The following is a 288,358-nucleotide window of genomic DNA, read 5'->3' as shown; positions in this document are numbered from 1 at the left end:
GGAAACAAGTACATATGTCTTGAAGATGGCTGTTACAGAAAAAAGAGAAATAGTTGCACCATCTTCTATACCCACTCGTGCACCTTCTTTCTTCCTGTCACCTCCCTTTTTTTACACTGCATGGTGTGATTTTCCCAACAGTTGCTGCAATAAACCAACCTGGAGGTTCTGCCTACCTGGGAACAGCTTGGCCTTAAGATTAACCTGTCCTCAATGTTACTTTCAAAGCTCATTTCATTTCTGTCTTCTAATTTCGTGCCAGTCTCCTAATTTCTTTTCAAGTTTTAGACTAAGGAAAATAAATTCTCTCTCTTTTTAATGGTTTGTGACTGAAAATCATCAAGGATTTGGATGAACTCTGTGTGCAGGGCTCAGATAGAGGGTTTCTATGTTGTCAGATACGTCAGTCATGGTTGGGCTGAACGGATGTTGCTTGGTCTCTGGCTGTCTACACTGATTCCTGACATTGCTTGTGTGTGTGTGTGCATATACGGGAGGAGACAGGCAGAGAGCTGCACTTCTCCTGTTTCATGCTGACCTGATTCTCAGGAAAACTGAGAAAAAGCAGTGTCTGTGCTGTGAGGGCCCTGGGGACCAGCACTGAGGGAACTGTATTTGCTTATTGAGCAGATTATTGTCATTATCATGCCTCTCCCCTCTGATGTATGCTGAGTTGTTCCTGTGGTCTAGAGAAGAGCAGCACTTACTCTGTGGAGGATTCAGAAGGACCTCCTTCCCCATGTCTACAGCAGTCAGAGAGAACAGGGTTCTAATATTTGTAGCCAGCTAAAAGGAAAAAAAAAGCCATACTCCAAAAGCCACAGTGAGGATTTAAGGGAATAGATGAGAGTTGCATGCTCAGCTGCTTGTCTTTATGACCAGAGAGAATCAATGTTCAGACAGAAAAAGGTTGTAATAAATTTCTCTAATGGATATTTCTCTTTGATGGACAGTTTTGGTGAGTCTACAGACACTAACTCAAGAAATGTCCATAATTTCTCAAATTCTCAAATCTGTGCAGTGCCAATAACTCTATTCAGGGAGTACCAGATAAAATCTGACAGACTCAGTGACCATCCTCTGCCAGACAAATAGCACAACTGCTGCAAATGAACCTAGGGAAAAGGAGACCAGTGTGTTTTTACAGGAGTGGAAAGAGGACCAGGAGTCTTCTCAGGCTGTCTCCTAACCTAACTGTTGCCCTTGAGATCCCCCTGCCTCAGGTAAGGTATGATTCAGGGTGCTATAGAGCCTTCAGTGCCTCAGGCAGTATCTTTTTCCAGAGGAACTGTGGGAAGAAAACACAAATGCAGTAGTTAGAAAGCAATACAGAGCCATCAGCTGGTTTCTCTGGCCTAGTCCCTGATGAAGGGGCCAGAGAGGCAGACTGAGATAAATGGCCATCCCTCCACCCTTGTCTTGATTCATGCACAAAGACAAAAGTCAGTTATTTTTCTAGGGGGGAAAAAGTAAGCTGTACAATATTTTTTGTCCCAGAAAAGCCAAAATACCTGGAAAGGGGTTTCTTCTCTCCATTGAAGGGTGTTCTGGGCAGGCTGAAAATGGCAAGGCTGGGGAGAGGAGAAGCCTGTAACAGAGGGGTTATGCTAGTTTGAAATGCTCCATGTGTGGCTTTTTCTGGGCCAGGTTCACTGAGGCCCTCCTGGATACAAAGTGACATTGAAATGGAGCCCCAGGGAGGGATGTGAGCTCACTCCTGTGCTAAAGGAGGTTGAGACTCAAAAGGGACTTCAGCGAGTTGGAGTTAATTTCTCATGTAATAACAACATGGTAAGCAGCGTGTGCTTGTGCAAACCGGCACTGCAACAGGTTGGACTCAGCAACAGGGACAGGGACGGCACTGACTGTGCTGATGGTGCTGTTGAACACGGGTTTGTGTGTGTTTGTACAGACATATTCATGTGTTCCCTAAAACCAAAGGGGTTGGGCTGAGGATGAATATGTCTGGGGAAGGATAACTGCACACTAGGGGTGAGGAGGGAAGGTCAGCAAGCAAGGCTCCTGCTAAGGGAGCAGCAAGTGAAGGGCGAGTCAGCTGTGGAGAGGGGCAGCCCTGCACCCAGGAAAGGTGGTGTTTGGAAACTCATGGAGGCAGCTGTGAATGGAGTCCCAAAATAGGAACACCTGTTATATTATATTGCATATCCACGTGTGCTACCATGGCATGGAAGGTGTGAGACCCTCATATTGGAGGAATAGTGCCAATTTAGGAGTAAAGACAGAGAGAACTGACAGCAGACAGCGTGGGTCTGTGCTATAAGGAGAAATGCATGGAAAGGACAGGAACGAAATAGGAGACAGAAATAGCTGTGTACCATCCCCAGTAGCTACAGAAAAGAGACAACACTTTGAAAAGCAAAGCTTCTGTCTTGCTGGGAAGAGAAAACTGAGCAAAAGGGTTTTCTACTAGAAAAGGAAGAGAGAACCTGTTCAGAAGAAGGTGTCCTCAATGACATCTTTTTCTTGGTATGACAATTACTGTGTTGAGTCTTGAAGTAGGAATCGTGCTACAGTAGGAAAAATACTTAAATGTGCCTGAATAATTAAGCACATCTGAACAGAAAGGAAGGAGTACTGTAGACTGAAAAATGGGAAATTGTCATTCCACAGAGAGAAGAGGTTGAGTAACAATCAGAATGACTCTTTGCATATTCCCAGCATGTCCATACAGCAGCTACAGCAGTAATGTAGTAATCAGCTAGAGTCAGGCTGCATTTGAGCTGTTACAAAATACATGGTTTGATTTGGTTCCATACCACAGCTCTTCTGCTATTCTGTTATGGTTTTCCATCAGTATATAATATTCTGCCTAACTGTATTTTAATGGCACACTACGGGCAGCTCTGTGCTCTGCAGAAAGTGCAATATTTAAACAAGTAATTATAAACTGTGAATAAACTGTGAATTTTTAACCCCCTCATATTTTATGACCAAGATTATCGAATTTCTTATAGCACTCTAATATTTTTCTGCAAAGGCCACAGTGGCCTTTCACTAATAGGCAGCATAACTAATTGCTCCATTATAACACAGCCTCATCTTCCAAAGTTTGAAACTTGGCAGGTGAGAAACAGAAAGGAAGACAATGCCAGGGACTTTCCCAGAGACTTTCAAGGGCTCAGACATTAATTACAACACAGGCAGAAATGCGTAGTGGTTATTGTTTCAGGATATACACCAGAAAAATGTCCATTAGGAAAGCTGATGTGATCTCAAATGAGACTCTATAAAAGCCTGAACTCACAGGCTTTTAGGACATTTTGACATTTGGATATTGGCTGAGCCTGGAGGAAGAATTCACAGGAGCAGCTGATGCAAGAGGAGATACCAGTCCTCCTGCTGGTGCCTGAGTGGGCTTATTCACAGTTTGTCCTCAGCCCCAGCTTGAGTTTCAGCATCATACAGAGGCAGATTCATGGGTCATTACAGCTGGATCAAATTGTCCAGCCTACCTTCCAGACACCTCTGAATTTCTTTCCTGGCCTGAGCATGTATAGGCTACACATGAAGAAAAATAAATCCCTCCACACCTGGCATGCTGAGGGAGCTTGGAAGACATGCCCTCTGACTCAGACTGCTCTGCCACCACCACAGCAGAGCCACGAATCTGTTCCAGCTCCTGCACAGCTGCTGATGTAAATGCCCAGCAACGAGGCCACCAAAAACTATCATTAGTAGCTCTTAATACAGCAGCTTGGAAGCAACATAGAAAACACAAAGCCTCTGATTGCAGGAAACTAGGATGAATCCTAGCACCCTGGGAGAGAGCAAAAGCCATGTTCTAACATCCCTTTAAGAACAAGTCACAGAGGCTTTCAGCTGCTGTGGTCATGTCTGGCTGAGGGTGCCATTAATAGAAAGGGTGACTTCTCCCTGAAGTCACATCTCCAGCCTGAACATGACTAGGTGACCATGTCATCTGCAGTTAAACAGGATACAAGCAAGAGCCTGTGTCAGGATGTGCTTCTGGATGACACAGTCATGTAAATGACCTCCTGTCAGCTGTGCACATTTTGGAAACACAGCACCAGATCTTCATCAGCTGAGAAGATACGTGACAGAACATCAAACTGTGTGATGTTATAGACATGCTTGTAGCATGACTGAGAACGGATGTCCATACACGAACCTGGTACATTTTAATTCAGGACAAGACCAGATTTGTATCAAGTCAGGTGGTGCCCCATTTAGAATAATTTTTAACCAATTTTTTTTCTCTGGGTTAGCTTGAACTTCTGGTTTATGTAGATATGGTTATAATTCTGTGAGAGAGCAATTGGCTCTTCTATCCTCCTTAGGCTTTCCATTTTGTAATAATAATCCCAAAACAAAATCTCATTAACATCTTCTGAAAAGAGTTGTGGTGTCCATCAGAGCAGCTGATTTCTCATTCCAGACTCAGTGAGCATCGCAGAAGCCAGTGCAGGGGCTTGGCACAGCAGTACTCACCAGTTCCAGGATGACTGGTCTGTCAGGCTTCGTGTCTGTGATAAGCAGCTCCGTCCTCATCCTCTCTTAAAAGCCTATACCACTTTCTGACTACCTTAAGAGGAGTGGATAAGGGCCCTGTCATTTTGCACTGGTTAATGCTTTCCATTACAAAAGACCATCCTGGGGTTTCACCAGAAACTTTCATATATTCAGTGTTTTTCCGTGGGCTGGGGGGAGTTGGATTTTCAGCAGCAGCAAAACCTTTTGCCTGGAGGAGTTGAATTCTTGTTAGGTTTCTGTGAAAAAGTGTATTGTCCTCAAAAAATCACCCTTAATTTTAATCTTTGGGAAAAACTTGCTTCCTTGCCAGCATCAGCTTTCCGAGGATGGGCTGTGGCTGTAGCAAAACCATTCATCTTACTCATCTTACTCCTCTTGGGATGCCTCAGTATCTCTGATGAAGCAATCAGTGGTGGGAAGAGAAACAGGCCAGGGGCCTTCCCTCTCCCTGTACAGTCATACATTATTCTGAGCCCTGTATGCAGCAGCAGAGCCCCTTCTCTTCTGGGGCACCATGTTAAACACCAATATTCCCCCTCCTCCCTTCATCTCCTCGCTCCCCACATGTGCTGCAAGGACCTCCTCTCTCCAGAAGACAAGGAAGGAGCATTCTGAACATGGCAGTCCTGGATATATCCATTCCCCAGCCTGGAGGGGCTCAGTTCAATTGTCCAAACACAACTGTCTTGTGCTATTTCAAACACCCTCTCCTCTCCTGCAGATTTCTGTGGGGCTGAAGGAAAAGCAGGAGACCTGCAATCTTCTGAGGAAGTAGCTGAAGAGTAAATTGGATTCCCTAGAGTATTTAATCCATCAGCAGAAGTCCATGATCATGGAACAGATTCAGAGTGTTCCCATTCCTCCTCACTTTCAGACAGCTACATATAGTTATGCTCAGTATGGGTACCTGCAGGTGGAGTAGGTGTCTCAGCTGTTATTGCTGCCACAGGAGAGCCATTTAATATGACTGGAGAGCTGTGAATGCACCAGGCATCCCATTTTAGGGAAGCACTGTAGATCTCGATGACTACAGTGGCAGGATAGGTAAGTGGTTCATATGTAGACAGATATTCCAGCAACACCCAAACTAGGGGTCTGGATCTGGAGCTGAGTCCCATCCTCTATGTCTGTGCCTTGGGTTCAAGTCCTTCTCACAATGGCAGCAGGTTGCTACACTTACATATAATTTTTTCTTCAGCATTCACCACTATGGGGTTAAATGGTGAATTATATTTTAAAAAAATGAAAACGTACAAAAAATTTTATGTTACGAAACAATATTCAAGTTGCAAAGTCTGGCACTTGAAAATTAAGTGTTCTGTATGTAGTTACCCCTGCAACACCTAATTCAGTTATCCTGTGAATATATTGAAATTTTCTATATTTTACAGTATTATAATTTTTTCATATCCACCCCTCTCTTAATTTCGCTTTTCAAATTGCTTTCTTGCAATGTTTCATTATGCATTATTAATATAAATATAGCAATGCAAAGATATTACAAATACCTCTATACAAAACCTGTATTTGTTTAGGTGGCAAAGTCAAGCACTTGAGAGTTAGGAAGTGCCAGATGTACACAGCAAGATACATTCTCTATCCCAGAAATTGTATGAATCAAATTAACACACGATGAACCATCTGCTGCAGGGATAGGATGGGAAGACAAAAATAATGGTGACCAGGACAAGTTACATAACCTAGGTATGAACACTAAGGGAAAATGAGTGATTGCCTTTGTTTTCTTCTGAGTGCTTTCAGGAGACCTCTTGGCCCTGGTGCTGTTGACATTCCTGGAATAATATTCTGCATATTGCACATATCCCTGGATCTTCTGAAATAGCATCTTCAGAAGCTGTGTATGTGTGGGGACTCAGAGATGCCTTCTTCATATACTTGTCAACAGACACATTCCTGGTGTTAGGAACTTACAGTATTAAGTGGGAGTTTCTCTAGCAAAAGTGCTGCAAGTGAAAAAAAAAAGGGATATTTCATGTTGCAAAACAAGACTCTGGGCTCCAGTGTAAGGGCAGCCCACACTAAGCCAACAATCCCAAAAAGCCAGTGCTTTGCTGTACAGATCTTTCCATGAGTGGCCTCACACCACTGTGAGCTGGCACATGCTTGGATTAATCTCCTTCTTCATTCTGAGTGTTATTTTGAGGGATGGATGTCTGAGCATGGGTGTGTGCACACAACAGTGAACATTGTATGCAGGGTTGTGATACCAATCTCTGGGTCTCTGCCTGTAAGTACCTCCTGCTGGGTCTAGTGACAGAGACATTGACACTTGCCTAGGACTTCACATGGAATACTTTAGACATCGAGGATGGAAAAAAAAGGGTATAAAATAGGATTAGGTTCTCAATTCCTACCATTTTTCCCACCAGATCTAACACAATTCCTGATCTCTGTGTGATGCCTCTGTTTTTATGTTCATGCACAAACATCTTGACAATGGGAATGTAGAAAAGGACAATAATGTGATTCCCTGTCCCTTTTGCTAGACTGGCTGAAGGTCATTCCTTTGCCTCCAATGCATCTTTCTCCAGCAGGCTCTGTAGGGCATCCCAAGCTGCTCTGTGCTACAGGTTTCTCAAGAACATACTGCTGGAAAAGTAGACTCCTGAGAACACTGGCTCTTCAAAAACTGTCAGAATTACTGGTTTATCAATCCACCTACTAATTTCAGTTTCAGATTTGTGCCTTTACGGGGGGACCCAGGGGTATTTCCCACCTTCTGGATCTGTGTGTGTGCCTTCTTCCCACCTTCAGAGCCGGGGCTGAATGAAGACTTGGGTATGCATCAGCCTTCTGCCCTCACAGCCCAAATTCCAAAAGTCTGCATGAGCTCACCAGAGAGGAGCAGTGACACCCTTTGCCTGTTTTACTCATGGAAACAAGAAGAGAGCAGGTATGCAGGGCTCATCACGGTGCCAGCATGGCCTGTGCTACCTTAGCAGTACCCACTTCATGCTCTACTGCAATCTGTTCTCAGTTTCTGGTGCATCAGATGATTCATAACACAGAGAAGAAGAATAACTAAGTATAAATGGCAACTCTCATCATGCATCTATTAATCATCTCGAGAGTATTATTGTCCCATCACATTCCTCCTACCAACTGATACCCCTCTGCAGTATTCATATCTCATATGCTTGTGCAGCAAAGGGTGGCTAAACATGCCTGTGCACATTTGCAGTTCTAATAACCAGTGATTCCCCCTTTGTTACTCCTGGAATCTCAGCAATCCACTCCACACCCACGTGCCTGCCATCTGCTTCAGGCGTTTTGGTGGTGTCGCTGTACCCGTGTGAGAACAACTACACACAGCTCGTCCTCAGAGACACGTCAAATGTGGCTTTCTTTCCAGTCTGGAAGGAGGAACTGTGGGAAGGATGTGGAGATCTTCCCTTCCCTGGTTTCTGAGAGTTTTGAAAAAATGTCTTTTCTGTACTGATCACAACAAAATGCTCTCCTTCTTCCTCTCTTCCATACACACTTCAAAGTGCAGCCCTTGTCCTGATCTTTCCTTGGAGCATGAAGTCTATTGTTAGTGCTCTTTGCTAGTATTGATCATTACAGTGCTTCCAAAGTTTCCTTTTTCCCAACAGGCAGAAGAAAATCACCAGTTCTCTGACCTTTTGAAATGTTTGCTTTTCTTAGCTCTCAGCGTAAGTCAATGTGCAAGACCTAAAAAGGGGTAGAAGAATACACATCTGTGTTGGTTTGTAAGTGGGGTCAAGTGGGTGGAAGAAAGAAATTATATGAATAGAGATGTATGGATGTATCTTCCTTATGCTGTTTCCTGTATGCATTCCACCCTGTTTCTTGGCCTGCACAGGAGCAGGCAGGTCCACCCTTACCCTACATGGTGCCTTTAGCACTGGAAGGTTCTATGAAAACCTTAACTATGCTAATGACTTCAACCCAAGCTACCAAACAGACAGCTTGTTTCCGTAACTGGGGGATTTTTTTCTAGCTTAATTGACACTACTTTTGAAACCACCCCTAAACCACCCCAAAATGTCCTTAGTTAAAAGTGTGATTTTTCTCTTTGGCATAAAATTGGAGAAAGGCATGTTGTCACTGCAGGTGTGTTGGAGCTCATCCATGGCACCTTCCATTACATCAGTCATGAGGAAACTGCACATTTTCTCACAGCAAAAGGCTGGATCATTGTCACTGCTGAAACTAACTGGGGAGGGGAAGGAAGAAACAACTTTCTTTTAAAATATATGTAATAGTTCAACTGGCTAAAATGGCTTTTGAGAACAATTTAGAACAATTCCCTTTCTCCTGAGGCTAAGTTAGAGGAATTGCTAAGAGAATTCATCTGGAAGTTCAGAACTGAATTCACAAATTGAACAGAATATCTCCCAGACACTTTGCAATGGAAATATTGTCCCCATGAGTGCTAATAAAATATTTACCATTGCTTTCTGTGCAGGCCAAAGAAAAGAGTTGGGGATAAAAAGAGGGATTGAGAATAGAAGGCTAAATGCTTCTGTATAATGCAATGTTGTGATGTCTCTCTTAGCTGCCAACAAAAGCAACACTTTGAATTTTGGCTGATAATTCAACTGGGAGAATTTCAAAGCAGTTTACGGATTAGCAGAAGAACAACTGTAACATGAGTAGTAACACAGACTAAGCAGAACAATAGAAATAGAAAATGCAAGGTTTCCGTAAGAAAACACTGTGCATCTCACTGGCAGTTAGGTCTCTCAAGTATAACAAGCCTGCCCCTACCTTTGCTGCCACCAGACCAACAAACAAGCTTTGGGAAAGTGAAACAAGATGTTAACTGGGCTGATCATTGACATCCTTAAATTAGTTCAGTTGGTCAGTGCCTGGTGCTAACGACACCAAGGGTGTGGGTTTGACCTCCATATGGGCCAGTCACTTAAGAGCTGGACTTGAAGATCCTTGTGGGTCTCCTTCCAATTGAGAATATTCTGTAATTCCATGATCCCAACTTTTCCGGTGACACTTGGAAGTGACTTTCTCTGACCTCTGAACTTAAGTTGCCAAGCAGCAGGTTGTTATCCTTTTGTGATGCCTCCTCTTTATACATTTGTGATACCTCATATGTATTACAAGATCTCCCTTCTGTATTTATTAATTTATGTCTGTATTTTTTGCTTACATCATTCTCATCCTACCTACAGCACCCAAACAGATCACGTCCCCCCTGGCTAAAAGTGTTCAGGTGAAACCGTTTGTGAGTTTCTGGTGATACTCTATCCTGCAAGGGAGGGATGGAGGGAGGAAAGATAATGCAATACACTTCCTCCTTTGTTTCTTTTGCAACTCATTCATCATCTTTAATATCAGTGATATATTTTTTTCCATTAGATAAGTTGTAGGTATCCAGAAAAGAAGATGCATTTATCATAAACTTGGAGATGTGGGAGACATGAGGACTTAGTGGTCCCTAAGACTGTCTCTTGAGACAGCATTTCTAAAAATCCATTATTCTTTCCAGCTAGTGAGACTTCTGCTCTACCTTAAAAATAAATAAATAAATAAATTCTCAGTGATATTTACTTTCTTTCCTAAAGGTAACAGCAGTTGGAGACCCAGATTGTTTTCAGCTCATGCCTAATATGGGAAAAATCAGATGGCTCCAGAGGTTTTCACCAGAGCAGTTTTCTCTCAGTTCTAATCAGTAAGAATGAGAAAAGAAGATACAGCTTTGCCACTGCCTGCTGGGCCCATCGTTTTTCTTTGTTAGTGAACTATAGTATCTGTGTTCATAGCACAAGAATGCAGCCAACAGATCCTAGACATATCATATATTTCTAGGGTTTAGAAACCCATAAAAGTTGAGAGTAGCATCTGATTTATCTCAGCAAATGGCTCCAGCTGTTCTCAGGAACATATTTTTTTCATCAAGGGAGGTGTTCCCTAACTTAAGTCTTGATTTGAATCTCCTTGCCCAGGGATATATTGACAGAACTATTTGTAAAATATTATCCACTTTGTAAAAGCATTTTGAATGCTTTGTTAATGCAGTGTGGTGTGACTTTCCTGTAATCGTTGTTTCTTCCCGAAGGAAACCAGCAGGATTATTAGTAATTGCTGGGTTATCAAACAGTGCACAAGCTCATTTTCTGGCCTAAGCAAGTCATTAGAGTTTCATAAATGCTCAGTCACAAACATTATTCTACTTTGCTGACCTGAAGAGACCACCAAGGAGAGGACAAATGACCCATAGAGGGAAAGAGAAATATTTACTTTCCTGAATGATCTGGGATTTTACTTGTTTGCTGCCTATGGTGTTTCTTCTTTCAGGTGTGAATGTAATGGATGCCTGGCCCCAGCGTCCCACAGCATATTGATAAGGGAATGATGACAAGTGATGATGTTACACAAATATCCGACATTTAGGCTGGCTTCATTTTAAATAGTGAGACAACCTTTGCTCATCTGCGACCATCCAGCATGGATGTTTTACGGTCCCTCACTGCTCACTCTCCCACCAACTTTCCTTTTTGTCCCTGAAGCCTAAATCCTCGTATGACACAGAGATGAAAAATCTTCAGGCTGGTCTCCCTTGGAAAAAAAGTCTATTGGTCCCCACAGGCCCTCATGAATCACTAGATGTCCTTCTTTCTTCCACAAAGGAAATCGAAAGAGGAGCATGACAGATACATATTTTCAATTGGTTAACAAGTAGTTGATTGTATTGGAAAGACAAGGCAGAGGTATTTGAGAGGGATTTTTTTTTTCCGGGTGGAAAATACTGGTTTGACAAAACTGAATTTTTTTACCTGTGGCTTTCATTTAAATATTTGCAAAATATATTGAAATATTCTGTTCTTCCCTTTTTGCTACATCTTTTATGTTACGCTGCTATTTTACATAAAAGCAAAATGGAGTCTAATTCAATAAGCCCAAAGGAAACAGTTTGGCTTCAGTGTTTGAATATTTCCCTCCATGCAATAAAAATCGTTGACAACCATTTTTATTTCTGATTCAGAATGAAACAAAATTTTGAAGCCCTGCAGCCTTCCTGAGGATGGGATGTCTGGTTTCTGACTACCCCTATTTTTGGTGCAGTTGTGAGACAGGCAGCAATGCTGATCATGGCACAGAAATGAGACCAAAGGGACGCAGCACATGACATGATTTGAGGTTTCTGCTCTGTACCACAGCTCCAAGCACCCCAAAATCTCCATTCAACAGCATCCCTAGAAAAATTCCTTTCAATCCACTCTGCTTGCCTTTTTCTTTTCTAATTTATTGGGGTTTTTTTTTTTTTTTTTTTTTTTTTTTTCCCCAGGGATTTTTTTTTTTTTCACAATCTTGGCTTGCTTTTGCTTTTCTCTCTTAAATGTTTCGGTGAGTGTAATGTTCTCTGTTGGCGGTCCATATGTAGGTTAGAGAATGAGGAGGAATGCCTTGCCCTTGCCCAGAGGTGGGTAAACTGCCTAAAATTTCTTCATGGGAGACGTATTCAAATCCCTGCAGGAAGGTGGAAACATGAATGATATACGACTAAACTATTTCATGGTTTATGACTTTTATCAGTATGTAAATGAAAGACAGTGAGTGGCTCTTTCAAACATTCACAGTAGAAGTGCTCATTTGGTCAAAAAATAAGCAATGAAAAAGAGATGGGAACATGATAGAGAGAAACAGAGACAGGGATGTGACCAGCATACGAACAGAGTCATCTGAAGCTTCGCTGGGGGCTCTATTGCAGACTTACTTTTTGACCCAAGGAAAGTAATTTGCGCATGTTTTCAAAGCAACCATTTTTAACTTCAGGAGCCCAAACTGAAACAGTTTGAGAGGGATTCCTCTCTCTCACTGGAGATGTCCATATATGAGGTGGTCATGAATACCCTACTCACAGGCAGGAGGAAGCAATAGCTGGGCCTAAGACATGTTACCTCTTGGACTGCTTTGGGTATCCAGGTCAGGACAAGATGCATCTCTCAGAAATGCCTGTTTCTGCCCCCCAGCTGACAAGGGGAGCCAACATGACTAAGCCATAGCCAAGTATCAGCAGTGCAGAGGTCTGGAGTTAGGCAAGAAGCATCTGCCCACTGGCATCTTGTTTGATGCAGATGCTGAGTGTTTGCAAACCTCTAACCTTAGGTGACATCCGTATAATGGGTGTCTTGGAAGGAAAACTGTTTTCTTGTGATCCAGCACACGAATCTTGCAAAAAATTTAAATCTTGCAGCCTGACATTTTTTTTCCCTGAAAAAACATATCCTCTCAGGATCATGTTGTTTCTGCTTCAAGATTCTAGAGGCTCAGGGCCAAATCTAAAAAACAAAGTGAAAAAGATGCTGTTAGGAAATCCAGACACTGTTAAGGGTCCAAATCACTTCACTGTTCCGTTCAGAACATAATTGCTTAAGCAAAAATTGCTTTGTTATTAGAATTATGGCAAGAGCCAGGTAAGGCCAGCATCTAGTGCACCTTACTAATGGAGTTGTTCAGTTGGTTGTTTCAGTGCCTCTCCAGTTGCTCGCTCTTGTATTTATGCAGAGCCATAAAGCTGTTGCAGACCTTAAATAAGAACAAGAATCCCTAAAAATGACAAGGTGACAGAATGGAGAAACAGACAACAGGGAAAACCCAGACAACACTCCTTACCCCTTCTACCTATCTTTCCTATGAATTACTAGAGAAGTATAAAAATCTTGAAACTATTAAACAGAAACTTCTTAGCTTTCAAATAGCAATCCAGTGTCCTGATGTGTTTCCCAGGCCAAATTCAGCCCTCATGTATGTGATTGGAGTGCTCGTGAAGTCAGGAAATTCATGGAGTTAGGTTTATGCCTAAATTTGGATTCATATTTTCTATGGGGGAGCTTATATGTTTTTTTTCTCTTGTAGTGAAAATATAGTTTTTGACCAGAATGTGATACATCCCTTCGAAAATAATATACAAATTCCCTGTGACAGAAGCTCAGCCACATCAAATTGAGCTTTGTGTAGCACTCAAAAGAAAAAGAATAAAGAATTGCTACAGCCCTAACACAAGCTGGGATGAACATGATGTATACCTGACTTCTGGTTTGAATTCAGCAGGCTTCTCTGTTCTAAAGGAACAAATGGATCTTGCTTCCCCAAGCATATGGTAGCAACACATGCCGTTTACATCCCATATGGGGTCTCTTCCAGACAACCGTCCGACTATAAAATGCCATGAGAAGTCACTTTAGATCCCCATTTTAGATAGTGCAGACAGTTACTATTCCTCTTTCCAGCACTGTCCATACGTCTGGGAGAGGTGCTTTTATTATAACTTTTATTTGTGCTGCGTTACTACCTGTAAGTTAGGGAGCACTGCAGCGCCTCTGCCACCACGCTGTGAAAAAGTGTAGGATTCCTTTGGCTGCCCATGGATTAATTTAGCCACAGATGAAACCAGTTGGTGTGACACATAATGAGAAAGAATGGGACAGGAAAACTAACACTGGTAATTACAGTATACCGTATTTTGTCATTTGATCTCAAAGCACTCGGTAAACAAGGTAAGTGAAATTATTCCTATTTCAGAGGTGGGCAAACAGAGGCACAAGCAGGTGGCTTTTCAGAGCATACCAAGGCAGTGACAGAGCTGGCATCAAAACCTCAGTCACAGTCCAGCTCTTTACGCACTTGCTCACGCTGCCTCCTCCTCACATACTTGGGTCCCATTTAAACTGATCACGTAATATCTATGAATAGTTCAGGCACATACATGTAAATGTGGGGGCAAAAACCCACACAGAATAGGCCTTTTTATTTCTTTGGCTGCCTGCACAGTCATGCTTAATTGGCCCTGTTGTGTAGGCAGCACAATGAAAATGCCTGCAAAATGCAGATTTTAAAGACTGGTATCAGAAGGGCCTCCTTTCCACGAGGAAAGCATGTGTACACTCAGTGGGAAACTGGATATCCAGGCAAATGAGGCTGGGATTTCTGGCATAGGAGGGAATGCAAATCAACAAGGCATTAAAATAAATAAACAGATAGAAGTCTGGAAAGGGAAAAGAGAAAATTTGTGCTTGATGTATTTGTAAGGAAGACAGCAGCAGAGAGGGATAAAACAGGGAAGGAAATGGCTTTATTTTTGCACATGCATAAGAATTAATGGTTTTCATACTAGGAAGGCCAAGAGGAGGAAGGATTCACAATTTCCATCACACTGGGCTATTATGAACACCATGCTGTAACCATGCAAGTAAGTCATTGTGGGAATCCACCTTCCAGTGGACCTGAAGGACGAGGAGAGTGGTCAGTGAGAAGCTGGTGAGATCAAAAAGAATGGTGATGACTAAGAGAAGTTAAGATTCAAAGGATGTTGATGTTGTAGCCTAATAACATGACTTCCAGGTTAATGAAACTCTTATAACTACGTAAGAGTATGTAGTTGGAATGCAGAGGGGATGACCAATTGTACTGTGAGATTCTCTTTTCAAAGGAAACAAGAAGAAGAACAGAGGGAACCATTGACAAGAAGCGTTAAAGGAATAAACAGAAAAGAAGATAAGAGGCCCTGAGAAAGGCAGAACTGACTTAGCAAGGGGGTAAAACTGATATCACCAAAGCCAGTGAAGAGGTTTAGGACCTAAAAAAGACATTGACTGGGAAAGAAGAGATGGCATATGGCATATGTGCCACCCACCAAAAAATGCACCAGCACCGGGCCACTGTTTGTCCCATTTCACTTAACTATGTGCAGGAGCATATGAGAGAATTTTAGCTGTGTGGTCAAAACCCTGTCTCAAAGGATCTTGTCTCTTTCCACAGACCCACCTTACATCATATCCTTCAACCCTCCTGACAGTGAAACCATTGTAAATACTGCCGACTTGACACGGCAGTGCCACAAAACCCAGATCACTGCACCGTGAAAACCTGAGCATTTCACAGCACATCACGTAGCCAATCTCTCCAGTCAGTAATTTGCCTGCAACATTGTCCCCTTAGCAAGGATTTGCAAAATCCAGAGAACTGAGGCTGGACGAGAAAATGTTCAATGTAACCCTCTGGGTTTCCTGCAGTCATTAATCTGATGTTTTTATTTTACCTCTTCTAGTTATCTAGGTCCTTCTTATTGAGACTGTATATTAAGTCACTCTATGCTTTACCTTTAAGTTTGCATGCAGCAAGTTTTTGATGTATGCTTTTAATAAATTTGCTTTGGTTTACTCAGGCAACGACTTCCCCACTGCCAAAATGCCCACGCCCAGCCTGCTGTCTTTCCATTTAGTCCAGTGAACCAGGTCAAGGCCTCAGTCAAAGCCTCATTCCTGAGAGGCTCACACTGGGCTATAAAACTGATAATGACACGAGGACAGCAAGCCTAGTGCTCAAACACAGTAATTGCTCAGCAGTCCATGAGAGAAATAATCATAGCATACAGACAGCGGCCAGCACAGGGAGACCAAAGAGTCCAGAAAGACAAACATATCGTTCTCCGAAGAAGACCTCTACTTGACTTCTCTCTGCCTTCATCTAGACTGGAATTAACCTTATGAATTCAGGTAATTATTTTCTGTCCTGACTCTTGTGCAAGTGGGTTCAGAGAGCCGCCTTCCCACTGTCTCCAGAAGCAGCAGTCCACAAGGACATTTCAGATATTAATTGAAAGGGAAACGTTTGCCAAAGGTCAGTTCAAGTGGAAGAAAAGCCCCTTTCATTGTGGCTGGGGGGAGAGCAGAGCAAGTAATATCTCAAGGGAGGCATAGAGAGCCTTTGTGATTTATTTGATAGAAGGCAGGTGGGAATTAGTGAATTTTCCCTGTCTTATTCATTTTTGCCCAGCCTTTACCAACTCCTCATCTTCTCTAGCCAGGACATATATCACCTCAGCACAGTTCTCAAGACTGTCCTTTTTTCCTACACTTATACACACCCATGATAGATCACACTGTTTTATGGCTTTGTGTGGATTAGTGCACAGGAATATTTAAATGAATGTTTGGAGTGGCTCATGTCACTTGCTGATGGCCAACAACCACTTTAATGTAAAATGGCATTCAAAGACCAGAAGGGCATTCCTTTTGGATTTCACCTGAGATCACAACACCATTGTGGATGCAGAGACTGAAGTTTAAGAAAAAAAAGGATGGGAAATTACAAAGGACATTCTGAAGGCCTCCTGACAGTTCAAGGTAGATGCAGGAAATACATCATAAGTGATTTTAGCAAGGTCTTTTGCAAAACTGGACATTTACCTCTTTGCTGTACACACATTTCTCTACAGACCCAGATATCTTCAGTGTCTCTCATTCCGTTTCAGAATTTTTCATCTCAGACAAATTTAGGATCATTTTTCTCTTATTTTTGTGGTTACAGACGATGTATGACACAAATGGAGCACCACGTTGTATTCATTATTTAAGAGTGGGGGTTTTTTCTCTAAAAAATTTCTCATTTCAGGCCTTTTTTCCACACTGTGTTACACTCCTGGGTCCTGAGAAGCTGAGAGATGCACTGGGGATTCTGGGACTGAGAGCTGAGAACGGTCAGAGGAGGGGCAGTCAGTCCATTTCACAGATGAATCTGATAATTCTGCCTGTGCTGAAAGTCTTTGGAAAACAGAAGGAAGATCCTGGCTACGGGACAGTCTCCTGACAAGCGCCTCAGTGCCAAACACCGGAGGTGGCTCCAGGGTGTTCAGACCGGGAGCCCAGACTATCAGGCAGACATGGACTCAGATCCTTCGGAAGGAGGATCCCCAAAGACTGTAGACAGTCTGCTGAAAGAAAAAAAAAAGAAAAAAAAAAAAGTAAAAGTGTTTCCTATAGAAAAACTGAGCTATACCATGAAAAACTGACTTGGCAAAGTGTTGTGAAACTGTCAGAACTGCAGCTGAAAAAATTGCCACCAGTTTTTGCAGAGCTTTTGCTGTAAAGCATGCCCTCCTGGATAAGCATGTGCTTAAGCACATACTGTGTTTGCTTCCACAGACAGCCCCTGTAACACAAGTTCTCCATCTTTATCATGGTATTAGGCAACCAGGTACCTCTGTGAGCAATGGCTCCCCATCAACTGGTTGAAAAAGAGGACTGCTTCAAGGAAAGGCAGTTGCTACCTCTTTTGGAGGCAGTCCAGACATTTAGGATAAAGGGGCTAATCCAGTTAAGCCATGTAAGGCAAATACTCTGCAGATTACGTTTTTTAGCTGCCTAGCTAACAACCTACAAGGACCTTATTTTTTTTTTTTTCTGTAATAGCCTTTGACACCTGTTTTTCACAGGCAGCAGTAATCTGGAGACAGGCAGTATGAGCTTGCTTTCAGAGATACTGAGTGCTTAAGGTCCATGCAATTTCTGTGAATGTATTTCTCCCAAAGGTCAGGTCCCATGTCTATAAATTACCCTGGCAATTCAGCAGGGCTCTGACTCATGTTGCTTGCAATGTACAGTGTTCAGAATAAATGTGTTTCTGGTCCTTCTTCTGTCCACCTCAGAGATGGGGAAGAGTATGAAAATCCATTGTGGTCCTGAGCATCAGCAACAAGCATTGGGAAACAGCTTTAACCCATTGCAGAATAGGGTAAGTCCTAAAAGTCATGAAGCAACTGTTCTGCCTAATTATGACAATCTCACAGGACCACCTTTCTAGGAGGAATGTTCCCATAGTCATCCACACTGAAACAGTGGAATTCTTTGTAGCTGCAGGGACAAGAACAGGGAACTGGTGACTTTCTCACAGAGTCAAAAACCTTCCAAGCGGCAATAACTGGCTGCCCCCACAATTCAGAATCCATTCTGCCTTTAGAAAACTCCAGTACAGATTGGACTTACTGCCCTCTCAGAACATCACAAAAGCTTTTCCTTGGCAGAACCATTTATTCCTACTATCTGGATACCTAAAAGCAGCGTGTGCATAGTCACTACAATAAAGTCTCTCCGAGGACTTTATTTAACATGCTTTCCTGAGCCCTTAATTGCAGTCTTGTGGATCCTAGTTACTACCCTGAGCAAATCAACAGTATTGCAGGGAGAATAACTGTAATCTCCTGGTTTTCTTTTCCCAGGAAGACAACTAGTAAAATATATAGTTCTGCTGTACTGCAACTTCCTATAGGTGTTTTTGATTGCATTTTCCTCCCTGGTGCTACAATAAGAATTAAACTCCTCTCTCTGGTGTAGTTTTCAGATGCTCTCCTGCTGTGAAGATGCTCTGAAATGCCCAGTGATTCACAGCTCTGATATTTCATGTCTAATAGAATTATTTCTGGATGGAATTGTTACCTTTCCTGAGAGAGAGACATTCATAAAGCTGGTAGGAGACAAATTATATACATCTACCCTTGTCTGCTCTGCAGCACTTCTCAAAATCAAATTACTTGGTTACACTTTTAAAAATTCCTCCCATTGCAAGAATGTGTGAGAAATTCAAAGAAAAACATAGGGCACTGTAATTACACAAAACACAGGAAATTTAGGGTTACAAATGGACTTAAGAAAGACCCAGCTGTGTCACAGCACAGAGGATTAAGAAATGGGGATCTGAAAGCTCTCTCTTCTTCCTCTGTAGATCATACTATCAGCAGGTCTCCATTATAGGATTATATGCCTATAAGGCATATGTATAGATCACCACATGAGGTGTGTTCTGTAATTGTTGGATTGGGATTAAGATATTTTATTGCTTGAAGTCGGTCTGAGTTTAAAGTGTTTTAGACATTCCTATGGTTGCTGCCTCTGCTCCCTTCAGAGGTGGCTGTGCCCCTTTGCAGGTTGGCAGTGCCCCAGAGGAGCCTGCAGGGCTGCTCTGCCGCAGGGGAAACCCCCCAGAGAGGTTTGTGTGTCATTCACCCTCTACTGACCTGTCCTCAAAAACCCCCCAAAGCTGCTCTGGGACTGAAGTCAGAAAACTGAGCTGTGGAGTGGGTCTTGTCAGCCTGCTGGTGACTCATGCAGGGATGCTGTGGTGCTGGGAGACATTTCTTTTCAATTAGTTAAATTCCCTAAATAAGCAAATATCCTTCAAGTGATATCAATTACAAAATAATTTAGTCTGCCCCGGGCAAGTGCAAAGCGCCATCTGTGAGACACCATCCTTGGGGTGCCCCACTTGGCAGGTTTGCAGGACAGGGTCAAACCTGCCCTTGCTGAGGCTGCAGTGGGGTGGGAACTCAGCCCCACAGCACCAGGCAAGGGGTCCTGGTGCAGCCTGGTCCCCCAGCAGTGCAGGAGATGGTGGGGTGTGCATCAGCCCATCAGAGGGACAGCATGAGCTGCTCTCAAGCAGAGCAGTTTGCAGAAAGCAGCAAGGGCATTGCTGTGCCTGAAGCCTGCCCATGGGGAGAGCACGCCCCAGGCGTGCAGGAGAGCTTCCCAGGGGATCAGAGCAGGTCAAATCCCATCCTCACACCGCTGGAGAGAGAGCATGACTGGTGCTTTTTCGCAGGGGGCATGTGAGTAGAACACTCTTGCACCTGTATTCCTAACCTGGGTTTTGTACAGCTCTGTGGGGACACCTGAGCCAAGGTTTTTGTAGAGCTGCCTGTACTGGGACTCAACAGTGCCTTTTTCTGTGTACACACTACAGTTTGTCTCATTCCAGGTGCTCAAGGTTTCCTTTCTTTGTTACCCAAGCAGGAACAACAGCCTGCCACGAGCACTGTGTCTGTCAGAGAACCCAGGCAGTAGTGGCTGACAGTTTGTCAAACACAACCCTTTAGCACAGCAACACCCAGGCCACGTTTAGCTGGGCACAGCACAGGGAGCAGAATGGGAAAATGAGCCTCCTTTGTTCTCCAAGCAGAATCTGGTTTCTGCCAGACAGCTTTCTGTGCCCTGCAGACCACCTCAAAAGAGGTGTTTCAACATCACTGAGGTGGCATTATTGTGATCAGCCTGGTCTTTACCCTCAGAAATGGGTGCCCCACGCTGGGATGTGCAGAGGGGCTGTGGATCACATTGGCCATGCCTGGGGGCAGAGTGCTGCACCTTTCAGTGCTGGGACAGCAAGCTGACTGCACATCCCACCCTGCTTCCCACTGGCAAGGAATTGGCCATGTGAGCAGCAAAGGAGCCATGGAGTGTTCCTCCTCCAAACTGGCCAGGGCTGGGACCACAGTGTGTCCCATGGAGAGCATTCACCTCACCTTCAGATAGTGAGTGGGAATACCAGGTGAGGTTGCTGGACAGGACAGAAGTCAGTCAGGTGCAACATTGTCGATGTTGTTGACTATGAGATGGAGAGGGAGCTGTGAAGTCTCATAACTTCATGGGGCACTGGAACAGTTTCACAGAGAACTTGTTGATGTTCCATCCCCCGAAGCTTCAAGACCAGGTTGGATGTGTGGGGTTCTGAGCAACCTGGTCTAGTGGAAGGTGTCCCTATCCATGGCAGGGGCATTGGAATTAGATCTTTAAGGTACCTTCCTAACCAAGCCATTCTATGATTCTGTGACTGTGAGTAGTTTAGACTTCTCCCTCCAATTAATATTGTTTTGCACTTTAATCACTAAACATGACCTGCATTTGCCCTGTCAGCTCTTCAGTACTCTTGTCCAGCTATCATTGTTGTTCCCCACAGTTGGAATTAAGTTTTGGCTCCACTAAGTAAACTTTGATCATCAAAGTTTGCAAATTCTGGTGCTTGTCCCTCTTTCTAGATATATCATGCTTGTGTTGGAGCCTACTTTGCACGGGTGCCAATCCCCTGAAAACAGGCCCATTAGAGAGCAGCAGCATTCATTAATTCTCTAACATATAATGCAGACCACAAGGAGCTTTCCAAGGGATTTGGCAGGGGCAGGCAATGCTTTGACTGTGTTTGTGAAAGATCTGCTGTCTGAATGGAGTCACCTCAGATTTCTTGCCCCTAGAGAAAAAAACCTCTACACACACACACATGGAAGGGATCATCAGCATTTACAGAGGCCACAAAGGTTTGGGATTTCTTCAAAAAGTTGGTAACAAGATTGTGTAAGAATCAAATAACCTTGCAAATAGCTGTATCCCATTAGTCATGAGAGCAAATGTTGGGCTGAATTAAATGTTTATTGTGTCTTATGAAGTGTCTCTGTACACATAACCTTGGGCAAGACCCAGAAATTCTGGGCTCTGCATTTGAAAGGCAGCTGGCTAAATAGCCATGGCAAAATAATCAAAAGAGCACTGTTTATTTGCTCAATACATTAACCAAGTGATTAGCTGAGAAATGGGAGAACCAGAAGAAAGAAGAAACATTTCCCTTTGTGTGCAGTCTATTTATCAGATTTTCCACCACCATTACACATTCCTGGAAAACAAAACTAAGCCCAGAATACCTCGACTCAATCATAAAAGCTTTCCCCAAACTGAATGATCCTCTCAGTGCATCGCTCAGAGCTTTATGCAGTTCTTATTCCCTGTCATAAAATTTGAAAGGCAGAGAGATAATCATGCCTAACTTACAAACCTGTCTTATGAGAGGTAAACATAAATTCAAGAGTTCTGGAGGACTTCAAGCAACCAAATCTTTGTGCCTTCTTGCTATTTAGTTATTCCTGTATCTCCCTTTTAGCATCTGAGACTTTCACAGGTGACTGCTTCTGATACCAGACAATGAGTAAATCAGCTGTACATTGTGTTATTCTTGATGTAAGCTGGTACAAATAAAATATTTAATTCTGTTTGAGAATTCTTACTTTCATTTGTTCCCTCCTGGTTGTCCAGGCTCCCCACTCAGTCCTTCCTAAGTTATTCTACCTCATATTCCCAGGCACTAATTATTTGCAAATTCTCTCCGCAGACCTCTTACCTGCTGTGGTTACTGTGCTCTTAGCTTTGTAGCACACAGGAGAAGAATGTTGTTCTTCCTCCTTGGGACAATCACAGAGAAACATTTTCCACCTCTTTCTCTACTGAATCCCTAATTAACGTTAGATCACTTTCGGAAGATCACACGCAGGTAACCCAGGAATCCCCGCACTAATGGCAACGAGCTGCAAAACAAGTTCTTACAGTGTGTGTGAAATGCTAATAAGCAATCTTGAATTTCTCACTTTAGGTGTAGAACAGGAGTAATCCTCTAAGGGCCATGAAGATAGTGACAGATAAAGCATCAAAGCACTGGATTTAGGGCCATTTGAGGCACCGTAGGATGCCCTTGCTGTCCACCAGTTTCTGCCCTCAGTGCCCCATCAGTCCTGCATCATCTGCCAGGTCTGTGCAGATGTGCCCAAGACTCTCAGCTGTCTAAATGACATTACAGAGTCTCTCTGGGCCTTTGCTCCTCACCATGGTCTCTGCTGGGATCAGACCCTGGTCATGTCAAAGCCAGATTTAGTACTACCTTTGAATCTGCATCTGGGCTTTGGGCACAAAAGTTAACATGAATATACCACCTGGAACACAGCACAACCACAGCACCTGCTGGTGTGTGAAGTCTGGATGTGCCCATACAAGCAGTAGCACCCAACCAGCCCTGCAATGAGGAGGGACAGGGCAGGGAGTGTCAGTCCTCCCTTTGTGCCTTTAAGCAAGGGATGGATTAGGCTGCAGCTGCCACCATCTCTGCATGGTCCAGGAGAGGGAGCAGAGCACAGCATTGCAGAGGTGGGAGGTGTGATATTTAGACCAGGGGGTTATTAAATGAGTCAGATGTGGGCAAGAGTTGATAGAACTGAACTGACACAGGGCTGTTCTCTAGATTGAGAAAAAGAGTAGAGCTTTTGTGGGAAGAAGGTCTAGGCTATCTGTAGCCAGGCAGGAGCATCTCTGTAAAAACATGGTAAAAACAACACCCTATCCTTCAAGTACACTCAGCAATGGAAACAGCATTTCTACTGTGTCGTGGTTTTGCCCACCAGCTCATCCCTGGGGCTGAGGATGGTTTTGTCCAGGTGATTTCCGGACAAAAAAACCAATCAAAAAGTTCAGTGACGCCTTTGCTAATTACATCTTTAAGAAAACGGAAAAGAAGGTTGTGGCGCAGTTGAAATTAGGAGCAGCAGCCACGTAGGAGAGACGTGGTGGGCCCGAGGAGGGCCAAGGCCCCCTCCTCCCCGGCTTGGGCCGGGGGGGGGCAGGTGAGGCACTGAAGCCTCCCTTCTCTCTTGTGAGAGAGTGAAGAAAAAAAAAGTTTAAAAGGCGAACTGCTTAGACGAGAAACCGCTGCAGAAGAATTCCAGCCATGAGATAACAAGACTTCCAAGGTCAAAGCTGCAGCTCGCAGGAGAGAGAAGAAAGTTCGAAGGGGGGAGAGCTGCTGTTTTTCTCCCTTTCGCTCTCCCTCCCTTCAACAGGGTAAAAACTGAAAAATAAAACCCTGCCACCTGTAGAAGTTTGTTGGGATGAAGAGACTCCCCGTGCGGCTCACAGAGGAGCTTGTGGATGCACCAGAGATTTGTGACTTTAACAGAGAAAGCCTTATGCTGGAGTAAAAGCGGCTCAGATGAGGCAGAGTCCTGTTAAAGACTTTGTGACCTCGAAGGGATCGATGCTTATGCTGGAGCGAGACGGCTCAGATAAGCTTGGGATCTCAGTGAGAGATCCATGCTGCTACTGTTGAAGATTTATGACCCTGACGGGTATTAGAACCTACGCTGGAACACAAAACGGTTCAGGTAGGGATGTTGGGATCCATGTGTGGGATCTGTGCTGCTGGTGCTAGAGAGAACCTACGCTGGAGCAGAAAATGGCTCAGGTGGGATATTGGGATCCAAGTAAGGGATCCAGACTAGACCCATGCCGAGAAGTCAATCAAGGACTGTTCTCCCATGGGGAGGGACCTCCATAGGGAAACAGGGGTGAACTCTTAAATCATTATCTCCTGTAACCCTGTGGAAGAAGATCCATAGTAAGCAAGTGTCCCCTTGCAAGTCTATGGAAGGAGACCCTTCAGGACCTGGGTAACCCTCAGCCTTCGGTTTTAACCCAGGAGAGGGGTAGGCCCAGCCCTGAAGGCCAACACAGAATAAGAGAGAAATAAAGAAGTTCCAACTGCGACGAAAGTGCTGCAAAGTTACTGGAGAGAGAGAGAGAGAGAGCTGGAATTCTGAGAACAGAAAAGGACTGCTTCTCCTCCTTGGACTGATATAAAGGGAGGTGGGGGGAGAAGTATCTTCTGTAAATACATAATACCTTTTACTTAAATAGAATTGTTGTAAATATAATTCTTTAATTTTAGTTTGTTAATAATAAATACTCATACTTTTTTTTAATTCAGTCTCTTTTTGTCTGCATAAACCTTCTCTCAACTGGTAGTAATTGTATGTGGGGGTATAAAAGTAAATTGAGCCAGGGCAAAACCACGACATTTTTTGGTGGAGAATGCGGGCAAAGACTGCCCAGAAAGGCAGTAACTGAATCAAACCCCAACATTTTTAGTGCCTCATGTGAGGAATTGGCCATAATGATTTTAAGATAACTGAGAGAAAGGTCTGCAGACAAAAGTAGACTGACCATGTGTACTGTGGTTGTAGTAAAAAGAGAATAATAGAGTTAAATATTATAGTGATGTTGTTTTAATTTTTAATAGAGTAATTTTTAGTTATAGTTTGTTTATTTATAATTGTATGTTGATTGTAGAATTTAAAATTTCTTAAAATGTAATTCGCAAAGGCGAAGGGGGGAAATTGTCGTGGTTTTGCCCACCAGCTCATCCCTGGGGCTGAGGATGGTTTTGTCCAGGTGATTTCCGGACAAAAAAACCAATCAAAAAGTTCAGTGACGCCTTTGCTAATTACATCTTTAAGAAAATGGAAGAGAAGGTTGTGGCGCAGTTGAAATTAGGAGCAGCAGCCATGTAGAAGGGTAGCGGGCCCGAGGAGGGCCAAGGCCCCCTCCTCCCCCGGCTTGGGCCGGGGGGGGGCAGGTGCAGCACTGAAGCCTCCCTTCTCTCTTGTGAGAGAGTGAAGAAAAAAAAAGGTTTAAAAGATGAACTGCTTAGATGAGAAACCGCTGCAGAAGAATTCCAGCCATGAGATAACAGGATTTTCAAGGTCAAAGCTGGCAGTCGCAACAGGAGAGAGAAGAAAAGTTCGAAGGGGGGAGAGCTGCTTTCTCTCCTTTTCGCTCTCCCTCCCTTCAGCAGGGTAAAGACTGAAAAATAAAACCCTGTCACCTGTAGAAATTTGTTGGGGTGAAGAGACCCCCCATGCGGCTCACAGAGGAGCTTGTGGATGTACCAGAGATTTGTGACTTTAACAGAGAAAGCCTTATGCTGGAGTAAAAGCGGCTCAGATGAGGCAGAGTCCTGTTAAAGACTTTGTGACCCTCGAAGGGATCGATGCTTATGCTGGAGCGAGACGGCTCAGATAAGCTTGGGATCTCAGTGAGAGATCCATGCTGCTGCTGTTGAAGATTTATGACCCTGACGGGTATTAGAACCTACGCTGGAACACAAAACGGTTCAGGTAGGGATGTTGGGATCCATGTATGGGATCCGTGCTGCTGGTGCTAGAGAGAACCTACGCTGGAGCAGAAAATGGCTCAGGTGGGATATTGGGATCCAAGTAAGGGATCCAGACTAGACCCATGCCGAGAAGTCAATCAAGGACTGTTCTCCCATGGGGAGGGACCTCCATAGGGAAACAGGGGTGAACTCTTAAACCATTATCCCCTGTAACCCTGTGGAAGAAGATCCATAGTAGGCAAGTGTCCCCTTGCAAGCCTATGGAAGGAGACCCTTCAGGACCTGGGTAACCCTCAGCCTTCGGTTTTAACCCAGGAAGGGGGTAGGCCCAGCCCTGGAGGCCAACATAGAATGAGAGAGAAATAAAAAAGTTCCAACTGCGACGGAAGTGCTGCAAAGTTACTGGAGAGAGAGAGAGAGAGAGCTGGAATTCTGAGAACAGAAAAGGACTGCTTCTCCTCCTTGGACTGATATAAAGGGAGGTGGGGGGAGAAGTATCTTCTGTAAATACATAATACCTTTTACTTAAATAGAATTGTTGTAAATATAATTCTTTAGTTTTAGTTTGTTAATAATAAATACTCATACTTTTTTTAATTCAGTCTCTTTTTGTCTGCATAAACCTTCTCTCAGCTAATAGTAATTGTATGTAGGAGTATAAAAGTAAATTGAGCCAGGGCAAAACCACGACATACTGATTAAAGCATAATAAATGTAATGAAAAACATAGTAAGCCATTAGTGGATGCTACCTGTTATGCATTTTTTTTAAGCCCTTTGAATGCTGATAACTGTTTTTCCCTTCTAGAAAATCTCTCTACATTATTGCTGTTTCCCTTACTCACCACATTTGTAGTCATCGCTTGTAAATTCAAGTAATGAATTTGTGAGGAGCCTGGATGGCATAATAATGCTCTTGCACACTAACACAGCTACCACCCAGCAATCCCAGGATGCTTAACCTGTGTAAGTGGATTAAGCCTCACAGTGTTCTGCTTTGCGGCAAGAGAGTGAAAGTCCCTACAAGCAGAACAGAAACCCTTTAGGGCACCGTATTTCTGGGTCTCTGGGGCACAAGTGTACAAGTTGATTTGGTACCAACCCAATGCCTCTAGGAAGTGTCAGATCTGCTCTGCATGACTGTGCAGACAGCCTGCACATGTTCTGTAAATCTGCCCCGCCAGGATGTGTTTGGCTCCCAGCACACAGCACACAAACTGGTTATTGCACGCGCAGAGGGGCATAGTAGTTTGTAGTTTCAGTGCTTCCACATGATGGTCCAGTGCTCAGGATATGTGCATAAAGTCCACCCAGTACTTCCAGAAAACATCAGAACAGCTGATGCTGTGAGCAGTTTGTGCAAGACAAAGCAGGCACTATCATCCTTTGCTCTATATGTTCACAGAGGAATAGAACCCTACGAAATTACCCTCCTGGAAATGTTGGACCCCATTGCTCATATACTATGCAGCAGATCTATGCATGTGTTATAAAAACGTCAAGGGGATTCAGCTGTCTGGCATCCTGCTCAGATTCCTAAGTACAGAAAGAGACATCAATAACTGAGATGCACATTAGCTCTAATCAGAGCACAGGGAAGCAAAAGAGGAGCAGGAGATTGTTAAACTGTTCACCATGAAACATTTAACAGTAGAGCTTCGACATTATAAATCTGCCTGACTTCACTGATACTACATCAATCAACACAATAGCACTGATATTAATGTGTTTTTTATGAAAGGACTAGCAAAGTGAGTTGTCTTAATCTCAGACAGCACTAAAATCAGGTCAATAAGGATATCTGCAATTCTATGCACTTGAGTAGCTCCAAAAGAAGCTACTTTTACGCATCTTGCTGAACTGGAACTTAATTCAGAAAGCAGAACCTACTACAGCCAGAAATATGTATGGAACTGTATTCCATGTGCATTTTCCTCCACATACTGAACTAGGAAGCAAAACATTGATTTCTAACACATACCCTATTCCAGCATCACTGATGCAGCCAGATGCCTGCTGCAGTGTAAATGTTCACTGAATTATTGAAACCCTTGTAATGTTGTAAAGGAAAATGTTAATCTTAACAAGACCCATACAAATGCCTGCAAACCCAAGAAATCAATTGTAAATAGATAGATAGAAAAAATGTGTTTTTATTTTCATTTCAGTGATCTGTGTGGCCCTGCGGTGAACTCTAATTTTGAAAGGAATTAAATAATGCTTTGCAGCTGGTCAGAAAACACAAATCCATTTGCAGAATTTTTTAAATATCGCAGATGTTGTCCTGGTATAACAGTGGGAAAAAAACCCACCATATTTTGAAGCTATTTGGAAAAAAGAAAGAAGGTGTTTTTTAATAGTACTCAAAGCTTTACCTGAAATATTAAATGCACATACCAAGCCATCACAAAAACTACAAATGTCATGAATCTGTTTATTACTGAGAAGGATTATCTGAAATGTGCACTGTGTTACAGTGCCAGACAAAGTGCAGTAAATTCTTTCTGCAAGGGAGCTGCATAAGTTTCATCATGTGGTGCCCCTCATGTCTTCTTAGGAAAAAAAAAAGGAAATTAAAAATTTGCTTCTTTAGCCAGAATTTTGTTTAGGGAATGAGGGTCTAGCTCAGATAGGCAAAGATTCAACCAGAGTCTTTCAGCCATATATCTCTGCTGTATCCAACTCTGTGGAAACTGCTCTATTCTAATTCCACAGCAATATCCCCCTGTGCCAGCCCACAGGAATGTTGTGGAGGAAGAGAATACTCCCAAGGTCTCCATATTTTTGGTGTCAAACAGGAGTGGGGTTCAGAGGTTGGCTGGAGGACAGAAACAGGAGCCAGGGTGCCCAGGAAGCACAGGCATCCAAGGCAAGCTGAAGCACTGCTTCTCCTGCACACTTCCCAAAATCAGCAATAAAAGGCACAGGTTTAGGGAGAAGTTTATGTCAGTCATATCACATCAATACAAGTTCCAGAACAGCTACATGTAAACTGTGCCATGCCTATGCTGCTGGTAGAGCCAATCATTAAGGTACTGCCTTGGAATGTTTTCCATGATGCTGACCAGTAGGACAGGCAGCTTGGAACATCTAGGTGAAAAGCAGCTTCTGAAATGGTGTCTATTGTCTTGAGCATTTTCACGAATATAATGCAACATTATGCAGCAAACTGTATGGTTTTATTAAAATATCATTCGTTGCCTTGATCCTTTCTGAAGAAGATCTACGTATGTGAGGACCAAAATATTCTGCTAGTGAAGAATATTTTTCTCCTGGCAGGAATCCAAGCATCAAAATGCAGGTTTTTGTAGCTGTGGTGAGTAATCTGTCAGCAGGGAAACCATGACAGCCTAGAGGAGGAAGAAAAGAAAAAATCCAATCACATTGGAAACAGATACTCCATAAAAATAAATAAGGAGGAAATATTTTCCAGCTCTGAAACCTTGTGTTAAAAATTATTGTCCTGACAAAAACTGCACACTTAGATTTATTTGCTGGAATTTCTGATGATGAATCAGGAAAGAGCTGAAAATCAGTTTGGATGTTAGGTATTGTGGCTGATAGATTTTCTCAGTGTGAACAAAATATATTAATGGACAGCTTAGAAGCAATTCAGACAGGCATTTAGATCAAATGTTAAGGCATTTTTGTCGTGCAGTGTTGTATTCTCAGTTAGTTCTAGGAGATGCTGTAGGTACCCAGACATCACATAGGTTTGCTTATTGATTTCAGCAGAGCTACCATTAGCATCAGTGAGAGCCACATTAGAATAAGGACTTTGAAATTTATCCCAGTTTAGCTATTCTTTCTGTGGTAAAACATGGAGAATCCTTGCTGAGGTTGATGATGTGTCATCAACCCCTCCTGCCCTCCCTGCCCAGCCTTGGGTGTGGCTGTGGAATGAGAGTAATGGGAATGTCAGCCAAGTGAAATGTGGCTTTGCAGCAGCTCTGCTGCCCGTCCCACACCTGTGTAGATAACAAGCCCTGTGCTTTGACAAGGTACTACCCGGTTCACACTGTTGTGATTTCACAGCAGTGCCTGACTGCAAATTGTTTTTTTGGCCCAGAACTGGATTTGTGAGTGTTCCCCAAGGGTTGTGATCTTGTTGCTTGCCGTCCCTTTCCCTTCAGCACTGCTCAGTGTGACAGGGCATCCCAGGCACACAGAGGTGACTGAATATACAGCTGTGCAGCCCCTCAGTGCTGCCCATGTCACAGCTGCACTCAGCCCTGGCTGGAACTACAGCCAAGCAAATCATTTATTCTTCAGTTTGCTCTCTGAGCTGAAAGTGGTAGAAAATACAATATAAAGAAGACCCATACATTCATTATTTTTATAGCTTGAGAAAAATACAGAGATGACATTTTTGTTACGCCCACAAAAAGAGTGCATCTGGAACTCAAAGTAAAGGGTGCTTTTTCTTTTCAAAAAAATAATATTTAGGGCAATTAGAAACATTGTAAAATAAAAATGAAAAAATATGAACACTTCATTGAATTTCGAGACCAAAGCCATGAATTTAACATAAATTTACTAGTAATTTTGACCATGTCCAAAATCTGAGTTTTTAGTAAACACAGTGCTCAGCCTGTTATTTCTTCCCTTGGAGCACATCTAGAGTTCATGACAATGACATTTCTGTGTTTTTCTCCTCTGTGAAAGTTTTCCCTATCTTTTGTCAACGTGATGGTTCTAAAGCCAAAAATAAATAACAGGCTACTGAGATCTGGCAGTAACTTTATGAAATTCTAGGAATGCTGAGAGGGGAGTTATGGTTTATGTTAAATGCCAAGTGTCCTCTTATGGTTCCTATGGATTACATGGTATTACCCACACCATAACTTTTCAGGGTCTTTCAAATCTACATTCTTCCAGCACTTTCTCAGGGAAAGTTTCCATTGGTGTCAGCAGCAGTTTTTCCTGAGAGAAAATAACTAGCTTTAAGTATTTGGGGAACTACTTTCTATAGCCAGTCACTGGGACCCCAGCATTTATCATGGTTTAAAATTGACCATTTGAGTTGATATTTAGAGTAAATCTAGTGATTTAAATACAAAAACATTACAGTTTATACTGTAGATTTCACTTAGTGGTAAAAGCTGGGTCAAGTAACAGCAGATTGTCACCAAAATAGGTCAGATTTGTGTCCAGAAGTATTTGTGCTACAGATATATATGTTGCCTATAGTCAAAATTGTCACGTGCTCTGAGGAGCACTTGAAACACATGTTTTAACATTTACTGTTTATTAAGGAATCAAGCTGAATTCAAGCCTGTAATGCAAGGCAGAACAGAAGCTGACCCTCCAACTACTGATATCTTCTGTTTTTACCATAATTGTCCATTTTCTGTTTTCAGCCTCCTGGAAAACCAATGACCGTGGGGAATAAAATACTTCATCATCAACTTCTTCAGGTTTTCTGGGTAAACAATGTAAAAAAGTCCAGTTGGACGCAGCAGATTTTGCAACCTGTAGATGAAAAAGCATATGAAAATAAAGACATATGTGAGGACATTAATAAAATCTTTAACAAATAAAAAAGTTAAATTCTGTAGTAACTCCCACTCTGGTTATTTGTATGATGAACTAAGAAGAATTCCACAGATTTCAAAAGAATTCCTCATTTGTGAATAAGATGGGAATATGTCCACTCAAGTCAGTAAGAGTTCAATACCGACTTGACGTAAGTCCAATATTCACTCATATTTCTCTGGGTTTGAAGGGGAGTAAAAAGTCCACTGATCCAGTGGATCAATAGAGTGTAATCTTTTTTTGAATGCAATACAGTAATATAATACTATTTATAATTGCAACAAGAACATACTAAACAGTGATTTAAAAGGCTGTAATTTTTTTCATTTTATATTACCACTCATTATATATTGATCTAATGCCAAGGAAAAATGAATTAAATTTTAGGCCAGAGATATGTCCATCAACAGTATTTAGTGAACTCATGTTAAAGTGCAGACACTTAAATGAGTAATTAATTCTATCAGGAAGAAAAATGTCCTTTTTATCTTGGTCAATTAGTAGGTTATGATTTTACATTTTCTCTAACTGATTTTGTGCTGACAAATATTTCAGCTGGATGATTTTAAAGATACATATTTAGTGATTTATTCATTGACGGATAAACACAAACTGCCCCTAATGCTACCCAGGCATTCAAGAGTTAATCTGTAAGCTTCTCATTCTAAATGAAATATAAGGGATCATTTCTGGTAGCAAAAAGGAGATGCAAAATTAGAAACAGTTTTTAGGCCATAAAGAAATAAAGGGTTAGCTCTGCTGCACATGTTCTGGAGCTAGGTCTCATTGGGAAGCTCTGAAAGAGGCCAAGCCTTGTGAAGTGTATAAGATAACTCAAACTTTGTTCTCCTTGTGAGTTTTTTAAGCTGGAGGGAGGTTTACATGTGGTTGTTCCATGGCCATGCTCAAAAAACACCAAACTTCTGCTTTGTTGATGTTGATTCTTATAAATGCAAACTGTAAAAACATAAGCAGAAAATATTCTTATAAATGCAAACTGTAAAAACATAAACAGAAAACTAAATCTCAATATTTACCTGCATTGTAATCTGATAACCTTGAAAGGCCTTTAGTCTTTCTTTCTTTTCTTCTTCTTGTCCCATACTTATCCATGTGTCCGTAACTAAGACGTTGGCACTGTCTGCAGCTTCTAAAGGATCTGTTGTCAGAAGTAACTTGGTACCATACTAATGTGAATAAAATAAAGAAGATCAGTAAGACAAAGAACTTCATTTATAATGAAAATAAACTCTATTCAAATGATTCTACTAGGCTGTTTCTTAGGCTCCTACCTCTCCAGAGTATTGTTCAGTTATTTTAGTTATTCCTTGGTCTGGTTCGAAGCCCTGTCAAAAGAGATAACAGTTAATATATCATGGAACATTTATAAGATCTTTACTGCTTATTAATGCTGGTTAGAAAAATACTGATTGAACCATTTGCCATGGGGAAAAAATGTCTTTCAGAACTGTAAAACTTGGTTTTGTTGAAAGTTTATTTGGAGATAAAGCAGTGGAAAGTGTTCTGATAAGGTAAAAAAATGTATTTCAGTAGTTACAGAATGAAATACCTATACATCATTTAATTTTTTGTACTAAACTGAGTATTTGCTTTGTATTTTATATTGTATTACAATGCAACATTCTAAAATGCTGGGCCATCCATCTGAACCAAGCAAGAGGCAACATTTCCACCAATCTGAAACAAGTTTCAATTTTTCTGGGTAGGAGAGAGGGCACTGGATGACTTTGAACACTTTAGCAAATGGAATTTTAATTCACTTATACTGCTATCATGAATTCCCCTCAGCCTTTCTGAAGTTGGACTTGGTAGAACTAGTCCTGCTTTGCATCAAAATAACTGGATCAGGATTTTGAACCTTGGTTCTGAAAACTGGCTGCTCAAAACGTATGCAAGCATCACCAGCTGAGGCCTTTGGCAAACACCTGAGTGGCTGAGACAAGAACAGGCAAAGTTTGCCTTCCTTCCTCCCTGTGCAGGGCTTCCTTACCTTGGGAGTCGCAATGCGCAGGTGCATTCCCAGCTTTGCAGCACTTGTCATGATGGAGTGCAGGACATTGTTTCCATCCCCAATCCAGGTGATAGTGAGCCCCTTCAGCCCACCGTAGTGCTCCTGTCAAAGGAATCAGAAGCTCTGGGGTTATGTTCCAGATAAGCCCAGCAAGCTGATGGGTGAGAGGGATTCAGCACACAGGTCTGATGCAAAGTCAGCTGGCTACCTTCAAATGCTACCTGTATGGAACCACACCTGGAGTTCACTGCACCTGCAGGATGGTCAGGGAGGGAAAGCCCCCCGTGTCTTACATGAAGGCCCAAGTGTGGCAGCTTCCTCCAGTGCTGGGCTCTGGAACAGGCTCCCCAGGGTAGTGGTCACAGCACCAAGCCTGACGGAGTTCAGGCAGTGTTTGAAGTTCAAGTCAGGCACATGGTGTGACTCTTGGGGATGGTACTGTGCAGGGCCAGGAGATGGACTCAATGATCCCTGTGGATCCCTTCCAACTTGGCATATTCTGTGATCCTGTGACATGTTGGCACATATGCTATGTGATGAGACCCAGGCTGAGAGATGCCACACCACACACACAGTAACTTTAACACCAAAGCTGTACAGCCATTTGCTGGTGCTCATAAACATCAGTGAGCAGTAGACATTTCTAGTTTAAAGACAGTCCTAATGCCTAGAATAGAACTCCTTCCAGCTTTGCCCCAGATTGTACAAATATCCCTGTTCAGGTTTGCTCTGGCTTGGTTGTCTCTACACGATGTTCCCCGTGGCCATGGCAGTGGCCTTGCCCTTGGAATACATGTTCACCATCACAGCTGCACAGGATAGAAAAGAGCAGCACTCTAAAAGCAGCTGTGCCACTCATGGCCTGCAGTGTTTGTTCTCCACTGCACAGTCAAAGAGGGCAGGGTTTTGTTTATAAGTGTGGATTGCCCAAACTCAAAACAGCATTACAGAGTTAACTACAGCTTTGTCTGATGGCTCTTACAGCCTGTTCATGTGCAGTTACTCTGACCCTCAACTCCAACAGATAAGGCCAAAGGAGGAACAAGAATAACAGGAGTTTCGTATTCCAGAGCAGGACAATTCAAGGCTCTTTAACAAGCTTTGTTTTAAGTATGCATGTTTATAGGTACTTAGGTTGATATCAAAAAGTTTGTGAAGACATAGCCAAGTACTTCTCTATGCCTGCTCTGTACAGCTCTAGCTCATGGCTTGAAGGACTCTCTGGAGAGCCTTTTATTCTTAGTTCAAAACTGGGTTGTGCTACAATTGCACTGTAGTAGCTGGAAGCCAGACAGTGCTTCAACACTTTGTGTGACATGATTCAATGCTTGTCAGAGAGGATAAGCATCCATGCTGTAGAGCTGTACTAACTGGCAACCATGCAGGAGTTGCAGAACAGATGCCAAAAAAATGAACAGGAAGAGGGCAGGGACTACCACCTCCTGTCCTGGCAGCAGCTTCTCCTAAACAAATAGTTGTGAAGTTAGCCCTGAACAAAGTTATTGGCATTTCTGCCAGGGACCACAAGTTTGAATCAAAAATATTAGTACTTGAAATATTGAACTACACCAAAATGCTGTAAAAATCTAAACCTGGTAGAGTCCTGAGCTGACTAGGTTTAAGGGTTAAATTGCAGTATTGTAAAACTATGACTTTTTCAGTTGAAGTTTGTCAGCAGCAGGCTCATTGGCAAAGGTTTGATGCAAGGGCATTTACAGGAGACCAAATCAGGACTTTGTGGACATGGAAGTTATTTCAGTATAACAGTTCTGCATGTCTCTAAGGATCTTTCAAAGTCCTTCCACATCTCCTAGCAATAGCACTCCTAGGAGAAGGTAAAACTGAAGCATTTATTTAAGGTGTTGTTTCAATTTAGGGCTCAGTGATAGCTGAGACATGAACCCACAGCCAGGAGCAAATGAGACAGTCCTGAGTTCTTTTCATCTTACTGTTTAAAAATAGACATCACAGACTGTAATGCTCAAAGCAGTGACTAGAGTCACAAGTATACTGCTATGTTAAACAACTTCCACCTTATTGCCAGCTGCTACTCTGTATTAAAAGAAGCACAGTGCATGCTAATACTTTTGTCTGTTTTCCCAAGCTACTAGCTGTTACAGATAAAATATGAAGTACTGAAGATGTCTGTATAATGATCCTTGATATACATTACAAATTGCACAGCCACATCTGCAGTGATTACTGTGTAGAGTGGACATAGCTGAACTCATCTTAATGAAGATGTTTTGGTAATGGCAGGAGTCACACACAAGGCAGAGTCAAGCTGTGTGTGTGCTGGTGGAGCCTATTTTACATCCTGTGCTTTGTGTTGCCACTGGTGCTCTGCTGCCGTGACTCAAACCCCTTCATCTAAGAGAAGCTCACTGTGACTGTGACTGTACTGCTTATATGCACACATCCTCAGGTTCCATGAAAGATGTGTTAGTCTGTGTTAGTCAAAAACACAAAGCTTTGAGGCAATAAAAAACCTACTGTATGTGAGACATACTTCACCCCCACCCTCCATTTTATAGTATGTTCTTATAACACACAGATAAAATCCTGTTAAAAGTGTTTTGCCATGATGGTAACACTCCAGGTTAAATCAGAACCTTTATAACACCTGCTGCTCACCAAAGCCTCTGAAGATATTTTCCCCTTTGCACTCCTTCCCAGTTTTACTAAACTCTTTTATGTTGATCTCAGCTTTGTACCTGCTTGAGTGTTTGCAGTTTCTCTTTACATTTGGAACATGACTTAAAAATATTTGCACTCCTTGTAAAGCCACAAAAAAATTAACATATTTAGAAAGCCTAGAGTCCTTCTGCCTTATGGATGTTTCTTTGGCCAAATAGTGATTGCTGCTATAAGTGCCATAAAACATGGCTTTGCTATTCTCATGAAAAATCCCTGCTAAATAATTAATGCTGATTTCACATTCAGCTTTCTCATCCTCATGTTGTTTTTACAACATTTCATTCTGTTCTTATCTATGGGTGCAGTGTATCAGTGTATCCAACCCTGGGAAAAAGTAAGCACTGCTGTGTTTATGGAGAAGACTGGTTTAACTAATTAGGGACATTTGTGTCTGCCTCTGCCTGGACTTGCTTCCAGTGAGGCTGAAACTCTGACACCGTCATGGATTAATTCTGAAATGTTTGACCACAACTGTCATAACAGCCCTCAATTAAAACAAGCTTTTGAATAATGAATCAATAATCTGTCAAGTTTTAAAATGGAAAGCTAGGGACTAATCAAAGCTTTAGCCCTTTGGGATGCAGTGTAATCCAGCAAAGCAGAAACAGGGCAAACTTGGATCCACTGGCTCTCAAACTGCTTAAGGTAGATGCTAGGCCAGTTATCTTTCATATTCCCACACTGTTTTTTGTCGTGGTTGTTGAAACAGTATGTTCTAGAGGATCATTCCAAATCTTAGTTGGGATATCTAATTGTTAGAATAATAATGATGATGATGGTGATGAATTTGAAGACTCTAGTAATTTGAGGTCTTTGGGTCACACGCTGAGAAGGAGTTGGGAATATACAGCAGCTCTCTTCAAGCTGGGTACCACTATTTGTTATGCTGTTTAAATAGAAAGCTCTGATGCATTTCTTATGCCAACCGTTGCTTTCTGAAAAAGCAAATTCCCTCTAGACCAGTGACATAAAAAGCTAGTGGCATATGGATCCACTTTAATTATCAGCCTGGCCATCCTGCAGTCAGCTACAAGTTAGCTGATTTGCCCAGTGACATTAATATCAATTGAATCAATGTCAATACACAGCTTGTGTCTGGAATACAAATTGTGTGATGCTGCCCTCCAGCCAAGCTGAGCAGAGCAGAAGTTGTGAGCCACAGCTTCTGCCTGGGACACTCGATGGAATCAGCACGTGGCTGTTACATGTCTTCAGCACAAGCAGAGAAGTAAAGTAGCTCAGTGTGTGCACAGCACCAGCACACAAACTCATAGCTTTTAAAGGCTAAGTCCCCAAACACTCAAAATCATGTTGTTTACATGTTTACAGCCATTTTTAGTGGGATTTAACTCAAGAGCAGGCTTGGTTCAACCCAACTTTAAAAAAAAAAAAGGTAGTATATATGCTAAGAAAAACATTTCTCTTGGCATAATAGGGGGCATTAACCCAGACCACAGCATTAGGATTATAAATCAAACATGTGAGGGGCTCCAGGTTGCTCAGGAGAAAGGCACTGGGCAAGAGGATGTTGAACCTGAGCAATCTCACCCAGTATTCATGACAGGAGCACACTCTATGATCTGAAAAGAACACCCTGAATACAGAACGAGAATTGACAGCCCTGAAAATAAACCAGCTGCATTGTTTGTGGAATGCAGTGGACTATGCTAAAATAACCACACTAAAATGCACCTATGCAAAGGGAATCAGAAGCTGTAAGCAAGAAAACATTTTATCACAAAAAACCAGGCAATTACACGGTTTCAGATGAAAGAGAAAGTGCTTGAAGAGGATTCAAGAAGGCAAATGACAAAAGTAATAGAGTATAGAAAATGGAAAAATAAAAATGTGCTAAGCATGAAGGGGGCCAGAGTGTATGCAGTGCTCCACTGGCAAATGCATCAGGAACAAAAAGAGAAGAAAAAAAAATTACATTTCGGTTATTTAGTGACAACAGGGAGAAGCAGGAAAATATTTACAGGGATAAGGAAGAGACATTTGTTTAAGAGAAATAAACTGCACAAAATCTGTAGTTACATTTAAATATAAGGCTACCAGTCTGTGCCCCTATTGTGGTTTGCCTATATGTATAAATCAAATAAATTGCCTTTGCATTGCAGGAAAGCAGTCCAAATGTTATATATGGACTTCCAACTCACTTAAAAAGCAGTGGTACTATTCCACATCCCTGTGTTAATCTTCTTGCAGGCAGTACTTGGATAACATCTTGCTGAAAATCCCAAGAGAAGTTTGGTTGTGGTAAGTAGCAACCAGATCCCGTGGTTCACATTTCTTCTGTGACCTGCTAAAGTTCCCTATATGATTAAAATGCTGTTTTAGTACATGCCACTGACTGTAAGACCAGTCTTTTCCACCTTGCTGTACAGTGCAAGGAGGAAAACAGGGAGCAGACCAGCAGGTCAGGAAGGGAAAGCACAGGCAGTGCCAACACACACACCAAGCTGCTGAGACCTTCCCCCTGCCTGCCCCTCTCTCCTCTTAAAAAAGCAAGAATGGAAAGTGTGTCAGCAACCAGGAAAGCAGCACGCCCTTGACAAAGTGGGGCAGCCACCCAGTTGTGCTCTAAAGACCTTCTGACAAACTCTGAACTAGGGAACATGAGGGAGAGAATCAGGGAAAAATGGGCAGAGTTGGAGGAAACACTGCTCTGCTCATCAGGCTGACTGCGAAAGTGCTGAAAATTTAAAAAAACAAAACTTCCATGGCTGTCCAAAGGCTGAGCCATTCCTTGTGATCTCTGTAAGTGCTCACTTTGTCATGATACCTCTTCATGTCAAATGAAGTAGAGGACAACAGTGCTCTGAACCTGGGTGCTGTAGTCAGTGGCCTGGATAAAATCAGGTTTGGGGGCAGAGATACCCATATTTGAGCAGACTGTGAGTCACAGACTATTCCTGAAGCCTGTTATTCACAATCGATAAAATGCTCATTAATAAGGTGTTTGCAAGACAGAGCACATTGCAAACCAGAACCATAAGATTCTCCTGGTTTACAGCTGCACACAGGGTTTAGAATGAAATGATGACATTCTCATCACAGCTTATTGTGTTATGTAGTTTGAACATTGAGTCTGGTTCAATGTGATCTCACAAATCTCCCTTATCCTGAGGCATGAGAAGCATCTTAGCCTGAAGTTCACCAATTTTTGCTGACCTCTTCACTTTGAGTATTAAAATTTTACAAAAAATAATGATAATTAAAATTAGAAAAAAGCAATTTTCACTAAACACGAGTCTTTCAGTATTTAAAGTTTAAAGCATGAATAATTTAATATTACTCTCACTAGATCTTTCACACTTAATGAATGTCCCATAGCAAAGTCTTCGACAGCTGAGAAACACAGCCAAATGAATCAAGAAATTATTCTACCCTCCTGTTTTCAAGCAGTGTGATTTTTATTCATTCAGAAAGCAAACAAGGTCAGAGGAGTTCATCACAGTTGTCAACCAACACTGCAGTATAATCATAATAATAATCTTTTTTATAAGCCAGATCCTCAACTGATTGTAAAACCACATAGTCCTTCTGTTCACAGATAAACATCTGGTATTCTATGTGCAAAACATTATCCTGCTGTCAAATCAACTATTGCATTGGATAAAACCACAGAATAAAATCTTTTTTAACAACTCTTTGATGTGAGCAAAGTTTAAATTGCTTTAAGCACCAGAACACTAAATGTTTGCACTGGTAGCAATAACTGGCTTTTCAGAACACAACCAATTTCCTAATACATAGATACTGATTCTTTTTAAACTGCTCATAGATCAGTGAGGAATCAAGAGAGAACTACTGAGGGTTTCTAAGTCAGTGGAAAAATTTCCACTGGCTTTGGCTAAGCCAGCTTCTCACCTTTATCCTTAATACATAAAGCTCCCTGCACATTTTTCATGGTTGTGGAAATGCAGCCTAATTCCAATGAAATAATTAATTTTATGCTTAACTTTGCTCCCACTATAACTGATAGGGCTACATAATTATTTTAAAATAAACAGGCCCTTAATTACATTACTAGATGAAAATTTCTTTAAATAATAAGTGCTGCCCAATTACCACTTAGAAAAACTTAGGAATAAATGGTTTTGAACCTGACTTCCCCAAATACTTATCAAGGCAAAGACTTAGGAAAAAAAAGAAAAATTGGTTGTATTGTTACCTGAAGAGTTAGGTAATCAGCTAAAATCTGGAGAGGGTGGTATAAATCGGACAGTCCATTGATTATTGGGATTGTGGATTCTTTCGCCATTAGGTCCAGATCATTATGCTTATAAACTCGAGCCAAGATTGCATTTGTCATGCTGGACAGCACCCTGGAGATAGCAGAAAATACTCAAACATAATAAACACAGTCCTGTTGCACTTTTCAGCATGCAACACATGAATATTAATGAGAAATGGTAATGAATCAATATTTTTCAGCTATCTGAATAATTTATCATGCCTGCAGAACAGACTCAAATGTAGTCATTTAACAAGCTGCTAATAAGTAAGCAGTTTCACTTATTAACAGACTGTAGTAAGTAAATGAAAACTGCTGCTGTATTTTATGGGTTTTATTCTCTTTGGAGTTTGATTGTAGATGTAACATCAATACATGTTGAGCTATCTGAACTAAGATAAGAGATTGTGTGAACTGCAACTTTTGAAGAATTTGATAACTTCAGAAGAGATAAGGTATAAGATTTCTTCAGTCTTTTAGCAAAGAACAAATGTAGCACTGACTGAATATTACAGACTCTGCATGGTAGCCTGACCTTTGTGAGGATTAGAATACAGATCTGTCTCAGATTGCCACACTTATTTGCTGATCTTAATTAAGACAGAAACAGCAGGCCAACAACACCAGTCTTTTCTTTTTTCTACCTGCAGACCTTTGTATTGACACATATGGTATCAGCATTAAAATAATGCCCAAATCTGAAACTCAGTGTAAGGACAGGGGCAGGCAGGAGCCTCTGTACCACTATGGCCTTAACCTCATTTGCCAAAGTGTGAAAGACAGAGATTAGCATAGTGGATTAGCATAGTATACTCTGAATTTTTTAGATAAATTAAATATGGATTGGAGCTCTTCGTTTCCCTGCATTTCTGTGTTTTAATCAGGCCCTGAAGCCTGACTTTGAAGTAGCATTTTTGGTGTTTTCGTGTTATCTATAATATGACATTAAAACAAAACGTGGAAGAGACTGAATTAGAAGAGCATGAAAAAAAAAAAATCCTTGCAGTATCTGTCTTCCTGATTAGCCATGAAGAATTTTTGTATCTCCTCTTGTGGATATAGGGCTGTTAATGCCGTGATCAGTGAGGTCTCCTGATGAAGTCAGTAACAAACATTTTCTATTGACACCAGATATTCCTCACAAAATCAAAACTCATAAAATGTTACAAGATTGCCTGTAGAGCTCTCTCTGAAGAAAAGACTGCCAATAGCAGCTAAAGTGAAAAGGAAAGTGAAACCCGAGCAAGGTATTCACTGATTACAGTGCACTGGAACAGTTGCTGTTTGTGCCATTATTTCTCCTTGGCTCATGAGTTCCTTTCTCTGTGGAAAACCCGTTGTGTTCTGAACTGGTCATCAGAGGTTCCTTCTCACATGTGTCCACCCTAAACAAGACAGCCAATTCCATCAGCCAAGGAAAAGAGGCAATCACACTGGGAAATTGCCTATTTTCCTTAGACCTTTTTTTTTTTTTTTTTTTTTTTTTAAGCTGTCAGGACAGCTGATTCCTATTTGACACAACTGATAAAGAATTTAAAGATGGTTCCTTTGCAAGGTATGCCATTAGAGGAAATTCAGTCATAATCACCAAATAGTGAAAACTGCTGGATTTTCATCCTTAATCTGTTAAAAGTAGATACTAAACCCATTACACACTTACCAGGAAGATATCAGACAGTCCTTCTGCCAGCATTTCTAGACATCATATCTTACAGTAGGAAACCCAGGTGGAAACAGGGTTTATTCTTTGTGAAATCAAAACAAAATTAAACTCAGGAGAAAAAACCACCAAAACCAAATAGACTTCACCTGGAGGTCTCTGACTACAGGAGAATGATGAAGTCTTCTGTAATCAAATTAGTTTAAAGTAAACCATGTAAGGCTGGAATTGCATAGGGAAAAGGACCTGAATAGATAAGAGCCTTTAGTAAAGATGAAGTTTTGGAAAGTGAGAGGGAGTAAGCACAGACTCATTAGGTGTCTTTACATTTAAGGTTCTTATCATTAACTAGAGGGTCTTTCTCTCTTTTCATTCTTTTTGCAAGACTGTGAGACTACAAACTTCAAAATCCCAGAGCCTGGAAATATATTGTATTGGAATATGGAGTGTATTGGAGTGCTGCATATCTCTCTTTTCAAAGTAACTTTTATTTCTACAGAGAAAAATTGGATTTTTTTTTTTCTCAAGTGTATCCTCTGACGAATCCAAAATTAAACAAAAAGTATGCCTTTTTGATCTGGCAGACCTCTGAATTTGAAAATGAGGCATTTACATATTTTTACATACATTTTGCATAGAATACTGCTATTTAAGGCAGGTATACATTTTATTTTGAAAATGTATATCCATTTAAAAGGTTTAAACTTCTGACCACTGTCACTCACAGTTTTCCAGGGGCATAGGGTGGATGTGCTCTCAGCAAGCAGTGAGAAGTAAATCCATTCCCCATAAATGCAGAGATTCATCCCCTAATAATTCCAGTGGACTGCTAAAATCATTCTGTGAGTTCTTCAGCGCTGTCACTGAACCTGATGGCCCCTGGGCTTTGCTGGTGCATGGTGGAACTGCTCTACAGTGGTAGATACAGACACAGTACTTATATTTCATTTCACATAGTATATCAGACGTTAAACAGCTCTGAAAGGCTGAGAGCTCCTTAATGGGCGGTAACTTTTTGCTACTGTGCCAGCGTAAATGTAAATGTCTTGTGAAACATGGAACAGCTGATTTATGAGCAGGTAATAAGTCTTAAAATATGTTCACAGCAGCAATGCTTTCAACCCCTACCTGCAGCAACTCTAATAAAAACTGTGACTTTTATAGACTCGTGCTCCTTTTGCTTTAAGTCTCAGTCTCAAGTATTTCTAAGGCCTTCAGAGCACTAGACACATTGGCTGTAAATATTTGAAATGCCCTCTGGGTCTACTACAGGCATTCTTTTTTTTATTCGTACATTAACCGAATGAGGTTGGGATGTTATCTTTCATTTGCAAGAAAACGCCAGGGAATTAATACTCAGGTTGTTCTTTTGGGTAAACTGCTCAGCCTTGATTATGCAAAGTCAATAATACCCTTGCTAATGAGAGCAGGAGTGAAGCAGAGTGCACAGGAATGAAGTACGGCTCTGTAAGGACTTGGAAAAGCCCCCAGTCCACTCTAGCAGGGGAGTGCTGTGACTCAGTAGAGGAACAAAATACCCAGGTCAGAATCATAAATAGGGATTTACTCCTGGAAGAGCAAGCAATGACAAAGAAAAGGGGGCTGAAGGCTTGCATGGGAAATGAATATTGTGGGAACTTTCTCAACAGAATGGGGACATCTCCAGAACGGCTGAAAGATTTGCTTGCTTCTATTTATTCCTTATTCCTCATAGCTTACGGACTGCCTTTTTCCCTTTTGCTTGTGCAAAAAAAGGTTATTCAAGAGACTGTGAATGAAAGGTTTTGTGTGCCTTTATTATTGCATTTGTGAAGAAGAATTGAAAATTGACCTCTAGAGTGTTTGTGTATCATAACTCTCCTGCTTAAGCAGGGACTATGTACTCTGATGTATGAAGAATTTCTTTCCAAGGAACGTATTTGAATTCTGTGGCAGTGTATGAACTCTTCTGAACTGGACACAGTGGCCTAATGTACCTCAGACTTGACTGTTAAGTCTCAGATTAATCTGTTCCCTTTGCGGGCCCAAAAATGTACACAATTTATGAATCCTTTAAACTTGTACTTACTAAAACCAGGCTTTTGTTGAAACATCTGAACACTGTTGATATTGACTTGTTGGAGCAAGTCCAGAGGAGGCCACCAAGATGATTAGAGGGATGGAGCCCCTCTCCTCTGAGCAAAGGCTGAGAGGATTGGGATTGTTGAGCCTGGAGAAGAGAAGGCTTTGAGGTGACCTAATTGTGGCCTTCCAGTACCTGAAGGGAGCCCACAGGAAAGATGGAGAGGGACTATTTACAAGAGCATGTAGTGACAGGACAAGGAGGAATGGATCCAAACTAAAAGATTAGGTTTAGATTATATGTTAGGCAAAAATCCTTTGCTCAGAGGGTGGTGAGGCACCAGCACAGAGAAGTTGTGGATGCACCATCCCTGGAAATGTTCAAGGCTAGGTTGGATGGAGCTCTGAGCAACTTGGTCTAGCTGAAGGTGACCCTGTTCATGGCAGAGGCATTGGAAGTAGATGATCATCAAGAACTCTTCCAACCCAAACCATTCTATGATTTTATCATTGCAGCTTACTTTGATACTGGCAGTTATGAATCCAGCAGGGAGTGAGAGTTTAGTAGTTTCAAGCCTAAAGGGACTGAAATTTTTAATTTCTACTGTAAACACCCACATGTCTTCAACTTCAGTACTTAAAAACAAGAAAGGAAAATTTAAAATGTTTAAATGTTTGATCTTTTTTCTTAAATTTTCTTAAATTTTCCATCACAAAGAACAGCACCATTGTTCTCAAACCATCTCTCCTACTGACTGAAAACTGTGGTATTCAGCAGAGGCAATGGAACTCAGCTGCCTGATTGCGTATTTTGAATTAAGCCTGATGAGCTTGACACTGCAGATCTTTCACCAGAATTAAAGGGACCATTCAGACACTACTAACCTTCCAACAGCTGAGCCCGACTGAATCGACCTCAGTTTGCAAAAGGGCTGCCTAGAAAGCAGGACAATGCTGAGGTTGGATGAGTCTTTAGTGTATGGAGTGCTATGATAAACAGCAGGAGCACCTGCAAAACACCACCTCATGTTTTGCCTGCTTTCTGCAACATCGGAGGGAATCCTCTGGAGAAACACCCTGAGCTCAGTTCTTCCCTGCTACAGCAAAGGAGATAGGCTGCTACCCATCCCTGCATGCTTGTGTGACTGGGCATGATCAGGATCTTCCAAGAATGCCAGTAAGACAACAAAGCCACAGTCCAGCCTCCACAGCAGTCCTGACAGTGGGTATGGTTGTGGAGGAGGGCACATGAAGTCAGAAACTGGCTGCAAAGTGGTGTTCAAGTTTGGTGCTGCTGATGCAGGGGGATCAGAATGGCCTTCATTGCCACCCTGTCACTGCAGGTAGGCTATAATGGCAGGCCAGGGCCCACCACCATCTGGCCTAACTAACATAAATAATGTCTTTTCTCTTTGATTTTGCTCCATTGCTTCCTTTTCCTTCTCAGAAGGTTTGAGTCTTGTTTTAGTATATGTGCTGTCATCACTGGAGTTTTACTACTGAGGTTCATAAAATGTTTCTAAATACAACCCTGATTAACACTGTGTATGCCAAAATATTTCTCATTGTGACAATGGACAGCTAGAGTGGATGGAATAACGGTGTACTGAACTATAGATTCTCTGAGGTGATCTGTAAATATTTCAGAAATTTCGACTACCTACTGACATTTTCCAGAAAGAAAACATTAGCTTCCAAAATTCTGTAAGACGGTTTCAGCCCAATCAATTATCAAACACGTAGTGATCAATCAAGTAGCATTTTACCAACCTCACTGTATCTGTGAGACTCTCATTAGTGCCCAGATGTATGTCTTGTGTTGTAAGGAAGGAAGGATGTCCTCCAAGGAGAGCAAATCCTACAGTGAGGACGAATTCAAAAAAAAAGAGAAATTAAACATCAGCACCTCATATTTGCAGCCAAGACACAAAATCTTCTTCATGTAAGATACATTTACAGCAATAAAAGTAAAACTCAGCAGGACATCCAAATATTTCAAACACCTAATAATATATATGCTAAAATAACTAGCATCTGACACCCAAGATACAAATAAATGTACTTTGGAATAAAACCACTCAAATGTGATATTTTGCTGAAATCCTTCATTCAGGCTCCAAGGTTACACATTGCCAAGAGCATCACTGTATTGTCCTGTTATGAGCCAGGTAATCCATTCATCATGCTGCATTTCAAGGGACTTTGCATCCTAGAAGGGCCATTTGAATCACCAGATGTAATTTCACATCCTTGTATGTATCTAGATTTTCTTTCATGTATAGCCACTCGGACAGAAAAACCTAAAACTGCTCATACACTGTAACAGACTTGACTTTAGTCACAAATGACCAAACTCCTTAAAAATAGTAATGCGACAGAGAGAAAAGTGAAGGTCCCAGTCACAGCCATCAACCCTGCAATAGTTAGGAATTTACAAGGTAATCCAAGGAACTGGATGGATTAGGTCCAAAGAATAAAATCCATTCTTGAACAGCAAAGGAGACAGCTTTAAGTCTAAAGCTTCCTTCGACTGAATCTCAGTGTAAAGTCCGTCATGGCCACAGATTGGGAGGATGGGGCTTGAGGGAGGCTGTTTAGGGAACTGTCACAGATGGTTTAGCATAAACCTTGCACAGCATACAGGGTCCTACAGCTGGGGATATCCAAAGTGCAGTATTTGAACTGGGCTGTAGGTAGCCCTGTAAGGCATTTTCTGTGTGCTGGGGAAGATTTTCCACATAAGAACAACTCCCTTCTAGTACAGAAATTGCCAGGGAGATCTTGCCCTGTCACTAATATTTATGACAGAGGAAATTTTCAGAGAACCAGAGTCCAACATTGTTGAGAGAATGCTGTGAGGGGAAAAATAAAAAAAAAAAAAAAAAAAAAAAAAAAAAGAAGAAAAGAAAGAAAGAAAGAGAAAAAGAAGCTGCTCGATCTGGTTGTAGCCGTTAGATGGCACTGCATCATCTTCAGCACTGCAGCTTTAGCACGGTGGGTGTACGGGCCTGTCAAAGACTAAAATTTTGATTCTACAGCTACTCTTCAAAAATTTATTAAATCAGGACCGAACACTGGGCCCTTTCACAGATAAAACCAACTAGCTACAGGCATCAGGTCTGGGCCCCACTGCTGGGCTCCTTACACAGAGCAACTTATTAACTTCCATCTCATGGAGGCAACAGAGTTGAGGTGAGGTCTTCCATTCCATCACTTAAGTCAGTCTCTACAGTTTGAAATGCAATAGATTAAAATAATACTGGCAAATCGTTGCCTTTAGATTTCCTCAATTTCCTTAGAGGAGCAATTAAAAATAATGATGCTCCAGATCCCACCTGAAGGGCAAATTTCTGCTCCGTCCAGCCAATATGTACTTATTTTATTGAATGGACTCATTTTTGCTTTCCTGTTGTTGTCATTAAACATTGTTCTGAACCTTGACAAGACTGCAGTCAGACACAGCAAACTTTTAAGAATGAAGCATCATTTATTCTACTATTACTTTTTGCTGTTAGAAAAGGACTATTTATAGGTTTGTTTGTTACTTCAACCTCCTCTCTGAAACTCAGGCACAAACACTGTTTTATGGGAATATGTATGCAAACTGTTGCCTAGACATTGCATCCTATCTGTTCAATGCAAGTTTTTAAGTCAAGACCTCAAGGATGAAATGTTATTTGTAGTAACTCTTCCTTCCCAAGGTCTTGTGGATTTTTTTGAAGGCATATACAACTATGTCAGTGATTTATCCCTGCAAGTCCCATAAAAGACAACAGCTCTGCATTTTAGGCTTTAAATACACACACTTTGGTAGATTATTCACAGTCCAGGCAGGCTCTCATGGACGTGTTCTGTTTTCTATAAATGGTGGCCAGGTAAAAAAAAAAAAAAAAAGGAATCTGGCCATTTATTCCGAATTGCCAGACGTCAGGCAGCGCAGTCGGAGCTGCCACCTGGAGTCTGTGTACATAGCAGAGCCCTAATGTGCTGGGCTTTCTGCTCATCAACTGGCCATCTGTGCAGGGCCTGGGAACATATTTCCATCCAAAACTTTCCGTCTGGAAAAACAGGAATTCTGTGCTCTAGCTTTGTATATAGTTGCAGAGACAGAATCTTTGCTTCAGATTCTTTCATCCAGACTACCAGTAGAAAGAAAATAATGAAGACTTTTGAAGATAGGCAGGCAACAATTCAGCAAATAAGCACAGATCGGAGTGCTGTGGTAAACTGGGAAATCTAATCCTCTTTGTTTTCACAGCCTGGTCATAATCAAATTCACATGCTAAATGTTTATATGAATCATGGTATCTTCTACAAACTACTATATGTTCAAATTGCAGATTCAGAATAGGTTATTAACTTATGTCCATACTACTCACTACAGTTAGTTTTCAAAATACACAGTTTTATTCCTCATGCTATGGCACATTATTGACCCCACTTATGCAGACTCCTTCATGTAGGACACGAGTGCTGGTGGTTGTACAGACATAGATGAAATCTCCATCCCAGTCTGTCCCTGCTACATGGGGTAAGAGGACCCAAATAAATCCTACAGTTCATATGTGGGAAACACAACTGTGGGGCTGCCTCACTGTTACCTGGAGACATACACAGTCATCTTCTCAAACTCAAAGGAAGGATCTTTTTTAGTTTTTAATTTCAAGATATATGGATTTGCATTTATTAATTCCCTCACTGCCTGCCAGGACTCATGAAACAGAAAGCATTTTTCAGTTTAGACTGATAAGAGGCATCAATTACAGAATATCCCTAAAGAAGAAGCCTAAAAACTGATGAGCAGTTTTAAAAAGTTTTGTAAAGCTACCCCTCTAAGTGGAGAGTAAGCTAAAAGAGTGTGCTTGGGCCCTTTGCAACACGGCCAAGCTAAATAATACTAGGACATTCCAACAGAAAAAAGACCCTACGTTCCTGCCATGTAGTACCATCCCTGCTACATTAGTATATATGAAATGATACAATTATTTCTGTGACTGTGTGCAGTAATCTTCAGGCATGGACATTGTGTTCCTCTCACCCCACTGTATAAGAGGAGTGAGCTGGGAGTGAGCTGGGAGTAATGTCAATAAAGCCAGTGGCACTGAACCCCTGTAAAGCTGTTAAGATCTTATATATTCCAGTGCGCAACAAGAGAAGGCTTTCCTGCCTGTGTTGTTTCCTCTCCATTTCTACCCTGTGACATATTGTCTGCATTCAACATCTGTGAAAAGGTTGGATTTATTTATGACTTATTCACTAAAACATAACTGCAGCTGCATATTTTAAGAGCAACAGTGACAATCAGAATATTTTATACCAAGGTTATAACAAAAACAGGGCATCCACCTTTATGCCATGCCTGAGGATATTTATTTTACAAGTAATATATGAGCACGTGGAAAATTTCTGTTTTCAAAAAATACACAAGATTTTATGCAGAATGAGTATGGGATTCTGACTGTGAAGAGGTGACATCTTCCAGTACAATGGCAGAGATGTCACATTTTCCAATATAGTGATTGCCAGGGATAGCAATAAATCTAGTAGGCTCCATGAAACTGGGTTTACTTTGCCAGTGCTCTATAGAAGTTACTTGTAGTTCTGAGTTAAACTTACAACATCACTACTACTCTTAGAATTGGTAAAATATTATGACTTTCAGAAATGCACATTAGGACAAGATTAAAGAGGCAATGCGTTATACCCCAAGGAACTGTACATTGTTCAGTACAGTTGCAATGTCATCAGAATACAACAGTTCAGAGGCACAGGGTGTTGGAAAAACCACGAATTTCAACTACTGTTTTGATAATACTTGATGAATCTTGATGAGGGTGAGAAATGCTTAAAGACTGGAGGAAAGCAAATGTCACCCCTAAGTCGAAGAAGGAGAACCCAGAGAATACAGGCCACCCAGCCTCACCTCAGTCCATGTAAAAGTGACAGAGCAGCTACTCCTGAACATATTTCTAGGAAGATTAAGGACAAGAAAATCATCAATAGTCAGCATGGCTTCACAAAGTGGGAGTCGTGCTTGACTGACTTGATAAACTTCTATGATTCTATGACTGGCCTGGTAGATGAGGAGAGTGCAGAGGGTATTGTTAGCCTGGACTTCATCATGTCCCTTGACAGTGTCTCTCCAATACGATCCTAGATAAGGTACTGCCAGCAGGTGGATCTTTCCTCTTTATTCAGCACTGGTGAGGCCAAACCTGGAGTGTTTGGCTTTGGGCTCCTCAGTATTAGAAACGTGGACATACTGGAGAGAATCATTATGTACATGTTAGCAAGGGACTGAAGCATCTTTTAAATGAGAAAAAATTGAGAGAGCTAGAACTGCACAGCCTAGAGAAGAGAAGGTTTAGAGGGAATATTACTAACATATATAAATACCTGGAGGGAGGATACAAAGACAAAGCCAGGTGTTTTTCAGTAGTGCCATGGGCACAAACTGAAACATGGGCACATCCCTCTAAATACCAGGAAACACTTTTTTACTGAAAGACTGATTGAGTACTGGCATAGGTTGCCTCAGAAGATTGTGGTATCTTCATCCTCAGAGATATTAAAAAAACCTGTTCCTGGACAACTGGCTCTAGATGATCCTGCTTGAGCAGTGGGCTGGACCAGATGACCTCCAGAGGTCACTTCCAACCTCAACCGTTCTGTGAATCTGTTTATTATTTTTCAAAAATTATGTTCTTTATAGGCATAGGGACAGCAGGAATTCAGAAAAAAAAAACCAACTTCCATGGTGTTAATATGTCACAACAATCTCCTAGACACTGCACAGAGGATATTTTGTAATCAGTGATTTCCAAGTCTCTACTCCTTTTAATGAAACCCACTGATTTTCATTTGGCTGTTCCAGAGAGTTACAAAGTTTGTTTAGATTAATCTCGTCACTAGAACCTTGTCCCACAAGTGACCTTCTTTAAGATATTGAAGGCGTAACTCATGGGAAGTGCTGTTTGAGACAACTCAATAATTTTATAAATAAACACTCCAATTCATTTCAATGCCCACTTTCACAGGACATTAGAAAATTGGTTTTAAATTAGCTTATTTAGCTAAAATGAACACATGTGGCCCCACATTTGTTTTGAGTTAGAAATTCCAAGGGAGAAGTCATTTATGTTAAAAAAGCATCTGAAATGTATAGAGTTTTCACGGACAGAGTCTGCTTTTGAAACAAAGTCTTAAGCTTAAGGGACTTAAGACCAATTAACCAAAGGTGTGAAGTTAATGCACAGAAGTTAAACTGCATTAAACTCCCTTGTGGAAGCTCTCACTCAGAAATAAATTGGTTTTATTTCACTGAAGCTTAATCCCTCTTGGATGAATTTATGTGCATTAACTCCCATCCTTAAGTTAATTCATTTGAACTTTCCCGAGCTTCCCCCTTCCATAAGCCGTCAAAAGCCAAGGACTAAGTAGCACTTCCCTAGGAATACAGAGGAATGAAGGATAAACAGATTCAGAGATTTCATTACCTACCCATGTACCGTTAAGGCAGGCAACTAGAAACTAGACTAAAAACTCAGGAATTAAAAGGTAGGTGGTCTTCACAGAGAATGAATACACATTCATAATTCCTGATTATCTGGAGAAAACAGAAAGCAACAACAAGTCTACTTAAAGAGTATGATCAGCAGGCAAGTGGCTGTGGCAGAGAATACAAATTCAGAAATGCTTGCAAATACCATATCTGCTTCTTCCTTCCATTATTTTTACCTTTACCTTTACATCTCGTAAAGAAATGTGAACATTCAATGAGTTTCCTGTCCCTTCACTAGGGAGAAGTCAGCCCAAGGGATGCTGGGTCAACTTGAATGTGAGAATCTTCCTTTACGCATCACCAATTTTTAGTTATTGCTTGCTAACATGAATGATTTATTTCAGCAGTCCCATTGACTTCAGAAGAACTACCATATAAATAAAGACATTGTATGTATGTGTTTCAGTGTTTCCAGAACTGTATCCTAAAATAATAATATTTTAGTGCCTGATCTTATTATGCTAATACCCTGTAGTCTCCATGAAGTTATCTTCCCTTATAGGTAATCATATTAAATTTTTCCCCTAATTTATATCAAGGCATTACTGTGATTCCCAGCCTAAATAAATGCTTTGAAATGTGACAATGGTAATGCATAATACATTAGAAAAATATTTATTAAGGCTTCCACAGAATTAAATTTGTGATGCTTACTGAAACAGATCTTAGGAAATGTGCATCTTGCCAGTACAACTAAAAGCTTGCATCAGAAATGCTTCCTTCTGCCTGTTATTTTATTCTGATCTGTTGTACTTTCAGAATAATTTGGCAAATTTTCAGTGACCTGTGGGAGGAACATGATGAATGTGTGAGCAATTTATATTGTGTGTGGTACTTTTATAAACTTTCATATAGTTTTATAGGTACTAAAAGTTATAGGTGTCAAGATGGCCACCGGTGTCTTTGCTAGAACAAAAGGAAATCAGTGCCAAGAAGAAGGTGGAGTTTGATAAAGTAAATAATTGCCTTGTTACCTGTTAATAACCAATTATAAAGGTATTTGTAATGCATGTTTACATCTGGACAGTGACCTGTAACCAATTATGTGCTTCTTGTCACGAGACCTTGTATACAGATGCTATAAAAACCCTGAGCTATCCTAATAAATCGGACATATTTTAGATCTCATAGATCATGTGTGTATGTCTCAGAGCCTCCCCACCAACAGTGACCAAAACATTATGCTTGTGACCTTAATATGTGAGATGAAAGACAATTAGATATCATTGTTTAGGTTTCTCTGGTGTAGAAATTGCTAAATACAAAATTGTGCAGTGTTTTTCAGTATATACTAACTGCATACAGTTTCATACAAAATCCAGCTGTGCTATTGCTTAGACCTACCTGTTTCTGCAGATAATCTTGTTCTTGTGCTTCTCTTCTCAAAAATCATGGCCAAAGATTTTCCTTGCATCAAAGGTAAATACTGAGACATGAAAATTGAAGGCATTTCAAGTTTATAGTCATTATACACTTAAAGTATGAAATACTTATTATTTCACATTTTAATTCAGCATTAGAAAAGTTACACAGGTTGGTTTTTTTAACCATAGCTTTGCTCTTCTGCCCTTCAACAAGTTTTATTAGCAGTGGAAAGGTTAAAGAGAAAGAAGTAATTCTAGGGGCAAAATCAGCTGCATTTTGGCACTCAATTTGAGTTAGCATTAAGGAAAACTCAGATACTAATTTAATCCCATGCAGGGAAGTGTCTTCCATTTCCTACATTTTGTGCTGCATGTGCACCATGTGTGGATGGATGGAGTTAGCTGACAACAGGGAGTTGGTTGCACAAAGCTGTTTAACCTTTCCATTGATGAAGTCCTCTGAAGTATTTAAAGAATATCTCTGAACACTTTACAGGAAGACTCTTTGATTTGTAGCACGTGATTTACAGTACTTAAGAGCTCAGGAGACTTTGTCTAGGACAAGACAGCTGAATGCTCATTCCCAATGCTCTTCAGAACAATATTTATTTCAACATCTGAGTGATCTAAATGACAGTTAAAGCATTTTACCTCTCCTTTGTACTTTATCCTTTGTTTCAAATCTGAGGCCATCCACAGCAAATACTTCAGCTCATCTGCTGTGTAGTTCTGTAGAGTAAGGAGGTCCTGACCTTTCAGATGAACATTCATTTGAGCTGGTGAGCCATACCTGTGTCAAAAGGGCAAAAAATACACACCTTTTATCATCGATGCTAAATTGCACTCATGCTAAAGCCAGTGAGCAAGCACCTGAAATCTCCCCCATCCCTCTCATTTGACGCAGCTGGATCAGCTTGATGGACTGTGTTAATTAGTTAAAATAACTCCAACTGTCAGACAGACACAAAACATGCCACCACACACTATATCAATCACCACTGTAACAGTGTTTCAAACTGTATTATAAACTGTACATTAGATATAGTTTCTTTTGTCTTCTGAGATGCATGTGGCCACTGCATGTTATCAAATAAAGCCACTCAGAACTTGGTGAAACAATTTATGTGTGGACCACAAAGCTGCCCTTTTGGGGGACAGAATAACAGAAATGGATCTTGGTGCATCTTCTCCCTCCTTTGTGCTTTGTGGATGAGTAGACTGTCACAAACAGTGGCTCTTCTATATAAATGTGTATGAAAACTGTTGATTACACTGGGGAAGAGGGTAATAATCCCCAACAAAATAGCCATGTGATCTGGTCCTTCTTGTAGCACACAAGAGACGTTCCAGGCATGTGCAGTGTGTTTATTCAGTGTATATTCAGGTCTCCAGCCACGTTTACAACTTCAGAATCACACGAAATTGGATGTTGATAATAACCCAGAGAAATTACATGATCAAATTTCCTCTAACTTAGATGAGGCATCTTAATGAGAGTCACATCCAAGCCCATGTTTCCATAGGCTTTAGATTAATAAGGCAGTGTGGCAGCTTAGCCCTTTCTCTGGCATTGTACTTACAGCCTCCTTAGCACTACACAGCCTGCACTGTACTCTTGGTTTGGATGGGTGTGAGCTAAGCATGTCTTTTTAATTCAAAGCAGCATTTTTAGGCTGATCTAATGGAATGGAGATCAAAACAATGTAAACAAGTGGATTGAGTGCACCTACTGCTTTTGTATTACCAAATAGGCTTCCCCATAGCTCACCACTGAGACTGGGCTTAGTTATAGCTCCTGCCAGTTGCTGAGCCCTGGAGTCCACAGCTAGGAAAATTCAGGGAGAAAAAGATTTCTGTTCATTCTTCTGTTAATCCCAATGAATAAAATCCCTGGAAATGGATAAGCCTATTATAATTTCTAAAGGTTTTGGGTTCATATATTAATTAAATGTGAGGGAAAAGTCTTTTTCTGCAGAATTTTGTGGCATAAACTCCCAACTGAAACTGGAGGAAGAGAGCAGCTCTTCAGGGAACAGTACCACACATTATTACTCTCTGACATTACAGTACAAGCTGCATGAATTTTCAAATAATGCAGCAGAATTTCTTCTTAAACTGGAGATATCTAAATGCTGTGTGTTTTCCTTCTGGACACCTTATAAGCACATTATAGCACTGCCATTATTAAGAGGTTTTTTCACAGTGAGAAGAAATAAGTGTAAAAGCGGAAACATGGAGAATATATGAAGAAGTAACCCATGCATATGCCCTACAGATTACTAATGCTGGAATTCAGTATATGCTGTCATATATCAGGGCAATGTGTTCCGGACATTATGCAGACTTCCAGAGGATCCACCACTAAGCTGAGCAGAAACAACTACGAAGATTCCCATCAATGTGCACCATCAGAGTCTGGTCTCTGCACAGGCCCCCACACTGCAGGAGGGCTGGACTTTTCTGTAATACCATGCAGATAAACAAGTGGATTTCTTTTTTCCCAAGTTTAGAGTAATGTTGAGCCCCTGGTGGTCTAGTGGTTAAGGGCATGGCGCTGTCACCACCGAGACCAGGGTTTGATTCCCGGTCAGGGACACTCCCCGGGCCAGATGGAGCTCGTTAGCCCCTAAAAAGGCAACCCATCTACATCCTGAGGACCTCGCTGCCACCGTCCAAGCTCGCATGGCCCTGGCAGATGAACCTTAGGATTAAAGGGTGGGCTCAGTTCCGCGCACACTGTGTCTCACCTAAAAAATCCAATGCGCAGGCTGGAAGGTGTAAAGACCTTCCCCGGATCTTCGCTCGCGAAGACTGGTCATTATTATTTTCCAAGACTATCTCTGAAAACTGATTCTGAAGTGAAATATGATATAAAGTCTACGTGTGACTTAGGTAATAAATATTTGTGGCAGTGCCATTTAAAACAATGTACATTTTCAAGCCAGAAAGACCTCTCTACATAGTATTACAATAAATGGGAAAATAAAGTTACGTATTTGCTATATGTATAAATAAAGTTACATATTTTCTATTCTGTCCCCATGCTTCCTTCCAACCTGAGGTAAGCAATCTATAATCAGTTAGGAAACATGCAGATGCCCCTTTTTTAAAAAATGTGAACTGGATTTTACAGATCTAGCAAAATTCAATGTACTTCAGTGCTCAAAAGCTGCAGAATAGAATATACCTGACATTATAAGAAAGGCTGGGCATTCTTGAGTCAGGTAGTTTCCACCATAGCATGAAAAATAGCCCACCAAGGTAAGCCACTGAAATCCAGCCTAGAAGACCAAGGCTTTTAGCTGATATTCAAGTCATTATCTCTAAATTAATTGTGTATATTCTGAAGGAAATCAGTTTTATAATTGTGACTTTATTACTATTATTTTTCAGAACAGGGATTTGTTGTTCTATCCAGTTTGGGGAAAGAAAATAAAAGACTTGTTGTCATAGTTCTGATTTTTTAGCAAGGAATTTTTCTTTCCTTTCCCCCTGCCGTGTGTGTGTGCTCTGTATATGGGCCATTTAGTTGAACAAAAGAATCAGCCCCAGTCCACTAATGGCCGAGATTTGTTTCCTTGACAATGAAGGGGGGGAGTTGGCTGGTGTGTGACTGGAAGGGGGTGGAGGCTGGGGGAGAGCGCAGTCTCTCTACCCGGAGGGGAGCCTGCTGTGGGCTGCAGACACTACCGGGTTCCTTTGTCTCTTTCCTGTCGGAGGGGAGTTTTTTGCTGCTCCTCTTGGCTCAGCTGTGGCTGGCTGCAGGCCCTGCTTACAACAGACCCTAATCAGCTGAAGTTTGTGAGTTTTCTTCCATTGGGAGAACTTTCTGTTTTATTGCTGTTGTTTTTTTCCTTCCCCTTCTTCCCCCGCCCCCCACCTGGCAGCAGCCAAGGATCTCACAGCGCCGCCTGGTGACGGGCACTGGACATTACAAGTTCTGCTCCTCCAGTGATCCAACAGCACCACCTGGTGACTACAATAGGACACTACAAGTTCTGCACTTTCAGTGACCCAACAGCGCCACCTGGTGAATGGTACAGGACATTACAAATTTTGCATCTCCAGTGACCCAACGGCGCCCCCTGCTGACTGTGGTTGGAACCGCGCCAAAGGGGTGCAAGAAATGGAACTATTTTCCTTTTGCCGGTTTATCGGTTTTGTTCTTGAAGGGGATTATTGGTGGGTATACAAGTATTACTTAGTTATTTTACTTGGGTTTTTTTCGTGTTCCTGTTAATACACACATACCTTTCAATAAAGGGCTGTTATTTTCCCTTTTCCATAATTTGTTTTTCCTTCAATCGGAGCCTCTTAATTTTGGATTTATAATTGCTTGGAAAGAGAAGTTTGGGTCTTTTCCTCCTAATCCATCCTCAGCAAAAGACCCTTGTCTCATTTAAACTGGGACACTTGTCCTGTTCTAAAATCTGTATGACTGCTTGCTGCTAGGTCACCTTACTTTCCTTTGCTGTGTTGTTTTCAGAGCAGCTTTGGTGCTGTTGGTTGTATCTAATTGCAACCTATGATTCCTTCAAGTGATTTACGGATTGTCTGATCTCAGCCTGCCAAGCAGGAATTTCTGTTCATTGGTGTTATTTCACCAGTTGGCATGACTGAGAAATATTCACCACTAATTTCTGCACTGGTAGATAGTGAAGCACTAAAACTGGTTACCCAGAGTGGGAATACCATCCTTGAGGATTTTCAAGATGTAGCTGATCTCATATGCTGTTTGACAGGCTATGAGCAGAAAGCTGGACTAAAGTTCTACTCCTGCCTTGTATGTTCCCGTGATGATTCTGTTTTATTGCTATGACCTTCAAGAAACATGTTCTGCTCCCTGTTGCCCATATCCTCTGAAAGAGAGGCAGAAGTGGACAAATAAATTCCAGAGAAGAAGCATGAGACAACATACCAGAGTTAAAATGTAACAGGCAAATTGCAAGGTCAGGCAGTTTTGGCTTCTTGCTTTCTGAGCAGGGACAACAGTAACTTTGGCCTCTTAGCACAGACTGATAGAAATAAGGTTATCCTGCAGTATCAACCACAGTGTGCTTAGCTAGTAATGCTCACAGGCAGTGGTGATAGCTTATGCCAGCATTATGTTATGTTAAAAACCCCTAAAAATACCAAACAATATTATGTGGGGAACTTAGCAAATCGTATTACTTCCTTGGAAAACCAGCTTCACTGCAGTTGTTTTCCAAACGTGCTTTTCTATCATATCTGCTAACCAGAGAAAGTTTCCACCCATTGCCAGCAGTGAAAATCCAAAATTGATAAAAAAGATTATCACCCAGGCTTCAGGACCACTTTAAAATTGGAGCAAATAAATACCATAACTTGGAAAACTCTTGGTTTTCATCTAATGCAATGGGGAAAGGCTGAATAAAAATTACTTATTGCATAGTAGGATTCCTGTGAATACAAAATTCCTGTACATTGTTTTATAGCATTAATCACTTGTTACATAACTTGTTAATGCTATCCTTATTGATGCTGACCTAAAAACAGAGGGAGATGTGGAACTGAGTTTCCAGTCTAAAATTTTAACCTGATTCTGGAGATGTGACAAGCATGAGAAGTAGCTTGCTGAAACACAGTCAAAAAGACTCTTTTCTGAAGTCTCAGGGGACAGGCACAGCTATGTGGTTGAGGAAAGAGCCCAAAGGCAGGTCACAGAGGTAGGTCTACCTGCTTAATTGGGAACTTTGTATCACATCATATTTTTCCTGCACGTCTCCAGGGTATACAGAGAAAAAAATAATACTGAGGCAGAGATTCAGCTTGCAGCTTCAAGGAGAGAATATCCCCCCATACTGTCCATGATAAGTGTCTAAATGAAGAGGAATTTCCTGTTATTTATTGGTTACAGTACCTACAGCATACACTGACCTCAAGAAAAAACATTCCTTCCTGACCTTGCTGCTAAATCCCACAGAAAATATTATTGGTATTCCACAAACATTAAAAGGGATAATTCTCCAGTCTCCCAAAGTCACAGAGCTTGCTGCCTTGAGGGGCAAAAGGGCAATAAAAATGCAGGGCATAAAACAGAGCACCTTTCTCTGAAACACTCACTCCTTCACAGGATTCAGCTGGTTTTGTCTCCAGGTCTCTGGCCAAATGTCACAGAACAGTGATAAAATTAAAGGATAAGCTTACCAGAACTGTCGCAGCAGCTCCTTCCTGGTCCCTGTCAGTTTTGCAGTGCTGACAAAGCTCCTCACATTAAACAGCATCTTCTATTTGTATTAAGACTTACTCTGAGTCCCACAAAGTTATGAGAAAGAAAGGTTATGAAGCAGAGAGCAAGTGGTGCTGCTGTGCAAATGAGGGAGAGCCAAGAACCAAAGTCTTCACTTTGGCTGTCTCAGCCAGGGCTGGGCCAGGCAGAGGCTGACCCTGAAATTTTCCTTGGCCAAACCCTCCAGATACAGAGATTTCTCACAGAGCCCATTGCATCACTTGCAGTTTGTGCTCTTCTGCCCATCATATCACACCTGTGTCAATACCATTTCATAGCTGTTTTGTGTTTGTTAAATATTTGTACAGGAGCACATGCTAGTAGGAAAATGCAAAAGACTTGCAGGATGCAGCATGAGCAGGGCAGCTCCCCTAGGGATGGGACTGTGCTCGTGGGGGCTCCATGGCTCTAGCACAGCCCTGGCAGGGACTGGTGGCCCTGCACTGAGCCAAAATGAGGCTTCGGACCCACAGACGTGGAGCTTGGCAGGGCATAAAGGCTTATTTGTGCCCTCAGGGCCCTGAAAAGAATGAAGAACATTAAAAAAATGTATTTTCCTGGGGGTTTTTTTGGACCAAGTTTTCAGCTGTGCTATGGTAGAGTTAAACAACCCTCACTGGGGCCCAGAAACTAAAATATTGCAGCCTGCTTACCTCCTTATGCCAAACTGCTTGCTATATAATCTGAAGTTGGTCAATTGCTAAATACTAAAGTGATTTCATTTAAATTTCTGCCTTCAAATATAATTGTCAGACAAGGCTTTATGCCACCTGCACTGTAGGTGGTTTTGAAATATGACCATTACTTTCTCATTTCCTCATTACTTTCTCATTTCCTCCTCTGTGTAAGGAGAGGTGTACTAGTGTAAATCAAGGTGATGGTGTATCTGTCAGAGAGAGTGATATGTTGAAATGGCAATGTGAAGAACATATAATTAAAACATACTGAAAAAAGGTTTGACTTCCCCAGAAAGAGAGATAGCTGTGAAAAAGTCATGCAGGGTGATAGCTCCTGGTGGGATTTGTTCAGGACCCCTCACTCTGAATTAACCCTGAGATGCTTGGAAAATGCAGCAGTTGCCATGGGAAATGTCAGGCAGAAGCAAAATCCAACAGAAATTAATAGGAAGGAAATGAAAGAGAAGAAAGAGAAGAAAGCTGGGCCACGGTTTCCTTCTTGGTTGTCCTCTGGCAAATGACTCCCATGACCTTCAAGGCCAGCCCCTGGGGACTGTACATATGCCCTTAGTGACACCCAGGAGAAAAGACAGCAGAGAAAGAAAATGTGGTCAAGGTGCCAAGGCCTCCAGTCTCATTTTACAGTCTGACAGGGAGGGGACAGTGCCAGTGCCCCTTTTTCAGGTCCCCCCTTGTATTGGGTCTGGCTGAGATGGAGTTCATTTTCCCCACAGCAGCCCTCACAGTGCTGTGCTTTGCAGCTAGAAGGGTGTTGATAACAGAGCAAGATTTTTGGCTACTGCTGAGCAGTGCTGGCACAGCATCAGTGCTGATGTCCCCCCCATTAGGAGGCTGGGGGGGGGCAAGATCTTAGGAGGGGATATAGCTACAACAACTAGCATCATCACATCCCTCTACAGGGACTGCCTGATCCAGTTACCACATGGACCAATTTCCTTGTAAGCTCCTGTGAGCAAGTGTTGCATCCCACTCCTAAGAGGAAGGGAGCACCCAAGCTTTATAGATGCCTGTAGTCAGAAAGAATATGATATTCATATAGTCACCTAACATAATGAACAGAAGGCCTCCCTCCTCTCTGAGCTTACAGGAGACTGACCCTTGACACCTCCTTTCTTGAGGGCAAGCAGCAATCAGGGTAGGCAAAGCATTCTTCAGCAGTGGCTGTGGGGTGGTGCACCAAGAGCATCCATGCTGCTTCCTTTTGAAAACACCTTGGGAAGACAATGGCTCATTTTCTTCCCAACCTCCCACCCTGAGGAAGAGCCTGGCCTTGGTGCCTTTGCTTTGGAGAGTGGGGCTGCAGCATCTGGGGCCCCTTCTGAGAGTGAGCAGCTCCCAACCTGCTGCACCTCGCTGTGCCCGCAGCAAGATCCTCTTTCAGCAATACATGTCTGCTTGGACACCTGGGAAAACATGGCATTATAGGACACCTGTCAGCACAGCTTCTGCTTCATCTGCATGCAGTGGTCATCCAAACCCAAAAGCAAATGCCCACTCCATAAACAGTCTTCCCCATCTATCATGCATGCAGTTGTAGCCAGTGAAGACTTCCAGGCATTCAGCCACTAGTAGTTCTGTCCTTCACCCATCATTCCTTGTTCAAAGACCTCCTTACCAGCTCAGCCATCCTACCAGCAGAGATACATTTGTCCAGCTTTGTGAGGTGGCTCCCATCTCTCCCAACTAGATGTTGATCTTCAAAGAGGATCTCACAGCCCCAGAAACCAAAACCCTGTTGCAGACATCTTCTTTCTGTGAATCTTCTGCCCTGTTTCATAACCCATTCATATTCTTGGCAACCACAGTATCTGGTAACTACAATCTCAGGCATTACTTTGTGGAACAGTGTTTGTTCAGTTTTATTTTGAACAGCTTTTGATGCATATCCCCTCCCTTCAGACTTAGGAAAAGGAGTTAGGGTACAAGGCATCAGAAGGAGTTCAAAGAGATGAAATTGCTGCCTCATGTAGGAGAAAAATCAAACACTTTCTTTTTCCTTTTGAAAATGTGGCTACCTGTCTTTGTGTGTAGTTATATGGAAACACCACCTTATGCAAAAAATAGTCTATTGGTTAAACTCTGCATAAAACAAGGCTGGCATTGGTTGTCCAGGCTGCCTGCTCCTGCTGCACCTCCTGTTGCAGTACATCATCCTGGAAACAAGACCTTTTCTTTCAGCAAGGGATGACCTGGTGTATCTACCATACATGGGAACAGCAAGAAAATGGAACTCCACAAATGACCATAGGTATTTTTGGTGGGAGGGAAAAGCTCCACTGAGTTTGGGACTATACATGAAATATGGTTAAAAGTGTACAAGCCCCTGGATTTATTTCAGTGGGATCTGGAACTGCCCTACCCAGAGTCACTTGCTGGGAGGGTGTTTGAATCTTGTGCACTTGATCAGAAGACTTTACACAAACATTCTGGTGAAAAAGACCATCAAACAGAGGAAACTTGTCATTTAGAACCACAGAATCACAGTGCTGACAAAACCAAGTTTCAGAGCCATGTTCTGCTCCCCCAGCTGAGGCAGGGCAGCTCGGCCAATCACTCAGCAAACAAACAGCTGAGCCAGGAGCCTGGCAAAGCAGGGAGCATGAGGCAGAGCCCTGGTGGGACACGGCTCCTCTGGGAGCTGCAGGCACAGACTACAGAGCAGGGAGACGTAAATGGTACCCAGAATGTAGGCATGCTGCCAAGAAAGCAAACGTATGATAGAAATGAGACTTGCATATGGCCTTCAAGGGGGGTGATTCTTATAATTGAATCACAGAATGGCTCGGTTTGGAACGGATGTTGAAGCTCATCTAGTTCTACTCTCCTGCCATGGGCAGGGACACCTTCCACTAGACCAGGTTGTTCAGGGTCACGCCTGGCCTTGAACACTTCCAGGGATGGGGCATCCACAGCTTCTCTGAGCAACCTTTTCCAATGCCTCAGTACCCTCATGGCAATGAATTTCTTCCGTATATCTGATCTAAACCAACTCTTTTTCAGTCTGAAGCCACTGCCTTCTGTCCTATCACTACAACTCCCTGAAAGAAGGCTGTAGGCTGGTGGGGTTCAGCCTCTTTGTCTCAGGCAACCAGCGACAGGACAGGAGGAGACAGTGTTAAGCTGCGCCAGGGGAGGTTTAGTTTGGACATTAGGAAGAATTTATCCACTTAAAGGGTGATTAGACACTGGAACGAGCTGCCCATGGGGGTGGCGGCGTCACCGTCCCTGGTGGCGTTTAAGAAAAGACTGGACGCGTCACTCAGCGTCACGGTCTGGTTGACAAGGTGGTGCTGGTTCGCAGGTTGGACCCGATGACCTCAGAGGGCTTTTCCAGCCTAATTGGTTCTGAATTCCGTGGCCGGCACAGCCCAGGCCGCGGGCCCAGCGCTCCGAGGCGGCGGGGCGGGCTCTGAGGGCGCGGTGCCGCCCCCCCCCCCTCCGGCCGCCAGGCGGCGCTGCCTCCCCGCCGGCCCCGCCTCCTCGGGCCGCCATGGCCGCGCCCGCCGCGGGGGACGAGCTGCCCGTGCCCGGTGAGTGCGGCCGGTCCCGTGGGGCCCGGCCGGGGGAACTCGTTCTCCCGTGCCCGGTGAGTGCGGCGGGGCCCGGCTGGGGGAACTCGTTCTCCCGTGCCCGGTGAGTGCGGCGGGGCCCGGCTGGGGGAACTCGTTCTCCCGTGCCCAGTGAGTGCGGCGGGGCCCGGCCGGGGGAACTCGTTCTCCCGTGCCCGCCCCCGCTCCGCGGCCGCCGCTCTGCCCCGGCTCCCCCCGGCTGCGGGCGGGGCCGTCCGGCGTGAGGGGAGAGACGCGGCGGCCGCCGCCAGAGATCGGCACGGCGCGGGCAGGGGGGCAGCGCTGGGCACCGGGGAGCGGGGGGGATGGCTCCGTTAATACCGAGGATTAATAATTAGTCCGTGTCGTGGTTTGCCCCAAGGCGATGTTCAAACATTCGCTCGTTGCCCGGGACAACAAGCGCCTCGTTTACGTCCCGCGGGATTTAGCTTGTACGAGTCGGTGGGGTCCGGTTTCCAAACGGATGGCTCCACGGCATCACAGCATCACAGAACAGGTCGGGCTGGGAGCGACCGCAGCGGGTCATCTGCTCCAACCCCCCTGCTCGACCGGGGTCATCCCAGAGCACATGGCACAGGATTGCGTCCAGATGGCTCTGGAGTATCTCCAGTGAGGGAGACTCCACACCCTCTCGGGGCAACCTGTTCCAGTGCTCGGTCACTGCACAGCAAAGAAGTTCTTCCTCATGTTCTGGTGGAACTTCCTGGGCATCAGTTGCTGCCCATTATCTCTTGTGCTGTTGCTTGGTACCACTGAGCAGAGCCTGGTCCATCCTCTGACACCCCCCCTTTAGCTATTTATAGACATTGATGAGGTCCCCTCTCAGTTGTCTCTTCTTGAGGCTGAACAGGCCCAAATCCCTCAGTTTGTCATCGTAAGAGAGGTGCTTATGCCCCTCAGTCATCCTCGTTGCCCTCCACTGGACCCACTCCAGGAGCTCCGTGCCCCTGTTTTACTGAGGAGCCCAGAACCAGACACACTACTCGTGTCCAGGTTTGAAATGTTGTGGCTTAGCTGTGAAATGAACAAAATACAAAGGATGGTTGTGAGTTTGACAGCTTTTTGTATGCAATGATGAAGAATATGTTTATGTTTTCATGTTAACCCTGTTGAAGGGAAAAGAAATGAATCACAGAGCTCTACGGCACAAGTGCCAAATAATCACTGAGCATGTTCAGATGTGCTGCTTGGCTGTCTGGCTGGAGATTAAAACATAAACTAGAGTTTTCAAATGACTTTTAGTATGTCTGTGGTCATAGATGTGTCTAGATAAATTAAAGAATAACTCAACTCTTTCTATAAAACTTGAGTTTGCCTGCACAAAGTTGTTGAGGAAGTGAGCAGGTGAAAGTGCAACACATCTAGTGAGGTAATAAATAGAATTTGTACATGTCTGCTGCATCTAATCCATTAAATAACATGCCTTTGGAAATAGGGGAACTTTTGCATAAAATAATTACTTCTAAATTATATCAAATTTACAGTTTAAGAGAGAGCTTCTGGGTTTTGGAGCTGGGGTATACATTATTGATGAGGTTGTTTTCATTGAAATTTATTCCATTAAGGTGTCTCCATGTAATTTTCAGAAGCAGTGTGCTGTTACTGTGTGTATTTGTTCACATTTGTTACATGTTAACAAAAAATTTACAAGCAAAAGGTTTGTTTTATTCTCAAAAAAATTCTATGTCTATAGCACAGGCTTTGACATTTTAAAATAGTAGGTCTACCTGTCCTTCACCACGTTGTCTGTGTGGCTTTTGGCAAATTATTTAACTTGTAAGTCCACTCATTATTCTGTAGAATTAGTATTTTCTGTGTCAAGCCACATGCTTAACCAAAAGATGAATGAATAGTTAACATTCTGTGTTTTGAACAACGTTTTGAACAACACTGAATACTTTTGAAAGGGGGAAGAATTATGAAAACCAGACAGATTACAAGAGCAGAAGAGCTGCCTGGACTTTATTTTGGGGTAGTTTTGTTAGGGTTTCTTTTGTCATGGTCTTATCACAGAATCACAGAATGGCTGGAGTTGGAAGGAACCTCTGGAGATCATTTAGTCCACTCCCCTTGCTTAAATCAGGGTCACCTGGAAGAGGTTACACAGGATTGTGTCCAGGCAGGTTTTGAATCTCTCCGGAGATGGAGACTCCACAGTCCCTCTGGGCAGCCTGTCCCAGTGCTCTGTCACCCTCACAGTTAAGAAGTTCTTCCTCATGTTCAGGAGAAACAACAGTTGTACCAACCCGTATATTGAAGGCTGAGAGAAGAAAGAAGAGAAATATAGGAAAATAAAATGTTCAATTGAATTGACAGAACATGGCTATTTCAAAATATATGAGGCGAAATTTGCTTTCACTAAAATTGACATTATATTTTTTGTGTTTTAGAATCAGGTGCTGTTTTCACATTTGGGAAAAGCAAATTTGCAGAAGATGTTCCTAGCAAGTTCTGGTTCAAAAATGACAAGCCTGTACTTATATCATGTGGAGATGAACATACCGCTATCATTACAGGTCAGTATTGGAAATGGAGTGTATAGAATCATAGAATTGTTTAGGTTGGAAAAGACCTTTAAGATCATCAAGCCCAGCCATTAAACCAGCACTCCACCACTTCCACGGGCTGCCTGTTCCAATGCTTGACAACCATTTCCGTGAAGAAATTTACCCCAATATCCAATTTAAACCTTCTCTGGCACAACTTGAGGCCATTTCCTCTCATCCTGGTACTTGCTACCTGGGAGAAGAGACCGACCCCCACCTGACAACAGCCTCATTTCAGATAGTTGTAGAGCCATAAGGTCTCCCCTGAGCCTTCTTTTCTCCAGGCTAAACAACCCCAGCTTCCTCAGCTGCTTCTCGCAGGACATGTGCTCCAGACCCTTCACCAGTTCCACTGTCCTTCTTTGGATCGATGTGATGAAAGGTTATATATTTGGACAGCTTTGAAAGTTAGGAATCTTATTTGAATCCTGAGGCGGTAAATGAGTTTGTGGAGAGGAGAGAGGACTGTTCTGTGGGACCTGTTGGATGCCTTTAGAGTTACTGTAAGGTTACTCCAGGTTTTCACAAGACATGCCCAAGAACTGTCTTAAGCGAGTTTGTAATAACTGAATGTATCAGAAGATTTTAAGTAGTCATGAGTTTGTTCAGGTTGAATGTATCTTGTGACTCTGACAATGTTTAGTCTATTAGATATATTGTATCATAAAAGTAACAGTATCTGCTGAACACCCTCAAGAGGTTCACTAGAAATATGCCTGAAACAATAGATACAATTGTATCTCTGAGATGAAGGTTTGAATTACAGTTAACTGTCAGATGAAAATAAGCCTTGAAAGAGCAACTCAATAAAGTTCAGAAATTCCTACAAAAATCAGAAGTAAATGGAAAAAACATTCAAGGAAACTCTGATGTAATACAGTGAGCATTATTAATGTTTATTTTAATATCTTTGAAATGATGGAGACAGTACACAAATTAAAAAATTTGTTCATTTTATTTTACATGAAAGGGACTACTGTTCTGTTGAATAGCATGTGTGTCAATTGTATTGACAATCTATTGCTGATAAGACTGTTTTTATAAAATTTATGTGTATTTTCAGAACTTTTTAAGTTGAAATGTAGTTATTCCTCATTAATAGCCAATTGGTCACTGCTTATTAAATAATTTCTGGAGGGTTTCTTGCGATGTTTGAAAGGAGAATTGAAGATCCTAGATTTTTCGAAAGAACTATTCCAGGCATGATAGAAAAGACTGTAAATTTCATGGACTTCAGGACACCTTGAGGTGAAATTACACAATGCATTTTTCAAGCCTAACTTCACAGAAGACAGATTATACATTAATAGTTTATTTTGAGCAAAACTTCACACTTTTTCTTGGATTGAACCAGTAATATTAAACTACCAGTTGCATCAAATTAATCCAGATGTAAGCTGGAGCACTGTGATATTTTCCTTTTGAATTTTATTTTTCTATGTGCTTTTATATGCCCACACCCAGTTTGAAGTAACACTGGTATAGCTCTCTGTTTAAACTAGTTGATTTAAGTTGCCTCCTTGTATTTGCATGTGCCTGTGCCAGCACTATTACCCTAATCAATCACTGCCATAGTGACCACTTAGATAAAGCTTTGGAAGAAGTCAGCTTACATAGATTTGCATGCAACATTGTCTTCCCTTTTCCCTGTTGTTTTAATATATGTTTCAAAAATGTCTCTTGTTTCAAAAATGACTCTTTAGCTCTCCTTAGCTGTTGTAGTGGGCAGATACATCTCCAGGGAAGCTTCTAGATAATCGACTCCTGATTTTCTCAAAGCTTTTGAGGAGAAGGAACTATGGAAGCATGAGTAAAAAGAAGCTTTTTAGGTACCAAAATGTTTTCTGGGTCGTTGTAAAGTAGAGGAAAAAGTGAGGGTAAAGTATGGATCAATGACAATCAAACGGTAGAAAAACTGCAAGAGTCACAGGAAAAAAGTGAAAAAGGGGAAGAGAAAACCATTGTCCCTCATTTGTTCTTCACACCTGTGCATGCCCATGTGCACTTCACATTTCTGCTGTTAGATGGAGTTGGATGATAGAGTGGAGTTACAGCCCTTGGTGACTGACACTGACCTGCAGTAACACCTGGAATAAACACTCCAGAGGTGCCTGCCAATACTGAGTTCACTGAGAAGGCCACAGGCCTTGTGGGAAACCAGGAGCTTCTTCAGCTGAACCTGGCCTGGAAGAGATAAAAAACAAACATCACCAAGGAAGAAAAAGTATCTCAAGCAGGTGTGTGTTAATGCATGCTTCATTTTATTTTCAGTCTTTATTTATAGGTCACAAAATTCTCCCTCTTTTTTTTTTTTTTTTTTTTTCCACACCTTGGAAGAGAGAGTGGGTCCTATGTTTGTAGGGGTCAGTAAGAATATGAGGTAGGTTCAAATCTGATAGAGGTATATCAATTTGACATTAACATGTCTCAACAATCATAAGTAAAACAATCACACAAACTAATACAAGGCATTCCTTAATGCTGGATTTGGGCAGGAGAGACAGGTATACCTAGCAATGAGTCTTGACTGAATACTGATGAAGGTAATGTACAAGAACTAGCATTTAGCACTCAAACAAAATATTCAGAACCTTTCAAATACTTCTTTCATCTAATCCAGCATCAATATTCCCATTTGACTTCTATGAAGAAAAGTGTAAAGTAACTATAAAACACTCTGTTTTTTGGCTTTCTGTGTCAGGAGTTAAGAGTCCAAAGTTTTATTTACATGCTCTGACTGTATGTTGGAATAGAGAGGATTAGTGATAGTTACTTGCTGGCTTTGAGTTGGGTTGCTGAGCTAGTTGAAGAAACGTTTCCTTCTCCAGTTTTGGAGTTTGAGATTTGTGTTTCTTTATTCTTTTGCTGTCTACTATTAGCATAGACACCATTAAAATGTTCAAGCAGGAATTTTTTTTAAGCAATGGTCTTCTTTAGGTCTGTAACCCAAGTCATGAGCAGTATATCTTCCAGCATCACTTGTAACATGTTTAATAGTGGTTCTTGCCCCATTTCTATAGTTTTTGGCCCAGGACTACTGACAGTCCATTCCCTGCATCTTTTATAACTGCAGGCTTTGTAAAGCAATTTATTCAGCCTCTTGGGAGCTGGTGTGAAGAAGTAATGATACTTATGTTTTGAAGAATCTCCTTCCAATATCTGTCTATTAATTGTCCTTCTCACAGGACCCTTAAAGTTAACAATTGTCTTATTGTTTATTTGCCTTGATATAATAAATCCAATGCGCAGGCTGGAAGGTGTAAAAACCTTCCCCGGATCTTCGCTCGCGAAGATGGGCCATTATTATTATTATTATTTGCCTTGACTAGAGTATCCTAGACAGCTTGTCCACATTTGATCAGAGACTGATCCTGTTCGCAAGGGGGAAAATGGTGATGAACGAAGACATGTTTTCTGAACTCAGTGCTGTTGAGAGAATTGAAGCCCCCAGTGCAAGAGGGTAGAAGGAAAGAAAGAAGTATCAATTGTGAAAGTAGGAATGGAAAGAGGTGCATATGGAATTGCAAGAAGATAATATACTCATCATTTCGGGTTTTGAAAGGCATTAAACATTCACCAAGAGATGTTGGAATCTCTCCAGGTCTTTTGACACTGTGCTTCTACTGTTTCTGCTTACCAGCAGGTCACCAGAACATGGCAGAGTATCTTTTACATCAGTTGCAAGGGGAGAGTGAGGAAAGATTAGTACACATTTGTGTTGATGCGCTGTTTGATTTTGTGTGATGCTAAATGTCCTAAGCATGACTGTTCTTGTTGCTCAATAAAGTTTTTATTTTGAGAATTATCATGACTTACCTAACAGAACTGATGTCATTCCTGTTTTTCTGAGAGCTATTTGAGTTGTATATGAATTTTAAATTAACTGTTAACATAGTTTATTTACAAAATAGCATTAAAAACCCCACAAAATTAGAAAAAAAAGAAGGCACAAAAAAATCATAGTGTCTGGCATATCATGGACTGTCATATAGTCTGTAGTCTGTCCAAAATATTACCTTTTATGTTTTATTCAGATATAGCTTCTCAATAGAATCATGTAGTAAATGCTCGAAGTCTGTACATGATCTCCCCATCTTATTTCTGTCCCACATTAATATAATTTAGAAAGCAAAGAGGGGAATATATAACACCTGCCTTTAAACATAGGTGATAGGAATACTTGGCAGCCCACTCTGATGAAGCATATGGGACTTCAGCTGGTATCTCCCACCTGCCAAGCGAGTGCCTTTAGTAACACTTCATGACCCCGAGGAACACATGACTGATGGGGTTCCCAGGAATCAGTGCTGTGATAGCAGCTCCTCGTGGAAATGTGCTGGTTAGGAGACACTCTCTTCCTGAAGTCTCTCTGTTCCCAGAGATGTGAGTGTCTTGTGGCTTCCCTGAAAACCCTGAACTGATGTTGGTGAGACATCTGCTGGTGTACTTGCCACTGCACATGCTTGGGAGAAACTCTCCAGTTTTGCATCAGGATTAAGATGGAAACTGGTGTTGGAAGTGAGTTTTAATCAATCACCGAAACAGTCTAAATAGTCCTTTTTATTATATAGTTATTTTCTGTCTGCTCAGAGTCATAATCTTACTCTGCTGGACCTGTTTTGTGCCAGCCATTCCAGCTGGCAGATGGCCACACTCTCTGGATGAGAGCACCCAAGTGGAAGCAAAAAAACTAAGACCAATCTTAATTTACAAAGTTTTGGAATATGGTGCTTGACTTTCTGTCTGCTGTTGGATTAATTCTCACTTCAGTGCATCTGTGGTGATGACTGGAGTTATCTCAGTGTGCAGTTTTGAAAATAGTGCCTTTTGCATGCAACATTATGTCATATTCCTTGGCCAGTTTAGATTGCATCATATCTGTTCCAAAACCTGATTTGCTGTACAGACACAGAAATGTTGCTTCATTTCAGGCATTTGTTTAGGTTTCTCACCACTCTTACTAAATCAGCTTTGTGAATCACAGAATATTCTGAGTTGGAAAGGACCTGCAAGGATCATCAAGTCCAGCTCTTGAGTGAATGGCCCACAGGGGGACTGAACGTGTGACCTGGGCATTATTAGCACCAAGTATTGACCAGCTGAGCTAATCTTAGGATCCTCTGTAGTGCCTGTTAGTTTTTATTCAATGTCTGAATTACGTGCCTCCCAGATTTTTTATTTTCTGTTATACTGCTAGGAAGCCTGAAATTATAAAAGGTTGTCACTCAGTTGTAAAAGAATGTAAAAAAAAATTCCTCTCATCTATTAAGCCTCTTGACTCACAAAGCAAAACCTGAGAATTTAAAGACTGGTATAAGAAACAGCAGATTATAGGATGAAAAGCATGACCTGTTTGAATTTTGCAGGAATAAAAGAGAATGCGCTTAAATTGAATTAGGGCAGCTTGGCATCATACTCCCACAGAAATACTGCTGTCTTATAAAAGCAGTTAAAAAGTATAAAGCAAGGATACAAAGAAGTAATACCAATATAGGATAGATGCCATTTGCTAATAAAAGTTCTTTCTGTTAAGGTGTGTTCACTCTCAGTGAGAGACAGCTCTGCCTGTGTTTTGACAGGATTGCATTATAAAACTTGAGATGGTGATATAAATGCTATTTGTAGAACGCTATGAGTGCAGACTTGACCTCAGACTTCCTTCCCTTCCAGTTTTCTTGGAAAGACATAATATTGACACGTGGCCCCATGTCCCCAGAATTGTCAAATCTAGCAATTTGATGGAGACTTTAGAGAGCAGTTATTGTTAATGGTTGGTGGGGTTTTTTTGGGTTTGTATTTTTTTTTTAATTATGTGTTTATATTTAAGAAAATAAATGGATTAGAATAATGTTAGAAGATGATTTTTTTGTTGTATTAAAAACGTTTCAATGTCATATTTCAAAGTTTCTGTAAATCACATTCAGACTCTTCACAGGGAACCCACACTATTAAAGTTACAAACAGATATTATTTTGGCATTGCTATATGGAATTGCTGTTGTGCATTGTGATCATGTGATAATTGTTGATACCTAGGGTGGCAACATGATGGAGTCTTAACTCACAAAGCTCTGCAGTCCTTCATCAAAAGTAAATTGAAACACCTTTTATCAGTTGTAAAAGAGGTTTCTTTGATTGGTTATGGTTTTCTGGGGTGGTTTTGTTTGTTTGGGGTTTTTGTTTTGTTTCTGTTTTGGTGGAGTTTTTGTTTTGTGGTTTGTTTGTTTTATTTTTACAAATCAGTTTTTATTGTTTTGCAAGCATTTCTGCTGGAACAAAGGTTTTATCTTTCTGTGGGAATTTTGCAGCTTTACAGGAGGTAATAGTTTACAAAAATGAAATGAAATGCATTAATTTTAAGGTATTGTCATTAGTCAGTTTTGCTTGTCTCATCTACATGTCTGATGACAACATTTTCATCTGTTCATATACTACCCTCAAAGAAGTCTGGTTATTTAGTTACAACAGTTCGTTGTTTGTCGTGGACAAACCTGCAAGTTCATTGACAGGTCATCCAAATTTCTGAAAGGCAATTCCAGCATTGCTCATGTTGAAGATTTGTAACCTAATGCTTGCATTTAGGTTTACAAAAACCCCTGACTGCATGGTGGATTTATGCTTTCCTTCTTTATATGCAGAGTAACAAATTAATACAGTTTGTGAAGACATTTGAATATTTATCAAAACTATATTTGGTAGAAATGCAGCTTTGTAAATCATTGTAAGGGAAAATATTTAGCAGTAAAAGAAATATCCTACCCTAAACAATCAAGATGAATATTGCAAATTTGTGCTTCTGTAAACCTACATTATTCATTTCTGTCTTTGGAATAAAAGATGTGGGTGCTCAGTTAAATGTGCTGTTATTTTATAAAGGGGCCTGTAGATACTGTGGTTTCTGAACTGTAGGGTCTGTCCAAGAGTACATCTTGTTTTCTGAAGGACACTTTATCTGTGTTGTAATTAAAGGAGAGGATGTTGGTTCTGCTTTTTGTCCCCTCTCCTGGCTGGGGATTTCTTGCTTAAACAATGAAATTAGTGTTTTTGAACTGAAAAATCACAAGGATATTAATTATTGTTTGCACTTAAGTATTGAATTGCCTAATCTTAAACCTTACATTAAAAAGGAAGTAATTAATAGCACTGTGTTTGAATGACCAGCTTGTCTTGAATGAGGCATTCAATACATTTGTGTGGGTTCTGTCTGTGCTTTTTCTTTCAGGGAAAGGTAAACTGTACATGTTCGGCAGTAACGACTGGGGCCAGTTGGGACTAGGATCAAAGAACACTGTCAACAAACCAACATGTGTTAAAGGTTTGTTTAATTTATCTTTGTTTGTTTGTTGGTTTTGCCTTTTTGAAAGGAGACCCCTGTGAAAAAGTACTTCATAAGGTGCAGTTCCAAAATAACTGATTCTGCCATCTCTACTCATCACTTCTAGTATATTACTGCACAAGATCGTGAAGTAGCTTAAAGGATCCCTGATCGATTTTCCGTCACTTCTAGATTATGAGTCCTTTTGCATCTGAGGGTTACTTTGGATACATAGAATCCTGTCATTTTTGAGGGCTCTGATTATATATAATATTAGCCTTTTCTGACAAACCACGTGTTATGGTTAATGCCAAGACAACAATTAAATACTTGGTCTCTGCACTGTTGTCCATTTGTTAGAAATCAGAGTTCCAACAGCACTGTGTAACTTTTGTGTCACTTCTGTCTTAGTAACTTTGTAAATGAAAAAAATCCAGCAGAAACTTTCTACAAGTGCTGCTACATTTTTAGCAAGTATAAGAAAGCCCAAGGGGGCAAAATGTTAATACATTTGTATGAAGCAATAAGATAAATGCCTATATTGTTTTATGTACTGGAAAATATGTTTTCATTGCACTGTGATCTTCTTGATCTTTCCTAGCTGTTTTTATCTTGTCAAACAAAACCAAGTCAATACTTTTCCCTATCCCCTTACTCATGTCAAGTCAGATCTATCCCATTAACACATTTCTTTTCACCATTAGATGTTTATCTTCAGCCTTTCTGCCACCAGATCGATCTGTTAGCTTATTGTTAAAAACAAATTATCCTGCTTGTTCAAACTCTGTTCTTCTGTGATTTAGTTTATTCTACTGTCCTTTATTTGCTCCTGTCTCTATTTCACTTCAGAGGGAGAATGCAGCTACTCTCAGGTTCACATCTTCTGTCAGCTGTGTGAGAGATTGATTCTTACCTTGGCTTAAATGGATTGGGTGTCAAGTTTTGTTTTTACTGTCAAATTGCAATGGAGAATAAAAGATGAAGAGAAGATGACAGCAATTCAAACCAGACCTGGCATCCATTGAAAAAAGTCACAAGGGGGGTATCTTTCTTCTCTTGGCAATTGGCAGAAGGAGAAAGTCCTTGAGCTTTTCTCACTAGCCTTTGGTCATCACTTGGCTTTGGGAATGGGGTTACAAGGACACATTTCAGTTTCTACTTGGAGCCAAATGGTTGTGACTGGATGTTTTCTGAGAAATTATCTTCTAGGATTTGACTAGAGACTAATGAAATTGGTTATGAAAAATTGCCAGCAATACTGTAAATACAGCACATCTCATCAAATACAATTGATTAGCCTAAGTGGGAGGCACCTCTGTATTCTTTCTTTCCCAGCAAAATAACTCGTGACTCCTCTCACATACATTCCCAGTCTTTCAAAGTGACCAGACTGCAGAGAAGTGCTTGCAATGGGTGGGTGGTAACTGAGATGAAATTGAGACAGGATGGTACATTCAAAAAATATAGGCACTAGTCCAGATAGGGCTGTCCTTGGGAACTGAATTCAGTGATCAGCAGGAAGACAGTACAGAATAAAAGTCTAGCAAAAAAGGGATGTGTGCATTAGAAAGGGAGGGTAAGACAAAAGAAGGGTATGGTTTTAAAAATTTAAGGTATTGGAGGAAGTATAAGAGGGAGTTAAGAATAGTACTGTTAATGAAAAATGAAGACAACTTTAAACATGCATTTTATCCTACAACTTGATATATTCTTTGAGGCATATCCTGTAAATGGTAAATTCCAGGAACTGTGGCATCGGGTTGAAGTAAACATCATCAAGTTAACTTGAGTGTCTTAAGTTGCTAAGATCTGATCTGTTTTCTTATCTTGAGGGAATACTGATTTGGTAAGTCATGCTAGGTTCAAATAGGCAAGAAATATTATTATCATTCAGAGCTCCCTCTAGAACACAGAGCAGCTTGCTGTTGAAACACCTATTGGCTTGTTTATAACTTTACCCCCCTTTCATTTTAATCCATAGCTTTAAAACCAGAAAAACCAAAACTTGCTGTTTGTGGAAGAAACCACACTTTAGTTTACACAGGTATGTAATCTATATTGTGTACATATTAAAAATAGATTTCTTCCCTTGCTTTCAAGCAAAATCACTTTGGGAGCCCCAGGACTGGGGGAGGAAAGGAAAAGTAAATGAAAATTGGACTGCTAAAAGTTGGGGGTTTGACATCCAATTCTTAGAATATTTGATTTATTCTGAGGCAATAGTAATTTTGAGGCATTTATAAACTATTGTTATATAGCAGTTTGCCAGCAATAGACATGGGGACAAATTTCTTGCTGTCACTTGTGGTGTGGTTAACAATTGTCAATATTTCTTTTAAGCCCTGTAAAAGTATATTATTATTTTTATATGCATCTGTACTCAAATTTACCTTTGACAAGTAATATTTATTAGTGTGAAGTTTTTATATGTTTGGGTAAATATAGTAGAACTGCGTGTTTTCAAGTCTTCAAATTTTGTTACATTTTTGTTTAGGCAACATAGTCTGCCATTTCAATGACAAGTTGCTTTATTAAGCTATAAATAAATAAATTGTAAATTTAAATTTAAAAATAAATTTGTGTAGAGACAGTATCCAGAGAATTTATGCAAACTCTTGTTGTGCTTCTGTAATTTATGTAACCAAATAGCCATCTTTGTGGTTGCAATCCTTTAGCTTTTAGTAATGTTATAAAGAGGATTGTTTGATTATGAGGAGTTTTATATATGTGGAGATGCTGAGCACGGTAAATAAGTCTGTTAGAATAAAAAGAAGATTTTAATAACAGTGGAGTATGCAAGACTGCACAGGGTAATATCAGTCACTTTTGGTGTACATATTGGCCAGATCATTTGTGGCCATTTATATAGCAAGAATCGTTTATAAATTGTGTGAATGGCTTATCACATTTCTGTCTGGATCTGTGTTAATAATGGGCCTTACCTGTTTCATCATAGATGAGCACTTTAGATGTGAAACGTAGTAAAATTAAAAATATAAATTTTAAAGTTCTCTTAAGTTGAAGATATCAGTTGTCAGCATTAACTTAAATTTTAAGATTATGAAACAAAGTACATAGTTAATTAAATTGCAAGTTATTTGAATATTAAAGTGAAATATTTCTAATAAAACACTAAGTAAAAATGTATTTCATTCACAGTACTCAAAATTATCAAGTTATTAATCTCTTTAATTTACATACTAATACAGCTCCAGTTTTCTTGTCTGGGACATAATTCACCATTTTCCTTTCATTTTATCTTAAAACATGCACTATTTGTGAAAGGAGTTGCTTCTGGCTGCCAGGGCTACTGGTAGTAATTTCCTCAGAACTCTTGCAGAAACTTCAAATTATATTTATTTGTTAGGTCAGTCTTCAGAATATTGAGGAATGCAGACAGTCTAAATACACGCAAGGCTTTTAGGAAGTTCTGATCCAAGCGTGTGCAGGAAGGCCTCCTTCTTAGCTACAAAAGAAACTGCTCATGTCAGCTCAAGGGTAATTCAGGGCAGTAGACCCAACACTTCTGTGATGTTTTTCCATTGAAAGTTAAATTACTTGCTCCAGTTTTTTTCATTCTGTGTGTTCCATGTGCTTTTCTGTATGCAGAAAAAGGAAATGTGTATGCTGCTGGAGGTAACAGTGAAGGTCAGCTGGGATTAGGTGACACAGAGGAAAGGACCACATTTCATTTAGTAAGTTTTTTCACCAGCCAGCACAAGATCAAGCAGCTAGCAGCTGGATCATACACCTCAGCAGCAGTAACTGGTAAGAGCAACTGCTGATAAAAATCTGCTTTTGTGTGTCCAGCCTGGTGTTCCAGGGAAACACTCCAGCATTCTGTCTACATATGTGGATATATTTTCTATCCTCTCTGTCTTCTTTCCTTGCTAACCATAGTAATTTCTTGATAACCAATTGCCTATTTTAACACAGTCTGGGAAGGGGTGGCAGTCTTACTATCTTCCTACAATTTTTGTGAAAGTAGAACTTTTCCACGAGCGATGGCCTGCAGTGGGAGCTTGACCTGGACTAGAAATCCTTACAAAAGATAAACAGTATGAATACCCTCACAATGGAAAAAGTCTTCAGTTTATTTCCAGGGAAGCCAGCTACAAAACATGAATCTTGTGAAAACTAAGCATCTCTAGTTCCACTTCTTACTTCAACTGTTTTGGTCTGTTGGCACATCCTACACAGCTGTGTCATTCCTTACTAATTCTGGGAGTGTCCAAACCCATCACCTGTTTCTCTGGTGTCAAAATTATACTATCATTGGAGTCCACACAGTTATAATACTTTCAGCCATTGGATGGTGGTCTTTTATTACCCCATAAAGTACTTTCTCAAAGTTTTGGTGTAAAGCAGCTGTTTCTGTACATGTTTAGGATAACCTATTGAGGCTGTAATTTCAGATTACTCTCCTGCTTGTTTGGTTCTTGCCTTTTTATGATGATTACTAACATTCTCCTGAGATTTTTAGGACAACTTTGAATGATTTTCCTTCCTAACACTGTCTCAGTAGCACTGTAGATGGTACATTTTTTTATTCACAGCTTATTTCCCACTGGTAAGAAATATGCAGAGACAAGACTGTTTGTTTTCTAGAAGAGATTTTTCATGTTGTTTGCTACCTTGTTTGTTTGTTTGTTTTTACTGCTGCCATTGGTCTTTGTGTCAACAGAGGCTGGTTTTAATTAACCTGCAGCAGGTATTGTGGTAGTTCAAGGAAAGCAAAATTAAGCTGGGCAATATAATCAGCTGTGAAGAGAACTGAAAGATAAGGCGTGAGTAAGTGGGATGTGTGCCAAAGTCAGAACAGAGAATAAGTTTGGAAGAATAAGAAAGAGGTGACTTGAACCTAGAAATTACAAGATGCTTTAAATTCACTGTAATATTTTCATACTGACCTCTGGCAACTGAATTGTCTTACACGCTCAGTCTTCCTCTTTCTGAAGGAGTGTTTTTACATAGTACTTTTGCTGTTGCTATTTATGGTCTAACATCAGTTGATAAATAAGTGTTCTGTGTCACTTTTGAAAGGCTTAATGGATACCCTCTTACTTCAGACTACTTTGTTACATTGTGCTAAGTATAATTTTATGTCCCTGGGATCATGACATTTAGTAGTATCATATACAGATTTTCTGAAACACTCTTCAATAAGTAGATTAACTTTTTAGTAGTTTTTGTTTTAAATCTGTTAACTATCTGTGTTTTCATTTTAGAGGATGGGCAGCTTTTTGTGTGGGGTGATAATTCAGAAGGTCAGATTGGCCTGGCCAGTGAATCCTGTGTCAGTGTCCCTTGTCAAGTGGATGTTGGAAAACCTGTTTCCTCTGTATCCTGTGGATATTATCACTCTGCCTTGATAACAGGTAAGAGAATGGGAATAGAGGTTAGTGGAGAGACAGGACAGTGGTTTTCAAATTGTTGCCTGTGTAAAGGCATTTATTACTTTTAAAACTACATATGCCATAGTTGTTAAAAACCGCCATGTGACTTTCTGTCACATGTTTTATATCACACTGGGAGAAAAAACCTGCAGTTAATTTGCATTGTTGTGCAAACGTACATTAGAAAGAATGAGTATCTTATCACACTTTATTTTCATGAAGGCTGTGACATATATTGTGGGCTAATACTACTGTTTCAAATACCTAATTTTTCTTGAGATTATTTTTTTTTTTTTGTGATGGTCAAATAATAGTCTCCTTCTTCTCTAGAAATATAAATATTGAACAGAGTTACTATATTATGAGGAAAAATTAATCTCATGTGCTAGCAGTGTAAGGTTGTTGTCAAAGTTTGATGTTATGTCTTAAATGTTGAGTTTTGGAGTCAGTTAAATAGGCAGTATATGGTATGAGGAGAAGCACATGCTACGGTGAGCTGTTGGCTGATCTCGAAACCAACCTGCCTCTCTTTTGCTTTCCACTTCTCCCTTCCAACTCTCTGTTGGTTTCCAGAGCGAAGATTCCACTATTTTTAAAATAATGCCAGCATGGGTGAATTTATCGGCCAGTATTGACGGTGTTATGTATGAGCAGCCATGAATTCCTCTCAGCCATATAGATTTACATTATTAAACTTTACAGTTTGGTCCCCTCAGAGTAATTAAAGATTTCAAAGGATCAATAGTTTTGATTGTAAAGCTTTTAATGGGTACCCAGGAGCTATTCCATCAGATACCTTTCTCAGGTTACTTGATAAATGTTACTTTTCCACATACGATATTATATCACTGAGAACATACTGTTAACAGAATGAGAGCTTGCTATGGTGGGCAAATATTAATTAGGTGTTATACTGGTAGTGTGCAACTTTTATTACAGATCATTTATTGCAGTAAATTAATTAAGTCCCTGGGACTGATGAGGAGCTCAGCACCTGTTAGGAAATGTACAGCTTCCAAAACTCAGAATAAATGGGGAAACAAAGGACGCTTACTTGAAGGATGTGGTAAGAAGGTGTGTCTTTCTGCCTTAGAGCCATGAGCTGAAGCCCTGAAACTGCAGTGGGATGTCACAAAAGCTCTCTTTAGTAGAAGGGTTGAGGACAAGCATCTAAGAGTAAAGAGAGAACAATGTGTGCTGCCAAGTGCTCTAAGGAAGTGGAAACTTCTAATGAATGGGGATAAGAAAAAGGCTTGGGGTTTCAGCTGGTTAAGAAAAATTGAGCCTCTCAAAATATTAATAGGAAGATGAACTGATTATCACCTGGGAAAATGAGGAGTTGTTGAACCTGTTACTACTTAAACAGGCCTGAATATGAGATGGAACATCTTAATTTTGAGCTTTAGCATCTGCGAATCCTTCACAAATTTGGCTTCAGTCTATCTCGCTGAAACTACTTTCACACACACACTTTTTGTGGTGAAAGTATAAATTTTTTTTTATTACTTTCCTTTGGGCCCTTGCAGACAGCTTTATTTGACTGATACTTCAGCTACCATAAAAATTTAGTATTGGACATCCAAGTACTTTTGCTGAATTGATCTTCTGTTGTACTGGCGTCAGTGTATATCCAGTGTTTAACAAACCTTATGCATTTAATCTGAGTGTACCATAGTCACACAATGTGTTCCTTTTCAGTTACTAGATGCCATAGAATTACTACACTTTGACTTTTAAACATCAAATAATGTACGGTGTTTAATAATGTAACATACTGGCAGGATGTAAGACCTAATACGTGCTGTCAAGGCTGAACTGATGAGCATGACACCATATGGTTCCCTCTCTTATTATGTTTATGTTGGACATAAGGTGTACACTAGCTAAGCAAAGTGTTAGGATCACAGGCATATCTGGGTTAAAACTAAAAAGTGGTTAATGAGGATACTGGAATACATAGTGTGGACACAGAGTGCCCTCTCCAGGGCAGGATGTTCATTAATAAGAGACTATTAAGTAAAAAAAAGTATTGAAGTATGGATTCCAGCTTTCTTTTTCCTTTTAACTAAAATTGTTATTTCTTTGAAACAGGTAATTTTAAAAAGATTTTTTTGCTAGGCATTCATCTTTAAATTGTTTAACTGCTGTAAAGCACAGTGCAATGTCACTTATCTCGTAGTTCCAAGAGGGTTTATTACCTTTCTTACTTTTGCTTTCTAGAAGGCCTTCTTTTCAGACAATATTGGTTCCTTTCCTTCTTTGCATTCTTTAAAGAATTCCGCTGAAAAGAAGATTTTAGGGCTTCCAGCCCCCTTCAGGACTTTTTCACAGTATGTTTCCTTTCTCTTTGCAGACTTGGGATGCTGAGTCCCAGTATTTGAGATATGTCTCAAACAAAGCAACATAGAAACAAAGAGCTGGAAGAGTGTAGCAACGATTTTGAGCTCTTACACAGATCCTTACTTGATGTGCCTCACTCAGGAGGGGACAGTTTTTCAGGAAGCATTAAGGTTGGCAAGCATGTGTAGCTCATTTATCCACTATAGGAGATGGAGAGCAGGAAAAGCTGATGTACCTAAACCACTGCTCTGGTGTCTACAGCAGAATTAGATTTGTGGAGCCAGAAAGGAGTTGAATATATTCTTATATCTTCTAGTGTTTCCTCTGCCTGAATTGTTACTGTAATCAAGGTCAAGATAAATTCTCTTTGAAAAGATGTCTTTTCATAGAGACCTTTGCAGTTTCCTTGAGTTCCTTCCTAATGTATTTTGTCATTATTTCTAAGGACTGGTTTTAAAGATCATTCATCCCACAAACACTTCTGTGCTCTGAATTTCAGTGTCTGAGATGGTTTTAACCAGCTTGGTCTTGAAAAAGTAGTTCTTTTCTTTTTCTTCCTCATTTATTCAAGGAATGATAGAGTGATCCAGTTGTTTTGTCCACTGTCCTCATTTGTCACCAGCCAGGTCTCCTATCTGCTCTGATCTGCAGGATGCACATTCACCTCTGGGAGACATTTTCCATTTGCTTGCCCATTTCCTTGACATGCTCCTGAGACCTAAAGTTTAGTGATACAGAAAATGTGCCACGTCAGGGAAAGTTCAGCACCTGAGAATGTGACTCATGTGAGAGAAGAAAATTAAATAACCAGGTTCTGTTGTGAACATAATGTCCTTAAAATGCAGGTGTACTGCACACAGTACATCGTGTCCTTAGCATGCAGATTTACTGCACACATGCTGCACTCAACATTTATCTGGGTTTGACTGGATTCTTTTTATGCTTGATTGCTATTCTTCATAGCTTTTAGACCACTATTTGCCTTAAAGGGATGTGTAATGTATTCAAAAATTGCTTTAGTAAATGGTTTTATCTTTGTTAGCTGGATTATTAAGTTGAAAAAATGTAATAAACTTGATTAGTTTGGGAAGTCAATGGAAGCTTGGCCATTTGAATCTCTAATCCTATTAATTAGATTGTGATTGGATTAATTTTTTCAGTGCAGTAGTGTTTAAAAAGAACTGCTGGTCTCTTCAAAGAGAACTGCATAAGTAGTTATCTCCCAAGTGCTTTTGGGGGTTTATCTACTCATTTCTAAAACTATGAGGCTGATCTGAGAGCATTAAAACAATATTCACCTTCCAAAAAATACAGGTTCTTTTTGTTGTTGGCTTTTTTCCATTCTTTTCACTTGGAATCCCTAATAAAATCTCTGTCAGCAGAATGCTTTGGTTACAGAAAACCACACATTGTAGTTATTTTTTCTCTTTTTAATTGGGCTGCTGTTTTAGAATAGAAAATTGATGCTGCTGCAAATAACTGCAAAGTATCAGCTTGTTCAGAGTATTTCTGCACACAGATATAAGAAGAAAGATCAGAATTAAAACAGGAAATCAAACTGAACAGAAAAGCCTAAACATAGTCCATCAGTTGGAAATTAAATTAAATATACTTTTTTACAACTGAGATAATTTTCTGATTCTTAAAAAACGCAGACAGTTTGAAATGACTGCAAAACAACTCCTAGAAAAAAAAATGTAGAAGAATGTAAGAAAGCCTTGAGAGGAGACAACTGAGAGGGGACCTCATCAGCGTCTGAAAATACCTAAAGGGAGGTGTCAGAAATGGACCAGGCTCTGCTCAGCGGTGCCAAGCAACAGGATAAGAGGCAATGGGCAGAAACTGATTCCCAGGAAGTTCCACCTGAACATGAGGAAGAACTTCACTGTGCAGTGACCGAGCACTGGAACAGGTTGCCCCGAGAGGGTGTGGAGTCTCCCTCACTGGAGATATTCCAGAGCCATCTGGACACAACCCTGGGCCATGTGCTCTAAGATGACCCTGCTTTGGCAGAGAGATTGGAGCAGATGACCCACTGTGGTCCCTCCCAGCCTTATTGGGCTAATTTGTGTGTGCAGGAAAGAAAATGTCAGAATGACGTTTGGGACAAGTGGGAGGATGAAGTTACATCTCTGATCATGAGAGTTAGGAAAGAAAGCTGCTATCCTGTTTCATTGTCTTACTGAAGAGAATGGAACTCTGTGAATGGATTGTGGGTGACTATTCAATAGCCTGAGTCCCATTAAACCTTGTAGAAAGCTTGACATTGAGTAAGATCACATTAATTTCATTCCCTGAGTGCCTCCCTATACAGTTATAACATTCAGTAAAGGTAGGAAGTCCAGTTGCCAGCCTTAGTGGCCCAGAACCATGGTAGTTGAAGAATCTTTTCTGTTGTGAGAGGCAGAAGTGATCTTTGACAATATAGAAACCATATAAAATAGTGTCCTACTCTAACTCCAGCAACTAAGCATCAAACATCCACTCACTCACTGCGCCCCACCAGTGGGATCAGGCAAGGAATCAGAAGAGTTAAAGTGAAAAAAAACCACCTGTGGGTTGAGATAAAAGCAGTATAACAGGTAATATAATAGCCATGTGTGCCAGCAAAGCAAAACAAGGAATTCATTCACTGCTTCCCATGGGCAAGCAGGTGTTCAGCCATCCCCAGGACAGCAGGGCTCCATCATAGGTAACAGTGACTTGGGAAGACAAACACTATCATTCCAAACATCCAGATCAGAAATAAGTTATTTAAACTTAATTCTGGTGGAGTTATTGCTATGGAACCACTGCCGTATTCTTGTTGTTGGACATAGAGTTCTTTTCTAACTGTCCAAACCACACACAGTGTCATATCATTTACTGTGATTTCTTTATATCTTAAAAGAAGAAAGCATGAGTTTTCCATCAAAATTCCATGCAAAATTATTTTCTGTTCCCATGCAAAATTATTTTCTGTTGTAATTCAGATTCTTACAAGCAGCTTCAGTTGACATAAATACTGATTACAGAGGGAATTGTAACCTCTTGGAAGCAGGATGTATACGGTTTTGGTTTTCTCTTGGCTACATTTCTTGCAGCTAAATATTGTGATTCTGATCTTAGAGGAGGCTAAAATCTAGCACCTTCATGTCCTATCAAAGCAGAGTGCTTTGCACAGCTCTTTGGGCATTATACAAGTATTTTCAGTTATCCTGTAATGACTTTTCTGTTAATGATTTGTGTCTGCAGCAGTCTTGACAACCCACCCTTGCTTCTGAGTGCATACTGGAAACCATGCCCTGTTCCATATTTCCACAGGAGATGGTGAGCTCTATACTTTTGGAGAACCTGCAAATGGGAAACTGGGATTATTGCCTGAACAGCTGAAGAACAATAGAGTCCCACAGCCTGTACTGGGAATTATGGAAAAAGTTAATAAGGTTGCTTGTGGTGGTGAGCATACAGTGGTGCTGACAGGTATGTAATTTAACTGGGTTTTTTTTTCAGCCCTATAACTTAGTCTTAAATTCAATTTACTTTAAAGAATTTGCTTCTCACTGAAATTGGATGTAAATGGGATCCTGCTTGATACCACTGGTGACACCGCTTGTGTGACCTCGCCTTTATCAAGCAAGTTCCCATGTAAATGTCCTTTTTATGATGGTATAAATGATGTATAGAGTTGTTTTACATGTAAGAAAATCCTGTAAGAGCTCAAATGACCAAAATGGGGTAACCTTCCAGGGATGGGATTTGCACAGCATGCTGAACCTGTTCAATCCACATTCCAGCTTGGGATTCCCAGCATCTGAGGGGATATAAGGTTATTGATACTATCTTGGTTTTTTTTATAGTCTTAGCTCCAATAAATAGCATTTTTAAGAGAACTTTACCTAGTCTGAGAGCCTCTCTTACTGGAACTGTAATAAGCCAGCACCTCCTAGTGCAATACAGATGATTAATGCTTTTTTCCTCTAAGGAATTTAAAAGTGGTATTGCAGTGAGGGGGGAAATTTTAGAGGAAAGGTTCCATTCTGTAGTAAATTGAAATGACCTTGAATATTTAGTAAAGTATTTAGGAAGTCGCTTTTCAAGTAGTAGCTCAAGTAGTCACTTTTTCAAGTAGCAGCTTCACTATCTACTAGATGCCTGAGTGAATTAAATATCTCTTGTTGTGATACAGATTTTCCCTGTGCCTTTGAGGAGAATCTTTAGCACACATATAAAACTAGTATAGATATAGACATTTGACATATCATACAAGTTATGAAAATCAGCAAATACAACTGTTACAGAATAGTTCACAGGGCCATATATATAGTACTTGGAAGGTGGTGTATGTTACTGAACTGTTAAATAATTGTCTGCCAGGAGTGACTCAGCTTTTCCGAGAGATATGTGCAAAGCATTGCTGGCTATTTATTTCCACAAGTTCTATCCTGAACTATAGTGGTAGAGAAGCAGGAAAGGTAAGTTTGACTTTGCCCACAGATGGTTTAAAAAATATCAGCTTTGGCTTGTAATGAATATAATATCTGTAAGGCTGTATAGCCTGTAATTGTTCTCCTACTAAAATTGCAAAAGCTATAAAAACAAGTTGGATGTATTAGTTATCAGTCCTTAAATATGTATTCTGAAAAGTCTATGTATTCTCTTGTCAATCTTGTGACATGCCTTCAAGGTTATGTAACTAAAATTTCTAAAATACAAACTGAAAATCTAACTGAGGGAGATTGCAGGTAATATGATGTGGTATTGTACTGCAAGCCATTGCAGAGAGTGAGGGTGGAAGTGAAATGCTGGGAAAGGCTGTGTGTAATGATTCAAGCTGCAAGATTCTGGGTAGGATAAAATTCCTTTGGGAAGACTATGAAGAGGAAATAGCAGTAGCCAGTCCAGGAAATAATGCAAACATATGTCTACATTTCAATGACTTTGTCTCTCATCTTCCACCAACATGCAGTCTTGCCCTGGCAGTATTCTATGTCATAAAATAAATTTCTTTACGTGAAATCAGATTATCATTATGGGCAAAAGAATTACCATAAATTGGAGGCCAACAAATGTGTAAATCATAGCAGTATTTTATGTGTTATAAAGTGAAGTTCTGCAGAAAGAATCTGATTATCATTATTGATTGTTTTTTAACCATAAATCTGGATTCAAACAATAGATATTTTGTTCTAATGGTATTTCATGTGATAAAAATTCATCATAACAAACAACTGTTACAGAGATTTAGTAGAAAGGTGAAACCTGAATGCCATCATCGTTACAGTGAAATCTGTACAAGATCTAGAACAAAGAGGCAAAATATAAATTCCAAAAAACCAAAAGTAGTAGAAGGACATACCATAGTAAGGTATTTTCATAATAATACATAGTAATGTAAGCCAGTGTCTTAGTATGTAAGATTTAGTTGCTTATGGAAATAGATTTTGTAGTAGAAGGCAAATAAGAAATTCAGTGCTGGCTTAGCTGTCAGTCAAAGTGTGGAGTGCCAGAAGATCTAGCTGAGTCACCAAAAGAGGAAAAGTATAACCTCAAACAAAATAAATTTCCTAAAGATTAATAGCAGTTGTGATAGGAGTGAAAAGTCAGATAGTTGTTTTTTTAATGTGATTCAGCTATTATTAAATAGGTTACAGCTGTGAACTTCTGCCAGGACACTTTGAGTGAAAGAGTAGAGGATAGTGGAAATACTGTCTTGAGTTAAAGATACTTTGTCAGCAGTGTTAATACAGAGAAATTTTTCTGTCTCAAAGAAAAATTTGGGAAAAAAATGTGAAAAAGGATGGGTATGGACAATAATAATTTTAAAAGTGATTATGACATACATGCATTATAGTTTTAGCACCAGAAACTTGAAATCAGTCCTGAATTACATCTTGAGATAAAGTGGGGTGAACACAAATTGAGAATTCTGATGATATATCTTTAAAGAGGAGCAGAAGTATTTATGCCTGTTTGAAGCTCATTTTCATGAATTAAGAAATCAGTACAATTTTGAAGAAGTTCTTAATTTCATGTATCATCTTCCATGAAAATGAGTGATGCTTGGTCTTAGTAACACAATATAACACAATACTAATATGGTTCTCATCCTTTCAGGGTCTTTCCAGTTTTTAAGGATGTGACATTTCATTTTAAAAAAAACCAAGAAGTGAGTGTCTGACTATTGAATATTCCCCAGCTTCATCTATCTCATTTAACGTAGCAATAGGGTAGGAGGAAGTGTCATGTGGAGAGACTGTTGCACGTCTTGGCTCATTTCTTGCCATCATTTCTACTTAAGGTTAATCAAATTAGAAGAAATCATAATCCAGTTATCTTACAGAGTACAAGGCAAGTTTCTTCCTGACTCTCATGCGTAATTAGTCTGTTCCAAAGCACTTCATTTGATTTCTTTTTTATGACTTATCTATACTATTGGCAATTTTGTATGGTGAGAACCACTGTTATCTGGGTTATTAAATAAAGCTACTGTTCGGAATCTCTGCAACAAGTATCAGAGCAAGTGGTAGAATTTTATATTAAAATAATTATTTTTTGCTTTTTCTCTGAAATTCCAAAATGGGAAACTCAATTATTTTTTCCAGAGGGCAAGAACTAAATTGTTGAGAGAAATGTCTGGAGATAAAAAAAAAAACCTTCTTAAAGATAAATTTTTGAAATATTGACTATGGTATTGGTATTGGAAGCTATCTTCTTTACAAGCCTTAATGTTACTGCTGCCTTTAATATATGCAGTTGTTCTAGAGAAGGAACAGAACTGCAGTTAAAAATTCTTTTTCTTTCCCTGAGGTAGCACAAAGCTATTAATTTCATGGCAGTCGTTCAGCCAGTCTGAGAAGATCATATCCTCATCTCACAGGAGTCTTCTCAGAGACTGAAATAAATGGACCCACTACCCCAATGCTTGCAGCTGCTTCCTACTGAAAATGAAAGGTGTTGGTGTCATCACTTTCAAAGGAAATATAAGGGAGCAACAATCACAATTTGTGTACTTTTTCAGTCAAGCGTTTTAACAGGATAATAATAAATGTGAATCTAGTAATTGGAGAAGAGGAAACAGATGATTTGGAGTGGCCTTAATATCTTCCAGTTTTTTTCAGATGACGGCAGATCCTCTGGGAATAATCTTGCCTACAGAAGGATATATTACCTCCTTTCATTCTCTGAAAGGAGGGAAAGCAAAGATAGCTCTTCAAAGGAAAAAGTGAAGTAGTCCTTCAAGAATAGAATGTTTGACACAACAATACAGCACATTAGTGCATTAGTATGTAAAATGTTGGATTTTTCATCTTCTGTCTCAAGGTCTTTTAGAAAGAAAAGAAAGCCACAACACCCTTTTGAAAGAGGATGAAAAGGATGAAAAAGCTCTACCTTTTCCTGACAGAACCCACTGTTCAAACCACATGGGATTATGTAGATTTTTCAAACCATTCTTAAGTCTGTATATTATTTATACTGAAATCCCCAAATCCAATTACTAGGTCTGGTAATACTGAGTATTGTGTTGATAGATGATTTTTTTACAGTAACATTTTTCAGTATAAGATGTTTAAAAAGAAAGCTACTGTAAGAGTGAATAGCCCATTGACATAGTAGTTACAGTAATAATAATAATAATATTTGGAAATTAATCTATGTGGAGAGGCCACCAAGATGATCAGAGGGATGGATCACCTCTCCTATGAGGAAAGGCTGAGAGAATTGGGGTTGTTCAGCTGGAAAAGAGAAGGCTTTGGGGTGAACTAATTGCAACCTTCCAGAACCTGAAGAGAGCCCACAAGAAAGATGAAGAGGGACTATTTATAAGAGCATGTAGTGACAGGATGAGGGGAATGGCTTCAAACTCATTTAGATGAGTTATTAGGAAGAAATTCTTCACTCAGAAGGTGGTGAGGCACTACAAAAGGTCGCCCAGAGAAACGGTGGATGCCCCATCCCTGGAAGTGTTCAAGGCCAGGCTGGATGGGGCTTGGGACAACCTAGTATTGTGAGAAGTGTCCCTGCCTGTGGCAGGGAGGGTTGGCACTAGGTGATCTTTAAGGTACCTTCCAACCTAAGCCATTCTGTGATTCCATGATTCTATGATGTAATCATACCTGTTTGCTCTGTTTTAGTTCAGTGGGTTTTTAAACTTTGTCTGTAGCCTTAAATACATATCAGCGAATACATAATTCCTAAAGACATTCTCAGAGCTCACACAGTTCTTTAAGCAAATGGCATGTTTAAAAAAAAAAAAAAAAAAACAAAACTGTATAGATTTTTGCCTAGGACTATTTTACTGATAGTGCCAATGATCACGGAGATTACAAAATATGCCTGCAAAGTTGGAAGTTAAGCAAATACAGGGAAATACTCCTGTTCTTCAAAAAAAAAAGAAATGTAGGAAGAAAAGGAGAAGCAGTCCCATCACTCAGGTGCTGGAGGTCATTTGGGAAAAAGAAGCCATTGGCATCTGTGCAAGCTCTGAAACTGTTTCTCTTCATCTGTCAAGGGCCCTCCCATGGGCTCCTGCTGTGGAGACAGCAGATCCTCAAGGCAGAGACAGGACTCATGCTCTCTTCCTTCTGGGTGCTGTTTTGGTGTCTGAACCTTCCTTGTGTTTCACAGATGCACTGGAGGCAGCGCATACTGTAGGCAATTTTATTTGCAAATCCAAGTTCAGAATGGTGAAGTTTTCCACTGGCATTTTATCACTAAGTGTATGAGGTTGCTTTGCCATACACTTTTCTTTCCACATATTTATAAGGACAGATTGGAGAAAATACCTCATTTCTACTAAATGACGTTATTACTAAGGTTTGGCCTCACCGCTGCACCAGAGCAGTGAATTGCTTAAGAAAGGTGCAAGGTTTTTCTCCTCCTGTGCCCTGTTAATTGACTAAGAAGTAAGTTTAGGAGGAGCAACATTTAAATGCCCCTGGTCTGTAAGAGCAGCAGAAGAAATCATTGTTCTTATAAAGGCACTCCAGCCTGGCTTGGGATCACCCCTTTCTCCTCATGGTCAGCAGAAAGAGAGAAAAGAAAATATTTCCTGCACTTTTAAAATTAACATTTGAGAACATCTCCCTCTAGACACAAAGGCAGAATACATTGCTTATTTCGTACTAGAATTAAAGATAATGTGAAAAAAACCCTCCAGCTTCACTCAAAGTAATTATGTTAATCAAATAAAGGCATATAATTTGAAAATTACAAGATCTGCCAATTTCCAGAGAAACGTTAAGAAAAATGCAATACTTCTAAGCCAAATTTATGGAATCAGCCATCCTGAGAAAGTAATTTGCTAAAATGAGTAGGAGACTCTGGTTTGCTTAGAAAAAGCTCCTGTCTTTCAGGTGTTGTTTCTTGATTCTTGTGCAGAAAGTCTAAATGTTACAGGAAATTTCTGGTTTTACTTTCTAAAGCTCCTGAGAAGGTGTTGCTTTCTTGCACTAAAATTTCCAGCAGAGGGAGCTTTCCCATTACATTTAGTTAAAAAAAAAAAAAAAAAAAAAGGTTTACTCAATATCTTTCATCTACAATCTGGAAGAAAAGTGAGACCGTTGGGGTTTTTTACAGTGGGAATTCATGACATCGTAATGTGGCACAGTTTTAAAGGAATAGAAAGGGCAAAGACTTTCCTAGAAAGAACATTTCCATATGTAGTGTTACACAATTTCATCAAGGTTCTTTTAAAATCGGAAAGTTTAGTGTAAGTGTGCTGTGGTAGTGGTTTGTAACCGGGTCTGTTCTCTGCTTTCTCTTTCCCTGACAGCAGTGAAGGATTTGTTTGAGGGAATGGTAACATGATCAGTTTTTAGTATTTCTCCAGTTTGTGGATGCATTTTGATCTGATGGCATCTCTGCAGCCAAAGTGGGCATGTTCTGCACCGAATTCATAACACTCATGTAACGATACCTTTTGCTCCCAAGTTCTTTTTACTTAACATACAATATTTTTTTCCTTTCCAATCTTTCCCAGGTTTTCTTGATAATTTTTCAAGTACTTCAATTAATAGTTCTCTGGCTTTTCCTTTGTTGCCCACATGCAAAAGAAAAAGGAGCAGGGAATAAAATTCTAGGAAAACTTCTTGTTTTTCCCAAAGAACTTCTCTTTTCAAACATGACCTCATCAAGATTTCCAAGATTCACAGTCTTCCCCTGTTGTGATGGAGTGCCAGGGATGGACACACCAAGAATCTTTATTGCTTTGGAGAAGCTTTTATTCTTTTTCCTGGCACAGACAGACCATTAAACAGACAAAATGTAAATGTGGAAAGATGATTATTCTGTCACAAGATAACACAATTGTAGTCTTCTCTGTGTTTAGTGCAGGGCTGATTTGGTAGCTGAACAGAATACTGAAACCTCTTCTGTTCCAGTCACTTCTTACATACAAATGAGTATTGGTTTAAAGAATTTTAGGGTCATACAAGGTACATGAAGGTAAAGAGAAATTAAGATGAGACTATTGCACTTGAAAATGCACATATGTGTAAACATTGTGGTCTTGAATTGACTGCATTATGTAAATTTCATTAATTTTTTTTTAACTGGTACCTCATTTATCTGTGATCAGTGGGTTACTTTGCAGTTATGTTAGAAAATTTGTTGCATATTGAACCATTCAAAATTTTCTGTTATATATTTTAATGATCCATTGTTACTTCTTTTTAATTGATTAAAAATTGCTTTTTTTGCTGCTGATGTCAGTTACCTTCCATTTGGCTAATAGAAAACCATTTACTATATAAATATATATATATGTATAAATACATTAGCATATTTTATATTAACTTTGCCTGTACAATTTCAGAGACAGATGTCTATACTTTTGGACTTGGACAATATGGGCAGCTGGGCCATGGTACTTTTGTTTTTGAATCTTCAGTACCGAAGCCTGTGAAACACTTGAAGAAGCATAAAATATGTAACGTTGCATGTGGGGAAAATCACACTGCTGTAATAGCAGGTATGTAAGTGCAAAAGTCTGAAGTGAACTTCCAGCAACTTGCTGTTGTATCTGTTATAAAACAAGCAATAGCAGAAAACATGTGCAAATGTACTGGTTCTGAAGGGTAAAAGAGCCAGTGAGGAAGCCAGATTTGATAGGAATTCCTGATTCACATCCATGCCACGCATGACTCTGTGCCCTGTATCTCCTGGGGAATTATAGCCTCATAAGCCTGCCTTACTCTAACAAATATTCTTGCTTAGAAGCCTTTGTTTTTCTCTATTGTTTAAATCATGTTATTTTGTTAGGGTGGGTTTTTTCTTTTTTGCAAATTGTCTAGACTAACTTGCATCTCAGACAGTCCTTTGTCTGAAAATATGCATATTTTTAAAAATCATATTCATCTGTTGAAATTCCAAAAATAATTGTTCAGCTTTTGGTTTTGGAAGAAAAGTATTCCTTACTTTCATGGCCTGTTATTCTAATTCTGTCCTGGTTTTGTATTGAATCTTGGTTATAACATCCTTTTTTTCCCCATATATAGAAAATGGCCTCATGTTTACTTTTGGAGATGGACGACATGGCAAGTTGGGCTTTGGAGAAGAGAGTTTTACAAACCTGTTTGATCCCACTCTGTGTTATAATTTCTTGAAGTTCACAGTGCTTTTGGTAAAACTTTTGCTCATGCTTCTCAGACACCTTTTTATGAAACACATTATTAATGAGAATTGAAATCTTATTATAGAAGTATTTATTTCTGTAACATTTAATTAGTTGACAACACAAATTGAAAGAAAAAGGAAATTATATATGCTTACCTGTTTGGAATTTCTTTGGCTTGGACTACACATATAGACTTCTTTTTTAGGGTTTTATTTAGTATTTTTGTGCTATGGTGATTTGGTGATATAGAGCTATGGTAGCCTATAAAATTAAATATTTATTACTCTTAGGTTGTTGGAATAGGGGGAAATTTATATCTTTTCTGAAAAAACCAGAGTGTCACCGTTTCAATTTTGGCAATTTTTGTACAGCGGGATGTTTTTAAACCTTGAGAATATTTGAGGTTTTGCTTTTAAGAATCCAAATGGGATGAGAAACAGGAATACTCTTTCATTTTAAGGGAATTGTTTTCATCTATTTTTCGAGGTGTAGAAGCAATAAACGTCACAGAACTGTCAGCTTCAAAAATGCTAACACAACTCAGGATTAAGCAAAATTTGGGACTAAAGTCTGTTTATCCTCTGTTTACTGAAATTAGACTTTAAGGGACTTTAATTAGAAGTGGTGAAGTTTTTAAACTTTTAAAGAAGTGAAACTTCTGATCTTTGTGTAATAATACTGCATATATTGGAGAGATTACGATTTGCTTTACGTTTTGTGGATTTTGAGATAAAACAACTAGATTTGTGTGACTGAAACCATCAGTATTGGCCACATTTGACTAGTATCAAAATGTTTAGCTCAAATCTCTCTGAAAATCCATGGAAATGTCTGTCTTTTGTTCTGTTCAATACAAATATATTGTGTTCAGCCAAGAAGAAGTGAAGATAGATCATTAGTCATTAATAAACATAATTAAGGACTTTTGTCTTGCTGATGTAATTAGGAGCAAAATTTAAAGCAATTTGAGATGTCTTACCTTTATTACATTTTTCTTATAATCTAAGCCCCTTGAGATGATGTAAGAAAATGCCATCCTTGTATTGATACCTGAAATAATCAGACCTTTTTTTGGAGCTGTAGGTTGCTTGTGGTGGTTGTCACATGCTGGTTTTTGCTGCTCCGAGACCTAAAGGATCTGAAGAAATACTCTTGGAAGATTTATATGAGAATCCTTTGACTGCTACCATCCCTAAAATGAGTGGGGACTTTGTACTGGCAGACACCTTACAACTGTCAGCAGCACGAATGCGACGTCGGGAGAGGGTAAACCCAGAGCTGTTTAGAGCTGCCATACTTCTTTTAGGAAACAAAATCACTTTTAAAGCTAAAAATCACACCATATACCCAGCAGATAAATACATCTTCTTAAGATAAATGTCTTAAATTTAATGTATAAAAAGAAAAACTAATATTTACCCTGATTCCAAAAATGGATGCAGGAAAAGCATAGGTATTGGTCAGATTTTGCTTGTTTATTTCTGTGAAAAAAAAATTCAAATTGGGTTTGTATTTTTTGTTGTTGTTCTAAAATGTAGAACCTGTTCCATTGCATTTTCAAAAATGTTTTATAAATATTTTTAATGATGCCAAGAACCTGACTCTTTTGTTCTTCCCTCTGAGTCCTTGAATATATTAAACAAGTTCATAGTTTATAAAATATATAAGGAGAACATTTCACAATCAGTCTTAAAATATCCCTAAATCCTGTAGCTACTTAAAATAGTAGTCTTTTCAGCTTTATCTCCACTTTGCATTCCATGTGATTCCTTTAAGTAGCATGATGAGTTGGATTATTTCACTTACCTCTCTGAAAACTAACTCTACCAAAAACTGCATTTATTTTGTAAAAATGTATTGATGTTGTGGATTAAATATCTCAGTGTCATTTTAGAGAGTAGTTTTTCATTTTAAATAGAAATCTTGAATATAAGTTCTTTTTCCCCTTTTTCTGTATTTTAAGATTGCTTGAAATTATTGTGTATAAACGATCTAAAAAAATCCCTCTATGTACCTGTCCACTTTTTAGGATTATAAGTAATTAAAATATTGAAGATATTTTCTTCTGCTTTGTATAAAAATTATCATTGACTAAAAGAAAATACCACTATTTAATATGAGAAATTGCTTACATTTTGTTCTTCTACCCTTATTCTCAATATATTTTTTTTAATCTTCTAAAGGAAAGGTCACCAGAACAGTTTATTCGAATGGCACAAACTCTGCCCCCACTGGGAGAAAGGTTCTTAAAATCTTCATTGCCTGTGACAAGCAACACCACCCCATTCAGCTTTTCTGCAACAAGTCTTTCTAAAGCTGAATCTGCAATGGATGGAGACAGTGAAAAAGGTGAAGTGTCCCCACATCTTGCTGCTGTCTTCTGATAAGTTTGGTTTGGCCCTCAGCATTCATAAATGATGCTCAGTTTGAGTATGAAAGGAGGTTTGAGTTCAATCTTCCCTCAAGAGCATACAGACATGAAAGCTGAGAAATGCAGGCAAAAATCTGCCTCACACTATTCATGTTTGGAAAACACAGAGATTTAGGGGAGGCTTGAGTGAAAGAAAAAACAACTTCTAAATTGCAGCTGTGGTTCCTTAAGCCTTTAGAAATAGGACTTCACAAATAAAGACTGTAAGAATATTAAGTACTCTCTCCATTTTCATCATAAAAAGGGAATTACAGGAAAAAAAATTTGTTAGGGACAATTTTTAGGTAGAGACAGGAAGGTCTACAAGAGAACTTGTATAAGAGAAGAGGTCTACTAATTCTTACAGGACTTTTCTTCTTTACTTGGAAATGCAAAATACTCTCTATTATCTAAAATAATAAGGATTTATAATATTCTAGTTAATGCAAAAGCCTGGATAACCATAATACTGATGCAGCACTGGACTTTTGCACAGATTCTCTAGAACAGTTCTGGACTTATCTGGGTTCCTGGGCATGTGTGATTTCCTTGGAGGAGCAGTGCTGAAGAGTGCAGAATGCAGTGCTTCTGTGTAAAGGTTAGCTCAGATTTATTGGACAGTCAAATCTAATTTGAAAGTAATTAATTCAGTTAAGATTAATATGATTATTTGTAAAGCAGCCAGCATATCCACTACCATTTCTGGTTCCAGGAAAGCAATGCAGTGAAATTTGAATTGCCTTTAGAGTCTTCCTAGGCCTAAAACCTCAGTTTTTGTGCTGTATGGAATAGTCATACCTGATGGACTTGAGGGAGGTGATCCTAAAAATTCCATAGGAACATTTTTATAATGCTGCATTGCAGTTAAACTCACTATCTCTCCATCCATTGCATGGGTAATGTATAATGTAGTTAACATGACTGCAGCTAATTTGGTCTAATTGTTGCACTATTATTGAAAAGATTATCCAAAAGAATCTATGTCCCATGTAATATTTATGCTTTGAAAGCCTGCAGAAATGGTCAGAGATCTACAGTGCACTGAGACTAGATTGTTGGTCTCAGTATTAACCTCTAATGTTAACACTGAAGAAAAGGAGATGGAAGTGTTTCTTCTGTGTCTTAGGATGGGGGAATGAGGAATCTCAGTACTTCAGTTCTATGTCAGAAAATTAGAAATAATCTATATTTTATAAGAGTAGGGTGTTGTGTTTGCTATATATTGATTTTTCCTATGGAATTTGTTCATTTCCCCCTATTTTACCTTGTAGAAAATGATCATCGAAAGGGTAAATCTGGTGAAGCCTCTGCAGAAGAAGATTCAGATAATGACAGTACTGACAGAAACCTGGGAGATACAACTGACATCCTAAATATGGTAATATATTCCAATAATGAATTTGTAATTGAATCATTTTTTTATGCAGAGGAAGACAAAGAAGCTAAATCACGCTTCAGGTTCTAGTTTGGAACTCCCAACTAGCCCAGAACATCCTATGTGACACCAAGAAGTACTGAAAGTAAAATGGGCATGCATTTCATATCATCATTATCCAGCGCTAAAATATGTTTTATTTTCCCAAGTAATGTTGTAGTATGAGATTAAAGCAGTCCAAGTAATGCAACCCCTCCCCACTCTTTAGCTCTGGTAATCAGAAAGAAAAGGAAAAAGATGCCGGATACCACATGGTGATCTCTATCTCTGACCTTGATTTTCTTGATGATTTCCAAGAGAGAATTGCAGGAAATGAAGCAGAAGAGCTGTCTTTTCCTGTTTCCAGAAGAGGTTTAGTACAGGTGGAGCATATTAAAGAGAAGACCGAAATGCAGACATTTTGATTCTTTGGTGATCCCCAAGCTTGTTCCTACATACTTCTTTTATTTAAAAAACATGTTCACCTTATCACTTGTACACTTTTCCAAAACAGTTTTGTTCACTCAGCAAATAGGATGTGTCCAGGCCTTAATGCAATGCACTGGAAAGAGAGCTGGGGTTTGTCTTTTTTAGCCTTTGCTGGAATGGAAACTCTCTGTGAATTCAGCTCTGAATATGGTGTCAGTTATGGTGGAGGGATTGCACATTTTACAGGAATTATTATTTGCTTGTACTTAAAAGTACTTAGTAATTTAACAGTCTGTTTGTACATACCATTTATTTTGCAGTTATGAAACTTGATTTACAAGAAAAAAAGTGTTTTCACATACAATGCACAGCCTGGCCTTATTTATATATTGCACACTTTATGAGCTAGACTTCCTTCTCCTTTTAGGTTTTGTGCTTATCATGAATCAATTTTAAAACATTTATCAGAATGAAACAGTAAGTTTGAAGAAAGCCCATCAGGCAAACTTGTCAAAATGCAAAATAAAATGATCACTCTTCTTGAATCTAAATGAAAATACCCTGATATAGTGTAGTTGCCTCAATTTTTCTAAGCTGTGGCAATATATGTCTTCTTGATGAGTCTGACAGGTGGAGGAAAACCTTTAATGTCATACTGATGAGACAAATTTTTGGAAGTCTGAAACCACAACTGTGCTGAAAAAGATTATGGTGATTAAGCCATAAGCAGTTAACAAACAGCAGCAAAGAACATTATCTGGTCATTTGGAATACATGACCAAAATCTCACTATGCATGCCCACCTGGTAATATTCTGCCTTGCCTTTTGGTTTTATGCTTTATGTAGATGAGGGATTCCAAGGAGAATTTCGGCTTTGTAATGTTTCTTTTAACATATTCTTTCAAGGCTGTGGTATCAAACTGGATGTTGAGTTGAAGATTGTGATAATCAGGTGTTATATTTGTAGCCTCAACTTCATGGTGAGTGGAAGGTGGATCTCAAAAGTGCTTGTGGGCTTTCAGTCTCTACAGACCATCTAGGCTGGTTACCACTCACTTTATAAGTAGTAAATGAAGGAGTGGAAGTGAAAAGGAGAGTTTAATGATTGTACAGATTTGTCTTAACCTAACTACAGTAATATTAAAATGTTCATAAAATTGCTCTGTTTAGTAGAACTGAGCTTTGATGCTGCTTTACCTGTTAGTTATATTTTTTTTTTTAATAAAGATCTTATTTTTTGCAGACACATGCTGTGAAATTAAATCCCAGTGACTGGTCTGTAGAATTATCACCACTCCAAAAACAGAAGGTACTGTAACTAATTATATACATGTGTATTTATACTGATATTCAAAAAATCTTCAATTCTTGTGTTATCCTAGTACTTCATTGTTTTTGCAAGGCAAAAAAAAGCTAGGCAAATTTATTGGCCTCCTCTTGCTAATTTTCTGAATATCCAGTTCTAAGCTAAAATTCTAAGAAGCTGACTGAAGTCAGAGAGAATTTGTGCAGGCACATAGAACTCCTCCAATCCAGTGTGGTTTGAGATGAGAGTATATAATATTTCACCAGTTTAAGGAGCAAGAGACACATATACACATTTCACATACATTCATTTCTACTGGTTTGTTGTTATGAAAATATTTCAATTGACTTTTGGGACACAGTGTAAGTAAAAACTTTACTGGCAGATATTCACCATAGATTATATTTAAAGTAGCAAAATTACTGGTTTTAATCATGAAGTTCAAATACTTTGTATTACATTCTTATTTCACACCTAAAGTGATTCTGGCTTTTCAGCATTTTGTTATATTTCTTTATAATTTTATTTTAGGTTTTAAGAATTATTCTGCAAAATTTGTTAAATAAGCATAAAATTTAAAGCAGAAAGGCAACAGATATTCAAACTTCTTAGAAAGAGCACAGCAGTGAGTGCATCAGAAGATTTTCCAGGGGAGAGGTGGAGGAAGGTGTAAAAGAACTGTACTTATTCCTTCTGTTTGCCACAACCTCATGCATTGCATCTACTCTGGCTCATGAGAAGTGGCAGTGGATGCACAGTCCTTCCTGCATTCCCTCGCAGTGCTGGCTTAGTCAGAAAGGTGTAGCAGCACATGAATTATTAACAGAATGTTACATTCGTCTCATAGATGCACTGGTGAATTCATTTCATGTGAAATATGCTACTTTTCGTGCTGTCTTTTAATCCCCTCGCACAAATTGTTTCTTTTCTTGTTCAGATGCTTTTCTAACCTTTTTCTTTTGCTGCCATTTGTCTTTAATGCTTTTTTTTTCTTTCTTTTTAATTTTCTGCTTCTCGTGTGGAATAGAAGAACAATAAAAATGTGAAACTGAAAAGAGATGGTAAGGGTGGGTTGAAAAACAAAGATTCTGATTGCACAAAGGAGGGCTCAAAATTGGACTCTGGCTCTTTACAAAAGCAGTCCTCACTTTCAGAGTCACCAGGACAAGATTTAGAAAAGAGTAGTGCCTTTGTAGGGAAGCCTGTGGCCAAAAAAAAACCAACAAAAGGTAAATCTGAGCATGCACAAAGTGTTAGCACTTTGAAAAGGGGTGTTCAACAAATGACTGGGGACAAAAGCAGATTAGTGAAAAGCGAAGAAGAATATGTGGAAAATCCTGAATTTTTCAGAGAGGATGTAACTTATAATCTTCCAACTGAAAATCAAGTTCTGTCTGAAAGAACAAATTCTTCTGATAAAAAGTCAAAAGCCATTAAATCTAAGCAATCTCTTAAAATAGAGGTACTTCCTTCTACATCCAGGGATCGTCCCCAGACTGACGATTCCTTAACTGTAGAAAAATACAATCCCGTTCAAAAGGAAGAAAGTCGAGAAGTAATAAAAAGTCAAAACAAAATAAAGGATGTTGCTGAAAAATCTGAGAAGTGTGAAAAAACACACGTCAAAGGAGAAGAAAGCAGTGCAGAGAAGATAGGGTTTAAAATATCTGTAAGCATGTCATCATCTTCAACTGAGGAAAGTAGTTATGATCTTGAAAAGTATGTGCTTAAGCGTAGGAAGAAAGAAGAGGACTACAGTGAAGGCAGAGACATCCAGAAGGCAAGAACAGTAGAAAACGTGGAAGATTTGGACTTAGAAAAAGAAGACAGTGAGATTGAGGAGATGCAAATAAGAAACAATGAGAAAGAATGTATAGAAGACACTGATTTAAAAAGCCAGAATGAGGAAGAATCAAACTCTGATGCTAAATCTAATGAAGATGGGCAGTTAGAAATTAAGAACGGGGAGGATTCTGATCAAGAGCAGGAGAGTGAAGGCAGTGAAAAGGGTGAAAGTGAAAAACTAGATGAAACAATTGACAGTGAAGGTAAACTAGGGGAGGAAGAAGAAGACAGTGAGTGTAAGAAAGGCAGAGATGAAGTTTCAGTAGAAAAAGATGAAGATGAGGAGGAAAAAGATAATGAAGAAAATGAAAGACAGGAATCAGAGGGTGAGAAAGACAGTGAGAATGAGAGTGCAGAGGAGACTGAAGAGGTTAATCAGGAAAATGACAAAGATCAAGGAGATGACCAAGGCAGGTTGATGGAGGAAGAAGAAATGCTGAGTGAGGGAGAAAAGGAGGATATGGAGAAGTATGCAAAAGAGGAAGGCACTGAAAAAGAAAAGGAGGAGCAGATTAAAAGTGAGGGAAGAAATGAGAGTGAGGAAGGAGGTGAAGATAGAGAGGGGGAGGCAGAAGAGGAAGGAGAAGATGAGAAGGAAAATGAAGAAGAAAATGAGGAAAGAGAGAAAGAAAAAGACAAAGAGGTTGAAGAGAAGGAGTTAGGAGAACCATTGGCAGGGAAGGAAGAAGAAGTATCTGAAGAAGAACAGGAAGAAGATATGAGGACTAAGGAGGTGGAGGAGGATGGAGTGGAAGAAGGAGAAGAGGTAGAGGGAGAGGATGAAGTGGAACAGGAAAGAAAAGATGAGGAGAAAGGAAGGAACAGAGGCAGAAGCAGAAGGGGAGGAGGATGGAGTAGAAGAAGGAGAGGATGAAATTGAAGAGGAAAGAAAAGATGAGGAGAAAGGAAAAGGAACAGAAGCAGAAGCAGAAGTGGAGGAGGGTGGTGAAGATGAAAAGGAAGAAGAAGAGGGGGGAAATGAAGAAGAGGAAGAAGGAGTAGAAGAGGATGAGGGAGTGGGGGAGGAAAAAGAAGAGGGAGTTGGAGAAGATGAGGAACAAGAGGCAGTGGAAGAAGAAGAGGAAGATGAGGAAGAAGAGGAAGAAAAGGCAGTGGAAGAAGAAGAGGGAGATGAGGAAGAAGAGGAAGAAAAGGCAGTGGAAGAAGAAGAGGGAGATGAGGAAGAAGAAGAGGGAGATGAGGAAGAAGAGGGAGAAGAGGCAATGGAAGAGGAAGAGGGAGATGAGCAAGAAGAGGGAGCAGAAGAAGAGGAAGATGAGGAAGAAGGAGTGGAAGAAGAGGAAGAGGAGGGAGAAGAGGGAGTGCAGGAAGAAGAAACAGCAGAAGAAGAAGAAGCAGAAGAAGATGAAGAAGCAGAAGAAGAAGAGGAAGAGGAAGAAGAGGATGAAGAGGAAGAAGAAGGGGCAGGGGAAGAGGGAGAAGAAGGGGAAGAGGGAGAAGAAGAAGGGGAAGAGGGAGAGGGGGAAGAGGAAGAAGAGAAGGAAAGGGATGTAGGAGAGGAGGAAGAAGAGGATGAGGAAGAGGAGAAAGAAGAGGATGAGGGAGAGGAGGAAGAAGAAGAGGAAGAGGAAAAAGCAAAAGATAAAAGAAAAAATTATCGTAATAAACTTCCACAAAAGAAAAGCAAATCCAGGAAGCCAGAAAAGACAGAAAGTGCTGCTTTACCAAATGGCTCTAAACAAATCGTGAAGTCCAAACAGCATGTAGCAAATGGTTTACATAATTCAGAACAATTTTGGAACAATGTGCTACCTCATTATTTAACACTAAAATAGCATAGATTACTGGACATGCATTTTAAGCATGTTCAGGAAACTTTGGAATGATGGCAGATTGATTTTTATTACTTAAGAGAAACTTCTAATGTAGTCAAAATACATTATCATGCATTTAAGTGCCATTTACTTGAAAAAGACTGAAGAAAATGTTTAGGTTTGGGAAGCTTTTATAAGAGAAATTGTAAGTTGTTGATACAGTCATTTTTACAATCACATTAATCATGGATGACACAGATTTAAAAAATAATTGCTGAGGAGGTAAACTGTGTTTGCCTCTTAATTAAATTGTAATGTTGTGCTTGACAACATGAATTATACATTGCAACAGTGTAATCTTCTTTGCCTTTGAATCAATACATCAATATTAGTTGCAGGACAGCTCACTTGTTAATGTGCCTTATATGAAAGGCGTGTCAGTAAATTAGCAAATATACATATTTTTAAATTTTGGTGTCAGTCCATATTCATTCCCCCATACTTTTCATCTGTTCATACATTGGTAAAATGTTTGAGTACTCAGCATCAATTAAAGAAAAGTTGCCAAATTTTGGGTCAGCTGATGGGAGGTAAATGGAAATGCAGGCCTGGGTAAGTGATGGCCTGTGGTTTTTCAAAGGCCTTAAGGTTGACTGATAATGTTGGTGTTTGGCACACAACTATGTGCAAATACACAAGTCTCAGAATCTGGCCTAACTTATGTTAGAGTCAGAATGTATCTGTTCAGGGATAATTTTTGACTATCATCCTTGGTGAAAAGAATTTGAAAATACACTTGTAAACTTTTTTTACGTGTTTATACTGTGCAGTACACAAAACATTCTATATCTGCCTACAAAACACTACATTGCTTTAGTCATCTAACTCTAAGGTTCTCAAGAAGGGGAATATATTCTGTTGCTGGGTGAAGCATATACATGTTTTCAGTATCTGAGCCAAAGCTTTAAAACACAAACAAATCTTGCAAGTTATTTTTGTAAGATATTGCATTACTGTTTCAACTATTGGGGGTTGAACTGGCAAATGAAGAGATAGGGACTCGTCACACAGCCCTGTTACTTAAATTCTATGCTAATGGGTGGTCTGGGAAATTTTTGTAAACAGAACACAGTATTGACATTCATTTTCTAGAAAAATAGTTACTTAAATCTTATTTGAAAATGAGAACAAGAGAAGAAAGAAATCAAAATAAGTAAATGTCATTCAATAAAAATGTTAATGGAATCAATACTTATGTTGAGATTATGAAACATTTTTAATACTGTTTTGTAAGATGCTGGCATTAAACTCACTTTGACACAATGTCTCCAGAATTTATTTTCTAAAAAGCCTGTAGTAGATCAGTAGTTTGCCGGTAGATTGTAGTCCAATTTGATCCTTTCTGCCTCACTCACCCCTTCTATATACCACACTTGAAGGTAAGATCACTTTGGTCATGTGCTGTGCATAACTACAACAAAAAGTTAATCCAGTGACTGTATTTTTTCGCTGTGAAACGTGTTTGAAACTTTGGAATTCTCTGGAACGCATTGCCTTAACATCAGCATGTGTCTTTGAAACAGGGTAAGTATCCTCATAGTCTGATAGAGTGCAATATTTTAACAGTTAAAGGCACTTCCCAAGAAAACAGCTCTAACAACAGAGCCGTCAGAAGTGCTGCTCTGTCACTGAACTCCTGTGAAAATACTTCCTTCTGAAACTAAGTGGAGCTATAATGTGTTATTTTATCTTTCTTAGGAAAGATTAGGATGTCACTGTGATTAAACCTAGAGTAATACTGAGAAGTATTTTTATAGGCCTAAAACTGGGTTTCTTGGATATGACATCTAGTTCTTTGTGATGCTAGAATTTATCTTTGGAAGAAAACTGTGCTGTGAAAAAAATCTGTTATTCCTTGTTAAAAATATTTCCTAGAGAGAGGGGAAAAAAAGATGAGAGCACTTTAAAGCAAGTGATTTCCAATTCCACATAGGAATGGCTCTTCAATCACTGTTTGGCTCTAGCTTTTAATCTTAATTCTTAGGCAAATGGGGACCATTTGTTGTTCCTCTCTTAAGGTGCTGATTGAATAAAGTTTTCAGAGAGAGTGAAGGGAAGCCAACTCAGGGGCATCTCCTCTTCTTTGTTTTGTCTGGATGAAAATTCACTGATCTGAGAACTGATTTTATGTAGTTTTGTGGATCATTCCTGTGGTGGGGGAAAAGCAGAGCATTACTCCAGCACTTCCAAGGGTTTTCCATAGAATCGTTACATAAATTGTACACCGTGCCAATGTTTCTGGGCTTTGATGGGACTTTGGAACTCCATTAGCATAACGAGTGGAATTTTATTTCATTTAATTCATACTGGTTTATAAAGTTTGTTACTTGTGGTTTTGTGAAAATTCAATGTGTCCTTGGTATTTATTATGACATACAAACAGATTTATGTGCAGCACTGAGGCAAAATGGCAGAAGTGCTCCTGAACTAGTTCTTAGTAGAGAAAAAAAAATCCTGCAATAGAGAGAGAAAACAACAGACAACTGCTCAGATATCTTTATTTCTACCAGTGGCTACTGGTGAATGCCTGAGAAAAAAAAACATTAGAATGGCACAAACATGTAGTGTTACCTCTCCTGTATAATTATTCAAATAGTACATTTGAATGTACCAAATACATTCAGTATATCAATATGCATTTAGTATAATGAAATACCAAAGGCATTCAGTATAATCAATAGTTTGTAGTTCAGCAGATAGAAGTATTACATTTAACAGCCATTTTCCTTCCATGAATTTCTTTCAATCGATTTTTAACCCATTTAACATCCAGTACATATTTTGGAAAATAATTCTTACATTTCTTTACACGGTGTTTGAAAAGTAACTTCTTTTTTTGTCTGAATGCATCTTTTGATACTGTCGTTTAATATCTTTGTATCCTTAGGGAAAAAAAAAAGCATTTATTTCCTCTTCATTATTTATTCCCTAATGATTGTCACATGGAAAAACTGTTCAGCTCTGTGGTTTAAGTCAAGTAAAGAATTAGTGATCTATTGATTTATTAATCAGAGTTAACCAGCAATCAACCAGCTGACACATTCAGTTCAAGAGCAGCAGTACAGCAGGTGACAGCAACACTAGACATGCCATAAAATGTTAATAAGCAACCAAGAATTTCTAAGTACTCCTCTGCAGCTCATCTCAGAACTTTTAATCCCCCTGCACACTTTCACAGACATGTTCACAGAGTTACGTATGCACATTCCACCTTTTACAGCAGGCATTAATTACAAGCACCTCTGGCACTTTCAGTGGGGCAGGGTGCAAGTCTGCTCCTGCCTCACAGCTCTTGTCAGAGGTGAGGGTGCTCTGGGTGACTTTGGAATATGCTGTAGCACAGCTCTTCTCTTATGCCTGCAAAATTTCAGCAGGTAAGTTTCTCCATTATATCTGAAAATATCAAACCATTTATTCAGATAGTAGTTCTCTTTGCATAATTGATGCTGAATAATAAAAATGTCCTTCCCCAAGCTACAGAAAGTGTCTGTGTTTCATTCACTACTTTTTTTCCAGTTTCTTGTCTGAATAGGTACATGGATATTCTTTAAAATGGGGCCTTTCAGAATCATACAGAAAAGAACATCTAGTTTTTGTTTTCATTGCTTTTAGTTGTTTTGATTTCCCTTTTTAAGATAAAATCTCTCCCAATATGATAATACCTTCTAGATCCTATCTCTCAAATAACATTATGGGAAGCAGAATAACTCAGAAATAACAGGATCTTCAGACCCACAAAAAAAGAAAAAAAAAAAAAGGCAAAGTAAATGTAAAAGGGCAAATTTTCAACTAATATCTAATCACAGAATTCAAATAAATGACAGTGTTTAGTACTATGGCATCCCGTGAGCAACTGGGCAAATACTGTGCTTGCACAAATGGCAAACCAATAGTTTTTGTCCTCAGTGAAGTTCTGAGCATGTTCATGATCTGAAGTCACTCACTGAGCTGTAATATTTTCATACACTTCTTCATATGTTTTAATGGAGAGAGGAGAAGTTAACTTTTGCATATTGAAGGGATTTTGGAGAGATAGCTTTGGCATAAGAAAATTGCACTGCTGAGAGCAACAGAGGCTTTATTTTTCTATTGCCAAAAGAAGCAGCGAGTACAGTTAATCACTGTCTTTTTTCTAAGAATTTATGATAGTACCCCTTGCTTTTTTGCTTGGCAACCTCATGCTATAGTAATTTAAACAAATATTAATACCATTATCTCAAACCTCCATACTCAGTTGTGAAAATATTTATTGTCAGGACCCTGTCAACTTTAAAGATATTTGCCATTCTGCCTTTCACGTTTTTCATATTTTTCCAGCATTGAAAAATCAGAAATTACTCTTTCTGTCTGAGGTGGATTGCAGGGCAATCTTCTGGAATGTCCCAGGTTCAGTGTTACGGGTTTAGAGCTTTATAATTTGTCATGACTACTGCACCTTTATAATTTGTCATGACTACTGCACAGAGTTGCATTTGTGGTTTGTGTGAAATATAAAGTATTTGTGATGTCATATGGAGAGTGTGAGAGAGAGCTAAAGAAGGGTAGCTCTAAACAGAATTTACTATTAAATGAACAGTTTATCTGTGACTATTCCTGTAAGGATATAGATCACAGTAGTATTGAAGAGTAATGTTTCAAATTCCCTGTGTAGCCATGTTAGTAAAAGAGCCTGTGCTGTGCTGTTTGACTGGAAAGTGAACAATAATGACCAACCTAATAGGAGTTTGGGATTGTGAGCCACCCTGGCAGAGGCTGGCTTTCTTACTGGAAGTATAAAATACTTTACTTTCATTCTATCCCGCATCTATCCAAGGCACAAAGGTACATTCACAATTAGAAACACAGCAGCAGAACTGCTGCAAAATTTAATCTCCTTTACTGGGCACTTCATTATCATCTGTGAGGAGAAAAAGGACCATACAAACCTGAATGTGTCCTGCATCACAGCCGTGCTTTAAAACCAGCCTTCCAGTGGCTGGGGAGAACTCCCACAAGTGCTGGCGTGGTGTGGAAAACAATTACCCAGTGAAAGGTGGTGTGACTTGCATTACCAAGTTTGGGCGTGCCTTGAAAAATCTGCAAGGTGAGAATGGGCTTAAATGTTAGAGATGGTTGTGTAGGAATCGCCACTTTTACATCAGAGTATTTTGGAGTGGGGGCTCTCCCTGAGAAGGCCAGTCTTGCAGGCTGTAGAGATTTTACCAGTGAACCGTGGGACATCCCTTTGAGGAACGTACAGTCAAAGAATCTTAAAAAACCTTCCTGCCCCCTCTGGTGTTTTGGTGAAAATTTGCCTTTACCAGTATTTTTGTGCAAGCACTGAATAATAATCAGCATGATTAAGGCAGGATTTCAATGGAAAGTGCAGGATTTTGGAGAGACAGGCAGTACTCTACATGTGCTATGTGCACAATAAAAGCAGAAAGTAGTGACTGTCCTCATTCACTTGCGAACATGTGGGAGCTGCATGACAAACTCCAGACACCAAAACTTTTTCTATAAGGATTTGGAAAATATGCACAATCTGCATCCAAGTGTGGGCTAATATTCCCAAGTAATTTTTTTTTTCTCTGTGCCTGTTAGCATTAAGAATTCATTTTATGCAGTGTAGTGTCTTCCAGAGACACAAAAAGTTTTTCAGATAACATCAACATATTCTAATTTGCAGTTGCTCATTATATTTCATCTGTTTTGCTTAAGTACCCAGGAGTTATTTTGGTATACTATTTCTGGGTGACTGAATATTAGAGGGTATTTTTGTTACTGTGTACAATAGCTCGTAAAAGATTGTACTTGATGTAAATGTCTCCAACTTGTTTTATGATTTTCAGAAAAGACCTTAAAAATTCTTTCTTATTCTCTACAGTGGGGTTTTTTCTTTTGCTTTTTACCATGGAAATTTGTGGTATTTATTTGTTCTCCACATAAAGAAAACTTTCATGAGGAGATAACAGTTTTGTATATGGAAACTGCAGTACATCTGAGCTATTTCAGATGTTAATTTATTTGGGGAAAAACCAAAAAATTCATTCTGATTTGCTGGGGAAAGAGAATCATTTAGATAACTCTTTTGAAATTTGTAGTGAATAGTCAAAATCTGACACAAAAATTAAAGTACAAATACTTTTTCTGAATGAAGCTTTCCATTAAAATTTAATTCATTGATAAGTAGTTATTTTTACTCAAACAAGAATACAGAGATATACCTTTCTCCAGATACATCTACAGCATCAAGGTGGCAAGCTACAAAATAATTACACCAAAGCCAACTCAATCTTTAGGATAATGCCCTCCAAAAATTACTGTCTACTACTCTGAAATAAGTGTCTGTGTGCAGTCTCAGAATGACACCTAAAGTCTCGATTAATAAATGTGACCAGATTAATTCTCTTAGTGCAAAGTATGTGCACTGCCAGCCTGTGACAAAAGTGCACAAATGGAAACTTGTGGAAACCTGTAGGCCCTTGTGTTTGGCGTTTAGTAAATAAAATATGTTGCATAGCAAAGTTTTGGCAGAAAAAAGCTTAGTAAAACAAAATGGAAAATTAGTCTGTCCAATCAGTTTCTACAATGCTGTTTACAGCTGTGTATGCACTGTTTTATTCCATTTTTCTCAGAATGACACCATCCTGTTGAAGGGCACTATTGGGGTAATTGGCTGTCACATGTCCGGGGTAATCATTGTATCACTTTGTGGGCATCTACTACTTCAATATGTTTTTTTCCATCATATTTACAAGAAGGTATAACTGTCTTAAAATTTCAATTTTTGATTGACATTTAGCAGTGGAAACTCCTGCCTGACATCAAACTCATTTGCAGTTGTTTCACTGCACAGTGTGCCTGAAATGACGAGTTCAGTGTTGCGTTAGTATTCCAGGATAGTTACAGAACAGCAGCATTAAGAGGCTGTTAAAAGTATCAGGCAATCCATGTCAAGGGCTCTTGACATGGAATTGTACTGTTAGGAAACCAATATAACTGAGTTGAAGTCTAGATCTCAACTTTTAGGCAAGTTATGGTGCAAGGCTCAGTTCTTCACTCAAAATTCTTTTGAGTGTATGTAGCTGAGCTGTTTATCTCCTTGACAGTGTGTAAGGAAAGCCTAGTTTGGCTTGTTGACTGCCTCCCTTGTTCTTCACAGCAAGAGTGATTGGGCATTGGAATGGGCTGCCCAGGGAGGTTGTGGAGTCACTGTCCCTGGAGATGTTTAAGGAAAGACTGGACGTGACACTCAGTGCCATGGTTTGGTTGGCAAAGCACTAACTCTTATCATCTACTAAGAGTATTTTCCTTCATAAGGAAACTCCTACTTGGTATTTATATCATTCAGTTGTTGTATAGACATGTTAGAGGGCCATGGTGTGTTTTTGGGCATTTAAAGGTAATGGGCTGGGTAGGTAATGGGAAAAATCTGTTCCTTAAATGCTGGTTTATGGCTGCTTAGCAGAACACCACCAAGGAAGAAACATGTAGCTACCTACCTCATTCTCAGCTCTCTGTATTAATATTCGTCTGGATTTTTAACAGTTTCCAAGGCAACTAAAAACAGAAACATCTTTCTAAACCGGAGCTTCCCAGAACTCTCCATTTCAAGTGGTACAAAAATGAATTACAACTTTCTCTTCATCATTGAGTTTTTACCAGGTTTTTAAAAAATCTGCAACTAAATTTGTCTCATCAGTGGCTTTGAGATTTTCTTCCCTAGAAACATAAAATGGTGGTGGCAAACATTATTTTGACTTCTTGAGGAGATGTGGAAAGATACCATGAGCCTTCCCTTCTGAAATGCTAATTATGAGCAGCTTGTCTGCCAGAGCTCATTTTCCATAAATGATGCAGGAGGGATCCACAATGAAATAGTTACAGCACTTAAAGAAATGCAGTTTGCAGCTGTCGTTTGAGCAAGGTCTACCATGAGACAGGTCTTCAGTCTTCAGTGAGACTGTCTTTTAGCCAGAGCATGACACCAGGTGAGGCAACGATAGGGAAGGGAGTGAAATTTTTTCCCCTTTCTCCTGTAGACATAGGAACATATTTTTGTAGAGTATTCTGAGAAGAAATGTCATTATTCTGTATTATCTGCCCAAAGAAAAGCCAGCTGCAGCCACTTTAGCAAAAGACAGTTATACCCACTAAGGCAATACTTTTGCCAAAACCAGAGCAAGTAAGATCATTCATACCCTAAAGCCTGGAAAAAGCAAATTTGTCCTTGAGAATGTCTTGTTATAAAGGTCTGGATTTACAGGAAAACCAGAATAAATGCATGCAAAAAATTAAGCAAAGAAGACAGTTATACAAAATTCTGTATATGTGTTAAGGTAATATTTTCTAGACTACTGTTCTGCTGTACTGATGTATTATACTAGAGGTACAACATGTTTAAATCTGTTTCATAGTACTGACCACTGTTTTGTCCTTGAAGAAACTGGAACCTCAAGCTTGAATGAAAATAGTTTGAAATAGGTCACTCGTATGTTCTTTACTACTTTTTACTCTGTGTGTGAGACCTTGGCCAAGTGAGCTTCCCCCTGTCTCAACTTCAGAAGTAAAACTGTGGAAGGTATTCTTTGAACACCTTCCTATGACAAAGGAATTTAGAGTGGAATAAGAAAACAAAACCCCTAATGCATGATGAAGAGAATAATTAAGAGATTATACATGTATATCCTATATGCATGTAACATATATACATAAGACTTATATATACGTACATATATATATGCTTTAATCATCAGATTTTTCAGATATTCTTTTTAATGGTCAGGTGATTCATATTTTGAAATAAAAACTTATCTGTAGCATGACATTCTCATATCATTCATCACCATTGGTAAAAGCATTCCAAAACATGCCTATAAACGGGCAAGCAGAGGTGGCAGTAGTAAAACTGTGCTATCAGTTATGATTCAAAAGGGGCCATTTTAGGAGTTGAACAGATGAGGTTGACAGCCAGAGACACCTGTGGCAAGCTGCAAATGAAGTAAATGGAGATGGGGTCAGTCTGTGAAGCTGTTCAGTTAAACAACACTAGGTGTCTTCTTTGGAGTACAAGGAGTGCCTCCCACTTCCACCATTTTTTTGGGGAGGGATGAGGAGCGTGGCTCAGCTGCCAAAACGAAGTCATCTAGTGTGATGTTAGGTGTTGTAGGCTGTGATCTGGGGTCCAGAATAATGCAGATGTCCATAAATCATATGGAAGGATGTCTCAGATTCCTGGGATGTCTGAGTGGTGCTTAGCAAAGGAGTTCCACCAAAGAGCTCTGTGCTCCAACCTCCAGAAACATTAATTCATGGTCTCCTCCTGACCAGGAAGTTACCCTCTGATGGCCATGAAAACAGTCATTGTGGAGATAACAGGCAAAAGATGGAAGAAGTAAGACAGAATAAGGAAAACACTGACAAAAGATAGGAGACAACATTTGGACTCAGGTATACAAAGGTGTTCAATATAAGACCCATTCCTCTGCCACACTTCCAAAAGATGGTGCAGATCTTCCCACCAGCCACCATCGTGACACAGGCTGCAGTGGAACAGATGTGTCCCTGTTTTTCTGGACATTCTGATGTAATGATAAAGCTTCACTTGATTGACATCAGAAGTCCATCTTGGACGTGGTTTAGGCCCTTGTATTTCTGCAGTGAGTAGGAGAATGTTTCTGTTTTAAATATTGTATTTCATGCTGTTAGAAATACATAATGGCATGGTAATGACAGTCTGAATGGAGTAAGAAGGATATGATTGATTCTTTACAAATTCTTACAAAAATAACATTTGCATCTTTCTAAAGTTTATTTTATAATGCCCTTGGCTAATTTATTTTACTATGTTGAAGTTTTATTGTATGCTGAAACTAACTTAAATTCAAGTTAACATGTCTGTATTGAATCACATGAATCAAAACATTGTATCTGGTATTTATTAATTTTCTTGGGAAATAGGTTTTAGATTTTTTTTTCAGTGTTGGAATTACTACTACTTGTGTCAATTATGCATATTTCAAACATTTAAAAGAAATATTTTCTTTCCAAAAATAAGTGTAGCTTCATTACTTTTCCTTTAAGGAGACTCATGTTGGCAAAACATAAAAATCAGTTGCATTCCTAATGGCCACTGGAGACCTGTTTTTTAAAAATCTATTAAAATTAGCAAACCATGAATGAGGTCTCCTGTCTTTGTCCTCATTCTATCTGCTTGGAATATTCTCTTTTGAGTTTTCAGGTTCTTAGTCAAATCCTGATGTTTGATGAGCTGGTGTAGGATAAGGACCATGGTATCACTGTGCATCCTAGTTTCAAAATTATGTTTTGGCAATTTTGTCAAAGGAACAAAACTTGTATGAAGATGAAGAGATAGATGAGGAGGAGGAGGAGGACGAAGAAGAAACAGAAGAAGAAGAAAAAATAGAAGAAGCAGAAAGAGAAGAGGAAACAGGAGAAGAATCAGGAGAAGGAACAGAGAAAGAAGAGGAAATAGAGGAAAAATATGAAAGAGAGAAACCTAGTAGAACACCTGAGGGAGAAAAAAGCAGTAATGGCACAGTGGAAACTGGAGAGGTAAGAACATTTATTCTTATTAAGTTACTGTTCTCTGAAAGAAGCTGGTTCTATAACCAGCATTAGTTTGAATATGTGTAGCTATCCTGTAAATGCAAAGCTGTTGTTTGGGGTGGTTTTGTTAGAGAGATGAACACATGTGGGTGTTAATCGTAAAACATCTTATTTTTTAACACATTTGAATGTAGAGATTTAATTGGTTTTGTCTCTATATAGATAGAAGAGACTACTCAGAAAGAGACCATCGTTCAGCAGGGTAAGAATAAATTCTTAAGAATTGGGCATTCTAAAGACTGATACAACATTTCAAAAGATGAAATTGTTCTAAGCAATCTCAGATTATAAAAATACTGAATGGCACAGTTGTTGTCAGTGGTTGATAAAGCAGCTGTTGAGGAGGTGATGAAATTTGAGAGGCAAAACCCCATTATTGATTGTTACTGATTTGAAAGAAATAAATACTTTCCCCAGCCACGTATGGGAGGAAGTCCATAAGAAGGACTTTTTCTTAGCAAGACTGTATCTTACTTGCCAGGAGCAGTTCCAGTTGTGCAATACCAAAGTCATGGTAATTGTGTTATCTCACTCCAGCTGAGAAGCTTGTCAAAAGTCTTCCTCATCTTTGCCAGCTGATGTTTCCTCCTTACATTTGCAGATTATTTTAGTTGAAGTGTGATAATTACTGAGCTCTGTTCAGAGATGCTGAGGATGCAAGTCTAGATGTTCCTGGTAGTTTTAATGCCAGTTTGTGTGAATTATATATTCCTTTAGAAAAGCTGGGAAGCACGAAGTTGGGTGCCCCATATGTGAAGGACTTCTTTTGTTTTAGAAATTCTGGAATAATCTATAATTGTTCTTTTGAAATATAATAACAAATGTGCTATAAAAAAGCCTTTATTATAAAGCCTTTATAATGAAGAAGCTATGTCATTTATCTTCAATATTATAATGGAAATAGCTTGCACAGAATGGATGCTTAAATATTTTTCCATTATCCAGTGATCTGGAAGTTTTGATATTAAGTTCTAAATTTATATGATTTGTACAGGGAGTATAGGAAAATTTAAACACAGGAACATCAACTCAAATGGAAAGTTTTTCCATTCCCAGAATTGTTTCTACGGAATAAAATTCATGCTTAGCTGTAACTCCTGCCCTAAAAGCCAGCTTTCCCAAACTAGAATATACTTTCAAATAGGTGTGCAAGACTTTGTCATCTGTCAGCAAGAGGAAACTGTGAGTGTTTAGTCAAAATATTTTATATAGTGTCCCTATAACACTACTGTTAAGTGTTCTGTTCTTGAAAATCAAGCATCTGAAGAGTATTATAAGGGCATTACATAAAGAAATTAAAAAACTAAAATAGTCTTGTCAGGCTGGGGTCAAGTTGAACTGAATATTCTGATTGATTTTTTTTTTGAGATCCACATTATTTGTGACTTCTACTTCAGAAATAATTTGAAGAACAATTTTTGGGAGTTGTTTTCTGTTTTTCTGTGATATTTTTATGATTTGCATGAACCAGAGGGAAGGTAATGTAAATGTCTATGTTATTGCAGAAGAAGAAAACACTGACAATCATACTGTGAAAAATTCTTCAGAAAACAGTGATGACCAAATAACTGGAGCAATTGTTGGGAGAAAAAAGGTGGGTGACCTTGTTTTTCCTTCCTTGTTTTGTGAGTGACCAAGGTGGCAGTGGGCAGTTACCAATGCAAATACCTCAATTTGCACATGATCTGCACAAATAATTAAACTGCTGAGCAAACTGTTCCTTCTCTTTAAGGTTTGATTTTATTTTGTGATAATTGCCCAAATGTAAAAGACAGGTTGTTAATCACATCACATCACATATTGATGAGGTGAAAACTTAGGACTTGATTCATATGGGACATTATCTGAAAATATTTTCCCTCATACTTCTCTCTGAAAGCAGCAGCTGAGCTATTTTGTCTTGCAACATGCACTGATTTTGGGATCATATACATCTATATATATGTGTATAAGCATGTTGAGGAATACCTGATATGGCATTTCTTACAGGTTTAGGTTCCAGAAGCTTCTGCAGAGACTGGCTGCTGTGTTTCCTGTTGAACAAAGACCTTAAGCACCAGTTAACTTTGAGCACGTGTATGGTCTGACACCCAAGCACTGTCGTTGACTTTAATGGGAGCACACACCTTTTTAAGAAAGCTTTTTAAGCACTTACTGCTTTGGGGCTTTGGAGATCTGAACCTGTATTTTTCGGACCTTACCTCAGATTCTTATTGGAAAGAAACCCAAATAATTGCACCACTTGCAGTGTTTAGTACAAACTGTACAATGTATAATTTAACAGAATGCAATCATTTTAACTTCTCTGGTTCACATGTATGATTTTGACACATTTCAAATATTGCAAATGTGTTTCATTAACATTTTGTAGTAGCCATTTTGGTTTTAAAAGATTATTTATTTTACCAAGGAGAAATTTACAGCCTCAATTGACCTTGGCATATACAAAAGGGTTTGTGTTTTTTTAATCTTGAATTTCAGAGCTAACTGTTTTGCACCTGTCATTTACCTGGGTTTTTTACTTCAGTTTTCCCTGTTTAAGCGAAAACCACTGTCAGGCCAGAAGAATGTATGTAGCAGAAAGGAAGATGGACCTGAAAAGCCATTACAGAGTGAAGAAAAAGAAAAGGAAGATTTACCTGGTGAAGAAAGTAAGGATGAAAATCAGAATCATACATTGGAGAATTCCAGTGAAACTGTGACTAACCAGGACAGAAGGATGAAAGTTAATACATGTATGTTACTCTAACACTGTTATAATATGTGAGAACGTGACAGTCTTAAAGCACATAGTGCAATTTTTACTTGAAAACAGTTATGACTCGCAATGTTGGTGGCTGCTCTTTTTGATCGATGTTGATTGCTGTAATTTTAAATAGGCAGATTATTTTCTTGATATTTATTGGTAATTTTGATTGTTTAAATTGATATCCTTATCAGCACCTTGCTGGAGTTCTGTGGCCTTACCTGTTCGTGTTCTAAAACAAAATATGGGGGTTTTGTGTGAAAAGTTGAATACAGTCATTTTATGTTTTATGTCTAAGTAATTTCATTCTGTGTCAGTCTACAGAGTACCACTTTCAGTATGATAGTCTTGCAAAATTTTATCTTATATCAGATATTATTTGGTTTAACAACATAGTTAAGAACATTAGAGGTACTCAGTTACTTAGAAACTTATGTTTCTTTCTGTTTTGACTTAGAAAAGTAGCAATAAAACTTTCAAGTTAAGGTGTAGGCCATTATGGAAGAAGTTACTTGAGTTCATGCCTAATTTCATGTATGGCAGCAGTCCCAGAGGGAACAGAACCTAAGGGCAGTGTAAGTATGGAAGTAAGTATCCAGCCAAACTGGCACTTGGAGAAACCTTTTATTTCTGAGAGGTGCTGAACACCTTCTCTCCTGCTGAAATCAGAATAAGCTGTTGGGCCTCTCTCCTCACAGGATCCGGCCCAGTGAAAACTGGACATCCTCACTCTTGTTTCACTTAGATTCTAATCCTATATTCTTTGAACATCCATATCTTAGGGACTCTCTAGTGAAGCTTTTCTTACAGGAAAATGATGTAACCAGAGTTACTGTGGCATATATTGGTGTGACAGACAGATCATAGTGGGATAAATATTCATGATTTTCTCAGGCAGCTTGGCTTTTCTTCAAATGGAGACTTTGCAGCAGGAGCAATGAATCTCATTATTGGTATGGAAGAGCAGAATCTTTGGATTTTTAATTAGTTGAAGAAGCAGAAGTCACAAACTGACTATCTAATTACTGGCATTCCCACTAAATGGAATTTGATTTCTGAATTTAGTCAGGTGAATAATAAATATAACCTTTAGAATCATAGATACGCTAAGGATGGAAAAGACATCTGTGATCATTGAGTCCAACAGTACCTTTGGGTGGATCCCATCAGGCCCCATAGACTTCTGAACCCTTATCATGATGAATGTGATCCAGGGCCTCTATTGGCCCCCTACTAAAATATGCTTAGATTTTTTTATTAATATAGACAAGCTCTAGAATAAATATAAAACAAAGAATTATTTATAAATTGAGTACTTTTCAGGATACTTTATAAGGGAGAGATTGTCTTTGTAGAAAACCTAGGAAAATGTTATTTAATTTCACTGACATATGTTTCAAAATGCCTTTGGCCATATTTTGCCTTTGGATTATCTTTTTTCCCAGTTTCAGAATTGCTTAAATTTTACATAATGTGGTCAGAAGTGTTCAGAGTTGTTTTTGTCCTAGAAGTTGATTCACCTGAACTCTTTGTCCTTGTAAGTATGGCAGGTGCCCAGATTCTTTCAGAGAGCCTCCTCTATGCTACTGTAATAATCATCATACTAAAAACCTGGATGCTTGGGTCATCCTTTGCCAGAGTTAATTAAGTTCCTTTTGTTTCTGCTATTTTTCTTCAGGATACTCCTGTGTTCTGCAATGTACCATACATGAGCTATTTTTTGTCTGCATTATATTTACATATTTTTTTTGTTTTCCTGAATGCACATGTGGTTTCTGTTCTTACTTGCATACTGTTGAGAAAAGTAAAGTGGAAAAGGAGAAATGAAGTAAATGATACCTTCATTAATTTAAATGAGCATTAATTATTTTTTTAATGGAAGATCAATCACAGAAATTGTTGCTGTAAGGACAATTTCTTTTTTTAAATGTGAACTAATTTAGTGAGAAATATTACTTTAAAGTGGGAATTACCCTTAAATCTAATGCTACAGAAGTTTATGTAATGGACTGTAAACTGCTGTATGTCAAAGCAGTTTCAGGGACTTGTACATTTATCTTGTCCATACACTTTGCTTAACAAGAAGCAGGAACCAAATAATCTATTTGGATGTCTTTTTTTACATATCTTCTTTGTTAATAAAAAGATTAAACAAATAAAACAAGTTGCATGTGTATTAATTTAGAGGGTTTTTTTTTTCACAAGTTCACAAACCTGAGAGTGTTTTATTACTGAAAGTCTTTCATAAACTGGCAAGTAGCAAAGAGGTCTAGAAACACTTACAGTACATTTTTCTCTGTAATTTTCTTACTTTCACAAAGACAACTGTATCAACTTAAATTTTTATTTCTTGTTTTCACATTCCTTTCATGCAATTGAGATTATGGTTTAGAATTGTTGGTTTTCTAAATTTCATCATCGAACTTATCACTAGGTGGAGTTTGTGCTCTTCAGAGGTGTAACCCTGCCTCTGGAGCCAGAAATTTTCCTTCTCCTGGCCCCTGAAAAGCAGTTAAAGATACTCACTCTGTATCAAATTTTCTGTTTCAAAATTCTCAGAAAACTTTATGTTTTCTGGCATTAAAGTAGCCTGGTACATTGCTGTGTTTATAAAGCGTAATTTTAGAGTTTTAGACTACGTGTTTTTGAAACAATGTAAAGATAGAAAAATATATTTACTCTTTTATTTCTCAATGTATGCCTAGATGGACAGTGGTCAAATTATGATACATAAATATAAGTCTAGATATACATGTCTGATCTAAAAGAAATGCTATTAGTGTGTCTTGCATGCATAGATACACACCTATATGCACTCATACATATATGAGTGTATTTATATACAAAGACACACATGTATATAGGCATATGTATGTGTGTATGAATATGAATGATCAAACATCACCTGACCTCCTGGAATTTCCATTTAATCCATATATTTACATAGGCATGTTTACTGATTTCCAGAAGCAAGGGATTCCTTTATTAACCTACTGTTCCTATGCAGGTTTGTAGTGATTCAAGTAGAAAAGGAGAGAACATGCTGTTTAGACAGTATTTTATATGCTCACAGTTAATAATCATCATTATCATCATCACTGAATCATAGAATATTAAGGAATGAACCTTAAAGATCATCAGTTCCCAACCCCCACTGCCATGGGCAGGGACACTTCCCACTACACGAGGTTGCCCAAGGCCTAATCCAACCTGGCTTTGAACCAACCCCCCCCCAACCAAAACCCCCCAAACACAAACCAAACAAACTACAAAAACCCAACTAAAATCACTTTGTTTATTTTTATTTAATAATAATAAACAATTTTCATGCAACTTTTTTCCTTTTTCTTCCAGGAAATGCTTGTATAATATGCAAAATACAACCAGTCTTTGTCCCTGTATACTTTAAGTCCCTGTATACTTTAAGTCATTCTGTCAACATTGGGGTAGTTGAATTAAATTGAATTAATATCATAATGGTAAACTGCTGTAAGTCCTGATAATCCTGCACACACAGAAGCTAATCTTACATGACTGTTGATAGACTAAGTATGGGCTCACTTAAAACACGCTCATGAATAAGACATGAACTTGTTCAGCTCTTGGCAGCTGGCTTTTGACATCTACCATTTTTGACATTTAGTTAATATGTCAGAAGTGCTTTCTTGCACACGAAGCCTATTCTGTGCTCAATTTCTGTTGAAATTGCTGGCTCAGAAAGGGGTGGTTCTCAAAGCAACACAGTCACACAACCACTGACGATCCCACTATCCCTACTCTCTGCTTCTAATGCCCCCAGGTGAAGGACTAACACTTCACTCAGATTCATGGCCTGTGCCTAGCAGCATGGTTGCTTAATAACACAGGAAAATAAATGTTTCAAAAATACCCACATTAACAGTAGTAAGGAAATCTGTTTGAGGTAGGTATTAAAAGCCAATACTGAGCACATTTTAAAAGACCCAAGTGTTGTATAGGAAAATTATAACCATTTACTACATCCTTGAACTATTTTATCTCTTTAAAATATAAATATAAATAACTCTTAAATTTCCCCTGAGTGCTGTTAAGGGCTGTATTACTTATACTACTCACTATTTACAGGGGTTTACAACATTTTCATCCCCCGTTATGCCTAAATTAATTTGAGAACCTAAATAGTATTCTGGTTAAGTGTGATGAGATGACTGTCAGTGGTGAGAATTGGAGATATGAATGCTTTGGTAGTAGGTCTGCTTTGCTCACTGTCTCATACTGATGAGTTCTCAAACTTCACACCTATTTGCCTTCCAAGACTGTGTTGGAATTACATTTTAATCATGCTATATAATGATCGGTCTCTTTTTCAGGACCAGATAGTAATGACTCAACAAAAGCATTACAAAATCTAAATCTGGCTAAACTGTAGTTCTTTTATTTGTACACAAATTAGTCTTTTATTTTCAAGACCAGTCTCCTTTGATGGTGAAATGGTTTAGATACAGCTGTTTCTAATCACACTCATCAAAAGCTGAAGAGATATTAAAAGTCAGAATTTTAAGGGATGTTAACAGCTTTAAAAAAAATGAAAATATAGAGTTTTTGTTTTTCAGTATATCTATTAAACATGAAGCCATACATCACATACTCATGCATCAGTCAGTGTCTAACTGAGAATGCAATATTGTCTTCCCCCAAAAAGGTTCTGGTTTGCTGCCTGCCTAAGACACAGTGAGTAGGACACATGGACGCCACCAGATGAGATGGGAGAAGGTAACTGGTGTTGTCTAAGACTTGCTACAGATATATATATGCCATGTATGTGCTCTCTGTGCACTGATCCACACCTTCATGTTGAAATTTTCCACAGCAAGGTTTTTGGTAGGGGAGAAATTCAGGGAAAGTTAGTCTTGCCATTTCCTTTATTCCTGGAAGGAAAGGCATGAGGCCACCATTAACTGGGAAGACCCAAGGAGATTTCTAAGATCACTGATGCAGGGAGAAGGTAAGTGTTCAGGGATAGAACACAGAGCCAGAGTGTGCTGCCCTGAAGAACATTTCATTTCCCTAAAATAGGTTATTTCTACAGTTGGGACAGTGTCTTCTTTTGCATTTTTGACATGGAGTGTGCCATTAAGGCTTAGGTGTGACCTAAAAAGAAAATTATTAGGAGATAATTTAAGATCATCATTTCACACAAGAAACTATGGAATCATCATCTCTGCTATTTAAGCTCACAGAACTTCCATCAGTATACATCTTCCTGACATTTTTAGCCAGAGATGCCTTCTTGCAGGCTGGTCTCCAAGTGTTTCTTTCCTGTCTGTCATCTTGGGAAACCAACTTTTTGTTAGAAAACATGCAGTATACCACTTAAAAATGCAAAATGAGCACTGCACTGAGTGAAGCATCTCCTTTGTGTGAAGGGATGATCGTGGGTTGGCACTGAGGATTCGCAGGCACGTGCTGCAGCAGCAGCATGGTAAGAGTGAGGAACTTTGTCCATCATCCCCCAGACAGAACCCTACTTGACACACACCCACCTACCTCTGTCTGACTGTGTCTTCCTCTGAATATTTTTTCCTTTTTCCCTGTTGATGCCTCCAGTTCCTCACCAGGGCAGTGTCTATGGAAGGGCTGCTCTTCCTGCCTGTTCTCTTCACAGGTCAGTCCCAGTCTTTGCTTCCATTTCAGTCTCCCTCTCCTGGGCTCTGAAATGTCCCAACACTGGAGTGCTCCCCTCCATCCTGCAAGCACCCAGAATGGCCCCTGCGTGGGATGCTAAAAGGGACCAGTGTCCTAGCAAAGCTCCTATGCTGACATCCAGAGGCTGAAATCCAGAGGGAAGAATTTGGCCCCAGGAGCTGGCAGTTGCAAGCAGCTGGAAGGAAGGTCTAATAACAAGAAACGTTGAGCAATGAATGAGCGTTTCAAAGTGTTGCTGCCACTAAACATCACGAGAAAGTGATTAATAAACTCCAAGTGTTCTAGGAATTGTACAGACGAAATGCATTATTATAATTATTAGTTTATTTTAAGACTGTCCCTATTTCTGCAGATATTTACCTAAGTAACTCTAAGTATTGGAGCATTTGTATTCAGGCAGGCGGTTCACGGGCCAAAACACTGTGTGATGTGGTTTGCATTGGGCCCTCATTTGTCATCCTCTTATGACTAATTAGATCTTAGTTGAGGCTTCCAAAACTTAATTGCACACAACTGGGTTGTTGGGATATTGTTTTTGTTTCCTTATCATTCTTTTACTATTTGCAGTAAAATTATTAGATTGTTAAACATTATTAAAGCTTGTATTTTAATTAATTTCTCTTCTCCATCAAAAGCAGTACTTTTATTATCATTGTAACTGCAGTTGTTACAGTTATTCTGGTACAGAATAATAAAATCATACTTCTGATCTTCTATTACAAAAAGCAGGAAAGAAAAATCATGTCTTAACACGTTGACATAAGACGAATATATTTTTAAGTCTCCAAGAGCACTTAACTTTGCTTTAGTTCTTAGTTTTTTATTCAACCAAGACATTTACACACATTTTAATCCTGTACTGTTTTTTTATTTCAGTTTTGGAAATGTTCATTTGTCTCAGAACAGTTAAAACATTAATTTTCTGTGAAAAGCAGACTGATTCATTTTTGTGTAATGCCAGGAGTGCCAGGAACTCCAAAAAACCACAAGCTTAAATATTTGGAATTTTTTCTATGAAAATTAAAAGCTGAACGGTGAGGACAGAAAAAGGACTCTGCTTTCAAATTCAATATATGTGACATTTGTTTAATCCATTCCTAGCTCCACATTTTTTCTGCCATTAAATGGTGCCTTAAGAAAACTACTTTAAAAAAATCTAATTTGTATGACAAATCAAAAATTTTTCAAAGTTGGCTTGAATTTGTCCTTCAAGTCTTTTGGGTGATTTCACATAGCTGTCATTCTAACAAAGACGTGGAATAAGGGTTACATTGCACAGGGAAACTCCAGAGCCGATTTGAATCCAGATGAACGCCCACCTCAGTACTGGCCTTTTTTCGAGGCTGATTTCAGGATGCATTCACACTGATAGTTATGCTCGCCCTTGCATGTAAATTTGAGCTGTAACTTGCAGACTGTGTAAGCTCTTAAGTCTCTTGCCTTTCTCAGGGCAGTTAGAACACTCCAGGAGTTGGATGCTAGAGGAAAACCAGGATCCCAGGCCAGCTCTCACACGGGGCACACAGTGAGCTTTGCAGCCAAGATCGCAGCAAAACCCAGTCTGCGAACACCTGTGGGTAAGCTGTTGGAAAGGATGGAATTGCACATAAACATTGGGAGCAACACAAAAGCAGTTTTGAAATCTCACTGGTTCCAGTGGATCAAATAGGATTAGTGCCTGTACTAACCCGGACACCACACCTGGGGTGCACCGATCGCTCCTACTACTGACGACTTCGCTTCTCACGCTGAGGAGGTAAGCACACGAGGGGGATTTGTCGCCACCACCAAATTTCTGTACTGTGGCAATGCAGTCTGAAATGGCTCAGAAAGCAGCAGCAGAGATCCTGTGACCTGTGGGCTGGGTGATACTGGGACAGCTGATGGAGAAGCTGCAGCCACACCAACACTTCTGCTGGCAGTGGCTTCTGTACAATGCTATCACACTCGTAGAGACATTAGACTCCTAGGACCATCCAGGTGAAGGCCAGGGTTTTGGAAATGGGCAGCTACAAGGAAAGTGCACAGAGAGAAAGCTCCAAGTACCTCTATTGTTCCAGCACATATGAATGCTGAACTCTTACCAAAGCCCTGGGGCGTAGATGAATTAGAGAGATTATCACTATTTATTACAGATTTCCAACACTTTGCTTTACCTTGTCTATGATATCCATGCCAATAATAATAAAGCACTCCTTTTCCTTTTGTTCTACTTTAAACAGTCTTTTTAATCTCTTCTCATGTGGAAATCTAATCATTCCTTAGGCTGTTAAAAAGCAATGGCTCTGATGATACAACCACTGTTTTTGTTACCTTCTTTCTTTTTTTTTTTTTTTTTAAATAAACAAGGTGATCAAAACTGAATATCAAAGCCCAGCATACTCAAACTGCATCTGCATAGGGTAGAGCAGCTTGGAGAAGAGTAGAGCAGCTTGGAGAGGCCCCAGAGCCCAGCCATATTCATCAGGTATTTTACTCAAGAGGAGCTGCAGCCTGGCCCTGTGGGTACAGAGGAGGTGCACTCGTTCCTGAGCACATTTCAGACTCAGACACCAAATGTAGCTTTTTCAGGTGGGAACATATTCAGGGGCACTCCTGATCTAAACAAAAACTCAGATGAGATGAAAACACTTTGGAGAAAGATCCCAAACACAGCACAGCAGATTTTTGTTTTAATTGCCAGCCAAATCGCTTCATTCCTAAGCCACTTTGGCATAGCCAGCCTCCAAGCATGGCAAAACTGGCACCTCTTCTCCTGTTTCCAGGCTAGCATTTCCCCTAGAGATGACTCTCCTCCCTCTGCAATTCAGTGCCCCCCATTTTTAAAGAAATATTCCTTTCCTGACCAGCTGCTATTTCCCTATTTGTCTGTGCTCTGCTGCAAACAGCAGCGTACAGTGTGTTCCTAGGAACTCCCCGGGCTCTCTCCCCTGTACTGCCCCAGCACACAAACTCTTTACAGGCCGCACACTGGCTGGGGCCAGGCCTTTCCCACACACTTCAGTTCAGAGCACACATTAGCTACTCATGGTGGGAAGTGTAAAAAGAAATAAAAAATAAATCTACCTGTAGGCAAGCTGCAGGGTTGACAGATCTCAAAGTTTAATCAAAAGTGTTGGAACATATGATGCTCTGCCTGAAGCCCTCGCTTCCACAGGCTTGGAGTGACTGGGGAATTTGCTTTCATCTGAAAGGCAGAAAAAAAATAAAAAAGCCTCTGGTCGTTGTGGTTATGGAGCAAAGTTTGAAAATGCGACTCCACAACACCCTGTCAGCTCCAAAAGTTAATGGGAAATGTGATGACTCCAAAGCTTTTTTTCTTACTCTCATAACTGAGGATTTTTTTTAACATTTGTGGCTGGCCATGTGCAAAATGCTGAGTAAGCTAAGCAGTTCATCTTGAAAAGCTCGGTCTCTTTCTGATGCCTGCAAAACTCCAGGCCTGCATGGGCAGACATTGCCTCTAGGATGGAACAGGATGGGATGTGGGCTGTTTTCCCAAAGAGGTCCCACCTCACCAGCAAAGGGACTGGAGCAAGCATAAGGAATGGGTTCATCCTCCCCATCCCATTCTCACTCACGGGCAGCATCAGGCAGCAAGGGCTGCCTCTCTCACTGCCTTGGAGAGAGGGATGGAAAGACATCTGCGACAGACACACTGTCCCAGCCACTCATTGCCCTTGCTAAGGTCAGCCTGGCACAGCAAGTCTGGGCTCATGGCACCAGGTGGGGACCCCACACCTGGGCTGCATCAAAACCAGTGCCACCAGCAGGTCGAGAGAGGTGATTCTGCCCCTCTGCTCTGGTGAGACCCCACCTTGATAACTGGGGTCCCCAACACAGGAAGGCCATTGATGTGTTGCAGCTAGTCCACTAAGCTGATCAGAGGGATGGAGGAAAGGCTGCAAGATTTGGGATTGTTCAGTATGGAAAAGAGAAGGCTTTTCAGCAACCTAATTGCAGACTTCCAGTACCTGAAAGGAACTTACAGGAAAGATAGGGCAGGACTATTTCCTGGAGGATGCAGTGACAGGACAAGGGGGAATGGGTTCGAATTGAAAGAGAGTAGGTTTAGATTAGATATTAGGAAAAAATTCTTTACTATGAGTGTGGTGAGGTACTGAAACAGGTTGCCCAGAGAAGTTGTCGATGCTCCATCCCTGGAAGTGTTCAAGGCCGAGCTGAATGAGGCCCTGAGCAACCTGGTGTGTATTTGAAGGTGCCCTTGCCCACGCCAGAAGGGTTGGAACAAGACGATCAAGGTCCCCTTCCAACTCAAACTATTCCATGATTCTACGACCTCTCACGGGGCCAGGGCACCACCGGACGATTCCCGGAGGCCACGTCGGAGGGGAGCGGGCAGGGGGAGCCCCTCGGGGGGCAACGCGAGGCTCGACCGCCTTCCCTCTCGCTGCCGCCGCCGGTCCCGGAGAGAGGAGGCGAAGAGGGTGACGCGTGGATGGAGAAGGAGGAGTCTCCTGCGGCGCCCGGGAGCCGCTCGGAGAATGTCTCCGTCCCACTCCTCCTCCTCCTCCTGCCCCTTTGCCGCGCAGCCCCGGGCCGGGAAGAGCCGCCGTCCGGAGCATGGGGAGCTGCTGGCTGCGCCTCGCCGCGCTGCTCGCCCTGGGCGCCCGGCCCAGCCTGGAGTACCAGGGTAGGGAAGGGCAGGGGAGGGATGAGGGGACGGGATGAGGGGGGCGGCGGGGCCGGGAGCCCCCCGGGGCCACGGGGAGCGGAGCCGTCTCCTCCGGCGGGGGCGGCGGCAGCTCCGCGGTGTCCCCGGCAGCCCGAGGGGCCGGGCAGCCCTCGCTGCTCGCTCGCTCCGCGCCCGGAGCGCTTTGTCTCGCCCTCCGGCTCGTCCTGTCCTCGGCTCATCCCGGCACGGCCGCCAGCTCGGGTGAAGCCGCATCCTCGGTTTGGATCCCCGGGTTATTGGGCGCGATTAAAAGTCCCACCCGCGTAGGGTTTAAACACGAGGGGGAGGAGGTGGTGCGGGTTGGTGGCGGTCCGGCTCGTTTTCACACGGGGCATCACATCTGCATCTCCGTGCCACCGCCTTGGCACGCATGGAGAGGGCTGAGAGAGGAGAAGACACCCGCTCAACGCTGCTGAAGTAGAATAGAGACAATAATATTGTCCTTAATTGTAAAGGGAGGACGAATATGTGTCCGGTGGGCCAGCCCTGCCCCTGGGACATTGGCACTTAAAAGTCTTTCACCCTTTTTTGGTGCCTGTGTGAGACTGCACATGTAGAAAGTGATCTCAGTTTTCAGTGTGAAAAATGAACGGGTGAATCTGGCTGGGTTCTTAGGCATTTAGTAATTAAACAAAAAGTACGATGGTGCTATTTCACTTATGTTTGCACTTCTTTTACGAAACTTGAAACGAGCTCAGATTTAGGTCTGTTTCCATGCAAAAGGAAATGGGTATGTAGGTCTGACTGTTTTAAAGCAGCTGCATCTTGTCAGATTAAACATTTCTGATTTGGCAGATATGGCAAGCAATGCCAGTGTAAACTGACACGTGTGATGGTTTAACAGGTGTAGTCAATGAGAATTTGTGGTCAGAACTGAGCTTTCAAAGTAAGTGGGTATTGCTACAAATAGAGGTGTATTGGTGTGGGTTGAATGAGAAGAGAGGGAGTGAACAGGTGAGAAAGGTTTCTAATGCAACTCACAGCTGTGTGCAGAGAAATCTCTGTGTGTTGGCAAAACCCAGTTTTCGTATCCTGGAGCTATTCCTACTTGAAATGTAGTTCTGCCTATGGAGGGGTGTAAAATGGCATAATGGTGGTATTTGTGAGTGGAAGTTAGCTTTCCTTATTTTTGTTGGAATTCTCCAAGTGGCTCCTTTCCAACCTGAAAGATGTTGGAACACACATGTATCCTCTTTCCTTAAGAAACACTAAGGTATTGGACACATCAGTTGCCAAATCAACAAAGACAACAGAAGTTTCTCTCCTGGCATTTCTCTGAGGGCCATTGTACTGCCAAACTCTATTTTCTTAGGAAGAGGAGTGAATGCTTTACTCTGTGGTTCATGTGAATTTTAGTCTTCAGTTAGTTTACAGAGGATGCTAATATCCTGTGCCTTTTTTTCCCCTAAAAGCCCAAATGTAACCTCTCCAATCTCAAACATTTAATTTTTACATGTAATCTCCAAGCTGGCTGCACAAAAGGCTGCTTGTTTCAACTTTCACTCATTTGAAAGTCCAATTTTCCCCTTATGCTCAGTGTCAAAGGCTCCAAAGAGCTTAAATCATCATCAACTGTAATTGTAAACCCTAATAAAAAGTTAATGTTTCATGTCCCATTTCTTTTGTTTGTTTGTAATAGAGAAAATATGATACTTTTTCAGATCTTTGCTCTCAACATGAAATCTAGTGAAACTATAAATAGATATTTTCTTTAATGGTACCGTGTTGGTCCGTAACTGTGCAAATTAGGTACAGAATGCCATTAAGCAAACTAAAACAGGCTCTCTACAGACTGTGTGGGTATGTGGCCCTCTTGATTACCCATGTACAAACTTATTGAAGTTTTACCAAGATGTTGACAAATAATTACTTTGTAGACAAAGCCAAACAATATGTTTTGGATTCATACAAAATGTTTATATTCAATAGTAGATTGTTTTCTAAACATCAGAAACAGTTCAATCAGGTCTTGAATTCTTAACTTGGTAACACTGAAATTTTTGATGTAGGACATTTGTGCCCCACAACCCAAAGACTCTGGTGAACACCACACTAAATTGAAATAATTTCCATGCCTTAAGATTTTTGCCATTTGATGGCAGGTAGTAAAAATAAAGCCAGTATTCTGCCTGTGAAAATGTAATTGAATGAACTATCTCCTTGACATAAGGAAGACAACTGAAAAATATCAAATAATTAAAATTCTTAAAATACTTAAAAGCATTTGAAGCAGCAGCTGTTTTACCTGTAACTATATTTTCAAATTTTGAAACGATGCCTGTGGTATTTTCACGTTGGTACACTCGAAGCTAATGATGCACTGACAAAATGGCTGATGGCACCACTCAGAGAACAGTCTGTTTTCTGTTCAAGAGCATTTTAAAGATGCACCTTTGAGCAGTTAAAACAAACTTAAAACCTTTTCCCTAAGGACTGAAGAGGGAGATAAAATCATTGAGCAGTTCAACAACTTTTTCTCATCAGGTTCTTCTTCTCTTCCCCACAGCTTCTCCCTTCTCTTCTTTTTTATGCTTTTCTGAAATGTGAAAAGCAGTGTAAATCTGGTAAGCCTGTTGGGCTGGGGCAGAGTGCTGCTGACCATCCAGTAGTATTAGGGAGAGTACAGCTGTACAAATGAACATATATATGTATGGAGATCACTTGTTTGGTATTTTGGGTACGTGGAGACAAAATCAAGTGGGACTGTACAACGTAAGACTGTTGTACTTGTGCCTTTCCACTTTTAGTAGACATGAAAGGAAAAGCTGATCTACAACAAAATTAATGGGAACTGTGCATTAGAACAGGGTGTTGGTGTGAAGGGGCCGTGAGTTCTGAGAGATGCCATTAAAACCCCTTGAAAACCATGTAATAATGTAGAACTATTTTTAAAATCTGTATGGGATTTAATTCAATGAAAGCAGTATATATGTGTAGCATACTTGTGACAAATGTATATATATGGATTAAACATGAGTAGATGGAAATCTTGTGGTGGAAAGGGTAGCTCTTTTCAAAGTCACATTGCAGAGCAAAGGGGCACCTGTGGATGAGACTTTGAGTGCTTCAACTATTCAGAGTCAGCCCTTGCCCAATAGAGTATATGCTTCAAATAGACAAAGGATAGGAGGACAAAACTGAAGGAAGAAAGTTTTTAAGAATGCTTAAAGGCTTTAATAAGTCTGGCATCACAATAATTTAATTCCTACTCGAAGCCCCTATCTATCAGACCAAGCTGTGGCACGGTCAAGAAACAGTCTCCAGGGCTCCGAGCAGCTGGTGCTCTGCACTGCCAAGGGTGGGGCCTGTTGTGTCAGCTGAGAGCTCTTTTATTGTGTTTTTCTTTTAAATTCAGCTTGGTGACTGCCTATCCCACCAATCCTAGGTGACAATTTTTGTAGAAGTATGTCCAGGATCCACCTGTGTGCTTAGATCTGTGTGTGCTGGTCCCCTGGAGCTGCGGGCGCTGCTCGCGAGCCTGTGGTGGGCACAGACCTGGGTGTGTTGTGTGCTGGCCAAGCACGGAACAGAAAGGCTGTGGCTGCCCTTGCTTCATTTGGAGTCCAAGCCCAGGACAAAAGCTATCATATGAATACTCTAGTGAAAGGTGTTCCTGCCCACAGAAGGTGGTGTGGAACTGGATGTTCTTCAAGGTCCCTTCCAGCGCAGGCCATTCTAAGGGTCTATGATGCTCTGAATGCAAGCAGATAAGTGTGTTCTAAGGCACAGCTTTATCCACAGTTTTGCTTTGGATGGGATAGCTTTGTCTAAACAAACTCCAGTTAGCTGGATAGTTGCACATGAATAAGATCTCCAGCAGCAGAGAAGCCTAATAGAAATTACATTCTCATGTGACCTCAGATGCAACAGATATGTCATATTTATATCAGACAATATTGTTAACTCATCTCGTGATGCTGCTTTCGTATATTCTTGTGTGAAGTACAAATGTTTTTCCCTTAAGTAGGGTAACAAATTACATGTTCATCTCAATACTTGACTAATTTTCCTTCTGAAATGGCTGTGTTTTGGTTGTTTTGGTTTTTTTTCCTTTTAATTGCTGTTCCAAGTTATGTTATATGTTGAGAATCACTGTATGTCTGTATCATCCATTTCACAAGGCACTGACTGAAATTTTTTTAACACAGTACATGAACATCTCACCACACTGGGCATATCTGGCTGACTGGCACTTCTCTACCAATTTCTAACTATTGATTGTATTCAAAGGCCACTGTTATAAGGTTGTTCAAACTGAAAACTTACGCTGCAGTACCTTGAAAGTGGCTCCAAATTATGAGTTTTAACTTTAACTATTCTGATCTTTCCTGTGACTTGAAATAGCCACTTAAGAGCCCTGCCAGAGTTTGAAACCACTTTAACTTGTCCTTTGGCATATCTTCACATGAAAAAAAGAAAGGATTTTTGTACTTCTTCAGAGACCTATGGAAACAGATTTCCACAAGTTAACATGCATTGCAAGTTCATCTTTGCCAATATTTTCCTTTGATTTGCCTGAACAATCCTGATGAGATTTTGTTGTGCTTGAGGAAATAAATGGTGTCTCTGCCAAGCACATAATGCACAGAAATGTGGAAGGAGTAGCTACATGGAGAGTAAAGCTCTGTCAAATGCAGCATCAGAATGATAAGAAATCCTTCTCCCCACCTACCATTACCTTTAACTAGTGTTTCTTGGCAGCTGCAGAGATTTTCCCTGGGAGAAGTGTCTAAATCTCTTCATTCCTCTGAAGATGGAGGTAGAACGCATTTAGCATGCAAGCACATTAAGAGCCCACTACCAGCTTGCAAAAAGGAGACTCTCAAAATGCCTCAGTGATGGGCTATTGTTAAAATGAAACTTTTCTGCTGAAAGGTTTATCTGGGGAGAAAGTCTTGCTCGTGGGTTTTGCTTGCTTCCTACACGGAAGTTACTGGACTGGTTGTGCTGTGGTTCCCTGGTTTGGCTGGCTGGTCCTCATCACCAACTCCTAATTTTATTTTTATACTTGGCACAAAAATGAAATCAGGACTTAGCACACACTACCTTGCAAAATCAGCTGCTTTGTGTTCCTTCACAGCCTCCTGAACAGTATCTCTTTACTTTGGTTACTTTTGCTAGTTGTGAGTTCCCTCCAGGAAACATAGGCAACTGTGGCCTGTTGCCAATTTGGGTGGGCTCCCTGTTCTCCCCATGATTTTCCTGGGCTTCCTCCTACCCATCCCTGCTGCCTGACTCCTGGCGTGCAAGATCTCGGTCAGGATCCCTCGCCTCAGTCACTGCTCAGGTGTTTACATGGCAGGGTAGACCAGGTCTGGAGCCCCTGGTGGTCTAGTGGTAAGGGCACGGCACTGTCACCGCGGAGACCCGGGTTCGATTCCCGGTCAGGGCCACTCCCGGGCAGGTGGGGCTCGTTAGCCCTTAAAGGCAACCCACCTACGTCCTAAGGACCTCACTGCCACTGTCCAAGCTCGCTTGGCCCCAGCAGATGAACCTTAGGATTAAAGGGTGGGCTCAGTTCCGCGCACACTGTGTCTCACCTAAAAAATCCAATGCGCAGGCTGGAAGGTGGAAAGACCTTCCCCGGATCTTCGCTTGCGAAGACTGGCCATTAGACCAGGTCTAGACCCTGGCCAGAGCTCCCAGGCATGCCTGCAGTGCAGGAGAGATTTTCAAAGCCAAAAATCCTTTGTCTTTCTCCCAAACCTAAAAGTATTCCTGTTTTGTGTTGCTGGAAATGTCCCCTCTTCTCTCACCTGGGAGGCAGTTTCCAACTCTTTGCTACCCTCCTGCTTTTGCACTTTAACTTCTGACTTTGAGGTGGGCTGCCCAGCTTTCTTGCCTTCCCCTGCCTGCATGAGCATCTCTGGCTCCCTGGAAGTGAATAATCTGATGGTTTCATGTGGGATCTCACAGCATGTTGCTCCAAGCCTCTGGGGAGAGATAAACCTGACATGACTCATGTAAATTTTTCTAGGATTTTTTCCTATGCCCTCTTGTTCTACTTTATGTGAAATGGGACTAATTTTGTTGCTCTAGATGGTGCTGTCTCAGCTGGCCTTCTGTGGGTCTTTGCTACCCTGGTTTTGGCTGTTGAATGTTGGCTCAGTGGTTGGGAAGAGCTGCCATCCCCTCCCTGCAGTGTGCAGGGCAAATTACAGGGCTGGGAGAGGGAAACACCTCCAGCTATGTCAGAGCACGAAGCTTCTGCCAGACAGTGCAGCTCAAGCTGGGGGCAGCCGGTCATTTTTGGCAAAGGTTTTTGCCATTTAAGCAGAGAGAGTTTGTATAATTTCATGCCTATTGCTTGCTCTGTGAAAATGTGTCTTCAGCTGAGGACAGATGACATCAGTGGGGTTCCGGTTATCTGCTCTGAGAGACCAAGTTTTGCTGCCTGATGCATAGACCTGAAAAGGAAAGGAGGATGCTTAAAATTTGACATATTGTGGGTTGTTCTTGTGGGACACTAGCAAGTCATTATGAGCTATTTTCAAGGGATGGGGGGCAACCCCACAACCTAAACATGCAGATGCGTATTATAAAGATTCTTGATTGCATTCATTTGTTAGAAACTGGTGAGTAAATGTCTCCATGTATGTATATATGTCTTCAATTTGTGTAGTCTATGATTTATGATGTGCAGCTGTGTCCTTCAGGGAGACACAGAAGAAACTTCTGCAGTAAAATATATAAATTACAGTAAAATACATAACATTACGTTTTATGCTACTGCTATCATTTGCTCCAGTTCTCACAGTGGATAAAAAATATGTATGTGTGAGAGTACTGCACATGTGCAATTTGGATGATTTAGAAGGTTAATAAGTTAATCTTGTTTCGAAATTACTGTGGTGTTGGCATAAAAGGAAACCCAGCAGTGTAAACCATAAAATTTGTCACAACTCTGAATAGAAAGTTTTTCTTCTAGTCTGAGCAGTGTGACTGAAGACATCTGATTTTTTTTCTTCCACACTTCCCACCCTCTTCTTGTTCTTTTCAGGAAATGCCATTGTTATGTAGGGTGCTGGATATAGATGTGTTGTACACACATCCACTAAGAATAGCATTGCAGTTTGAAGGTAGTCCTGTGTTCAGGCTTCTCCAGCCATGCCTTGTCAGGCTGCCTGGTTTATTTTACCCAAAGCCTACACTTAACCAGTGTGGGCTGGCAGCATGAGTCACTCAGCAAAATTTGTCTCCTTTTAGGCTGTACCATGAGAGTTTTAACCTGCTAGGGGTCTGTGGTCCATCCTGGTGTCCCTCAGAGGTTTCTTGTCAGGCTTCCTGATGCTGACTGGCCAGATGGGGGAAGATGCTGCTTCCAGCTCTTGCCTCAGTTAAGTTATGAGCCTATGCTTGTTATATTTTTCTTTGGAGTTGTCAGCTTTAGGGCAATGCACTTGAATGTAATTACTCGATTCGAGTATGCCTGTCTTGAGTCCATCCGGTGTGGCTTTCTAGTTATGCTGTCTGACTTGTAAGTAAAACAGGCCAAAATTAACATGCCTCTGTCTAACTATTCTTGAAGATTAAAAACATATTGGGTCTCAGACATTCACTACTTTAAGTTGCCCAGAAGCAGATACCAGAAACAGTACACCTGGTGCTGAGTTACAGCGGTAGTGAAATGTGTAAATAAGGAAACCAACCCAACAAACAATAAAAAGGTCTTTCATTACTCTTCTGGTGAAGGAATGGATGTGAGTGCCCTGTGCTGAAAGTGGGTACCTTTCTTATTACTGTACAAAGGAAAAAAGGGATGACTTGCTGAAGGTGTTTCTTTTGAAGGCATCTGACTGGTAGTTTGCCTCAACTTTGAATCACTGATTTCTTTTCTTTAAGGCAGCTGGTTGGCCTGTGTCTGCATCCCCTTTTGTAATATGGTTTGTCCTGAGAGCTTTGACTGAAAACACTTGTTTACAAATCAACTACAATTATTGTCATTTCACGTGCAGTGCATCATATCAAGTAAAACTATGTATGTGTGTTTAGTTACGGAAATGCTACAGGTTGCTTTTGGGCCTCTTTGAAGCCAAAAAGGGGTAACTTGGGTCTTTTGGTTCTGGGTATAACTGAGTGCTCTTCTGGCTACTCTTTCCATTGCTCTCCTGACTTCTTCAGTTACAGTTCCTGTATGTGTAGGTGACAGGAACCACGTTTTGAATTTCTCATTACTACTTGACATTTATCATAATGAGATAGGACATGCATGTTCTGGGAACAATGGGAGACAACTATAACTGGAAACTTGCTTTAATTTTAAAGAAATTTGTGGTTAAATACATCAAACCCTGCTTAGTTCTGTAATAATGGAAGGCAACTTTTCTATAAACACCAGCAGTGCTGTTGGTGTATCACCAATACCTTTTCGTCCTTTTCACCAGCACTAGAAGCTTGCAGTGATTAACTGTCTGACAGCTTGTCATTTTTGGAGAACAGGAATACCTGAATTGTTTTTTGGCTTTGTTTTTAAGACAGGTGTTTCTGACTGGGGGTTCTGTACCTCTCTCCAACTCAGTGTCAAAACCAAGACTATTAAACTGTGTCTTTAGATACCCCCAAGGCATTTCAGACCTCTTAGATACCAGTAGCAGTACAGGACATGCACTGAAGCCCTTTAAGTTCTTTTGCTTTATTTTTATCTAGAACCATTGTTTTGCAACATTTTTGCCTGCCGTCTGTAGGAAAATCTTTCAACATGTGAAATTCTTATAAAATCACTCAGACGTTTTAGCTATAACATACACTAAAAATTATACATATTTTGTGTGCAATAAAAGACAACTTTTACCTCACCAGAAAAATAATATTGATTTATAGCTCATTTCCCTATTGGAAGAGTAAAATGGTTTGCCAAAACAGATCAGTACAAAGGAAGTGAAAGTAAGTTCTCCATTTGAGTTATAAAATATTTCCCTATTTGTAAACCCCTCAAAAGGAGAATGGGGCTTGATTTATTCAGTAGGTGAATGTTGTCTCTAAAGCACAATTCTTTGTCTTTCTATACTATTCTGCCATGAACAAAACCTCTCTTTATTGCTGAAGACATGAGAAGGTGGGGCAGGAAACTGAAAAAAATAGGCTTGTAGTACGTGATACATGAGAATAAATTAAAGTATTAATAATGGATTTTGTGGTGTAGAGCCTGATGGTTTTCAGAGTTCCACTTCACAGGAAGCCACATTTTCGAAAATGTTCTTGGTCTTTCCTGCATGAAGATACCATGGTAAGTGAGACTGACAAATGGCAGCAGAAGTGCACAAAGGGAAAACATAAATAAGACCTCATGGCTGCATAGATGAGTTATCACACATTTTAAATAAACTTCAACTGGAAAGCCCTGTGCACCAGTTCTCTTCAACAAACTGCAGGCTCTTCTCTTGCTCCCCTTCCTCCAAGTCCTTGTGAAAGCTGATGCAGCAACTTATGTTTTGGATTATAAACAGATCTTTTTAAACCATCCTGTTCAATTCCTAGTCACCTTTAATTTCCACTGTGGAAAGAGCTGTCCCTGGCATTGCAGTGAGGTACTTTCTGTGTGTGTGTGTGAGCAGGGGAGGAGGAAGGCTTTGGCAGGCCCCATGGTACAGTAGATTACAAGTTCATACAGGATTGCATCTCTTTTTGGCTTTTAGTTGTCAGCCACCTGCAATGAGAGTGCTTCAGCCCTGTAACAAGCTCCTGAAAAACTCTGGAGCAAGCTTCACGTCAGGCAGCTGGCAGATGGACTGGTCCTGCTAACAGCTCCTTGCCAAGGCAGTAGATTGTTGAGGGATGGTTGAAACAAGCTGTGATGTATCTGCATTTTCCCAGAAAATGATTTCTGTTCTCAGAGCGAGCTGAGTGAGGGAATTGGAACCAGAGAACTTATTTTCAGGTGTTGCTGGTGTTGCCTTTGGCCTGTTTTCCTACTGGCAAATGTTGACTTATCTCAGGCTGCTGTTTGAACTGGTACCTTTGCAAAAAAAGAAGAGACTCTGCTGCAGAGGGGCAGAGAGAGAGAGCCAAGTGCTGCTTGGTAGCTGCCATGTACAGCTTGTCTAACCCCTTACCTTCTGCTAGGAGTTCCTGCTAAACATAACATCCCATTTTCCTTGATGTCACAGGGCCAGTACAGGTCTATATAAGCAGAGGGGGAGTAATGACAACTGTCTTTTTGCACACAAGACACACCACGCTGGACCTGACTGTACAGTATGTTTCTAATTTTGCATATTAGACTAAAATTTCAGTAAGAAAGAAGGGGAACTCTAAAGCGTGAAAAGAAATCATCAAAACCCCAAACAAGTTTGTAGGTAGGGCACGTGTGGATCCTTTGGTTATTATTTGGTCTCTCTGCCGTGGAAATCCATGTCAAATCTTTGACCGTTTTTAATGGCACGGGATCAGATTTGCAAATGGAATGTGAGACCACTTAATCTAGGGATTTTATGTTTGTGTCTGGGTGGACCAAATCATTATGGCATTTTGCAAAACCTATGCAGGTTCCCTAGCTACAGTGGTTACCTTTCTGTGAAATATTGTACCTGCTTGAGATACACAGAAAACTGTGGAACTGATACTTTTACATTATTTTTTTTTTTTTAAAGAGTAGCTTTAAAATTTCTCATTTCTAAACAGAAGACTTCAGGATTAGGCCCATCCTGGTTCTGTGAGGGCTGGTAGTGGGACAGGGATCCTCTCAGCAGCCCAGAGGCTGGGACAGGGTTCAGCAGTACCCTGATGAGCAAGGGACTGGCAGGGTTGGAAACTGGTGTGAGCATTATGGGTAGTGATACATCTCAAATGTTTGACCTCCAGCTGGATTTTGGGTAAAATTCCACATTATTTACACTATATTAATTCTTAGTAACAATTAGGTGATGGTTTCATTTTTCTGTGTGAATTATTACTAGCCTAGTACTTTTTCTGTGGATTTTGTTTCCCCGGTGTGTTTGACGTGCTCCCTTTTCACATCCATATCTCTGGTCCGCATGACAAGCTTGTGGGTTGTCAGTCTGCTTTTCATGGCAAGCCCTGAAATCTCATGTGTCAGTTTTTCAGACTTGGATGCTTCTGTGAGGAGGAAACAATGAGAACTACAATGGCATCCCAGTCCTTCTTTATAAGACAAACAGCTGATCATTGGTGTATGTCTCCAGTGTCTTTGATCAGCATAATATCTTGAAGCTAAGAAAAAACTTGGGGTAATAAAAATACAAACAAATCCATAAATCTGTTATTTAAAAATACCTGTTCTGCTACAAGTTTCTCCTGTTGTTTTTTTGTGGGGGTTTTTTGTTGTTTCTTTTTCTCAGAGCCTTTATTTGCCATCTTCAGGATGTTTATGAAACTTGACCATTTTTTTCAGTACTAAACTGATTTTGTGGACCACTAAAAACTGACTATTAAAGGATTATATCCTAATTATGTTAAGTGAACCCTGATGTTGGTAATTTGAAGCTGTCTGCCAGCTTGTTTGCTGCAGCTGGTCATTCCTGCCAGATGTTGTTCATCAATGCCTATGTGTCAGCCTCCCCTTAATGAAAGGGACCCAGAGCCTGGCCATCCTTAGGTTATTCACCACATACAACTCAACTTTGTGTTTCCTTGCTCAGCCCAGCTGCTTCCCAGCACGCTCTGTCCTCATGTCAGGAGGCTGAAGCAGGACCTGCTGCTGCTTTTCTAGGAGCTGAAGGAGGCAGGGCATCATCCTTCCTGCTAAAGACCGTGGTGCTGGCCACAGCCTCTCAGTAACTGCTCTTGGTCTTGTGGGATGGGAAGAAGGAATGGGGTGCTGCTGGATAATTGGTGTGGTTGTGGTGCAGGTGGAAGGAGAAGAGAGAGAGGTTTGTGTGGTCACTGTGTCTGTGGCCCTGCGTGAGGTGGGAATGGAATTCTGGTTTCTGCTTCCCCATATTGTTTGCTGCCTGGCTGAGTGGTGAGGAGGCTCTGCTGAAGAAAGAACTGGGTTACCAAGGGAGGAGAAGCCCATGGTATTTACTGCAAGGACTAGGAAAAATCATGTTTCCATTCTGTCTTCGAGCTCATACCTTTTGAAAAACCTACAGGTTGGCCATGTACGTGTTGCTCATCTCTCATAAAAGGTTTCTCATAGGGTCTCATTTGAGGTACTTCTGCTATTTCTGGTAGTGGCAGTGGATTTTCACAGCCTTTTTCCCTCTCCTGAAGAAGCAGGGTGTAATTCTGGATACATGGTTTTGGTGTGTTTGCGTTGTTAATTTTGTTCAGATTATTATATTAATATTACCAAATCTCCCTTTGCCTTAAACAAACAGTTATGGCTCCAAAGACTGAGGAAATTGAATATTATTTTGATTTATTTTTATTTACTTTCTAGCTTGGGACATTTGAATTCTCTGAGGATTGTCTTTGGCAGTATGGTTATGTTTGTTGGGTTTTTTTTACTATAAAGAACCATAGAATATCTTGAATTGGAAGACACCCACAAGGGTCATCAAAGTCCAACTCCTGGCTCTGCACAGGACAACCCAAAGAATAACACCATATGCCTGAGACTGTCACCCAAATGCTTCCTGAACTCTTGTCAGGCTTGGTGCTGTGACCACTTCCCTGGGGAGCCTTTTCCAGTGCCCAACCACCCTTTGGGTGAAGAACCTTTTCCTTACATTCAACCTAAACCTCCCCTGTCACAACTTCAGGGCGTTCCCTGGGGTCCTGTCACTGGTCACCACAGGGAAGAGATCAGTCCTCTTTCCCTCACAAGGAAGTTGTAACTATATTGAGGTCTCCCCTCAGTCTCCTCCTCTCCAGGCTGAACAGACCAAGTGCCCTCAGCTGCTGCTCACGCAGCTTCCCCTCGAGGCCCATCACCATCTTTGTAGCCTTCCTTTGGTCACTCTCTAACAGCTTTAACCTTTTTGATATTTTGGAGCCCAAACCAGTGTGCATCATTAGTGAAACTGTAGCATCTAAGCCAACATCCTTACAAATGACCTTGGTAACCACTCTCTCAGAAGGAAACTTGTTTACCCCCTTGTTTTCGATGGAAGTAAGAACGTCCCTGTGATGGGGATTAGTCACTGACATCAGTATTAATAAGAAGGGAGCAAGGGTTTGGAGGGAATATCTCAAATGTTCCTTTAAAATCTAAATAGCATTATTTTACTCTCGCTCCATCAAAAGAACTTATGACTCTACCTTAGGCTATGATTAACACTTATTATTTTAAACAAAATAAGCAAACCTTTTCTCATTAATTGGTTTATACAACTTCTGTGCTTCTGGCTGTGAATTCCATATTAAATACTGTTTGTCTTGAGGTTGTTTTTAATACTAGTCTTTAAATTAAATTTTTATCTCTGGAATCTTGACAGCAGTTGTTTATTTTTCCTTCAATTAATTAGTTTATTATTAAATTTCAGATTCCTTTACACATTTTTTTTTTTACACTGTTTTTCTGTAATCTTTGCTCAGTTTTTGACCTGCTAACTCAGAAGTCCTCAAGAGTGCTCACTGCCAATGCAGGGTTTATAGTTCCTCTCTGTTTTTTCTGACACTGTGTGACTCCACTTACTAAAGAGCAAGAGATCACAGTCAGTAACATCACAGTTTTCTGCTCCCCTTATGTTTTCTAGGAACTTGCTGGAGAATTTCCTATGGATTATAGGCAGCCCCTGATGCTAGTTTTCAAGTGTTGGTGTAGCGTCTGACATTAAAGCTGAGATTTTTTTCCCTAGGGAGCCTTTCTTTTAGCTCCTCATAAAACCTGAAAAATCTTTTTAAAATCACAGAGCTTCAGAAATAACACATGACTCAAAGACAAAAAAGGCAGTGTATCTGGTGCTGTAGTATTAAAAGTTAGATACTGAAATGTGCCAGTTTCCAGTGTCAGCATTAAAAAAGGAAAAAGATTTCTTCCATCTGTCACCAATTCAGAATAGATCAGGATTAGTTTTCAATCTCCTCCTTTTGAAAGTTATCCCAAAGGTCACCGAACTAGCCATTAAAGAGACTTTCTGTTTAGAAGTTCTTTACTTAATTAACCAGTTGTTAGTAATTCTACCTCTTTTCCGTCCCTTGCGGGCCTTCCATAGTTGTTCCTTTTTTTCTGTAATTTCAATCCTAAAATGAAGGCTTATGTTCAAGATATACCTATTTTATAATACCTCAATATAAGTGAAAAAAGCATACTGAAGCATGTTCACAGGAATTATTTCTCTGGATCTTGCAGGATAACAATCTTCCCTGTAAGTGGTAGCTTTTTTTTTTTTTTTTGCCTCTTCAGAGTCCCATTTGGCTTTTCCATCTTGCAGCCTTCTAGTTCATCTAGTGGTGTGCCTGACCACAATGTGCCCTCTCCTCTCATCCTTTACCCAGAAGCTCTGAAGTATCTTGTTTATGTGTAATTCAGGTAATTTCAGGATCAATTGTAAATTCAGGCTCAATTTGCTTTAAGCTCAGTTTCATAAAAATTTTATGAGAAAAACCTAAAACAGCCCAACCCAATTGCTTGTGCTTGGCACAGAAGGTAGCTGTGGCCTGCAAGAGCCCTCTGTGCTGGAGGAGTTCCTACCACAGAAGGAGACTCATCCTCAGGGTCTGCTGTCCTGGTGGAGGTGTGCCCTACCATCAGGGATGGGAACCAGGGCAGCATCAGAGCGTGTTTATCCGAGCAGGATTTCATCCCAATGCCTGAGGTATCAACTCTCCCTTTCAGATAACCTGGAGGCAGACCAGGCAAGGTGGCTGTTGACTGATACACAGCTTACTCCATTTCCTGGAGGGCTTCAGCTGTCCCAGCTCTTAGGAAACTGAGACCATCTCTGCACAGCTGAACCATGCTGTCAATGGACCTGTCTTGCTTTCTTTCAGTGAGATGAAACCTCTTAAGGTCCCTGCCAGCCCAATGTTTTCCCATGGCTCCAAGTTCATATGTTTGATTTTTAGAATGTGTAAGCAAGTCCCATCAGCAAAGCAGCTTTGGAAACAAGAGTGTCTCTGGGTGCTGGTCACACACAGCCTGGGGGTCACACAGTCTCCAAAGTCCTGGTGAAAGAGGAGGGGTTGCCAGCAGGATGCATGTGGGCAATTCTCAGCTCAGGCTGCTAAGCCACTGCGGAGAAAAGGGACAAACATACATTAGCAGTAGAAGTCCTGTGACAAGCTAGCCTGGAAAACAGAGGGCTGTGAGAAAATAACCTGGAAAACAGGGAAGTGGGCATGTGCTGCATGATTATAAATTAGCTGGAATTTCCTTACTTGCCTGGAACATCATACTTAGGTAGATTAAGCTATTGTAGTACATTTGACCAGCGACAAAGATGTGAATAATTTAGATGAGCCAGTGTCTGGCAGAGTGGGACAGAGTCTGAGTTCAGCTGTAGACAAGTATTACTCATGGATGATGCTGTGCGAGCAGCAAAGAAACCAGGGTCACAGATGTCCAGTGTGGACAAAGTGTGGACAACCTTTGCAGAGCCTCTTGTAGTTTGTCAGGCACAGACTGCAAATTATTCTATATTGAGACATTCTCCTATACCCATGGACACCCCCATAGCTGCTGAAAATACGGAAGGCTTTGCTTTTCTGCTAGGCTTAAACTCTGGCTTAGACCGTGTATGAGCTTGGGATAACAAATATATTACTCAGCATTTCCTGAGGGCACTGTTCATGTTCAGATTTTTCCCTTTGAGCCAAGCTCCCAGCTTGACTCCCATAGCCCATCTAACAGATGAATCATCATGGTACCTTTCAATTGAGGGAACACGGCTTATGTGGGAAATATGGAACAACACAGGAGATAACTAAATTTCTCTTGAAATTGTACCAATGCCAGCTCCCAACTATATCTTTATTGGCCTGTTGAGCTGCTTTTTTCCCACTTTATTTCAGTAGCAGAGGTCTTTCATCCGTATATTTCACTGGTTTTGTCTAGAATTTCTTTACATTTCTGTGAAAACCCACTATACAGATCTATATGCGTTTTACAACTTGAAATTAAAATTTAAGCAAAATCTGATTAAACACTCACATCCCATTGTGTCACCTCACAAGAGCAATTCAGAGCAAAACAGAATTTCCAGAGTTAGTATTCTGAAATTTTTCTTTAGAATTTCCAGACTAAGGATTCTGCAAACTCCTCATTTGTTTTCACTGAATATAAGGACACAATTTTCATGAAGGACATTTTTTTTTTTTACAGCTTCAAATGAATTGTATTAAAAAAAACAATTGCCCAAGGCCTTTGGTCATTTTATGTGTATATACTGGCAAGCAGCATTTGAGCATACAGCTCATTCTAACACTAAACACATGATTATAGACAAAAGCAAATGCATTTGCAATGGAGCAAAGTATCTGGGAGCAGCCTAAGAGTGCACTAAGGTTCCTGGACTGTACAAGTGTGCTGGCAAAGGGATTTGTAGCCTCTGCCAGCTTTCCCTTGACTGCAACTGTATTACAGGACTCCTGCCTGCATTGACTCAGAGCCACTTGAACCACTTCCACTTCTTATTGCCAGTCTGGAGTGGGAAAAATAAACCAAAATCAGTGATGGAAAGTGTTTTGCTAAGGATTTGTTGTATCTAAGATATCTACAAACAAAAGGAAGAAGATTTCAATTGTACTTTACAGAGCTTTGCTGGATTAACACTGACTCCTGTATCCATGCAGTTTCTATCCCACCACTGATTTTTGTGAGAGTAAACTGCATGGACTTGGCTACCTGCTTGTGGATACGTGACTTCACTGAAGCGAAGGAGATGACTTATGCCAGGAACAGTGCTTTTTTGTTGTTGTTGTTGTACAGTATTTGCCAGCACGTGAAATGAGTTTTATCTCGTTAGCTGCCTTCTATGTAGAGCAACAGTTTTCTCAACAGGTAATTAATCTATTTGGAAACACCTTCATGACTTGGTGTCAGATGCAGTGTTTCTATCTTTTGGGAAAGTAACCTGTGCCTACATTTTCCTAGTAGGATTCGTGATTTCTGTGTAATTGGATGGTTTTATTTCACAAAGCACAAGCTACTGCTGGCATGTAAACTTCAGGTATCTCTGACCTCTTTTGAACTTGATAATACTGAAGCTTTCTGTTCTTCATTTCAGTGGTGCTTTGATTAAGACTTTGAAAGAGCTGTTCTTTGATGGAATCTTGCATGAGGCATCTCTCTGGAAGCAAGTTAAAACCTGTGCTTTAACATGTGGTGTTTGCATCTTAATCAATACTGAGACACAGTGAATTAATCTGTGTATGGCCCTAAGGGGATCTCCTTGGTATGGGATTACTTTCTGTGCCTTTAAGACCTTACACCTGCAAGGAATAGAAGCACAGGAGCTTGTGGGTGTGGATGGAAGCTCGAATCTGTGCTATACACCTGTGTATTTCCATAAATACAGGCAGGGAAATTCCTAAACAACTCTGGAAGTTAATCATCTGGGCTACTACACTACACATAGGATTATTAACTTGGCTGGTATGAATGAGTAGCATTTGCATTCAGGAGCGTGGCATGATTGACTTGATATTTTCTGCTGCTCAGTTCAGCACAACTCTTGCTGAATACAAAATGGTTGCGTTTCTGTTTTTTAAGGTCCCTTCCAACACAAACCATTCTATGGTTCTATGATTTCTGCAACAGAATATGTATATTTAATTTTTTTAAGCCTTGCAGACCAGATGTAACAAAACACCTGACTGTGCAGGCAGTTTTTAAACAAATACTGACATCTCACCAAAGCACGTGGTTTTTAAACATGAGCTTTAAAGAACTCTGGGGCGTAATGCTCAGCCAGTAAAGAATGAGATGAAAAACCCAGCTTTCCATTTTTAGTACCATCATAAAATGAGTGCAAGTATTTTTACACACAAAGTAAAGACCTATAATGTGAAGATCGTGTCCATTTTGTGCCTTTTTGACCTCCTCATGTACATCTTCCAGACTTCTGAGTAACCCTAGCCCTGCCATACTGCAAGAAGCTCTGCAGTCTGCTGCAGTAGAGCTAAGGTTTTAAATCCACATATTTGGTATGGCTTCAGGTACTGTGGAATGTAAAACTCTGAGGCAAGACACTGGAGGAACTAAATCCAGATGTTACAGACTGACTGGTGGAAACTGGTTGTCCTCTTCTTACACATGCTCAGACTGATCAGCTGCTTGAATATGGGTGGAATTCCCAAACACTCTCCTCTGTTTTAAGGGATAGGTCAAATGTTGAATGAACCTTTTCTTTCCTACCAATATTAAGAGTAGGCAGTGCCTGCAGACCACGGAGTATGCCATCTAGGTTCATTTAATTCATGTTGTTTCTTTGTACACAACACACGGTGTCGTTACAACTTTGGGGTATTTTTAGTTTGTTTGTTTGTTTTTCACTTTTTTTTTCTTCTTTGTTGTTCCATGAAATTTGCCATGCAGATGAAATTGGAAATTATCACGGTGTTTTTAGGGATTTTTTTTTTAAAGTTTTCTATTTCCTAGCAATGTTCAAAAAGTTGGAAATTTAGTGATCTTTGCTGAAATTCATATTTAAGTAAATTCATAGAATCATTTAGGTTGGAAAAGGCCTCTAAGATCATTGAGACCAATTGTTAACCACTTGTTAATTGTCAAGTCTGGCACTCAACCATGTCCCTAAGTGCCACATCTACATGTCTTTTAAATACCTCCAGGGATGCTGCCTCAACTATTTCCCTGGGCAGCTCATTCCAATGCTTTTGACAAGCCTTTCAGTGAAGAAATTTGTCCTAATATCTATTTTAAACCTCCTCTGGTGCAACTTGAGGCTGTTTCCTCTTATCCTATCAGTTATTACCTGGGAGAAGAGACCAACCCCCACCTCACTACAACAGGAAGCATTTAAGGATGTCATTAGGTCATGGAGAAATAAAATCAGAGAGGTGAACGCTCAGTTAGAACTTGATCTTCTTAAAAGATAATAAAAAGTGTTTTTAAAAATACATTAATCACAAAAGGAGGGCCAAGAAAAAATTCCATTCTTTTGTTGGACGCAGCAGAGAATATAGTCAACAAAGACGAGGTACTTAGCACCTTCTCTGCCCCCGTCTCCAGCAATGAGATGAGTTATCCTCAGGACAGCTGGCCTCCGGTGCTGGTAGGCAGGGACGAGGAGCGGCATAGACCCCCTGAAACCCAGGAGGAGGTAATTAGTGACCTGCTGTGCCACTTAGATGCTCACAAGTCAATGAGACTGGATGGGACCTATCCTGGGGTGATGAGGGAGCTGGCACAAGAATTCGCTTTAGGTTTAGGTTGGACAATAGGAAGAATTTCTTCACCTAAAGGGTGATTAGGCATTGGAATGGGCTGCCCAGGGAAGTGGTGGCGTCACCGTCCCTGGAGGTGCTTAGGAAAAGACTGGATGTGTCACTCCGTGCCATGGTCTGGTTGACGAGGTGGTGTTCAGTCAACAGGTTGGACTCGACCTCAGAGATCTTTTCCAACCTAAACTGATGCTGTGATTGTGCGGGAAGACCTCTGTGACGGACACGCTGTCCTGGCCGGCTCGGTGCCCTTGCTGAGGTCTGGCCGGCACGGCGGGTCCGGGCACAGGGCACAGGGCGGGACCCCAAACCTCTCCCCGGGCCAGGGCACCACCAGGGGACTCCCGGAGGCCACGTCGGAGGAGAGCGGGTCGGAGGAGCCCCTCGGGGGGCAGCGAGCGGCACAAGAGACGCCGAAGCCCCGAAAGGATCCCCCAAAGCCCGAGCATCTTCCCCACCGCTGCCACTCTCGGAGAGCCGGGGCAGGGGGATGGAGGAGGAGGAGTCTCTGCCGCGCCCGGGAGCCGCTCGGAGAATGTCTCCGTCCCACTCCTCCTCCTCCTGCCCCTTTGCCGCGCAGCCCCGGGCCGGGAGGAGCCGCCGTCCGGAGCATGGGGAGCTGCTGGCTGCGCCTCGCCGCGCTGCTCGCCCTGGGCGCCCGGCCCAGCCTGGAGTACCAGGGTAGGGAAGGGCACGGGATGAAGGGAGGGGACGGGACGGCGGGGCTGGGAGCCCCCAACCCCAGGGGCGCGGGGAGCGGAGCCGTCTCGTCCCGCCGGGCCGGGGAGGGGGCGCGACATGAGGTTCTGATACAGAGATGTCAACACAGAGGCTCCGCTTTCCCCAGCAATCAGCGCTCACCTCCTTTTCCTGTGCCAGAATTTTGCAGTACCGTAAGCTCATACTTTGTCAGAATCTCCCTTCAGGGTTCTTATTAGGAGTGTTGGAAGCCAAATGATCCATTATTTTAGTAACATAAAAAATACACTAAGGTAGACGAAGCAATGAGTTACCAGTCCTGTTTCCTGACATACTTTATTTCACACTCTAAAGTGCTCTTTGGGTTAAAGTCAGTTTACAGAAGCTGAAGATATGGCCTTATGCACCAAAAAAAAAAAAAAAAAAAAAAAAAAAAAAAGTTGTTGTAAAATGATTTTCTAAAATATCTGCTTTTAATCGCTCCACTAAACCATGTCCCTAAGTGCCACATCTAGGTGTCTTTTTAATACCTTCAGAGATGGTGACTCAACCCCTTCCTTGGACAGCCTGTTCCCATGCTTTTGACAACCCTTTCAGTGAAGAAATTTTTCCTAATGTCTATTTTAAACCTTCCCTGGCACAACTTAAGGCCATTTTCTCTTATCCTATTGATTTTTACCTGCAAGTAGAGATTGACCTACCCCTCATTACAACGTCCTTTCAGGTAGTGGAGAATAACGAGGTTTTCCTGCAGCATCCATCTCTCCAGGTTAAAAACCCCCAGCTCCCTCAGCCACTCCTCATAAGACTTGTGTTCCAGACCCTTCACCAGCTTTGTTGCCCTTCTCTGGACATGCTCCAACATCTCAATGTCTTTGTTGTTATGAGGGGCTCAAAACTGGACAGTCACTGCCCTGTTCCTTCTGGCCACACTATGGCTGATATGAACCAGCATGTCATTTGCCTTCTTGGCCACCTGGGCACACACTGGCTCATATTCAGCCACTGTTGACCAAATTGGTGCTATATTTGAGACTTCAAATTTCAGTAGATCATGAACTAGAGCACTGACTTTTGCTGCAAATTTTTACAGTATCTACCTCAATTTTATGTAACCCTTATAAACCCTGAGCAAAGAGCATGAGAAGGAAAAAGAAGGATGAAGAAATTCAACAGTGCAAATCGACAAAATAGTATCCCCTAAAAGTCTGGATTTTTATTAACAGATTCTGCAGGACTGTAAGTACAGTAGTTATGAAACTCTTCAGCCTATCTGGTGCTAAACTAGGGAGCACACCTCTTCTGTTCAAAGAAGAAACCCCTTATTGCAGGCTGAGTGCTGTAGCCTCTTGTGCCTAAGTTCCTGAACTTGTCCTGTCACAGGGCAGTAAACTAAAAAGTTTCCAACTGGTTTAATGAACTACACTGTTGCTGTCTGTTGTTCATGCAGGTAATCCCAGCAACCTGGGTCAAGGTTTTACTGCAAATAACTCTGTGAAGGTTTATTTGTGGTTGCAGGCTTTGATGTTATGTTTCTCACTTAATAGTGCTTTGTTTTTCCTCTTAACCTTTTTTAGAAGAAACCTTTAATTCTTCTACTGGCATTGTTTTTCTTTTGTGCTTTTCCCTAATTGTTTTAAAGCTTGTGTTGTTGCTGCTTGCCAGAATTAAATGATCCAGTGAGAAAACACCTGATTTCAGTTTAGAGAACCTGCAAAGTTTTTTTTTGTTGTAGAATCAAGGTGGCTGAGCAGTTAGTAACAGCTCTTCCACTCTGGAGATCTCTGAGGTCATAAGGTGGAATGGAAAGCTTGTTTTCCAGTTAAAGTCCATGTAATATCTGAAAGGTTTTACTGTGGAGGTTACTTACCTAGTAGAGAGGTTTTGTCTGCTATGGCCTGAATTGGTGTGCCTGACATGTTTGGTAAAGTTTGGGATCTTGTCTGGAATAGTGTCTTTTTATCTGCTCAGGGATCCATGGTGCACAAAGCAGTAATGTACTTAAGAGAGTCAGGTTTTGAGCAAAACCAAGGGACAGCAGAAGTCCTGTTAAAATTTAATCTATCTTTTGTTTTCTCTGGCTCAGCAAAAACAAATTGTTAGTGACTTATGTAGTAATGGAAGTGCTCTCCTCTCAAAGCTTTTGCTGACTTAGTAACCATCAGGCAAAGGGAAGGATGATAAGATCCTAGAAATACAGAAAGTATCTTGCTGAACACCTGTTTTGCTCAACACACGTGTTGTGTGCAGATGTGAACATGCCATGGTAAGCCGTGCTCATTCAAGAATGCAGCTCTGCTTCCTCCCCTTTCTTTTGAGCTGACCAAGGTCCCTGGCCAGGAGAGTGAATGCTGGGTTGTGAATGTGGAGTTGGAGCAGTGGGGAGAAACTGAGAACAGCAGCCTCCACTGGGTCGTGGTGCTAAAGCAGAGGCATACTTCTTAAAATGTTTGGTGTTGGATGTAAAATTCTGTAGTCAATTTTGGGTGGGTTTAGCGTAGAACAAGTGGGCTCCTTGACGCTGCTAAAATCACTTCAGGAGATACTCAAGTGTTTTGCTGAATGAAAATAGGCTTGGAGTCTAGTGTTGGGACATTTGGGATGGATTTGACAACCCCAAAACACAGGCAAAACTGATCCTGAAATGGTCTGATTTTGGTTTTGCACAAATGAGTAAGTTTTGTGTATTTGAGTGTCCCCTTTAGCTTGCCAGTTTGAACAGTAAATGTTTCATCTTAATAATGAATTTCTCTCGTGCAAGGACTTTTATTTTGTCAGAAGGCTTACTGGCTTACTGTCATAGCTCCTCCTGCCTTGTCTGGCAGTCCTATGCTGGGTTTATTCTGCGCAGACTACTAAGTTCACAGTGACAGACGTCTGCTATGTGTTTTCTACTAAAATTCTTACAGTTTCTTTAAGAATCTGCACCCTACTAAAATCTATGTAAATAGAAATATTTCCTACATTTCCTACATTTCCTACATTTCCATTTATACAGTTATAAAGATATTTGCTGTACATCCCATTTATACAGTTATAAAAATGTAGTGATATTTTGTGAATGAAGAATTCTTTTTTCCCCCAAGACAAACAGAATAATGTAAGTCATAGATTAAATTAAAAATGAAAGCGTTACTTCATGCGTTTTGCATGCCATCTACCAGACCAAAGTCTACAGCTGTTTTGTACAGTAACCAGCTACACCCTGAGCCATGATGTGGGACATCTGCAAAGCAGCTCGTTCTTGTCATTCTTCCTCAAATACCCAGTTTCTGAACTGTGATGATTTTAGCACTTCCAACGCAGAACAATGCTTTGTCCTTACATGGCTCAGTAGCCAATTTTGAGCGTTTGTGAAGCAGAAGCACTTTGATTTACAGCCGAGAAAACGGAGATGAAATGGTGATTTGCTCAGAGTCACTGGTGGGGTGGCACCAGTGGGGAATGAGGTGCCAGGTCAGGCCTGGTGGCTGCCAGGAGAGCCGTCTGCCAACATGAGATGGCTTTGTTGGAGGTCTGCTGTGTAACACGGGTGTACAGCCTGGTGTGGGTGGGTGAATTTGGAGAGTGCCAGGTCCAGTGTGTGTGTCCAGTGCCAGAGTAAAGAAGGTCATGTGGAGACAGGAGAGAATCTGGCACCTCTGGGCGAGGTGGTGCTGCTGTGCCCAGGGCAGTGATGTGGTTGGGGTGTAGATACATCCTACCAGAGCCAGCCCAGCTCTTCAGGGGCAGCCCTTGGGGTTAGGTTGGTTCTTCATGGCATGGCCCAAGGCTGGTGGGTGATGCCCAAACTGTCCTTGGTGCCCCCAGCTCACGCAGGCTCTGTTTGTGTCAGCTGGTGAGCTCCCTATGGGAGCAAGACTGTCCCAGAGCAGGACAATGACAACCTTTCTTGTGTCCTCAAACCAAGCCTGTTGTGGTTATTAATCAAACATTACTTGTTAAGAAAGAGACACAACTCACTTCTCATTTTGAGCTAGAAAGTGAGCTGGAAATTGGAGATGTCAAGCTCCATCAACAGAACCTTGTTCCAGGGCAAAAGTTATTCAATGAATGACTCTTTAGGCCAGTTTTTGTTAGAAGACTTTCAAAAACCATTGCTACTTCTTTTCTAAGGATCATTATTTCTTTCCTAAGGAAAGGTAAATATGTAAGAGCTCACATCATTCTAAGATTCACTTATTTTAAATGCTAAAGTCACTGCACACTGAGGAAACAGCTTTATAACCCTCAAAGTGAGTGATTAGCTAAGAGTATCCCAGTTTTTGACAGAAAAAATGATATTTAAGAGAGATGTTAATTTACATATCAAGGTCTTCACAAAGCCCTCAGGGACCACAGCTTGCTCTTTATGCTATACAGTCAGGCTCCAAGTGCAATAAAGTTTGGTTTTATGTTCAGAAGTTTCTCAGATGTCAGTGTTTAGGCATCAAAAATTCAACCACAACAATAAGTACAAAAAGTCCAGAGAAATGGCCTCCAAGTGATAGGAAACCTTTGTTATATGTAAAGGACTTGTTTTCAGAGGACAAGCTGTTGAGAAGTTCACTTGATCAGGTCTCATCTCAAAGCTTTCTGAAAACTGATGTGAGGATTCCCAGTGATGACAGCAAGCTTTGAATCAGGCCCAAGGTGAATTGTGGGGGTTTGTTACTTTTATAGCACAACTCTCCAGATTTTTCACATTCACATAACTGCAGTTGTAGTGCAAGAATTTGGTCTGATGTGAAGTGCACGGATCCGCCGCTTCCCTGCAGTTCCCTGAAGGAGCTGCCCAGTGCTGCAGGCTGGTGGGTCCTGGGTGCCAATAACGTGATGAGAAGGGTCCTGGGAGATGCAGAGTCTCACCTTCAGGTGGTCAGAACCCTCATGAGCAGTGCTGTGGCTGGTGCTGTGGAGGGCACTACCCTTCTTTAGACCAACCCTTTGCACTAAAACTACTCCTGTGAAGCAGCTACAGGTACACAGCTGGGTTTGCTTGAGTCTAATAGAGTAAGAAATAAAGTTTCACTGTTTTCTGTGCAGTTTATTTTGTTGTTTTTTTGGTTTGGGTTTTTTTTTTTTTTAAATAAGAAGTGGAGTCTAGCAGCAGATGTTGTGTCATTTGTGCATGAAATTAGTAGCTTATTGAGGTACCTAAATTATTTAATTTTGCCTAACTTTAAGCAGCAGCTTGTACAGACCATGGTCTCATATGTCAGCAAATGGCAGTGAAATACCCCCATAGCTGTAATTTGAGATACCATGTATGAGGAGCTCCTGTGGTGTAGTGCTGAGCCCCCAGTACCCGTCTGTTGCATGCAAGGTTTTTAGAAAGGTTTTTCAAGAAAGGAATTTTCATGAACCGTTCTGTAGAAAGGACTTACATAGAATTTAGACTAGACTTCATGCTCTGAAGCCACTGATTTTAAATAAATGTTGTTTAGGGATATTTTGAAGACTTTCTTACCAACTGCTGGGTTTTACTGATGAATTACTTGAAGAGTGGTGATCCAAATGGTTTCTGGTTTTTAGATAGGAGTTTCTACCTCTATTTTAAGTTTTTAGTTATTGGACAGGTTTTTGAAAGTATGGAACTATACTGTCTCTTTTATTTGAACAACTCCATACAAATCTTTGAAACCAAACTGAGTTTTTGATCTGAATGTAACTTGTGTTTGCAGGTAACGTACCTCCCGGTTCTGTTCTTGGTGTGAGGATCATACAGGTTAAAGAGGGTTGCACTTGAGTTATGCACATGTCACTTCTGCTATTTGGCCTGATGGCTGTTAACAGCCACTGACACTAAAGAACCACTTTATAGTGAAACCTCTGATGTGCCTCCTCACCTGTACCTGCCCTGTTCTCTCTGCTCAGTAGATCAACTACATGGCAGCTGGGCTTCCTATAACAGAGGAGCTGTGACTTGACCCATGCAACTTAACATTGCTCTGAGAGCACCAAGAGAAATTTACCATTTTACCTGATTATCAAATCAATTTGCCCCTTCCAGGTTCACTATAAACTGGGTCTGCTATGACTGAGCTTCAGAGAAGCCCACGCTGATGACATTGCATAGATTATTGCATCCTAATCTTGCATGTCTTTTCTCAAATCTCTCTTTTATTCTTAATTTATGTTTCCTTTCTTGCTGCATTTTTTTTTCTCATATTTTGTATTGTAGGATCGGGATACTCACCCCTTGAAGATGACGAGGATGTGTATGCACGCAATAGATATAAAGGTGAATGCTTTGCTCATGTGCTAAAGAGGATCAGCTGGTTGCTGAGAGAAAGCTTCGTTCTTTTTCTTTTCCTGGATTAGAAAATCTTGGTGATCCAGCTCCATGGTTTGTGTCATGGATTTTTATACCCAGATTTAATTTCTACTGTTTTTAACAATGGAAATTAGACCAAGTACTGATCACAACTCTCTTATGCACCTGAGTAAGTAACTTCTGCCTTGCCTTTGCTCCTGGAAGATCAGGTTGTTAAATCATGAAAATCAGGAAGAGCTTCTCTTTCTTCTTCATACATCCCAACAAAACCATGAATGATAAGCTGACTCAAACCCTGGGCTTACTGATGGTGATGTACAGAAGTATGTGCAAGAGAACCTGATTTTCATTACTTTCTTTTTTTTTCCACAAAGTTCTTTGCATTTCAGGTTAACCTGCTACCTGAAATGCCAATGAAATGTGTTTAACAAATGAATGGATACATTAAAAAAAAAATAGTAGCTGGATGAATGAATGGACTGGCATGTTTATAAAGCAAATTCAGGTTTTCTTCCTTGTTCTGGAAGACTTTGCCATTCAGCAAGACTGAAACCTTTTTTTGCCACTACCAGTAAATCTTCCACTTGCTATGTCCATTTTCTTAAAAAGTCTACTTCTGTCTCAATATCTCTCTCCTCTGCCAAAATCCCTCAGGAGACTAGATGGTAAAGAAGCTTGGCATTTAATTTATCACTTTAAATGGCAACTGTGTTTTTTTTAGTAAATTGATCTGTGGACATGTTAGAGTTGTAGTAATTTTGATTACTTGAAAGTAGTGGTCATTAGTGTCTTGTTGAATGTTACTGATTCTCTGCAAAGAATCAATGGACCATGTAAGAGGTAAGTCATAAAATAATTCAGACATTTATGAACAACAAAGGGGAAAGTACAGCTGTTATGGCTATGTTGCTGTTTTCGTAAATGTCTCATGTTCCTTCCAGTAAAATACTTCAGTATAACATTTTGCTTTCAAACACATACACAAATAGTTCTCTAAAGCTTTATTTAGGTAAACTCAATTTTGCTTTGCCTTTTAACATCTGGTCCTCTGCAGACACATAAAATTCCAGAGACCATGAAGATAAATCAATGCCAGTTCATGCCAGGGCAGGCAAGTAGTTAAAATGTGGATTCTTTATAATTTCCTTTTATATGGTGTTCCAAAATGAATTATACTCATGTCAGCCAAAATGTCACCAGGGTAAGTGAAACATAATGACTCATTCACAGAGATATTAAAAACTGCCCCAAGTTTGGAAGCACTCCTGCCAAATCTTGAGGAACAGACAATGTGAATCTAGGAGTGTAAAGCATTGGAGTAGAAAAGGCTCAGTCTTCATTAGCATACTTCTTTATGTTGGCTTTGAGGGAAAGGGGTGAAGAAAGACAAAGCAAGAAAAATGTGCTGTGTAGCAATGTTCAGAACTTCTCCTCAGATGTCCAGTCCAGCATTTTGGGTGTGACCCATTGCTCATCAAATTAAGCTTCCCAGTAACAAATAACTAAATGGATTTTCCTAACTGATAGTAATATACATAAGCAGCATTGGTTTTCTTCTTTGCACACATACTCACTAAACAGTGCAAGCAAGCACACAAATTCATCCTCTTTGACATCTGCAAACAAAACACTGCAGTTTACTGGGAGGGGTGAAAATAGACCTCCTACTAAACCCTTTTGTCTTCATCTGGATGTTTTTCCACTTGCTCAGCTTTCCAGAGAAACGTCGCCAAGATTTTCTGTGCCCACAGCATTTTTAAAGAGTTTTTCCCTTCCTCCCTGGTGAACCTTCAGCTCTGTTGGCTGGTGTACCAGCAAGCAACAGTACAGCTGGTCACTTTGCATGCTGCTTGTGAAGGAAGTGCTCAGCTGAGGCTGATGTTTAGACAGGACCAAGGAGTTGGGGGAAACAATGCCCCAAAAATGCTTTCCTTCCTGCCACTTGGCATGGCTGTCTGTGATCACATTTCATGAGAAAGGGCTTTGTGTGTACAGCATTTCCTGTGTTCATCACAGCTCCAGTACCACTGCTCTGGTGGTCCTCAATGTGTTTTCTCAAATATTGTACTGATCAAACAGTAGCCCCAGCTGTAGAGGCAGTAACTGGGACTTCAACCATTTCTGCTTGCTGCCTGATTTCCAGTGTTTTCAAACACAGCATCGAGTCTCTGAAATGTTTTACTACCAAGTGATAATTCAGGCCATTGTGTCGCTGAGGAACTTTCTAGTTCTTTCTAGTGTGTACTAAGGCACAAACTTTTTACTAAACAAAAAAACAGTATGTAGGTCCTGGTACCTAAAAACTCGAATTTCAGTTAAGTGAACAGTGCCTGGTATAGATGGTGAAGTTCCAGAAGAGGTGCCTGGGGAACCTGTAACTTTTTTAATTCCCAAAGCCTTCAGGAACGTGGCTGATCTTGCCTTGAGGCAGGGAACAGCTTTGTGACCTCTTGGGGCTCCACACAGACCTAATATTCTGCAAGTGCTCCATGTAACTGCTTACCCTTTGAAAACCAATACATGCCTTCAATTAAATATAAACAAACTTTGATCTCAAACTTCGTTGTATCATTTGATGTGCTTTTCAAGTTAGCTAGGGCTTTTTTCCCAGCAGTATCAGTTGGTCTAAACTCAGATATTTGCCCCTTGTAAACCCTGCCTCACCCACTTTCTTCTAATCACAATCACTTCTAGAGTATTACAGGGTTTTAGATCAAACAGATGTTCCTCCTAAGTTCTGCAAGTCATCTGGATCCAAAAGCATTTTTGTTGTTGTTTTTCTTTCTGGCAGTATCATTTGGTCCAGTATAAGATGTATTTTCCCCCTCCTTAAGAGCCTTGCTTTGTTTCTTTCTGTAGACCACTGTAGCTGCAGTGGCACTACAGGAAAGGCGTTTTTTTCAGTTTTGTGTTTGTGCATTAAACTGCATTTGTTAGCTGCTGGCCATTTTTTCTTTTCAAAATATATGTGCAGTTGTCTACTTCAGGCAAGTGTGTTTGTAAAACCACAAAAATTTACAGAAAAACTCAGGCAATTTGCAATACCTGAAACAGCTGCTTTGCCTTTTTTATTATTATTGTTAACCTCCTGATCATGTTGCATAGTATATTTGTCTTAACAACCTTTACAAAGGAAATCAGCATTTGGATGTGCATCTGGAGTTTATACATGTGGAAAACCTGAGGCATAAATATGTTGAACTGATTTGCTGAAGGATTACCTAACTGGTTGGGGCAAAAGCTCAGCCCAAATGAGTCTTCATGCCCCCAGTTCTGCCCCTTCAGTCAGTGTTGTCTTAGTAACTTCAGATTTAAACCCTTCTGCAGAAAAAAAAGACGTTTCCCCCTTAGTTAAGGAGATCCTACATGCTCGAGCATGTAAACAAATGGAAGTTGAGGGTCTCTGAGCATTAGAAGAACAAGTGGGACAGGAAAACTGGAAATTATGGGCATCAGACCACTGAAGGGGAAATTATAGTAATGCTGTTGCTAGCTCAGGAGTAGGAGGATATCTCCAGGAGGTGAATTGTGTGGCTGAGCCAGAAAGCTGAACTGCACTCTCACCCTAAACTGCTGGGTGCTGTTAAACTGGCCTGCTTGTGTCCTGTGCCTCATTTACTGTGTATTTGACACTGGGAATAGTGTCACTTGTCCATCTTTGTGAAGGGTTTTCACGTGTACCGGTGAAAGACAGAAATAAGCACGTCACAGTAAAATATGACTGCTTCAGAAAAGACTAGTCTAGAGGAATGTGCCCTTGGTCTAGTCCAAAACTTGATAATTAGTCTCTGTAGATGCTGTTTGTGTTTATTCAGGACCAGCACAGCAAAATACAGATGTAAAACGTAGTTTCCATTGGGGAAGTGTAAATATGTCCTAGAGACATTGTGCACTGAATATAAATAACCCATGTATGAGAAATAAAACAGGCTGTATTGATTTTTGTTTATTTATGTGTGGAGCTGATCCAAATAGTGTAGGAAAATGTACATAATAACTACAGGAATCAAGAGCTAGAAGTAAATATCTGCCAAAGATGATCTAGAAACTATTTTTAAATGTCTCTTGTGACTTTGTGAGTATGAAGGCTAAAAGTCTTTGTGTTTTGTTTGTTTGGGTTTTTTTTTCCATTCTTTTTGCAAAGTTCAGAATTTTTTTCATGTCCCTCCTGCACGTCACACATTGTCACACAGGATTTCAGGACCTGTCATCTTTCTCTTTTTGCCTTGCAATCCTTCCCTTTCTCCCTCCTTCCTTCTCCCCCAGTACGTCCTTTTCAAATGACGGAGCTGAGAAAGGGGCAGGCTTAGTCACTCCTTGTGTAGGAAATTCCTACTGAGAAGCTGCCCATTTTCTTGGTGCACCCTGTTGTCAAAGCTGAACAAAGGATGTGAAACTTCGGCTGGGAAGGGAAAATCTCTGCTTGATACTGCACCCATCACCCATCATGGTGTTAAATCCTCACAAGAAGATAGTACCCATATCCTGAATAATTTAAAGTGTAGTCCTGACCAGTTAATAAAGGTGCAGTTTTATGTACATGTGTTTCCCTTTTTCCCATTAGTTTGGTAGGAACATTGGCTGTGAACTCACAGCCAAATTCCAGGTTTCCTCTGACTTGGCAGATCCATCCATGTCACTGTCCTGCATCCAGGAGCAACTAGAAAGTAGTTCTTGTACTTCGGATTACATTTCCATGATAGTAAGCAAAGGTAGTCCTCCACCCATCTTTGGAGATGAAGAGTAGGACACGTGATGTTCAGACCTTTGAGAACATTTAGCACTTAATTTAATTTTATGCAGCTTGGGTTCCCTTTTCTGAATATGTGCTAAGTAGATAGTATGCTTGTGAATGAACATTGACATCCGCTAAAGGATTTGACAGTAGGAAGTGCAGGGGTTTGTGCTGTCAGATATATGAGATATATGAGATATATATACATATATATGGATAGATAGATAGATAGATATGCTTTTGTGCATATGTGTGGCCAAATGCATGTTGCCCTTGGAAGCTATAAATTACTACCAAAAAGAGAGGGATAAAGTCAGATTTTTCTGTCAAGCTCTTCACTTGTCTGTTGCATTGGACACTTGCCTTCAGATTTAGAAGGCTGTTTTATTTGTAAGGAGTATTTAAATGTTTCATTGTGGCACCACAGAACTGCTGAGAACAGCAGGGGAGCAGCTGCTCTTGCACACTTCACACGTTTCAGTTCAGGCTTAATCCTGAGTGCTAACTTTGCAAAACTGGAGCTGTACTTAAATACCAAACAGTTGTTCTGACACATGAGCTTGACATTGGCAGTATGATATTTGTAAGTGACATTTGTTTTAACTCTGGGACAGATTGAACCCAAGGCACTGTCCTTACTGCACAGATTGTTATGGAAGTGGAAGATTTTTAATTTTGATGGGCACTAAGAGAGCTAAGTGTAGACAGCTGACATCTACAGCTAGACCAAAGGTGTTCCTAATGCAAACTTTTCTTATCAAAGAGCAGTTAGATGTGTCTGCTTGAAAACAGGAGGAAAAAACATTCCAGCTGTCATCAAACTGCCCACATGGTGGCACACTTATTCCATGGACAAGAAGCGTAGTAAAAACCCAGTTATCCTCTCAACCCCTTCCAATCTAATGGCTACAATCTTTAATGTTTGTCATAAAAAAGGAGCTGCCAGTCTTTGGAGGGCTGACATTTGGATGTGTAAAACTTACTGCACCTCTCTGCACTGTTCTGCACTCTGAGGATTCATGGCTTTTCAATTCAGACATTTTTTTCCCATTTCTTTTTTGTGACCGTGAATAAACAAAGCGATTTTATGTTTGTTTCTGAATTTTTACATTTTTCTAATTGTTATGTGTGGATTTTTTACTTCTCCGTGCCAGAAACACCGTGGTGCTCACCCATTAAAGTGAAACACGGTTATGCAAACTGCAGGACACCTCAAGGGGAATATTACAAGAATGTATTGGGCACAAGATGTGATATCCGCTGTCAAAAAGGCTACGAACTGCATGGCCCTCACCAGCTAATCTGTCAGTCAAGCAAACGCTGGTCTGGGAAAGCGCTGTGCAAACGTAAGTGGCTACAAAATGAGTGTGTGTGACTTGTGTTGCAGGTTCAGCAGACAGTAAATTTTCATTTGTCTTTGAAACTGATCTTTGGATTGTTACTGATTTTTAAAGGTGGATAATATAATTGGATATGTATATTAGTTTGTTGCTGAGGATCTTACAGGTGTACGTGGCATGATAAGCATCTGAGTGGTACAAGTACTCATGGCAGATAGGGAATTGTTTTATGAGTGTGTGATTTTGATTTGTGGAAATGGTTTCATGACAGAGTCATAAAGCTGCTTTAAAATATTACCCATCTTGGACTTTCTAAGTTATATCATTGTCTAAATGGGGTCTTGCATTAAAACATTTTCTGGGAAGAGAGAATAGGTACTTGTCATCCCTTTTCTCATATAAATGTTGTATTAGGCCACTAGCACTTATGTAGAGTTAAATTTTAAATGCATCTAATAAGAACAGTTCAGAAAAACCTCCAGTGGAACAAGAATTTCTCCCACTTGTCATTTGCCAGATGCATCTTTATTTCTGTGTAATACCCCACATTCCCATTATTCCACAGGGGAAAAATAACAGCTTTCCTGAAGTCTTTGTTTCCTTTTCCAGAAAAACGTTGCCCCACCTTGTCCATGCCAACCAATGGGGGCTTCAAGTGTTTGGATGGTGCCTATTTTGGCTCGAGGTGTGAGTATTACTGCTCTCCTGGATACCAGCTGAAAGGAGACCGGATAGTGACGTGCATGGACAACAAAGTGTGGAGTGGCCGGCCAGCGTCCTGCATTGGTAAGTGGGATATTGGGTCTTCATCCTGGGAAGTCCACATCTTCAGGTACCTGCTAGTACCCAAGTCCTGCAAATAAACCTCAAAAATGCCTTTTTATCCAGTTAATGGGGAGAAAAAAGTCAACTGCTGCTCTTAAGGAAGCAGAGAACAGTTTTCCAAGGGAGGCAAAGTTCTGTCACTCAGTACTTTGTCCAAAGTGAGTATCCTTCTTACACACAAGCTCCAAGCATTACCACTTTAATAAAGATGAGGCTGCTGTAAATGGTCAGCACTTTTCAATGCTTTGCTGATCTCCTGGGTGACTCCTTGGTAGCCTGTAATTACTGTCCTGCTCTTCTGGAATGTTCTCTGTGCTGGAGTTCTGTCGTGCTCTCTGCAGCTTAATGACAAAAAAACCCATTGTCTGACCTGTTGTTTTTCTTCCTTGGGATCATGGTCTCCAAATATATCCAAGGAATATAAATGGATTGTAGTTACCAGCATGGTTGCAGCTAATTTAAATTTCAACCTAGTTCGTGTTACTTATGCCAGCAATTTTCATTATGTAGTCAGTGGTCTCCTGGGAACCTCAGCTGGAATAAGTGTTTCTATACACATAAATCAAAAGAGAGATAAACAAATATTGAAATTTAACTTTCCTGACTACTAATGAAATTTCAGCAGATAGTGGAGTCTCAGCTGCTGGTTGCCCTTTTTTCTGGGAAGCCTCTGATAAAAGCTTCAGCAGCCACCCACAAAGGAAATTATTTTTTGGCCATCTGAATTGGCTACCAGTAATTTCAGCTTGGGGGTGGTAGAGCGTTTGTGCTCAGTGTTCTCTGTGTAAGATAACTTGGTTTTCCTCAGAATGCCTGTGGCTCAGTCTAGGTTAGCAAATGGTTTTGGAGTCTCTCCACTGTGGCCTGATGTTCATAAAATTTTGTTCAGGTTTCCTGTTATTTGGTGTTCTACAAATGTAGAAATGAGATACTTAGATCTAGACTGTTCGTGGTATCTCTTGTTTTCATTCACAAAAACAAGCTTTGTCCTTCTCAGTAGTGTGGGCAGAGGAAGCAAAACAAACCCTTTTAAGTTTCGAAATGGTAAAATATTATCTTCTGTATTTCCTGGCACTTTCAGAACATCATCTGTTTGCAGCAGTGGGTTGTTTATCACAAAAGGATGCTGTCTCGCAAAGTAAAGTAAGCAAGTATGTTTTAAGCAAAAGAAAAAGAGGCTATGTCAGCACTAACATTTCTTTTTTTATTCCAAAAATGCAGGGTACCTGTTGCAAAGGGTGTGATTGCAAGTCCCAAGTAACCCAGTAAAAGTAATACTATGATTTAAGTTCTGGTAATACCATATAGGGTGGAGAAAACCCCTTCAAACCTTTGCACACAGTTCCTATATGCAAATAGTGAGGTATGCAGTTAGCAGATTGTTTAATAAGATTATCTTTTGACCTCCTGATAGGTAGTATAGAAAATTTTAAGTGACTAAACATAATTCCACAGCTTTTGGCATTATGTATGTCAAAAATTACTTCAGACCTGCACTTCAAATGCTTTTGGAAACACAGGGCTTTTCTCTACCCTTTTTTACTGCCCTGCTTACCATTTCTGCACAAAATTATGTGGACTTCACAATGGATTACTGAAGATCTGTGTAGGAAAGACATAAGGCCTTTCAGTGATAAAACAGATATTCATTGAAAGGGGGGAAAAGACATATTTTTTGAATTACAGAAAATTAGGTCAGTTTTAGCTGTCACAGAAGTCCTTGCAGATGGTGAGTATTCAGGCCTAACAAAGCAGACTGACTGTCTACTGTCCTTCCTTCATGTTGTTGAAATAACTTTGATCAAAAAAATCAATGTACAGCTGCTTTTGGTTATCAGTTAGCTGAAAATGGTAACTTGATTAATACTTCCATTATAACCCTAATGCACTGTAACATATACTGAAATACATATTTTCCTCTAGAAGATAGAAAAACGTCAATGTCTTTTCTTCTAGAAGGGTTTCCTTTTCCTGCTGATTGTGTACAGAGATTGTGTGTCACCAAGCTAAGTCATCCTCTTCTCACATCCTAAGGCTGTATTGATAGGTAGTTACTAACAGCTTCCATCTGAAACAAGCTTTGCACTCTGAGTCAGTGATCACACAGGCCTTGATAATGGATGTTTTGAAATACAAATCAATTCCTTGTGCGGGTGGGTGGGGAGAGCAGGACAATGTTTTTCGTTCCCATTTTTATGATTTCACCGCTTTATGCTTTTGACAGAGACTAATGTTTTGAACTAACTTCCAGCCATTTTTTGTGTCATCAGCAATAACAGCATATTCATGGAACAACAGACAGTTTACCCATCCCATACAGACTATTGAGTAAGCAAGAAGTGGGCATTCAGAACCATCCCTCTGTTTCTTTCCTATTGCCATCCCAGATTCACAAGCAAATAAATGTAAACCTTTAACAAACTGTGAGAAAGAACGCTAACAAGCTCTTTAAATTTTGTTGAAATTGTTAATATGTTAGTATGTTTAAAAAACCAACCAAACAAAACCAAAACCCCAAAACAAAACAACAACAACAAAAACCAGCAAAAAACCTAAAACGAAACAAGCAAACAAACAAAAAACAAAACAAACAAAAAAAATCCAACCAAAATCTAAAACCTATTTGAAAACTTTGCATTTTCCTCCACAAGGTTCAAAAGGCTGATTTAAAATTGAGTATTCCACTGCTGAACTCCTGATGCCATGTCTGCAATGCCATTTCCCCACATGGAGCCAGAGTACCAGTTGCTGCTGCCAGATAGCCAAGAAAAATGACAGCTTGCAGGACTGTGGCTGAACAGTGCCACGTTTTTAATGAAAACTCAATCTCCATGTCCATGATTTAAACCTTGCAGGCGAGATTCTGACATTTAATACATAGCCCTGCTAAACAGCTTAAATAAATCCGCTTTGCTGTTCATTGGTGTTTCAGCACTGACATTGCAGTAAAAGCTAAGACTTGTACCGAGTAAGAGACCTTTGCAGCGTGTCCTGGCTCCAGCTCTGCCCAGGAATACTTATTAAATGAGGGTCTGACACTCCAGCTCTTACAGGACAATTTTTCCCTCTGATAAAACCCCCACAGCAGTCAGCAACCTTATGGGTTCCTCTGTTGGGGTTTGTTTTGGAACCAGTTTAGTTTTCTGACCTGCAGGTGGGCACCTTGCTCACATCATACATTCTGCTGAAGGTTTTCTTGGGGTAGCTGTGTTTCAGTTTTGTCACTTGTGCACTGCCTGGATGGTCTCTGGTCACCTTCTCTGCATTAAAACGGCCTGGGGTTTTTTCAGACCTGTCTTCCTTCGGGGTCAGGTTGTGGCCAAAGTGCTTAATGTGCTGTAAATTGGCCATAACTTTGTACAAGGGAATGAAAAAAAAAACACGGAGCACTCTTTGGTATTTTACATATCCCAGTAGAGACTGCAGTTAAAAAGCCTCTTTGGTGGACAGCTGCTTTCTCTTGATCTGTTTCAAAGCAGAATTCTTCTGGTTGGGTTTATTTAGTGCCTGTTGAATGCTAACAGGCAGCTTAAATGACCAAAACAAATATCCTTTCCAGAAAGTTTAAGTCCAGCTAAAGAGTCTGCCTGGCCCTTGGCTTCTTGGTGAGTTGGTTCCCACAGCAACCTTATTGTTTGCCCTTATGGTATGGAAGTCCAAGCTAGTTCATACCAACCAGTCTTCTCTGCATTAAATAGCTTACTGAGCTTTCTGATTAATTAAGAGTTTGAAACATTGGGCCCTTAAATGCTGCTCTAGCTTTTATTCCAGCATCACATTTATTTGATTTATACTGTCCACAGTGGTGAGTGGTCAACACAGTGAACTAATCAGAACCAGAAGCAGCCTTGGTTGAGGCCGGGTTATTTCTTGCCCTAATTCAGCAATGCAGCTTTGTAGAGGAGGGCAGAGCTCTCCCAGGCTGCAGTGTCAGCAGATTTTCACACATGATGGGAGGGTCCCTTAAAAGTAAGGGAGTGAATAAGGAATATGAGGAACAAGGTGTCAGGACTGGCAGTGAATGCAGCTGAAGACAAGCAGCTGTGCATCACCTTTATCCTCCATCAGGGTCTTCTGACATTACCACTGTTCCTTTGCTTTTGAATAGTAGTCACAGTGTTAGGGTAGCAGTCAAACAGTCTTTCAAAACGTACCTACTTTTTTTTTTTAAAATACCTGTAAGGCATTATTATAAAAGTTAGTAGGAAAAAATCAAATGCAGCATTAATTTTCTGCAAAATGACAATTGTGCCAGTCTTCTGTTGTTTCTTGTTTTGCCATTACTGCAGTAAAAATAAGCAGTATGTTGAGAGTAACGTGAAAAATTATCGTGCAGAGAGAAATGGATGTTCAGTGTGCTTCAAAAATGCCCTTAATCACAATACCTACCTCACAGACAAACAAAGAGAAGAATGCAGATAAACAGAACAGAAGCTCCTTGGATACAATCTTCGACATCCCTCCTTGAAGTTCAGAGGTGTCCATTTGCTGACGTTACCTTTAATCTGATGTAAAGAAACCATATATGGTACTATATATCCTATGTACCATAACTAAAGAAAGAAATTTGCAATAACTTGTTTTAGTTGTTTGTTTGTTTGGTTTTGGTGTTTTTTTGCATTGCAAAGGACTGATCGTTGTCAGCTCTTACTGTTCATACAAAAAGGTGAGAAGTGCAGGCTTTACACACCTTGGCCTGGGTTACACTGACAGCAGGGAAGGAGCTGTGAAGAAAAGGCATAGCTCCAACAGGTGCACCAGTGCCCATTTCTGTGACATTTATTTCAACAGACACTGAACCTCCAAGAATCCAGTGCCCAAGTGTGAAGGAGAAAACCGCAGAGCCCAACAAGCTGACAGCCAGAGTGTTCTGGGACACCCCGGAGGGACGGGACACTGCTGATGGGATTCTGACAGAGTAGGTGCAAATCTGTAGATGTTTGCATTTTCTCCTCCTTATTCCTTGGTTAGAAATTCAGCTGATGAGGGTGGCTGAGTGCTCTTTCCCTGTGATTCATCCAAGATGCTTATTTTGACAACTTGGAGGTGAATTGTTCGGGAACTAAATAGCGGATTGTTGTGGATATTTTAGAGCTGATGTAATAAACAACAGCATTTTGACCTGTGAAATTTTCTGGAGCTCCTTTGCAGATCTCATGGTCAACAAGTTTTCTTACAACAAGTTACTTGTACACAATGAAAAGAGAGTAGTGCACTGAAGGTAGCAGCAGAGGCAAGTTTGACTGTCTTAAAAATAAGCAAGGTAAATTGTGGCACAAAAAAATCATCTTTATCCTTCTTGCTGAACTAGTGCTGGCTACTGATGTTCCAGGATTCTGCAGTTGCTTTTAAAGTAACATTATTTGTTTGAAACTTCAGTAACTTTAAACTTAACACTTCAAAAGTTCTTTATCAATTTTTATGGATTCCCAGTCACATTTTCCAGAGAGCAAGGTGTATTTGCTACTGCCTCTGATTTTCCCATTTTTATTATGTAGGATTTATGTCAATTTCTTGAGATTATTGTAATGGTAAGAGTATAGAAAATCCACTTCTTTCAGTAAGCAAGTTACACCTTTCAGTGGTGTAATAAGGGGTTGATTAAGCTTAAAAGCTCAAACTTGTAAGTGTAAAGATATTTACACTTCATAAAAATAGAAAAAAGGTGTTGAAAGACACAATGATATTGCCCTTTTATTGCTCTAAATTAATAATATTAGAAAGAAAAATTCATTGCCTAGTTAAAAACAATATTGCTGTAAAGGTCTGATCTAATAATTCTAAGACGATTAACAGCATTAAAAAAATTACACCTGACAAAACAAAAATTTTGAAAATGACAGAATAAAGAAATTCCAAACTCTTTTTGCCTGATAGAAAAAAACAGTGAGAAATGTCCCATGTAGGCTTTGTTATACAAGTAACAGTTGTCAGCTCAGAAGAGGTAAAGTCTTGATTCAGTGGAAGCTTTTCCATAAACCACATCTCTGTTTTAATAAAATCTTGCTAAACTGTGATGTTTTTTAGAGTATGCAGTGCTTTCCTTAAACGCCCAGGGTCCTGCAGTTCCATGAGCACATAAGCTCTTCCATTACATGGGACTATCCCCAGTAGCTGCACCATGTGCCTGAGAGTATTGTCTGTAGGAAAATTCTGATAAATTTATGTCCTGTATTATCTCCTGTTTCAGTGTTATTTTGAAAGGCCTGCCACCAGGGTCACATTTTCCAGAAGGCGACCACAAAATCCAATACACTGTCTATGACAGAGCCGAAAACAAAGGCACCTGCAAATTTCTTGTTAAAGTCAGAGGTAAGAATGTTGTTTTACCCTATAAACAGAGTCACTGACTTGCATCTGGTTTAGCAGGCAATTTGAAAATGTCCTCATTTCTGTATTTATCTGCATATTTATGCATATATAAACTCTGTGTTGATGCTGAAAGGGAGAACAGTCTTGCTCAAGACCCTGGGGGCCAGGTCTGCAGCGGGGTGCAGAGTTTCTGCACGTGAAGGAAGAGTTTCATTGATCACTCCTACCTCCTGCTCCCTACCCCTTCCTTCCTGCATGCTGATACTCAGCTTGTGAGCTGCTGAAACAAAGATGTAAAGGAGTTTTTTCAACTGTGAGTCACATCTGTCAAGCATGGATGCCCTTTCACAAGTCCAGATCTTCAAATCTGGATTTGAATATATAGAAATGAAACCTGTAGGATTTGGCTTCAGCTCTTCATGCTCCATGACCTTTTGTCATCATGGTGCCACAATCACATGCATACACCTGTATATCTGCTTCATTTTAGTTTACATAAAAATCAGGGTGAGGGTTTGTTTTGTTTGGTTGGGGTTTTTAAATACATTACCCTAATAAGGCAGAAAACAAATAGAAATATGTCCTCAGTACTGGTGTTTCACTGGCACCATAGCAAATGGTGATTCATGCCTTGTCTTTTTTTGCTTGTTTGTTTTCTCTTACTTGAAGTCAGGCGCTGTGTGAAATTAAATGCCCCAGACAATGGCTACATCAAGTGTTCAGGCGATGGAAATAACTATGGTGCTACATGCGAGTTCTCCTGCATTGGTGGCTACGAGCTGCAAGGAAGCCCAGCCAGAGTGTGCCAGTACAATTTGGGGTGGTCAGGAGTGGAGCCAACCTGTGCACGTAAGTGAGTATTTCACCACTATACCAGAGGGACTGACAGAGCAATGGTTCTCAGGGCAGTGAGAATTTGGGAAGTGGGTGTGGGGTGGAATACAGCTTCAGCATCCCAGAGGTAGGAAACTTAACATCTTTGTCTCCTCTGCCAATTTGCACTTAGAGCTGAAGGCTTTGCCACCTTCAGCTGCTCTTTCCTGCGGTGATGATGGTACCTCACAACTGACAGTTTGATTTAGCTCAAAGCTCTCTACAAAATGTCGCATTCTGGAGCCAATCCATCAGCGAGAACAAATTACAATAAAACTGTTGGCTTTGATGAGGCCAGTATTTCACCCTTATCTTCTCTATTACTGTTTCCTGTTCTCGTGTTTCTGCTGTCTAACGGTGCTTGTAGAAATAGATCTGTTTCCAGTATGCTCTATAACTTTTGTTTTCATTTTAATTCTAGCCATGAATATTAATGTGAATGTGAGGACTGCAGCTGCGCTTCTGGATCAGTTTTATGAGAAGCGGAGACTGCTAATTATTTCAACTCCTACTGCAGCCAACTTCTTCTACAGGATGCAGCTGGGAATGCTGCAGGTAAAGCACATTTAAGGGGGGGTGGGCAACTATTTTTTTTCTTTAAGGAAAGACCCAAGAGGACAAGCTCCACTGTTTGATATAAATCCACAAACTTCAGCTGTTATATTCCAGCCAGTGGAGGGCCTGGCTGAAACAGCTGTGGTTTGGAATTAATTGTTTTCACAGGCCATTGAGTTGAAACATCTCCACAGTCTCTAACTCCACTCCAGTCTGGATTGTGCTGCTTCTGACTGATCAGTCACTGAATCCCAGGCAGTTCTGGCCCTCCCATCATCCACAAATTAATTTAATATTAACTCGCACTCAATAATAATAATTTCCTCACTCAGCTGCTAAAGAAGTTGGAAAAAAACCCCAACCCTCCAGCCCTTCAGTGGATGCAGCTCATGCAAACTGGGCTTATAGAATTTGTAACTACAATATGAGGAAATGTGAGTAGCTTCAGAAATAACAAGTGCACCAGCAAACAAAGGATTAGAGACTCAGCACAGAAATTGTCCAGAGTGCTGGAGATAACACTGGGGTATTTTGTTAAAAAAAAAAAAAATTAAAATTTATTGTAACTGTCCTTCTTATGTGTTGTAATTGTGATGCAGTTGTTGGCTTTTTGCTAAACTTAGGGATGGATCTCCAAAATGTATCTTTGTCCCTCAGGGAAAAGGAGGAAAGGAACCCATCCTTTATTCTTTCACAGTAACAAGGGCTTTTATCTTGTTTGTTTTGTTTTTTTTTTTTCCTCACAACTGTAACAAAATTCAGTATAAATAGTCACTGGGATATGTTTTTTAGATGTTTTACGTTTTTTTATAACAGGATTATGTTTTTAACTGCTTGCAGTTAAAAAGTTTTTAACTGCTTGCTTAAGTTACAGTTGTACTTAAGGAAAAAAACCTCTTTTTTCCCCATTAGATAAACTTGCAAGAAAATGCAGTATATTTATCACACTGAAATATTTTAAGATACTAAATTTAATGGCTATAGTACATTTTCCACTGTTTGACATTGGTAAATAAGTTGGCATGAAAGAATACTTTCTGTAGTCAGCTTCTATTGCACATATCTTGCTTTTATTGCCAAATTAAATTGCAGTGCTTAATACCCTGGCATCTTTTCACTACAAAGGCAAGTTTATATTTCTCCTAGGTAGTCCCTATGTGTTGGGTTTTTTTAGAGTAGCTAAGAAGCTGTCATTGAACACTGCCTGCAGTCATAAAGCTCTAGTTTTTCAGCCATGAAAATTACAGAGTTTTCAAATTATGCTCTCGTTTCAGTTTGAAACATCTCACTAACAGAAGATGGGACTCTGTGAACACTTGCTGCACACTCCAGACATCCCCCTGTTCTCTCACTGGTAACTAACACACCTGTTTCTTGTTTTAACCCTTCCAGCCAGCACAGTGTGGGTTAGACCTCCGACACGTTACTGTGGTTGAACTGGTTGGTGTGTTCCCAGCTCAGATAGGAAGAATAGGTGTAAAGCTGCTGCCTCCATCTCTTGCCCTGCAACTCAGGTAAAGGAACCTCTCACCACTGCTGTGTTTGCACCTCATCATACAAAATGCATTGCTTCTGATTCCCTGCATCTTAATCTCTAAGTGTTCTACTCTAATGTACATAATTAGACACTATAAGGTAGATGTTGATGAGAATGCTTTAGGATTAGTTTGCTCTCTGCATGATAGCTACTGCAAAGTCACAGGCAAATAAAAATACAATCATAAACTTAATATTTATTTAATTTATTATAAATTTAATATCCCCATAGTTACGTGATAGGTCTATATTTTTGGATGCTGCCACCAAAACCACTCCAAGTCTGTATTTGTGCTGCAGTTGGTCTGATGCAAACAGGACAGGCCACAGTCCCTTTGCCAGGGGCAGCCCCAAATGGCAGCAACAGCCCATCCTCTCTGCACCAGCAGTAATCCTACGGACACTGGTGGTTGTGGCCAGGCCTGAAGGGGAAGCAGGGGTGGCTCTTTGAAGTCCCACATGTAGGAATAATACAGGCAGTATTTCAAAGAGGAGATATCTCAGCCTCCTCAGCCCAACTGCAGCATCAGCAGTTTTACCGAGGTGCCTAAACTGTTTTGACTTGGGTTTAGACTGGCAGAGAATTGGTTTTCAAGTGAAAGGGAGACTTCAAGTGCCAGCATTTCCATGGGACAGGAAGACAGCAAAAGCCAAAAGTGAAACACTCATTGGCAGGAAAAGTAGTAGTTATTTGGAAAAAAACCAAACATCTAGGCAACATATTCTGTGATATGCCTGATGAAAGGGAGTGAGTTTTAACTGGAGACAGTGCAACTTGCTGACACATCAGAGAAGGTTTTGTTTTCTTTTTTAAAAAAATATTCTCTATAAAAAGAAAAAGAGAGCACAAAGAACCTTTCTTTTATTTTTTTGAACAAAAGTACTGGATATCTTGTGGCTCTGTAAAAAATAATAAGCTCTCTTAACACTTCATCCCTGCTCCCCTGCAACCTTTAATGAAGCTACGTTTCAGAAATTGGTATGGTGTGACCTGCCCTGCACTCAGTGAAAGTTAGTTTTCCATTGATTCTTTTTTTTCTCAGTTGTTGCTTAGTATGTGAATTACAGCTTTCCCGTTCTAGAAAGCACTTAAATCAATATAAAATGCACTCTTAAAGAAACATCTTGAATAATGATGTTGATCAGAATTGGCATTTCAGTAAGCTAATGAGCACAGGTACCCTAGTTAAAATTTTGTAAAGCTCACAAGTTTAGCATTTGAATTTCTAGAAGGTAAGCATTTTCCTTAGGTGATATGAGGCACAAAATGAATGTAGTTCTCTATTACCATTGCTTAGCTCTAATCTTTATTTTAGCTTGAATTTAATGGCCAAGCTCCCTAATTGCAACCAGACTATGCCTAGAGAGCTCAAACTTTTTAGAAGGCTGAGGAAGGTCAATTTTGAGGCTTCACACTTCTCCAACAGCCCCCCCCCCCTCAGATCCTCTTCTTCATGGCAACTTTTCTGTCCTCACACCATCTTCTCTCATGGCTGGCTGAATTTTTTACCCACACTAATAATGGTGACTGACAGCATGTCTGAGGATCATCCAGTTCATTATCCTTTCAAACTAAAGATGGAAAGAGCAGCACAGATAAGCTTTTGTTGCTCCTTCACCTTCAGAGGAGCTTAAATGACCCCTTTTACCACTGTGGAAGAAAAGGACTCCTCCATGATTAGCAAGTGGCTTTTGTTCTCCTAAATTGGAGTCACCACCAAGTACATGTTTGTTTTTATCAGGTAAAAATGAAAGCAGACTCCAATAATTTTGTCCTGTGTTTTCTTATTGTGATTTAATACCATGTGGAAGCCAAGAAAGGGAATAATCCATTTATAACTCTAGCTTCATCACAATGGTTTTCTTCGGGCAATACATGTACTGCTTTTTTGCCTTACCTTTTTTCACTCTTGTGATAGCAATAGGTAATGGCATGTGCTATACTTAGTCAGAGGTCTGAGAAGAAAACAGAGCTGGGTGCAGTTACCTTGACCCATTCCTAATGCAGAAGTATAGCCTGCAGCACATGCAGGCACCTACTCTTTATCTGACTCCTTGTTCTTGATGCTGTAACAGAGCAGCCTCTGTGCAACCCCCTCTGACCATCCCCACCTTCCTTTGCTCAGAATCAAGAGGCTGTTCTGCCCTTTGTTAGTTGGAAGTGCCCAGGCAGTAGGTGACAGGTTTTAACAAAAGTTTCTTACTTTTCAGGCTGCTGCTGAGGATCCCCCATTACAATTTCAACATTGTGGTGATGGACAAGCACGGAATGGACAAGGAACGTTATCCTTTCCCAGCAACACCAGCTGAGCTCTTTGCCCTTATTGACAAATTTCCCTTGAGAAAAGATGAGATGAAACTGCAAGCAGAAATTGGTCAATCATGTCCCTAATTCAGGATTTCAGGGCTCACAATTGTCAGTGAACTTTTCTTTAATTCACACAGTTCTCTCCTTGGTGCTACACAAAGCATGGCTTTATTAATCACTGATGTGATGTTTTGTGTGTATCGGTAAGTCTGTCCAGCCGTGTAGCTGCTCTGCATAGAAGTATGCAAGATGCTTTTTTGTACTTCCAGTCATCTTTAAATCATAGAATCACAGAATGGCCTGGGTTGGAAGGGACCTTAAAGATAATCCAGTTCCAACCCTCCTGCCATGGGTAGGGACACCTTCCACTAGACCAGGTTGCTCAGAGCTCCATCCAGCCTGGCCTTGAACACCTCCAGGGGTGGGGCATCCACAACTTCTCTGGACAACCTGTTTCAGTGCCTGACCATCCTCACAGCAAAGAATTTTCCCCTAATGTTTAATTTGAACCCATTCTCTTTCAGTCTGAAGCCATTCCCCCTTGTCCTGTCACTGCATACTCTTGTAAAAAGTCCTTCCTTCAGGTACTGGAAGGCCACAGTTAGGTCACCCTGAAGCCTTCTCTTTTCCATGCTGAACAACCCTAATTCTCTCAGCCTTTCCTCATAGGAGAGCTGCTCCATTCCTCTAACCATCTTTGTGTCCCCCTCTGGACTTGCTCCAACAGATTGATGTCCTCGTGCTGGGGACCCCAGAGCTGGATGAAAGTGTACGTAGGTTTGCTATCTAATGGAATTTCTTGTACAGAGCTCAAAGAACTGAGGCACATTTCTGGGAGTTTATTTGGGATTTTTCATTCAGTGTAAAATTGGGGTTTCTTTCTTACTGTTTATAATTCTTTTTATAAATAAAATATTGTTTTGCAAACAGATAGTTTTCTGAAATTCCTCTTGGAGATTAAAGGTGGTTGATTGATTCAGAAGTTGGATCAAAATACCTCTCTGCAGACCATTACAACAGACATTAGACTCACACTGAAAGTGTACAAGCAACCTAGTGGGATCTTTCAGCTCCATTAAAAGTATAGCCAATCACAGACACAAAGCAAAAGCCAAAGGCAACACAAACATCTGTTTTCAGCAGCAGCAAGGAGAAAATAGATAATAGCAGCAATGTGGAAGTCATTGCCACAGGGAATATGATAAAGGAACAGTGAGCAGTGTAGAGGATGGGCATTAATTACTAAAGGCCACATACTGCAATGCTTGATAGAAACACATGGTCCTACCAGGTATGTTTCTGCTTCTGGCTTTTAATGTCCAACCCTCCTGGAGTAGCAGATCTCTTTCCTCTCTTCACCTTGGAGACAGACCAGATTGTTTATCTGATGGCAAGGAAACATTACCCCCAGGGAAACTTCATCAAGGATTTGTCACTTCCAGAGCTGTGAAAATACTTGTTTGCAAGTAGTCACTTACAAATTAACAAAAAATGGTTCCATGTTTAATAAGAAGTATTAGGAGGCAATCAAAAAAGGAAAAGATTTCTGTTGTTTTATTATAGCCCATAGTCTTGCCAATCCACTGCAAAGAATATACATCATGCATGAAAATACAAACAAAGGAGTGAAGATTGCGAATTACAGCTTTGGATGCCTGTTTACAGGATATGATGCATAATTTGGTACTTCTGAGAAGCAACACTCCAATGTCTGTGCTGTTCATTCCTGCCCATCAAAGGCACAGTCCTGGTTTTTTTCAGCCAAATGCTTGTTTGACTTTGACCATAGGGTAGATTTTTAAATTTTACACTCTGGTGTCAGCAGAAGAACAGCTTGTACCATCATCTTAAAAGCAATCCTTACCAGAATTCAGTCTCTCACACTCTCTGAAATTACAAAAAAACACCACTTCCAAAACAAAAACAAAACCAAAAACCCCCAAAACCAAACCAACCAACCAAACCAAAACCACACAAAAAAAAACCCAAAAAGCAAAAACAAACAAAAAAACCACACAAACTTTTTAAAAGAAAGAGTCCCTCATTAATTCACTTGCAGGAGCAGACTGTGAAGAGAGGGAAGTCAGCCATAGCACTAGATAGCAAAAGCTAATTTGTGGGCTGAGGCATGACAGCACCAAGGAGGGCAGTGGTATGCCATGTCTTATGAACAGGATGGTCTGCTTTCCAGTGTTAGGAAATTGTTGAGTATGAAGAGTATGACCTGGTGGGGGCTGCCTGCAATGCTGATGCCAAAGGCCAGGAAGATCAGGATACACCCTGAACTTTGCAGGTGGTGGTGCCAGGTTTGCAAGGATGGGAAACTGGGGGCCAAGGCAGCCCTGGCTGAGCTTTACAAGTGTTGCTGTTAGGAACAGGCTGCAAGGACAGGACTGGTGATGAAAAAAATCAGAGAAATAACATTTCTCATCCAGACCTGACCAAGCCAAAAATAAAGTCCTGAACCCACTAAAAAGGAGCAAGGAGTATAAGAGCCAGTGTGATGGTGGACACAGCTGTACCTCAGTTGCCATTCCTCTGCTGCCTAGCAGTGGTTAAGAAAATTAGACAGGGCCAGTCACCTCAAGGACACCCACCTGTCGAAACAAGCCCAGAGAAGAGGCACTAAGTTGATCCAAGGGCTGGAGCATCTCTCCTAGGAAGGCAGGCTGAGTGAGTTGGGGCTGTTCAGCCTGGAGAAGGCTCCAAGGACACCCCATAGCAGACTAAAGGGGAGCCACAAGAGAGCTGGAGAGGGACATTTCACAATAGCATGTAGTGATAGAACAAGGGGGAATGGCCTTAAGCTGATGGAGGGCAGGTTTAGATTAGATGTTGGGAAGAAATTCTTCACTATGAGGGTGGTGAGGCACCAGAACCTGGAGGTGTTCAAGCCCAGATTGGTCTAGGGAAAGGTTCCCTGCCCACAGCAAGTGGGTTGGAACTAGATGATTTTCAAGCTCCCTTCCATCCCTTCTGTGATTCTGTGATTCCAGGAATGTAGAACAAAGCCCAAGGACACATCCATACACAGACTGCTGGGGCCCCAGTTCTCTGGCTCAGGTTCTTTGGCCTGCATGTAATTGTAGCATGAATCACAGGTGGACAGGTTTGGAGCCTTTTTTTCCCTTCACTTTTCTCATTGAAAAAACAGAGCAACTGATTTCCACTGATTTAAAATGTATTTAAAAAAATTCTCAAAAGGGTCTGTTTTATTCCTGTATTGCTGCAATTCCAATCTGCTGCTGCTCCATTTTGATTTAGGTACAAAGTCAGTGCATCCAGTCATCTTTCACGACTGGGTGAACAGGAGCGGGGCTTTAAAATTGCTACAATCAGGAAAGCGACTGCAATCACTAGGCTCTCACGGGAAATTGAGTTAAGTGGAGGAGAGTGCATGAGTGATTGGATTACTGGTTATAGTTCTGCACAGAACATCTATTAAAGTCCTATGATTAAGAAAAGCTGTTCTCAATTAGTAATACAAGGTTTCTGGCATTTTCTGTTGTACAGTTTTATGGGAACAGTGAAAAACACCATGTGCCATCTCTATTTTGGAGTCAAATCAGCCTGGATGTACACAAGGATGTGGTAGAATGGCCTTTTGGGAAAGGAGTGTTCGAATAAAGGGCTTAGTATTTCTGGCTTTAGCCCAGCAATTATATATTCAAAATATTCCAATAATTCATCCTGTAGCCTTTCAATCCCAGAAAAAATAGCACTGTGTAAACAAGGTACAGTATCTACACCAGTACACTTTTTTAATTAAAGGTTTAGCAGAAAACTCTTCTCCCTCAAAGTTTTACTGTCTGGAGTCTCTCTTGTACTACAAACATGCCTCTTTTTGCCATAGCTCTAATCCTATCATTGCTGTCAAAATGCAAATCTGGTTTAAAATATGAATATTAGACCTGCCATAAGTCCTATCCTTTCCATTCCCACCTCCAGGCTGTTCATTTCAGGAGATGTGACACATCACAGTGTGTTGACACAGTCACGGGCTGGAGGTTTCTACATCTAGAGGTACTTTTCAGTTTTGAATATGAACCAAAAGACTTCAATTACTTTAGATCAGAAAAGAATTCCTTGTTTCTGACACGCAGCATCTTTCACAAACAAAATTACTGAGATAAATTGTGGGAGGCAACAATTTCTCAGCACAAAGCAATCTTGTAAATGGCCTGATTTCCCCCAGATTCTACCCAATAATCCACCTAATTAGATTAGAACAACCCCTGCTGTCACACATCTCCTCTACAGCTGCAGAGGAGAGACAAAATTTGGAATTGCACGTCCCTGTTCTCAAAGTTCCAACCTCTTCCCTCTGGGACAGAAAGTGTTGTGTTTTAATGAAAATACCAATGACCCTTAACAGCTCTGCACTAAATGACTACAACCTGCAGCTTCATTACAGCTCAGTACTTACATAAGAGCGTGAGTCAGACTGCATCACATAATTAATGAAAATGCAGAGGCTAAAAAGTAACCTGAAGAATATTTAAATACTTTTACAATTACAACCCACTTTTTAAATTGAGGTGGTGAAATAATGGAGCTTATGCTGTGGAATCTCAGCACTTGATCACTTCCAGGCACTCAGCACAGTCTCTGCTCCTGTTGTACATCCACAGAAAGGGAAAAGGGAATGAGTGCTTCACACCCTCAGGGGGTGGAATAGCTCCTCTCAACTGTATAGGGGCTGCCCATTTCTCTCTCCCCATTTGTGGCTGGAGGGTATTTTTATGGCAGCTTGGTGAAGGGAAGAGCAGGAAACCATTTACAGATGCTGGAAGGCAGAGAGCAGCAAGGCTGCCTGGGCTGGAGGAGCCAGTGAGGACATGGGCACCTGAGGAGAGCACACACGTGTTTCTGGCCCCTTTCAAGCAGTGATCCAGCTGCTGCATGCTTTGTGAAACAAGGGAAACAGTTGGGAAAGCCAGTATCCATGCAGCATGTGCTAGTGCATATCTACTTATCAGCATATCTCCCACTGCCACCCACACAGCCAGAAAGTAACCAAGACCTGCATTTCAGTAACTAGGATGGCCCATACTTCAAATTTACCAGGGGAATCTGGCATCTATCACCTCAAACAGAAGGGGAGGAGAGACTGCAGTTCAATTGTACAGAAGTTACAGAAGTGTCATCCTGGATGTCCATGAAAATCCTTGAGAAGAGTCCCAAGCTAAGGTGGGAAGAGCAGACAAATGGCAGGAGGGCTCTTCCCCACCTGCAGCTGCTTTTCAGTTTACAGATGTTTGACCTCCCCAAAAAGGCCAGAACCAGCATGGGGATGAGCTGAACAGGACTGGTGTGAGGGCAAAAGAGTCATCTGCCTGTGCCCAAATCACACCATGAGACCTGTGAGCCCCCCTGAGCTGATCTCCCCTTAACCTGGGCAAAGGAACCCAGGAGCTGAGCCAGACTTCTGGACTACTCCAAAGGGAGCAGAGGCAGCACAAGCCCAGAGCCAGGACCATTCTCAGACAGCAGGGAAGACACCACAAGCCAAAAAATCCCAGGGAACTAAAGAACCAAGAGAAGATGCAAGAGAGCGCTCAGCTCTGAGCTAAGTTGACCTGAACATGACTCAGCTGGAGGTATAAATTGAGTGCTAAAATGCTTGTTTTTTCTTAATAATAATAAAGAAATCAGGACCAACAATTACAGAAAATATGCATTTTGAACATATGTGGATTTTCAGGTGGGCAGGACCTTGCACTAGGGAAGAGGCTGGAGTTTCAGAGTTAGAGGGAAAGACCTGCTTATGAAAACAAAAATAGTTCAATTTCTAGACTTTAGGAGTTTTTAGGACAAACAAACAAAAAAAAGCAGAGACAGAGACATCATCAGTGTAGTCCCACCTCTGAAGACATGCCAGGCCTCTTGCATTACTCATCACATGTAAGTGATGCCTTTACCTCAATGAGATAATATGGGATATTCTTGGGAGACATGCTTATGGTTTGCTGTAATACATTTTAGGAGAGACAAAGACACAGTAACATTTCAGTATTTTAATTTAAAGGACAGAACAGAAATCTTGACAACAGTTGCAAATGTATTACCATTCACCTTTGTCCACAAAACTGAATGTACAATGCACAGTACAAAAATGTTCTCAGCAGGAAACATTGCTTTGTCTAAATTTGGGCAGAACTTAACATACTGAAAATGCCATTTATTACTACTACTGTTCATGTCCAGCAGCATAATTAAACAAATTGCTAGCAACAGATTTTAAGCAGAACAAAGGCAGAACGAGGGATATGTGACATTTCATAATTGCTGCAAATAAATGACTATACTTGGCTTTAGGCAAATCTCAAGAATGAGAACTATCCTCAAAAATATACACTGAGCAGTCAGGAGCAGTAACACACAGCCATATATATATTATTGCCACAAAGTAGAATTGTTGAAATTACTAATCTAAATAAAGAGCCAAGGTGCAGCAAGGGTAAGTTTCAACAGCAACACAAAAACACCTAAAAAGCAAGTTGAGATTCAGTTTCCAGTGCCAGTGTCAATATACACAGTATAATTGACACTGTATTATTACCACTTATTAAACAGCATTTGCAAACATGAAATCACCAGGTGGGAAATTTATGGGACACAGTGGAAAGGCTCTGGTAGCGTGCTTCTCAGCACCTCCTGCTGAGCTGTGGTGAAGAGCATCACTGCAAATCAAAGTCTGCATCTTATTTTGGAACTTACCACATGTTCTACCATCATTTCTCTAGGGTTCCTCAATCTTAACATTTCTATGTGTAAAAAATAAATAAATAAAACTACAATTTTTTTTTCTTACTTAAAAAAAAATTTATAAAGTGCATGGAAAGCTTTCAGGAGATGTTTATTACTGCCATTGTGGTAAAGTGCTGTAAATCAATACTGTGTTTGGGAAGTAAAATTTCAGTCTTAACCTCATGTGGGTGAGCATAAGTGGGGCTGTCACTTCTCTTCTACATGGTGCCTCTTTCCAGAAACTAGAGATTAATGTACAGGTAGGACCTTCTGGTCAGGGCTACTGAACTGAAGGGAGAGATGAAGGGAAGAGAGACCCTTGCAAAGATTCAGATACAACCTTTACTGTCTTGTGTGAATCCACAAACTAGACAGCTGTAAAAATAGGACTCTCATCTCTTTTCCAAAGGTATAAGAGATCCAAGCAGCCTGTCTCTTCATTGACTCTATAGAGCATAATGCAAACTTTCCATGCCTGTAGCTGGGCAATGTGCATGCTCCTCAAGAAGCCAAAATTATGCCAAGACTAAGCTCAACCCCCCTGTTACCTGTTCTTATCAATTCATACCAGTGAATGCCCAAAGGCTGCTCTGCTGTTACAGTTGAGTTGATATTTTGCAGAATACAGTTTAGAATAATTGCACTTAGCAGGACCTAACCAGTAAGGAAGAGAAAAATCAAAAATTAATATGTAAAAATGCTTCTTTCATGCTACCTTAGCATAATCTGCATTGGAAGAGACACAGAAGAATAACCTCCCAGTCTAATGCACCATGATCAAAACATGCTCACCATCCCAATGCCTTCTCTCTTAAACCATCTGCCAAAGCATTCAGCTGGGAAAGAAAGATGAAAAAGTGGCATCTAAAAGGCATCCAAGGAAGGCAATGGCTCTTGGATTAGCAAAGGAAGATGGCAACAGTGTCTCTCAGAGTCTTTGCAGCTTTCCTCCCACTCGGACTCAAACTTAACATGACGGAGGTGGAGGAGATGGGGAGGTCATCCCAAACCTATTTTATCCTGCTTTTGGTATCTAAACATGCAAGAGCACCAATGTTTAGAATCCTTAAGTACCAGATAGTTGACAAACCAAGTAGAGGAACCTCTAGAGAACAAGGGTGGATAACAAGGTCTGATGGCAGGGCTTGGAGAGCCCTAAGCATCAGCTCTTTTTGATAGATACTGGCACTGTCTGTAGATGTATTTACTGGCCCCATTTGACCTTTTACAGAACAAGTTGCACTTTTATCCTTCTTTAATGGGTTGTACCCTCAAAATCTCATCACAAGGGGGAAAATACAATGATGAACAGCCTGTACTTACCTTGCTAAAAAATTATGTATCAGACTAAAATGTGGTTTGCAACACATTTTCTAAAAGCATAGAGGAGACTTCTTCTCTGCTGCCACAGTTTTAGTTATTCAGGTCTATGTGGAAAAAGACTTCAGAGGCATAAGCTCTGCTGTATCTATTTACTCAGGGCAGGAGTTTATGAATCAATGGTAAAATTGCAGTTATTTCCTCCTAAAAATTAGCCTTGAATAAACCATTCATGAACTGTCAATACCATAAACACAGATAGATAGAAAAGGAAGGCTTTAGTGTAATTCCTGTCTTTCTGTCTTTTTGTTCAGCCTGGTAACACACAGAACATGACAACGCACAATTATAGGCAATTAATTCAAATATCCGGGAAACAAGAAATCACATCTGCAGTTAATCATCTTGTGCTTTTTCCAAACCATAAACCATTTTTATAGAAGGAGAGGACAAAGATAGGAGAGATGTAATTAAATGCGACATTTCTCGTAAATCAGACGCTTCCTACAAATGTGCCGATAACATCACAGAGCAGCAAAACTTCCCAAATTGTTCCAGTGTTTTTATGATGCTCATCATCTCTCCCTGGCTATGATGTGTGTGTTATCTATTATTTGCTGCCACGCTGCAGAGCTGTCACTGCTACACCAGGAGGTAATTTCACTGTGCTACTCCAAATCTCATCAATGGCAAAAAGCAGCACCTTGACCAAAATTACTTCCCAGGTGAAATTATTCCTTTCACGTGCTGAAATGCAGTTGATCCCTGCAGCCTATTCATAGCCCAGCCTGTCATTTCGGGTGTGGGCTCAGAGTGACATTTGGCCCCTTGGAAGGAAAAGGCAGAACTTAAAGCCCCTGTGTGCACTGGGTGACACCTCCCAGATGAGACCACTCATCACAAACAGCACCAAAATGGGCAGAAGTTGAAGCAGCAAAGTAAAACCTTTTTTCTTTCAAAGCAAGACCTGATTTAGCTAACGATGTTCATGCTTAGAAGGTTAGGAATTACCATTCAAAAAAATTGGACAAACTCTTGTACTCCGTGCACGAGTACATTCAGTTCAAAATTACTTCAAGGTTTTCAGTTTGGCAAATGTAAAAGTGCCCAGTTTGAGGTCCAGCTTGGAGGAGTTTTGTGTTCTTACTATTTTTCTCATTTTCATCATCAAAATGAAACAAAAGCAAACCACCCAAAGCCCAGTGTTCCTCTACAGCTCTGGCTGGAATTTTACTTCAAATAAACATTTTCTTTAGATTCAATAAGCTTTACCTGTTGGAATCAACAATCTAGCAAGAAAAAAGTGTCAAGTTTGTGCCTACATGTCCATGTGATATCATTATTCCCAAAATAAATTCAGTTTTAGTACAAACAATCAAGATAACTTATAACAATTTTGTTAAAGGCAGAGGTAGTTTAGGTGCTAAAAGTTAGGTTTGGTTTCACTTTTGAAAATACTGATAAAATATTATCTAATACTTAAGGACAGACTATCATGATCAGAAAAAGGTCATAAAATGTTACGTGCTTCATGTTTGTGCTCTAATTTACCAGCTCACAGCATCTGCGGCACAGAGTTGAAAAATCATAAAATCATTTAGGTTAGAAAAAGGAAAAGGCAGGCAAACTGCACTAGACCTGCTTCACTACCCATTTGGAGCCAAACTTCAGAAGAAAATGAAGAATAAAGAAGGAAAATGAAGTCAGTTTTGTTGAATAAGTACTGAATTTTGGTTACCAATCTGAGCTTCTCTAAGAGAATTTTATTTTCAAAGATTACTTGGTAGTTTCTGAAAACTGCAAGTCTCCAACTGGACAAGCAGTACCTCCAATGACTTCTAAAAGTCATATCACAATTTTGATAGACAATATTCATAGTGAAATAAATAATTCTACTAAAACTGCTATTTTAAACACAAATAAATATTTTTTGTTCCAATAATATTAGCATTTTAAAAGACTGGTTTTGAACTTCCCCGTAGTTTCCAGCCAGTCAAACAAAAACCAGTATAAAATATCTTTAAAAAAAAAAAAAAAGTGCATTAAATGTTAAGGTTTTGAATTTAGTTCTAAATACCTGAATGTAATTGTGCAATTACAGATGTCAAAATTTTCTACTGTACTTACTTAGCTATCAGTTCATATTCTGTTATTCAGTCTAGATTTCTTGCAATTTCTGGATTGGGCAGAACATTTAGATCTCTCAAGTTAGATTTTATGGGTTTTTTTGCTTCACAGAAATATTGGAATACTGGTGTTTTGATCTACAGACAACGACACATTCTTTGATAGTTTGTAGTTTTTTTCCAGTAATCTACATAAATTTCCATGTATTTCAAATTGTTTCCTTAGTACTAATACTATATTTCCAAAAAGAGAACACTGGAATTAAAAAATAGAAAAGGGAAGAAAAACTATAGGTTACTTTACCAGTACAAATAGAAAGCTGTGTTCTAACTCTGGAAAATCCAGAAGAAATGTTTTTCTGTCAGTTTCCTGATCTTCCTTTGTCTTATATCCTGAGAAATCACATTCCATACAATTATGTTATTATCCAATAGAATAATATCTGAAGGACACGTGCTGTCCTTGAGAAAACATTATAATCCTATCTCATTATGGTAGAATTAGCCCACAACAGCTATTCAAAGCAGCATGCTCTTCACAAATGATCTATGCAGGTCTCCAAAGGGTGAGGGATCTAAATAGGTGGAAAAATCACTTTTGGAATCCAAATGGCAAAATTACTGTTGAACAATTGTCACGGTCAATAAGATTAATAATTGAATTGGCCAAGACCCACTTGTCATTAAATCCACTGTTAGCTCACAGACAGATGTTCAGGAGAAAACAATTCCTACTCTGGTTAATAATTAATGTGCCTGGGCACATCTGAGTGGGATCCCAGACCTTTCAGGGAAAATTCTACAGTTTTGCAGATCATTTTGGCATGTGCTTCAATCTCTTTATTTTACTACACGATCTGCTGAATCGAGGTCTTAGCTAATTATGTCCAAACCTGGTATATATTTTATCTCAGCGACATAGATGGGGACAGGCCTGTGGAGTGGACATACTGCCCCTGTTCAGTGGCATCAGAAGATCCTGTCAGAGCTGTCAACTGAATGAAAACACAGTAATATCATGTAGTTCTGAAAACTGTTCGAGGATTTGCTGTGTTTTGTTTTCATTAGAAGTTCTTTGATCACATTGAACCAAGTCTTCCTTTCATACAGATCATTAAAACACCCCTGAGAACGCCTGTTTCCCAGCACTGCTCACCTGCTGCCTATTTCTAGTGTGCAACACACTGCACTGGCCTCCCCTGGTTGGCTGCTTGGTCCCAAGTTACCTTTGCACAGCCCAGCAAGTAAATATGATAAAGAAATGCCGTTTGTTACCCTTCATACCATAATGGCTCCTTAACTTCCAAATACCACAGCACAGACTCACTCTGAATCTGCTTGCACTGTACCACTGCTGCCTTCTAGGTCATCTGTGACCCAGAAGGGGATATGTAAACCAGGTGTTACTTTTTAAATGACCAGCTAGAGAATTTTGCTCACTCTGAGCATCCCCCAAGCAGAAGTGCTCATCATCTGCACACCAGTCACCAGAAGGGACAGAGAAAGCCAGTCCCTGTACAAGGTCCAATTCTCACTGGCTTCAGGGGAAATATAATTCACACAGGAAAACCTGGGTAAAAAATGTGTGCATGAAAGTGCAGAATGCATTGGAATCTCACTCGGAGCCTTAATACCCAAGGCAAAGAGTACAACCCCTCCCCTTGTTCAAATGGGCAAAGTGGTGAGAGCCTGAACATCGCTGAAGTCAGGAGCACGTGTTGTACCCCTTGGCAGTGAAAGTCTTTCAGGGTCTGCGTTTTCCCATGCTGGATCTCAGCATTAATATCCCCTCCACTGGAACTCCCGGACTGTCAATCATCCTCTGCCAGAGGTGCTGCTCTTCCCCCTGAGAGTCCATCCAGTCAACCTCCTTGCCGTTACTTATGCCTGACAATTACAAAAACAGAAGGCATTTTGTCATATTAGGAAGCAGCTACTTAATATCACTGCTCATTTGCTACAACAGTGTACACAAAAATGGAGAGCACTTTACACTACCATCTATACAGAGGGTTATACTGAAAACAGGCAGCTCCTGGAGAACACCAGTTTGTCATAAAATTCCTTTTTGGCACATGACAAGAGGCATACAAACCTTCCCACTCTGCCCCACAAGCAACTTTTTCCTAGTAGAGGAGGAATGGATTCACACCTCTTCCAGGTCATCTTGAGCAGAAAGGCTGCTGCTGGACAAAAGCAGTCTCCTCCTTCTCACTGGGATGCTAAGGAACGCTTCAAGCTATTCACAGTTCTTCTAGACTGTGCAGAAGCACAACTGGTCACAAGATTTTTTGTGTCTCACTCAGTGAAGGAAAGAACTAAATTATCTATGTTTATCTAAATTATCTATCTATTACATGTTGCCTCCTCTCCCTTTTCAATTTCCCCAAGTTCCCATGTACTTTCCAAACACACTGTAACATTTCTGTCCTTCCCACACATGAATCACTTGGGATGAGGAAGGAGGAGAGCAGAATAAGAAGAGCAATCATGAGTCACATGGGACCTTACCATTTCCAGTGCTCAAACGGACACCTCCCAAAAAAATATTACTGGAAAGTGACTCCTTGTCCCACACAGTCAGTTCTAGGCAGACATTGTGTATGTCCCTTGAAGTCAAGCCACTGAAAGTAAAGGTGTGATTCCACTGGGGGTTCACGCTCTTTTTTACTATGGGAGTTTTGTGTTTTGTAGCTTTGCTGTCATCTGGGAGCAGGTATCTGTGAGATACACAAAAGGAAAACTGAATATGTGAATGGGTTGTTGCATAATATTCACAAAGAGTTACAGTGATGTAAAGGTTCAAATGGAATCAGGACCCCATCTCCCCACTAGTATTAAATTAAGCATATACCTGAAGTGCATATTTTGCATTTGTGCTTCATTTGTTCTTATAGTTACAGTGTCAGTTATCACCAGCAGAAATTGGAATTAGGTCTCTTTGCCCCAAGTCTTGGGGAACAACCACAAACTTTTTATTTTGGTGAGGCTAAATATAGACAGAAGCATAGATTATTGGCTAGAAGGGGCCTCTGGAGTCACCTTGTCCTGTGTCTCTCTCAGAGCAGGACAAGAGGTCCTCTAGAAGGAAATGGAAATGACTGATAAGGAACTCGAGCAAGCCAGCGTCATAAATTTGAGTTGCCTAAAGCCCCACTGAGTGTGGAAACACAGATGCTGACAGCTTCTTCACATTTTACTTGTAGTGGAGAATTCCTTTAGTGAAACTGTAAGAATTTAACACTGTACTTGAAAAATCAGAGGTCTTACAAGTTTTCATAGTCTTTACTTTCACCCTCCTCAGCAAAGCTGATGGAATAACTATGTGATTGCACATAAGTACTAAAGGGTCAAATATACAAACAAATTATACCACTAGACCCCTATCAGGATTCCTGTGTAGGCTTTTACTTGACAATAAACACGAGCTAATTTACTGCGGTAGGTTTACTGTGGGCTCCTTTATGTCAAATTACCTCAAGCTATCTCAATTAGAACACTGCAGAACCCCAACTGGTTTATGGCAACTCGATCATGTTTTTGGCCATGAGACAAGACAGACCAATAGTCCAAGGAAAACAGAGCCCTGTTCCACACTACTGAGAAATCCATGTTGGCCTGTCAGTGGAAGTCTTTTCTGTTACCAAACATTGTGTTTTATAACATCAGGTACACCAGCAACCGGATGCCTATGTCTGAATGGTTCTGTTTCTTGACTCAGATGTATAAAAAAGTATGTTTGTATTTAACCCATGGGACAACTCATGCCTCTCTGCCCCTGTTCCACAGCATCCTTCTCTTCAGCACACAATTTCAAGGTGCCAGCTGCTTTTCAGGACTGACACTCCACACACAGGTATACAGAGATAGTGAAAAAAATTGGGTCAGCCAAAATATGATTCAGTGCAGCCATTAAGAAAGGTAGAGGAAAAAAAAGCCACAAACCCTTTCACAAAAGTGTCAGATGTGCCTCCTGATTTCACTGCTGTTAAGTTCTTTGCTTCTTTGATGAGGACTTCTAATATACCTCCAGATGGCACATGAGAATCTCCTTTTTTTCCTTTTTTAAAGCTCTTCTTTCCTATAGACAAAACAAAGTTGCATCATCATCATCATCATCTGAAATTATATATACACTGTAAGACTGACTTGGGAACATAAATTCTAAATGTGGCTAGGTTTTAAAAAGTAATTTACTGCAATGGGATTAAAGCATTCCTTATGAGGAGATTCGGATTCTCCGTGGGTAGAGAAAATAGTAAGGCAGGGGCAGAAAGGTCACTCCATATTTGAGAAAGAACTTGACTGTGTAACTAGCTAGTCCTTCCAGGACACAACAGTGTGTCCTATCTGAAGTCCTGTGAGAATGTAAGTATTTCTGGCTTACTTTGCTGAACACAAAGGACTCATGCCCTGTAAATCCTACCCGCTTTTCAGAATCCACTTCCACTGCTGATGTTAAAGTAGCCCTGGACCAAAAAAACCAAGGTATAAAACCTTTGTCCCATAGCTTAAATCCAGAAAGAAACCAAATATATCCTATGTGTAAGGATGCACAGCTCCTCAGAGACCATTTGAAGGACACAGTGCTCACTGACACGCTTCTGCTTTCAAACAGCAGCACAAGGACATGTGTCCTTGCTGCTGCTGCAGATTCTAAGAAGCTTATCAGCAGGGATCATATACCCTAGTATCAGGATGAAAACATCAGAAAAACAGATCAGGAGTGATGCTAAAAGGTACTAATTTAAAAAAATGCAGACAGCATATCTGGACTCAGCAGACAATAATCAGCTTTTAAGAGAGAAAACCTTGAGAAAACCTTACTTCTAGCAGAGGGAAGGTCATCTGTCAAAAAAAAATAAAAAAGCAAAGAAAGAAATCTGATATATCTATCAAATCCAAATGCTAACAAGCAACACTGTTGCTAAGACAGTGATATACCTGTGTCTGGCATATCCATGTACACTCAGGGACTACCCAGTGATTGCTTTCACTTCAAAGGATTGCTGTTCCTTGTGCTACTACAATGCAAAGAGTTAGTAACTATTTTCACCTTTTCATTGCTGATGAAAATAATGGTTCACCCTAAAGAACTTAAATAATATTTTAGAGGACTAAATTACAGCAATAACACAATAAGACTGAGCAGAGGAAAAATAGTGTGAAAAAAAGAGTGAAATTGAGGAACAGCTTAAGGAGAATCAAGAACTAAGTGAAGTCTATTACTTTGATCAGCTAAACACTGTAAATAACTAGCTGAACAAAGTACTCACAGACTATGATGCAGACAGTTTATTTCTCTGTGGTTGCCCTTGATCATGTTATCTAATGTCTGGATTTTTTTTTTAGTTAGGTCACAGCCACGCATCAGCCCTTGACTGCACACTCCCCTTCTCTCTCCTGAAGTTCAGTGCAAGAGAAGAGAATGGAGCAGGAGAAACATATTCATGGTTCAAAATTTCCATAGATGAACACAATTAGCATATTTAAGTATGATTCCAAACTTCACCAGTACCATTACTTCTCCCCAGGTGAGGATTTTTAATACTCAGAGGGATGTTATATTATAATGCTGCCATTAATGTTTGTTTTACCTTGAAACTGCCCTAGAGGAAACATTAGGTTTCTCTCTGGGGGAATGTAACGTAAAACAACTGTCAGTTCTCCTTTATATTGAAGTCCAAAATCTGTCGCAACCTCCACCTGAAGAGGAAACAAACAAACAAACCAGAAATCCAGCTAAGGTTAATCATTCATATATCTGCTTTTAATTATAACTTTGTTGTACTAACATAGCGTTTGAAATGCTTTTTAAACACATCAAGATGCAGCAGCCCACTTTCAGGTAATTAGACATTCCAGGTTGAAAGCAATCATGTTTTAGAAAACTTTCTGAGCCAGGGAATGCAAGCTCTCAGAAAAATAAACCCATGTGGCATTAGACACTGTTCAGTGAACATACAGAGGAGAGACTTATCTAGCATGAACAAGTGAAGCAAACCAACAGCAAAAAAACCCCTAAAACTTATTTCTGGGTATGTAAGCTGTAGCTGATTTAAGCTGACAATCATCCCTTATTTTCTTCAGTAAAGATTTTAAACTGCATTTTAGTTTCATATATTTTAGAGGAGTCACTCCTGAGTCACTCTTTGAATAGATATGTGGGTAAAAAAGGTGAGGGGGAGCAGACTACAGCTCTGAAACAGACAAACTTCTTGAAAACTGTTGTTCTCAGTGTCCTTTTCCTTTTCTACACAGCTACAATTTCTGCATTTCTGCATCTTTTTGTTTTATAACCATTTGAATCTTGCCCAGGAAGAGTGCATTCAGTGCTCTTCAGACCATCCCTGTTAAAATAACATTAGACCTTCACTGGCACTGTGCTGAACTTCCATTCACATGGTAAGAAATTAGAAACTGCATTTTAGAACAATAGGTGTAACACAGAGAGAGCTGCCAATGGTAGGATGGTTGGAACTAGATGATTAGTTCCTTCCAACCCAAGCCATTCTGTGATTTGATTTCTGTCTGTGTTTCAGTGCTTAGGTTTGGGTACAAGCAAATCTTCCTGATCTCCTCACAGGGACAAAGCACATGTGTAAAGGGAGAGGATCCTCCAGAACTGCAAGACACACACCAAGGCACCACCTAAACCTTTAAAGAAATGCCCAATCTGTGGCTGTATTTTTCTAAGATGTGTTCAGTTTGTTTGCTGACTCCCCAGGAAGCTCAAAACTATATCAGCAAGAGAAACAACCAAAAAAATCCCAGCAGAAGTACACACAGTGATGGGGACAGAGTCAGCATTGCCTTCACATCACAGACTCCAGGTTGAGGCACTAACCATGCTCAGTGGGGCTAAGTCTGCACCACTGAGGGATGGAACAGAGAACAAAGCAGTTTTAGTGATAACAACATAGCCCTTTTGTGACTTTGAGACAGTTTTACAGCAACACAGGCATTGCTGCACTGACTGAGAAAAACGGTCCTCCCACACCAGTGTCCATTGTCAGCTGCTACTGAAAAGGACAAAAGAAAACCTGTAGTAAATGGCTGTGGAATAATTTGCTCAACATCTACGTTTTGCCAGTTGGGCAGCTCTCTTATGGTCTAAATTAAGCAAGTTTGGGATCGACTTTCCCATGAAGGCAGCAAGGATTAACTTGTTTTCTGTTCTGCTAGTGGACAAGCAATTGTGGAAGTTCCAATATCAGAAAAAAATTGTCAACCTCTGCCCCAAACCCACATATAACGTGACTCAAGACTAGGTCTCCTCTTAAACCACAGAACTATTTTCTCTCCTTTTTCTGATTTAACCACATTCCTCTTGAAAACAGATCTTTCAATATTCATAGAAGAAACATGCCTTAAAGTCTCCAAGCTTTCCACTAAAGGAGCTAAATGATTCATGACAGAACAAATAAAGGACTGTAATAAAACCCAGGAAATGTTTCACTGCCATTACTCCATTGCTGTCTCTATCAGGCAGTTCATATAGGAGAGCAGTATGTCATTTGCATGTACTTTAACATGTACTTTTTTAAGGAAGCATTATGTTTGCTAATCAAAGACCTTAGCAGTGTCTTAAGTTTAAAAACATTATTTGTAACAACTTAGGAGGCAGACAAGACTGATTCTGATGTTTGCTTTCTTTGTCAAAAGTGAAGTAATTTAGAAATCCTTTTAATGACTTTGAAAATAATAAGACAACACCTTCAAGCTGGAATTGCTGAAATGTTTGGCACTTCACTACTTTTTTTCCCTGAGAAGGAGAGCTTCATGACTGTCTTTTTTTAGTTTGTTTTGTTTGGTTGGTTGGTTGGTTGGTTGGTTTTTGTTTGGTTTTTTTCCATTTTAGGATTAAAAGAAACCACCCCTACCCACACAAATCTCCGAAGACTGAAATGAGGTGACAAAGAGACTACTGCATGATGAGCTCAATTTCAGACCATACAAACTGCAAGCAAAACAACTACTAGATGTGTTACAGTTGTAGACAGGTGGGTACTAAATAAAAGCAACACCTGACACCAGCCAGAGCTGTGACAGAGATCGAGTAGACGTTTCCTCTACTTCAAGAGCAGATCCTAGAAAAGTGATTTACATGAAGCAAGCTTGTAAGAAGACGACAGTGTATCATGGATTGGACACAGTGCTGGCTGAAACATGTTTGCCATCACTAGCCAATTGCTGTTCCTGGTCTCACCTCGTCTTGCCCATGAAGGAAGAGCTGGTGGTCACCCCCACAGAGTAAACTGAACTAGGACCTTGCCTCTTATAAAGCATGAGGTGTGTAAGTGTTCAAAGAAAAGATCTATTTCCATATTTATTTACTAAAAATACAAATTTGTGACAGTTTAGGTGTAAGCCTTGCAAAGGGCTATACCTAGAAATAAATTATACAGCAATTGGATCCATCTCCCACCTGACAGAAAGGCACAAAGCAAACACATTCTCCCGAAACCCCAAATGCAATACTACTTCTTTAAATGTAATGAAAACAGAGCAAACAAGTCATCAAGTCAATCTTGACAACGTTTGTTGTACGCCTCATATTTTTCCACGACAAGAAAGATACATTTTCTGAAATGGCAGAGTTCCTGGGGATTATGGTTGCTGCAGGAGCAAGCAAGGCAGAAGCCTTTAATCCTCTAGTTTACAGTAGTTCTTCAAATCTTTTCCAAAAACAATTACCTTTCCCAAAGCAGGTGGTGCACTAGAGACAAGGAGTCATCCTGTCCTTTGCTAGGTACAGTGTTTCACAGACCAGCTGATTTATTGGCTGAGAAGGCTTATCATGTACCTTTCTAGTTAAGGTGAATGAGAGATTAAGGAATCATTTTGTCACAGCTGAAAGGCGGAAAGTACTTCAAATTAGGAAAAAAAAAAGAAGTCTGTTTCTTCAATAAACTCTTAGGGGTTGGGTAGGGAGAGTGGTAAGAAAGCCCTTTATTTTATGCACTATTTTAAAAAAAGTAACCTATTTATTAGGTCATTCTTTCTATTGCAGTTTATTACAAGATGAATTTTTCATGAAGACTTTAAAATCAGTAATCTTTCACTGACTAAAGAACAGAAATTTTTGGTTTTCAATTGTCATTAAGCAAGTTCCAAAGGGAAAAATAACTAAGGGTTGCTAAATTTGCTTCACAGCACTTTCACAAACCCTGGAAAGCCTTACCTTAGGCTGGAGCACAAACCACTCATCGCCCTGATTTTCAAAGTTCCAGGAATCAAATGGAATTTCCACCTCCCCAAGGAAGCTGTTGCGTCCAAATCTGTCATAATGCCAGACAGAAAGTTGTAAAGTCCTGGTTTCCAGCTGTGTGTGACTGATGACATACTACCAACAGAAAAAGAGAAAAAAAACCCTTTCAGAATAAGCAGAAATAATAGTTTCCACTGAGCCTTTAACAGCTTTAGCTCAGTTTCACAGAACCCACAGAAGCTAACAAATGGAGCATGAAAGAAAGATTTGTTTTCCATGCAAACAAGATTGATCTAACCAGAAGACTCGTAATGTTAATGTGAAATCTCTTTTCTTTGCTTTTTGTGTCCTGTGGTAATTTATGTTACTATCACAATTGTGGTGCTTTTTTTCCCCCTATTATTTACTCGGTATTTATCACTATAAAGTAAATTATGATGCTTAAAACTATGATCCTATTAATTCCTTACGAGTTTGTGTAAAAGAAGCACATCAACACCAAAGTTTGGTTCATAAGAAGAAAGCCCATTATTTCTTTCATCCCTAAAGAGAGTCTGCTGAGAGAAAGCATCCTCTCCAGTTTTGTCTTATGAAAAATTGTTCTGAAAACATGTACAACTGCATCTGCAAGGCATGCACTGAGAGTATCACTCTTAGGAACCATTGTTGGTTTTGAATGCAATTAAAAAACTCATCTGAAAAAACATTATAGTCTAGCAAATACACAGAAGATTATAAACATCTGGAATTCTTGCTCTGCACACTCAGCTTTTAGAAAAAAAGCTCATTAACTCCCTGAAATTCACTCTTCTCGTAATGTTGGCTGAAGAGACCCAGATGCCTTATTTTTGCATCAGGAACTGCATCTGAACACAGACACACACTCTTCAAAAGCCGAAACACTCGGGTCAGTTGGTTATTACTGTATAGATGTGTTTACAAAGCTTAATCCCAGATGCCAACACAGTTCCACCGTGAGAAATGTCATATTCTGCAAGAATAAAGTAAAAGTCAAAGAGGTAGATCAATGCAGGCAGATTGAATTATTTTTCTTTTCTTTTTTAACAGACTTTCAGTTGGGATGAAGAGACGTAGCTCTTGCTTACCTACACACAATTCAAGTAAGCCCTTTTTGTTACAATTTGTGTTTTCAGAAGTTTCTAGCCCATATCTTCACCCAGTTCCCTACCAGCAAACATCTTTAGTGCTGTGTTACTTGCTAAATTAAGTCTAGCATCTTCTTTTTCCAGTTCAAGCAAGTCTTAACTTTACTATATACCATTTAAAAACAACACTATAAAAGAGACTCTCCCTTGGCAAGTAGTCTGGCCAGACCAAGTGTGTGTGCCTGCAAAATGGTTTTGTAGCCAGGTTAAGCCAAGTATACTGGCCAGGGAACATCTATTTGCCTCTACTATAAGAAACTTATTTAAAACATAACTGAAATTACAAAAAGAAATATTCCAGGAGAAACTAGAAGCAGTTTCTGGCCTCATGACAGCCAGCTGGATAACTCTCTTCAATTGACAGCAGAGGTAATAATCATGAGTCTTGAGGTCCAGGTCCCAGACAGGCAGTGAACTCTGCCATTCCCACCTGCACCACAGAGCCAGGGAGGTGAATAAGAGGCTTGTGAGGAGCTCAAAATAGTTCACCCTCTGTAGTGGACATGGGTTAAAGGCAAGGAAAGAGAACCTGGCTGCTGTGCTCCACCACTCCTCAAGGAAGTAATCCATCTTTATCTTTTGCAAAAGAAAATGAACTTTGCCACAGCTTTTTAGGGAGGCAAGTAGAGAAACAGTTGTTGACCTTTTCTTGTCAAAGTCAGTTCTGCTTTAACAATAAATAAAAGCCTCCAGGAGAATTCAGATTTTACTGCAGAATGTTATTTTTCTCTTCAAAATCAGTTAGATGGGAAGTTTTAATCTAGCTTTACTTCAGCCTCAGGCACACAAAATCTTTAAGGTGCTTTTAACAACTCTAAGCTCAGTTCAGATGGGAACATCAACAGTTTTGAAAGAGATCTATAGAAACTAATATATGTTTTACCTGTGAAGGGGAGAATCAAACAAAAGCAGCTCTTTAATGCTGGAAGCCAGAAATTGCAACTTACATGTTTACTAAATGCTTTTGCTTAAACACCTTCCCTTTTGAGGAATCTCTTCCAGATTCTAATCCCCATACTGGAACACATATGGAAAATAACTTTGAGAACAAGTGAAACATTCACCACAGCCTGAGAGAGAGACTGTTCTCACCTTCAGCATCTCATTAAATTCTGGATTGGTGCTGTTACTTTTAATTTTGGTCTTGCGCTTACTTTGGCGGGACTTATCAGGCAGAAGGTACGCCTTGACATACCTGCAGAACAAGTGGTAAATTGTTAGCAAGGAATAAAAAACAGCCAGTTTGAGCAAGGACCTGACATTACTGCATCAGCAATACATATGAGGAAATTAATTTTTGCAGTATAAACAGTGTAAATGTGCAACAGAAATATGAGAAACGTGGAAAGATATGGTCTTTACCTAAAAACATAGAAACGTTAGTCAGATAGGGTCAGAATAACAAAAGGCAGAGCTAAATTAATTTACTCCTCCTCAGAAATGCAGCAAGCTCTCCTAACACTGTCCCTTTTGCTGTATGTGATTACTGCCTGGTTACTTATGACAAAACACACACTAAAATTACAAGATAAATAAAAACTTCATAACTTAAATACTACAGAATTGCTTATGCATAGAGGCACTAATTATTACTGCCTGATGAGAGAATTTCATCATGGCTAGGCTGTTGAAAACTATAATGAGAAACTCAGAAACATGGTACTTTCAAAGTGAGTTTATGGATGCATGAAAACAAAATTATCTGCAACCCTCCCTCCCATCACTCTTCTCATCTACTTTAGTTTTGATTCTGGAAGTAAAAAAATTGATGTTGCCTCCTTATTACTTCATATTTTTGTCCTTTTACTATTAAACAAGTTGATAATTTAAGTAATCTTATTGTTTCCCCAGAGCAGGCACATGTTGCCCTAAGAAGCACATGGAAAATGCACTTCACACAGGGAACTCAAACCCAGCTATCACCGAAATGTGGGCTTGTAATTCACAGGTTTGTATGACAGCCCCAGATTACAGTGTGTGATGTGGAGGAGGACACCTCTAGCAGAGTTTAAGGAGATTCTTCTCTGTGCTTACGGATCTGTCCTTTGCTTCTTCTCATCTCCAATGGCCAGGTTTCTGCAGCTCTTCACCAGGATGTTGAGGGCACCTGTTTTGTAGATGTAGTTGATACTGAGAAGGATTTCACCGCTGACCTTCACGTTGCCATAGTCACCAGTTTCACTATACACACTCAGCATGCTGTTAATGCTCGTCTGGAGGGGGAGAGTGAAAGGTCTTAGAGGCTGAAACACATTATTCTCTTCCAGAATCTGCTTTCTTCATACAGCTACAGCCATGTAACATTATCACCCTTGTTAGGACTTGCTATGAAAACACAGATATATACCATAGAATAGAAATACCACAAATTGGTGTAAAAGGGAATAAGAATTACAGTTAATAATAGTTTAAATGTCCAGACAGATGATGTTTTTACATGCAGGACTCAAATCTATTTATAAACATGACTAAATCTTAGTTACCACCTTTTAATTAATGGATGAACTGAAGAGCAGACAGGCTACATAAATTGTAAGCTCATATAGGTTCCAAGCAGGGAAAAAAAAAAAAAAAATCACCTTCTGGCTCAGCTGGTCACCTAATTTTTACTGAGTGTCATAAGACAATTATTGACAGAACCTTTAGAAAAATGTATAAGGATGCTTTCCATGTTGGAGATAGTATAAAACCATATTTGGTTGAAGTGCAACCCATCTTTCATTAGCAATTCTGAAACAATGAGTAAAATTCAAACCCCACCATTTCCGCAATTTTTGTAAAGCCAAAAATGTTTGGTAATTATCCCACAAAATTTTCCTCTACAGCATAATAGTTGACCCCACAATCCCTTTTTCTTTACACTAATAATATGCAGAGTATTGCCATGAGGATTTCCTTTTCCAAAAGTTTACAGTTAGGAAAGAACTGAATATTTCTTAAAGAAAACTGCCAGAACATTCAAGAAATCTTGTGCACATTTTCTTTTGAGTCCCTGAACAAGACTGCTCAAAAACATGCATAACCATCTAAATTCTAACACACAAGAACCTTGTAAGACACACAGGTAACAGTCTTCAACAAAAAGGGAGAAAAGAGAGAGAAACCTTCAAAGTAAGCTAAGCAGAGGATTCAGGAGAACTCACAGTATCACCGTCTGTTTCAGGCACATTTAAATATGTCCACTTTCTGTCAGAGCCTTCTGGGGAGCTCTTTAAAGAAGGCAATGCACAAAAGATCAAGAGAAAAGAGCATTAGATTTGCTGCAATAAGAGTAAGTGCAGTGAGAAATCTTTACCTACACAGACAGGTAAAGGAAGTTTGCATTGCAAAGCCATAGTGAGAAAGGAAGAAGAAGGGTATCACCAAATCAGAGAAATGCTGTGTTTTCCATATACTTCAAGTATTGAAGGATGTGTAGTTCGAGGTAATTAAATAGAAATGAGGTGTAATCTCTGTATCAAACTAAATAAGTTATATTTTAGACCACCAGCTCATATTGGATTATGTTTGGATTTGTTCTCATTTACATGTGCTTGTAGTCAATCCTCCCTGGAGCTACTGAAAAGCTAAGCATTCCTGTATTTGCAGCATCAGTGCCTTTACAAGAAAAAAAAAAGGCAATATTTAGTTATTGGGGGGAAATATTTTCCCTCCTCTACTTGCTAGAGCAGATCAGGGAAACTGTGTATCTCCTTCTTTACCAGCTGCAGGGAAGAGCACAGTCAAGGGAAAGAGCCACACAGAAAGAATTTGTCTGTGGCAAAACAAAACTCTCCAAGCACTTTTCCAAAGGGCCCTGCAGCACAGAAGGCTGGAGGGATAAACAGTTCTGTGTCCATGTGGTAAACAACAGAGATGAGAAAAAAATACTTAAATAAGCAATTATCACCCATAAAGTTAATTTTATATACCATGTAGGAATAAAAAACAGCAAAAAAGTGGTTTTAATGTATTGCTGCTGGCCTTCTTTATCTTCAATTAAAAAAAAAAAAAAAAAGAAGAAGAAGGAAAAGTAAAAGGCTTGTCCTTTTAATCCTTTCTATAACTGGCTGAAATTCCACAAACAGAACTGCATCAAATTACTAGAAAATTATCAACACACTCCAACAAATGTGTCATATTTCCTTCTATTCCTAACTTGCCTTGAGCTAAATTCCAGCCTTTATCATTTATGCATTTCCACCTCTGGCATCCATGAAAATGAGTATCCTTGGACACTGCTTCCTTTGAAACTGTCAGTGAATTTTGCAGTTCCAGTATGAGCTACAAAATGCCTAAATTATCCCTGTAACAACTTGTATGTCCACTTCATAAAAATAACAAGGTTATACCAACACAAGGAGGTGGATGAGTTGTTCTTTACTGAATCCAAACACATTTTTCCTCAATCTTTAGGTAAGCAGGCAGCAAGGGATAAAGAACTGAGAAAAAAAAACACAGTAGGAAGTCCTAAACAAATAGTTGACCTCTGACCCTAGAATTTATGTATACACAATTTTTTAATTGTTTACAAACCACAAATAAAATTACAAACATTTAATAGAACTTTATACACTTCACTGTCTGCCCCATCCCCCCATAGGACACTGTTCTGTAGCATTTACACTGGCCATTACAATGTACAATCCTTAAGAAATATATGCCAGTTCCATGACTAATAAACAACAATCACATATGAAGGATGCAGAGCCTCATTTTAGTACCTCCCTAAGAATTATATTTGTTTTGCATCACATTGCTGCAGTAAAACACTGGAACCATTTAGTCTTACTGATGTGATGGGTCTTGACAACACCACATAAATATACTTGGGAAAGAAATCAGTGAAGGATAAAGGGAAAATTAAATATATAGCTCATGTTTTAGCACTGAGAAAACATAAAGAAAAATACTTTAAAATTCTGAGGTACGGTTTCTCTTCAGTGATGCACTTTCCACTTCCATTTTTGCTCACTCATGTTTCAGGTAGATCTCAAGTTCTTTTACCCCTAGTGATACTTCTTCCTTTTGCTCAAATGCCCATCGTCAGACTAGACATACTTACATTAAATACTGAGATTTGAAAAAAAGCAAGGGAAAAAAAAAAGAGAAAAACCATGCAGTTAGACATTACTGTATATTAATCATGTTATTTCAATGTGACTCAATAGTACACAGTCACTTGAAGGATAGCACATGAGGAAAAAAAACATACAGTGAAGAAGTTCAAAGGCTTAACAATCAGTCTGAAGGCAAAAATAAGAGATGGGCAAATGTAGGTAACTAGCAACACACTCAAAGGGAAAAAAAAAAAAAGAACCTGTAAAATTGACCTGCTGTTGCAGAGAAAAGCACCTTGCCATTCACAACTTTGCCATTAACGTAGCATGCAGTGACATTAAATATCATGTCATGGAGAAATGAAAGCATTGAGATGAGAGATTATCTCAGACCTACAGCACTGGAAAAGCTGCACTCTGCTTGAGAAAAAGGTCAGAGGGAAATCTACAGCAAAGGACAAACCGCAGCACCCAGACAGAATGCTGACTACAGCACAGAGGAAAGGATCTCCAAATGCAGTTCCTCAGTTGGTGGCTGAATCAGAGAAAGCACTTGAGCACCTACAGCCCTCCTATCAATACACAGAGAAAATAAAAATTATTTTTCCTGTAGAATCCATGGGACCAGCAAACAGTGGATGCTATGAATCATAGCCAGCTTTGGCTAAGTGGGTCTAATTAGACCAGTACCAAGAGGCTAGATGTGCTCAAGTCTGACTTGGTGTGAAGACCTGCATGTCTCTGTTGTGTCTGTTTCTGAGAACTACACAAATCAGAACGAAAAATGGTCTGGACATGGTCAGATCTAAGACATCAAAATGCTCTGTGATGATAATATTCACAGCCTTTTCTCATCTCCATGTAAGCCAAGCTTAGGTTCAGCCATCTCCATCTCTTTGGGATCAAGAATGTAACTGGAGATTCCCTGGGCCCTGCTTGCATGGGGACTAAAGGAGATGCAATCTAGAAAAGACAGTTCAGTGGTTATTGTCATAGACCAAATTTTCTCTTCCTTTTTAATATACAGACTCACCATCTCTCTTCCAAACTTCAACACTGACATCCTACCTAGTTTGTTGCAGTTTTCTGATACGCTCTATGCTGTCCAGAGCAATCCTTAGACACAAGTCATAGAGAAGAGTGGCCACAGAGGACTCCCTGATTTCTCTGAAGATATTATCAGTTGCCCACAGATCCCAAAAAAATGAGGCATACAGCAGATAGTAATAAACTACACATGTTAAAGGCTACTTGCATCATCCATTTTCTTTCCCAGTGAACAACAGAGAGCATAAAAAACTGCACAAGGCTTCTTATTCCAATTTTGTTGCACCTCAAAAACACCTGTTACAACCTGAAAATTAAGATATCCTTCTGTTGTCACCAACCCAAATCCTCAGATCTCCCTCCTCACCGTAAAGTGTAATACTTTTCAGATGTGGGTGGCACAGCAATCATGCCATAAAGAATGGGAGAAGTTCTTTTGGCAGGTGGACAATGAAGGTGATATGTATGCAAACACACAGGCAAGTACTTGTGTCCCAAGAACCTGAACAATCAGAAAGTGGTTTGAGATGTAAGATCCCACTATAGCCTTGTTCTCTTAATTTCAATTAAATTAAGATGAAGTGCTCCTCTGCAAAGCTGAGCAGTCACTTACCACAAACACCTATGGTTTGCCTTCCCCAAATGCAAGCTTGGTAGTAGCCTGAGCATGTGAGGAAATCTGCTGATGAGTATGAAAAATAGTTTTCTCTTTTCATGCACTGCAAAGAACAGCGCTTTAGCTTTGAATGGCATCAAAAATATAATAGAAAATCTATCTAAAATTAAAGGACGTTTCTTAAGTGCAGGATGAAAGATGATCTGCTGCTAAGTGATAGGAAGATAAATTCCTTTTTAGAGGAAAGGTGATGTTTTGTGGAAGGAAAAAGCATATGTTTTCTACTCAAGGTCTTACTGTTGATAATCCACTTGTCATATGTTCGTGTTTTCTTGAATAACGAGAGGCCACTATGGCATCAATATCTTCTTCTTTTTCATCCAGATAATCCTAAATGACAAACAGGTATTTTAGTTGTCACATTCTGCTCTGTATTGGGTCAGTCTCTGTCACTTAATTTTGTTTCACAGGTTTTCCACTTCAGGAAGACAGTGCAGGATGCATGCAAATTCTGTTCTCTAGAGGAATTTTGATTTACATTTTCCACATCTTTGCACAGGCACAGAGGACAAGGGGAAGAGGCTCTGTTACGGTTTCAGGGTTCAATTGTTTAAGAACTGGAAAAGTTAAATACACTTCATCTCTTATTCTGGAGGCACATATCTTTGTATAGCCAACAACTGCACATAAACAAATCCCCCAGTTCCATGCCTACTAACAGTCCCATGTGAATTGACTTATTCTGCTTGCTACTATTTGCATTCATGAATTCAGGTTTGAAAATCTTGGAGGGACATGGTAAGAATCTGTTAAACCTTTAAAAAATAAAGTGAATTAAGGTCCCATTCCAGTGGCACCACTGATCCTGGTTTACCTGCAGACACGTGTAGCCAAAAGCCATCAGATAACTGACTGGGACTGCCCAGGTTACAAGTTCATACAAGACAAAATTTTTAGAATCCAGAAATCCAGTTTTCCAGTTATTACCCACATTTGTGTCAGTCACAGCCACACAAATAGACAAGTACACAATTTGCATTACTTTGTGCTGCAGTGTTCAGAGACAATTTCATGGACACAATTGTTAAAACAGACCCCCTTTAACAGGCAGTGCTGAAAGCCTTGGATTCTTGTCAAACCACATGGGAAGAAACCTGCCCTCATACACACTGAATATATTTGAGAGGTAAGCAAAAAACCAGCTGATGGGTAGTTTTTAAAATCCTTGTACTGTCTTAACAAAAGAAAGGGAGGAAAGTCAATAATTGCATAACTTCATATTTGGGTTTTAGTTTTAAGAAGCGAGACTGAACTGTAACATGTTTAACTTATATAGAGAAAAAATAATATTCATTGTTTAAGGACAGCAATAAAGTAAAATCTAAAAAGAAACAACATCTGGTTGATAGTTCTAATAGGACTCTTAAATTTTGCTTAAAGTAACAGGAAAAAATGCCAACAGACAATTATCATCCTATTAAGTATAGTTTGGAAATTTCAAGTGTTTCCTTAGACCTTATGGCAGGTTTTTTGAAAGACTTTGCTTTTAGTTTCAATGGAAGTCGAATTATTAACTTCCTTACATCTGCTTTGCAGCTATAAAAATCTCATGGTTTGGCCTACCTCAATCTCTATTGCTTGGTTGCTCTCACTCTGAAACTAAACAGAGAAGTACTGTATTCAAATTCAGGGGTCTCAAGGACTGCTATTAGGACTCAAAGACAGCTAATCAGGAAAAACAGAGCAGAGAAGAAATCCTACTGGAGAGTTGAACTGTCACGGTTTACACAAAAGATCTGCAGTACATTTGTTGTTAACAGGCATAAAACTAGCTGTTACTTCTCCTCTGCTCCAGTGACTGAATTAAAGCCATCTGAAAGCGATGCAATATTTTCTATTACCATTTTGCAGTTGTAACCACATATTTAATATTGAGCAGAGGGAAATCAGGACAATCTATCACTAATTGGGCCCGAGATTTACATGCTGAAGCAAACACTTCTCTTGGCTTCATGTTCTTGCCATGAGCTTCTTCTGCTGGTCTCATACCTTTCTAACCTACTCAAGGCAGTGTTACCGTCTCACAGGAAAAAAAAGAAGTTATAGATATTTGTAAATATATAAAGAAATATATATAAATATATAAAAGGAAAAATCCATGGAGATCCAGGCATAACAGAGCAAACTAGTTCAGGTAGACAGAGAGCTGAATCCTGCAAAAGTAACCCCCTACCAAAAGCCTGAAATACAAACAAAAAAAATCCATCTACCCTTCATTTCTAATTCCCTCACTAAGTTCAGAATTCAGATGATGTACTCTAGCATTAAATTTGTAATGAGAATGCACAATTTTCTTTTTTGCCCCTATAACAGGAAGAAGTAGTTCTGGTAATACATATAAAAATATTTCTTTTACAGTACTGTATGCATACCAATGAACTTTAAAATAAACAGTGCTACATTTTTATTGCTGAATAATAGAACACAAGAGGAAAAAAAAAAAGGTAAGGCAACATCCTCAGATTGGGGTGTTTCAGGTCTAGACACTCAAATACTGACAGTGTTTCACAGAGTCCTAAGGACTGCTAATTGACTACCAATTTTTTGTCTGCAAGTAGATATCTAAAACTTAAAAAAAAAAGGTTAATGTTTAACCTATACTCTTCATTCATTTTGCACCAAGAGGAGTGTGTTTCTCAGGAGGTGTCACAGAACTGTGACTACATAATTGGTTAGTGTTATTAGCTTATTAAAGTTAGAGCTAGTAGGATATTAATCTCATGGTCTCCAGTGGGGGTTATAAAATGCACATCATCCAATTACTTCTGAAAAGGCAGCTGAGCATGTAATGAACACTACTAGGTGAGCAATTCAACACACCTCTCTAGACAAGGTGCTCACACCTGAAGCACTAGATTTAACTGGTCCCCTGTGTTCCTTGATAAATACCTACCACACTAGGTGGTTTTCTGGGGATTGTCCCTTTTTACTATCAAAAGCAGCAGCAAGTTAGGGTAGTAAAATATCCATTCAATTTTCCAGCTGATTTCTCTGTATGTGTACTAGGTTTTCCTGATAAAGGTGGGAGCAAAGTAGCTGAAAGCCTTTTCCCATCCTTTCAGCTCATAAATTCTAGCAACCTGCATGTCCTATTGACATCTCCCACACCACTGCTGTCAGCTCCCATGGCCCAGGACTGAAGGATCTCAGCCAGCTCCATCAGTCAGCTGAGAGGAAAGGAGGTATAACTTCCCAACTTTTCTCAGGCTGCAGGAGCTGTTGTTACCTTCATCAGATCTCTTTCTCTTTGTCTCTTCTGTCAAGCATCAAGTTATACTGAGCATCAGACTAAATTCCAGCAGGAATACAGCTTTAATCTCAAAACCCTGCATCCATAATGATTACAGGACAAGATTATGAAGGACTCCTGTGAGTCAAGCTACCCTGAAAAATATGGTAACACTAAAGCTGATGAATGCAATCAATTCATGTCATAAAGTAGAGAAAAGAGAGGATATGGGTAGAATCAGAGATCTGTGAATCCTGCTATGAATGAATTTTAAAAGGGACTGAGTGCTCTCACAGACCCTGGAGCAACTAAATCAAGGTTATGCCACAAGAGAGGTATCCTATGCTAACAAAGAAGCTGGTGATTTGCTGAGTGCAATTGAAAATTTCATCCAGAGTCAGCAAGACAGAAAAAGGAAAAAAAAATAGGAAAAATAAAAAGCTACCTCTGAATAAGAGGAAGACAAAAATCAAAGAACAGAAAACCTCTCTGGACTTGTCATCTCTGACATCTGCCTCAGAGAAATACCTAAGTAGTAACCATCAGACCCTGTAAATTAGAGCAGAGAACTGATATAAAGACATTTAAAGTCTGTGTTTTCTTATTTTATGCTTTTCTTCTGCAATATTTTCCAGCTTCTTAACAAAGGACCCATCCTTTTTCTTGATTACAATTTAAAAATAAACCACTTATTTTTGAAGTTTTTCTTCCACCAACATCTGACACACTCCTTGAAGAATAACTCAAAGCAATGCTGCAGGCAAATTCTCTGACTGTTAACAGTCCAAGAAACAGATGGAAATCCCAACATGTGATTTGCCACCAAGACACAAGTGTCAGACTCTACAAGGAGGGAAGACATCTCCCATGACCAGTGCTCTTCGGAAAAGAGCAGATGGTAGGGAAGGATTATGACAACAGACAAAATGCATAAGTGACAAACACACATTTGGAAACTTTATAATAAACTGTGATTACATGAAGAACTATTTAAATAACTTTTTTCCTCCCTCATGCATATTTAACAAGCTTGGATGTTTTTTTATAGCATTGCAAATTGCAAATTGTGTAGCTTGGATATGTGCATAAGAGGAGAAGGAAATTGCGAATCACTTCAGTAAAAGCAGTTTATAAAATACACAAAAGAAGACATGGATATGTATTGAAGACTCAACAGGAAAAGGAGGGAAGCAACAGGGGAAGAACAGCAAGTCGGGTCTTCATTTGCTAGAAGTACAAATAAGGGGAAAGCCAAACTAGATAAAGTCTTCAAAGTATTGAATTTATCAGCATCAAAATTAAAATCTATGAAAGTATGAATTAACAGAACTTCAGAGCATGTGTAATTTATTACCTAGAATTTATTTTCAGGCCAGATTTCTTTCAGTTGTGCACTCAAAAACCCAGCCCATTAATAACAAACTGGAACCATGACTCAGAAGACGACACTGTTTAAAACCTCATTAAATATCCCTGAAATAATGTTCTGTATTACACATATTTTATATAGATATACATACAGGGCTGCTTTCATAAGTCTAAGCAAACAGAATTTCCACCAGATAAACATTTGCATCTTTATAACTCACCAGTTCCTGATCTAAGGCACTAGGTACAGATTTGCTTCTTGTGCTCAGAGTATCCTCATTTCCTTCAGAGAAGGATTCACTCAAATCTATCTCAGATCGGCTACGGTCTGGAAAATAAAAACAATTAAAATGTTTGCTATAATTTTTACAGAAGTATTCATTTCTTATCCCATACAAGTATTGTCCCAAACTCAACTGTTTTTTTAAGAAAAATTCATCAAAACAATACTTTAGTTACTTGTCAAAAACTATGACAATTGAACATCAATATAATAAATGGAAAAATATGATTTCTGATGCTGTTCAGCCTTCTGGGCAGTATTTTTTCCCCTGCACTGTTTATGTGCTGGGATTGTCTCCTGTGGATGATACTGTAGATCAAACTTTTGACTGTCTCTTGGCCTGTCAGCCTGGAATATTGCAAAACTTGCCATCCAAGTTCTCACAGTGATTACCTCCCACCACTACCAACTTCTCTTCAGCATCTCCTTCAGAATCAAGCAATTCTGGGCATACAAATGGATGCAGAAAGTATTTCTGACATTAATGTTGTTCCTTCTGCAGAAATTGTGAGACAACAAACAAGGCTCAAGACCTCCAGCAATTCCTTTCAGTCCCACAGGTCCTCTCATCCACTCTATAGGCATAAAACACAGACGTCTCAGAGAAAGATTTTCTTAGTCCTCCTCATCTAAGTGTTTTGTGTGACTGTTTCAATATATTTTGAAAGAGAGAGAGGAAGAGAATACTTTTAGATCCTGCAGATAGGAATCTGAATCTTCTAGCTGGTCTACAGTTGACATGACAGGAAAGGTCTCTCTCCTGAGCTTAATGTCCTTTGACATTTGCCAACAAGGAGACAGTGAAGAGTCCAAGGACAATTCCCAAGTTACCCACAATTTTACTTGGCATCAGTTTGCTTTGGTAACATGAGGTCAGTTCTTATCTATTAGGAAAGCCTTTATTTTATAAGGTAGCAGGGAAATTTTCACTTCATAAAGGAGTAGCCATCTGTAACACCTCTGCCTGGAGTTGCACTGTACAATATTCTCAAAGAAACTCAGAGGCTTTCAAGCTGAATTATCTAAGGTAAAGAACATTACCACAAAGTTTCTTCTTTGGGCTAAATTCAGCTGCAATAAACTGAATCCTGCTGTGTTTCAGAGAGAAACCTGTAAACCCAAATGCACTCTGTTATCCCTGTAGGAAGCCAGCTGAGTGCCTGGGAGAAGCAGAAGAGTGCAAGGTGTTCCTGCCTCTTGCTTCAGATGGGAAAAAGAGGATCTTCACCTGCTGCTGCAAAGTGGCTGTGACAGCGCCTTCCTGGGTAAGCCTTTTTCACCTGGCGGCCTCCCATGAAATGAGGTAAATTACAGATTGATTGGCCAGCTCAGTGCATCACATATCAAAATGAAATGACATGAAGTCTGTAAGGGGCTTGCTCTCTGACCACTCTTTGTTTCCCAAATTTGTTCCTGGGCAAAGTGGGTGTGAAATGTAATGGGCAGCAGCAGTAGTATTATATACAGGTTGCAGATAGGTAACATTTTATTCAACTGAGCACACAGAGAATGATTTAAGAATGTGCAATTGTGAATGAAATCTTTTAAATTCTGAGCATGTGATTTATCTAATACACTGTGCCAATATTCCTGGGGTTAGGATTACCATTTTATTAATGTAAAACTTGTGAAGTGGTATGAAATTGGTTAGTAAAAGGGAAGCATTTTCAGAATGAATATGAACAATTTTATAGAACTTACACCCAGTCTTTCATTGCACTTTAAAAACAAAAGGAACAGAGTCATAAGAATAGGAATAATCCTCTGATAGTAAAGGCTGGTAGAAAGAAGGAAAAGACTTAATACTTGCCTGATGACAAAGACACCCTAGAAACTGCAATGGAAGGTGTTCCAGATGCTTTCCTACAGTGCTTCTTTACTAAATCTTCAGGTACACTTTCACTTGCTGGAATAATCATGCCATTTTCTAAGCCAGTGTCCTGCCCAATAAAAAAAATGCACACCCTCTAAATACAAAAACTGAGCTTATTCACTATCAGTCTATAAAAACATAATTTCTATTAGATCCCAGAACTCCAAAGCTCCTTTAGCAACCAGTCTATTACTGAACATATTTAGATTCCAATCTAATCTGCTTTGCTTAGCACTGATCATGCATAAAATTTGCACAAAAATGTGATTCACGCTTACATTCTAAGTTTGCAGCTGAAGAATCAGAGCAGCTCATCCGGAGTGAGAGCAGGGAACTGAAATACTCAAATCTATTAGAAGTTCACTTAACTGAGAAATAAATTTAAAAAAAAAAAAATATAAACCCTATGGGTTTTATACCAGCATTATGATTTCAGCCAGGGTAGAGACAAACGGACTTGAACTAATTAAATTATGCCAGTATAACACCTTAAATAAAGCCAATATATTTGATATCATTATGACTTTTTGCCTTCCTGTAAAATAATACCTAATAATATAACTCCATCTGATTTAAATAAATTTTTCAAAGAAATTGAATGCACTTGAAAACAAGTCAGTCTATATGCCAAAAAAAAGTATAAATGAAACAACTGTTAATTTATTTACAGTTCCCAAAACTGCCCTTCATATATACTAACATTTTTTTCTTTTTTGTTAGGAAAGACAGTATATTAGACCAAGCATCTGGAAGTTAGAAAGAAAACTGACGCATTTAATAGGGCTCTGATCTAAACACTCATCTCCTTTTTTTTCAAACACTGATGGTAAAAGGCTCTGACTATAAATTTTACTTCCTCTGTACACTTAAGTCATGGCAACTTAAGATAACTTGCTAGTACAATCTTGATTTTTCAAGAGGGGTGACTGAAATGAATTGGGGAACGGTGTCTCCATGCACAGCCAGGGGGAGATGGGTGGCAAACAGGTGGGTTGTCTGGGAGTGAAGAGAGTGTCTGCTTCTGGACAGATGAGCCACATCCTTCTGCTGATTACAAAGTGGCCAGCCTAGCTCAGGTGTGGCCACTTACATCCCAAGAGGCCTAACAGGAGGTGAGAGGAATCATTTTGATAATGTGTCTAGCACACATTTTGTGTTATGGCATAATTTATGCAGAGCCCAGTGTCCAGATCCAGAAAAAACTAAAATCAGTTTGGCCTGATTTTTTGCACATGCTGTATTTTTGGTTTCTCTTACAAGTCAGTGGCAGCATACCAGACCCTGCATGCTTGAAAGTCCTGTCTTTAGTTCATAGCACTTAGTTAAGGTCCTGAAGTGCCAAAAAAGGTTATTCCCACACCCTTGTGCCTCCCAGTTCAGACTTTTTAACTCATTATATAATGCTGGACATCAACAGCAATTCTCTTTTAGACAAAAGAGAACAGTCTGCCAAACCAAAAGCCACATCACTGATAGAGCATGAAAAGTTCTGTTCCAGCAGAGATCTTCACTGGTCCCAGGAGAACTGAGGAAGAAATAAGATCTCCTATGTCAGGCTTGCCTTTACTGGGCTACAAATCGATCTAACAGGGCAGATACCAGCCAAGACATCTTGTTTGGTGTCAGCTGTGCTTGGTGTGAGCCCCACATCACTGCACTCACCCTGCTATAATCTGCAGTCATGCTGCGCGTGCTGAGCGCCGGAGACCTCGGGCGGGAAGGCACGGGAGCACTTCTCCTGCTCCCGGGAACCACAGCCCCTCTCGGATGAGCTGCAGCAGCCTCCACAACACTGCTGTTCAGTGAAAGAGTGCTCCCTCTGGGGTGGAGAGAGGAGTATTAAAGGGTTATTGCTTTGAGCAAACCAAGGCAACCCATTTAGCAAACCACTGCAAGAAAACAACTGTGCTAACAGGTTTCGAGAGTAACATCGCCCTGCATGGACTGTGTGATCCCCTGCAAGGAAATGGTCACTGGAAAAGAAAAAACACAGGCAAAGGGGGATTGCAATTATTTCATACATAAAAGTATTGTTAGCACTTCTACCAGAACTGCAAATAGCTCAAATGGGCAGCTCCAGTCCAGGCTGCAGAAGATGCAATTTGTCTGAGTTAATTTCACTTTACATTCACATCCCAGCAGTAGGTGAGACAATTCATGCAACTCTCCCTACCAGGATGCTGCTTGGTTTAAAGGGGAACTTCTGGCCACTTCTGCAGCCAATGTAATGCCAGCACCATCTCCAGAAAGCCTATAATCCTTGGTTATCTGCTCTCCAAGCTCTCCAGAAAAACACCAACTCATTCCCTGTCCTATTTATGTTGCAATAAAGACTCTTGACCCAGAGTGGTAGATTCTTTCAACCAGTGTGTACAGGTCTTCTTGCGAGGTTTCACATTAGTAAAAGTGACCAAAAACCATCTGTGATCAGCGTAGCAGAAGCCATTGCTGTCTAACATCACAACAGGCAGAAATTTTTCCATGGGACATTTTATATTAGAAGACACTGATAAGTCCATTAGAACACTGAGGGATAGAAAAGGTAGGTTCTTGCACTCTTTTGACCTTTTGAAACAATGAAAATTATTTTAAAGTATATTTCCACATATTTCTAATTAAAGTTCTATTTTTAATTGAAATCTGATTTGTAGTAAAAATAAAATTTTCTTGGCAGATCAACTCTTCTTTTTCCACAAACATCAGTTCAAACCTTTTAATTTTTCTTCACATTTCAGAGAAATCTCAAAAAGTCTTGCAGGACAGTAAGAAATATGTATACAGTCCTACTTACTATATTAATATTTCAAAAAATTATTTTTAACTAGGAATTGAAGGAATTCTATTCTTTCCATGAGGAAAATATGATGTCAGAGGACAATAGCAGTAAAAATTTGCTGGAAAAAGTTTTGGAAATTTTCAACATACTTTCAGTCAAAAGAGACTTGTTTAATAAATATTTTAAATTTGCCGGCATGGTCATCGTGCTGGACAACTGCTGAATTTCTCCTTCACTAGGTGTAGGCTGTCACATCATGTTTAGAGTAACTACAGTATAAATCTTCTCTGCCACAATCTAAAGTTTTATTAGAACTACTGTTAAACTGAGAAAAAATACTCTGCCACACCACAGCTCCAGTGTCACTGCTACATTAAGCAATGAGCACAGGCTCTGAATCCACATTGGTAGAAAAGAGGAATACAAAGGACCATCTCAAAGACCAGGATTATCTAGAAGTGTTGTGCAACCATGTTTTTGTCTTTTAATGAGCATATGGTAACCTCATTAACAATTACTATTCAATTTCATATATTGAAAACAGTAGATAGTGCATAATAAACACTGCTCCTATTCATGTGCATTTCACATACATACACTGCTACTTTTTAATTTGATCAGCCAGTGATCAACAAATTCTACTAAATATGCTGGATTTATCTATTTATATAAAGATGCATCTTTGGTGCTGCAAAGTCAGAAAAATCAAAGTTTCTGGCTGTCATCTGTGTTTTGTCAAAGCTGTTGGACTTAGATGCACACACTCTCAATCTGCCAGTGCATGTAAAGCTGCCAAAGTGTTCAAAACCTGAGTTTTATTGCATATCACATCACTTCTGATGGATTGTTGTGACTTTCTGTTACAAAAACTGTGTAAACTGATATAAATTAGGAGAAGTGTTCAGAAGAGAGCTGGGATAAAAGATTTGAGAACATGTTGCAAGGGGTTCTGCCGGAGTCTTCAGTCAGACTGAGCACTTGCACATCAGACCTGCTAACAGACCTCTCCTGTCCTTTGTCCTTATTTCAGTCTGCTATTAGAGAAAGATTCAACACATTTTATACATTTTAAGAAGACAACATAAGAAAAACATTGTTGTGACTACGTGATAGCCAAGGCCTCAGTATGATAGGGTAGAATGCCTGTGTAGATGACCCTGAAATTCCTGTACTATTTCTCCTAGAAGTATCCTGATCTGAAGCAGCCTCACAGTTCGTTCAGCAGCAAAATCAGCAAACATTTTTGCTGGAGTAGAAATACTCTATTTAAATAAACCAGCTGAAGAGGTGGAGTCGTGGCCTGGATCTCTCTGTTCCCAGCTCAGTACGTCTTCTCTTAAACAGAAATGTTTAGAAAGAATGAAAATTCTCTCTCCATTTCCCCTGCTGGAAGGTGAAAACAAAAAACTTACTGACATCGATCACCAGACAAATACAAGGAGAGTAAAATGAGAGGAATGGAGGAAATTTTTAGGTTTGTTGGGCTTTGGGGCTTTTTTGGGCATTTGTTTGTTTTGTAAGCATAAGCTTTGCTTCTCAGACAATATTAATGCTGAATATTGAACGACACAAAGCAGCACAGGGGCCTGGCAGACATCCCAGGTCAATCCCAGCATGAGCTGTAGCAGATCACTGCTCACCTCTCAGAGCACGGTGCTGACTTGCCTCTATGCAGACTTTGGGTTTCAGCTTCTGAGCCTGTGTTCCTCTCACCTCCATCTTTTGCATATGTAATTTCTCCTTTGGTAACTGCCCTGATTATCTTCCTGAAGAAAATGGGGAACAAAACATTTTTAAAGTTGTGATGTGCACATTCTACTGATTTCATCTGTCTGACCCATGGACAACTCTGGATAGAAGGGTCAACGCAGCACCAAATCTGGTTATCAAACTGATTCCTATAAGGGCAAAAAACCCCATCATATTTACTACAAACTGCTTTTTAAGACACCAGGCACTAAAGTATCTCTCCTATTCAGCATGGCCACTTCTAGTTTTGAATCAGAAGTGCCTTTTGTGGAAATTCCTCACTCTTTTTTTTCTTTTTTTTTTTTTTTTTTTTACAGTTTATATATAGCAAAGTATTTTTTACTTAGATATATGTATTTTCCCCTAGCAAATTATGCTATATATATTTTCTCTTGAAGGTATTTCTACAGTTACAGGTATCAATGCCCCAAACGTACCATTTTCCAAAAACATATCACCCCCTTGCCTTGCAAAACATGGCCTAGTAAGAAAGAAATTAATTAAATTAATTAAAGTTTTGGGAAAATAAGTATTTTTCATAACCTTATAAACAAGAATAGTCTGATGATTTATTTTATAACACTGTCAGTAGCAGTTGGCCCCAAAAGAGCCTTGTTAAATCAAATCCACTCATGAGATACATGAATACGGAACCTGAGGGAGGAAGAAGAAGCAAGCAAGGAAGAGGAGGAATAATGAACAAGTTCTAAAAGAGGCCACAAAATATACTAGGAAAAGCAAGCCAAATTATTGTAGGATTAAATTTCTGTTATGGGGAACGTCACAAAAAAAAAAAAAAAAAACAAACCAAAAAACCAAACATTTCAGGCTGCAAACAGAAAAAGACTGTGCATCACTAAAATAAAAAACAGACAATTATAAAAGTAATTGTTTCTCATAGGGGAATACAAGTAATAGATTTGCACAAAGGATTTAAATGGAAGAAGGATTAGAAAAGTAAACTTTAATGCAGTCTTATTGTATCTACCAGCTAGCATGACTTAGAGCAACATCATTACAGTAGAATCCCTACTCTGTTTCTTCTTTTTTTTTTGGGGTGGGGGGGGAGAAGCCAGGGGCATTCTGATGCTCTTTTCCCCTATATTAAAGAGATATAAATCACTGATGTTAATTTCTGAAATCACTGGAACAATTCCATACTCAGTTCTCCTCAGAAGTAAAAAAGTTGCAATATTTAGGATCCATGGATTGTGTTCTTCCTTTCAAAAGAAACAAAGTTTTCCAACTATCAGCCCATGGAACTCTGGCCATGATATGAACATCCACCCAATTTTTCTTCCCATTAACCCAATAACTTCAAGTTAGGTCAAGACACCACTCATACACCTATATATTCAATGCATCTGTTCATGTCCCCTGAGAGTAAGCAAGTGCTCCTCTAAGGGCATAGCCAGGCTGGGGTTAAACACTGCAAGATGACCAGCAGCAAATCTGTTCCTTCACTGTCAGGCTGCATTTGCACAGATAGAAACTAAAGGAAAACTTGACCTGTGGACAAAACTGACCAGAATGCATAAAAAACTGGCCCTCCAAACCCAGGTTTTTTTGCATTTGCTTCTTCAGCAAACCTGCCCTTAAGGACACTCTTGCTTCTGAGTATAAACAAGAAAAATCCAGGAGTAAAACTGACTTATTTTCTTTTACTTTCATAGCTGAAGAGTAATTACTGCTGCATTTCCCAGGAAACAGCAATCTAATTATAATAGGTATGCCTTTCAATGAAGGCTGTTTCAAACCCCGGAAAGTTTGAGGCTGAAGTAGAACAGTGGAAAAAGTAATAAGAAAATCTTTCCAACCTTATGCAGCTGTTTTCAGATTTATCAGTTTCTGGGGAGAAAACAACAAAAAAAAGGTTTTACCCTATTTTTCTAGGTCTGCTGAAGACTGACTTATGCCCATTTATGGAGGAGGCTGATACATCTGGCTTTTTTTCTTCATTCTCTTGGTGTTGATCTTGGTGTTGATCTTGGAATGTTCTTTCTTCATCCTTATTTGAAACTGTATCTGCAATGGAGGGGGAAAGAAAAAGTGAATGTTTGCATGAAAACACAGCCCATGTCAAACAACTGCAAAAATAGATTTTCTATTTTTAACTTAAAATAAAAAAAATCTTTGTGATAAAATATAATGATAAAACCTTGGGAGTTGTTTGGGTTTTCCTTTTAATAAAAGAAAATAGAACTGTAAGTAGTTTAAGATGTTTCTCATGATCAGCTTGTCTTGAACCATGCTTCTTTTTTATCTTATTTATCACTGACAATATTTAATAACCAAAGGACCTGAAATTTAATTTTGAAATGGACAGTATTTTCTGTGTTGAAGGAAGGAGTGTTTTCCTAATGGAAGAATTTCTTCAACTAGGAGCAAGGTATGGTGAAAATGGCTTAAATATATTTTTCAATATATCTATCATATAACAAAGCAACAAATCATGAGATACCCAATCTGCCAGGTGACACAGTATCAAGAACGTTGGATACTTCCAGTTTTACAGCTCCTGAAGCGCAGTGGTATTGGCAAGATCCGCATTTGGTCGAGCAGCATGTTTGCACCAGGCATTTTTTCCGATGGCAGCAAACCGCTCCCTGTCCTTACAAAGTGCCTGCACCCATCACCTTCCTACTGCAAGTGACGCTGTATCTGAAACAGACTACCTAGTGAACAGCTTTGTGTGCAGAGGGAAGGAGTTAAGTGAATACAAAGCATCAGCATGGAGGAAAACCATGTTTCTTGAAACAGTGGTCCTGTGGTACCACAGCAGCTCACAGATGTGGTAGACCTGCTCTGCTTGGTAGAAGACAACCAGAATGTTTACTGCACCTAAAAGTGCAGGTGCAATTTGTTGGAGACACCTGGGCAAAAAGAAAGTCTGAATACCAAGTAGTCTGGTGATGGTCCATGCTCCAGCAAACAGCACAGGAGTTAACATTTACCTTTCTTATTCTAAGAGAAAAACTGAGTACTTTTTACGCACTGCCATCACGGATAAGAGAGACAAAGTCAAAAAATGTCCAGGTTTGGATCTCTCCATGCAGCCAAACTTCCTGGTAGGAACTGAGGATAAACTTTCAGAGCCTCCACTGCTCCACCAAACAGGTGGACAGTGATATTCAGCAGCAAAGTCCAGCTGCCCTTCAACAGCTCTTTATCTCCACAGAGATACTCCTTTCATATAGGCCTTACCTTTCCTGTACATTAATCATTCACAAATCGCTACATAGTAAGACACAAATACAAAAATAAAATTAAAATACAGGTTATACGTAAAACTGCCACAGTCAAAACAAGTCAAACTCTCAGGAAATAAGGTTTGAGCAAATTAAGCACAAGCAAATCTCTCTCTTGAGGCCCCTACCTGGGAATTTGCGTAGGATAGACTGTCTGACAACATCGGTTCCAAGATTTGACTGTTTGAATCGCTTTGCTCTCTCTTCAAAAAACCATTCTCCTGTCACTATCCGTAGCTGTCTGTATGGGGAAAATGGAAAAAGCCAGAGACATATAAACATTAGCAAACTTGGCCAACCCAGGCTACTGCTATGCATCATTCAACTGTCATGCTCACAAATTCTGGACAACATTTACACAGTTTAAAGAGCTAAAGAGATTGATTGCAAATCATGGGATAACAGGACACATAGAAGAAAAATATCATCTTACTTTGTGAATGGAAAGCGAGTTCCAGTATATGGAAATTTTCTTGGTAAAAAAAACATTTCAACTACTTTTACTGGATTTCTGTAAAAAACGTGTAACATATTGTCATCCTAGTCCTTTGTGAATTATTCAACCTCACAGTTTCCAATAGCTCCAAAATTACAAGAGACATAGAAACAGTAACAGTGGGTAGAGGGAGAAAAACTCCCACCAAAGCTCCTGCCAGGTGAGTGAGCAGTTCATGGTCCCAACCTGCTTATAGACAGGACACTGCAAGTCTATTTATATTTTTCATCTCTAGTTTGATATGCTGACATTACATACAGTTTCTTCACGACAGTGTTGCTGTGAATTAGCTATGTGCCAGAGGTTCAGAGCAATGAAAATTTGCCTTTGCTACTGTTCTGGATAATGTTGCTTTTTCTGATTTCAAATTCTTTCACCTATACTAGCAATTAAGAAAATCTGTACTGGCACTGCTGTTTTCCCTGGGTATATTTTCATGCTGATTGTTAGCCTTTTCCTGAATTAGTTTCATTATGACACAGCATGACCACTTCCACTGCCTCACTACATACAGTTGATGGCAAAAAGCTACTAATCTTGGTAAAAGCAAATAAACGAACTAATAAACTCCAAACATTAAAAACTGATTTAGCTCCAGACATGTTCCTGCCTACTGTTCAATAAGAAAACCTATTTCCAAACCCACACTGGAAGAGAAACTATCTAGTCTCTTGGGCATGAAAATTACTACAGATGGGTTTAGAGATCAATATCTTTGCTATGAAATTATTTTTGAGTCATGCCTGAAAGGAGAGTCTTACCTGAGAAAATAATAAAAATTACTGAATAACATCCTACCATTGGTGAAAAGACCCTAACATTATCAGTTCTTCCTTACTCATTAATGAATCATACATCTCTGCATGACTCACTAAAAAACCCATAAAATTAAAAAAGAATAATTAAAATTCAAAATGTGTGTCCACAAGCATAGAAATAGATTATTGCCTTATCTTGTTGTTGCAGACTCCTAGTGACAAAACCTTCTATAATTCATCATCACAATCAGTCAGTCATTATGAAAGGCAGTAAATAAAATCTCTGCTTCCACTGAGAATTTTTAAATGACTTCTGTTGTTCACAAACACTGGAAAGGGTTTGCTTCATTAGAAACTATGCACAGTCTGTCTAGTGTGGAAACTGTTTTTGATCTGAATTTTCACAATTCCTTTACAGCACACACTTCCCTGTGCAGTATTTTATAGCAAGATTTGTGGTAAGTTTAATGTTTTATATCAAGTCATAAACCTTTCAGACCTTTGACTACACCATCAAATTCCATTGCCATATAAAAGACGTATCACACGTTCATTTTTTTCCTCAGTTATTACCAAGTTTGACCATAAAACTCCAAAAGTGCTGCTTTCCCCTTGGTCAGAGATTTCATTCATCACTAATATCTTACTAGCAATATTCTTAATTTGATCAAGGTCAGACAGAGCACTGCCCACAGACTTATCCAGAAAAGTACCTTCACCTTTCTCCAAGCTCAGACAATCAAGGATAAGGTATGACCTACACCAAGGGTTTCAGCAGAGTGGGAGGCTGCTCCCCACAAAGCTACAGGATTTTGCAAACAAACCTTGTAATTATTTCCACTCACAACCCTGATTGTGACACCCACCTAGGCTGCTGGGGTTCATGGAGAGGCAGCTCTCTGCCACAGGGTCCCTGGATGCAAACCTCTCTGCAGAGGGACAGAAAACCTCTTGGTGCCTCTTATCTCTCAGGAGATCTCAGCCTGGGTGGAATGTTGGCTGAGACCAACATATCTACTTGTTTTACCACATTATTGCAATCTGATGTGGAGATTCAATCCTGTAGTAGCAGGACCAAGGGCTCGAGGAGAGCCTTATGGGCTGAAGAGATTGAAGCAGCTGCAGCCAAGGGAAGGGTGGTTGGTGCAGGTGTGGAAGCAGACTGGGAAGGAAGAGGATGGAAAACTGCTGGGCTGTGCAAGGAAGGATCAGCAGAGGTGCTGTTGGTGGAGGGAGATCCTCCCTCAACATCCATCCCTAGGAGGGGACCTTCCTCTCCTTCTTCAATCCCCTGGCATATGGGTCCCCTGCAACCTTAGAGCTCACCATCAGTCATCAATCTCCCTCTCTGTCCCCACTCCATCCCCACCTCTTCTACTCCTCTCTCTGCTACTAAAGCAGCCTGAAAAATGGGAAAGGCTCATCCCAGGCTCAGAGTAAGGAATGAGTAGTGCAGAGAAGCACTTCCTCTTCCTCTTACCATCCCCTTGTAGTAGTAACTATGACCTAATATTCTTCTTGCTCATGGTCTCAAAGATGTGCAAGGAATTAGTCTATTAGTTTAGTCTATTTGGGCAACACTAGCTGATCCCTTTTCCTCCTGGTAATGGATAAGTAAGAAATCTACTTCTCTTACTAATCTCTCTCTGCTGTCTGTCACCTGCCACCATTACACACCCCCAAATTACATACCTGGTGCCCTCTTACTTAGCCAAAGAAGTTCAGGGTCATCACTGCATGCTCTGGTAAACACAGACTGGGCCCCCAAGGAAAGAAGAGTGTGCAAATCCCTTCTGTTGGTCTGAGTGGGTCAGGGAGTGTGACAGGCACTACACTGACAAGAGTTGTACTGTGTGCCTGTTCAGATAACAATGGCAAACTGCATTGCCCATCTTCTTCATCAGACTGATGTTATTCAGCAATAAGATCCACATTTTCAACTGACCTGCAGATTTTTGCAGTGCTACTTTAAAGAGGCCCTGCAGAATGTGTAAAGATACACGTTCTGCCCTGACTTCACCAAGAGAACCAGGTCTAAGGTAAAACACAGACATCTCAACTGAGGCACAAGACATGGTGAATAAAGGGAGCATTGCCTTGTTTTAGTCAAGTGCTTCACTTCTCTGGCCAATCCTGTTTATTCACAGTGAAAGAATAAAAACAACAGCCACTGACAGCCAGCCATTGTGAGTGCCTCATGCAACAAGTATAGAGTCCTCAACACTCATTTCAGACCTTCATCCTCACTTTCATCAGTGTTATTTTGTGTCTTGCAATCCTGAATTCTGCTGGCATTCCTTTTTTGCAAAAATGTCCTTACCCAACAGATCACCTCTACAAAAATATCACTTTCTGATGAAATAAAGATGAAACCTCTCAGCTTTGAAGTTTTGAACTTCTAGTGCACTACTATTGGGTTTATTTTGCATGTATATTGAACAATTCACACAAAGATTAGTGTTCATGTTACCTTAATCACTCACAGGTGTCAGGAGTACCTATTAAAAGAATTTTTATTCTACACATAAATAGAAATGACTTCAGATCAAATGACTGCTTAAGTCTCTGACTTGAAGTTTAAATTTCATAATTGCATTTGACATTCTGAATCAAAAATTGAAAAGTGAGACCTAAACAGTCTTATAATAATGCTAGTTTCATGCATTTATAATTATGACAAAGGTAGTGTGTCTTTCCTACTGAAGATGGTGCATCTCTGTTCTATTTCTGATATGGGACTTAAACATACCCTTTCTGTATAAATAATTGTTTCAGTGGGAAAAGAGACCAGGACTTTACTCAACAGGACATCAAATCAGAGCTTGCAGCTTTGGTTTTTGTTGTTTGTAAAATGGGCCCAAGGTCCATACTGACTGTAGATCATGGTATGTGTATGTATTTTCTTTATTTTCTCATTTACCATGTAGCACACAATGTACAAAAAATGCGTAATTTCTACCAAAACAGTGTTTAGACTGGTTTTCCAAGATGTTTAACAGGTGCTGAAGTAGTTTCAGAAAGAAGAAAAATAGTGTTATAAATTGTAATAGCAGCAATTTTTGCATGATAGCTTTTTCCTGTGCTCAAAAGAGCTAGGAAAATTCACATCCAAGTAGGTAAGTTTAGTACCAAGTACTTATGGAATCTGCTAAAATCTTTACACAATAATTACTGATCTACCTACTCACATAATCATGTAAGAGGGAGAATGTTACTGTTCCATGCCTCTTCCCCCTTAATGGTCTCCTACTAAATGGATTCACTTTAATAACACACTGCTCAGCCTAAAAATGGAACATAACCTACAACCTATCCCTGTCAAACACTCAGCTCATTATTTTACCTTCTCATTTTTGCAAGACACTTCATGGTCAAATGCCCAGTTATTAAAAAAAAAAAAAGAAAATCCATTTAAGATGGAAACTCCCAAATGTTACTTTCAATTATTTCTTTTGAGCAAAGCCCCACATTAGTAACACAGTTGAACTCTCCATTTGATCATCCAGTCTAACCCAGAAGAGGCAAGAGATTTAACGCAGCTTCCTTTCCCCCCTCTGTTCCTCAAGTTATATCACTTCACTCTCAGGAGTAAAATTCGGGAAAAAATGGCAAGACCAAAGGCTGGATAAAATGCAACCTATGCTTGAATATTCCAAAACATGCACCCTCATCTTTGTATGTATTCAATTCTGCAGAGTATTTTCTGTAATGTAAATTAATTCCATCATAACTTTTAATTTACTGTGAGGCTATTAAATAGAAATTTTTGACCCTGAGAAAAAAAGAGAAACTTGCTTAGAAGTTACTAAAGTAAAAAGAAATTATAAGAAATTTGAAAAGCATTTGCACATTAAAACATTGAAAATGCCTCTATTTTTAGGCTCCTAATGGGAATAACTGTTACTAAGATACTGATGAATTTTCATGACACATTAAGACAGCACAATTATTTCAAAGATGAAGATAAATTTCCCATTACTGCTTTGTTCTTCTGTAATAACTTGGACCACCTAGGCATTTGATCTCACTGAAGAACTCGATCAAAATAAAGGCATTGTTCACAGACACCTAGGCATGTTCACAGTGAGAGATACAGACAGTATCAAGATGTGAAATATGCCAGTCAGCAGCCTCCTTGAAGAACTTGTTCTCCCTCAACCTATTAATTATTTTATTGGTCAAATTTAAAGCATAAACTGACCACATTTTAAGATGATACAGGGGGGAAAAAGGTGATCTTAGTTTGAAAGCTCCTGATAACCTCAGTTCCTTGTATGCAGGGAGTGAAGCAGAAAAGCTTCATCTTTCAAGTGCATCACTACATACAAGCTCAATTCACCTCATTAAATAGTGTAACAATGTGACCACCAAACACCCAATCCCATAAAGAAAGGCTGTGTTTTCTCTGCCCTCAGCAACCGCAGAACTAAGGGTTTGGCTGGATAGTTCACTCTAACCCTTCTTGACCGATAAATACTTCATCTTGTGACCTTATATTCTAGCTGGTAATAACACCTATGAAGGGAAAATCCCAGTAATTTTCTCATAATGGACATTAAATGAGAATATCTTTTTACAGTAACTCTAAACTGTAAGACAATTCATATATAAACCCTTTTGTTATACTTTAAAATACTGATGAACCTCTCTCAATATTCACAATCAAATGTCTTTCCTCAAATTCACTAAATCTCTTTTTCTGAGAGCATTTCAGAATGTAATTAATGTGTTGTAATGAGCTTCCCCATCACCATAAGCTGTTTTTCAAGCAAGTCTGTCTCTGGAGAAATGGCAGGTGAAATGTTCTAAATATTATTTTGGAGGAGTCAGATTCTTTTGTTGCCAGATGAAGATGTTCTGAGCGACAGATGAACAGGTAGATTGTATTATTAAATGAACTTGTATGTCTTGCCTGCAGCCACCATAATGCTATATATTGGGGGGCATTGGCTTTTTAAAATTTGTTCAGATAATCATATTATGCATACTTTTAATTATAAAAGTAGCATCTTGAAATTACCCTTCCTCAAGTCAAAGTCAGCATACTCACAGTTTGCCATCAGTTTGTTTGTTTGTTCTTATCTTTGTGTGGTGTTTGTTTATTGGTTGTTTTTACGTCATTTTTGGTAGGTGCACCTAACTCCACCATAAATGTTACAACAATAACATTTGATCCAAGGCCATGTGACAGAATGTCCTTTCACTGTACTACAGGTATCCCAAACTCCTGTGTTACGAGTGGATAGACAGAATACAAGAAGTTCAGAAGGAAAGAAAGCCCAAAATGTATTCAAGTGAAGCAACAGGCAGAAGTTGGCTGATTATTTTTCCCCTCCTGCTGCTTTTGTTTGCATAAATCTCTCTCACCACTGGATTGTTTTCCTTGCCTTCTGCTTTTTATCTTGTAAAGGTCCTATTTCCATTAACTTAACCAGCTCCTCCACCAACTGTAACTCAAAAAGCCTAAAAATCCTAATTTCTCCCGCATTTCTCACCTGAGAGAAAAGCAAAACTGAAATAATTTTAATTAGAACTACTCACAGTGATGTAGTTGAAGTGCTTGTTGCAAACTTCTTTCTCTGCACTGCCCACACAGAAGATAATCTCTCTGTGTACTCCCAGCAGTGTAAAAGACTTTTTACAGATCATTAACTGTCATATAGTCTTGCAAAAAACAGTGAGAATTAACAAAAAGAAAGGACACAGATTTCAATTTCATGAAGATACCCAACAAAGACAAAACTTTAGCACTTGTAAAGTTGAGCTTTTTACAAGCAAATTACATCATGGCTTGTAATAACTTAAAGGCAGGCTTCAACCACAATTAATTGTCAAGGTGATTGCCAAAACCACTGCTTGGCATGCAGAGTCACAGCACAACCAGGAGAAGCAGTAGTGGTGCATGTTTTGAGAAGTCGCCTCATCCATCTTTCAGCCCCAAAACTGGACCATCTTTACTTGATGTCATCGTCCCAAAGAGAGGTTTATCCAACTTGTTTTTAGAACAACATTCTGCAACCTTTCTAAGTTGTATCAATGTTCATACCGTGAACCTAAGGCAACCCACCTACGTCCTAAGGACCTCACTGCCACCGTCCAAGCTCGCTTGGCCCCGGCAGATGAACCTTAGGATTAAAGGGTGGGCTCAGTTCCGCGCACACTGTGTCTCACCTAAAAAATCCAATGCGCAGGCTGGAAGGTGTAAAGACCTTCCCTGGATCTTCGCTCGCGAAGACTGGACCATCTTTACTTGATGTCATCGTCCCAAAGAGAGGTTTATCCAACTTGTTTTTAGAACAACATTCTGCAACCTTTCTAAGTTGTATCAATGTTCATACCGTGAACCTAAAACCTTCCAATGCAATTCAAGACATGACTTTTCTTATCCGAAGTGAGGTCTGAGAACAGCCTGTATGCCCCCTCAGTTTTGCTACCTTTTGTAGAGTTAAAACGCAGTTATTTTCAGTCTTCTCTTGGCTTGGCCAAACACTTCTGACTCCTTCCATTACTCTGGACGTATTGTGTGCTGGGCTTGGGATCATCATTTTCTGCTGAACTTTCTCCAGCTGGCCAACATGAACTGTGCTACACAAAACTGGGCAGGTACTCTACATAAAATAGGATTGCATTATGTATTTTGCAGGCCATAATTTAGCTTGTACATAACTGTGTGATACTCAGCTTTTCTGCAGTGGAAAATATTGTTGATTCATGTTCAGCTTTTATTCAGTACAATACCCAGATCCTTTCATAAGGAACAGCTGCATAAGCTATTTTTATACTCATACTGTGCCTCTGCAGCTGCATTTTTCCCCAAATGTAGTACTTCCACATGCCCAGAGGGAGCCAACACTTGCTTTTCCTTCAAAACACTTCTCTAAATTCTAAGTATCGCCTTGAATCCTAATCCTGCCCTTCAGCATGCCTGGAGCACCTCTCAGTTTTATGTCACCTGCAGGTGTAACTGGCAAACTCATCTGCTGCATCAAGGTCCTGAACGAAAATACTTAACTGTAAAAAGCCAGGAAATATTCTGCTCTATCCCACTGGGGTTTCTTTGAAGGTGGTTTTTCGTATGTGTAGTTTTTTTTCTTTAATTTGTTTGTTTAGGGGTCTTTTTTTTTTTCCTCTGTTTTCTTGGGGCTTTTTGACAGTCAAATGTCCATAACCACTCTGAGAACAGAGCTTTATAATTTTCCAGGCATGTCTGCAGTCACACTGGCAGAATTTATTCCAGGGCATAGCTCCCCTAATTTTTCACCTTATTAGAATGACACAAGAGAAAGTGTCAAAAGGTTAACTTCAGTCAAGTTATAAGATATCAACAGATCCTCCTCTGTCACCCTACCAAAGGTGGAAATTAAATTGGTTTTGACATTCTTTGTTCTTGAGCCAACTCTTACTTATCTTCCTGTCATCTCTCAGCTTTTGAACAGACACAGTACTCATTTGTTTCAGTTTATTTAGAGAAATTAAAGGAAATGTGACAGGGTCAACAATTCCCTTGTTCTTCTTTTCTTCATTTTAGAAGATTAGTATTGTGTTTGCTGTTCTCTCTGTCATCTCACCTGAACCCCATCATTTCTGAAAGGCACAACATTGACATCATCTCAGAAACTACCTGAAGCAAATTACAAGGAGCTCAGCCTGGCCCTTACCAATTTAAAATCATTTCACAAATCAAATACTTGAACTTGTTTCATCTTAAAAGGTGAGACACTGTTTTTTGGATGTGCCCCACTGGAAGCAGAGAAAGTTAAAGCATCTAGTTAAAAACAGATGCAACCTTCTAAAGCTAAAGTTAGACTGCACAAACCCTAAACTCCATTGTATTAAATTTTCACTAACTGTCTGGGTATCCAATGTCTGACCATAACTAGCAATTTGGTTTCACTCCCTGAAAGAATTCACCTTTCTGATCTTATTAGTTTGATGGTCTATTAAAAAAGAAAAAACTTATCCCTCTAATTCTTTCTCCTTTTAACATGATTATTTTATGACACCTCTTTCTTATACCATCCAGTTCTTACATCAGGGTACATAACTGAGTTTTGTTGCCCAACACATTTCTCCTTTTCTTCACAGTTTTCTTACCAAGTAAAGCCACAAAATCACACATTACCACACCAATTAAGTGAATTATTCTTCCAAGAATACACTAAGTAAATATCTTTGAACACTCATCCCAATACAGACCCCTGAGGGACACCTCTTGTCACTGGTGTCCCCCTGAGATGGACTACCTTCGCCCTTCATTCCATGCTCAATATTCCAAGTGTGAGAAAAGAGGTATCCCCTTTTGTTTTCCCTCCCATTACAGAACAATTTCGTTTAGAATGTCCACTAATAGAGACAAGGTAAATACAACCCTCTTTCTGCATGCAGAGATGTCCAATTATTATAAAGACAGAAAAAAACCCCAAGGACAGAAACATGGACCAAAACACTTGAACTCACAATTTTTACATCCCTTTCCTTACAATTCAGCCTACCCCATCAGTCAGAACACACAGTCCTCACTCGTTCTTAAATCTGTTTTTAATTTTGAATCACTTGATGCTTACACTTGTGTCTTCATAATGTTAATAGACTAGCAGTGGATTATAACTGATTTTCTGTCATTTTCAGAGTACTCTTACTAACAGCCTAGAATCTGCCATGCTTGCAGCTTTCTTTGGAAAACAAGCCAGGTGAAACCTGCGTGGAACTGGGAAGAGAGATAGTGCTAGACAGTGCAGCAAATACAACCATGAGATAAACCTCTTCCCTTGTGCATTCTCTGTGCTTATGCTTTTGTGCTAAGGGGATGTACAACAGTAACAAGAGCAGCACAAAATTATTTACAGGGCTTTAATCTCCAAAGGTATTTACGAAAGCTGCACAACTTACGCAATCTTGGCACACACCGAGCACTTCCACTGCCCGTCAGTTCCCACAACGCGGCAATTACTGCAAACTCGAAGCTTGCAGGTTTGGCACAGGTCTCCTCTGTCAAAGATTAGGCCCAGGCTTTTCTGACAGCGAACACAGACCCTGCTGTTGTCCTGTTGGCAGTGACGGTTTCCGCCTTTCCTTCTCACTTCCAGAAGCTCATTTTTCAATTTCCTAGAAGAAAGAAAATAAAACCTTTTGAATTTGGGGATTCAACTTGATGATCTGTAAGAACGTTTTAACAGACAAAGATTTCGTGCTAAAAATACAAGACATGAGTAAGTACAATTTTTTTGTTATATTTGCTGTATTTCTTGACACACAAATGACAAAGGAGAATAAATCTATCCTCCAGCTCTCAGACACGTAGTCAAGAGGAAATCTTATGGTAGATCAGCATGAGTAACTTCAGAGAGCTGAGCAATTCTGGGCAATTGGTAAACCATCTTTGCTTGCCCTCCTCAACAATTCAAGTCATGTTCAGCACAAGTTGACAGCAGCTCAGAATTGGGACTATCCAGTGAATCCACAGAAGAAGAAAATCTTTCCTGTAATTAGTGTGCAGTGTAAAGTTACGCTACTGCCAGTGTAAAGTTAGTTAGGAATGCATCTGCAATTCTGCACCAGGTATTCAAAGCCTTAAAAAAAAAACCCAAAACAAACCATCTTAATAAGTAGTAATGTTATGTTGTAATCAACAATTGAAATAAAAAGATAGAGTTGGTTCAAATAATGCATCTTGCAGATCTTACCAGTTCTGTCACTGGCTCTACAGAATAAAAACATTTGCCTTTAAGACCTAATTTTGAAGGCTGCAATTTCAACTGTGCAATTTCCAACAGCAAAAAAAAAAAAAAAGGAATTTAAAGAGAAAGAGGCAGGAAAGATGATTAGAGAGGCAGTTTTTGATGCTTATCTTCCCAAACCAGGGACTCAAACAGGACCCCACCATAACCTAAACCTCTCACTAATAGCAGTTTATCGACTGCATCTCACATCTCCCTACCTCCTGTAAAGACAGATTTGGTTGTAAGCACACATCCGTTTTGTTCTGTCAATCAGACAGCTCTAAATGCTGATCAAAAAGTGTCTTCCACTACAGACACTGCCCGCTGTTGCCATTGTGCACAGGGAAGGGAGGTGTTCCCTGCTTTTGCCACCCTCTGCTTGGATCTGACTTCTAAACAAGTCTGCCTTCAAACAGTGGAAGATAATTCATCTGCTTCTTCTGGACTGAGAACTAAAGCTAAAGAAGACATTGTGCACCTTGGCTTTTTCCACGTGCTTTGTCACTGGGCCGTCTGTTCCATTCCTAACCTTCCTTTGGCCTCCATTTTCTTGCTTACCTTTTTCTCCTGTTCACCTCCACCCCATTTAATTTGATTGCCAGCCGGGACCACCCCTTCTTTGCTTGATCATAGGTCATTCTCTACCTCACCTTTTTCATGGTCTCCTGTCTAAATTGTGACTTTTTAGACAGTACAGCTGCCAACCCGTTTTTAACACAGACAATTGAATTTTCACTTTTTATCCATGTTTGCTGAGATTTGGTCAATCACATACCACAGAACCAAAGGGACACATCCAATTCAGTTCCAGTTTCTTTTGGGACTTGAACATCTGCATGCAGAACGAGAAACTGATCCTTGCTCAAGTGTCAGGTAACTCAAGAGATGAATGTTGTTTATCCTCAAATCTCAAAAGGGTTAAAATATTAAGCGGAAGTAAAGATTTGTTTTTTCATAACAGATTTATTTCCAGTGGCTTATTTTTATTTAAAAGTTCTATGTCAATAGTGACCTATTGCATTTCAGGAACTTCACAGGCAGTGTGATGCCATCTTTTTTTGCAGTTATCACTCTGTCCTGTGGACTGCATCCAGGTGTCTAATGGTGAACAAAACCTTCACTGACCTCCTTCCATTACAGCCTTCTCCCTGCAAATTTTTGTGCTTTGTTAGAAATATTATTGGTCACAAAATCTGTGTTTTAAATAGTTCCAAATTAAAATTAGGAAATCTCTATCAGCCCAAACCAATAAACAGAGCATTTTTTTTTTTAGAAAAAAAAGGTTTGCTTAGAGATCAACACGTTGAAATACTTTTCAGTATTCTTTTGGCATTAAAAAGGCATCATTCCTACTATCCATTAGAGGTGATTGTAAAAGATTTCCCACTTCTTATGTGACAGACAATCTAAAATCCTTATCAGGTGACAGCTGACCTGTCAACAGCATGAATTCTGAGAAGTGTTTGTTTTCTTATTTTTGAATACAAATTGCCTTTGATGACTTCCAAGAAGTCGAGAGAAAATAAATCAATCCACAGCTTCTCCACTCCCTTAATCAAACAAAATTTAAACAATAAAAAAAGCAAGCAGTGTATGGACAGATACACTAGATATGAACTTTCATTTGAGATTGCCTATATTATTTGTTGAACTGAACTACTGATCGACTGTAACAAATATGTTCAGATCTTAAGAAAATAAAGAATGAACTGTCTCCAGGGCCAGGAAGAGTAGGAGAAAGTGGGTGAGTCATCTGAAAAAATCCATCATAACAGCCTCTAAACCACCAGAGCCGCCTGCACTAGTTACACAGTATTGAAAAGGGATAACAAGTGCAGCCTGTAGCTGCACTGACTTACAGCTACATTTATCTCCCAAGGCAGGAACCAGCTGTATTATAAACACCCAATTTCCTTTTGCCATTCTAACACTTGAGCTCTCTGTAATAGCAAAGGAATATATTTAAACATGCAGCTAGATATTTTTAATCTCCAGTATTAAACAAGAATTAATCTTTATCAAGCTTCTCCTAGTAATATGAAAGGGAAAATAAAACTCAGCAGAAGCCAACTTAATAAGCTGCTGGGAAAAAGAAATTCTATCCTACACTGAAGTTTCTAAGCCTTCTATTACAACAGCTGTTTGATAAAAGATGGCTATTAAAAAGAAATTTGTTTCTGCCAAGGATAACAGAATAAGTAACCATTCCTCTAAACTGTCTGATGACTGTCCTGTAAGCTCTACTGTCTGAGAAAACACGTTAAGTGAATTGGAGTTCTGTTGTAACCAGTATTTCAGGTAATACTGAACAACTTAATCTGACCCTTTCTAAATGTGGCCTAAGAAGCCCATCTAAAATGTTGAAGCAGAAAACAAACCAAAGCAAAAGCAAACTACCAACCAACCAAACCAATCCCCAAATCTTAGCTAACACTGAATCTGAGAAATTACTCAGATCCCAGATTAAGGTCACCTAACATGCAAATAGGAAAATCTGAGGTATTGAAATTTCTAGGGGGGAAAAAAAATACCTGCAAGGACTGCCATTCTACAAAACCTATCCAGAGGAGTAGCAGTCACAGCTCTTGGCACAGTTGCCCCCCACCTGTCAGAGGCACGCAAGAGTCCCTAAAGGACTCTGATTCTTTCCTACTGATGATGAAAATTATGAGGCAGCCAAAGGCACTTGATCCCTCACAAATGCAGCCTCCAGAGATGAAAGATTTCCAAACCCCTGTAATCCTGCAGAGGAAGCATTAAGAAACCTTAAGAGATCCATTTTTTCTTAATAGTATGATTCACCCTAGAGAATATTTATTCCCCAAACACGGAAGAGTAGAACAACTATACTGCTGCAAGAGGCAAGACACTCACTGCCCAAGAAGTGCCAGATTAACTCTGTAAGCATGATCCACTTGCTTTGAGTCAGGTAATTTTTTTATACCAAACTGACTGGTTTGTCCATTTTTTTTCATTATAGTAGGATTTCAGAAAACTTTCTATTTTGAATTTTTCTTGTCTACCTCATCTCCTCTCCCTTAAAAGAATAAAAACCACTGTAAAATGGTCTCTACCTCAAGGAATAACAACATGTTAAACTGTTAAACTCACTTTCCAAATGACTGAGCCACCAGGCAACAACTCTGTTACTTCCCAAACAGGTACAGATGAGAATATGCTATAACTTAAGGACTCCCTCCTTCAAATATTTATAGGCACTTTTACAAAAACACAGATGATGCACCATGTTATACATGATATCTTGCAATCATTTTCTGCTTATAAACAAATCCAAATGTATACTCAGCAGATAAGTCAATATCCATCCCCATTCCCCAAACTTCTTTTTTTTTTCCCCCTTTCTAAGTACTTGCCTGTAGCTACCACATGGTGGTGTCCATGCTAACAGTTTCTTCCGCATTATAATGAAGTTAATACTCTTAAGTTGCTTCCATGGATCTCTTTGGACTGATAAGGAGATGACATTTTAGTTAAACAAAAAAGACAGGACTGCTAACTTCATTTGTCGATACAGATCTGTAGTTGGGGCAATTCTTCTGGCAACCTAAATGCTGAGGGAATTATTCAATAGTAACCCATTAAAGCCCTTTCCTTGGAAGAAATTGGCATGTTCCTTCTTTGTTTTCTCAGTGCAGCAATTACTACACTTTTATCTCGCCCTCTAAAAGCATGGCATTCATAGCTTAGCTCCATGAAGAATGAAAAGAACTCTTGTATTTTAAACTCTAAGAAAATAGTTCAGGTAAGAAAGCAACGTACACTAGCACTGTGCCATGTGTGCTTGCTCTGTGGCAGCAGAGTAACAGTGACATGAAGATGTCAAATAGCTCCAAACACAAAATGCCTTGACTATCAGACCCAGCTCCCTGTGTACCACCACAGCTGGGGAGGAGGCAGTGGGTTTGCTGTTGGATGGAACAGAAACAAACCACCAGCAGTTCAATGAAACACTTTCACTGTACATCTCCCTTTCCACAAATACATCCTTTCAATTTCATATTGACTTCATGACCTGTCACACTACACATGAAATGTGGTATTTGTTTTCATAGAAAAGGTCTTAAAAGAACAAAACTGTGTCATCATAGCAAAAGGATGGTGAGATAAGGAAAAAGATACAAGTTTCGGTACAACACACTCAGTTCAGCATCTCTTGACTTGCATGTTAAAAAAAACAACCCTAGTTTTTTACCCTCAGTATGGTCAAGTTCATTACTTTTAGCTGTTGTAGCTGTGTTTAATGATTTTACTCAAATAATCTTAGCATTTGAAAAAAATCATGATGATAATAATTTAACTGATGTCAAAAGCATCATAATGTTATAGAACACTGTAGGTGATTTGCACAAGTAACCTACCAACAGCTTTAAATTAATATTCAAAGAAAATTTACAGTCATGGAAGATGCAAACAAAGTTAAGAAAATTAACTATAATCTCTGTTAAAGAGACCGATTATTTGTATTAGACACCAGAAAGATAAATTGTTGCCTTCTGTGTTTCTCTCTGTGTGGGTGAATTACTTGGGCATCACATAAAAGTACAAGAACAACCACCTGCACTCCAGAACACAAATATGAGCAGTGGTAGTGAAAATAACCCTTAATAATTTAATTATTAGGACATCCTCCTCCATTTACCATTGCTTTCATGTTGAGTAGCAAGGCCATTTCAAGTTACAGTGGCTTTTGAAGACTAATAGGAAGAGAAAGAAATAATTATCAAGATGGATTCAGAAAGAATGGAACAGACAAAAATTCTTCAGTACAATATACAAGTAAACATCTTTCCAAAGCGAAAATGCCTTGAAAAAATAAACACTTTGCTCTTTTGCAAAGTACTTCAATTAAATATATAGCAGATTGTACCAAATGGAATTCCAAAGACAACAAATGTTCCTCTGAAGTATACTTACAAGGCAGAATTAGATATCCTTGCCAGGCTGTATTGAGAAAGAAAAATTAAAAAGTCTCCTAGGAAGCAGATACACATCCAATTCTTTATAGTTTTTACATTTTGGAAATCCTTTATAGACTGCATTCCACTGTTATCAGGCACAGTACAGTCTAGTGACAATGATTCTGAAACCAATTGGTTCATTCACAGGTGCTAAAATATGCATAAGCATCACATTGCATCATTAGTTATCCTAATTAACATATTTCAGATTAACCCAATTTTCAGCATTTTCTCTGGGTGCTCTTTCTCGTTTGTACCAAAACACTGATAAGCCAACACCACCTGTGGTTTTGCTGAACTGTATCTTCCAGAGACCCCTTGGGTTCTCAGACTCAGTAGGTTTGGCAGAGTGACTTCCAGTAATGCCAAAAACCCCATAGAATTTGGGGGTTTAAGAGATCATATTAAAACAAAACAACAGCAACAAAACTCCCCAAAGAAAGCAAATAAAACATAACAAGAAAAAATGCCCACAAAACCTCAGGAGTTTCAACTTTCCACATGAGACTGGAAAGTGACAATAGTAGAAAAGAAAGCTTTCTGGGGCTTCAGGAAGCCAGTGATCTGATACACTTCATACTGATGCCTTTGACAGATGACTAGTGGCTCATCACACATTTCCAAGGCCACCACCTTGGAAAACTGAAATAATTAATTTGAAATTTTTATCTTATTACTTAATAGAGAACAATGCCTAGAACAAACAGTGCTCCATCTGTTTTCTTCTTCGTCTGACAAACCATTAAGGACATAAAATGATTACTTTGCCCCCACCACCATAAAGAAACACTTTTCCTTCCAGTCTGACAGCAGCAGCAGCAAACAGTTTTAGCCCCCTCAGAGAAGACACTACATTGCCCTGGGTAGATGGGTTGCACACCAAAAAGGGCATTGAACTTAGACTTGGTTCTCTTGACACAGAAAATCTTCCAAACCCAGTGGCTAACTCTGCATAGATTCCCAAATAATAGTTTTACACAGTAGAAGCCTCAGCAGTTGCTGAATGTACATCTCTGCAATGCACGATGTCTAAAACGCTTTTTAGAAAATCAAAGGGATAAACAATGCAGTCTGGATTGGAATACATGGAAAGAAACCAGCAAAGGCTGGAAATCTTCTCTTTGCCATCCATTACTCTCAGAAGCCTTGCCCACAGCATCCATCCACACCAAGCCAAATTCTAAGAACAAGCACTGCATAAAAGTTTAAAAGGTCAGTCTGGAAAAGTGAGAGGAAGCAGCAAGAACGTCCTGGAAAAGCATAGGAACCTTTGCAGAATTGATACTGAGCTGAACTAACTCAATTTGAATCATCTAAAATAGCTGACTCTCAGCCTGCCTCCACACATTGTTCTCTGAACTTTGATTTTTATTTTTTCTCCCCAGAAAAGAACTCATGGACTCTGTTAATACCCCGAGATTCTACGTCTCCCAACAGTGACTTCTGAGATCCCCACCTGAGATTAGCAGTTTTATTTACTTATTAGTAAATCTCAGTCATTTGAAAAATGAAATGCCCCTCCTCCTCCCTATCCTGTAAGTACTGCAACAATAAAAAAAGGTCATCATCTCGCATTGTTCTCAAGCTCTATGAAGTCCTGAAGAGGCAGATGCCAACTTTCTCTCCCTCTGACACCTTCCAAACTTCCTCTGCTGCAATTATCTCAGAAGGCACACATGTACAGCACCTCTCAGAGGAAGAAATTTCAAGAGCCTTACTAAAGCCTTCCATTCACAGGGGAAATTCACCAAACCAAATCCACAGAATCTGAAATTTACAAACCAGGGTTGCGTACTTTTGCACTTGTTATCTTTCTTACACTTTTGTTTGAAGCAATGGACATGATTTTGGTTTACAGAGAGTCACACTAGCAAGAAATTTTCTTTTCTGCATACTTTACTTGGACTTATAATTAACTGTCATCTCCCAGCACTCATCCTTCTCCTGAGGCATCTAGAAAACCTTTACTACCACAAAACTACCACAAAAGCATCTACCGACCATATTTTTAAAAGCAATGACAGAAAGAGTTACCTTATTCTTTTATCTTCAACTTTTTTCAAATATTCATCTCTCTTCAGTACTCCCAGTATTGTTTCCCTTTCGTGTTCCAACAAAAATGACAGATTGATGACCTCCAAGTGCTTCGTCATGGTTCTCCAACAGTCACTCCTTCAACGACCACTTTGCCCAGTCAGTTCTTCCAATGATTTATTTGCACAAGTCCAAAGGCACGTTTGTGTCAGAGTTGCAAGATCCACACAGTCAAGAGGTATTTTGAAAAATGCTTCTTTAAATTCACTGGGTGGCAAGATTGTATTGCTCTGCCTTCCAGCTACACAAGAAATAAAAGTTTCTCCTTTGTTGGTTCCTCGAGGAAGCCAGTCATTTTCCTGGTTACTGGATGCCCTCAGGTCCTGACTGACGTTCACTGACACACTGCAGGCCTTCAGAGTGCGTTCATGGGCAGCTGCAGAATCAACTTCCTGAATAGCTGTAGTTTGGAACCACAAAACAGCTGAGTATATTTATTTCAAACTGCCTGAAAGTCAAAACAAATATGCCTGTAAGGGAAGAGAAAAACCACTTCATAAGGTTAACTTGACATCTGAGCTTTTTTCCTTTAATTCTAAAGAGATTAGTATTCCTACCAGAATATAACAAAGCCACAAATGTTCCCTTTAACATGGCCGATCCTTAAAAGTCCTAGAAGATTTCTCTTTCAATACAGGGAGGCACATATGAAACCCAAAATTACTAACACACCATGCCATAATCACTCAGTTGAGTTTCGTACAGTGAAGAAATCCTAAGCCACAGAACACACACCATTGCCAGCAGAGGCAGCACTTGCAGGTAGAAAGCAGGTAAGATCTAAATTCCATATGAACGGAGTCAACAAGCAGAACTAACCCTGGCTATGCTCAGGAATAAGTAGGGAAAAGGATAGATTTAGGAGGTCTGAAGGCACAGAGAGCAGAAGAACACAAGAAGAAGTTAACGAAAGAGAGAAGGGAAGAATTATTCTTACTGCCCACACGCACGACCTGACATTACAACTGATCTCCAGGTTAACGCTGCTCTAAATGCCAGGTGAGATTGGCTTAGAAATAGCAGAGCAGAATCACTGGACTGTGCTCTATTCAACAAAATTCTGGTATTTCGTGCTGTCAACTGGATTATGGTGTTGAATCTTGAATAGAAATCATCACAGTCTTGTAATGACAACAGAAGCTATGTAAGAGTTTACAATATAGAGAATAATGCAGAGCATTATTATAAAGTTTACCAAATGGACAGAGAGTCCCAAATTACACTCACATTATAAACACTAACAGAAGGATGTTTCTAGTAGATTCTATTCTTATAGAACAATTAAAATCAGCTGAAGTTTTATTCCATTCACGGTGGGTTTTGTGGCTTTCTTTTTATTTTTTTACTGAACATTCCTGGGAATAGGTCCTTCAGTCCCACCTATGACAAAAATCTTGATGTTTTTAACTGTCTTTATCACCTAACAGAGCAATTTGGCAACTGTCAAAAAATACAATTTTACCTGCTTACATGTTCTATGTAGGTAAAAATATATTGTCAGTTAGGAAAAATATTCTCCTAAAGAGACAGGATGGCGGCCTCTTTAATGATCTCAGTATTAGCAAGGTAGAAAATCCGCCAATGAGAGTCTTAAAAACCCTTATTGCTCTGGTGGAAACAATCTCCAAGATCCTCAAGCACATCAGCAACAGAGCATTTGTGTTCAGGGCTGCAGTGACAGACCTGATGCTGGAACAACTCAGTTTTTCTGTCTGCCAGCTGTCCAAAAAACCTGCACCTACCAGCTAATTGACATTAAGGTTCAGACCCATCTTGTCTTCCAGGTTTTTTTTTCTGCACTATGAAATTGCTACTCAAAAATAATATTTCCTAACCAGATACTGCCTACCTGCTGAAGCTTTAGCAAGTAGCTCAAGAGAAGTTGCTATTGGCTCAGTTTTCCTTCTAAACATGTTACTCTCCTGACCTAGGTGTTATTCTCTACCCCAAGCCAGTTAACTTTGCATAAACCAGGCTTTCCCAAATTCTTAGGTAATGTTACTCTTGCAAGGCTAACTTCAAGGACTGAAGATAGTGCAGATATTTTCACCCTGCATGAAACAAATCTAGTCAAAAATCCCTTGTCCTTTCATCCTACATCACTCCTGCCTAATTAGACAAATTCTGTGTTGAAACCCTAAGGACAGTGCTGTCATTGTGCCACATGCTGGTACAAGACCTACCAAAACATCCCCCACCTCACAGCAGGAGATCATCTGGCTTGGCTCCCCTACCTTTTGTGGTAAGTGGTGGACATTTCTCTTACAGGTAGTTGTTAAACAAAGAGAACAATGATAGCACAACCAGCAGGAACTCTTGCTCTATGGGAAATGAGACTAATAAGTAGTGAGATACTGTTTTTAACAAGCTACCACTTAAGACTTCCCTGCTTTAGACAACACATAATTAGAGACCAAGCCTGTATTTCACATTAAGACCTAATAGGAAAATTTGCTCTTCTCCTTTCCTGAACTGCTTTTGCTCTTTCTAAATGGTCCAGAATAAATTAGCTGACAAGAGTTGAATCGTGAATCAGCTAGGGTTTAAAAACAAAACCAGCCAGCTTTTAGAAAGTGACAATGCCCCTTTTAACAGACTTGTGATGTTTTATTAAACAGCCCCGGGGCTGGTTAGGAAATGTAGTTGTTTTCATCCTAAAGTGAGTGAAGAGTTCACACAACAGAGCATTTGAGGAGCACTGAAAGGCAAATTAGGATACACGGAAAAATGCCCCCTAAAAGAATGGGCTCTGTTCTAATCTACATTCAGGATGTAGATAGATCATTAATTTCTTAAGTCAGAGTAAAGAAATGATCTGATATCAGACTTTCAGAGTAAAGAGTCACTTCATTCATTCCTCCTCCACTGTGACCCAGTCCCAAGGCTGTATCTAAGAGAACAGGCACCTGCATTCCAAAACGCTTTCCCTTCATCTGTCCCCCATCTTCTTGGGAAGGAAGAGAGACATCCTGCTCTCAAGAGACAAAGCTGAAAGGAAGCAAAATGAAGGGAAAGGAATTATCCTCTTTTCTTCAATGGCGCTATTATCAAATTGCCTGACGGAAGACATTACTCCCACTGCTGAGTCATTGTGTTTATTTAGCCAGAAGCCAGTACATGGAACAATTTAGTGACTCAGCAATAGAGGCAACATTTTTCACGTGCCCTGACTGCAGTGATACAGGAACAGCAGCATTGCTTCCTGTTGCTTGAGTGACAGAGACTTCACCTATTGCTACTGGTGGGAAATTCTTTGCCAACAATGTTGTTTGCAGTACACATATTTACTAGCTGTGGTGTATTTGGGACAGGCATAAACAGTATTTCCATACTGGTAAAGAAATTCCTATCAACAGTAGCATGGTGGGGTGGCTGTGATTGGCTTTTTGCCACACAAGAAGCCAAGATATGTCATCTCTTGAAGAGGCACCAACCACAGCTCAGGCCAAAACTGCATGAGGCACAACAGCCTTGCTGGAAACTCCACAGGAGCAGGATTGATGGCATCGCTGTTTCTTCCACATGCTGCAGGTAGCCACAGTTCCCACCTCCCAGCTCAGTGCTGGCACTATGTATCACAGTACGCTGAATCTAAATCCAACACAACCAGCTTCGACATTCAAATTAAAAGGGGCACTTTTCATACAAGTGTTTCTTAGAACACAAATCCGGTGTATCCTGAGTTAGTTCATATTTGGTCTGAATTAAAATTCAAAACTAAGGTGGCACCAGAACATGGTCCATATCCACAGTAATTTTTCTTTTTTCTGAGGCCCACTGCCTCAGCAAGCTGGTGATAGGAGGAAGGATAGGACTGTCCACATTAAGTCTACGAAAACAGCAAAGACATAAAAATGCACCATTGTAAAGCCTGCCATGCTGGAGACTCTAATGGCCAACTTGGTTTCTCCTCCTGTTTTCATATAAGCATACTGTTTGCAGAATGCCATAAACAGGAGCAAGAAAAACCAGCTTCACTTCTCAGCAATGTGTTTGCAGAGTGCACACGCCCAGGTAAGCAAACGAAGTGTCAGCAGGGACTGAAGCACCAGGAAATGATTGTTGCACAAAATCAGCACATGTGCAAGGTGACAAAGATCAAGTCGAGACACCGAAATCAAGTGGCAAGAAAGGAAAAACAAACCATACTTGTTGAATGTGATATTGGTTAATTCCACATGGATTAGACTGAGAGGTCTACTCAGTGTTACAATGCAAATAGGAAGCAGATTCTCTGGTTAAGAACAAACTTCAAAGATCTTTTGATATAAGAGTGAGAAGATTTATGAATTGGTAAGTCATATATTGCATTAAAGAAAGGATCATGTATGACTGACAGCAACACTGTTTGAAGAGACATTAAAAGCACATACAAATTGGTATCAGTGCACTGGAGTGAAAACAACCTGAGAGAAAAGCTAAAAATCTGGTTTCTTAAGTCTACCTATCTCTAAATCTTGTAGTATAAGTGTGTTTGACTTCACAGTAATTAGAAAAACCTCAGATTCATTAATCAAACAAACACAGTGGATTCAGAAGCACTTCATTTTTAGGTCAGGCACAATTCCAGCTGTCTGGTCATGTCTTGGCAAAGCTGTCATACACCTACCTCCAGGACTGCAGAGCCCTCTCCAACCCCAGGCAATGCCTGTGAGTTGTATCTAATTTCTAGAATTACTGTAATAACATTTCAAGATCTAAACCACAAGTGTTAAAAGGCTAAAGCAATAATGTTAAAGCTCACTAAGTCTACAAAGTAGACCTTGCTGTGTAAGAAAGGAGTAAATTAACTTGCCTTATTATACAAATAAGAGAGCTAAGACTAAGCTCAGCACTGACAGCCTGAGCATTCATTAAACCTTGCTCTTTCTACAGGACTCCTAATGCTTGTTTTTCATCCCTTATAAAAACCTTCAAGTATGACAAAAAAAGCATTTGTAAAAAATAACTTACATTTTCTGCTTCCTTGCTATAGAAATTTAGGCTCATGCAGCTACCCAGTCAGGTTACATACCTCATCAACAGGGAACGCCACTGCTCGGCAAAAGCTCCCCATGGAGCACACTGCTGGCTGCTACCCCAACAACCCTGGCTTATTTTCCAAGTGCACTACACTGGGAAAAAGGCAACGTGCATGCAGGCAGGGGAGTAAGTGCAGAACAGAATTAGAGAGTACACCAAGCAGTTCACTTGTGAACACAAGCCCACGCTCCCCAGAGATCCTACAAAACAATTAAATGAGAGAATTTAACCCCTTAGGTAATGCTTTGGATAAGCAAATATCTAACAAACTTCTCTATATTACACTGCTTTAGCTGCTATACTTACAAACAGGAGGCAAGGAGTGGGAAGAATGACACAACAGGGTGGCAACCTTTTCCTTTTGTTTCGCTCATCATGGAGTTAACGTGGCTCACTTTCCTGGCTGAGCATTTAGCCAGAAGAGATGATACTTCCCAGGGTAAGAATGGAGAGAAAGTCAACGAATCAGTTTGCAAAACTGAAGAAACCAAACGGATCTGAATCAAAGAATGAATGAAGGAAAAATATTTTTGCTATTGTTAAGCAAATAACATCTGTGCAACGTTAAATCAGCCATGAAAATATGACTTAGGGCTTGAGTCATCTCAGTCTTATTGCTTAGTCACAGCATGTATGAAGGCAGTATTCATTCAGTACTGAACTTTACCTTAATACACTGAAGTTAATCCCTATGTCTGTATGCTTTCTGTGATGAAATAGAAAAAAAAGCAAGGAACAGTAGAATAGATTAATGCACAGTTGTAAAACAAGTTCTAATATTCACAGTACATATGTTTTGTTTAATACCTGAATAAATTATGAATTTAGCCAAGACTCACAATTATGGAATTTAACTAAGACAAGTTGAAGAAAGGTTATCAATTCTTTACTTTTAAAAATTTGTGACACCCTTTCCTCACATTGAAATAAAAATAGCTGTTTCTTTTAATTTCAGCAAATTATTGGCAGTAATATCTGTAGGTTTGTTTGATTTCTTTTTTCCCCTAGCACAATTTTCTCACCAGAAAACCCCAGCAGGTATGTTACGTAGGAATGGATGAAGATTTTCCAAAAATTACAACAGAAATTTATTTGTAACTTCAAATTCATATGTGTTCACTAATTTGCTGAACTAAAAGTATTCCAAAGGATGTGCCCTAACTCCATCAAACGTTTCGTTTTACAGAAAAACTCATGACTCATCTGAGGTTCAGTCCACTTGAAAAAATTCTGTCAATGACTTTGCTTTCTTCATGAACAAATGAAATGAAATTCTCTCTGAGCTCTGCAAGGGGCCTGCAGGAAGATTGCTGAGGAACTGCTGCCAAGCTGCAGAATCAGAGAAGAGGGAACTAGCACCTAGAAGAGCAGCCATTTGGGAAAGCATCCACCAAGCCACCACCTGCTCTGGATTTAGGGAGAAGAGAATACAGACCTTGAGTGCGAGTGCTTTGGATGAGGAAATGTGCATGTTGCATATGCATGTGTATGTTTGCAGGAGGTGAGAAATCCACTTCTCCAGTGTTTCAGCCTGTCTGGTGCTCTTTTGCCTTTCTGCAACAACAGGATAGTGTAGGAACCCCCATTTTCCACTATGCATGATAACTTGCTATTTGATTTAACAAAGCAACTGGAAAAGAGAAGAACTAAGTTTGATTTTCAGGTACACCAAAGGCATCTAATCATACATTATATGACTTAACTCTATAGAGGTGTGAAAAATCTTTAGGAAATTCACCTGCTCAAAATGGGGTTGGGGTGTGTGGATGTTGAACTAGGTGACCTTTAAAGGTCCCTTCTAATCCAAATCATCCTATTATTCTATTCTGTGATCTCTCTTATTTATTCTGACCTAATCATTCCAGTCCCTCTCTAAAAGCTACAGAGAGAAACAGGCATTTCTAGGGCATGACTCACCTCATCTTCATAGGGAGATTTTTAAAAGGTCAGACGAAACCCTGTCTGGTAGCATCCATTTCTCTCCACTGACTGTGAAGGGGATGAAGTGTGACTACCTCAAATGCAGGCATGCAAAACACATGAACAAATGCATTCTGCTTCTCATTTGCAGTATCAAATGAGCTGCTCACAAGGACACATCCAGAAACCTACCAGAGGATACAAACAGCTTAATCAGAAATTGGGATGAGTTTGGAGTGTTGCCTTGTTTTGTTTTCCATTAAATACCATGGTACAGTGTTTTTCTCTACAAACAGCAAATAAAGCTTGAAGGTCCCTCAAAAAGGGGGAATGTGTTGGAAAGTCTGCAAATGTAAGCATATCAGTTTCCAAATTTCTTTTGGCAAGCAGGAAAAAAAAAGGAAAAAAAAGAAAAATCTGGTTAGAAAGTGTATTCTCAAAGGTTACACTGCTGTCTGTCTGAAGTCCAGGTTGTGCATCAGCTATCAGAGTCCTGAGGATCCCTTTCAGTGGGGCAAAGGAGGTAAGTGGAATAAGTGGAGTCTTCCCTCTGCTTCCCAAGGTGAGATTTGTAACATAAATACCTATCCAAGACCGCTCAAAGTAATAGGAGATGGTCTGTGGGGAGCAGACGTACATCATTTATGACGGATGAGTTGGAGGGGGAACCTTCAGGTCCTGGGTGTTAGGCCATTCTCTGAAGGTGAATGCTCTCCCAACCCAGCCCCCTGCACGTGGCCCTGTGAACCTGTAAGAAGCTCACACAGACCACGCAGAGGGACGGACGAAAGAGGAGTTTATTGTGGGGATGGGGGTTTATAAGGTTTTTAGGAGGGTTAAAAAAGAACCAATTACAGGGTCAGGGTCTTACAGAAAAACCGATCAGGTAAAGAGTTAATAGCCAATAGGAAGGGGTTAACAAAAGCCAATGAGAAGACCTCAGGATATCTTCCCAGGACATTCCTGCATGGGAGATAAGAGTTCTTTGCAGGGATGTCGGGAAGGAGAAGCAGTGACTTTGCAGAAATACAGAAAAGCCATTTTAAGATATGTTTAAACAACATTAAAAACTTCTGTTTCTATAACATTTGGGCTGTTTTCCTCTTTTCCTTCACCAGTCCATCTTTGAAAGGACTTTTTCCATCCTACATATGGTAAATCCATTGCCACACACCATATATGACTGAGGACCAGAAGTGAGATCAGTGAGAAAAGAACTGGACGCTGCTGTCTGATCTTCTGGGACCCCAATGAATCCAAAGAGCAACTTCAGCAAAAGTCTGTACAGACTGTCTGACAGCAGAATGCACAGGACCAGTATCATTTTTCATACACTGCATAACAAAGTGAAGTGACAGATTCGTCCAAAAATACTGTTAATCAAACCAGAGGAACACCTGGGATGGTTTTCACTGTCATTTTAAAACCCTTTGCCCTCTCAGTGCAGCCCATCCAGTGCCTCAGATGGATCTTTCCTGAGCAAAGGGCATGCAGTTGAAGTTATCAGTGCTGAACAGACTGCCTGGCTTCTGTCTAGTTTGCACAAAAGGTGCCACAACCACTTGGCAGCACAGTCTTCAGCAGTGGCCAGTGAGCAGCAGCCAGGGACAGGGCTGGGGGAGTGAAGTTCAAAGCTGCACAGTGGATCACTGTGTGGGAAGTGCTTTAAACTAGAAGGGAGCAGGTGCAAGTGCTAAAGATTACTTTATAGAACATGACCAAAAATATAGATTTCCATTGCAGAAATACCATATGAGACCTGAGGTTTTGTCCAGTCTTTGGCAGTGATCTGAATTTTTCAGACACAAATGCTACCTATCATAACACTATTCTATGGTACTTTATGCTAACTGTAAGAAAAGGATCACGGGCTTTTTTATCTATCCTTCTGCCCATGGCTTGTCAAAGCAGTTCCATAATATAATAGTAGTGGGTACTGTAGAAACAGCAGGAAGATACAAAAGCTCTCAAGAAGCAGCTTCTGCTCTAACAGAAAAACCCTCAATCACTTCTCTTTATTACTGATTCTCTTCGTTTGCATATTCAATACCTCTCTCCTGCTTTTCAGCTGGATATGTAATTCCACTGGTACTACAGGTAAAAGATTTCAAGAACCTGGAAGTGAACTTCCAGACTGTCTCACCATCCCAGGGTGACTTTTCCAGGTTTTGGGAAGGACAGGTGTTGGGCACAGGCAACATATTACTGGGACACTAGCTTTTAGGTGAAATGACAAAAGGCAAATTATTCAAGAGAAAGACTGTGCAGAGCTGCACTCATGGGATATTAATCACAACTTGACCTTTTTGCAGCAGCTTTCTGCCTCCTTTTGTCCAAGATTTACTCCAGCCATCTGCATAGTAAGTGTTTCAGCCTTTTGATTACATTTGCAATACAGACAGCTTATGCCACTTGAAATCATACCAAAATTTATCATTCTGTGAGGGTCAAACTACTCACTGGTCAGGGTTTGAGATAAAAAGCACAGTGGATGCACCTTTCCAGTGGGAAATCTATGAAAGATCTTGCAGAACGGGACAAGTCATCTCTGAGACGGTCCAGTGTACACAGAGTAGGCAAACAAAGTCTGCCAGCAGAGAAGGGATGGTGGCCCCATGTCCTCATCTAGAGAGAACATCTCTAAGATGGCAAGGACATAGTCAGGAGATGCCAATAGTAGTGTCTCTTGCCACTGCTTCTGCCTCTTGCTACCCTACAGCAGTCAGCCCATCACAGCCTGATCTGTGAAGCCAAGTTCCTCATTTACCAACACAGGTTTTAGAAGCTAAGGATACATTTATGGGACCATGGTTAATAATTTATCAGTGTGGATACAGTTGCACTTTTTCCAGTGATCAAATATTAGATACCCATGTTCCACTGCTGAGCATTTCTCCTCACATGTCATATGCAGCAACTACAGTTTAATAAATGCCGTCAGGGAGTACATGGGAGAGATAAGGACAGTTTTAGTTTGGGACTACTGAAAGGTTAATAAGATTTATCTATTCAATCACTGACTCACTGGGAGCACAGATATTCAGCATAGGTTTTGTTTTCCCCACACTAACGTATCAGCTTGCTGTTGTACACAGTTTATGCTCTCAGCCTCGAAGGCCATCTCAAAAGGATTCATGCATGCACCTTGTCTGGGACAGATTATCTTATCTTCCAGGATAAACAGGAAAAAATCACCTCCCTACATGATAAACCTATATGGCTGAAAAAGAGAAAAGGAGAGAAATTTTTTTGTGACTTATTCCAATATTGAATCAAGTCACCTTCCCTGTTCATTGGTATTGAAACACCACCCACCAGCAAATACTAGCCCACACTTCTATGTGTAGATTATTGGGCACTGATAACTATTTGGGTCCCCTCAGAGACCACACAAGAACCTACAAGAACTGGAAGTCTTATTTTATGACAGAAGAATAAGCCTCCCCAGTTTTGAAAAAAGTGCATGTTTTTGACTCCATCTGTGTCTTTACTCTTTCCTTTCTCATTACTGCAAATCAGCAAACTCAAACACAATTTTCCTCTTTAATTTAAATCCCGTAAAATAATATTTCCAAAAATCACAGTAAATAAATGCAAAGAAACCCATTTTCTGATCATCCTAAGTTAATATGCTGTAGTAACTCCTGCTTGTGAATCAGCACTATTCCAACACTCAGAAATTAAACTTCTCTGTGTGTACATGATACCCCAAAGCAATTGTTGCTGTATTGTGAACAATATTCCTGGATTTTTTCAGGAAACAAAACAAAAACCCCTAAGTCACAGTGCCTTAGGCACAGCCTTTTGTATTATCTCGGACTTGCAGCTGTTCAACATCTCAAAAATGTGTCAATTTTTATCCTGATCACTTAGCAATATGAAGAAGTTTTAAATATTACATAACCACAAATTTTCTGTTCCATTCAAGACACAGGAAAGATCATGGAAAAGCAGCTGCCCCAAATTTCTTCCAAGTTTCACCATTCACCATACAGCCCATATCTCATTTGTGGCACATTTTCTCACTCTTGAATACAGAATTAATAGAAGACTTAACTTTTTTTATCATACTTGTACATATGTATCAAAGTACCTTATAAACACTGATCTATATATAGTATTTTTTATATATTAATTTTTAGTTAAAAAAGCAAAATCCTATAGATTCATGACAGGACAAGAAAGGAAACGCTCTGGTAATTTAATGATTTTGATGGATGGACTCTCCAGTTACAGACAGGCTGATTTTTCAAGTATGTTGAGCATCCATAATCCTATATGATTTTGAAGAAACTCGTGGACAACCAGTGTCAGGTCCTAAAGTACAAAATACTTCACCTTGCTACAGGGAACAAGAACTCTTCACTCATCCTCTTCTTTCCTTTCAAAGGCTTCTCTGTGCCCTCCAAAAAGCCACAAGACCTGTTTTTTAATGGGAAAACCCCTACATTTATCCACTACATACATTTTTTTATACAGGCACACATACACACCAGTGCAGAACAGGAGAGCAATGACTGTGCTTAGTAAAAAGTGATAGCGACAGAGGAAAACTGATAAACTGGAAAACCATTACAAGCAACATGATCACATTTCTGTATTCATATTCAACAGAGCATCTAAAACCAACTGGAAATCTGAAACTGTTCTCTGCAGCATTTGTTTAACATCATCAGCACTATTCTAAAGCTAATAATTTCCAACAATAGGATAGCAAGAGACATGAAGAAAGTCAGACAAAGAAGCTAAATGTTCTTTCCAGCTGTGAGACACCATCTTCTTGGACGATATTAAGGGATTCATATTTCTATAAGCTTTTCTTATGTAAGCCTTTAAAAAAGATGCAAAAGCAAAACCAAAAATGTCAAAGTTAAGATATAGAGAATGTTATTAGGGCTGTGTAATGCAGAAGAAGCAGCAGTAGGTAAAGCCTCTATTACAGTTTCAAACTGATGTTTGAAAGCTGAAAATATGATCAGAAGGTAACACATAAATAAATAACATAGCTTTGTCTTTGGCACGTAGGACCTACTGAACAAGAAGCACAGCCTCATAGAGAACACACCTTAGGCTATTAAAAGCATATCAAAAGGATAAAATATTCTTCTCCAATCTGAGGGGACTGTACTTGGAAATAGATCATTGAAGCTTTAACTTCTCAGCTCCTTTAGATTTAACCCAAAACCCTACAGACCAGCCCCAACAACAAACGAGGCAAACCTGATCCGTTCTGACAACCTGTATCCTCTCTGTAGGGGTAGTTAAATACTTGCTAAAAGTAGTATCTGAAGACAACATTGACTTTAGTACTTTAATCCATTACTAAGAAAACATCAAGACTTTACTGAAATAGTAGATTAAATCACCCTTAGAACAGTTCTTCCTTCTCCTCTTAAATAATGAGTCCTAGAAACTCTTAAGTTACTTTTTAGCAAATTTAGATTCACAGCCTTCCTCCCTCCACTCCTTCACCTTTTCAATGTACGAATGAAGTGCAAATGCTACACCCGCAGCATTACTGAATAGTCTCTTAAAAATGGAAGCACAATACATTACAAAACAACAGAGAATGGCAGATGGAAGAACTTTCCAGTTGAATTCAGCATTGTTTAGCAGCCCCTTTGATGGCACAGCTCTGCAGTGCAGTTGTGCCAGCCCATAGGTCAAACACAGTATGAACTCAAATATTCACAGAGAGACCACGGGATGCTGAGCTGTTTGCACAGAACACCCTCAGTAAGGCTTCCTGCCATAGGGAAACATGTGGTGTTCAAGCAGGGAACAACACTCCATTAACAACAACAAAAGTTTAAGCTTTCCTTGAGTTAAATTAGAGCTTGAGCCCTGCTTTTTTTTTTTTTTTTGGTGCATAGCAGGAGGAAGAGGAAATGGTTGCAGATTGGCATATGCTTTTCTATGGAAAGGATCACTGAATGTTACAACCAAGATGTGATAAACTAATTTTGATGTATTTTGTCTGTTACCCAGAAGATTTGATAAACTAATAAATAGATACATTTGAAGTTTAATTATTCAACAATTATGATCACTAAACTGTGGAAAATCAGTGAATACTCTACTCTGTAGTTCAAAGTTTCTAGCACAAGAAGAACACTCTAGTCAAGAGACTGAGTGCATGAAGAGACTGAAGTTCAATCAGCTGCAAAAATAAATAAGAAACCTTGCAGGACTGGTGTGTGTACAGAGTGGTGGTGATATTTCTACATTTTTTGTGCTACAACAGGATTAGAATGTCCCATCACTGCAATGGGCTATGAGCACTAGAAAAAACCTTAGGGAATTAATTTTCGAGTTTTACATGCATTGGCCCAAAAAGTTACTTCCAGGTGTGCTCCATCATGTTCATGAAAATCCAACCCACAGTTAAGCCTCCTTTGCAAGGATTACTCACAGTTCTTTCAGCATCACCTGAAAAACTCACTTTCTGCATACAGCTTGAATGCACATACAACATGAATTCCCACCAAAAAAATTAAAAAAAAAAAAAAAAGGAATTGAGCAACTTTTTTATAGTAATTACTTCATTTCTCAACATTAATTTCTCCTCTCTCAAGGAGAATTTTACAATCAGAGATGATGAAGACCTGTCAAATCTCATCTATCAGGTTCACTCAGCCCCCACCTTAAGCTCCCTTTATTGTTCACTGTCCTTCACAGCGACCCCGGTGCTTTTCCCCACTGTGAACCTGAGGGAGTCAACGTTTCTTCTGGTCAGCTCACCACACACCTGGCAGATGGGATAACAGGGGGGGATAAAACCTACTGTGCTGCACCACACCTCGGCATCTCTGCTGCTTGTAACCCACCGGGAGGCCCAATCCCCAGGTGTGGTTTCCTTGCACAGATCCAACCCTTCCAAAAGACCTGAAGTGCACAGGAATCATCCATCCCATGGCTCAAGGCAGAGCTGTGTGTCCCTGTGACACAGCAGAGGATACAAGCCTGCACACCAGAGCAAAAGAAACAAGAAGTTTGGAGATGTCACAGGCCAAGGATGCCTTGTCCACACATGAGCAAAATCTGATTTTTTTTCATCAGGCTAGGCCAGCATCATCCTGGGATTCTGGGTGGATCAAGGAGAGGCCATCTCTGGCTAATCACAGAGGAGCTGTATGGGAGATGATCTCACATGTGGGATGTTCTCCTCATTGTTTGTGAAGGGAGTAAGCCAGGATACTCAAAAATACTGTGTTTAAATAAAAATGATAATAAAAAACATTTTTAAAAAGTTTATTTATATACAGTCATATGTTTGGAAACAGGGAAGTCCTACCTATAAAGGCAAAAGGAGAGGCACAACTAGATTTCCAGGTCTCTAGGTGTGGACTAAAATTGGTTTAATAAATGAATCCACTGATCCTGGATGTACTAAATGCAGGCCTTATTGCTACCAGTTGATAAAAAGACTACTCATGACTTGTGGAGACAAAGGGAACAGAAATACATGAATACTTTTAAATACTGGAACATACCCTCCAGCCTGGAGAAGGAAGATTAGGTGACCACTTAATTGTTAGACACAGATTACTCAGACAGTTCGTTTTCCATGCTGCCCAGGAATTGGGCAAGTAGGATTTAGACTGTCAAATTCAGCAGAATGCTGGGGAATGTGTAATACTCATATGTGCTTACATACATATCACATGAAGCTATTCTCAGATTCCATCCACCAGTTTACCTTCCCTGGTATCTTACTTGGACTGATCTCTGAAATGTTCATCAGTTTTTTGAATAGTCACTTCTCCTGTAGTAGCAGGCAACGCTTACTACAGTTCATTTAAAGGCATTTAAAGTCAGATTTAGTATTATTTGGCTCTCTCTAACACTTTGATTGGATTGTGCCTCCTCCGTAATTTATTATAGGAATTTCTAAAATAAAAGTTCTATCTATAAAAGTGATTTTCATGTAATTATTATAAAATACCCGAATTCTGGGGAAGTTTCTTAAATGCTTTTGCTGTGTGATATATTGTCATGTAAATTATCAGTTCACCACTACTTGTGAGAATCCCTAAAACCATGTAAAAATATGAAAAGCAATAATCCTTCAAGAGGAGCAGCAGACTGATATGAAGAAGAAACGATTGCCACCCACCACATGCAAACCACAGCAAATCTCAGTTTCTCTGTACATCAGCTCTCAGCTGACACAGGGAGAACCCCTTCTCCTGCTTCAAGAGTCTATCTCAATGAAAAATACATCAAGGATCACAAGGTTCACTGATATTATGGGTATGGCAGACATTTTGCTAAAACACACACAATATGACAAATTACTAAAAGCATTCTTTTATTTTCTGTGGCAAACAGGGTCCCTTTTTTCTTACTTTGCATATAACATTAGGCCAGGAAGCCTCTCCATTAAAAACTAACTGATATGTTTTTCCATTATAAAAGGTCAATTTCCTAACAACTTTGCCAAGTTACCCATCAGAGATGAAGTTTTCATGGTACTCACACTCAAGTTTTGGAACACATTTTAGAAGAAGATTCTGAAAAGAACAAGAAAAGAAACCCATCACATTGTTTTTACTTTGTTGTAGGTATACACAGTTTCCATTTTCACAAATTCATATCCAAGCTGTAGTACAGGGACTTCAAGCTTAAGAAACAGGATAGGATTCATTTTGTGTTAGGGATTATCTTTTTGCAGATGCTGTTACAATTTATCTGGTTAAAACCACATTTTAAGCTTCTGGGGGAAGGCATAGCTCATACAAGTTTGATAAAGACTTGGCAAAGCTACCGAGTACATGAAGACACAAATTCCCAATGGTGAAAATTAGGTTGATTTTGGAGGAATGTGAAGACAAAAAAGTCCAAAACAACCAACAAATAAACAAAAATCAACCACACCTACAAAATAAAATGAATATAAAATTAAAAACATACTGTGTGCAAGACATACTGGGCAACCTGATCTATAAGAATTGCTGGTTGTGTCACTTATAGAATATCCAAATCAACTAATTCTGTCTATTCTTCTGGTCTCACTCTTACCAGAAGGGAGAGTATTTCAGGACTTCCATAAACATCTGTGTCATCCCTTAAGCAAAGAAATTCAGGTTTCTTGAAAAGCTGAAACTATTTGTTTTGTAAAAAGAAGGAACACTACACACTAAACCAAATAGTCCATTTGATGACTTTCTTGTCTGAAGCAATACTATAAATGGCGTAAAAGTTAATTAAATTAAGTAGATTGAGAGAGCAAGGCACTGAAATGCAGGACTAATAGCTGGGGTATTAGTATAGAAACAACTCAGTTTAGGAGATTTCACAGAATTAAGAAAGCTTACTTTCATTTTTAGACTACTAGGTCTACTAGTTGCAATAGTCCAGATACAAATTTAACTACGGAAACACACTGGTTCCATTTAATTTTAGAGTTATGGAGAACTGTGGGGAGGAAAATGAAGGTATTCTTTGGTATTTGTCCCATTCCTTTTGTTTTTTCACAGTCTGAAACACCAGCCTCCCTGGATCTTTGCTTCCTAGCATAATGTCAGTGCTTTTATGCTTTGGTCTCAGAGGACATGAAAAACTGCACTAGCACAGGTCATGAAACCTCACTGCAAAGTATCTCGGTTAATGGTTGTAAGCCTTAAATCCTATTTAGCTGTTTTCCATTTGGCTGACTGCTCTCCTGGGTTTTTCTATTTTGTCAGAATTTCTCACACCCGCAACCCCAGTGAGGTCTCCAGATACATAAATGTTTTGCAGTCTTTTAATGGGAGGAAGGTGTAACAGCATTTCGAAAAAGTAGTCACTCTGTCCTTAGTGCTTTACTGGAATAAAACAGTGAAGAACTATTGTACAGGGGGTTGGAAAAGGGACTCCAAGAGTAAAATAATTAGACCTGTGAAAAACTATCTGGTTTTGCTAGCGCTTGAAACAATTAATTTCTTTGTGTTTCAGCCATAGTGACTGCAAGAATCATTCTGTTCAAGCTCACTCTAGAATAAAACCTACTCAAACCAACACCATTTAGGTGCTGTTCCAGTCCAGAACTGACACAAACTTTGGAAAGCCTGCTTTGATTTTCAAGCTTGCCTTTAAAATCTGCCCCCGTGAACATCCATATATCTCAATTTCACAGGATCTGAGTTTTCATTTAAGACTGAGAACTACCAGTCTCCAGTTCTGCTACCAGCCTCTAGCACACTTTCATGTGTGCAGGGGTGTTCCTATCTGAGTGAGTGCCCACGTGTGAGAGAATTAGCCATTTTAGTTTGTGTCTGGAAGGACACTAAAGGGACTCCCCCTATCCCTTGTGCCAGACAGAATTCTCCATTAGAACAAAGAGCCCAGTTTAAACTGCTTTAAATACAGGGATCCAATTCCTCTGGCAATATAAACTGTTGCAGATCTGTTGAAGAAAAATGAATTGTCATTATATTGTTCTTTTGGGTTCAGCTCAATTCTTACTTTTCTTCAAACTTAACACTTTAATACAATGTTTTGTTACAACTGTTAGAGAAAAACCAAAAGGCTTCAGGTAGCCAGGGAGTTGCAATAAACCAGCACAGTCACTGAGCACGTTAAAGCACACTCTGCTAGAATCACTGAACACATTTTCATCCAAAAGGCGTAATTTGTAGAATTTCCATTTATTTCTAGAGAATCCAAAACATTTCAAGTACCACACAGCGTTTCATTACCACACCGTCATGATCATTACTGCTCACTTGTTTTTACACATTGCCTCATTCTGACCTACAATTTACATTTCATTATACATCAGGGGTTTCATAGCATAGCGAGAGAAGTCAGCCTCTACTACTGAATATTATACTGCTCAAGTTCAAAAACACCAAACAAGCAGAAAGCCAAAATACACAGTACTGTTCTGTGTATTTATTAATCAAAATTCTCAAACTCCACTAGGTATTAATTGGAGATACAGTAATAATAAGTTGGGTGAATCAACACTGTGGGATTCCTTAAAAACCAACAAAGAAGTTGTAGTGTATTAATAGTCAATTCAAAGAATATAGTCAGAGTCCCTTAATTTAAGGATGCAGACATTTTGTAATATGAAAGGAAATGACATCTGGCTAATTCATAAACATATTCTTGAATGCTTGACCATTTGAAAGATTCTCATTTTTAGGGCGCTGTGCAGATGGCCTGTTTTCTTTTGCACTATCCATATTCACTAGTAAACAAAGAACATCATAACACTTCAACATTAGAGGTATTTCCCACTGTTAATTTAAGATAATCTTTCAAAAGAGTAAGTTTCTCCCTATGCTTTTAAAATGAGCCACAATTTGCTCAGGTATTCTAGGTCCTTCAAAACTAAGGAGAAACCCACTGGGAGGAAAAAAGAAATTCTTTCTAAACCACAAAGCACAGATTGCCAATTGTCACTGGCCTCCTGCTTACTCCCTTCTGCCCCTTGCGACATGATATTGCATAATCCTGCTGCTGCTCCTCTTTCACCTAAAAACTGCTATTTGGGTGTGCATGTAAGTATTGCGGTAAAGGAAAACATTCGTAAAACTACGATCCCATAGAACGATGCCAGAATTATTTATCAGCAGGAACACACACTTTTAAGACTTCATATATGTAATTTAGTGCATTCCTTTCCAAAATGTTGTCTATATATTTGTTTACAATACTGAAAAGAGAATATCTTCCTATGCATTTTATCCTTTAGGATTTACAGGTCTTTTCATTTTCCTCCTCAAGAAAAAAAAAAAAAAGTGAAAAGATACCAGCAGGGGTCCTTACATTGTCAGCAAAGCTCAAGAATATTTGCAGTAATGGGAAGAATGTTTTCAGCCTTCTCTCAATTTATGCACTGATAATTGAGCATTGTTTTCATTGCTGTCCTCAAGCAGAACTATCTGAAAACATCTGCATAGTAATCTAACAAAAAATAAATACTCTTTGTGAACCAACTTGCCAGATTTTTTGTGTATACAAACAAATTTATTAATTATTTTTTAATAAACCTACAGCTTTCATACTATACAGACTATATTTGAATTGCAATGCTGAACTTCTGCATGCCTTTTATTGTCTTGAGGCACTGGAACAGACTACCCAGAGAAGCTGTGGATGCCCCATCCCTGGAAGTGTTCCAGGTCAGGTTGGATGTGGACCTGAGCAACCTGGTCTAGCGAAAGATTTCCCTGCCCACGGCAGGGGGGTGGAACTGGGCGATCAGTAGGGACCCTTTCAATCCAAACCATTCTATGACTCATTTAGAGCTTCCACTCTGCTCCTGAAGCCAAGTGAAAGGACTCAGCCAACTGGGCATGCAGTAGATCCCAGCTCCTCCTCTGATGACCATGACTCCATCTCAACCCAATGCAATGACACGAGGGACAGAGCACTCTGAAGTCAGAAAGGGAAAAAAACACCTCTCTGCCATTCTTTCTCTGGTTTCAGCCGGCACCTACATAAGTGAGAAATATTTCTGCTGTAAAACCAGAGACTACAGTAAGACAAGCAGGTCCATCCCATTTAGCGACTCCTGTGTTGTTACAGGTTATTTTGTCATTAGAATTACCTTTTCAAAAAAACCCAAAACCAAACCAAAACAACAACAAACCACCATAAAACAAAAAACAAACAAAACCAAGAACCAAACAAAAAATCAAACAAAACCAAGAACCAAACAAAAAATCAAACAAACAAACAAAAAAACAAACACTCCACACAGAGAAAATTAAACACAAACCTCACATTCCTATCTATGTCAGGCTGCCAAGTGGTGATACATTATGCTGTTCCTCTTGCCATTCCTCTGTTCCTCCAAGGTCACAATTAAAAACTTTAACCTGGTCTCATTCCCTCACCATTAACAAGAGGCAGAAGGTCAAATGGGGTGTTTTGGAGAAGGTAAAAAATAAATGCAGTTTCAAAAAAGTGCAAGTTTATACACAAGGTGTGGTCTACTTCCAATCAGAATCAGAAGAATTGTATCAAGACAAAAGAGTATCAGACAAGATATTTCTAAATTTTTGAGGATAGGACAACAAAAAAAAATAGTACACAATGCATGTACAATAAACCATTCCACCATAAACAGTTTGTTCAATTAAAGTTCTCTTATTTTTTATCAAGTCATGGGGTTTTCAAAGTTGAGATCAGCAGTTTGTGTGCTACTGATACACGTGATACACAGACTCCAAACACACTTGCAATCATCCATGTTATATTGTCTTACAGGTACGTTTTTAGTATCAAATGAAATACGATATTGCCCAGATTTCAAGTTCAGAAACAGTTATTGTTGTTTTAATATTACTTCTTCAATTAAAGGGAGGAAGATCAGATAAAAAAAAAGCTTTATTTGTGATACTGCTATGTACTTTAAGGCAGCCCACTACAGACATAGTGAGCCTCTGAATCAGTCTGCAGTATGTTTAAAATGAAGGTAATGAAATGACCCTGTTTTTAGTAACAGCACTGACTCAGATCCATCTTATAAACCAAGATGTGAATGAGTGCAGAGGTTCATGAACCTGCATAGGGAGGGGATAGAAGATGGACTGCACTTATTCAGAAAGAGGACTTTCAGCCAGGTCATTTCAGTGGAGGCTGAAAGCAAAGACTTTTAAAGCAAGATAAAAGAAAACCCACAGATTTTTTTTTTTTTTTCCCCCCCAATCTTGAGCCTGGGAGAGAAAGAGTAGTTTTCAGAAGGCAGCAAACTCATTGGAAAACAATTCTACACCATTACCATCGAGTCGAAGGTCTCAGTCTTAACGTGCCAAAGCACAAAATACATAGAGCGTTTCTAAACATGCCCAAAAGGTTTAACTCTGTTCTGAAAAGTGATGAACTGAACATTGCCTTGCAAAAATTGATTCACAAGTTTTGTTTCTGGATGTTGTGCATGCCTGACTCACGCAGGGAGGTAGGCTGTAGGAAGAGTTTCCTTTTCTACATAAGGAACACACTGCTATCAAAACCACTGAAGGCATAAGCTGAATTCTGCCCAGGCAAAAGCCTAGAAAATGGTCAGATATTGGCCACTGTAGATGACCATTACCAATGGACACTGTAGGTGGTTTTAATTGCCCAGCTGCAATCTCACGGGAAGCTGAAGGATGGGGACATTGAAGACAAATCCTTTAGAACATTTAGAACATTTACCTTGTTTCTTTTAAAACCCAACTTTACTCGAAAAAATTACAATGTCAGAAACACCTATAGCAATTGTCAGCCTTATGCTTACTAATTTAGTGAGGACGTTTTTGCAGGTATCAGTGGTTCAAGTCTTGCACCAAGGCTGGAGTTGAATGCTTAGCTGCTCTTACTTCCAAACACAACCTTTTCCTATTTGAAAGTATAGTGTGGCAAGCTAATATTAAAACGTTTTCACTAAATTAATCAGAAGTGAGTTCATAATTTCAATTCAGATACAAACAATATTACATTAATTATCTAGACACTGAAATGAGAATGTGCACTTTCAAAACTCATGTCCCACAAATCATTTTGACATATTTCTGCTCCCTTCCACAAGTGCAATGAAATGTCATGGGCAAGGTCATGGCTTAAAGTGATTTCAGGGCAAACAGCAAATTCCTGTCAAATCAGAGATTGTTTTAAAAAAAAAATCTTATCAAAAGGTTTGATGAAGAAGGACTTGTACCTTATCATGGATTATACCATTTGAACAATTCCATTAAAGATCCTCACAATCATAACCAAAACAAACCCCTGCCTGAAGACATTCAGGAAAAACAGGAAATCCTCGGGAATATTGTTTCTAGTCCAAAATGCTGACAGCTGAAATCTTGAGAGAATGCACAGTTAAATTTGCCCAAATGGCCTCCATTCAGCTTCTGCATCTAGAAAGGCCAAGACCAGACAAACACACACTAATGAAAGCACAGGGTTTACAAACACACCGTGGCGCTCAGAATTCCTCACACCCGTCTTTCAGGGCACTCCTTACTTATTCCTGCAGCAGCCAGATGACACTTGTGTTTGCACAGGTTACTCATACTTCTCCACCTTTCTTTGCTGCCATAATTTCCTAGCAGAACAAAATACCAAGGAAGTATAGGTTTCTCCTTTATTCAGTTTCAGCCTTACCTAATAAATCATTATTCTCCAGTGCATTAATTCTTATTCTTCTCCTAATTGCATCCTACTCATCCATATTGTTCTGACAGTGAGGGTTTCAAAGCTAGACAGGGTTAAGAACTACAGTCCCATTAAAAACTTAGCTATAGCTTCATTATTTTTCCCCTCTAAAACTTAACGTGGGTAAAAACATTGAAGAGAGCTCTAATCTGGATAAAGATGCCAACAGTTAATAGACATGTATCATCTAAGTCTATTTAAAATATATCTGTAGAACAAAGGGATAGAAATGCTTCTGGACAGAAAAATGTATTTTACACCAGAGCACGACAAGAGTCAAGGAAGCTGGTTTATAGTTGGCAACTGTGAAAATATCTTACAGAAACAAGAGCTAGTTTAGAAAAAGCTGTTAGAGAAAGTGACTTCTGCAATGCAACACTTCCCATCAGGTAGCTGTATTGCATTTTCTTGCTGTTAATCTTCAGGGCAAAAGCCAAATCTGTTTCAAACCTATAGGTTTCAAGGGTAGTCACTACTGTCATATTTCAACCTTCTGCATTACTTTTCACAAGATGAAGATTCCCCATTCCCAATACACATCTCATGTTCTTGCCTGTCAGTGTTAACACACTTCATAGTACAGTTACCACTATTACTGCACTAATGCCTACAATGAATGGGTGCTAATTCCTAGAATTATTAACCATGTCTTTATTTAATCAAATGTATACCATGCTCCTCTTGGCCTTCTGAAGCCACATGTGTGTTTAAGCTCCTGTCATCCTTGGCATCATTAACCTATTTATTTTCTTAAGGTCTTTTATTGCAAGAATGAGAATTTGGCTCCTTGTTTTCTCCATTTTTCTCTTCCCTGACTCATCAGGCACCAGAGATTTGGTGCAAAAATTCAGGAAAAGGAATGAGGTTTTAGAAGTGATATCTTCCTGAGACTGACCTTCTCTACACCTCTGCAGTGCCCTCGGAAGTGAGGAGGCAAGCTCAGAGTCAAAGCACATACAATTGCTCAAAAAGCCATTAACTGTGTCATGCAGTAACTGCAAATGAAAAATGTCATCTCCAGGTGATGAATGGTTTGCTTTCAAACATTACTTTTTCCCAGAAATCTAATAGCAGAATCCTCAGAACCAACATTCCCATGGTCAAAGGCGTTTGTTTCCACAGTATTCAGATAATATCTGCAATTTTAGTATCATACATATAAAAAAAAAAACCCAAAAACCAAACTGACATTTCCTTCAAGCTCCACTCTTCTATTGAAGCCCTGGAAACACATCAGTGCTGTATACAATTCCTACATTGTCCCCATCCCTGTAATATATGGTGTGAAAACTTGGAGTCCTTCACCCTGTGAACACATTTTCCTCCCATCCTCCCAACTGCTACTTACACAGTTTTCCAGGATGTACAGGTGAAAGGTAGTTGTCTAATTCAAAAATTACTAGAGTCCCAGGGCAGAGACATGAACATGTTCAGCTGTATTCACATCACAAATCATCCCAACACATAATGCAATCACTCCTAAGAAGCACAGTCTTCCTCACAGGAAACAGCTGAGCTGAAAGGTGCTCTCTCACAAAAAAAAAAGCTATGACAAATTCACCTGGAACCAAGACAAAGCAAAAGAAAAGGGGACTTATTTGTCAACAGTGAGGGAAGTCTCAGATAACTTAAATATTCCAGAGACGCACTGAAGTGAAAATGCCTAGCAACCTAATTCAAAATAAATAAAATGCTCATTTAAGAAGCTTCATGTTAATACTCACTTGTGGAATATAGTTCAAACCACAACGGAATTTTGTTTCATTTCTGATATCCATTTCTGTTTCTAAGCAATACAAAAAGCATACCCAGGGAAAAGTTGCAATGAAAATAAAATGGTACAGATTAAAGTAATTGAATTATGTAGAAATTTCAGCGCAGGCAGAGAAATATTGGAAAAAAAAAAAAAAAACCAGACAAATTCAGTTCCCAAGCAATTGATTCTGCTCTGAGGCTGTGCCTCCATGTATGCAAAACCCCACAGAACGGGGTCACACGGTCACAACAGGGACAGACTAAGATACAAGCTTAAAAAAGAAATTTTTTTTTCTTTACAGCAAAGGCAGGCTATTTGGAACAGGAAGAAGGCAGAAGGCTTCATTGGCATATATTGTATGCATGTTATGTCCATTGGTATACATTGTATGTATACATTTACACATTCCTCCTATATAAAGAGTTGAGAAAATTACTCCAAGAGTCCAAAGAAATACCCACATAACAGCTTCCTGTACCTACCTCAAATATACCTCCTACCTACCACCCTTGGACCCAAACCCACACTGATCTTCAAGGTTTACTCGTCCAACTGTGCTCACCTACTCTGCTGTCCAGGCTCTGGGACAACAGGCACTCGAGTGTGCTCATCCCTGGTATGAGGGAAGTTGATTAGAAGGCAGAGTTTATGTAGGCAAGGCAATAGCAATAAAGAACTGGAAAACAAAGTGCTCAGTCACAGCACAGTCCTGCACTGCAGGTGTGTTCAGCCATCATTCTATCAAACAGATTCCCACCCCACAAGACCAAACATCTTTAGTCATCAGATATGAAATTCATCCCTCTTGATATGGAGATTTAGAGAGAGCATTATGTAATAAGACCATGTTTTGCAGACTGGCAAACAACTAGATAACTGCACCATCACGATGAAAACTGTTTAATAAGATCCTTTATACCTACTGTCTTTCCACTCTAAGCTATATAGCTACAAGCCATAATTCACACAGAATTTTGGTTAAATAAACATTTCTCCATCCCTAAAGAACTTAAGATTTCACCCACCATGAAATCTGTAGAAGTCAATCATGGTAATAAGTATTTCTTAGGTGCTGAAGTCAGCTTAGAAATCACTTAAAATGCTTAAGCATGATGATATTGTCTGGAAATCATACCCACACCTCCAACCTCACAAAGCACATTCCTCAGACCTTACTCAGATCTATGAACAGCAACTCTCATTGCAACCCTCACTTTCCCGAGAAACCTGGATCTGATTGCACTTGAATAATGACTTAAAGATACACAGGAAAACAGATAGTAAAACCATTGATATCACAGAGACATAAAATATTTTCATTTGAAAGGGACCTTAAATTTCATCTAGTTTCAACATTCCTTCCATGGGCACTTTCCACTAGACCAGGTTGCTCAGAGCCACATCCAACCTGGCCTCTAACACTTCCAGGAATGGGACATTGGCAATTTCTCTTCAACCTCTTCCAGTGCCTCACCAACCTTACAATGAAGAATTTCTTCCTAATATCAAATACAAATAGACCCTCTTTCAGCTTAATGTCATTACCTCTCACCCTATCACTGCATGCCCTTATCAAAAGTCCCTCTCCAGCTTTCTTGTAACCCAGTTTAGGTACTGGAAGGGGTTCTAAGGTCTCTACGGAGCTTTCTATCCTCCAGGTTGATCAACCTCAGCTCTCTCAGCCTGTCTTCATAAGAGAGGTGCTCCAGCCTTCTGATCAACTTTTGAGGCTCCCCTGAATTCACTCCAGCAGGTCTGTGTCCTTCTTATGTTTGGGGACTCCAGAACTGGACACAGCACTTCAGGTGTGGTCTCACCAGAGTGGAGGAGGGTTCACAATCACCTCCCTCTCAACCTGCTGTCCACGGTGCTTTTGATGCAGCTCAGGACATAGCTGGCTTTCTAGGCTGCCAGGGCACATTGCCACGTCATGTTGAGCTTCTCATCAACCAACACTGCCAAGTCCTTTTCCTCAGGGCTGCTCTCAATATTATTAAGCCCTTTTACATCAAGAAAATTAGGGGACTGAAGGAAAGAAAGAATACTGGAGAGTGTAGCTCTCAGAGATGATACAGTTTTCCTGATTATATGCATAATTGAGGTAATAAGGGTTCATTATGATCACCTGTTCTGGCCTCCCTGCATATAGGCCAGGAGAGTTCCCCATACTAAGTCCTGTTCAAAATAAATCTGCCTTTAGAAAAAATATCCCTGGTTTAAAGTTTTTTAATGATGGAAAACCTTTAAGAGCTTATTAGTCTAATGAGTGCTTTTATTTTAAAAAACTGCACACTCTGGCTAGTCTCAGGATGTCCAACTCCAAATTTCCAACAATAACTGTTGCTAAACCTTTTCTTTCTTGAGTAAAAAGGCCATTTCTCACCACAGCATCTTTAGGAAATGATCCAACCACTTCTTTCTTTTAGATCCACTCAAGAAAAGGTGCCTTTACAGCAAGGAGCTTTTAAATGCTTAAAATGGGCTGCACCTGGAACACAAATGTCTCAGCTGAAGTGCATAGAGCAAAACAGTAATACTTGTGCTTCACAGGTAGTTGTCCCATCTGCTCCTCTTATCTTCTCACATTTGCTTAAAGGGCTATTTCCCTGGCTGACTGCTCATCAAATACTCCCCTCCCCTCCTCTCACAAGGCTTTCAAAAATCACTAACTCTGGGTGTGCAGAATCACCACTTTACGCTATGACTCCACATTTGGTATGCTGAAATGAGTGCTGATTAGCTGCGCTCAGTAGCTATCAAGTATCCAAAACTACTTTATGTAAGTGGTTCTCATCCCCTATCATTTACTCATTTCTTTGTACGGTCACACAATAAAACTGAAGTTATACGTTATTGTATTTAAGAATAAGTAGACCATATTTTTAAAAGCAAAAAGGTGGAAGAAAAATTTAGGCAGAACACGACAAGAGCTGATCTTCGCTTGAGCGCCTCAGAGCCGCTCACCTGCTGATGACGAGGAGTGCCTGTTCCTTCGCATCCCTCCCACGGCACAACCACCACAGACGGCATCACCGGCGGACAAGATCCACCACCTTCGATTTTCATAGTAACGCACGGTAGAAAGCAGTAAAAAATAAATCCCATCCCAATACACAAGCACCCCCCGTCAGGTTATAAAGCCAGAAGCACCCAGTCTCCGTGGGGGAAGCCTGGGTTAGTGCAGCTCTTTTTCCCCGCTCCCGGCAGGGCGCCCGCGGGAGGCTCTCCACCGGGACGGGTCCTCCTCTCGGGGAAAAAAGAACAAAACCAGAACAAAATCCCAAACCAGTTAGCTGTTAAAAACGACGGACTCACCAGGAACCTGGGCAAGAGACGAAGAGCACGTACAGGCAGCAGCATCCCCGCCGCCGCCAAGGGCTGCCGATGCCAACTCCGCAGCCCGGTGGAGCTGGGAGGTTGGAGTCCCGCTCCCGGCGCCGCGGGCTCTGCTCCTGGCTCGGGCGGGGAACGCACACACCGCACGGAGCCCGCACAGCCCCGAGCCCGGGGCACGGGCAGGCTCGCAGTGACGCCCGCAAGTGCAGCCCTGTGAGAGCCACCCCCGCCTCCTCCCGCAGCCCAGCGCTCCCGCTGCGCCCGGGAAGGGCTGGAGCCGCCCGGCCGTCCCCGTCGGGAGGGGACCCGCCTCCCCCAGAACCTCTCCTGCTGCTGGGTGAGCCCTGCCGAGCTCCGGCAGCGCCGCACCCGCCGCCCCGCAGCGCCTCTCGCCGGCGGGAACCGTGCTGGGATACGGGGCGGGAGCTGGGAATGCCGCCGTCCCGACCCGCGGAGAACGGGGCGGAGCAGCTGGCGGAGCGGGGACGGGAGGGAGCGCCTCCGCAGCGGCCCCGCTTCCCCTTTCCCCCTCTCCTCCTATTTCTCTCTCCTCCTTCTCCCACTCCCCCTTCGCTCCCGGGGTGCGGGGCTCCCGCCCCGAGAACCACCGCCGCCCCATGCCGGGGAGCCGGAGGGGACCTAACCTCCTGTGCAGGCCTCCCCTTCCTTCGGACGGGGCTGGGAAGGGTGCACATCCCGCTAATATTATCTCCCCTTTAATATTATCTCCTTGTTTTCAGCGGTGTTTTAGTGGAGTGGAGCTGGTAGTTCGAGGTGCGATTTGGTGATTTTTCAGGATCGGTTTGGAAAGGGAAAAGGTGTTTACTTTACAGGTTTAATGGTTTTTCAGCCATCGGTAAGTAGTAGCTGAATTTGTTCTGTGAATTGGGTGAGGGAAGCATCCAAAAAGTAAAATAGTATTTAAGAGTATAATAAAAGGCATTTGTCATAGCTGTCCTCCTTACACCTGTACACAACGCTTCTGAAGCTTTATGGCTATCACTTTCAACAGTTCAAGTGAGCTGGATTTATCAAGCAGATATAAGTATTACAAAATAGTCACAATTTCAAAAGTAATGAAGCAAAAAAAACAGCATCTTGATTCATCCAGATGAATTGAATGATTCATTCACCCTCATAAGCATCCTCAGGCACCTGAAGAGCTTGCATAGCAAGCATCCAAGAAAGATAAGGAAACTAATTTAGCACTTGTGCATTTCCTAACCTGCTAAAATACTGTTTTGAAACTGGTGCAATAAACACAGGTAGGCCACTTAAGAGCCTTTCTCTCTCACAGCTGTGAAATTTTATCACTTTCAAAAAATTCTGATGCACACAACCAAAATCTACTGCTCAGATTCCACATATGAAATCTTTGCATAAAATTTGCAGTTTATGCTCAATAGAAATGTAATATTACTTGTCACATTCAAATTTCTGGTGCTGTGGTTTTAGATAACTGCAGTGCTTGTGTTATTCCAAATGATGTGTGCGTTGGGAATTTTATTCTTTGGAGGTACGATGTTTACTTGGCTGGTATATAAATACAACCCCTTTGAAGAATAATTTGAGTTTGCTACATGTTATACTTACAGTACTGTTTTCTGACTTGTTCAGGAAAAGCTCTTAAAGGGATCTTCTCTAAATTAAATGCTCAGGTACATCGTTTGCCTGCAATTACCAGAATAATGCATTTCTCTCTATAACAGTGTGAATCATTATCAAGAAAGCTACATAAGTGAATATATTCTATAACACATTATTTAATTTTAAGTACTAAAAAGCAGCTTCAGATTTATGTGGGTTTTTTACAGTTTCATCTTATAAATGCTGGAGGGGGATCTTTTGTGTTTCTGTCAGGACAGAAAGCAGTTGCTCTTAGAGAATGAAGGTCCCATATTATTTTGGTATCATTGCCCACACCAGCCTGTATTTATTAAGCACCCTAACAGACTACTTGAACCAAGGGCTTTGTAAATCAGGATTACAGAAATCTGTGGCCTATTTAGAACAAAGGTAAAGTGTTCTTGCTGTTATTTCTTTGGCGACTTCAATCTGCATCAGTAACTCTTGCATCACTGCAAAGAATTAGCTAAATCTGGTCCCAGACTGCAGCTTTATTGGGAATTAATTGCAGTACTTACGGCCCTTTTCCAGAATGCTATGACAACCCTCTTGTCCTCTGGAACATCAGCTTTGCAGTCAGTTTTCTTTTCTGAATACAGAACTGCAAACTCCATGCACCAGAAATCAAGGAACAAGCATTTATAGACATCCTGGTTCCCACAGCCACAACTTCTTCCAAACATGAAGAACTTGTGCAAATCACAGAGTTTACGTCAATAACATTAATGAACAAAACCTAGTTTGCTTTCATTTCAGGTAGCACTAGAATGTTCTGCAAGCTTCTATTTCTCCTCACCTTAATCTAATCTACCATTAAATATCAGAAAACTAGGCTATTGATGAAACTTTCTAAACTAAAAGGTTTTGGATAAGAAATCATGTGGCATGAAATAGAAAAGAGATTTTTAATAAACACCCATAGCTGTTAACAGTGAGAGCTGCTGTAGGATAAATATTTACATTTCTCCTGAAAAGCACAGGTGCTAGGATCAGAGTTTGAGAACAAAATTAAAAAAAAACAAAAAAAACCACAAAAAAACAAAAAACCCACGCTTTTTTCAGGAAGCTGAAACATGCAAGTTCTCATTGTCCAGTTGAGCACTCTCTGGGCTATTTTCCAAAAGTGTAATTGCAGTCATCATGGAGAGAGAGAAGCCTTTTTCCAGCTCTTAGTGCTCAAGGTGTTGAGCTATCACTTCTTGGAGGTATTCATAAAAAAATCAGAGACTTCAGTAATACCTTCTTTGGGTCAAAAAGTTATGGAAGCTACTTCAGTATGGTGTCCTATTTCTGTGTATTTTTTCCAGTGGTTCGAGATCTTTCATGTTCTGTATTTTAAATGAAGAACTCTTTGGCATTTCTGTAAAAAGACTCCCTGTTAAAATTTTAATGTGGCTTGTGCTACTAATGTGCTTCTCTCCACTTCCAGCCAAAAGAGGAAAACCCTTAAATTTATCTTTTGAAAAAATGCCTGGTTAGATGCACTAATGAATAAAAGGACAAATCACCATTTTAAGAAGAAATACAGTAACTGCTGCTGAAGCAATAGCACCACATTTCTTTAAACCATTCACCACCTCATCCAGAATTCATTCTTGAAAGAAATCAGATTTACTTAATCAATATTATTATGCCTGTTGTTTTAATTTTATTTAAAGATACATTTAATTTCATTTGAGACTGTTCCTTCACAATTCCTTGCTTGATGAGTGTGTGACAGATGACGTCTGCTGGAATTCCACACAGCCCCGACAACTGGTTTTTTCAGCGTCCATCATAAATGTTCAAGAGATCAATGCAACCAAGCAGCCATGGGATCCAGACCCACCTGCTTTTCTTAGGACCTGGATTTTGTGTTTCTTACAATGACACTGGTCTATGAGTCAGAGGCTCTTGTCCCTGAGTGTACTTGCCCTGTTGTTTTTACTTATGTGACATGAGGAGGCTTTCTTATTACAAAGGCAAGACGTTTATCTCTGAGACAAGAGTGATATTTTTCAAGCTGCATTCCAGTTATTCACTGTCATCTCAGCCTTCTCTTCCTCTCCATAGTAAATAAGCGTTGTCAAAACCAGGATGCAGTAAAATATTCTGCAAGAAGAATGAAGCCTTTTCTTGTACAACAGGGCATCACTTTAAAAAGGCTTCTTAATGTTAGTTACTACAGGAACAGAAAAATTACATGTCACAGGCTTAGAAGTGAAAAAAGGGGAACCGATGCCATTACCTGTTCTAAGACAAGGCCATTTCTGTTTCAGCCACTGAAAAGATTTAGAAAAGCAGGTATTTACAAAAAGCTTTTCAGAGTAATGACAGCATCTCATGTTGTTTTTAAAGGAGAAGTTAAAAGCAGACTCAGAGATATACCAAATGCAGCAATACATTTGTTCTCCTCTGTCTCACATCCTAAAATGAGGAATCTTTTTATTTTCTCCTGTTTTCTTAAGTACATTTAAAATAAAAAGAATAAGACAATGCACCAATTGGTACCTCATTGTGCTATGTTAAGCCAATATTTGAATTACTGCCTAGAATGAACTCAGCTAAGGGAATGCTCTTACAGACCCCATTACTGTGTGTACTATTTATTTAGACAATGATTTTGATGTCAGCTGTGCCATTCTTTGCAGAAGTAGGAACTATGCAAAGTGGCTCAAAGCTGTAGAATGAAATGCTGCATAAAGAAGTGTTCAGTTAACATCCAGGTGCCAGGTGTCCCACACTGAAAAGTATTTCTCAAGGTAGCACCGGGGGAACCACTGAAATAACTTGAACATTTATGATGCACCTGCAAAGCATAAACTGCAACTCAAACATATAATTTCACCCTGAATGTACCAAGGTACTTTTTAGAATTACCATTTTACTTCAAAATAGCTAGGTACAATTCTATCAACTAGCAAATTAATCTGTAAAATAACTGTATTTTTTCACAAATGTTTTATTGCAGAAAATTTTATTTTTTAATTTAGTTTAATTAATTCTAAATTTCCTATATACAAAATTTGTAAGGTTCATCAAGAGTATAGTTTAAATCATCTACATGTTAGTTATCGTCTAACTAATTATTAATTGACAACATTTAATACTTCTAAGAAGATGCAGAGGAAAAAACCCATGCACCCCTAAAGTTCCACATGGTAGAGAATGAACAGAAACAGTCTTCTCCTAGCTCTTTTATTATTTTTTCTTACACCTTAACCTCAACATTTTTGCTGGACCTTTGAAGAGTTGTGCCATTTCTTCTAATAAAACCTCCCTAAAACTCTGCAAGTGACTTCAGTCACTTCAGTTGAAGATGCACACACAGACCCTTAGAGCCTGTCAATAATATGTGGCTTGCAAAAATTTCTAGGGTTTCAGGCAAAACTCCTTCTCTGTTTTCTGCCACTGAGCTGCTCTAAGGTCAAGATATTTCACCAATCTTATCCTGGCTCACTGAAACAATTCAATATATGCCAACCAGAAAATACATCTATAAAGCTACAGGGTTCGTGCATCGGATTAACAAAACGTACCAACTTGTTGAAACTCAGATTGGTCTATACAACTATTCTGCTCCATGCTAAGACCTTGTTAACACCAACACCAAATACTGAAAGCAGGTTTTATACATCAATGTTTTTCTATTCTGGTTTGAATCTGAAAGGACACTTTAGCTCAAGCAAATGGGTTCAGCTTGTCCTTGGCAAAACTGCCTCAGAAGCGAGAAGCGCTGCATTCTGCATTTGAAAGAGGGTTTGGAAAAATAACTAAGGTGGCAAACTTATATCTTCACAGCAAAAAAACCCACTTCCATTTATTTCACAAAGTCAACAACTTCTGTTTCTTTCATTTGCACCATGTTTTGCTCAATGAACTTGCTCACAGCTGTAGCCTTACAAGGTGTTTTTTGCCAAGAGAAAAACTGTTGACTTGGATGGGGCTCTGAACATCCTGATGTAGTTGAAGGTGCCCCTGCCCATGGGGATGATGGTCTTCAAGGTCACCTTCCAACCCACATCAGTCTATGATTTTATGATCTTGAAGGAAGTGCTTCTTCAACATGGTTTAAGTGACTTATAAACACAGCCCAACTGTGTTGCCTTGAACACTTGTGGTGGGCTGACCCCAGCTGGATGCCAAGTACCCACCAAAGTTGCTCTGTCACTGCTCTCCTCAGATGGACAGGGGAGAGAAAATATAATGAAAGGCTTATGGGTCAAGATAAGGATAGGGAGAGATCATTCAGCAGTTACCATCACAGGACAAACAGACTTAACTGAGGGACATTAGTTTAATTTATTAGCAATCAAATCAGAGTACGGTAATGAGAAATAAAACTAAATCTTTAAAACATCTTCCTTCCATCACTCCCTTCTTTCCAGGCTTAACTTCACTCCAAATTTCTGTACTTCCTCCATTCACCAGAGGCACAGGGCAGGGAATGGGGGCTGTGCTCTGTTCATTGCACATTGTCTCTGCCACTTCTTCTTGCGGGGAGGACTCCTCACACTTTTCCTCTGCTCAGGTGTGGGGCCCCTTCCACAGGAGACAGTCCTCCATGAACTTCTCCGGTATGAGTCCTTCCCACAGGCTACAGTTCTTCATGAACTGCTGTGGCATGGGTTCTCCATGGGGTCATGAATTCTGCCAGAAAATCTGCTCCAGTGTGGGCTTCTCATGGGGTCAAAACTTTCTTTGGATATTCACTTGCTCTGCCATGGGGTCTTCCACAGGCTGCAGGTAGATCTCTGCTCCCCCATGGATCTCCACGGGCTGCAGGGGCACAGCTGCCTCACCATGGTCTGCACCACGGGCAGGGGACCTTGGTGTCTGCAGGTCTGCTGTTCTCAAATGTTCTCTCTCCTCTGGCTGCAATTTGCTTCTGCACAATAACTTCTTTCCCCTTCTCAAATCTGTTATTCCAGAGGCACTACCACCATCCCTGACAGACTCAGTCTTGGCCAGCTGCAGGTCTGTCCTGGAGCCAGCTGGCTTTGGCTCTGTCAGACACAGGGAAAGCTTCTGGCAGCTTCTCACAGAAGCCACCCCTGTAACCCCCACCCCCACCCCCTGCTACCGAAACCTTGCCATGCAAACACAGTACAACGCTACAGAAACAATTATATTTCTATGGGAATTTTTCTATGCAAACATACAGTTTTGCCTTTGTAGAAAGCATGTCTTCCAAAGTAAGCTCTACTCTTTAGAGCTCTCAGGGCACTCTGTGAGTTGACACAGACAGGCAGCCATGACAGCCACAAACTCACAGCTAGAATGCAAAGAGTAAATTTATTTCCATTACCTCTCTAATCACAGGATCCCTGAAGCAACACCCAGGTAGAGGCACACAAGAGGAAACTCAGGCACCATTAAACTCTGTCCATGCTAAAGGATCCATGCTGCTGTTCACACAGGCTTATCAAGAGTTATTCCCAGCTGCCAGGTCACTTGACAGATTTACAACCTTTCTCATCAGTCTTCCACTTTTTAACCCATTCTTCCCAACAGGAACAATCCTATTTCTGCTACCTGTCCCTCCTTTAGCTCATTAAGACAACTGCCAGTCCTGGTATTTCTAGTTCAGACAATCCCATTAGCCAAAAAAAATTTGTTTTCATGCTTTTCTGTGATATGTTGAACAATAATTTAGACAAGGGTTTTTATTGTTTCAGACAGAATGACAAAAAGGGATGTTCAATGTCTCTTCTCTTTTAGCTGGAATAAGTGCTCATTGCCTTAAAGCAAGACTGTGACTGGCAAGAGTCATTAAGAATCCTTGCTGCCTAACAGCAGTTCACAGTATAGCTATAGAATAATAAAAAAAAAAATTACTATATAAAAAGATCATTTAAAGAAGTCATTTTTATACCTGAGGGAAATGAGCTCATGTTTGGTTAAAAGGCTGCATTTGTCTGATAGTTTGAAGCCACTGAAAGGTGAAACCCTCTATTCACTACCTTTTTCTCCATTCTTCAATAATGTTCTCCTTGGCTCAGCTGTCTATGTGATCTCTTAGCAAGCCAATGCAGAAAACTAGCAGAAAGTTACTCAGTTTTTGTTGCTGATGATTTAGTGAGACATCCTCGGGATCAGGAGTCAGTGGAGCACTGGAGCCTCCACCAAGGAAGGCAGCACTGTGCTGCTGAAGTAGGAGATTGAGGGGAGAGGCTGGACCCATTCATGTGTTGGCACTGACCCTTCATATCAGCTCAACTGTCTTGTGATGTTTGCTCCACCTTAAAAATAACGAGTTTGTTTTTTTCTGAACCACAAGAAAAAAAACAAGATCACTAAAATGTGTCTCCATGGAATGTTCTTGCCAGCGTTTAATTCAACATCTAATGGTATGGCATTTTATATCAGTAGCATTATGAACTATGTTGGGAATACTTCACAGTCCTACAGTGGTTATTTTCACCTCAGTAAAGCAAGTAATGGATTAAAAGACAAGTGCTCTGATCATGGCAAAGAACAACATGTTTTATTTAAATTTCATGCAATTAATGTCTTGGATTCCAGAAAGGGATAACAGTGTGCTTGCTTTTAATAGCTGATACTGCAGCATTTCTAAATTATAAAAGACTGAGATTAAGATGGTTTTATGCACAGCACACTATAAAAAAAAAATTCAAAGGCTAGATGTTTTGAAACAAATACTTTTTAAAACTGTTCTTATTTTCACTTAAATGTTTATACATCATAAAATCTGTCAGCTTCAAACACGCATATTGTAGGAGTATTTGGGCACAAGCTCTCATAATTTACAGTCTTACAACAGTGTTATGGTGACTGCTTGAATAGCATTTAAAACAGCACCATGTTCTGTACATTTTAACATATTATTTAATATCATTTAACAGAAGCAAATGAAGAGTTACAAATGTGAACAGGCAGCCTTGGTACACTTTGATGTTTCCACAATAAGGTCACTGAAGGTTATCTTCTTTACCACACATGACTATTTTCAGAAATCATTTGCAAATAAGACAGTTGTCTCAGAAATCATTCAAATTTCTGAGCTTTCATGGTCATATGAATAGCCACAATAAGACTTAATATATTTCTGGTTCTCTAACTTCAGAGGTTATTCATGTGCCTAAGTAAACCAAACAGTAACTGTGAATTCAATATAGAGATCACACAATTGTTCCTGAGCCATCTGTGATGAATTTTGATTTGTAGGAGGAAGTTTCAATAAATTTTCAACACATTCAATACATTTTTAATAAATAGATCCATTTTAAATAGAAAGCAGCCAATTTCTTGTTAAAAAAATAAATTTGCCTTAAGGTATTTATTTTTAAATTTTGACCCCTAGCAATTCCCACTAAATTGCCTTGCATATTGCTTTGCTAATGGCTTTGGAAAAGTAAAATATATTCTATAATGCTTGTTTGGTCTACTTGGGAAATAAAGTCTTTTCCTCTAAGGCACACAAATCCTAAAAGATGTTAATACATAATAATGCTTTATCGTAGACATAAAAAGCGAGTAATGCATTCTAAATACAGTGTCCCTTGCCTTTGACTGGTTACATATATTCTGATTTCTTTATCTTAGTGGAACAAAGCATCACTTTCAGAAGAAACACAAGCCACAGTGTAGAGAATGCCTAGCTATATCATATGTGCAAGGTCTTTTCTTCAGCATTTTCTTGAGCTGTTCCTGCTGTTCCTGTTCTGTATTCACCGAAATAATGAGAAAAACAACTGAAGTGGAGCAAACGATAAGCAGCTCTTGCATCTTCCTCTTGTGCTTCAAGAAAGTTGATGTTCAAAGGCTTTCAAAGAATACCTGCCATCCCTCCTGCCTTTTTTGTGTCTCTAATTGCTGAGTATTACCGAGTAAAACGTTGCTGGAAGTTATTTTGTAACACTTACAGAGCACAACCAGCAGCTCGGTGAAATGTGCTGCTCTCAGATGTGATGTACAGGGGGAGCTGTAATCTGTTGGCACTAGGTGTGTGTGCTGGGCTAACCCTGGCCGGCTGACAGAGCACATCTCGGCTGTTCCAGCACTCCCTCTCCTCAAGGTAAGGGAGAAAACAGGATGGAAAAGCTCATAAGTCAAGATAAAGGTACTCGCCAACTACTGTCACAGGCAAAACGGACTCGGCTTAGGGAAAATTAATGTACTGTAAGTTAAAAATAGAGTAAGATGATGAGAAACGAGGACAAAGCTAAAATGACTTTCCCTCCAATCCTCTCCTCTTTCCAGGCTCATCTTCACTCCTTTGCTCGTGACTCTTCTACCTTCTCTCCACTGAGCATTGTAGACAGATGAGGAACATGGGCTACAGTCAGTCCGTATCAGCTCCTCTCTGTTGCTCCTTCCTTCTCTCTCTGTTCCCCAGCTCCAGCAGGAGGTCCCTCCCATGGGGTACAGTCTTTCACAAACTTCTCCAACGTGGGTCCTTCTCACACGCTGCAGTTCCTCATGAACTGCTCCAGCATGGGTCCTTTTCCAGGGGTTATAGTCCTTTGAGAGCAGACTGCTCCAGTGTGAGCTCCTCTCCATGGGCCACAGCTCTTGCCAGCAGTCTGCTCCTGTCTGAGCTCTCCATGGCCTGCACCTTCCTTCAGGGTGTGTATCCGCATGCTCTGGGATGGGGTCCTCCACAGGCTGCAGGTGGATGGATATCTGCTCTGGCATGGTCCTGCCTAGGTTAAAGGGGAACAAACTGTGTCACCATGGTCTTCTCCACGGACTGCAGGGACATCTCTGCTTCAGGAGCTCCACCACCTCCTCCACCTCCTTCTTCACTGACTTTCATGTCTGTAGGGCTGTTGCTCTCACATTTTTCTCTTACCCCTCCCTCTAACTGCTGCTGTACAGTATTTTTCACCTTTACTTAAACACATTCTCATAGAGGCACCAGCTTGGCGCAGCCTTGGGCAGTGGTGGATTCATTTTCAAGCAAGCTGGAACCAGCTGTTCCTGGCATGGAGGCAGCTCCAGATGCCTTCCCAGAGAGGTCACCCCTCAGCCCCACAGCCACTGCCAGCACATTACCATGTCAAACTCAGTACAGAAGGTTTGTGCCGTTATTTGGAACTCTATGCCAGCACAGAAGGAAACAAAATGGGAAGGTAGATCCCTGTGTTAAGCCATAAGCATGTTGTTCTCTCTCTAGGTAAGAGTTTGCCTATTTCCTAAGAGCAGCAGAGGAAGCTGTTTTCAAGGACCACCACTGACATCTTTAACAAGCCAAAAACCCCTTCCCTCTTCATTTGAGACCAACATTCATATTTAAAAAGGGAAAGAATAATTAGTTATGTCATTAACTTTTCTTCAGTTTGATGCCAAGGAAAATACTGAAGAGTTTGATCATGGAGAGCCCTTCTTCATGTCCTCTCCTCCTGCTTTTTTTTTTTTTTTTTTCTCCTCAGCTGTGATTTTAGAGATGCTAGAAGTTTTTATGAACATGAACATTCTGAAAACATCCTTAAGGGCAGGTAACAGCTTCTCCTGAAGAAGTTCATTGCACTAATGGCATGCACAGCAACAATCAGTTCTTTAGACGATCTCATTCAACATTTTGTTAGTGTCTTGTCCTACCTATCATCAAACATTTTTGATTCTCTATTGTCATTTATGCTTGTTGGTGGCAGTTTGGTCTAGCTCCAGCACTGGATCAGTGCAAATGGTTTTCATCATGGTTTTGTCCTGTTGTGAAAGTCACAATAAACGTATTGCTCTCAGTGATCAGGTGACCAGTTCCCCTAAATGGCATTTCATTTGTATTTCTGCCAAAAACGGTAAGATCTAAAATGCCAGCATTCCCCACGAAAGAGAAATTTAAAATGTTGATCAGCTTTTATCCCAAGTGTTTGCTACATATTGTACATCCCAATATGTTTACACAGTTGCTTGGGCACAAGGCAACAAAGCCGGTCCACACTGTTCTGTCAGCTTCATGTTAGAGTGAGTTTCAAAGCTTAGGAGGTGAAGGAGGCAGTGCTCTGCTCCCCTTCCAGCTCAGGGGTTTCTGTTTGAGTAGTCATGTTGTGTACTGTAATGCTTCTGATTTGCTGTGTTAGAACCAAGGATTTTTTTAAACAATTGTTGAGTGGCCATTCAGCTCTTCCAAGAAGTTCTAGCAAGTCACTGCAGTTAACATTAAAAACAGCTCTCAGAAAAAAAAGAGAAACAAAGAATCAGAAAGGCAACTAAGTAGAATTTCTACTAGGGTCAAGCACCCCTGATCTGACCAGCACAAGAGCTGACATATTGATTAGCCCAAGAGTCCATCTGATCCACCTTTCTGATCTCTGTGGTACCGAGCAGAGTGTGTAGGAAGAGCGCAAGAACAGGAGCAGCACACACCGATCCTTCCTCCAGCATCCAGCCACAAGTAGCTTAGCAGCCAAGCTAGAAATAATTAATACCAGAGTTCTGCTGATTTTGTATTCCGCAGTTTAAAGTAGATGTGAAGGTTTACAATGTTTACAACAATTTAAAGGAAAAATCGAGACAGGAGGCGGACTATTCGAGATGCATTAGCATTCACATTTTTTGCTGGCTGTGTTCAGGCAGCGTAGGATCTGCACAGCCTGCACAGGCTGCCACCTCCCCAGTACGCCAAATCCTCCTCAAATATTTGCTTTTTAATCAACAAGCGATTTGAACTGCACTGTTTGTTCTCCTTCTTGTTAAGAGCTCATGTTCTGCATTTGAAAGATGAAAGCCTACAGTTCTTTCACATTTAGGGTTGTGTTTCTGAGCCACCTCATTCAGCACTTTTCCCATTTCCTATTACAGTTCTCAGAACTAATTATACTGCCGATCCCTTTGCATTTCCCGGGTTACAATTTGCAGTAGTGTAAAAACGAATTAAGCAGTGTTATCAGGTAACTCCCGCTGAAAAGAAGTGTACTGGCTCCTCGTTACAATTTAGCATTGCTTTTGTGAAATCAGTAATAGCATTAGGCATTCTCAGAGGAAAAAAGGGGAAAAATGATGGTGATTTTGGTTATTGAGACAAGATAAAAAGGGAATCTGGTAGGAAGGAAAGGAAAATAATCACTCAATAGTTGTGAAAATAGCTGTATTTTCACTGAATTGAACAAATCTATGTCTAAAACTATCTCAAAAGATTATTTAATACCTTCTCCTCCTCCTCCTCACTAAAGGCTAGTTAGATGGCTGGCAGATGTTATCTGATGTGTTATTGATCCAGTGAAGGCGATTCCAAAGGTCTGTTTCAGTGCTTTATTATTCTTATATTTTGATTTTTTGTCCTAATATTTAACATAAATTTCACTGAGTTCAAATAAAAGCATCATTTCTTCTCCTACCTTTCATCATGCCTTGGCTCATTAACCACCTTTGCCAGCAAATCACTGTGCAGTCAGAGACATCTATAAGAAAGTCTGGGCAAGGGTTATAAAACAAATCCAGTTCCTCTACAAATCACGTTTTCTAAGCTTCCTCTTGGTCTTGCCGCCTTCAGGAAGAATTATTCTTCTGTCTCTGTTACATTCAGTGCCTGATCAAAACCAAACAGAACTACATAACTGCCTTCTGTGTCCTTCACTGTACCCTTCAAATGATTTAGTTATTTATAACATCCTACTCGGGTTCCTATTTATTGTAATTACATATTTTTCTCTGCAGCACTACTGCCTAGACAATTAGGCCCCATTTTGTATTTGTGCCTTTGATGTTCTGGTTTTACAGAGAATACTTGATATTTTTTATGAAATTTCCTGTTGTTGTTTTCTCCAACCCATTCAACACTTTCAATTTTGATCCTGTCATTAAATGTGCTTGTAACTTCTTTAAACGTGCTGTCAGTAAAGAGCTTTTATAAGGACTATTTTTATTCCATTATTCAAGTTATTGTGACAAATATTACTTAGCTTTTGGGGCAAAAACCTACCCATCTCCTTGCATTTATTCCTTCTACTTTGATAAACTTTTATTAGGAATGATTGGTTAGTTTTTCACTAGATTATACATTCTTATGTAAGAAAGCAAAAAAAAAAAAAAAAGACAAAATTACTACAAAATAACACATCTACTTTTTATTTCTTCTTCATCCATTAAACTGGCTGCCTTAACAAAGAATAAAAAAATCAGATTATTTAACATAATATACTCCTGACACATCTATGTTGGATGCTCATGGGTGATGCTGGGAGTTTATTTGTAAACACTTCCCAGGTTAATATAGTTTAGTCATTTTATTATTTTTCTAATGGCTTTCTGGATGTTGAGCTGATGTACTCAGCATTTCCTCAAACCTCCTGCTATCCTCCTAATCTACAAAGGGTAGCGGGAGAGGAAGGATAGATAATTTTTTTTTGGTATTTGGACCTACACACACACACACTTGTTGATCATACAGGAAACCTCATTATTTTCTGTGTAATTCAGTGACATAATTGTTGCTAATATTTCAAGGAATGTATTTCTTTGAATGTTTATAAACAGAACTGAAAAATAGTCTAGGAACTATTTTCACTTGACAGGATACTGCATCTGAAAACACACATGCAAAGATGCAAAACATCTGAAAACACAGAGAATAAGAAAACGCCCACGACCCAAGGGTAAGTTATTTAAACAATGTTAGCTTTGTCTACAGTATGCTAATGTATATACAACACATGCTTCTGCCAGCTTTTATTTCTTTAAAAATAAGTTTGCAATTTCATCCATAGCTTAGCCCATGAAGATACTGCAGAGGTCACAGCAAAACAAAACAAAACAAAACAACCAAACAATCTTATACTGAAAGAGATTTTCTTTCATGTGTTTTCCTGTGACTACATACATCTGCACTAGCTCATAAAGATCTGCTTTGAAAGAGATTTAGTCTTCATCTTCCTTTTTCTCCTATCATAATCATTGCAAATGCTAAACACAAAAACTAGTCTGAGAGCAGGTCAGTATAAAAATGCTTAGCTTTGCTTTCCCCTGTACTTTCATGCTTTTCAAAGACAGTATTTCCCATGAGTGTACAATTAAGACTGAACACATTTACCTTTTGTAAGGTACATGTGTATCTGTCCAAACCTATACTGCCGAGACTAAAATTAGAAGTGGGGCATCAGCCTTTATCTTCTCTACTATGTTCAGTCTGGTTTAGAAATACAGGAAGGAAATACAGGAGAAACCAGAAGAAAACACAGGAGAAATCACAGGAGGAAAATCTACACAAGACCTTCCCTCAAATGAAAAGAATGGTAATAATTTAAAAAAAAAAAAACAACAAGAACAAAAAACTCCACCACTTGAAAATTCTGAATTGTGTTGTATGAGGTGCCTTTCCTGTTTCCCAGGCAACTTCAGAGAGAAAGAAAAGATGTGGTGTATTGAGAGATATATATACACACACACATATATATATATGATGCATTGAGTGAAACAAAACTCAGAATCAACTCTGTAATAAAGTGGAATTAAAATAACATGAAATTACAGTTTTCCACTATTGCAAATTTGGTGGTAACATTATAGGTAATGAACGGGCACTTGCTCATGGAATCATAGAACGGTTTGGGTTGGAAGGGACTTTAAATATGACCCAGTTCCAATCCCCTTGTCACGGGCAGGGGCACCTTCCACTAGACCAGTTTGCTCAGAGCCCCATCCAACCTGGCCTTGAACACTTCCAGGGATGGGGCAGCCACAGCTTCTCTGGGCAACCTGTTTGAGCACCACACCACCCTCACAGAAAAGGATTTTTTCCTAATGTCTAATCTAAACCTACTCTCCTTCTATCTGAACCCACTCACCCTTGTCCTGTCACTACACGCTCCTGTAAAAAGTCCTGCCCCATCTCTCCTGTTAAGTTCCCTTCAGGTACTGGAAGGACCAAATTAGCTCACTCCAAAGCTGGACAACCCCAGCTCTCTCAACCTTTCCTCATGGGAGAGCTGCCCCATCCCTCTGATCATCTTGGTGGCCTCCTATGGACTAGCTCCCACAGGTCCTTCCTGAGCTGGGGATCTTTTCCCTTCCCTTTTCCGCTCGGCAGTGCTGGCTCCAGGCACCCGCCGGTCCCGGGGCGGGATCCATCCCGGCTCCCCTTCCCTCAGGGCGGCCCGGGATCCCCGCCCCTCCTGCCCGCCCGCCGGAGGCGGAGCCGCGCAGGACTCGGAGCCGCCACCGCTGCCGGAGCAGCCGCAGCCTGCCCGGGGCCATGGAGGAGTTTCACCCCCACAACGACGAGGTAGGGGCCGCCACCCCCGGGGTGTGTGCGGGGCTGTGCCGGGGCTCTGGGCCAGCCCGGGACCGAGCGGCGTCAGCTCCGCGGCTGCCGCCGGCCTGCCCAGTGCCCGGGATGGGTGTTCCCTCCGGGAAGGGGCCGCGGTGCCGGGCGCTGTCAGACCGCGGCCATTTTTTTCCCTGGGAACCCCCCACCAGCTTCCCTGGAAAATCCCTCCTTCCCCCCGCCCCCATCATTTCCCTTGCTGGGGAAAACCCAACAAGTGCCGGGCCGGGCCGGGCCAGCCCGGGCGGGGGAGCCGATCCCTCCCCAGGGCGCCGCCTCGGAGCTCTGGCCCCCGGTTTTCATTTAAAAAAAACCCCCCAAACCTAACTTAAACATTAATGCCCTTGAGGTTTCTGCCCCTGCCCGAGTGTTTGAAATTCACGGCTAGGAAGAGGCGGGCGGCACGACGGCACGTGCCGCGTTCCCTTTGGAATCCAAGCCGAGCGCCGATGAGTGGGAATGAGTAGGAAATAGGAGGAATTAAAACTTGCAAGCTTTTCCTGCGCTCGGGAGAGATATTCGGGTAGCCTAATGACTGTGCAGACTAGGTTTTTTATGCTAGTGTTACAAAGCCTTTTGGAAGCAAGATGTAACCTGCGTACTAAGTCCGTGACTCCCATAAAAACACAGATTATAAAACCCAGAATAAAAGATTTGCCATTTAATTTTTCTCGGAGAATATTTCCCATGACAAACAGTAGACAGCAGTGGGATCCAGTCACTGCAGAAACTGTAAGTTGAATCAACCTTACCGATGCCTGAGCTTTTTGTCCTCAGTCAAACATCCCTGGCAAAGCAATACCAAACAACATAAGCATGGAGCTGGGGGAAAAAGTAAGATTTTTAGAATTATACTAACAGACCACAATGGAAATAACCAGACACGAGGCCTAATAGTTATGTGTTCCTTAGAGTAAAACTGTATAATTGGTTTACTTTTCAGTCAAAAATAATAATTAACTTCTGTTACAGATGATCTTCAATGCTGATGAGGCCCACAACATAGTTAAGGAGGTAGGTTTAAGCAGCTGTATTTCAAAGAAATTCTTTGCCTTATCTTACCTTGAAGTATAGTAAAAACACTTTCATTGACAATCCCACATAAATTCAATCTTATATAAAAGTATTATTTTTATCGAATAAAGACAGAGTTTATTTTGGAGCTGCTTCAAGCTTCATTTAATTGGTGTCTTCAACTACCTAAAGAGGAGAGGGTAGATGAGAAGAGAGCCAGATTTGCATCACAGAGGAAAGAGGAGGGGTGGCAGCCCCAAGTTGCAAGGGAAATTCACCAATTTTTTTGCCCTTTTATCCAGCTAGAGAGAAGCTAATAACTATAGAGGCTGGAGGGAGAGCTTGTGGAGTATCCATTCTTAGAGATTTTTAAGACTTGACAAGGCCTTGGACAATGTAATCAGACTTGGAATTTAGCCTTGGCTTGTGTGGGAGGTTGCACTCCATGAGCTTGTTGTTCTAGCAGTGCTTTTGAAAAACATTTTTTACACAGGAAGAGCAGGCTGACAAGTCAGTAGCCTGATGGTCTGAGTTAAATACCTAGTAACTAGAGTGTGATTAATGAAGAGCCTGTGGCTTACAGGTTTTGCAGGGAAGCAAAAAGCATTTTTAGAAAGGAATTCCTGGAGTGGCTCTGCAGGTCCTTTTCCATTTGCCCTGTAAGGAAGGTAAAGCACTGTACCTTTGAGGCTGCCACAGTACACAACAGCAAGCTCTTGGATGTCAGATAAACGACAATTCAACCCTTTATGTAACTGTCCCTGCCTTGTAAAGCCAAACACGGTATGAGACAGACTCCAGACGCTGGGAGTAAAGCCAAATGTTTCTGCCTCTGATTGGAAGCTTAACCAGAGCTCTAGCACTGGCTACATTTCTGGAAGGACCAAAATCCCTGAGGGGTCTTGTCCCTATTGTGTTTTGTGGATGTTTGTTTCCACTGACTCCTTTGGCCAGCTTTTATACACTGTGGTCAGAACTAATTGGGCTTTTCAAAATCTGGGGCATAAGGCTCTTACACAGCCTGGTAATGGGTGATTAGAGCATGGGATTCATCTTAACTGAAAATCAGAGGAGAACATAGTTTTGTTTTACTTACCTTTTCCAGATGTGTGTTTCTTAGCTGGGTTTCTCAATTTTAAGAAGTGAATCAATCAACATGTAATTCTGAATTTCTTAGGAGCAGGGAATGCAGTTTAAGAGTTACAATTACTGAGAAGGCTTTCTGTTCAATCATTTTAAGTTTAAGCAAGGGTTGGCCAATCAGTAGCTTTGGGAGAACATGCAATTTTCAGGCAGTTCAGATATTTCTTGTGCTGCAAGATATAATCTCTGAGCATCTCAAACATCTTCCTCATCTTTTGAGCTGGGGTGTACGTCTCACTATTGTCACTCTATCTCTGAAGATTTTGGAATTTTGCTCACAGGCTCTGAAAGGTTGGCCAGCCCAAGCTGATACTATTGATTGGAGTTGTACCATTTCCATTACAGTAGCTTCTGGAAGCCAGGCTGGAGTAGGCAGTCATTAGAAACAGTGGGATGTGTTAGTACCTTCACTGGTAAATACATACTTGGTACTTAAAGTATATGGCTAAAATCTTTCCTGCAAGAAATGTTCAGTCAGGGCCTCTTTTTTATTCATGTAATATTGTGGTAAATGGGGAATAAAAATAAGTTTCCAAGAAGAGTCATTTTACTTCCCATTCAACGACTGATACCTGATGATCTCAAGTGATTTAAAGTAACTTAATTGCCAGAAAAAAATCCTCAGACTGAAACATTTTGAACCTTTGTATTTTGAAATATGTTTACTGTAACTAATTTTTTTCCTCTGTTTTAGTGCATAGAAAGTGTTTTAGGCAAGGCAGATTATAATCACAACAAAGTCAACCAGTGGACTGCTGCTATAGTGGAACAGTCGCTGACACATCTGGTGAAACTGGGGAAAACATACAAGTACATAGGTAAGTACAAGCAGTTGTACCACATGCAGTCGCAATAAATAATTGCTGAAAAGTTCATGTGAATGCAGTGCTGTACTCAGTAGGAAGTTTTAAACTGTAAGCAAACCACAGCAGATACCTGAACTCTTCTGTTATACAGATTTTTAGTAATACCTTGTGGTAAACCTGTGGCAGTTTTACCTGGGCTGAACATGCTGGTAACTCTTCACAGACATCTTAACAGATTATATGTTATGTGGTCTTCTCTGATTGCTAAACAAGCCCAAAACAATGATATAAAGTTTTTGGTATCAGTTCAGGCAATAATTGCTATATGAAATAAAATTATCAGTTGGATTAAGCTGCCTATAAATGCAAACATTTGGAACACTTTAGTCCTGTATGCTGTCACGTCCCAGTGTATTTATATATATATGTGGAAGGGAAAGTGAAATAAGTAGAAGTTTAACCCACTTTGGTCCTTTTGTGGAGTGTAGTGTTTGCACTCAGTTCTGTTTTGAAAGTCTTGGATTCAGATTGTCTCTGGTTTTATGACCATTGCAGGTCAGTCTAGAAATGCTGCATGTTACTGGAGTGTGGTTTCAGAGAGCAGGCAACAAGTAGTTTTGGGGAACAACTCTCATAATTGTGACTTCTGCTGTACCTGTGAGGACAGCACCTGCAGTCCTGTTCTGAGGTGCACATGACACAAGCTAATATCTAAGAAGTTTAAAAGATAAAAATCATAATCCTATTAGCAAGCATTTTGTTAAAGCCATTGTGTTAATGTGAGTAAAAATAATCACGAAATGAATACCAAGTTCTTGAGGAAAATACCGGGGGTGAGGGGTTGTCAAAATCAGTTTTAACATTGCTGAATGCCACGTGCCCGCCATTTGAAAATGTAATAGAGGCTTGAGTTCAGAAGTCCTGAATGATTCACCTCTTCTGCTTTAATAATGAATTCCTTGATTTTATGGCTGCATCTTGCAGTTACCTGTGCAGTGATGCAGAGGAGTGGAGCTGGTCTTCACACAGCAAGCTCATGCTTCTGGGATACCACAACTGATGGTAAGCTTCCCCATCCAAATAGAGAATTTGTAGTAAAAGAAATGTTACTTCTTGCTCAGCTGTAATATTTGTGTTGAACATTTTCAGCTGTGGCTTTAGAAGCAGCAGCTTTCAGAATTTACAATCCCAGCAGAAATGTTACCAGTCAGTGCCTGCACTAAGAGCAATTGCTTTGTAAATTATGAGAAGCAGGAATAGAAATGCCTTCCATTCTGAAACAAGAGTCAAAGCATTTAATCCTTATCAGTAACCATAGATTGGTTGAAGAACCATCACAGGCAGTAAAATGTAAACAGTAAATACAAGGGGTTAGTCCTAAACATATCTGCCTGGCTGCCGTGAGGAGAACAGAGCTTGGTGAAAAATAGAAATAGTTTGACTAACAGCATGTGTTTTGTCTGCTTAACTGTCAGCCAGGCCTTGGATGCATTGTAGTGTTTCAAAATTAGTTCTAAATACATTTTTTTCCCAGGTTCAGAATATCATGGGGAAACAGTATTAAAAAAATCTTTTGTCTGTGCCAGATTCAGAAAGGTCTTTATAGAGGAGCACACCAAGGCTTAATGTTAAAGCAGAGAGGGCATCAAAAAGTTATCCAAGGTTAAAAAAAATTGTGAAACAAGTACAGTGTAATCTTCATGTTTCCCTGGCTTGTAAGGTATTGATACAATAGAAGAGGAAAAATTACAGAAAGTAAATACAGTAGAATGTATTTGCTCCATTTTTTTTTCTGATTTCTTGTTTGATTATCCTGCCAATTTCAGTTTGGGATTTTTAAGGATTTTAAACTGTCTTAAGCATACAAGGGTCATGTTAGGTAACAAACAATGTACAAATTAATGAAAATGTTTTGAGGAGTGTAGTCAATTTATAAGCAAGATGACATAATATTATTTATCTTAAATCACAGCTGAAATATTCATACTAATTTGGCATCATTTACACTGTGATAAAGTGAATGTAGTAAAGACACTGGAATTCTATTTTTCATTTTGTAATAATCTCTTCTAGGAACCTGCACAGTGAGATGGGAGAACCGGACAATGAACTGCATTGTCAACGTGTTTGCTGTTGCTATTATCCTGTAGCTGACTGGAAGATAAAGATAAGCAACACCGAAGCCTTTAAAAAAAAAACAATTATCCAAACATATGGCTAAATGTTTCAAACTATTATTTATTTCTGTATGAGGAGCATACAGAAATTCTCTACAGAGAGCATACAGTCTAAGCCAGTTCTCATAGATTAATTATCTGAAAGCTAGCAAAAAAATTTAATTTATATATATATGTATGTATCTATCTATCTAAAGAGAAAGTTTTAGTAATTTAAATATTTAGAAGTATGTTAATGAGAAGATGCCACAAAGATTAATACAATTTATGTCAAAGCTAATATCAAAGATACTTTATTCAAAAAGAAAAAAACATATCAAATCAAAGGAAATGTCAAAGGGCAAGCAAGACCTCTCAGGATCATGGTGCATTTGGGACAAATTACAAACACAATTCAGAGTGGATATGTTATAAACAATACCGGTTCTTCATGTTTGATTAAACAAAGCTGACTTTCACTTTGGATGCTGGTGCCTGTGAAATTGCATGAGCATCATGTTTTGGTCAAGCATGAACATTTACATTGGCATTAAATCCAGTTAAGCTTTTCCCCCTGGAGGCAGAGGAGGACTTTGCTGGGTGAAATGTATCTAGTCCTAGCAGAGTTCTAATTTGTCTTCAAATGAAGAGCATAGTATTTGTTAGCAATTCAGGGAAACATGCTGGGGATCTGACACCAGCCCTCAATTCATCGCTTATGAATCCAAAAACATTCTGAAGGTACCTAAATTTGATTTTATTCCATGACTGTGGAATTTGTGACAAGCACTTTATTGATTCCTCATGCAGTAGCCAGGGGCTAGGGCAGTAAGACTGGACCCACATCACTCCAAGTAGGGTAAAAATGTTTGGTGAGAAGGCACACACATTTCTAGAGGCTCTTGTTAGCTTTGAAAGCAATCATGAGTAACTTATCTGTTGTTTATAAGAGTGTTTCCTACATTCCCTAAGTCTAGAATTAGATCTTAGTCCCATGAAATAATACTGTTAAATTTTGAGCACTAAGAGTTCCCCTCCTTTAAAGATTTATGCAAGTTCTTATCTTTGCTCATCTGATGAGTCTTAACTTGAAATATTCCACGTGGAAGAAAAACATTTGCACACACGGATGTATTTGCCGGATTGGGGCCTACATTTTCGTTCATTAATGCACAAATTATATGATAAAGAGATGTATTGATACCAAAAATGCCTAAATGAGTGCTGCCACTAAGTGGCAGCTACGTTAAGTTGTTTTCTCAGATGCTGCTTATGAACAGAATTTTTTCTTTATAACTGTATGTCTTTGGAAGAGACTGGTAACCACCTAACAGCTGCTGTAAGGCTGTTTTGGATTTCCAGAAATGAATATTAAAGCACTACTACACAGTTCTGTTTGTTTTGTTTTGTTTTGTTTTTTTCAGATAATTGACTATTAGGGTGTGTATCAAATGTCCTGTACAAAGAGCAAGCAAAAAAATGTTTTATTTCTTAAGTTGTGTATACATATGATGAGTATGACACTACAGAAGGAACATGTGTATATGTAATTCACAGTACTGTTCCAAATATCTTGCTTTGCAGACAAATAGAGTTCTGCTTTTACCTGAGTGCAAGTAAAATTAGGACTGTATTATTGCATTGGCATAACAGTGTAGCATGAAAATGTGTGTGTGTCCTACTGACCTTCAAATTTAGATTTATTAAGCATTATTTGGGTTGGGACAAATTTCTGGACTTTGTGCCAGCATCCAAGAGCTGAGATGTGGAACTGACAAAAATGCAGAACCTTCACTGATATTTGGGATTGTGCAAAGTGAAAAAAATACATGGGGTAGCAACTGGAAAAAGGTTTAGTTACATTTAATACAGTTTAAGAAGCGGGTGTGTAAAAATAACGGTGGCTTTTATCCCCCTTTAATGTGCCAACCCCTATATTTGGGTGCCATGGTCAGAAGAAATATTCCACACAGCCACTTGTAATCTCATTTGATATTTTTGCTTTACTTGAAAACAAGATACACTGAGTAAGACTATCAGTTTAATGAGGCTTGGTAAAGCTCCTGCTGCAGAAGAACCCTAGAAAATACTGCTTAATTACAGGACTGCTTCATTTTCATTTCTGCCAAAAAATTAAAGTCTTGCCTTAGTTGTGTTTTTGCCTTATGTTCTTGATCAATATAAATAGGAACTGAGAAAAATATTCCTCTTACTTTCCTTGACTTGTATACAATAGTGAGAACTTGGGAAGTACATTGAGGCTGTGTGTGTGCATTTTAGAGACAAAACCTTGTCAAAGGCTTGTTCCCAGACTAATTCCTTACACCTTGTCTGCTCAGACCTCTTCCTCTTACCACGTGTCTTGATGATGCAAGTTAAAGTTTTGTTACTATAGAAAGATTACTATGAAATTCTGGAAAAAGTATTTTTATTCTGTGTCATATCCTAGTGGACTTCACTTCTTTCCCATCTTTCTTTCCCCATCCTCTGTGGGTACAAACAGCTACTTGTATTTAATATAACTCCAAACGAATGCTGAATGCCATCAGCTGCTTTTCCAAGTAGTTTGTTTTCAAGGATAAAGCTATGAATTGCAGAATGTTAAAACCCACAACAACATTTCATTAGTGTTTTCTATCAATACAATATTTTCTTAGTTGTTGCAATCAGGAGAATGAGTCATCATTAACAATGGGAATTTTTTTAATGGGACATGAGGAGTTTGCATTAAGGTGCAGCCCATATGTATGTGGAGATATATGTTCCCATGTATGATTTCATGAAGAAAGACACCTGTTATTCTTCCCATGCAGATTTTGTTAATCTAGAGAAAAGTGAAAGTGAGGGACAGGATTTGTTATTTTTTCATTTCATTGCCGGCCAGGTGTCTGTCAGTAGCTCGTTGCCTTTCGGATGACTCTCTTCCCATTACACTCAACTCGATCAATGGAACAAATACAAATCCTGGTATGTTCAATTTAGATTCATGCAATCTAAAACACTTCACAGAAGACACTGAAATCCCAGCTTGTATCCAGCCAGAGATGGACGTGAATGTCAGCACACTGATATTTTAAATACACCATAAAAGCGAACATTAAGCACTGGTAGGCTATATGGATCAGTACAGTAGCTGCCAGTTAGAGAAAGATGGGATTTGTTCTAATACAGACAGCAGGTCCTGTAGTGAACAATTCTTGCCTGATCATTGGGATGTGCCTTTCTGCCTCCTGTGCAGCCTGACCAGGTGATTTTGTTCCCATTTAATTTGGAGAAGGATTTTTTAGCACAGTCATGGTGTGACACAAGTACAGAGTCAGACTGCACCCCCATCAGAATATCCTGAGCCAGGAAGTCCTGTCTGTGTGCCTGCAAGACGCCCAGCTCAAAGCCAGCCCTGGTTTGTCTCTCAGGGAGTATCCAAGCTCAGATGTGATACTTGGTAAGTGCAGGAATAAACCCAGCTGCAAAGTGGCTCCACAGCTGTGCAGTCACATCTACATTGTGTCGCGTGTGAGCTGCTCCGACCTGTAGGATCCTTGCCAGGTAAGGGGTTTGTGGACATTGGCTTGTAGATGAAATGGTTTCTCTCCTCCCCCTGCTCAATGAAAGGCTGCAGCCAAACACCACATACCCACTGAGGGAGATTTTTCTACTCTGAGGGATCTAAATCACCATTGAGTGACTGGAGGTTTTAGCTCACAGGTTCCATCAAGCATCTGTTTTCAAGCACAGGAAACGTGACAGCAGCTTTATTTGTTACATAAAAGTTTTCTAAAATGAGACAGGGTCGTGCTGAAGTGACAGCTGCAGACACCCCTTAACACCCATCCCTCTATCTGACCTAAAGTGACTTGAAAAGGAGAATCAGGGTTACAGACACACCTCACTGGTCATTACTGTTTGTGTCAGGCACTTACAGTCCCTCTCATGCAAAGGAGCTACCAAGGCCACAGAGCACAAGTGCGTGAAGCAAAACAGACGGAAGGGCAAGTTTTGTAGTGGCACTACCATTTTAAATAGACATTTTTACCAAATATTTAAGTTAATGACAGAATTTGTTATCTATGCTTATGTAGCTTCACAGCATAGAGACCACAGAGTCCCAAATCAACAACGTTAAAATTCCCCATCTACGCAGGAAGGGGGCAACATGGACAAACTGGCTCAGCTGCAAGACAAACTTCCTCCTAGTCAGCATGTTGTCCTTCTCAAAGGCCTATCCTGGATATAATTAATTTCTGAACAGCATGTCCTAAATCAGAAACACCATATCTGCAAAACATCATATCTGGTTTTGTATAGTTTACTGCAATTTTTGAGGCAGCCACTATACAGTGGTTTTTCATGACCAGCTGGGTAAAATTAGAGGTTGGGGGAAAGAGGAATGAATGAAATTGAGTCCTTATTTGGTACAAAGAAGTGTGATCTTTCTGTATATTATTGCACACACATATATTTCTAAATATATCCATCCCTTTTTATTTATCCATTTCCCTAACAATTTTGAGTCATACATAGACAATTTTGTTCATTTAGAATTCCATCTCTTGTTGCTTATTTCCACTTCAGCAACATCTAGATATGAAAACAAGGGCTCCAAACAGTGTTTATACAAAAAAGTATCCTGTATAGGGATAATACAATTTAGCATTTAGGTATTAGCCAGCAGAAGGCAGAAGTGGGAGGGCTAGGTAATAGCAAGGCTATGACTGCCTTTATTGGTACTCACAGCACTCTGCTTGAGGCAGTCATGACTTTATCCAACCTCAGTCAATAAATTTGGGGGCTTTTACAGTAGCTGTTGAAAGTGGTCTGACCAAATCATATAAGAATCTACTGCAGGGTTTCAAGTGATGTCATTTGTTAGTTTGAAATGTCTTCAAGTTTGAAATGTGTTCAAGATTGTGCAAGGGCCTCACAGATCAGTGCTGTGATAGCTATATAATATTCATGCCTCAGCTGAACAGGAAATTAACCTTAATCAAAGTGTAGCCACAGCTGTAGCTAGATGGTCTACTAATACTGTGAGCCAATTATAGTTGCCTATTTCATGGCACTCCTTATACATGTCCCCTGAACAAAAATTGAAATGATTTTCTGTAGGGAGCAACTTTGCAAAAGCTGACTTTGGATGGGAAGGAATTGAGTGGCTTTAATTTAAGGTTTATTTCTGGATCAACTGGGGCTTAGGGATCAGTGCTGAGATCTTCCAAGCTCATCTCTGTAGCATTGCTTTGACATCATAAGCAACTTAAGCAGTCGCCTCAGGTGTGTGACTCTGTCTGTGCAAAGTTTCGGCTTTATTTGAGCAACAGCTGGAAAATACATGTTTTCCAGCTTGGGCTCCATGAATTGCTCCACATGAAGCAAACACAGACATCTCTGAACAGACAGTTCTGCTGCCACGGGGTGCAGGGGACAGCTACAGCAGGTGCCTGTGCGTGGGAGAGCCTGTCAGATACACTCACGTGTGTGGGGTCAGCCAGGGAGGAAATTCCCCCCTCTGTGGTCTTAGAAGTAGTTATAACAAGTAACAGTCACTTTGTTACAAAACAGCGAGGGGCAGTTGTGGTTATGCCATTCCTGGTGAAACCCGTGTTTTCTGTGAAATTGTCACAGCCTCCAGGGAACACGAGGCTGCAAACTGCCTGTCTTTGCTGGCTGGCAGATACCCCACAGACACTGTTCTTACTTCCCTGCTGGGAATTCCAGGCTCGGGGCAGAGGCTGCAGCTGCGAGCTGGGTGGGACCAGATGAGTCACCTGCTCATCTTCTGGCTTGGGCTGTTTTGGCATTGACTGTTGGACCCCATAAAAGTAATCTTTTTGTACGCATGCTTAACTCCACATATGACGTACTTTTAATTTTAGTGTTGCCATTATTAAAAATACTTTCCCTTGAGAAGAGACAGAGTACCAGTAGTGGTACCTAGTGATACTGAACAGATGTTGCCGAATTAAAAATAGAGTTGGCTGTTATCTGTGGCCAACTCCTTCAGTCTCGTAAAAATTTGCATGATGTTCTCTCTTTACAAGCCAAACTTGAAACTGAGAAAAGCAATTAAGAGAGTCATTGTAAAGGGGCATGGAAATTACCAACAGCTGAAACAGAAACTGAGAAAAGAATAGAGCTCCAGATTTATTTTTTTTATTTTCCACATAGGTAGATTATTTAAATGAATGGCAAACTCCAAGTCATAGAACCAACACTGAAATGCAGCTGAGTTTACAGAACCTGGCCTCCATCTCTCCTCCTTTCAGTAATCCATTAGTCTGCTCAACTCCTGTCTCATTTCTTTTGGAAAACAGTTTAAACAAATAAACTATCTTGGAAATCTGGCTTAAGAATTGCTCAAAGGGTAACCACTGGAACATGTGATCCTGGTTCTCCATAACAGTAGCAGTACTAGCAGTAGTAGTATTGTTATTCTAGTAGTATTATTGCTGTATCACCTAGAAGCACTGAGCTGGGAACAATGCCCAGCTATGCTGGATGTTATTCAAACATAAAAGAAAAGCCCAACTCGAGTCTGGAAGGTGTCCAGTTTGACTGTAGAGAGAAAACTGAAATGAATGGACACAGGCAGTCCTAGGAACACAAAGAAGTAATATTAAGCAGTCCTAGAAAGGAATTTGAGCCCAACCATTGTCTCATGATGAGGACAGAGATAAAGGGAAGGTCACTGCTGAGTATGTTGTCTTAGCAAAAAAATTGTTCCTATTAGTTTTTTAAAATGTGAGAGTTTTCTTGAGTTGGGTGGAGAACAAGACAAACAAGGTGAGAGTTCTGTTTGCAGCTTGTGGCATTTACAAGGTATGCAAAGTCCTGGATGACCTTGCCCGTTGACACCGTCCTCTGCAGGAGTAAATACCTACCTGGCACGTAAGGCAGCAGTTTGCTCACCCCAGCAGTATTTTCTCAGCTGATACCACTGTCTTGGGTATTTACAAAACCCAAAAGCTGTCCCCATTACTTGGCAATGAACAGTGTTTTTATCCACTGGTAGGGGGAGAAGGGAAACAAATTATATGGCTGTGGACATCATTAGCTAAATAAGGAGGGAACATCTGTTACTTCTGAAGGGGAAGTGGCCATATTAATGGGTTACAGCTTAGTCTTTGGAAATGACTTGAAAGTAACGTGAGGATTTCATAACTCTCTTGGGTTTGGGCCTGGGTTTTGTTGCTTACATAGATGCAACTGTGCCTGTTAAATTTTCCTAGTAGTAAGTTGCCTGCGTCTATCACCCCCTCACTGTGTCTGAGAAATGCAGATTTTTTCATGCAGCACTAGCAGTTGGGGGATGTTTTTTTTCTATCCAGTCTCACAAGCCAAGACTCATACAGTATCTGTCATCATGTCAAGAATATCCTGCATCAAAAGCAGCATGGCCAGCCCTTCAAGGGAGGTGATTCTGCCCCTCTGCTCCGCTCTGGTGAGACCCTGCTTGGAGCACTGCATCCAGCTCTGGGGTCCTCAGCACAGGGAGGACATCAGCCTGTTGGAGCAAGTCCAGAGGAGGCCACCAAGATGATCAGAGGGATGGAGCACCTTTCCTGTGAGGAAAGGTTGAGAGATCTGGGATTGTTCAGCATGGAAAAGAGAAGGCTTTGGGGTGACCTAATTGTGGCCTTCCAGTACCTGAAGGGAGCCCACAGGAAAGATGGAGAGGATCTATTTACAAGAGCATGTAGTGACAGGACAAAGTGGAATGGCTTCAAACTGAAAGAGAGTAGGTTTAGATTAGTTATTAGGAAGAAAGTCTTTACTGTGGCAGTGGTGAGGGAGTGGGACAGGGTGCCCAAAGAAGCAGTGGGTGCTCTGATCAACCCGCTCCCTGCCCGTGGCAAAGGAGTTGGAACTAGATGGTATTTGAGGTCCCTTCCAACATTAGCTGTTCTATGATTCTGTGATCATCCACTTCCCTAATTACTACTGTTCCCTTTCTTCCAGCTTCAAGGTCCCCTCTCCAAATGTTGCTACAGAGATCTTATCTCAAATCTGTCATTGTTACCTATACCCTGCTAACCCACAGTAAACCTCCCCATCAACCTGGAAGGATTTAGAGTATACAGGTACTTACAGAGTACATCAGTGCATAAAGGGGCTTAAACAGGACGTTGGCTTCTTGCAGGCTATCAACAAGGAACAATGAGAAATGCTGTAAGTGCACTGATGTATTGCTGTACAATAAGGTAATGCAATGCTCAGGCCAGCACTCACATCACTATGGTTACCCCAGAGGAGAGCTCAGGGTGTTCTGTAAGCAGTATTTTATTGCAACTCGTTGCTGTCCTCTACACACTGCTTTTATCATTATTTCTTTTGGTTTGTAGCATTAGGTTTTTGCTATCAACTGCTTAGTTTATGCATTTGAGATGAACAACAGTGGTGGACAATGATCCACATATTTACTTCACCATGTGCTACCTATTGCAGTGACAGTACCGTAGGAATTGTTAGTAGATGAGAGGAACTTTGATAATTTTGAGGCAGGAGATAGCTGCTCAAGGTCTACAGGGTTCTTTTTCTGCGTCCTCAGGGGGATTTGCTCTAGAAAGTGTTTCTCACAGTTTGTTGGTCTTTGCTGATTATTTCCTTGCTGCTGTCTGAGCAAGGGTAAGGTCTCAGAGGGTTTGAGTGAATTCACCACCTGAAAACAAGCTTGAGCTAGCATTGGTTGTCACAGTATGAGAAAAAAGCAGAGAGGGTGACAAAACTACAGCAGCAACTGTTTCAGTAGCTGTTCATGGGAACAAGCCAGCCTTGGATCATCCTGCAGGGATATTCACTTACTCCTTGGCTCTGTGGCACTGTAGGGTAAAAATCTCTTTGGTCTATATTGGTGGAGAGCCTGTGATGTGAAACTGGACACTTGCTATGCCAAAATGCCCTACTATTAACAGAGGTATTGACAGCTCCATTTTGTCCTGTTAACTGCAAAGAGGTAATGGCAATTGCCTTGTCCAAGTTCTTCCCTGTGCCATTTCTGCACCCAGGAAAACTCCACCGGTGTTTTCTCAGTGCTCTCCATCACTCAGAGAGAAACCTTACAGAACCACAGAGCAGACCCCACATTTTTGCATGGTCCAATCTGACTCACAGGTGTGTATAAAGACAAAACCAGCTTAAGAAGCATCTATACCTTACTTCAAAGGTACCCAAAGATATCTCTGCAATCCTTCTGTCCTGAAGACCATAAAACTTCTGCTGAATGGTATTTCTATGTTTTCTGGTCTTAACACCAGTTAACCTACAAGTACAAACCAAAATAATCCAAAAGGTTATTTGCAGGGGCCCTTGCTTTGTAATTTTTTTTCCGGAATTATAAAACATCAGTTCCAAGGAATAGAGATGGTCTGGCTCCCCTTTGGCTGGCCATTCTCTCCCTCCCTGTACAATAGTGCTCAGCAAGGTAGATGGGTATGTGGGGATAGTGAGGTTTTTGGCTGTTTCTTTCATTTCTGAACACTGCAAATGAAATACAGGGTCAAATGCAGGTATTTTTTTTTCAGGATAAATGTACATAATTTGACCCACATGCTGAAAACCTAGAAAAGAGTATCTCCTAAATTTCTTTCATTGCAGAATTTAAAATTAAAATCATTAAGCAGAAGGAGAAAATAATATGGGAGAGGACCCAAACAGTCCATTTTGGCAATGCAGAGGTGGCCACAACCCTGGCCTATTTGTAGTCGCAGGGGAGGTTGCAGCAGAATCATGTTACGCAAGATGTGCACTGCAGTGGTTGGAGTCAGAGTGCCTCTTGTGCCTCTCCCTGAACTTGCACTGGGCACAAGCACTTACAACATTGGCAAAAAGATGTGGGAGTTGGAGATTTTCAGGAAATTTGCAGAGCTTGGGAGCAGGAAGGAGTGGGTAAGTGAAGGGAGGAGAACAGAAACTGGTAGAAGAAATGGACAGAGAGAAAGAAATCCATGGTAGCTGTTTGGGCAGAAATGCACCAATTTACCAGGCAGA

At 40.1% G+C, this 288,358-nt stretch overlaps 5 protein-coding genes across 14 annotated transcripts; 3 read left to right on the top strand and 2 right to left on the bottom strand.

The window, feature by feature from the left end:
* Positions 1-28,991: 28,991 nt before the first annotated feature.
* OTC (ornithine transcarbamylase) lies at positions 28,992-59,279 on the bottom strand. 2 transcript variants are annotated; one of them, XM_050334008.1, is made up of 10 exons: positions 59,148-59,279; positions 53,631-53,769; positions 52,960-53,041; positions 45,825-45,912; positions 40,271-40,424; positions 33,376-33,498; positions 32,657-32,710; positions 32,402-32,551; positions 31,164-31,301; positions 28,992-29,179 (listed from the first exon to the last, which is right to left on the bottom strand). In XM_050334008.1, the coding sequence occupies exons 1-10, from the start codon at positions 59,222-59,224 to the stop codon at positions 29,120-29,122; spliced, it is 1,065 nt and encodes a 354-aa protein (XP_050189965.1). In that variant the 5' UTR covers positions 59,225-59,279; the 3' UTR covers positions 28,992-29,119. The 2 variants fall into 2 exon arrangements, with proteins under 2 accessions (XP_050189965.1, XP_050189966.1); XM_050334009.1 differs by lacking the exon at positions 59,148-59,279 and adding an exon at positions 57,611-57,640.
* Positions 59,280-63,399: 4,120 nt separating this feature from the next.
* RPGR (retinitis pigmentosa GTPase regulator) lies at positions 63,400-112,402 on the top strand. The gene is given in 15 exon segments (XM_050331808.1): positions 63,400-63,457; positions 65,887-66,012; positions 73,264-73,356; positions 75,338-75,400; positions 76,966-77,124; positions 78,585-78,734; positions 84,396-84,554; positions 91,888-92,043; positions 92,570-92,694; positions 93,772-93,954; positions 94,872-95,037; positions 96,370-96,476; positions 98,186-98,251; positions 99,276-100,906; positions 100,908-112,402. Coding segments are annotated over 15 exon segments (4,206 nt in total). The 5' UTR covers positions 63,400-63,417; the 3' UTR covers positions 101,890-112,402.
* Positions 112,403-125,498: 13,096 nt separating this feature from the next.
* Positions 125,499-171,277, top strand: SRPX (sushi repeat containing protein X-linked). 4 transcript variants are annotated; one of them, XM_050332049.1, is made up of 10 exons: positions 125,524-125,624; positions 151,774-151,833; positions 157,756-157,947; positions 158,551-158,727; positions 163,558-163,684; positions 164,957-165,078; positions 165,748-165,927; positions 166,373-166,506; positions 167,899-168,020; positions 170,254-171,277. In XM_050332049.1, the coding sequence occupies exons 1-10, from the start codon at positions 125,555-125,557 to the stop codon at positions 170,432-170,434; spliced, it is 1,365 nt and encodes a 454-aa protein (XP_050188006.1). In that variant the 5' UTR covers positions 125,524-125,554; the 3' UTR covers positions 170,435-171,277. The 4 variants fall into 4 exon arrangements, with proteins under 4 accessions (XP_050188008.1, XP_050188006.1, XP_050188007.1 ...); XM_050332048.1 differs by lacking the exon at positions 125,524-125,624 and adding an exon at positions 145,467-145,592; XM_050332051.1 differs by lacking the exon at positions 151,774-151,833 and having other exon boundaries at positions 125,499-125,624.
* Positions 171,278-176,352: 5,075 nt separating this feature from the next.
* On the bottom strand, positions 176,353-257,729 carry SYTL5 (synaptotagmin like 5). 6 transcript variants are annotated; one of them, XM_050332043.1, is made up of 18 exons: positions 257,403-257,729; positions 230,198-230,727; positions 222,355-222,570; positions 212,340-212,452; positions 210,844-210,988; positions 208,855-208,980; positions 206,101-206,257; positions 204,376-204,505; positions 202,504-202,610; positions 197,923-198,015; positions 194,067-194,132; positions 192,958-193,136; positions 192,016-192,118; positions 189,731-189,892; positions 186,144-186,252; positions 184,492-184,627; positions 183,058-183,266; positions 176,353-182,433 (listed from the first exon to the last, which is right to left on the bottom strand). In XM_050332043.1, exons 2-18 carry the CDS (start codon positions 230,314-230,316, stop codon positions 182,291-182,293), a joined length of 2,313 nt encoding a protein of 770 aa, XP_050188000.1. In that variant the 5' UTR covers positions 230,317-230,727; positions 257,403-257,729; the 3' UTR covers positions 176,353-182,290. The 6 variants fall into 6 exon arrangements, with proteins under 6 accessions (XP_050188000.1, XP_050187998.1, XP_050187999.1 ...); XM_050332041.1 differs by having other exon boundaries at positions 230,198-230,705; XM_050332042.1 differs by having other exon boundaries at positions 230,198-230,701.
* A 15,374-nt stretch (positions 257,730-273,103) lies between these two features.
* DYNLT3 (dynein light chain Tctex-type 3) lies at positions 273,104-279,765 on the top strand. The gene is made up of 5 exons (XM_050333599.1): positions 273,104-273,213; positions 274,228-274,269; positions 276,107-276,230; positions 277,203-277,280; positions 278,292-279,765. The coding sequence occupies exons 1-5, from the start codon at positions 273,184-273,186 to the stop codon at positions 278,366-278,368; spliced, it is 351 nt and encodes a 116-aa protein (XP_050189556.1). The 5' UTR covers positions 273,104-273,183; the 3' UTR covers positions 278,369-279,765.
* The last annotated feature ends 8,593 nt before the right edge of the window (positions 279,766-288,358 follow it).

Source organism: Myiozetetes cayanensis, unplaced genomic scaffold, assembly GCF_022539395.1.
Source record: "Myiozetetes cayanensis isolate MyiCay16 unplaced genomic scaffold, myiCay2020 scf5-8, whole genome shotgun sequence".
Taxonomy (NCBI): domain Eukaryota; kingdom Metazoa; phylum Chordata; class Aves; order Passeriformes; family Tyrannidae; genus Myiozetetes; species Myiozetetes cayanensis.
Note: the sequence above shows the minus strand (reverse complement) of the source record. Positions and strands in the feature narration are given on the sequence as shown.

Coding starts and splice junctions, on each gene's coding strand:
- SRPX (XM_050332049.1), top strand. CDS start 125,555: ATGGGGAGCTGCTGGCTGCGCCTCGCCGCGCTGCTCGCCCTGGGCGCC. Junction 157,948..158,550: donor TGGGAAAGCGCTGTGCAAAC/GTAAGTGGCTAC, acceptor TTCCTTTTCCAG/AAAAACGTTGCCCCACCTTG. Junction 168,021..170,253: donor TCTCTTGCCCTGCAACTCAG/GTAAAGGAACCT, acceptor CTTACTTTTCAG/GCTGCTGCTGAGGATCCCCC.
- SYTL5 (XM_050332043.1), bottom strand. CDS start 230,316: ATGACGAAGCACTTGGAGGTCATCAATCTGTCATTTTTGTTGGAACAC. Junction 212,453..222,354: donor TCGGTGTGTGCCAAGATTGC/GTAAGTTGTGCA, acceptor TTCCCCATACAG/ACAGCTACGGATAGTGACAG. Junction 184,628..186,143: donor TCCTCTAGGGCAGTTTCAAG/GTAAAACAAACA, acceptor TTTTGTCTATAG/GAAAGAAGAGCTTTAAAAAA.
- DYNLT3 (XM_050333599.1), top strand. CDS start 273,184: ATGGAGGAGTTTCACCCCCACAACGACGAG. Junction 274,270..276,106: donor CCCACAACATAGTTAAGGAG/GTAGGTTTAAGC, acceptor CCTCTGTTTTAG/TGCATAGAAAGTGTTTTAGG. Junction 277,281..278,291: donor CTGGGATACCACAACTGATG/GTAAGCTTCCCC, acceptor AATCTCTTCTAG/GAACCTGCACAGTGAGATGG.
- OTC (XM_050334008.1), bottom strand. CDS start 59,224: ATGCTGTTTAATGTGAGGAGCTTTGTCAGCACTGCAAAACTGACAGGG. Junction 40,425..45,824: donor AGTCTCACAGATACAGTGAG/GTTGGTAAAATG, acceptor TGCTATCTCCAG/GGTGCTGTCCAGCATGACAA. Junction 33,499..40,270: donor CTGATTACCTAACTCTTCAG/GTAACAATACAA, acceptor TTCCTTTGACAG/GAGCACTACGGTGGGCTGAA.